The sequence below is a fragment of the Manacus vitellinus genome, unplaced genomic scaffold (genome assembly GCF_001715985.3).
Source record: "Manacus vitellinus isolate BGI_N305 unplaced genomic scaffold, ASM171598v3 scaffold_4_pilon, whole genome shotgun sequence".
Lineage (NCBI taxonomy): Eukaryota > Metazoa > Chordata > Aves > Passeriformes > Pipridae > Manacus > Manacus vitellinus.
Genome location: NW_021940604.1, coordinates 21,045,678 through 21,321,327, shown reverse-complemented (window position 1 = coordinate 21,321,327; position 275,650 = coordinate 21,045,678). Strand labels below are relative to the sequence as shown.

Below are 275,650 nucleotides of genomic sequence, written 5' to 3'. Positions count from 1 at the left end.
CCCATTCTGCTTGCGAAATAAAATCAAATAAAAAATGAAGCTGTTTTAAAGTAGAAGCAATTGAATAGTAGTAGATTTAAGCAACATCAGCCTCCTATAAGAAGCTGGAATTGCTACCCATTCCAGTCCAAAACATTTATAACAGAGTCACGCCAAACTGTGACCCACACATCACTGCCAATACAGAAGCAGTGTCCAAACGAAAGCTGTCCAAGCATCTCCCCCTAAATGGTAAGATACAGAAAATCCTTAGCACACCAACACACATGGAAAGTTGAGTTGAATCTCAGAGAGACTTGATTTGAAGCGTTAAAGAAAAACAAAACACTCGGGAGGTAATCAGAGTTATCTGCTAGGAACAGCCTTTTCCTGTAGGCAGCAGGATCTTCAACAAATTGTCATCTTTCACCAAAAACACATATTCCCCTCCCAGTGTTACATATATACCAGCAGTGTATTTATGTAGCCTTGTATAAAAATTACTTTCTTTTTATGAAGAAAGAAGTATTTTGTGAAACAGAATGTGGCGAGTAGCATAACTACATATCATTTGCGTGTTCAGTTTCGTGACATTGCTTCATGAGACAACCTCTGCTTTGCCTCATCAACTTTCAGATATGTTTATGTCAGTTCATACTGGGATCAGAATTAAGTTTATTACTACTGGCTAAAGAGAAATCACTGACAATAGACACAGTAACTCATTTTTGCTCAATTCTGCACTCCCAAAACCGTTTGCATGCACCTACTTCAAGGATCTTTGGATCAAGTGTACTGTGAAAATTTCTAGTGTGAATCCACAAAACTCCTGAGTTTAACTGAAGCAAAAAATTGTTCAGTGACAATTCACCCACCCTTTAAAACAGATATTAACATGTATGAAAGCATAAAAACAGCCACACAGAGTATTCTGGTCTGGTACATGTTGCAGTTCAAACGAGATTCACCCTGCTGGAGGAAGTGGTTGGTTGAAGTCATAAGTGGCCTTACATACTTTTCAAATGCTAGTAGATGCAATTTAGTTTATGACACTCAAACACAGAAAAATATCTACATAAACATCTGTCAACTTTATATTAGCAACATGCTTCTGTTGTTTTTTCAAACCTCAAGAAGAAGCAGGTATTCCTGGTGCTTGGGCTACTATTTTACTTGGCAAAAACTGTGAAGATCAAGTTTTTCATGCTGGAGAACAGTTTACAAATGAACATGTCTGGATCAGCATGTGTAACTTGTAAATAAGCTGGATCCACTTTGTAAAGTGTTGGTTGGTCTGCAGAGCAATAGCCTGTCTAATGCCATGCTTATGTTACAATACATCATACTACATAGATTTTGGGCCATGAATTGGTCTAGAAAGTACTTTTCAGTATTAGGTTACCATGGCCCTATAACAGAGTCTTGAGTTACCCTTTTTAGACAGGTTGAGGACTTTGTTACCCAGGACACTGCTGACACCGGCGTTCGAACAAATGTATGGAGGTGTATGTGTTCAGTTTTTAATAGGGTGCATGTTTTCCACCTATTCCCACCACCTAAGATTTGTAATCTTACTAAAACCAAAACCAAACAATCCCCCCTGAACCAACCAAAACCAAAAAAAGCCTTCTGAAAGCAACATTGAACAGAAGAAGAAAAACAATCTCCTGCATGCTGATTTTATATGGCCAGTTTATAAAGGAACTGCACATCTTAACTTACATAAAGTAATCTTTTACAGTGCAATGCCAGATTACATATAAAGACCCCTTATTCCGTGAACATCTGAAAGCTTTCTAACAATAAAACATTTAAGGTTTAAGGGAAGCTTATAGGCTTGCTCTTAGACAGAGACAAAAGCCTCCCTGTTGGCCTGAAACTACCCCTTTCTAAGTGATGGTCCCAGATAGCTGGCACACGATATGAAAAAGCCTGGTCATCAACAGGCTTGGGGAGAGAGCTGCGGGAGAGAGCTGAGGACAGAAAGAGGGAGCTTCCATCAAAATCAACTCTTGCAACAAGTCCAGTCATAACCCTGGAAAACAGCAAAGTAAAAAAGAAAGCAAACAGCAACACTATTAGAAGACTCATACTAAGACTAAACACTACTATTGTCCTCCCATGCAACAGTGCCAAAACTTGGAAAGAGGACAGTGGCTATGGGACAGGCACCCTGAATTATTTTTTCATGTGATAGTCACTGGATTTCTGAAAGAGTTACTTGAAAGCTTCATGCACATGCATGGTGTAAATAAGGATAACTAAGGTCCCTCTCTAAAAAGGAGACCAAAAGTAGATTAGTAGTTTCAAAACAAGAATATTTGTCTGTACCATGAAACTCGTTGCTGTCCAAAAACACACCTTTCAACCTGCTGCCCTTTCTGTTTGGAGAAGAAGGAACTCAGATGCAAAGTCACTTTTGCAGTGGCAACAAATCTTAAGAAACAGGAAACTTGGGAGAAAAACACCAGGAAAATACAGAGGTTTTCCCTGAATTTTTTCTGCTTTTATAAAATGGAGCTATGAAGAGAAAGAAACCTACAAACTCTGTTAAAGATCATAAGCTGAACTGTGACAGTGTTTTTTCTGTGACACTTCAATTTCCTCGCACATTGGCTACATTGACTTATCTTTAACTGATATGCTGCTCTTAGCTGGTCCACACGTCCTGTGGCTGTTGAAGAGGGTTGCTTGCTGTCCTTCACCCTAGGATGCTTCCCTCCTACAGGCAGTGTAAGTCCCTTGATATTGACAGCTTGGTATTGGTGATATTAGTACCTTTTCTCCCTCTCAACTTTCCAGCTGGATAAACTAAACAAAATCTTCATTCACAGCTCCTTTATCAGGCTTCAACTTGCTTTGTAACACAGTAGAGAGCTGAAAGCATAAAGAAGCTAGGATCTGAAAACACGGCACCATCTAACCAAGCACTCCTGCATGGAAAGAGCCAATACAGGTAGAATGTGTGGATGTGTATAGAGAGGTAGCAGGGGCAAATGCAATGAATCAGAAGATGCCAACAGCATTAAGAAACCCTTGGTGGGACAGCTGGTGGTTATAGTGAGCAAGTGGAACACAACACGGTGAGGGCACTGGTGACAGAAAGGCAATCGTGATGGCACTCACGGCCCATTCCTAAATCCTGTCTTCTTGTTCTGAGAAGAACCCACAATCTGTCGCATCCCAGGCCATTCACACTGCAGGGGAGAGAAGGAAGTGTGTAGCTCTGTGTGAACTGAAAGCCAGAGCGTGTTCTGCACACTTCAGTCTCCCTGCTGGAACTGCCTGCCCCTGTGTCAGGTGGCTGTCGGCAATCACGAGGGCTGAGCAATCCATAGGGAAAGCTATTAGCAAGCTCAATACTGAGTATGCACTCAGACTGAAAATGTTACTCACATGTGACGAACATGTGATTGTACCAATGTACTTTAGTTCTCAAAATAGTAGGAAAATTACTTCATTAATTGCAGGAAGAGTGCTTGCATTCCTCTTTGCAAAAAAATGAGAAGTACTATGCCCCAAACAATTTTTTAAAAAATAAATGAATGGAGCCCATAGTCCTAAAAATAGATTGAACTCTCCAACCCTCTGAGCTGGCTCCTAGAGATGCTGCTGGGCACCCCTGGGGCTGAGAGACAGCACAAGCAGATAGTGAGGCAGGGAGGTGGTGGCTAGAGTCAGCGCTGTGTCCTTCTCCCGCACCCACAGCCTGCATATCCTTACCTGCCCCATACCCCAGTGGCATCAGTGAAACACTTTTATGGCTAGAAATAAGCATTCACATTATTCTGAAAGTTAAAAAAGACAGCAAAGGGAAAAAAAGCATGCATAATGTAAGGTTTCAGAAGCTTCTGTTTTACTAATTGATTTTGCAGTGTCTCTCAAAGAAGAAAACATTTTTTTCTGAAGACACATGATTGGCCTGGAAGCAGAACCTTTAGCAGAAACTGGCTAAACAGTGTATTTACAAACCTTCTGGAGAGGCAGTAAAGGCCATTTAGAAGTGCAATTACATTACAAGGCAAATGTAGGGTTTTTATATACAAAAATTTGTTTTTGTAAACAATTGTTATTATAAACAATTTTCCCTTTCCCTCTCAAGTGAGAATCTTACTTATGCAATAAATATTTTTGCACTTTGATCAATGTGCAAGATTTTAATTAAGGACATTTGTCCTAGTTAGGACAACTGAGATCAGTTCATCATGGTGGGTGTAACCCAAAACTGTATTCTATAGCCTTCCATGTCATTTCCCAGAAACTAGACTATTGTTGTCAATAGACTATTCGCACCCTCTTCCCATAGAGCCTGACTCCTCAGGCTATAAACTAGGTGTTAAGAGGCCTGTGAGATAGGAGGATGTTTCTGTCCTCACACCCTTTGTGAAACTCCCCGCCCTGAGGAGAGTACCAAGCATTCCTGCCTGAACTGGAGGATATATAATCTTGGAGTTTTGGAACATTTTTCACCCCACTTGTGGGATCCAGAGGAAGGCTGCATCTCATCGCTCTCAATCAGACTTAGACCACCACTGGACTGCGATCACCAGTTCTGGCCAGACTGCAGCAGCTCTCCCACCAGCAGGTTCTTCCCCTCTCCCTTTACTTTGGACTCAAACAGGGCCCAAGGAACACCACTTTGTTCAGGCCCCAGGGTACTGGGTTATACATTTGGGTTTCTGTGGGTTGAGACCTATTATTGTACTTACTGTATTATTTTAATAAATTGTTATTCTGACTTATAATCTCTCCTTTGAGTTGAGTTCATTCCCCCTGCTGGTTAACTTTTAAACCAGCACAACATTATATCCATGACATACAATGAAAATGAACACACCCATATGGAGTATATATAGAATATAGATGCTAATATGGCAATAATATAGTACCCATAATGTAAGCCATTACCATTGTGCAAGAAGTCATAAAAAATACACACATAGGAAGAAATAGTCTCAAGTCCTGGCAAATTTACCTCCAGGCCTCTAAGGTTTAAAGAACCAGCAGATATTCTCTTTGGACAAATTGGGGGTAAAGAGGGAACTATGTATTACTAGGGACTTCTTGTAGTTCAGTCAATACAGAAATTTAGCTAATTTTGAGTGTCTCAAATAATATTTATATCTTGTACATGTAATACATAAATGGATTGATTGTTCCATAGTGTGTACACTTGGTTTTCCTAACTACCATAATTCCAAATTGTCAGAGTGAAGAGAAAGCATGGCACAGTCTGCAACTGCACCCCACAAGCTGGGGGACTGTGGGGACAGGCAAGGCGTGTCTTTGCAGAAGATACTACACCTACATGTGGTCGCATTTCCTGATTTGAAATATTAAAATGTTGAAGAGAGGATGAAATAGTGCAAGAGTGAACTATCCGTAAACCTATTTCTGTATCAAAGAAAGCCTATGAAGTGAAAAGTAAACACTGTAAGAAAAGGATATAGCAACAGGATTAGAACACAAACAATGAGAATGCTGCACTGTAAACTAATTATTAACTACAACAAGCTGAAAATAAACTGTTTCCTTTTTGCCATGTTCACTTTAATCTTCTGAGAGGCAGGAAGGGGGAAGACAGGAGGAGGCAGCAGTTTCAGACTTGTGGAGTTTATCAAATCCCAGATCGGATGATTAGAGTGAAGCTAAAATGAAAACATCCTCTCTCCCCACCTCCCTCCCTCTCCAGAAAGGAAGCACAGCCTTTAGGACCAATCTGCACTATTTGTTTGCTGCTCTTTAAAGGATTACTCTGGAGAGTATTTTTCTTAAGCTGTTTTTATCTCTTTCTGGAAGTTTCAAAATAAACAAGAGTACTAGAAATAGAAGAACAAAAAACTTGACTTTATGGTTTATTTTTTTTCTAGTGAGACAAGTAAAGCAAATAAATGAGGTCCTTCCCTGTCACACAAGACAAAACGGAAGGAAATATAAACTTTAAATCTGAGAAGCATCTTTGCCAAACCTAGGAAAAATCACCAATGGGCTGAGGGTGGGAAAAAGTGGAGAGGGAAGAGAAAAAAAGAGAAGGGTGTCCCTCATACTACTTAGTTGATTATTTATTTACTTACTTTAATGATGAGATTTCATGTTGTTGGTTTCTATACTCAGGAAATAAATAAATAAAAGTCACTGTATTTTGCCAGTTTACTTTCAAAAAAAACCCAAATAACCAACCCTGCTCTCTAATGGCTTCCAAAAAAGTCTCTCCCATAGTGGGAAACAGGAAATTAAATGCTCAGGACACCAGAAGTACCAATGAAGTACCAGAAGTACTAATGAAATACCAGAAGTATGGATGAAAAGATTTTGCACTGACAAAATGCTTCAGCCTCAAGCCCAAGATCAAGTCTTTATACATTCACATTGCCCTTAGAAACATCAGGTTTCGCCTTAGAAAGCAAGTGTCCCAGTGTGAACCAGAATAAACACAAGGTTCATGTAATTCCAGGATTGTGCTACATTAATATAAATATCTTTGCAATGCAAAAGTCACACAAAAGCATTGATTTTGCTGAAATATTCTATGGATTTAAAATGTCATTACTATTCAGTATAACTCTCTTACTTTTTTATCTTTTGTTTTCCAAGATTAAGTAAATGCCTGATCAGTGGAACTAATGAAACTGGATTTCCAGCTCATTTGGGCTTGTGATGCTAAATTTACAATGAGAGTCCCTCCCAGACTGCATCCTGGTGCTCCTGGCTCTCCCATAGCCCCAGATGCCCAGTACCCAGTCACATTTGCTGTGCAAGCTCTGCTGCAGCTGCTGGCTGACTGCTCTGGGGATGCCTGGGGCACCCTGCCCCTGCTGCCCCTACATCCAGCCCATCTCCTCCCAGCAGCTAATAGACAGGAGAAATAACCAGGAAATCCAATGCTGCCCCCAAAGGCTCCTCCCTGGTTGGAGACAGCCTGCAAAGTTATAAAGACAAGGCCTGGCGCACAAACACACAGAGTTAACAGCCTAACCTGCACTTCCTCAGGAAACGAGGCTAAAAAATCTGGTTTTTCTCCTGCTATGCCTCCTTCTACACTCCCAACTATGCAGCTGCAGCTTTAAAAAGAGTAGCAGAGACATTAAAGCTTAAGGGCCTATATCCCCGAACAGCATCTGAATTTCTGTCTCAGACATGTTTCAGAAGTGTCATTGGTTTCCTTTTTAATATTGATGTTTTATTGCTGCACAAAGTCAGTCTTCACTCAGAGAGCAATATATTGCTCTCATATACTCCAAGAAGATCCTTAATGAGGATATTCTGGTTTCTTGATATTCAGAGGCCTTCTGTTGGTATCAGCAGAAGATCAGCATATGCTCAAATGCACAGCACACAAAAAATGAAAAGTCAGCTCTCCCTATTAAAACAGAGCCACAGGACTAAAACGGACCTTGACTGACCATCTAGGCAGCTTCCCTGCTCAAGGCAGGATCAACTACACTTATGTTATTCTTTTTATTAGGCCACCTGACCCAGCTGGGGAAAAACAGATATGCTTTGGGGCTCAGAGTCCCTTCATGAGCCTGAAATGTCATCCCTGTGTCACCCTGGTCCAGCCCTCAGACATGCCAGTTGGTCTGGTAAGAGATCCCTGCCTGCAAACCCTGCCTTCCTTGCATTGCCATGGTTACAATGCTGCTATTACCATGCATGTTGAGCCTATTTTTAAAAGCCTGCAATGACAGAAGATGCTGGTTAAGGCCTTAATCTCAATAAGGTCTAAATTTACTACAATGAGTGCTTACTACTTGTACAAGTGCTACACTCTGAAAGTGAAACATGGCTGGTGAGGTGCTCTGTGTTGCCTGCATCCCAGAGAACAAAAAAAAAAAAAAAAAAAGGAAAGAGTATTTTAAAGGAGAGACCTAAAGGAGAAGAAGAAAGTAGTCCTGCCAACATTAACAGGGTGGGTTAGGTCAGCAGAAAGATGCCCTCTTGGAGCTGGCTGACAGATGGGAAGTAGAGAGGGAGTGAGGGGCTTTGGTGATAAAGATAGGTACATTATGCTGAATGATAAAGAAATAGAAATCAGTAGAGGAACACATAGGGGAAGTTACACTTAAAAAATGAGGAAATGGGACAAATTCCATTTGTAAAGACATTCTGAACAGATGGAACTATAATTTGAAAAGGCTAGAGAAAATGATGTTGCAGTAATTTAAGACATCAAATGAGTGCTTAGATGTGAATTTCAACTGTGTGGTCTGGATTTCAACTGTGTGATCTGGATAACACAGGGCATTTATTAAGAGACAGTATGCAGCAAGAATCTGCTGATCTCATAGTCAAGACAAAGAGAATTGAGAGATGGACAGATCTTGGTCTGGCTGAGGGACACTGGTGTTGTCCATGGCAACAGAGGCGTGAGATAGTGGAGAGCTGCAGGTGGAGAGAGGAAGGGATGTATCAATGGATATCTGTTTAGTCATGTTGAATGAGACTTGATGGCTTGGTATCTACAAAGAAGTGAAGAAAGACTGACTGAGGTTCTAGGTTAGACAAGGAGAGAGAGGACTAGTTTTATGTTCCAGTCTTAACAATCTTATATATCTACATACCTATGACTCATGATTTTATATATATATTTGCATAAATACATATTCGCATACATACATGTAATAGCTCTGTCTATGGCACTCTGTCTGTGGCAAAGTAATCAGAGATAAAGTTATAGTCAGAAGAACAGGAGAAGAGAAAGAACACAGCCCTGCACTCCCTGACAAAAAATGAAGTGGAAAAAGGCCTTTCTCCTTTCTTTTTCTTAGCATGACTGGTTACAAAGCACATAGTAGCAAAATGCTTTCCTGTTAACCCCCTGGAAAGTTTAAGCAGTCAAAAAAAAATTAGCAATTGTTGTAACCAGCACTGCATCGTGCAGCTCAACAAATCTGCCCACATTCGGAGGGCAGGTGTCCCATGCACTCACGCTGGCACACACCTCACAGGACGTGGGAGCAGCTACTGGCCCTGTCAGCAGTGGCTTATCTGATACAACCCTTCACAGTACTGGAGATGTGTATTTTGGTCCAGTGATGGATGCGTGTGTAGCCATGTATCAAATTTGTCAGCATGCTGAGTGTTGGAAACAAATGGCACTTTCAGAGCAGTGCATCTGGGTCACTGCCTGCTCTCGCTGCGCCTGTGAGGATTGTGGGGAAAAAGAGTGGAGCAGGGAGAAGCAGGCTGCAGATTTGAGGAGCTGTGCTGGCAGGTATTATCTAGGCCACTGTTTGTAAACTGGATACTCTCACCCTGGAACAACAAAAGTGGATTTTTGGTACTGTAAGGGTAAGTCTTTTGCACCCCACTGTGATGAAGTGACAGTGGTTTATTTTCTCCCTATTCTCAGTTTTCCAGGTATAACCAGGATAATAAAAGCACATTCAACCTCCCTCCCATCTCTAGTAAAACAGACCATAAATTGCTGAGAAATAACACACAGAAAGCACTCACAGGCTCCACTTTTTAGTGCTGTAACTATTTTGGAATTGTGCATTTAGGAAATGTCACATTTGGTTTTGACCTAGAATCGAGTTCACTCTGCCTCAGTGAAACACAAGATGCACCATTCATGTGATGCCTGGAGCGCAGCCTCCAGCTGCAGAATGTGGGTTACCAGAAGCAGGAGACATCTGAGAAAGAGCATTCAGAACAGCACGTGTGCCACTTTCAGCCACAAACACATTTGATTATGAACTCTACAAAATATGTGAATGGTACAGGCTGATGGTACAATCTCTGGAAGTACATATCCACAACAATCCTATGGAGAAAAAGAGGGATGCACGCCTGAGAGTTACAAAGAGATAAGACTTTTTTTTTCTTTTTGAGTATTCAAACCAGCTAATTTCTCCTCCAAAAACCATTGCACAATCTGTGAGCCACTGCAAGGGCAAGTGGCAAAGATTTCAACAGTAAACACCATCATCAGCTAATCAATGGCAAATTGTCAATAGAATTTGGGACCACGACAGTCCCACAAAGCCATTGTCACTGCAGCTGACAGTCTATGCAGAAATGCCACCTGCCATGTCAACATGCCCTACTCCCTTCACACTGCAGTATTCACCTTGGATGACAGACAACGTGTTTGGTCTGCTTCCTCTCCCCATGTTACACATGCTCACCCACTGCTTACTCCACTTTTAACTCACCTATGCAGACATAGAGCTATAGCAAGCTATAGCAAGCACACTTCATGCATGAAAGGGTATCAAGAAAGGGAATTGTATTTGACCTTGTCATACATGTATATGGGGAGGGAAGTCTTCGCAAGTAGTCTCCACAAGCAGACAGATGCATTTAAAAAAAGGACAAAAAGCAGGAGTGCATGCTTCTTCATAAACACGTGTGTTTTATCAACTGCCTGAACACCAAAGCATTTCCCTTTTCCAGGCAGACACCTCTGGGTCACATCTTTCAGCTCTGCTAAAATATCAACAGCTTTCCACTTCATGTGAAGAGGGGAAAGAGACATGGACTGAGAGCATCAGATAGTCAAATGCAGAAACACATTTAAACAGAAACAGGAAACTCTTCTCCCTAGGAGAGGACTTCCAGTACTAGGACTATGTAAAAGGAAGAAAATAAAAAGCTGCAGAGCAACAGATGAATATCATACAACTGGGATCATTTATGTCTAGAGCTTCTAGCAGTAACAGAAGACATTTTCCTCCTGGGCAAGTTCTTTCTCACTCTAGGATTCACAGCGGAGCAATTACAAGCTTCCTAAAAGCCCTGCAATGCTTTCAAGGCTTGCAGTAGCTACAGCTTCTGACCCAGACTGACTGCAAGCATTAGAGAGCAGAGCAGTAGAAAACATTGCAGCCTACTTGAAGGGTTAAACACCGATGAGTATGGACTTCAGAGAGCCCTGCCCTACTTGCCTTAAAAATGTCCAGTGGTCATTTTGATACCAACGATGTAAAAATTTAAAGCTGTAGCAGGCCTGTTTATGAAGGCTGACTCCCTCACTCCATCAAGAGAACAATGTTGCCCTGTAAGTGTGAGGCTTACCTCTCATTTTGTGGGGGGAAGTGCCGGCATCAGCACATACAAAGTAACAAGAGCATACAAAGCATTTTGTAGGCTTGGAACAAAACCGTATTTGTAGGATTCACTTAGTGAAAGAATTTATGTTAACAGAGCAAGCTATTTATAGCAACTCTCCGTAGAAAAAAATTGTCTCTTGGTTCCTGTCCTCATGAAACACAGCTTTCTAAGCAGAGAAACCCTCTCTTTACTCTGAAAGCATGAGTGAAGAGGGGCATGGAGAAAGGGAAGGTGCTCCCCGACATACACCCTGCTGGCTCCAGTTATACTGGAGATAAGGTCTTCCTGTGCCGTTAGCACAAAAGGGGACTCATGGTTTGAGCCCCAGCACAGTCGCAGCACCCTTCCCCAGCCCCCTTGGCTGGACAGCCGTGGTGAGAGAGTTGCCTATGCCATGGCCTATTGCTCACAGCTCCAAGCTGTGCCTGTCCTTGGTGATGGGATGCACAGAATGGAGCAGGACTGTTCTTTCCCAGGTTCCTCATGCCCCACATGTTTAATTACAGGCTCTTAGGCAACATTAATCCAAATATATCTAAGGAAGACTACAATTCCTTGAAACAAGTAGAGAGACAAACCAGGACAGAGAGATGCCAGTCTCTCCCCAGCCAGCCCTTCAGAATATCCCAAACCAGAGCAAGTGCACATATTCTCACCTTTCATACATTCCCTGAAACAAAAGTATACATACTTTAATTCTGATCACACACAGCCAGCCAGCTAGAAACTTACATTCTTGTATACCCACCTCATCATGTTAGCAAAATCATCACACAAAATCTCACCTATTTGTTACAAATGACCCAGATCCACAGTCTGCTTACTATCCAAGCTTAATTAATTATTTCTGCAAGTTTGCTCAGGCGAGGAGCTGAGTAAACTGCAGGCACATGACTGCGCCCTCAGCAAGTTTGCCAACAACACCAAGCTGAGTGATGCAGTCGACACACTGGAGGAAAGGGATGCCACCCAGAGAGACCTGGACAGGCTTGAAGGTGGGACTGTGCAAACCTCATGAAGTTCAACAAGGCCAAGTGCAAGATCTTACACCTGAGTTGGGGCAATCCCAAGAGAAAATACAGACTAGATGGAGAATGGATTGAGAGCAGCCTGGAGGAGGAGGACTTGGAAGTGTTGGTGGATGAGAACTTCAACATGGCCCAGTAACGTGCTCACAGCCCAGAAAGCCAACCATGTCCTGAGCTGCATCAAAAGCAGTGTGACCAGCAGGTCGAGAGAGGTGATTTTCCCCCTCTAATCTGCTCTTGTGAGACCCCACTTGGAGTACTGTATGCAGTTCTGGGGCCCTCAGCATAAGAAGGATGTGGACCTGTTGAAGCAAGTCCAGAGGACGGCCATGAAGATGATCAGGAGGCTGGGGCACCTCTCCTATGACAACAGGCTGAGACAGCTGGGATTGTTCAGCCTGGAAAAGAGTAGGTTCCAGGAAGACCTTAAAGCAGCCTTCCAGTACCTAAAGGGGGCTACAAGAGAGCTGTAGAGGGGCTTTCTACAAAGGCATGTAGTGATAGGACAATGGGAATGGCTTTAAACTGAGAGTAGGTTTAGATGAGATATTAGGAAGAATTTCTTTATTCGAAGGGCGGTGAGGCACTGGAACAGGTTGCCCAGAGAAGTTGCGAATGCCCCATCACATCAAGCATTGAAGGTCAGGTTGGATGAGGCTCTGAGCAACCTGGTCTAATGGAAGGTGTCCCTGTCTATGTCAGGAGGGCTGGAAATAGATGACCTTTAAGGTCATTTCCCATCCAAACCATTCTATGATTCTGTGAAAACAAAACGCTGTTTTAGAAAACAAAGCAAAATGGAGCAGATTCACCATTTCAAAGTACAAAAAAAGTAGATGAATAAATCAGAAACTAAAACACGCACATGTAGACAAACCTCCAATTTCTTCTGTTTAAGTACTTCCACAAATAAGATGCAATTGATTTTCTATTGGTAAGAGTTCTGCTGGTGGGCTTTTAGAACTCAAGATCAGTGCTATCTGGCCAATAAACTATAGCACGGTGTTTAGTGATTACAGTTTAGACTGACTTAGAGAAGAAGAAAAGAAAGAAAAAACCTATTTTTGATCTATGGAACCTTTTTACATTTTGGCATTATTTCAGACTAAAATCTCACTTTTCCCAGTTGGGATCCTATATATCCTCACTGTCCCCTGCCCTTTCCAAACTCTAGACAAAACACAGGCTCTCATTGCATACTCTTGTCAATAAATCTTGTCCACCAGCAGCTTTGCAATAAAATCCCTCATAGATGATTCCCTCATACTGCTTCTTTTCAGTATCTCACACTGACACTCTTCATTGGTTTAAAAAAAAGGCATATCTTAAATCTAATGATTGTACCAATAATCCTAAATTAGACTAATGGGAACTCTGAACTGAAAATAAAGCTCTAAAAGCTATAGGGTATACATATATCGGTAGACTTTATTAAACTATAAATCTGTTGATTACAATCTTATTTTGTAAAGACAGAATTATCTTAAGCCAATTCGTTGCCCAACATAATAGCATTTGGTGTCTATAATGAAAATTAGATTGTATCAGGGTAAATTTGTTTATAATTTTAGATCAACAGAATTAGATAAAGTGTTCACATAGATGAAATAATGAAATGCAATAAGTTTTTCTTTCATTTTTGTGACATAGTATTTGGTACTCTCCAAGTCATAAGCAAGCAACTTGTTTCGCAGTACTTGAAATATTGTTTGAAAAGAGAAAATTCTCCCTCTGTCTTTTACGAAGGGTTAAATTAAGCTGATACATGGCATCACCTATTGTAAATGTGTAGTTCCAAAGCAAATTGGAAATGCTGATGAAGAAAAACCCTGAGGTCTCCCTGTCTCAGATGCAGAGGCTGTTCTGCTGCAATTCTTCACTACCTCAGTTCAACTGATTTGCCTGTCGGTTACACTGCACTGACCGCTGAGTCTTGGAAACATGGGGATTTAAAATCAATCACTCCAAAATGTTTTGGTTTAAATTATGAAACAGTAGTGGGAGAGTGAGTGGGAGCAGGAACTTCAGAAGTTGGCTGTGTCACTCCAGAAGACCTGTCTTGAACCACGGCTTGGAGAGAAAAGCAGAGAACATCCAAAGTTTTTACACCCTTGCACTCAACAGAAGTAGAAAGGTACACACAGTAAAATACAAGTGATATTTTCTTGGAGTCCTTCAGACTTACAGATCATTGACTCAGAGACTTTGCACTTATTCATTGATGGCTGACCAAATCACAAACCTCCTGTACAAAAAACATCATGCAAGCTTCTACATGGTCTTTTCACCACCCCCATCTTCCTTCACAGCAATGTCTGTGCGATACAGTTGTGTTCATATCATCCCTAGGTCTTGGTCATGGTGGCATTCAGCTTCCTTCAGGAAGCTCTGCCTCAAGCCATGGTTTCTACGTACGGGTTGTTTGGGAGGATTGTGAGGAGATGAAGTGATGGTGGTGTGCAGCCAAAGCTGCTTTTAAGTTTTTGCTCTGCCCTGCTCAGCCCTTCCATAATGACTCAGTTTCTTTACAGTGGCTGGAAATCAATTGCAGAATAAGAAAGTTTTCCTTCTGGCAACCGGTATTTTTATTTCTCTCTGTCCAGTGTCATAGGCAAGGAAGGATAGGAAGGGGAAGGGAGATCCCACTAGCCTCAGCTATTTATTTAGATTTGCTACAAACATTCAGAGGTCTCAATTGCCCTGTTACCCAAACGGTAAACAGCACTCCAAGATGCACTCCAAGAAAGTATCTCCCAAGCCTGCTCTGAACAACAAAAATAACTACTGCCAGCACCAACTGTCATATGTCAAAACTCAATGCTATTCTTGGAGGAGATGCCGGCTCAGGAATTTTTCTTTCTTTTTTTTTTTTTTTCTTAAAGCAAAGTAATTTCAAACCAGTCCAACCAACACATGTGATGTGTATGATGGTCTTGCCAGCCACTAATTTTCTAAATGATAATTACTGGCAGTTTATCAATCTTAACAGTTTGAGACAGGCAGTTTGACAATCTAGCGGATGCTGCCGAACCAAAATACAGTTCCCACAGGCTCTCTTATGTACTTTTTCCTTCCTGCTGGTTGGAGAATTTCAAGTGCTCAGCTGTGATCTGGCAAATCCTTATCCTGGCCCTGCACTGCTCCTCAGAGCACTGCCAGCATGGTTCCATTACATCTCCATAGCATACTCCATTAATAAAAAAAAAAAATATTTTTACAATGTATTAATTGTACCCCCTCTGACACGTGACAGCAAATAGCTCTGGCAAACAACTGCACTTCAATGAATAAAAAGTTTGTTTGACCAAAGAGTAATCGGAGTTGCTTGGCGCTGAAGATGAATACAGCAAGGCTCCAGCTGATACATCTTGCACAAACAATCCTATCAGGTCTCCTGTACTTATCTGTGTATACAAATCACAGCAAATAACCTTTCTTGAAGCTTTCTTTTAAGTTTTCTTAAAAGATTTCTGGGCAAACTGATTGCCCAAGATTTTTGGGCAAACCGAAATATTACACTCTTCAGACTCTGAATGACTGAATTTATCTACTAGCCCTTTACACTCAGTAAGCCAGTGAAGTGTCTTCACAGATGAATGTTGACAAGTTCTATTTTTTCCTTTAGCAGATACAGAATTTTTATGAAACACATATTACACAAATACCAGCAACGAAAAAAAAGAAGATACCTTTTGTGCTTTTTTTTTTCTTTTAACCTCAAAACTGATCTTCCATACTGCACTAAAAAGCTGCAGGTCTATATCTTAGATTTTGGTGAGCTGAGGAAGCAAACCCTACAATATATTGGAAAAGGAAACCCAAGTGCTTCTACAGATGACCCCCTTGATTCCTTCTCTGCCAGGGAGCTGCCCTCCAGCTCTGAAGCCAGAGAGCACCTGTAGCAGGTCTATGCCCAGCTGGGGAATACCCCTGGGCCATTAGCAACATTGCTCAGAACTGGCTGATATATGAGGTGAAAGCAGGACCTGTGGTCCCATGCACACCCCAGAGGCTCTCAGCAGAGACTACAGACAGGTAGCCCAGCTTCGGCCTCTTCTGCCCACCTGACAACTCCCCTCATTGTCTTTTGAGAGGAGAGACTCCCTTTGCTGGAGGGTGCTTAGAAAACAGCATGCAAAGCATCATCTTTGTCCAGTTACAAAACCCCAAACTGTGGGAGAGGAACTAAAGAGGACACACACTGGAAGGCAGGTTGATAGCAGATCAAAAATTCATGCCTGTGTAGGAACTTCAGAAGAAATTTTAACTGTGGAGAAAGAGGTATGGGGAAAAAACGTACCTCCTTCTGCCTACTAGTGTCAGAAGTTAAGTCCTTTACAGAAGGTGAAGGAAATGTGTATGTCAATGTCAGATGATGCTGCCCAGTTACTGGAGGGAATTTCCAGGACAGTGAAGAAGGTCAGGAGTAGATATGAGGAGGAAGTTATCTCCAGAAAAAAAATCCCCACCAACGCTTCTCTCTCACACAGTGACACGAGAGCTTACCACTGATAGTTTCTGTTCTACAACCTGCACAATGCTCCCCTGGTGGGGTTCAGGGCAGGAGGGCACAGCTGGCAACAGGTGTGAAAACCAACTGGTCAAAAATGTACATGTGTTTGAGTTCTGGACACACCAAATCTAGTCTCTTCTCCTGGAGGTGTGGGGAGACCTTCTACAGAGTTTCTCCACTGCTGCACACCTCATAGCCAAGACTCCAACAGCTCTATCTTAGGATATCTGTGTGCACATGCCCTGAATACTCATAAGATAGAACCTCATCCAGCGAGAAACACCCAGACTCTGGTCAGGCAACACAGGGAGACAGAGTCCCATGGGCTTGTACGAGAGCTTTGACAAGCAGTTGTCTAAATACGAACTTGCAGCATCATCTACTTCATACCACCATTTTCTTCCAAGTAAGTACTTCCTCCTGCTACAAAGCCATCACTTGCTTTTTCAGAGGAGTAAGTGGTTTCAGAGGAGGGAGCAGCTAGAACATCCCTCTGGACTACATCCCTCTGGAAGGGTGAATGCAGATGCAGGCTGTGTCAGCTACAAATCCCCTGTATAAACATGAGTGACCAGTGCTAGCAGTGGCTCTCACCTTATTGCTCTGTGGAGGCAGTTGTGACTGCATGAGGCTTTGAGAGGAAGCCTGTGTTGCTGTGGAGGCAGGCTCTAGTTTCACTTTCTCTTCCATTCAAGCTTCTGCATAATGAGTAAGGAGAACTTCACCTCAGGGTAGTAAAAAGCAGTCTAACAATTTTGTGGCTTCCCTTTAATTTGTGCACTCTGCTCTAATCTCTGCTTTTACATGGGAAGATGGTTTGTAGCTTTCTCAGCTGTGACAAACTGTGAAGACGAATGTGTCAACTGTTGTTAAAAGATTTAGGAACAAATCACAAAAATGGTACTTAGGAAACTGGCTTTTAAATCCTATTCATTATAAGTTTAAATCCTTAAGGACTGCCTTGACTTTAGCTCTACAACTTTAACAGGGTAGCCAACAGTATTTTGAATAATCACATGTTCCTTCAGCTTTGTGTTTTTACTTCCATGAAAGAGAATGTGGGAAAATAACTAGATCGTGCTTCTAATTTAACTCGAAAATGAGAAAGTCTGTGGTATACACAAGCAACTGAACATGAAGGATTTAAAACATTTTGCATTAATATTTCTGAATGCAATCTGCATTAGAAACACCCATCCAGACAGCTAAACACAGTTGCAAGCAGACATTAGATTTACACAAGCATGCAAAACACAGAAGCTTTCCTTACTTGTAACCTGATTTACATGAGTGACCACACAACTCTCAGATTGTGAAACATCTGTGTCAATCTGATTTCTCTTTCCCTTTGAGCTTATCTCTTTGCCTTTCTCTGTAGCTGTGATTAGTCATGTGTGCTTGGGAGAGGAAGATTACTTGGTAACAGCAAGGTCAGTGGCTGCATTTATCTGTTTCTGTGGTCACTCTATGTTCCTCAATGCACCCAAAAATAATATCCTCTGAGCCTCACCACGTTCAGTAGACCATACAAAGAAAAGTCAGGTCATACTTGAATAGGCTTGTGCGACCAGTGGGGATGGCAACTCACTAAACAACCCCCCATCTATTTTGAGGTGGGGAGTTTAAGTGATTACCTGAGCATGGTGCCGGAGACATCATTGAACTTTCACTGAGAAAGAAAAAAAAAAGAAGTTTCCTTCCTTGCAAGTGTAAAGACCTTGACAAACTGTTAGGGACCAACATTTCTTCAGGAGATAAAGGGAGCAGTGAGGAATAATATTCATTCCCCCTCCAGAGGCTATGTGGTACCTGAGATGCCTACTGCCAATTCCCCCAGCAGTGTGTTCCTAGAAGAGTAGAGAAAGAGGGAAAATAACCCAGGGCTCACCAAGGACACTAACAACTTCAGCAACACAATGTTCTCTTACCTGTAATTTAATACGTTGGGCCAGATATCTCATGAAAGAAAAGGCCTTCCAGTTTCAAAAGCTTTACTGTGCTGCTCTTTCATGGGAGATTTCTACTGACATCCAAATCCCACTGGAAGCACCTAAGCACCTCATTGTTCCTAACAGAAAATTGTCCCAAGAAGAAAAACATTCCACTAAGCACCCTAAGATCTCATAGTTCACATGTTTGCCCAGCTCTCAAAACTAATATTGAAAAAGGGCAAATAATTTGGGATTCCACACATGTGCTTTTCCTCTATTACATGAGATAATAAAAGCTCAAGGCTTCAGTTTGCAGAATTAAAAATACAACAACAACCCCAAAACTATTCAATCTATATATCTTGGGGAAACAGCACTTGTACAATTTAAAATTGCTTGTCTAATCTTACTCAGAGCCTCAAATGGAAACATTATGAATATCTCCTACTCTTCACAAAATCCCACTTAAAAAGTAGGACTCTACTCTGAGCTAGCAAAGTATACTCACTCACCCTATGAAGCACTTTGAGGTCTATGCAGATAAGGATTATACAAAACAGCTCTAAAAAATCAAAGACGTAGACTTCTAAATGACAGTTACTATTTTAATTTTTTAAAAAGTGATTAGTTATCCTAGGCATACAACTTAGCATTTGGATGAGGCTAGATTTTTCCAGGCAGTTTCCTCAAACAGCCCAAGGAAGCATGTCACTTTGTGGCAGCACCACCTTCGGTTGCCCGATAAACAGTTAGAGATCAAAATTATAAGCATCCTTACTTCTTAGGAAGCCTGGTATGGGGAGAGGTAGTTGGAGAAGAATGAAATCTTAAACCCTCATCTGAACATCCCACAAGACACACATTCTTACAATCAAAGTAAGAACCTAATATGCTCTCAGATTAATTACACACTGTTATGTGTCCCTAGCAATGCCCTAGTTGGCAAGCCTCTCAGTGCATATCTCAAGTATGGGACAGTGATCTGGGCTGCCAAGGCACTGCACACCAGATAGCCCTCTTCCTTCACACCTGAGCAGGAGATTCTTGAGCAGTGCCGCAAAAAGCACCACTGTGCAGAAGGATAGCCAGAAACACGGAGGAATCATCTCTTTTTCCTCAAGGTCACATGATTCTCAAGATGGTTACTGTTATTGCACCATCAGTTATAAGCTCCTACACAGGAGGTTAACGGAAGCTACCTCCCTTCACACTTACTACTGAGAAACATTTCACAGAAACAGATAATCTTTACTATTTATTCACCAGTTCCTTTTAGAGTTTAAAAATCAGTAGGCAGTATTAACTCTTATCTGCAGATTTGTCTTCACACATTCATTCTCTTCAGCAATTCAATTATTTTCTTGTAGGAAATCACTCTCATTTCCATCATCTCTTGCTCTGCAGTCGCTCCAGAAGAAGACAAAGATATATGATTAATTTAGATATTGGCCATGTGCCATGAGATCAGAGTTTTTATTCCAATGCTTCCTCTTTACCTCTACCTCTCCAAATCCACTATGACGTGCAGTTACAGTGACTTACTCAACAGTCAGTAGGAGAGCTGTGCGTAGTATGGCAGCTCTATAGAAATGATGACAGAATCACAGAATCTACTGAGTTGGAAGGGACCCACAAGGATCATTGAGTCCAATCCTTAGCTTTAGGATTTTCTGCAGGAAATAAGTCATCTGCCTGTATCTGAAACAGTGTTACAGTTACACCAATGGATAGCCAAGAGGCAACTCTGCACAAGTGACATGTGTGGGAAGGAGACCGTTCAGTGTTTGGAAGGGGTCACAGAGTGACACCTCATAGATCAGTCTCTCACTTGAGCAGAGAAGAGTTACAGTAAATGCCACCACACCGGAAGGAGCATCTTTAAGCATGAGTCAAGTATTACCCAGAATATTACTACTTCAACACACCAGCTGGACTTCACAGGACTGAACATCCTGATGGCAGCTTCAATTTAACAGTCAATATAGGCCCATGAAAAAACATATTCGCTACCAGTTCTACCAAATTATGTGTTATTTTCAGGTAGGGACAAGACCTAGGTTACTGTAACATCTCTGTGTTGAGCGTCTGCTAAGGAAGTACCACAGGATTCTTCAGGTTAATTATTAATAAGCTCATGTAATACATGCTGCAGTCATTTATTTTCAAGATGGAAAATACACAAGGAATCTTCTCATGAATAAAATTTTTGGTGCCTTTCTTTTTTTTTAAACTTACTCTATTGGATACTGATCTCTAAGTTTTTATGCAACCATTATTGAACTTAAAAGCAGTGAAGTAAATGGAAAAGTGCATTCATGACCTGGTGTTTTAAGGAAAGAACATATTAGGATGTGTAGAACTGTCAATATCAGAGCGAAAAACAGGGGCAAATTTAGGCTAACTTCATATTTGCTTCTTTTTTCCTAGCTCCAAATGAGGTTAGGAAACAGGAGACTTCTTCAGCTGCCAATTCATGCAGGAATAAAAATGGAATACTATTTGGGAAAAAAAATCCCAATCAGCTGTACTTTCGATTTGGAGAGGACCTCCAATGGAAGCAGGTGGAAACCCAAGGGAGGCTGTGACCCCATGAAAGCCCAGACTGGAGTAGGTTTGCTGGTAGGACTTGTGACCCTGTAGGGAACCCATGCTGGAACAGCCTGTTCCTGAAGGACTGCACCCTGTGGAAGGGACCCACACTGGAGAAGTTTATGAAGAAATGTAGCCCATGGGAAGGACTCATGTTGGAGAAGCTCATGGAGAACTGTCTCCTTTGGGAGGAACCCCACACTGGAGCAGAGGAAGACCATGAGGAGTCCTCCCACTGAGAAGGAAGGAGCAGCAGAGACAACATGTGAAGAACTGACCACACACCCCATTCCCCATCCCCCCTAAGCTGCTGGGTGGAGGACATAGAGAAAATTGGGAGTAAAGTTAAGCTGGGAAGAAGGGGTGGGGAAGGGTGCTGGGAGGGTTTTAAGATTTAGTTTTAATTTCTCGTTATACTACTCTCCTTTGATAGGTAATAAATTAAACTAATTTTCCCCAAGTTAAGTCATTTTGTTTGTCATGATAACTGCTGAGTGATTTCTTCCTGTCCTTATCTTGCCCCATGAACTTTTCGTTATATTCTCAGTTCCTTATCCAGCTGAGGAGGGGAGTGATAGAGTGGCTTGGTGGGCACCTGGCATCCAGCCAGCGTCAACCCACCATAGCTCCTCACTCATCAATAACATTAGACCTGTCAGAAAGAAGTATATAGCTGTGTTTCTGTGTGGTTTATCTATTTGAAAGAATTAGGTCTCTGACTTGCATTGAAAAGACTTCCTGACTTGGCAATCTGAGGTATTTGGAGACTGTGTCAGTAATTCAAATACACGAATCAGGCCATTTCCTTCCTTATACCAGCTGTCCAAAAGGTTTTGTGAAAGGGATACTTGCTTTTTCCCAAAGCATCCAATAATACAGAGCAGACATACAGCAATACAGATATTTTGTACAGAGTGCAAACATGAAGGAGAAACAGGAAGGGAAGAAGAGAAAACCAGACAGATTTGAGATTCAAGAGAGCTCTCCACAGAAAGCTAGTTTTTATGGCATATAAGTTGAAGAAATTATCTTCCTTAGTTTGCATTACAGCAGCACAGTAAGGCCTGACTGCAGATGATGGCCTTGTCAGTTTTCCTCTAGAACACACAGACATTAAAAATAAGAATTATAAAAGCAGATTATTTCAGCAGGCCTCAGACATGCTGAATTCACAGTCTCAATTCAGTCAGGATGAAAGCAGCACACTCTTTCGCTCTTTGGCTAGCATGAGAAAGGAGAGATGCAGAAGCAATAGTCACATTCCCTGAGCCAAGATGAGGGGACTCAAGTGACTGCCTCAAAAGCAATGCTTTTGGGCTCCAGAGAGGTTATGTTAGCCACTTCTCATGCTTAGGTCACCTTATTTATGGGCTCTTAAGTGAGATTAGAAGTCATGGGAGAAAAGAGACACATTTCACCCTCAAAACTGACAGGATTTGGAGGTTTCTTAGTGAAAATAGCCTCATCATTGTTTTGCCAAATTAGCCACAAAAAGAATTAAAAGCATGAATATCAGCAGTACAGTTTCTGGAATTAGAAATCAAGACCTGCACAATTCTCAGGCCTTGAAGTCTGAATTCAAACAACTTCAGGCAGAATCTTTTGTGCATCTCTCCTAGGAGCCATTGTAATTAAGTCAGTCACTACAAGAAAGCAGATGATGAAATCTTCACGTATAATATATGCAAACACATTCTTGGAAAGAAATATCAACTTTTGAACCAAGTAAGTATGCGAAATTATGCTAAAAGGTACAGGAAAAGTTGATCTCGACTGAGGTAATTGCTATTTGTTCTCGATCCATAAGCTGTGAAGAGAAATTTTTAACTGAGGAGATGCTTTTGTCAGAATTTTATTTCCTGTATTTGTCACTGGGAAGTATAATAAGGCAACAGCAAAGAGAAGCTGTGGCTGAAGGGAAGCACAAGCCCTCCAGCTGCTTCATGGTGCTGCATTTTGCTGCTGGACCAGGACCAGGTATGCCAGGATCAGTAAGCAGCCAGGTTGGTCAGTCAAGGGGTCCCCATCATGGATTTACTTTTACCGCTGTGCTGAGGTTCCTGGCTCTTCTGATGTGGAGTGGGACACAGTTCCCATTGTCATGCACAAAACTTTGAGAGTCAGAGACCTAATCGGCTACGATCTATATTCTTCAATGTACAAAGAACAAATTGTAAACTAGGCAAAAATTCTGATCACCTTATGGACAGTACTACCAGCTCAGCACAAAAATTACCGCGTTTAAGGTTTCTTGCTAGTGGTCTTATAAAATAGATAATGTTAGTGGTAGAATTAAAGAATATGCTGAGCTGGAAGGGGCCCATCAAGATCATCTATGGGCATCAGCTTATCCCACTCCTGATACTAACCTTTTCCAAAGTGCTAATGTGGAAAAAAAATATTCCCAGGGCAGTAGGTAATTTTTGTGTTTGTGCAAAGCTCTTCCTTTGGCCATCCAAGATGCCTATCAGGTTATTATTTTTCTTTTTAGGCTACATAAGATATCTTAGCATTCAAACTGATACACCTTCTCTGCACTGCTTTAGTTTGGTGTGTTGGAGTGAGAAGGTTCCTATTTGACAAGCACTGCCTTGTCGAGCTGTCACACAAATCAAGCAGTGTAGCAGGAATGATTAATGAATAAATCTCAAAAAAAGGGATGTAAAAGGATGTTTACAGATTTCCACATGGATGTGGTCTATTAGGAAAATATAACTTCCTATCTATTGAGTGTTTACTAAAAAGGCTGAGTATTAAGATAAAGTCTTTTGTGAACAGGAAATGATCCAAGAAAAATTAAACAGATACAGCAATTCACCATCAAAATGGGAGGAAACACTTTAACTGCTAAATAACTAAAAGTTTACATGGTACTAGAATACTATTTAAAATTAGGACTAAAGATTCCTCTTAGACATGCACTTCCTTAAGACCTTATATGAGATTTTATCCAGCCCTCCTTTACTTGATCAGATGGCTATAACTTCCAATGGTAGTTTGACAGATTAACAACAGTAGGATTGGGTACATGTTTATTTAAACGCCAAACCACATGATGTGATATGTATATTTTAAAAGCCTATTCAGTTTAAGCATGATTGATGAGGTATCTACAGACACATCTACACTTCAAAAAAAAAAAAAAGAAAAGTCATTTCACCCCCCCACACGAACAGAGAACTCACAGGAAATAATATGCAGTAATATTTCAAAACTAGGCTCACATCTAATGGTCAAAACACTGCTTAATTTTTTCCTGTAAAATTTTATGAAGTTGCTTTAATACAGACAACACTGAGCTTGAGGAAGAAAGATATAATCAATCAAGATTATATATTTAAACTTTCAATATCTGTTTTATGAATTATAACCTAATCTACATTTTTTTAACAACAGAATGATATGTTACGGGTGTCAATTTTAATCTAAATTCCACAGGAAAGGCACTTCCCATCTGCAGCTGAGCTCTCGGTGCACACCCAAAGGCTTCATTCGAAATCTGCTCTTCAGCAGCCAGCACTAGCACTGCACGTGTAGCCATGCTCACAGCAAACACAAAGAGCTGTTAACTATTCATGAAAAAGAGAAACTAGCACATGAAAAGGGACTGAAAATGGTTCCATGCAGCCAATGGCGCTGTACTTTAGATAAGTACCCTGAATGAATACCACAGAAGGGCCTTTTTGCCAAAGAAATTGCACTGTCAATGCCTGGTTCGAATCCCACTGATTAGGGTTTTTCCATTAACTTCAGCAAGTTCCCTATCAGTCTCTAGATTTTTGTTATTAAAATAAGATGACAAACAATGTAGGCTCAGCTCATAGCTGAGGCCGGCAGTTTATCACCCTGCACCAAATCGTCACAGAAGGGTTTATAGCCCTCAGTGCTGTGAAGGAAGCTCGATGTAGGAGGGAATTGTCACTGCTGCTGAACTGGATACAGAATCACAGAATAGTTACGGTTGAAAGGGACCTCTGCAGGTCATCTAGTCCAACTCATCTGCCAAGGCAGGGTCACCTAAAGCAGGTGACACAGGAACAGGTGGATTTTGAATGTCTCCATGGAGAATCCACGACCTCTCTGGGCAGGCTGTTCCAGTGCTCTGTCACCCTCAAAGTAAAGAAGTTCCTCCTCATGTTGAGGTGGAATCTGTGTTTCAGTTTACAGCCATTACATGCGAGGCAGCTGTTGATGGTGCTGCTTTGATTTTTGGCTCCTGTGATATGTTCATGCAAGCATACATTTATCATATGTGCAAGCATCATGCAGGTCTTGTTACTCAAGAAGAATATATTTTGGCCAAACTACTAAACTGAAAAATAATTGAAAAATATGCTAGAAAAATTATTTTTCATTAACAATCATTTGACAGGGCATCAGAATATTTCGTGGAAAGAAAAAAAAAAAAGGAAGAGGTTAATTCTCATTTCCATCCTTCTTCTCACCATTCCACAGCTAAGTAGTGTTAAGTTTTTGGCTTCCTTACCACAACAAAGGTTGTGTGTTTTCACCAAGATAAATGTCAGCTTGACACATCACCAAAGAATTAAATTTGTGCTATCTATTTATATGGAGACAGGACATTAAAAATAATTTCAAAAAATCGGAGTTTGATTTTAGATTACTGACACTGCGAAACAGTGAAAACTAAACAAAAGTCTCTAGTTACTTTTGGGTTATTTTAAAGTAGGCTCAGTCTTAAAGTTACACATCCAGCATGGCCAGAGACCAACAAACAATGGCAGCTCAAATGACTGATTAGATCCTGAATCCGCATATTGTAAATGATGACAGATGCAAGTTTATCTAGGAGTTTTAAATGTCACGGCCATTTGAAACTGAACTGAACACACATACAAAGATAACTACAGTCTTTACCCAGATTAATCCGGAAATATTGTTTACTGTGAAGGAAGACAATGGTCCTCTTCAAACTGTCTCTGTTCTCAAATGCAGATTGTGCTAACATGACTACAAGGTAACTGTTCAATACACACTTCTGTGTAGAGGGAAATATAGTCTGCGTAGCCCAAATATCATGAACTCTTGGCCAGAAGTCCCAACCCACGGTCCCAAATGCTTTATAATAACTTGTGTCAGCTTGTGAACTCATATTAGGAGGTGTATATTGAGCATTAGCTATCCACAAGCATACTTTTTCCCTGTGTTATAACTGCAGCAGAGCACAATTACCCAAGACAAAGGGATGAACATTTATACAGCAGTTGCTGCTCAGAAACCCATGAGCTGCAGGCATACACCCCAACTAATCCCACAATTACTTGTTTTTTCCTAATGACTCCTTTCTCTTAAGTATATAGTCCTCTCTACACTCATTTAATGGGTGCAATAAAAAAATTTTGCAAGCAATTTTTTTCTTCCATGCATGCACTGATGGCAAATATCTTAGAAGTTAATTTCTCAGTCAGAAGCGATTGAAAGGATGAAACTGTACTCATTAGAATACACAGAAAGAAAGCAATAATCCAAAGCTCCATGCATGCTTATCAGAGAACTTTGAATTGCTCTTCATCTCACTGGTCAAATTTAAAAAGAAAATTATATTGACTCATTAGAACTCAGATTCACAAACCAACCATTTAAAAAATCTTTAAAGGTTAAAAATAATCTTTAAGACTCATACAAAGGATACTTAAACTAAAATGGGAAAGCAAAACAACAATAAAAAATTATAAAGGTTTTAATTAAACAGCTGAAGTTTTAATTTCTAGAATAAAACAGAAAACAAGCTGGAAGCATTAATAAACATCCTGCTAAATTAACATTTACCTGTCAACAACATAAATGTAATATCCAGTGCACTTCCTCCCTAAAATGAAACAAATCAAATCCATTAACTAAAAAAACTACTATAAGACACATTTTCTGTACTTTAAAAACTTAGGAATGTTTATGCCACACAAAAATGGGACAATCTAGAAGTCATTTTGTCAAAGGAAATGTCTCTGAAGTTGTTGCATTTCACATGCAAGTAGGCTCAGCATAGGTTGCAGAAGGTCAAGGTTGCATTCTCAGACTTAGAGAGAAGATTAGAAAAGCAAACCAAAACAGTGAACTACTAGATTCAATTAAGAGAAATCCTCCTGGTTTGTGCAGTGAAATCTCATCAAGCCCCCAGAAGACATCATCATGCCTCCACTGACTGGTGAAGAAGTGAACAGAACTTAAATTTAATTTGGCCAAATCTAGCTCTGATTAGTGCTGCTGAAACACACAATAAACTGCCAAATTGCTTCAGTAGCCAAGATGATTCTGGCTTTCTTACTGCTGCCAGTGACAGATGTAGTGAAAGCAAACACCTTCAGCAAATACATGAGTTTGGTGGAAAACATTGTTTCCCTTATATCAAAGCCACATAAATTTGGTCTGAAAAAATTCACTGGAGGAGGGACAGAAAAAGCTGATGCTGACACAGAGATGCTGAGCTCTGGAAGAAGTCTGGAAGCTGAGCTCCCCATCTTGCTGCCCAATGTCCTAACATGAACCACTAGGTAAATGGAGCGAATTCCAAAAAGAGGAAAACACTTGCTGGAGTTAGGCTTTTCATTTGGTTTCCCAGGACCTGAGAGTCCTGAGGAATCTCAAAAAAATACAGACTGATGAGACCAGGCTGACAAGTAAAGCCTTACAAAAAAATTGGGAGGCAGGGATGGGGGAGCACTTTCTCCAACATCCAGCACTACACTAGACAACCATATCTCTTGTTCACTTTACAGACTAGTCATCAGCATTGCACTAGTGTTTTCCTTCACAACTACAGTTTCATCTGCTACTGCAAGCTCCACCAGCAGTTTGCACCTTGCACAGAGCGAGGTGAGCTTCCCTTCCGCAGCAAGATACCAGTCCAAGCTCACTACACTATATAACCAAAAATTTTGGCTCCTGTGCCCAGTTGGCTTCGCAAGAGTGATGAGATTTAAGATTATTCACAGAAGAGAAGTAGCAGGGGCTCATTCACCCATCTGTTTTAACATGGCTGCCTCAGCTTTACCCAGGGTTGTCACATCAGAGGATCACAGGCTCTCCCTTCTTTTCCAGCTCATCACACCCTCTGCAGATGACGAAGAGAGGAAGCCTCTCCTGTGGCTCTGGCCACATGTCTGAGCACCAGCTGAACAAAGCCATAACCACTTGCCTCATTTTAACAGGGTGAAGATCAAAGAGCTAAGCTCAAGGCAAGAGCCTGACAGCACTGAGGAGTGCATTAGCAAGCGCATCACTAGAATCTCTCTAACAATATGAAGTGTCAGAACATAGGCTTTATTCATGCACCACGAATACTACAAAACTGAGTGAAGAAAAACTCTAAAATAAGCTCCCTGAGGCAACATAGTTATTGTAATACTGGTTTTTGTATTATAAACCATAGTGATACTTGTTTATAAAGTCCTCCTTTTCAAAAGTTTGAAGCCATAGTTTCACACAAAATTTTCTTTCAGCAAGTGGAAGTCTGGCAATTTTGACCTGATTTTGCTGTTTATGTGATGGCTGCAACACTGAGTATCCTGATGAAAGGAATCTCAGCTGAAGCCTACACTCTCTCATTTCTGCTTCTTAGAGCTAATTCTGCAGCACTTCAGAGAGCTCCAAGACATCACTATGTCTCCACCCTATGAGACACAGTACAGATACAGCTGCTGCTTGGGATTTCAAAAATAATTAAAGGCAAGAGACAAAAAAGGAAGGATGGAAAAAAGAAAAATGTGACAGAAGCAACATGAGCCTGTTCCAAACAAATACATGGACATTCAAGTCTGTTAAAAGGTGTACCTTTTTCCATGCTACATATTTATCTTTTCTACAAGACTAATTTGATGGAATTACCTCACAGTATTTTTATTACAAGAAAGCAACATGGTTGAACTTCATCCATTTTGTTACAAATTTGCTATGTTTCAAAACCCTCCCAGAATGTAAAATCTTCCTATGTTTTTTAAAAATTGTGGCAGAGATAATGTCTGATTAAATTTAAATCAACAACTGTGGCTTTGCTGAAAGTAGATTTATATTTGACAGGATTAAGTTTACAACTAGTGTTTTAGCTGTTCATGATTAGTGGCAGTTCAGAAGCTTCCCCAGTTACATTAAGGAAAATGCTACCAAACAAAAAAACAGCTGCAGCAAACCTAACCAAATAAAAAAGGAAGGGAAGACAGATTACTTCACCATAGGAGGAGCTGCCCTGACTTCCTGGAAGCCGAAAACCGCCTGTTGTCCCTGTGCAGGAGCCAAAGAGGGCTCTGTTGTAGAGGTCTCACCCTCCCTGCACATCTCTGCTTTAAACCACTCAGCCATTGCAGCAGGTGGTTAGAAAGTGCCCTCAACCTGATACACACAGAAAGGTGGGGAGACAATCATAGGCATGGAAATGAAGTATCACACAGCCTGATTTAGCTCTCTTGCCACGTCCTTCTGAACTCCATGGATAGCATATGCTGTCCACATGCTGATAAGGTCAGGGTTGCTTCTTCCCCAGTGCCCTAGGACTCCTCAAAGAGGTGAGGTCCAGGACCTCTGCATGCTCCTTGTTATCCAGGTCTCGGTGAGCTGCAGCCAGGCAATGGCATTTCAGACAATGAAATGCCAAAAGGGACACCCACAAACAGTCCTCTTCCACCCATGGTACACTTAGAAGACAAAACCACTTCTTACAGGAATTGCCTTTATGTCCTATAAGGAAGCTGACAGAGGTATGACAAATGATGGTCATCACCCCCCAGTCTTATCCCTCAAAGCAGAAAGTTACTTCTCAAACACTTAAGTAATCTCAAACAGAAAGCAACAACAGTAGTTAGACTGGAGATGGAATAATTCCTGTACATATACCTACACTAATGATTAAAATATATTAACATGCATTATTTATGGATGAAATCCATAACTTATCACTGCTTCTGTCTAGAGCATTTGCAGTTTCAAAAATGAGGGAAATGCTCATGAAGTACAAGTAGTTTGTCATTTTATCAACAGCTCTCAAACCTCCAAAAATACTTCACTACATCCAGAAAAATTACAGACCACAGCCATGTTTGCCTTGTGATTACTTGAAAGCTAAATAAATCTTCTCTTTGAAGTGGAAACAAGCTTTTTGAAGGTTTTACCAAGTTTTTGGCCACAGATTTTATATATAACAGCACACATTTAAAACTTATTATACCCCAACCAAGATAATTTTTGGAAACACCCTCCTAACTTCTTGGATGGGTTTACATTTGATTCAATCACAGTAATTCTACAGCTCTCATAGTACTCAGAACTAGTCAGAAAAACAAAGAATATGGCAGAAATTTCCATTTATAGATGAGCAGTCTGCAGTTTAGTGATCTTGCAACCAAGAGTGGGAGAAGTCATTCTTTTAGTTTCATTATCACATGGCAGAAGAAATTAGAAACAGCCTCAAATTACATGACTTCTCTTTTCCTGATTTCATAAATACGTGTGTGTGTATATATATTCTTATCTTAAGCCTTTAGATAGCCCTCAAGTCCCCACTAACACTATGTTTACATCTCCAGTCCCATCTTCGCCATCAGACTTTAACTGCATTTATAACCTGTGGTTTTTGGGGGAAAATTACTTCAGGACCACAACAATCCTGAAGAAACACTGAAACCTAGGTTAACATCCCCTATAGAAATCTCATGTGAAGAGATGGTGCTTGTCAACATCTGGCAGCTGCAGAACCATCTGGGCAGGTTTGTTGCTTTGAAGTGAAGGTGGGCATCTTTGAATACCGCAGACCCTTACGGAGCTCAAACTCAAGAAGAAGCATTATGGAAATTAAGCCAAAGTAGAAGGAATAAGTTTTTCTATAAGTTAGTAGCCCGCAAGGTCAGATTAGTTAGAACTCTGAGCAATTTGATCTAGTTAAAGATGTCCCTGCTCATTGTAGGGGTTGGACTAGGTGACACTGAAAGGTCCCTTTCAACCCAAACTATTCTATGGTTCTGTGAGAAAGCAGTGGGCCAGGAATGAAGGTCCATTTTTCCATACTCTTTTATACACAGAACAGCACCTAGTGTTGCTGTACTGCTGGTAATGGTGTTAGAGGGGCTATTAAATGTCACGTGTAAGATTTTATTACAGTCTAATTACAAAGGAGGTAAGAAAAGATTCATTGCCTCCTCTCTATCTCCTGTGGTATTAAAAACCTTTCCCAAAGCAACACAATCTGGTTAAGTTGAAACTAGCTACTGAATTTGTTGTGCCACAGATATGACTTAGATGTAGCAACTCTGGCTTTTGTTTAATGTAGAGGAGAAAAAAAAAAGGCTGTGCAATGATTCCAGAAAAAAAGGAAGAGATGGCCCAAACTGAATTCTGACATGCAAATTTAAAATCATAAATCTTAATGGAAAAAAGTAGCAATTTACTTTTGGCGGTACCTATAACTTCCCAACACATTGCTCTTCACTGCTTAGGAAACCTTTGCAACTCTGTAGACCTTTTGTGCTGAAGTTGTATGCACTGAGTTCAGGCTGAGTGTTCTGAGAAGCTGCAGCCAAAACAACCCAGTCACTTCCAAGAATGTAGCTGGGCAAAAAAGGAACCTTTTATTCTGAGAACACAGGGCATTGAAACTTGTCCCAGCGTAAATTCTTTTCACTCCCCAACTTGTGAGTACTTGAACTTGGAATCCCAAGGCGGCTCTTCCACAGTGTTTTATCTGCAGGTTTGTATATGTCACGTGAAATAAAAACATCATTCTGACTATTCTTTTGCAAAACTTTCCCATTTAAAATTAGACATCAGGGAATGGATGGCCAGTCTGCTAAATCAAGGGATAGAATTAAGACTTCTCAGTTATTTGATAAGCACAAGTTTCAACAGTGCTTACTTGCACAAAAAGATGATGTTGGTATGTTCAATACTTTCATTTCACAGATGTAACTAAGTTCAACTAAACCCCACCAAGGATTCTTATCAGATGAAGGCTGAAGAGTTATTTGCTTGAAGGAGATGAGATAATATTTAAACTTCTATCAGGATCCCTGTAATTTTCTTGAGAAATTTTTATTTCTAGCCATCAAGGATACGAAGTCTGTGTATAAAATATACTGCGTGCTACAGCGCCTTCCCTTCTATTCAAAACCACTGATTCCTATTTAATACAAAGCAAAATTAAACTGCAATCTCAGTTTAGCATTAATGGGGACAGCAAATATAGCACCCTAAGATAGAGTGCCTATAACATATAACTTATCTGTACAGAACAAGCTGGCAGAGCAGTTACGTCTTTAGCAAATCAGACTCAATATAAAAAGGATTTACTTGCATGTGAGAACATTTGCAGTCTCTATGCAGTTTTACTTTGAATAGATTTAACATTTAACTAGTTCAACCACATTAATCCTTGAGCTCCAGACTCCTAGAAAGTATTTATCATTTTTCATTTAGCACTAAAAATGACATTTGCAGCAAGCAAAGGTGGAATTTCAAAGAACTGTATGCAAATTTTAAAACATCAGTATCTAAATAAATATGAAAACCTCCCAACTTCTGCAAAAAAAGGTAAGATTCAATAGCAAAGTTACATTTTTCTCATTTATATTAGAATGAGTTTTAAGCTTTAAAAGCCAGAACTTGGAGAAGCTTTTTCTCAGACAGTAAAGCCCATCACTTTTGAAATGTCCCAATTGCAAAGGCTAAATTGCAGCAGTAATGATGAAATACTCCAGTCACAAGGACCTCTAGATTGAAAATTTAAATGAGAAACCAACTCAGTGCAGTTACTGATAATGCAAGTTAATTAAGAGCATTTTTGAACATTTGTCCTATTTCTTCACTGTGATTTCCAGGTTTGCTAAAGAGTTTCCTATTGTGCTGCACATCACGCTCCAGGGTACAGCAATACCCTTATGCAACTCCTTTATTTGATACTTTGAATTTTAAAGTTTACCTTGAGATAAAGGCGTAGAGAAATGGATTAAAGGAAAGTGTGTTTTACTGCCATTACGCTTGTTTTTCCTAACGGAGGACAGATGGGTGTTCATACAGCTAAATGCATCTCTGGTTGTTTCCCATCCCCTGTCACTGCCCCCTCCCTCTGCTGCAGGCCACAGCCTTCCAAAAAAAACCCCAAAATGCAAAAAACCCACTCCTTCCATATGTTAATCCAAGAAAGGAAAAAACTATGAAGCAATTGAGAACAAACATGAGAGCCCTACACCAATACATCCCCCACTCCAAGTTAGCTAAAAATATGCAAAAGTGTTTTGACATTTTACCATGTGCACGTATGGACGAGCAGGCAGAGAGGTTGCCACGTTTTCCTATCCTGAGTAACATGGAAAATGCCATGGCACCTGATCTGCAGTTCTGGTTTGGGGAAGTATTAACTTCACCTTGATGTAACTTTGTCCCTCTTAGAAAGGGAGACTTAGACAACAGCTCTACTATCATTGTGACTGACAAAATTTCCTCAGAACCCAAAGCCTCCTCTCCACTTCAGATGGATGCAAGAGATGACCCTGCCTTCTGCAGTGTAGTCTGATTTTTCAAAAATAGGTCACCTATTGGTTTGTGAAACTCACTTTGTGAAACACTAAGTGTGTCTCCTATTAGCTAAATCAGACTCTCTGCCTCTATGACCCACAAATCCAGAAAACCCAGGTTCTCTCCCATTGCCCAGAGAGCTGGTGTCTTGTGGTTGGCAGGAGAAAGTAGACTGCCTCCAGCTCCCCATGCAGAGAATCCTCATCCCTCTCCAGTAGGCAGCACTTCACCTGCCTGTCATTCTCTCCAATAACATGTCTTGAAAACCCTCAACAGCTTGAGTAAGTCTTATCTGACTTCTGGGCCTGAAGTTTGATATTCTTTCACTGTCCAAATCTCTTTCCTCACACTTCAATCTTTCTCTTTCTTCTTACTCCTCATTTTTTTTATTATTTTATTTTTCAATTTTACTCTCTCAGGCAGACACCGGAAAAATCCCTTGAACAGCAACTTTTGCTCTCCTCACCACACCGAATTTGCATCTCCCAAATAAAAATTCTCGTATTTTCTCCCACCAGTTGAGACTTCTGCTGTCAACCCTCCCAGCCCTCTTAATCAAGTGTATTTGTCACTAAACTTGCAAGAACGACATATGTGCTTGATAAAGCAAAGGTATGTGAAAGAATAAGTTGCAAAACAGATTTATCAATTAAACAAGACATTAACCTACCTCTCACTTCCCTCTCCCCAGTTCAATCCCTCTCCTAGCCCTCATATCTTCCTTCTGCCTGCAGCCACCTCCATGCCTGCTGTTCTGAGCTGTTGTGTCCTCAGCTTGATTCAGCATTTCCACATTTCAGCATCTTCACCCCTTTCTCTCACCAGCCTCATGCTCAGACTTGGACAATGCAAAAACCATTATGTCTTTAGGAACAACATGGGTTAAATAAAAAAGCTCTGCCCTACCACATTCCAAGCAAGTGCAGTCTGAAATACCAAAATGCATATTACTGCACTTTATAATAACACAACCATGCAGCCTTCTGGTCCATGAATTTACAGCCTCTCCAGTGTTTTTTCTAAAAAATTCATTTGACTTCTGGGATTCAACCCACTCTAATTTATTACATAGTACTGTGGGGTTTCACTTATTTCAAGGCTATGTTTTTTTCTTTAGCTTCAACATTTCTACTTTCTGTAGATGCTCTCCTGTCCTGGCTGTATGTTCTATCTCCACCATGTCTACCCTTTCCCAACCTTTACTAATAGAAGCCCAAAAATCAACAAACCCACAATGAAAAAAACAATAAACCCACCTATATTCTCTTCCTCGCCTCACCCACATTCTGACAGACACCTGCTCAAACTCCCAGGCTTGCTTGTGATCTGCTGCCTGCACATTCTGGTTGAGAGCCCTTCCAGGCAGCTCTGCATCCTTGAGCTCCCTGTCACACACAACGGGCGATAAAAAAACCCCAAGCAAAATAACCAGCCCACCTGAACATTGTTGCTCTTTCTCCTTAAAAAATGGGCTATACTCACCCAGATGAAATCGGACCACCCCTAATGGAGAAACAGGCTTTATTTCCAAACAAATAATCAGCCTCCACTGAGAATGGGAGGAAAGCAGCACAGAAAAAGAAATATTACAAACACACCATTTCTAGTAAGACTTTGTCAATGGATCTTCATTTCTTTGCTCATTGCAAAGCCTATAATACCAACCCACTTAAATGTTATTTTATTTGCAAGAAACAGCACTTTCTTCCTCACCATCAATTTACTGACTTCAGCAGGTTAACAGGAGGGTTCACAATCCCTTTATTGTCCACTTTATTATCAAGTATAAAGGCTTTCACTAACTACTTGAGCTTTCCATGAGCTCTAAAGATCAGGAGATATACCCCTAAAATACAATTTCATTGCAAGTAAGCACAGAAAGAATAAAGTAGAACCAGAACCTGCAAGTACTGGTTATTTCAAGGCTTGTGACTGGTGCTAAGACCCCTCACTTTGTGGATGAATACTACTTTTTCTTTAAAGACTGAACAGCGCAAGCAGCATCTTCCCAGACTGTTCCACTAACACCACCTTTTTCCTGAACACAAAGTAAGTCAATGTGGTTTCACTCCAGAAGAGCAGCAGTTGGACACTCCAACTAGCCCAGGTTGCAGCACTTTTTTGGGAGTGGAGACTACATTGGTATCACAGACCAGTGGATTAGTGGGGAAGAAGGCAAGGAAAAACATTTACAGATAAATTAAAATCCTTTTTTTTTTCATCCTTCTTATCTTTAAAAGTAATTGAAAATCATATAGGCATGGCATTTCCTACTCATAGACTTCAGGGGAGTTGTGCAAGCAAGATTTTTGTTGTACTGAGACACAAGATTGAAGTCTGGGCTTCATTAAACTCCACAAGTAGAATGAAAACGGTCTTAATAAAACAATAGATGGTAGAAAATTTCAGTTCTTAAAGAAGCAAAACCATCAATACCATGGGCACCTAGCATGTTTTCACAGTGTTTTTGTGACACAGATGCTTTGGTCACACAGCAGTACAATATGTACTATTGTAAGCTTGCTTAAAAGCACCTTTCCTGGACTCTGAAGCAAATAGACTAGAGTTCTATTTCAGAAATTTTTTTATTGAATAATTTTTCCTTCATATGCTGTTTTAACAGATGAGTGCCTCCAAAATGAATCACGAAATGATTACTTCTCCACAAACACATAGTACTGCTGTGTAGTAAAATTTGTCAGCACAGAATACTAGCAATCTTAAATAAAATCAAGTAAAAAGACAAAATAAGACCAAAGGACTGTATGGTCCATTTGGGAAACACTTTCTGCAGCTGGAGCTAGAGAAGCTCCCTGCAGCTCTAACATCTGCACAAGCCAGAGGAAAATTTATTTCTCTCTCTCCCCAGAAAGAAACAGAGACAGAGGGAAAAGAGGAAATGGCAGATGGCAGGTAATCTCTACTTTACACAGACAGACAAAATGACAGTGGAAAAGACCACTGTCTTCTGGAGACCACAGGAAACCAGTCACAGGAGGTGTCCCTTCCAGATCAGTAAGTTAAGTGTACACTCTGGTAGGTTGTGTCATGAAATACCAATGGATTTTTCCTAAAGTTACAATCACAAGCAGCATTACATTTTGCAGATCCTCTTACTACCTTTATGTTAAAAAATATTATTATAGTCTTAAATAAATATTTAAGACTAGAAGCAACAATAAAAAATCTGTTTGCTATACCTATAGCACTTCTGATCTGATTTACTTTGCGTCATTAAGTCCAAGGAAGAAAACCTCTCACAGACACAAGTGAGAGGGTGTTGGGGGTATTTTTTCTGTTTAAGGAAGCAAAAACAAAATAGCAAATCCACGTTCCATCAAAGAGCTTTCAGGTAACCTTTTCTCAGAGCACAGTATAAATGTTTACCCACTTCTCTCAAAATGTCATCAGCATGGTGTTGGGGATGCACTGTATGGGCACTGAACCAGCTTTTACTAATAAAATAATGTTATGGGCACAGGATGTGGTTGCATTTTTCGCTTTTCTTTAGACTTAAAATGTTTCATCAAGTGTCTAAATACTACTGTCAACGGGCTTTTTGGGATTTTCTTTTTTATTATAATTCATAAGCAGCTTATACAAGCACACCAGGGATTATACGAATCAAGTGTTATTTTGTGGCTTTAAAAATATCTTTACTTCAAATAAAAGTCAACCGCCAAACAAGATCTCCTCACCCCTGGCGTCCTTGAACAATGCTCTCCCCTTTCCTTTTAAAAGCCACGGTGGTAGTAACAAAAAAGAAAACAAAACGAAAAAAAGAAAAAACAAACAACTTCCAATAACTATCTGACAGCTTATCAAACCCACCATGTTCAATGTTAAAAGTCGTTATAACACCCAAACTAGAAATTTTTAAAAACACAAGAACATAACTTGTTGATTCTATTTACATTTTTTTTCTTATTGACACACTGCCAGCTGTTCAATGATTGCTTTAAGGCCTTCTATTTCCTTCCACTCTATCAGCAAAAACAACAAAAAATTTCAGTTCACAGTTAACAAAGGATTCATTTACAATCACCTCATTTAGCAGGTAAAAGTTATACGTAGTTTCTTCCTTGCATGTCTTCTGTTCATCCTATAATCTCACTTGCCAGCACAAGTGCACCTCATAATATCTTATCATCCCATTGCAAGCACTGTAGAAATTTATATATATCCCTGAAGTCTCTTGCTGAGAGTCAGAAAAGGACAGATTGATGAGTTTGTGCTTTGATGTGCAGGGAGCCCAGACAGTTTTCAGAAGTGTTTTACCTCTTATTTTTAAACAAAAGACAGACGAGGTTATAAAGTTAACAGAAATTAACCTGAGAGCATTAGCTGTCAGATGAGATGAGGGAAGTGAGATCATAGGACTGGAGCCCTTCACAGGAATGCATGGAAAGAGGTGGTGATGGTTAATAAGATTGTGCTGGTAAGTGCCAAAAGTCAGGTTCTCAATTTCCCCAACACCTTTCAAATATAATTAGCTTTAAAATAAAACAGAGTAACAGTGCTGACAGACACGAGATTGCTTGTTTATGTTCTGACTCTGCTTTGTATTACCCATAAAGGACAGTAAGGTTTAATATATATCCATTAAAGAGCTGCTTCACATTCTTTAACCAAAGAGTTCTTAGCTTGGTACAGACTGAACTCCTTATTATTAGTGTTTAATAAAAAAAAAAGAAACAAAACCACTCCAGTCACCCCAAAACAGAGCCAGATAATTAGAAAAACAGAAGTCAGAGTCCTCCAGGGCGCCAGGCTTCCTTGCAGTACAAGCCACGCTGTCCCTAACCCACTGGGATGCCTCAGAAAGCCAACCTGTGGCACAGACCACTCCCCCCCACATACACACATGTACAACACCCTCCCACCCACAGGAACAGAGCCTGTGAACGCCTACAGCCCCAACAGCACCAAATTTCCATTCTACATTGTGTCTCTGGTTTCTCATTCTCACAAAGGCTGGTTTGTCATCTTTGCCACAAGCACGGCAGGCAACAGCAAATTAGTGTGGTTCACATGTGCTGACTTGCAACACCAGTTCGCGGTGAGACCTCTCCGGATATTGAGTGTGCTGCTTCGTACCTGAACAACACAAAGCTTCACACCTCAGCTTTCGCTCTCTCTCATCTCACTGCAAATTCATATTAAAAGACCAATTACATGCATTTGCATGATAAAAATATTACAGTTATGTATGAAATTATGCACACAAATGCTAGACTTTCCAGGGCTGCTACTGGTTGTGCTGCTTGCATTTGCCTGCCCTCCCCCAGCCTGCCCATGACTTCACTGTGATGTAGTTCTTAATTACATAGTCACACGAAAAGTTTCCCATATGAGCACAGTATCCCCTTCAGTGCCTAAAATGGCTGGTCCTTATTCAATGTGGACATCTAATACCTTTTTTTTTTTTGTTTTTGACATTCACTGTCATTTCACAGAATTCTCTTCCCAGCCTGCTCCAGAAACACAACCAGTTCACTCACGGGTCCCTGCACCACTCAGTGCACAAGTTTTCCCTCACAAAGCATGCATTTTTTTGTAGCATCCTGAGACACCAGGAGTACTATTGGTACTTGATGACAAAGAGAAGATAAATTCAAAAGTGTTCTTTATTTAGGTGCCCAGTTTGAGACAACCAAGGCCTGACTATTCAGTACACCCACAGCAATGAGTCCATTGACTTCCTTTGCAGTTGCACGTACTTGACACTTCTCCAGTTGCTCCACAGTCTACTGGCGGGGATACGCAGCAAAATAAGTCACTTCTCATAACGATGTGTGCTTAAGTGGAGTTTCTTTCCCAGATGCCTAGCAGACTCTTGCCTTTCCCTTCCTTTAAACTTCCCCACCTCTTTCACATGGCACCTCCCAGCTCCTGCAACAGATGAAGCTGTGACTCGGCAGGAGCCAATCTCTCCTGTTACTGTCTCAGTTTGCTCCATAGTGCACTGTAGGAAACAGGGATCCTGTCAGATGAAAAACCCAAGATCATATCATGCAACTAAAACCCAAACTGTAATACACACACTAATGCTGCAAGCACTTGAGCATCCTTGAAATCAGGAAAAAAAATCACGGAAATGTTCTTTGAAATGAAACTATTTTAAGATTGTTAGGAGCAAACCTTTCCAATCCCCTGAGAAATTCTCATCACAGGAGTGCCTGTGATTAACCAACAGGCTGATGCAGTCTCTCCTTTTTAAGCTCAGAGAGAAATTGGAAACTCCATGCTGTTTTTGCCACTGTGCTAACCACAATTGAGGGGGAGGACAGAGGGGTACACACCACTTCATTTATCAATAGATTTCATGGGTTGTTGCTACCAGCAGAAGGAAAGAACCCAAGCCCTCAAATCCTCAGTTCAATTAACTCCAGATTAGACATAGTGGACTCCGGAACTCATGACCTCTTGTCAACCTGCTTGAAAGTCTTTTCTCTGCTGTGGCCTATGCAGAGGCTAGAGGATTGGTCAGCTTGATTAAAAAGGAGAGAGAATGGGAAGGCAGCACATGAGCAGCCTTGAAAGATGAAGAAGGTTTTTACAAAGTGACAGTGCATTTTACTTGCATAAGAAACACAGGCAGGAACAGACAAGCTTTCAGGACCTGTGCCCTTTTGGTCCTCTGTTTCTCCAAGTACACAAAAGATGATAACAGAGATGCTCTGTACGAATACTGATGATGTCTGGATATTAGAAGCTCTCCAATAACTGAAGTGTAAAGAGAGCAGTAGGAGATGGTTTTCCCTTGAACCCCCCTGGAATAACCTGTGTTCACTGTATCCTATTGTACTGTTAGGACTGCAACGAATTAAGCCCCTCCCCGTCCTAAGTTTCTACAATGCACAACTTTGTATCACTTTCCGAAGCTGTTCTCAGAAAAGCAGGATTCATAAAACCTCACTGGCATCCGCCTGCCCTTATTTCAACATGCTTGCCTGCTTTTCGGTTTAAGACCTAGCCTGAGTCAATGCTAATTTAAATACATATATGTTATGTCAGTACTGAATACAGACACTGCAAAAAGCCATGTGAGATACTTGGTAAAGATTATGGGCAGGCACTCCTCCCACTTAGCACTCATTACTGAACATTGCTCATGTACATGCTCTAACAGCAGCCAGAAAGCTCTTGGTAAGTATTTGTAACTGAACTGGCAAATAAAGACTATTCTGTGGCATACCTGTAACTTAAGAAAACCAATTGCCCTTAGAGAAGCAGTAGATTATTAGTACATAAGTACTGACAATACTTTTGGAGTGACACATCTCCAAACATTTCACTCTCCCCTATGAGGACCATAAAAAGTCCCTCTTGAAAACCAGCACAGCTACTGCAACTGCAAGCTCCTAACTCTCTGAAGTAGCTGTGAAATGATCTCTTCTGGACATCTATTAGCAGACCCCACAAATATATAATGCAGGGAAGACAATAAAACCGAATTACTATGTGCATTATATTTTTCTTCTGGACACTTCTCCATACCAGTTTAGGTGAAGATCACTGGAAAGAAAAGAGGGATTGTGCCATATGGGAGTATCCACAGCTAAATCTTCTGGAGTTTAGAGTGGTGCATCTGGAGCTCAGCCAGCCTACAACTTGTGGGATGCCTTTGCACTCACATGTCAGCCCAGGTACTCTAGTAACAGCGGTGGGGACAGAGGGACAGACACCTACACCCCCTTTTAACCTTTTCACCAAGAGCAGGCTCAACACCCCAGTCTGAACAAGCTACCTAGGTGTGAGCAGCCTTGATGGGAAGACATCTGCTCTCCCACAGGCTTCTGTACCTAACAGGGGGGGTGAAACCAACACAAACCATGTAACTCAGAGTGACTATAAGCGTCCAGCTCAGAGCTCTGTGCAGAAGAGTGCTACTTCATCATGACTACCAGGGTGCAGCGTACACTAGAAGGGCAGGCCCCAGAACAATAACATATAGAAAGCCAAACCAAAGCAAGCCCAAAACAAACAAACCACCCCCCACAACTCTGTCAAATGTTGAATAAATCTATTAAGTAGAGTCCACACATGCAGAGATAAATCCCTTTCACTGTATCAGTTTAACAAAAGATAATATCAGATTAAGCCAAGGTGGCACAATTTGTCCACCTCTACTCAGTGAGAACTAATGCAGGATGCTTACCCACAAAAAATAAAAAGCGTAAAAGATAGTTAACAAAATTGACAAACCATTTGATGTTTAACAGGAAGTCCCAAGAAACACCAAGTTTCTCACTCCCTAAAAATTGCAGCAATACATTTCTTCCTCTCCCCTCACTCCTTCTTCCTTCTTTTGCTCTAGTGGATAAATTTATCTTGAAGAAGTCTAGTAAAAGGAAAAAAAAAGCAGCATGTACCTTCACTGCTGTTGAAAACGCAGAACAAGTATGATGGGTCAGATACTCCCAGAGGAAAGGGCTGGCCATAGTCAAAACTTCTACAGAGATATAAACCTCAGCCCAGAAACGGAATGAAACATTTTGTTTGCTCCCCTTTCTGCACTTTTCAGCTCCAAATTTCTCTTATACCAAGTAGTTTCTATAACTGTCACCGAAATCAGACCAGCAAGACCTTAAAGGGATCAAGCAGACCGCTCCTGAACTTCTGGAGCATGAGAGGGATACAAATGAAACATTACTTTTAGGACATTAAAAATCAAAGGAAGAAGAGATTGAAAATTTGTTTTATGCATTTTGCATATTATCTATGTGAATTTAAGTACAGTAAGGCATCATATTACACACAGGTCAACCATTCTTCCAACAGACTTGAAGAGAAATATTACTCAGCCATAGATGCAGTCAATTCATGTCACTAAAATGCCATGACTGGCTGGTAGAGCGAGTCTGGGAGATTGCTGGGTATGCCTAGAAGGCAAACTGGTAATCAGGCTTTCAAATCCTCTATTGAGCATTGTGAGTTCAAGTGGCTTAGGTTACTTTTGCTCTATAAAAGCCTGATAAACAAGCCTACTGATAAAGATTCTGCATTAAAAAAAATAAAAATAAAAATTGTTACTTCAGATATCAAGTAGCTACAGTTTTAAACTTCCTACAAATAAGGGTTACAATTTAAATACCAAGTTGTAATCACCGGGCCAACAAAGTTTTGTTTCCTGCTGGTGCATCCTCCTGTTCTCCTCCTTACTTCCTAGTCAATTGTATTGTTGAGTATTCCCTTTCACCTACCCTTTTGTTCCATGTCTCCTGACACCCTAAAGAAATGAGAGAAGAGCTATGCTAGTTAAGCAAAACGTACATGCTGACTTGGTTTGGCAGCATTCAGTTGTTTGACATCCACAAGCACCAAATTCAACAGTCCCTTCAGGAGGGTTAAAAGCATAGTGTCTCCTCTGCATACCTGCCTCTCCTGAAAAAAATCAGTCATGAACATCATTCACAGTCATCTTCAAATTTACTCCAAAAGATCAAAACACTGAGTTTGAGGGACAAGTGAACAAACCATTTAAGGCTTATGCCTACAAGAAATCTAGATTATGCAAAAATCCATGCTTTTAACACTTATTTCTTTTCTGTATTAAACCCCACGCTGTACTCTTTAGTATTTTTAAATTTTGCAATATACAGTCAACTGTACTGTATGGTCCCTCACACTACAAAAACAGGAGACTTCAGGTACAGTTTCAGAAAGCCATAAAAGTGGCACAAATCTTCAAATATTCATTATGTAGACCCAAAGAATTTCTTATACTTCATATTATTAATCTTTCTTTGTTTGATAAATATTCCTCCTAAAGAATGCAAATTTGTACAAAGGAAAAAAATGAACTGGTATTAAAAATTGAAGCAAAGGAACCTAACCCACAGGTGTTAACAAGGATCTTAAAATCTATTTGGGGAATTCTGGCAACTCATCAAAAATGATCTGTCGTAGGAATAAGAAAATTAGGTTAGCAGTTTCGTGTGAACATAAGGTAAAGTAAAAAAAAAAACCCAAACAACAAACAAAAATACTGCCAAGAAGGTTTATGCTGGTTTTTTTCAAGATTCAGCCACGGCTAACTAATAAAAATCATCATCCAGGTCTCTCTCCCTTTGAGTCAAAAAGAGATCACATGCCTTCTTTAACATATTCTTCCACTAACCCAAAAGAAAAACATGTTCAAAACCAGTTGTCTATATGTACAGGCAATGGCAGGTACTATACCTCTAGTCCAAGCATGTGACATATACTCAGATTTAAATGCACCAGCAAAGGCAGTTTCCAAAATTATGATTTAGAGATAAAGTTATTTGAGACCAGGTTTTTTTAAATACATTATATTCCTTACTTTGCCTCTTGGTAAATGTGATAATCACTTTTAAGTTGCTAAAAAGTAATTCTTGACAAAACTGACACTTGGAAATTCCTACAACAAAGAACCAGAGGGAATAAAGAGGCACCTTAAAACAGCAGTCAATATGTGATGTGCTTAGGGTCAAAACCCAAGGCACTGCTTTTCAAGTGGTGAGCCACCACATGCTTGTCAGGGAATAAAGTCACAAGATGATGAAAAAAAAAACTGTCTCACATCTGTAACATAAAAGGACTGTTTCTGACATTTTCAGTTCATACATATATTTCACTCAGGCAGCCAGTGTGTTTGAACAGCCCAAGGTCAGCTACACTGGAAGGTATCTGCATCTTCAGGAGGGTATGATATTTGGCCAGGGTAGAGAGGGTGAGGTGCAGGGAGTTGGTGAGCTTGTCTGTTTGGAAGTACTGATAATGCTTCAACTATTGCAAACCAGAGAACCTCATACTGAGCAATGTTCCAGCTCTTACCACTCCTTTTATAGAGGCCTTCCCTTTAATTTGTTTTTGTTTTGTTCTTTTTTTTGCCAGAGACATTAAAAAACTATATACAAAGAAGAGAGCATACTGCTTAGAAACATCTGCCAATGTTAACATAAGAAAACTGAGAATATTTTTAGGATCAGTCTCTACTACACCCATTTATGTATCAGCAATTTCAAAAGAGCATACATCAGCCACAAACCAACTCTACCAACTAGTCTTCCAGACAGGGTAATCAAAATATATATATATTAAAAATACCTGAGTCACACTGGTGGAGCCAATTTCCAACATGATTTGAATGTCTTAGATTTAATTAGAAGGTGCTGACAAGTACACACACATTTATTCCATAAGAAAAAGATATCCACCTTTGAGATCTTCCGCAGCAGCTCCCACCAGACTACCTTGGACCTCAGTGTCCAAATGAACCCATGTAACATCTCTAGCTCCATACTCTGTCCTCTTCTTCCTCTCACCCAAAACCACTGCAATATTTAAACATTTGAGGTTGGTAACGCTTGATTTCAGTCTTGCCACCATCCAAATTTTACTCAAATGAGTGGTCAGGGTCAAGACACAGAAGACTAAAGGGCTGGCATTGTCTGGAGTAGGTACTGATCTCCTACACTCAGTGCTGCTGTTGCCTCATTTACTGAAGTTCCACCAAAATAATACACATCACACTCTTTGGAGAGGATATCTTTTGTGATCACTCGCTAACAATAACCTAAGATTTATCTTGCATAACTCCTTTAAACAAATACTAAGTATGAGCTGATACACATCCCCCTCATCTTCCCACTGAAACTATTTTACTTAAGCTGCAACCAAACACCAGAAAACTTGTGAGCTTTTCACACAACTTAAATCAAAACTGGAACAAAAATTCTAAAGGTTTTCAACTCTCACTCTCTCCCCATGAGAGCTTATATACTGCACCAAGCAACCATAGTTTCTGATTAAAATAAAAGCAAATAAATAAAAGCATGCACCTGCCTGAGATGGTCCACCTCACCTGAGCAGCCACAGTGAGAGCAGTTCACCATCACTGCCAAGAGTAGCTGTGGAAGGTCTATGTCCTCAGGGGGCCGAAGCAGGGTATGTGTGCATTAATTACTGTCAACTGCAAAACTCTCCATTTCTCCATATGATACAGCGATCAGATTAGTAGTATGCCTCCACTTTGAATTCTCTCTTGCATACCGTCTTTCTGCTACGCAACAATGCTTGGGTAACCTGAACAAACTGGGTAACCCAAGGGTTGCTTCCACATCAGGAGGGGCTTCTTGTTTACCTCTGAGCTGCAGTCAAGTAAGTCTACAGTGATAACTGTACTGAGTGAAAAAATACAACTAATTTTCTGGGGTAGGGCAAAGAAATAATCTTTTTAATTTTTAATTGCCGTGAATATAAGCAGTTCTGTAGCATTGTAATCAGAGCATTGTGAGCACCCATTACCTCAAGGATAAACAGCTCATTTTTGTTTGGACATGAGAGGATTTGCAGGCAAGGCAAGGAAGGTGAGCAATGGAGAAGACTGAGGTAAGCAAGCATGAAGACAGGATTGCTGTAAGCAGGGTTATGGAAACAAAACAGATGAAAGAGGGACCACTAAAAGAGCCTCTGGCAGACAGAGTCAGTGACACGGAGTGAGAATAAATACCCAAATTAAAATCACAGGAGGAAAACAGTGGTGACAACAGCCAGAGTAGGAAGGGAGACTTTGAACAAGTTCCCTGGTGGGGATAAATATTGAAGGTAAAAAAACCCCAAAAAACCAAAACCCAAAAAAACCCACAAAAAAAGCAGCCTGACATTTCCCCTCTCTTGTCCACCTTCCCAGCTCAAACCTCTCTACCAGTGCTTCCTTTTACCCCATGGGACTGTTAAGGCTTCCTTTTTCTTTGATAGAACAAATACACAGGAGGTCCTCCAGGTACAGGAACCACGCAGCCCAGCCACCTACCTAACCACCAGTCAGTCAAGCAGCTGACAGTATCCACTCAACACCTCAGACGCTTCCCTTGCCACAGCTTTTTGTGAGCCAGAATTTCCTAAGCTAAATACTAACATTTTACACATTAAAGCAGGCATATGCATGTAGAAGATTTACACATTTAGCTGCTCTCCCATACTGGGGTGTGAGGATGCCTGAGCTAAGTGCTGTGAGCCACATACTCCAAGAAGCAGCAACAACTGTAGGGTAAGACCCATGTGCACAGGTTCGGTGATGGTTGGGGGTTTATCTTGTATTCCAATTGTTCTGTTTTTTCAAGCAAATATTAATTTAAGTACTTAAACCACCAATCATGAAATTTTCATTTTGTGTGTGTTTGAAAAAAATAATCAAATAGCGTAGGATGATTAAACCTTTTAAAAGCACAGACTACAGTTAGTCACATGTACTATGTACTTCAGTCACCTGTAATAGCCCAACTCACAATGACAGAGTCTCAGAAATCTAGTGGAGAAGAAACACCTTCTGGCTACAAAATTTTAAGCACAAGTTTTTGTCCCACAGCTTCTGTGAGGCTCATCTGGGTGGCACGCCTGTTATTTCAATCTTCATATTTGCTACCAAACATTCACTTTAAAGTGGGTAACTAAGCAAATAGCTAAAGTACTGCCAGGAAAACAAACAGAATACACACAATGCACCTTTTTGCATATGCTGTTTACTATGCATTTTCTTCACTGTTTTACCAAAACATGTGATACAATCTTACTGCTTCAGGTTATATTGCTGTATGAAGCGTGAAAGTCTGGTGCAAAAATTCACTAAAGTGAAATGGAAAACCTTTGCAGTTTTCTGTATGTAAACACTGGATTGGTCATCTGCTTCATGTAATGGAAGCAAAGGGCCATCTCTGTTCCAGCTCTTTCTGAGATGACAGAGAATTCTACGAGTACTCCCCTGTAAGGGACAGTTTCCACCAGCTCCAGATTGAGAGAAATTAAGACAATTGACAGCAACTGAAGCTCTGGCACCAAATAAACAATTTAATTAGCTGACAGGTGGAGGGAAGTAATTATTTCTTTCTATGCAGCATTCGTGAGACCACATCTGGAGTCTGGTTTGAGGAGTCCTGGGAAAAGAAAGATTGACACACTGGAGTGAGTCCAGTGGATGGCCACCAAGATACTGAAGCACTTGACGTATGAAGGGGAGATTGAGAGCTGGGTTTGTTCAGTCTGCCCTGGGAGATACACAAAACCTGTCTGGATGAGGCCCTGGCTTTGAAGTTATCCATATTTTGTTCAGGGAGATAGTTTCCTTCAAACCTAGAGCTTACCTCAGAGAAGTTAGAAGGACTATTAAAAAGTAGTTTAATGGAAGAACTATTAAAAAGTACTTTTAGAAGGCAATTTTTTAGCTCTAGAGAGAGATCAGCTACAGAAAATAAATTTTTACAATATGATTGGGAAAAAAAATGTAGGTCATCATTCCTTCAAACAACAGTTTCTCCCCTCCCAACCCCCTTCTTTAATATCTGATGTGAAAGAGTTCAAAGCTAAATAATTGTCACAATTTACAAAGGTTTAGCAAGTTCCCATACCAACAATCATGAAGTAAATCTACATGATGTGGTTTGACAGCCATTTTCAAGATATTTTCTCAGAAATTATAACTCACAGTAGCAACATATTGCTGATTAAGGAAAAAATTCTTATCACAGTTTGGGGTGACTACATTATCAGCAAACACACATTTTATTTCCCTTGCAGAGTTGCTTACACCTGCATTTTCATAAGATATTTCACTTTTGGAAGAGACTGTCAACAGTGGTCCAGTAGCATTAAGAAATCTACAGAAATGTATTACAACTTCAAAATTAAACTTGAGACAGCAAGTCTTCTGAACCAGTTTACTTTGGTAAAATCTCCCTCATCAAGAAATACTCTACAGTTCTCAAGGTAATAAAATTTGAATGCATCCTGCTTTAAAGAAGGACAATACTGTTGTAGCACTGTGCCACTTTTAAAGCATGTGGGTAGCTCTTATAGATGAAGCTCCTAAGGAACATAACCATTGTTCTTTAGTGGGGCAGATAATGTAAAAAAAAAAAAAGAAAATAATAATAAAAAAGGATTTCTTTAAAGTTTAGTAACAACTTTTAAAAGAGCTCATTTGAGTAGTCTTTGGTGCTATGAAAATAAACATTCATGTAGTTAATCCACTTTTTCTGCTCATTGCTCACATGTCTCTTCTCCTTCGTGTCAAAAAGTAAAGTGCAACCTCTACAGCACCACACATTGCCACACAGATACACTCACAGTGATCATGAACATATCATGGTGGTACTGGAAGCAGTGCAGGCACATTAGCATGATGCTCCTCCTGGGACGCTGCGGCTATCCTGGCTCCCCCACATGAGCTCTTCTGCCCACCTTGGCATAGTGCCACACAGATGTATCCTGAGTCCTAGACTTGCTCTAGCCAAGGAAGTAAAACCAAAGCTATGCTGTCATTGCTTTCAGGCCTAGATTATTCTCAGCACAGTCCTGCTGTGCCACACTAGCTCTAAAAGGATGACAGCTATCTTCTGCAAGACACAAACTTAATGGCAAGTCATGGAGGAGCTGACCACAAAAGGAAGATTTGGGTGACTCATTTAACATCTATATCCATACAGCCAGCTTAATAAAGCAGACCTAGCCCTATTGCATGGGGAGGAAACAAAAAAAACCCAAAACCCCAAACAATGTAACCTCACAAGTTTGAATTAAGACTTGCTAAAAATGTAGCAAGAGCAGAGACATCACCACTTTAAAGAGGTCACTGAATCACACTGATGGCCAGAGGAAGCTCATGATTTTAGAAAAGTCTATAAATGAAAGAAGCTTTTTAATCTTTTACAGGACCAGCAGCAAATTGTTCTGAATGTCGAGTCATCAAGTTGTGCAAACTGATGCTGTCCCCATCCTGCCTGTGATGACTGAGGAGGAGGAAGAGGGACACAGTCTTCCCTGCGTATTTTATCTGCAGCCTTATTTGTTCCTTTTTGGCAGCCCCACTTGAACATTAGGACAAGAAGTTCTGCAGTTTTTAAGCATGTCAGTAATGCTGTCCTAAGCAAGAAAGACAGTCAATGTTTGTCTTCTACCTCCCCCAATGCACAAAAGGTCACTTTCGACCTTCAGATGTAAGGGATGTTTCTTCCACAGGGTCACAACATTTAGTGGCTCTCTTCTCAGCCAAATTTTTGGGCTTGTTACTTTCTCTACAGAAGTGAAGCTCCTAGTGAAGTGGTCAAAAGAAACAGAAGTCAGTGCTATGTGTGGGGTTTTTGAGAGCATACAGTCTGCTATCCTGAGAGTTAAATCTGGCTCTTCAGGTTGTCAGCTCCTGTACACTGACCTTATCACAGTTGAGCTGATGGGCTTACAAATTTTTTTCAATGGTGATTGCAGCTAATAAAATGTGTTGCATTAAACACCCCTTTTTTTTCCCTTTAAAGGTGGTTTGCCTCAGCCTTTCTGAGAAAAAATAAAAAAAGGGTAAAAAATAAAAATAAAATAAAAATTCATTTGCTATACCTCCTCACCTGTCCAAAGTATGAAGTCTTATGAATAAAAAAATCACTGACCATTCAAAGATACCTGAAGAACCTAATATTTGGAACAAAAGGCCTGCATATTCAGCTAAAGACTGTAAATTAAAATTATGAATGACCTCAAATACTGTGCTATTCAAAGGATTAGCTTTAAATAGTTTTATTCCCTCTCAAAGAGTGAAACCATCAAGACATTACCAAATACTTTGGAAATGGGTCTGAGAGTGTCTCTCGCTGAAATCATCAATCCAAATGTTGCCCACAGTGATAACATTCAGAAATTTCATAATCTGTTGGCTTTATCACAATAGACAAAAGACAAGTCCCAGAAGGAAATTTCGGAGTTTCCAGTTACTTCCCAGGGAGGTAGACAGGCAATAGAACTGGCATTTTTGTTGGTCTTTAGACAAAAATCTGATTGGATGTGGGCTCCCCCTCTGTAATCCTATTATTCAGATCTTCCATTTTCAAACTTTATTAGCATATAGAGACAGCGTGCAAGAGGACCTGTTCACAGAGAGGTCTAGAAACATGCAAGAGGTCATTAACTTCACCATAATAAAGCCCCTCCACCATGAACTTCATCACTAGGAACAAACACTGAGCATTTACATACAGTTTAAGACAAGAAACAGTCTAATTGCCTAGTCAGACAATAGAGGTTTTCATTCCGAGTCTTGGAGATGCTTTTTTTTTCCTGGAAAAAATATATCATGGCTTCCTAGTGAGGGGCTGCCCACAAATAAAAACACAGTCCCAGGAACAAACAAATATCCTTTCTTTTATGGGTTTGAGACATGCTTTTGCTTACATCTGCTCTCCTCCCCCATCCCCCGGGTGAAAGCAGCTGGCTGTAGAACACAATCATCACCATCTTCCAAACAGGAGTATCAGCTGGTCATATGCTACGTCCCAAGAAATGACCAGGCATGGAATTAAGTTGTGCTAGAAAAAGGAAAAGTACTTCTGTAGAGAAGTGACATAAGTCCAAAAATTAGAAAGTAACAGACAAGCTTCTGCTGTATTTTTCCAGACAGTTAATACAGCCATCAGAGTCCTGGGATGCTGGTTGATACAGACAGCTACAGCCCTCATTACTGTAGTTGTGAAGTTTGTACAGGCTAGAAAGAGAGGGAAGAAGTCTGTGGGTACTCATATTTTGACTTTCACTGTCAGCTCAGAATCGACACGAGGTCATTCACCAATACCCCTGCTAATCTCAGCTCCAGCTACATGCCAAGCACTTTCATCTTCCAGCACGATGCTGCGACACAGCACATTGTGGTGGCTTCTGGCTTGGAGAAGTTCTGAACTAACCAGTAACATGTCTTCCCAATTATTTTGGTCAAGAGCATCAACTTCAATTATAAGACCAGAGCAATTCTATGGTTTAAAGGTCAGGTACAAAAGAGAAAAATCTAATATTTTTTTTTTAAAAAATAAATTAAAAAAAAATCCACAATTATCTGTACCTTGTTATCAGGAGCCAAGATAGGAAATACATGATATTCCAAAGTCATGACAGGAAAACCTTCAGAGCTGTCTTTTTTGTAAGTGGTGCAGCTGCAAGTCAAAGATCAATGTTATGCAAAGTGATCTTTCACACACAGGTTCAAAAACAAAGGAGGTTGAAAGATCTTTATTCATACAATAAAAAGTCTTCAAATAAATGTTAAAGTTTATTTGTTTGAAAAAAAACACACACTCACCCAACAAGTAGAATAACAAAAACTGTAAAGAAAAAGGATGCTAGGAACCACCAGATAGGTCATTAGAGAACTCTCATAGAACAGAAAAGTTTTTCTCAAAGAAAAACAAACCATGAGTGGGTATTTAATACTGATCTTCATTTTCATAGCCTGTTTAACTTCTGTGTATAGCTTCATATAGCAAACTGAGACCTGACATGATTATCTGGTGATAATATTTTCATTTTAGACTATACCAATAAGGCTCGAGAACTATTTTTGTCAAATCTGTTAACATGAGAAAACTGGAGCCAAGAGGAAACAGACAATTTTGGAGAAGATATTTCATCCAAGCGAAGCCAATCATTTGAGGTTTCCTCCTTGTTCCTCCCAAAATCACCAAATCACTAAATCAAGAGTTATTTTCATGTTTAAGTGGTGCCAAACACTTCTTTTCTGTTAAAGTAAATGTATGTACACACACACACACACACTCAAGGGCAGCTTTCTCTACCTGCTTCAGCCAGCTCTTCCCTTGGTCTGTTCAATATCCCTCTGCCCCAGGTACTTCCCTGCTTCTCCATATGTTGTGCTGGTGCCATTACAATCACTTTCAGCTTCAAAACATTTCCAAATTCGCCACTGCAAGCAACATCACTTCGGTGGATAAATCAACATTTTTCAAGCATTTCTGGAAACTCCCACTAATGATGGTACATTTTGTCTGAAATGTAACGTCTCTACTTCATGTTAAAATCACCCTTACATAGTCAAACTTTTAGATGTTTATCTGTCTTTTAGAGCTCCCAGAGCCGTCGCAAGGCAGCATCGAGGATGTGCAGAAGCTCCTCCATAGGCCACCCCAAGAGCTGTGAAGCAAAGTGCACCATGTGAGGTAAAGTCTTTGTTTAGGGCTGTTTGACCATCGTGCCCTTGTTTTGGGGACAGCTCAGTAACTGCTTTCACAGCACAGCATTAGATACTGTTAAAAGTATCTCTGGCTCCTCTGAGGAGCTCTGACTGGGCTGCTTTGTACTCTAAAGCACTGAGCACATCACTCACAGACGCTACTCAACATCCCTCCTTTCTGGTTGTAGCCACAGGGTAACTAAAGCAGGATGGAACAAAGAATTTCCCTAGGCTAGAAAAGGCACCCAATCATTGCTGCCTCCTAAAAGCCCCAACAAAACATAGCAAAATAAATAAGTGCAGAGAGGTGACCTCCTCTGTTCTCACGAAAACATTCTCACATCACAGCTGCCCTGTATAATTCATCATATTAAACCATATCTCAATGCGATGAATATCAACTGACTTGCTCTAAGAATTTAGGTTTCTAGCTTAATCAAGGACTTAATGCTCATAGATAATCTAGAAAATTATAGCATGGAACAAGCAACTTTCAGAGGTGCAAGACTTCCCTAAATCAGATGAAGCCGAGCTGGAAAACATGGGGTAACGTCTTGCTATGGCACCTTGTCACAAACAACATCAGTAGATCCATCCAAATTGGGATGTCTTTGATACAAAAAAAAGGAGCTGCATTTTGGGAAGTGCAGGGAAGTTTAAAATTAATTTGCTGTCCTCTCCCCGCTTGAAAAAAACAATTTAACTCAGACTATCTAAGTCATAGCAGTTGACACTGCCAGGATATTTTTTTGGTAGCTTTTTCAGATGAAAAATATTAATTCAAATTCATGGTATAAAAAGAGTAGAGCTGGACAGGAAAAATCTGACAGTCATTTTCTGCAAGGTGATTTAGTTCTATCCATACCTAAAAGCTGCACAAAAGTGTTGCTGATTTTATACCTCAGTAAAAAGTCAAGATGTCAAAGGTTCTATTTTACTCCAAACAGATGACAGTATTTTGAGTTAAATCCTTGCTTTCATAGCCAGTTACCACCTAAAACAGTCAGAAGCGAGATGAGGTAACATGTTTTGATTGACTTTAAGTAATTTAATTTTTCATCTACGCCAGTGAAAGTGCTGATATTGTTTAGTTTTGTTCCCATTCCAAGTGAAGGAAAGTTCCGAAAAAGCTTTATAAAATGTCATTGTTTTCCTGCAGCCAGTGGTAAGGACAGTAACAGAGTATTTTTCGTTGGCTGCAAACTCCTCTAAGGTCAGGCCTGTTACCAGTTTCAGGGCTCAAGGACACCTCCCATAGACAGATTTAACTTGACCACTCTCAAATCAAGAGGCAGATTACCTGCCTGAAACCAAACCAATGCTTGAGTTACTAAGTGAGACTCCCCTATAGCATAGTGCTAATGGGGCTTGCGTGCTCACTCCTTAAGAAGTGTCATACACTTCCTGGATGGACCAAAACAACTTCAACCTTTCATGTATCATCTGTACTTGTCATTTCTCTGTCTGGAAGTCAGGTATTAAGAGCAAAACCCATGACAGGATGCAAATGCTAGAAATCCCAATTCTTCTACACATGTTCATCATCTATTCAAACACAAAACACAAGGTTTTTCTCTTTCTTTTTTTCTTTTTCCTTTTTTGGGGGGAGGTGTGTGTGCATTTTGGGTTTTTTGTATAAATTATTACTACCCTATCAAAAGCAGGTTAGGGTTTTTAAACTCTAGCAGCTAACACTAGTCACTGTGATACCAAGTGAGACACCCAGCAGGCAGGCACACCCAGCAGGCAGGCAGATGCAGCCCTGGAGTTTCACCTCCTTCTGAGGCACTTTGCCTTGAGGGGCCCTGGCAGCACTTCCCCTGCCACTCTGGCCACTGGGAATGCAGCTCTGAGGTGCACAGTGCATTCAGCATGGCACAGCAAACAGCAACATCCCTTGCTCAGGGGAGTGAGATCCACAGGGGTCACAAGTGCCCTGGTAGCAAGGTCTTGGGGAGCTCCACATTGAAGCACGCAAACCCTTTTGTGGGTTTTGACTTGAGTAAATGGCTGACTTGCACAATACAGATCTGTAGGCCTTTTGTCACCAAAGGAATCCTTAATTGCTGGATTTCAATGAGATTGCTTATGTGAACTAGATTTGCTGGTTCAAGTTTTTGGAGTAATGGGTCAAAATTACTTGTGAAGACACTTCTGTGGGAGTTGCAGGGGTGGGAAAGGGACAGGCATTATTGGTTTTCTCCCTCTGAAAGGAAGGTCACTGTGACAATACACTCTCAGCAGTAGACCTGCCCATAAAGCAAATTAGAAAGCACTGTCCATGACACAAACAAACACTATTATTATATATTCAAAGTAGTGCCCAAACTGAATTAAGCAGAACTTTACAGAACAAGTTTGAATCAAATATTAATGTGCATCCCAGAGAGAAGGATGAAGAGAAAACATATGCCTTCAACTCTTTCTATCCCTGAAGTAAAAGCACTATAATGCATCAAGACAGCAAAATGAAGGCACTGGTTAAATAAAAGTAATCAGGCATAAGATGGCCAACAGCTCTCAGCTTTCTTTAACACCATGAAATATATAATATTGTAGATGTACCATATTAAAGTGTTAAATTATCACAAAGGTGCTGGACAGTTTTCACTTATTTTAGCCACAATTTTATTACACTATAAATCCAGTGCAGCCCATACCATGTCCAGATTAGTATATTCAACTTAACTCAGCTAAACCATAGGACAAATGGCCATGGAGGCCCTCTCCATATCAGACTCCACTCACGCATTTCAGATAACACCATTTAGGCACTTCACATAAAGGTATTGTGGAACCTAGTGTAGTATGTAAAATAACTAGTTCCTCAGCAACACTATTTTTACTCAGATGAAATAGAAATTTATGAACGGGTCCTAGCTTTTAAAGACACTTATTAAAATGATCAATAAGCAACTTCTCTGTACCACCTCCTTCACTTCTGGCTTACATTGACTGCCATGCCCCTATGCCAAAGTTGTTTGTCTGTCACTGAAGACATGTATTTACTCAACATCAAAATAATTTCCAGAGAAGCCTGTTCAGGGTTTTATACTTAACTGGTATTTCATGCCACCATATCTTTCACCAGCAGGCAACGCAGAATTTCCGAAATGACATGCCTGAAGCACAAACCACAAAACCCCACAGCCAGTGGCCTACCATTAGACAACTTCATATTGGAAATTGTTACTTTTGCCAAAGACAATTCACACAGATGAGGCAGCAATTTGTTAGAAGTGGAGAGGAAGGATGCTTACAGGCATCCTCTAAGAAGCATCTGAACATTTCAACAAACTATGATAAATCTGCAGCCTACTATCAATGAAATACTAGTTTCTGAAGCATTAATTAGGCAATCTTTCTCTCTCTTTGTCATCAAACTCACAGCTTTATGGGGTAAAAAGGGCTCAAGAAGGAACCCATGGTCTTTTTCCCAAGAGATATTCTTCTTAAAATTGTTCTTATATTGTGAAAATACACTGACCTATTGACATCCATCAAGTGCTACCAGTTTTCTGAGCATATACACCAAGGCGCAGAAAACTCGTGTACTATTGGGGAAAAGGTAACAACCTTTCCACTTAACTGATACTAAGTAAATGTGTGACTGTAAAAAAGAACTATCGCCCCTTCAGTTTCCCACCGGGTCAAGCAGTGGCTACAATGGATGTAACTGAGGAGTTGGAGGTGCTGCCTTTCCTCCTTCCCACTCTGATATTTTTCTTCTGCACTCCTTTGTTCACTTAACAGAACTTTATTTGAAGTGTGTTTTTACTCCTTCACTGCATGACAAACCCACATAGTCAGAAGACAGGCTTATAAAAACCACAGATCTCCAGCAGGGAGCTCGACGGTGGGTGTAATATTGGACACAGCTCTCCATTCATCATACACATTCTCTGGATTTCAAGTTGACAGTGTCCCTTTAGCTTACTGTTCCTCCTCAGGAGAGACCAGACGAGTCAACTCTAATGAAAACACTTCCTCCACCAGCATATAAACAAACAGATCTTCACCTGTAATTGTTCTCTGCTTCCAGAAGCTAGTTAAAAAGACATCAAGACAAAAAAAAAAAAGGGGGGGGGGAAGGAGATCCTGGAAAGTGTTACAGCTGCAGGGATGGTGGAAGGAAGGATGTGGGAGTTAAGGAGGTTGTATACTAGGAGGAAAATGGCAAGGTCTCAAAGGCGTTCCCAGTCCTGTGCATGCATTTCAAAAGCCTAATCTGTTCTCACTTGTTATTTAGCACCTTAAAAACCGGAGCATATCAGAGCGATTGATGAGCAACTGCAGAAGGTTGCTTTTCCACTCATCCTAAACTCTCCTCCAGCACCTATTCAGGCCTGCCCTCCCCGTCACCAATGAACGGACCAAGGTATCATGCTTGTTTCCACAAAGTGACCCCCTTCCCTCTCCAGTCCTCTCCCAGAGCTCACACAGAATCCACAAGGAGCAGCAATCAGGCGAGTTCCCGAGGAAGCAGAGACCAAACCGAGCGTTATTAAGGAGGTCGGGCGACGCGTACACCGTAGCTCTGCAGACGCAGCAAAACGCTGGCACCCGTGGTGTGGCGTTTGGTATCTCTCCCTAATCTAAAATGTGTCTGAAAAGGAACTGGCACCAGATCAGCGGCCTCATCTGGGGAGGAACAGAGAGGCTCTAGGGGAGAGACAAGAAACAAGCCTCTTTTCACATCCTACCACCCTTGGGCGTTTTGTGCGTCCCTTCTTTCTTCCCTGAAAGAGGCCTTTGTCACAGACGAGAAAATCCTATACGATTTATTTCAGAGAGAGAGAAGGTCTTTTTATTTATTTCCCCCCTCCCCTTTTTCGCAGTTCGGCGACAACAAATATGTCCCTGTGCTGCGCCCCCTCCCCTCTCCCCGGCCGGCGGCCGCGGGGGCGGACATGGGCGACCCTCGGGCACGCAGGGCCACACACAGCCAGTCCCCGGCGCTGCCCCGGACTCCCGCGTCCTCGGGCCGCGGCCGGGGCGGAAACCAGGCGCGGGGTTCGCGTGTGCTGCGTGGGGGACATCCACAGCCGCCGCGGCCGCCTCCGCCGGTACCCCGCACCCATCACCGCTCGGCGACAAAGGAACAAACCGCTGCGGCAGCTCCATGCACTCCAATCCACCTACCAGCCCCCGCCCCCGCTCCCCGGGCGGGCTTCGGCCCCTCCGTATACCTAAGGCAGCTTCAGCTCGGCTCGCTGGGCTCCGGCTCAGCGCAGCTGCGGCGGCCGGGCGGCGCTCGCCGCACTTCGCATCCTTCTCGCGTCCGCTCCTCCGCCGGCTTGCCCTCCGCCCGCCGCCCCGCAGCGAGGAGCGCCGCGCCGTCTCCCCGGGGCGGACGCACTGCGCCGAGCAGCGCGGCCGGGTGCGGAGCGCGGCGACTCCGGTGCGGGCGGAGCCGCAGCCTGGGCAGGATGCCGCGCGCGACGGACTCTCCGCGCTGCTGCTGTCGCTGCCGCCTCGCCTTCCGCTCGCCCGGGCGAGCGCGGGCTTCGGGCGCTCCTCTCCCACCGGGGCTCCTGACAGATGGCGCAACCGCCGCGCGGCGGCCTTCCCCGGCACCCGCTGTACTCGACCGGAGCCGGGCAGCGCCCCCGCGGGCCGCCCCGACTTGACAGCGGCCGCCGCCTATGCAGAGCAGCGGCCCCGACCGCCCCCGCGCTGGGATTGGCGGCGCGGCGCGGGATGGCGGGGCGGGCATCGGAGCCGCGGGCAGGCTGCCCCACAGACACCCCACGGGCTGCGGCCGCTTGCTCCCTCGGCACCGGCGGGGCGCGGCGCGGGACTGCCCCGGGCTGGCCGGGAGGAGAAGCCGGGGGCGAAGAGGCGGGAGCAGGAGGAAGAGAAGAGGTGGTCGGGCCAGGGGGCGCGGCCGACAGCTGCCACCGCTGGAGCCGTTCGCGGTGCTCTGCGCCCTGTCGGGGCGCCTCGGGAGGCGGGAGGAGTGAGCTGAGCGTCTCAGCATCCCCGATGAATGGGAGAACAACCTTAAGCAGATTATGCCTCTTTGTGAAAGACGACGTCTTGTTTTACTTTTACGATTCTTTTTTTATCCCTAATTCTTGAAATTGGCAATGGTGTGTTCTAAGACAACGGTGGCAGTGAAAAAGGCAGAGGTTTTCCAGGGTTATGGTTTTAGTCCATTTTCCACATTTAATCGCGGAGTATTTGGGCCAGCTGTGTTGAGAGGAGCGTCAGCCCCACCATGGTTGTGTTCCAGGGGTGTACCTGCCGTCCCCACAGCACGGCAGGGCACCTTTGCTGGAGCTTCGGTCTTGCACTGCACCCAAAGATGTGCAGGCTTCGCTGTCCTCCAGTCACAGTGCACCCCGCCCCACAGACAGGTGATTAGAAAAGTTCTCTGTACACTTTGTTCCCTTCAGGTTCTCAGCACTGCCATAAATCCTCCCGGCATTTCTCAAGGTGTTGCATCCACCTCCAGTGTCCTCTGAAAGCATCGCATGCTCCAGCTTCAAGTCCTCTCCTCAGCATGACCCTGTCTGTGACCTTGGATGCTCCCATACTGACAGACTGGTACATCACCCTGTCCCTTATTTCCTAGGCTGGAAAACTCTTCTGCCTTAGCATTGAAGAAATTGCAGTTAGGCTCCAACAAGAACATGAGAGACATAAAAAATACAAATGCAGAGGGAGAGAAACCTAATTAAACATGTTGAAATAGCAAAATATAACACAAGTTTTCGATAACTAAGGTTTACATTTCCCTCTCACTTCTCCTCCCTGGATTTCATTTTTGGCTGCTGCTATTTAACCAGAGTTCTTTAATCTTGACAATTTGATTTCCTGATGAAATTGCAGTTTTACAAGTTCAAATATAACCTTGTTTCCTATCAGAATGTCTACAGATGTGTGTTCATGACAAGAAAGAGTTTCAGTTCTCTCTCTGGGTGACTGTAGGTTGTGTGTAGGTGACTCTTGATCATTACATTTCAGGACCAAACAGAGTTTGTTCCATGAGTTCAAATAAAGAATTTGGAAAGGATGGTAATTTCAAAATAAAATGTCACTTATGGCACTTCTCACTTTAAACCTGATTATAGATGTAAAAAGAAACAAAATTTTCAGGCTCCTAGGTAGCTAATTTTAAGTTTCCCTCCTAATCTTTCGATGAAGATTGGTTTTTTAAAAAAATTATATTACCACATAAAACATATATACGACACAAGAGTATAAATGTATGGATCAATCGAAAAAACAATTTCCGCTTTTCATTCTCTTGGATGATAACAGCAGCTCAGTGGAGAGGTCTTATTCTGCCTTTCCAGAAACACTGATCGGGATCCTGATCCTATAGATTTTGAGAAGCACAGGCTGCAGCCATTGGGCCAGCAGCAGGCAGCAGGTACCAGTTCAGACAGAACAGAGCTGCTGCCTAGAGAACAGCCTGCCTCAGCTGGCCCAAAGCGGTCTGAAGGCAGAGCAGGATTATGGAGACTATCAGTCTGTTCTGAATTGACTACTGGTTCCTGTTTGGAGACTGTCAGGACTGCAAATGGTGTCTTAATACTCTAGATTTCTCAGCAGAAAACCAGAATGTGGCTTTAGGAAAAGGGGCATTTTCATAAACCCTGTTTGCCTTTTTTTATGGGATTATACGTAATCTTACCTCTTCACAAGTCAATAGAGGTTTCTTGGGGATCTTAATATCTTGGAAATTAATCAAACAACCAGATAATCTTACTGCAAAAGCTATAGGAAAAAAATGCACTTAATTTTATAATCAAAAAGCGGGAATATAGAGTGTTTGTCCAAAACTTTGAATGCTCTTGCTGTGAATTAAAACCAGCATCGCACAAAGAAAAAAAAACAACCAATCAATCAAAAAACTACTTACCACTCTTTTTTGAGTGAAATCAGAAAATAACCAACTAATCAATGAAAGCAGACCAAAACAAGATCACACAGCAGCCACAGAACTGCTCTAAGCCAGTGCAGATAAACTGGCTTGGCAGCATGTCATAGAAAGCCTGATGCTCTGAGCGAGTATAGCTGAAGAGGAGCAAGGTGTGGAGTCAGGAATCAAGTGCTGGAGTCAGGAATCAAGTGCTGGTAGTTGCATGGGAAGCATAGGAAGAAGCCTTGGGTTTCCCTTTACGGTACCTGTAATTTCCTTAGGATCATAAAGGCCAGCAGAGCTGCTCTGAGTTCCTACGGCCCCTGTGGCAGAGGTGAGATGTGCTGGAGTGTTCCCTCCACGAGTCAAACCTATGTGTGCCCACAGCAGGTCCTCACACAAGTCTTGTTCTTTGGCACTCACGACTGTATTGATATATGCCTTCAGAAATCACCCAGAAAATCTGCCAGATATTCTCCCAGTGAAACAGAAGAAATAATTAAATTTACCCACATAATACAGGCACAGTTCTTTATATTCTCCTTTTACTCTCCCAACTTTTCTAAGTATCTTAGCCTGAAGTCCATAACACTGTTTTCTCTCTCCTCCCTCTGTGTGGCCTTCCTCCTCATGCCGAACTATTTTCTCCTTTCTTCAATCTCACCTTAAAACACTTATTCATTAAAATCTTGAAATAATGTCCATGGCTTCTCTATCAGCCATTTGCATGGAAAATATGAAAAATACTGTTAAAACCTTAGTTCTGCAGTCACATGTACTAAATGATGTGGTGTTGAGATTTTCTCCTTTCCTTCCTGTTCCCCGCTCCTATCTTCCTATAGAGCTACACGGCTTTTTGCAGCAGTATGAAATTTAAGAGCCTGCTTAGGATTTAGCTGTAATAATAATTTAGCATCTGGGAATGCAGTCACAAAATGACACACGAGTGACTGTTGAAGTTGTCAGTGGGCAAGAAATCAGTGACAGCTATCATGAATGTATGCTGAATAAATAATAGCCATGGTTTGCACAGAAAGGTAATGTTTTGAGAACAAAACATGCTCAGCTTTGTAATAGCAAGGAGATGTAAAGGCAGCTCTTTTGTAGAACAGGGCAGGATGTGAGTTCCATTTTCTTGGTTGTTTCAAGCCACTGTTGGTAAAACTAGGCTGACTCTCAGAAAAACCTGTCAGAATTGTTTGCTGGATTCTTCTGAGCCATAATTTGTAAAAGTGAGATCCTAAAAAGCTTGTATTTTAAAAGACCCCCAAAGTGTTAAATTTTACACTTCTTGGGTTTTGGGGTTTTTGGATTTTTTAATCAAAACATTTTAATTGAGATTACCTTTCATAAGGATAACCAAATGTCATGTTCAAATTCTTCACTCAAACCAGTACATTAATCACAGTCTGATAGGTGACTAATCTGCTTCACCATTTTATCTTCTGTCTTACACTTCCTCCCTTTCTACATTGCTAACTCGGCAACACTTCCATTCATTTTGGTTTTGGCTGTGCGTATTTTACCAGCTGTAGTCTGTCATGTATAGCATATTATAAATAATTACAGAGTAGTGGGGGAAAAAAGGGATCTGAACTTGCCTACAGTATTTTAGGAGGCTGACAGTATTTGCCTGGCACATCCCACGATATTTTCAGGAGGTTCCTCGGCTGGGGAGCGCTAAATGGGTCTTGCTGACTTACAGGTGATTACTGCCAGGGGGTGCTGAGGTGGCAGGTTTGCCTCCCTGGGAACACCATCTTTGAGGTGGGAACAGCAGCCTGGAAGCAGAAGGGAAGGTTTGAACTGAGCTCTTCATCCTGCTTGTCAGCACTAGTCACACTAATACATGGAAGTAGAAGAAAGGGTATTGGCAAGCATAGGAAAAGAGTGCTTTGCCTTTTGTGCAATAGGTAGATCATCTGTGGGATCAAATAGACAGGAGAAACTTCATCACCTTATGTCTTCAAAGAATAAGCAGAAGAGGCTTTCCTTACTGCTGTAGAGGGTCAAATCTCAAATGTTCACATACATATGAACCTACTTTTCTTGTCTTAGAATATTCCTAAAACACAAATAGGAAGAGGTGTTTCCTCAAACACAATGCAAAGGTTTTCCCAAACCAGCAACGCAGGCATTAAACTGTAACCATAACATCTTCTAATGGGATCATGCATTTTCTAAAAGTTAAATGTCTGTGTTTATAAGCTCCACATGTCTTTGCACTCTCTGTGGCTACATATGGACATGGAAATAAAAAACACACATGGGACTACCTTAGGAAATCCAGAAATAACATAAAAATATTAAAGCCATGTTTTTATAACTTCCAGACTTATTAGAAGTCACATACTACTAAAGTCAGAAAAAAATTTCTTATTCTTATTTTATGTACTCAAATAAACATTTAAATTCTCTCTGAAAGCTGGTAAAAGGTATTGACTTTCAATAAAAATATTTTTTAAATGACAATGAGGAGCCTGTGGGATGAGAACACTCAGAACAACAGTGCACCTATAATCCAACCAAGGAATATATCAATTCTCTTCTGGGCATAGTATATTTTCAAAGGAGACAGTGTGTACATTACATTACATAATTTTGTAGAAATGAAGAACAGATAATATAGTTAAAGATGTGCTATTGTTGTCTTTCTGCTGTCAACATTAGCGCTCTGCTGAGCATCAGGGAAATGTTGGAAAGGCTGGCTTCTTACATTGGGATAAATGTGGAACAAAAAGTACAAGTTCGTTCTTAAATATCACTTTCTTAATTTACTTGCAGAGACCAACCCTACAGTAGATCCATTGACAAATTGCAGATATATTTCAAGAAACAGGCCCACATAGGGCTTTGTGATTCCCAGAAGTATACACTATCCAAAGAATTATCTCCAAATGCCAAAAAATAGAAGTAAACTGTTTCTTGTCTGTCACTGTCTCCAAGTTCTGTGTAACAGAACTAACATAGCAATCTTCAGGTCTAAAATGTCAGCAGGTGCTAAGAAATAACTGATTCCATAAGGATATCTCAGATTATCCAGTAGAATACTTTGACTATGGTGCTTCTCTCCCCAGCATATAAAATGGGGTTAAAAATGTCTTACTTGTGCAGCATGAAGTTTAATTAGTATTTGTAAATAATTAAAGATATTCTGGGCATGCTGTATTGCAGAAGCTCATGGATAAAGTTAGTAATACTGTTTCCATTTTGGGGCTGGATTTCTGAACAGTGCCACCTCCTGAATGTGAGGAGAGGAATATCTCTATTTCTCTCTTTAATCCTTTTGGCCGTTATGACACAAAATGAGCCAGCATCCTCTCAAAAAAATGATCCATGTTCCTGTGACTAACTGCTGCATTCACTCGGGGAGGCTACAGCAAGGTTATGTAAACTGTCCCAGTTCTGGCACTACCCAGCTGTTGAACTCTTGACCTTCCACTTCTCATGTTCTTTAAATCTATTTTTGCATGCTATTTTCCAGCTTTGAGTTTGTTTTTTTTTGTTTGTTTCTTTGTTTTAAATGGTAAAATAACCCAGAGATCTGTCAGCTGGGAGTAGACTGGTTCCATACATATCATTAGCAAAGACATATGCTAATGAGCTTATTAGAGGGTTGGGAGAGTTGTTTGCTTGCCTGCACTCCTCCTCCTGGAGGAGTTACTACTCAGAAGCATTGGGCTGTCATCGCCTGTCTGGGACAATTATTAGGAAGGTGCAAAGTGCATATCTTACCATAGAGTTTCCACCTCTCTACTGGCAGTGGAGTGCTAGTGGGTGTTCCCACAATTTGGGGTAAGGGCCCAACTTCTCATAGATTATCTTATCTTCTTTCCCAAATTTGCCTCTTTCTACTTATACTCATAGGGGCTGTCTTTAGTGCCCCATAGGTTTGTCTCTGTCCCACATCAAAGACCTTGATATACTACTTTACTGATACTAACCCTATTTCTAATGACGTGAAAACTTGTGGACTGGGTTCCAAGTAAGGATTAATAAGATTTGCATTTGCTTTCAGCTTATTAATCAGAGCGTCTTCCGCTGCTGTTATCTCCAAGAAAAAAACATCCAGCAGTGTGCTCATTGCGCTCTTTGCCCACACTGTGTCTGCTGGCCCCTGTAAATGGATGTGATTCAGAGTGAATCTCCCATCACCTTGGCTGTCATCATGTTGGCAGCACCACAGAGTGCTGTCGTGGAGCTGCAGGTCTGAGTACCGCTGTCCTTTTTTTGCATCATTCTCACCTCTTGTAGTGTTTTGAACTGACAATGTCAGTGTTTTGTTGACAATGTCAAAATGAACTTGTGCCCTAATTGCCTTATTTTCTAACTAGGATCCTCAATTGCTTGTCAATTGTAATTGCACCTGTCATTAAGGACGAATTTTGGATCCTTCTGCTAAAGAAAAAACAATAGTCATGGCACTGTACCATAGCTGCCTGTATGCAGATGACCATGCTCATCATTTGAACATTCCCTAGGTTACTCTGGAAAACAGATACAGGATGTAGTGAAGCCAGACAGAAGGAGAAACAAAATAAATGCAGCCACACTGCTCTCCGAGATAGACATGCAGGCACATGCTGAACAGATGCATCAACACTAAGCTGGTGAGTACCCAAGTGAAGAACTAAAAACTTTCTAAGATTGTTTCCACTAGAAAGAGTATCTGCTCAGTCTGGAACAGATGACCATCCTGTGATTATCAAATCTAAAAGTACCTAAATATGAGAATTTTAAAGACTTAAAAGAACATTCCTCAACAAACCTCCAAAAACTGGAGCTGTGTGCAAGGGTAAGGAGTGATTTCCCATGTAAACGCAAGGTTTAAGATGAACCAGACCTAGAATAGTTAATCCACTAGGAGGAAGAGAGAAAACATGAAAATGTACCCTAGGAATGCAAACCCCAAATGCACATAGGTAAAAAGTAGGCAAACAAAATTAAAAGGGAAAAACAAATAATCTGAGGAGTAAGAAAGGGTGCCCTGCACAAAGACTTTGTATATAATAATCATGGAAAAAGAAGTCATTGAGATTAATTGTACTGATAAAAGAAAAAATGCAAAATGACATTGTCAAGGAGGCAGGAAGTGAGACCAAGAGTGAGATTTTGCAGACACATAGTATTAATGCAGCACAAAAACATGGAAACAGAAATGCTATTGTAAACCTCAGACAACCTCATGATACAAATACAAGATGGCATCAAAAAAACCAGCCCAAAATCAAACTCTGTGATATAAACTAAAAAAAAAAACCTCAGGAAATCAAGCACGAAATAAGTAGTAGGTTGGTAGTAAATATGTGAAGCGATAAGACTTCTTCAGCCTTGTTTGAGAGAAAAACTTGGTTAACCAGAACCAGCTAGACTACTATAATGGTGGTAGGATGGTATAAAATTCAAGCTGCCATCACTATTCTTAGTGCCTTGAGGGTGAGGTCAACAGGGCTCTCATGGGTGTCACCATGTGAATGACTGTACCAACTCAGAGAGGATAAGCATCTTTTTTACACAAGTCATGATGACTCTCCGTGCATTTTTTGCTGCACCCTTCTTTTGCACACTTTTCCTACCAGCAGGAATTTCTTTTCAGATACCTATACTTTACTTCACTTCGGTGCTGATTTCATTTAAGAACTTAAAAGAGTTGTCTGATAATCAAAATCCCTTTTCACAAAAGTGCCTTTTGGATGTCCCTGAAGCACACACGAGTGTGCTTCCATTTTCTCTGTACTATGACTGAATGAGGAAAAGCTAGGCAAGCACCACAGCCAGAGAAGTCTGCACATTTACAGACAACTAGAGTTCATGACTAAAAACCTTCCTGAATGAACATTACCTGCTTTGGAGAAGCAGAGTGATTCCCAGTGCTTCATGACAAACAATGGTAATGTCAAAAGCACTCAGGTAAGTAAAATGGCTCCTTTGAAAGATTATGGACCTCATCTAGATGAAGAAAGCTGGCAATGGCATTTAGGATTCCATCTTCAGAAGTGAGTAGTGCCTGTCAATGTCAGGAGTAGGATTATCTGGATCTACTGGGAACAGCATGTGTCTCACAACCTTCTGCTGACCACAACCTGATTTGAGAGAGTTCAGGAAATGGAATAAAATCTGACTGAAAACACAGTAAAATGCACTTTTCTGCCACGCTTTCACATGCATTTGCTGACTTTTTAAGGATTATGTGCCAAAGAGGTCAAAGCAACACAGCTACATCTAATTTCTAAAGGGCTTTAATATTAGGTCTTTTAAACTAGCTTACATTTTTTCTACTATTTTCCCATCATCCGACAGCTGCTGAATTCTGAATAAAAAGGAAAAAGATACAATAGATGAGGTTACCATACATAACCATTATAATACCAGGAAACAGGTAATCATTTATTCTGTATGACTGAAAAGGCAACAACACTATATGATGCTAGTGAATTGTACTTTAAAGCAGAAATTCCCTACAGCAGAGACAGCTGGTAGCTTTTGGACTGAGTTGATTATCAACAGAGAACCAAAAGACACTCAAACCAAGACGAAATGTCTAGCAATCATGTTTGATGTGAGTTGTTTCATCACTAAGTTTGAGGATGTAAAACAACTGAAGCAGAAAATGACACTAAGTCACTAGAGAGAATTTTAAAAGAGTTATTGCTTGTATCTCTCCATGATGCTGAAACTGCAATGCTACAATTTTGAGTTACCCAACAAAAAGATGGAATTAGATATATATATAGCTGACTTAATTTTCTGGTCATGAAAGTACAGCAAATGAACCAAAACACAAGATCCTCAAATTGCTAGAAAAATGGATAAGAGAAAGGCACAGAAAACAATCAAGTCAATTATTTGCCATTGTCAAGGAAGCATCTGAAAGGAATCTGACAACAAACCATATGAAACAAGTGCTCTTATCTATAATTTTGTGGAGCGGGGCATATGCCAAAGGAGAACTCCCACCCACATGCACAAAATGCTTGAATTTTTGAGGCAGTCTGAGCATACAAGATAGCATCATAGTTAAAGGCAGTTGGCTCACAGTGTTCAGATCACAGACGCTTCCTCAGAGCACCTTCTGAAACTGAAGTGTGTCTCCAAAAAACTGGAGATGTCACTGTTTGGCAGACATGACCAGGGATATCAAAGACCTGGTAAACAGTTGGGGTTCATATGGGAATGTCCAAAACCAGGCAAAGCCGATGAAATGTACATAGCATTTGGTTTGTTTGTGATCTAAATAAGGGACAGCGTGGGAATGAACTTGAGCATTGGTAGCACGTTGTCCACACGTTGTCCACTGTTTAATTGTCGCTCCTGGCTTATCCTGGTTGATTCAAACTTAAATTTCTTCCAAGTGACTACCCCACAGATGGGTGGGCATGATCTAGTCTGTTCCACTTGGAAATTGGGACCATCGATTAGTCCATGATCCTCCCTTATTCAATGGTGTAGATATAGATAGCTACAGGCACCTCAGAAAAAGTTAAAACTTGCTCGTCCCCTCCCACCCACACCGCACATACATTTTTCACTACTGCCTAACTGAGCTGACCCAACTGAGACCCTGAAATTGCCTTGGCTTCTCATCCCTCCCTATCTGTGCACACATTGTGGGCTGTCTTTTAGGCTGATGGGAAGCAGATGATTGTCAGACACTACAGTGATCACAGCAGGAATCATTTCAGCAGGCCTGGTATCCTCAGCCTTTGTGCTTTCAGAGAGTGGCCCTAAACTGGGCCACTCTGTTCAGATGATTTACCTTGGAAGAGGAGTTTCACGTCACCATCATGTTACAATGTCGAAGCTTAATCACTGCTTAAAAGTGCTGCAGACCTATTAAAGCAAGCTGCTAAAGAGAAAATATATGCAAAACCATTCCTGAATAGAGAAACATTCCCTGCAGAAAGTGTTAACAGCAGCCTGGTAAAAATGTTTGCTGTCAAGGTAAATATATACCTTTGGTACTCAGCTCCATCAAACAGCAGTGGTAATAAGAGCAAGAGATAGGATGAAAGGATAACACCCATGGGCCAAATCCTGCCACTGTGGGCAAACTACAGTTCTCCAAGAATTTACAATTAAATTGATAAAGCCAGACAAGAAAGTATCAGCCCACAATTAATAAATACTCAGGGCCAGAAGTTTGGTTGTCGGTGCGAGAAAAACCTGATATGTATTTCAGTATTGAGCACCAGAAAGTATACACCTGACTTTTTACAATACTTCAGAAACCCAGGGGTTTGCAGTCAAGCAAGCGGATCACTCAAAGAGAGACTATCTCTAGAGATAGTAGGTTAAGTGCTATAATGTAAACAAGGAGACCATATCCATGCTCATTTTTTGAGACAAAACTGTTAGAAGGAAAATCACCCAAGTAGGGGGCATTATACCAAGACTAGGTGTGGGATTGTGTCTAGTGACCTCAAAAACTCAGCATGTGGTGTTTGATAAATGCAGAAAACTGCAGCCTAACTCTTGGCTATGTTGGTATTGGCAGCTGCCATAGAGTGGGAGTAGCTGGGGAAGGCTGGGGTGACTGCTGAGGGCTGCCTGGGACAGGAGGCCTGGTTTGTTCCCTACACTGCTGCCACATGAACCATTCCATGCCCCTTGGCCAGTGCACATGGGAAACAGATTATTATCTTGTCTCTCCCTCTTTCTCACTGTGCTTGTGTACAGAACAAGAGGCATGATGTTTGGGAAGGACTTGAAGGCCAGCCAAAATGGAAACAAGAGAAATCATTGAAGCAGCCAATGGGCTGCAGCAAGAGGAAAAGGGAACCCTGAAGTAAATAGCAGTCTTTCCATTAATTTCAGGGCAGGCTGCATTAAACCCATATAAGCTGAAGGCTAGAAGGAGGAAATATCATGCTGAATATTGGGAAAGAAACTGTGGCAGAGAGTGCAACTAAACAATTGGTGCACAGGGAGGGAACAGAGCTTTGCCCTACTATGGATGGCGACGTACTATTACAGCATTCTAGAATCCTTTAGAATGAATTTCCTCACTGTTATCTCATTATTTAGGATTTGTTTGTTTGTTTTTAATCCATTGTGCTCTGAAAGAAAAATACAAAGAGAACTCTCTTCTTCCCTCCATCCTTGGGAATAAGAGGCTGTTTCAGGCAAAGAAACTTCTGACACTTCAAACAGATGCAGTAAAGCTAACTTTCCTTAATAAATTATTTGGTGACATAACATGCCAGTGCCCAAGAGATTCATACTTTGAAAAATATTTTTGTTATTTAAATTTAGAGGAGGGAACACTTAAATCTCAGGCCAGGAATCTCCCTTTTCTCTTTGGGGCCTTTTACTTTGTTCTGCTTTGAGGCATGCAAAATTTGCTTTGACATCTCTTGCTTTTGGAATATTTTAAGTGAAAGATGATTTTTTGACAAAGCAGTTTAATTTTCAGAAGTTTGTGTTTCACACTTCACAGACGCCTGGAGTCAAACGGGCCAGATTCTCAGCCCTACAAAAACAGCAAAAAGCCATGGTAATTGCCTACTGAGGGAGTTACCAAAGAAAAAGGGAATCCTTAGGTTCCACACAGTGAAAAAAATGAGGGACTTCACTATGAATGTATCTCACAGATGTAAAGAAACAGGACAGGTAAAACTAGTATTTTGTATCCCACCATGTCTGGTGTGCACTTTAGTCACGGTCTTCTCATGAATCACCGTGGATGGTTTTCTCTGCAAAACAGGTATTGCTAAATACTATCACTGAAAAAACTAGAACTGGGGAACCCTCCATAAGCAATCCCCAAATGCCCAGAAGATCAGCATTACTGACAATAATACTCCATAAACAATGAGCAGAAAATCAGCATCCATGACTTCTCCCCTGTGTTCTGATCTGGGCTATTCTTTTGAGCTGTCTGGCACAGTATTTTTGCCTTGTCCCCAATCTTTTTTACGTGTAGTAACTCAAGGCTGCACAGAGCCCCACCAGTTAGCATCACATGAGCTCTTCTGGAAAGGGAAGGACATACAAGAAATTTGCTAGTTTTGTGCAGCTGTTCTGCTTTGGGAACCAAGGCAAAGATTTCTGCTAGGTGCTTTGTATGCCTCACGTCATGCGCCAGCAATTCAGAGCAAGACTTCTGGCATCTGGTGGGTTCAGACATGTTAATACCACAGTCTTCAGAGTAGATCTGTAAAAGTAACTAGAGCTGCTAAATATAAGATCCTCTTGAAAAAGAAAGGGAGACACTAAGATTAGAGGGCTGACCTAGGTAAAACTAAAACTAGCCTATAATCATTATTTTTGTCTGTATCCTTAACAGAACTTAATTTCTGTTCTTCTTAATATCAGTTTGGGAGTCAGCAGCTGTGGTGACATGTATGTGCTGGTATACCTTAGCTAGATGAAAGGAGTTCTTCATGGAGGTCTGCTGTGGTGCTTGTGTGAAAATCTGAGAATAAGCAGTACATCTGACCTGGCTGTGTCTCACACCCTGGGCAATAAGGAGAGGCAAAGCTGCTTCTTCTCTGGCCTCATTATGGAAAGCCTTAAAAGTCCCTATTTCCTGTTGCTGACTGGAGAGAATTATGAGCTTATGACCTGAGATGAAAGGATGTATGGAGGAGATGCTATGCCTGGACAGAACTAGAAGAAGCAGTGTTTGAATAGGGCCTTGCCTATACAAGTTATATATCTCAATTTGCAGTCAGTTTGGCTGTTGAAAGAGCACTCCTTTGAAAAGCTCTTGCTCCTTGCTGCCATTTCACAAAGGGTTTAAACCTGAAGATTTTCTTCCTGTATGAGGAAGGAGCACAGGAGGTACCTACCATTTCTCCACCAGCTCTCTCATGTCTCCAGAGCCAGTGACTATTCCTGTGGTAGCCCTGACTCCAGCATGCTCGCTGGGCTTACTTCAGATATAGTCTGCAAATATAGAGGAGTCTTTGCAGAATTACATATGCTGCTAGCTTTACTGGCAGTCACACCAACTTGTACACTAAAGAGCAAAGTTCTCTTGGAACTGTAGTCAATAAATGTGGTAGCTGGTATTAGATTGCATATTTAATGTTGCATTTTCCATTCCAAGGATCAGTTATCGACAGTGATATAATCTGTGCTAGGACAATTATGGAACAGTTTCGAATTTGCAAGGAAGGAAGCAAAAGCGTTGCAGTATGGATTTTTTTTTTTAATTAGTAGTTGCATGAAGCTACAAATGACATGATATAAATAGTTCTCAAGAGTGTTTGGTAAGTCAAAAGCTAGGTAAGATGCTCAAAAATGCCCGATAAGTACCATCTGAGAATGTATTATATCTAGAAACTATAACACTTAGTTTTTATATTTGAACATTCACATAAGAATAAAGGGAACGGTGAAAATAGCTGTGAGGAGCTTGACCAATTCATGACCTAGGATAATAGCATGAGGCTCAGGCACAAATTCAGGGTACCCCAGGATACGTGACAGATAGTTAATAAAAGAAGGAGTCCCTTGCCTTATAGACACCTCTTCTCATTACCTGAATATCCTCTGTTCAGTGTTAAAAACATATGAGGGAGAAAACAAAAAAAGATCAGTTTTCGACTCCAAACATAAGCACATACGGCATTAGCTATCTGCACTTCTATGCAAGTGGGGCTGTTGCTAGTGAACAGGATGTCAGTGTTAGCATCCTCACTGATGGCCAAGAAGGAGAAAAGGAGAAAAGTGGCTCTGTGATGAGCCCTTACTCCATACAGTCCATGCTGGCAGCCCCAGGGTCCTCTATTGCAATTACTTTCTCCTGTGAAAGAAATTCCCTACTTGTGCTATAATTTTACTCAATATATTATGTCTTATTCTGAAAAGGTTTTCTCTTTTAACATCTTTCCCTTTAATATGTGCATACAAAGTGAGTGTATACTCACATTTACATAACTATGGGTAATTTTACTAATTTATAAGAATCTGTGATTTTTGCTGTTATTCAGCATGGGTTTTTCATACATAGTTTTGGAGTACTGAAATCTAGTAATTTCTTTTTTCTTCACCAAGAGTGTTTTCCTTGATCAAAAGTATTCATATATCAATAGCTCAAAGACATTCAAGCTCCATAAATTAATCTACACAATATGAACACACAGCATTCCCTTGTCTTCATTCATTTTCACCAACTGCTGTCATTTAGCTATGAAGTCATTCTATTTCTCTCCTCCCACCCTGATCTCCCCCCTTTTTTTGTTATACAAACTTGGCATATTTAGGCTGTGTATTAGATGTTTGGTGATTATGCTTTTGCTTTGTACTTAATAGACTCAAAACATAGTTTTCTGTTTCAAGAGGAAAAAACCTAAAAACTTAAAACTATACTTGTTGGAAACGCTGTCCTCTCCAGCTTTCCAATTGAAAAAAAATATTATTAGTTGTATGTGGTTTATGAGAGACTTAAGTGGTTTATAAAGCCTGATCAAAAGTCTCCTAATTTAAAGTTATTTAAAGAAGTACAGACCATTCCAATAGGTCAGACTTGAGTTTAAGACTTACATTTCTGTCAGGATAGAGAGAGGGTTCTCCAAGTTTTTTATTTACTTCTGAATGAACTTCAGTATTTGTGACAGATCTGAGTATACTGGAAAGGAAAGGGAAGCATTAATTGCAGTTACAAGTCCACTTCCCATGGCTTGAAATTCTTGACTGTCTAAACAGCCTGTATGTCATTTTAAGCAGTCTTCTGCTTCTTTGTCCCAAATGTAGCTTTAACCTCTGAAATGCCATTTTTTCAACTAGTCAGCCACTCTTCATATAATATCCCCAAACTAGCAACATTGATTTTGGAAATGCTTTATTGTTTTAACTATTTTGACTTTGCTGTGTGCGTTTGGAAAGCACATCACTTTTTTAAACAAAACAATATTGTTTTTCTCTTTTTTATAAAATGCCATTATGCAGTGAGAAGAACTGTGAAGTGCTTTTATTTAAGTTGTTTTCTTCTCAACCATTGCTAGAGGCTTTCAAAAAAGGTGACATCTAAATGATAATTCATGACAGCACTTTCAGAACTGATCATGATGCCACAGTGGGACTACACTGATGTGCAATTGTTGGGGTTTTAGACCATATTTGATGGAGTTGCTCCCGGTTTATACTATCACAGAAATACAGTTTGTGAAGCTCTTAGAAACATGTCATCTTATGTCTTTGCTGTTTTAGACCCAAATTTCCCCATCATTTGAATTTTGCTTTGAATCTCAACCTTTCATTAAATAATGTTTGTGTCAATGAAGTCAAAATTTGGAAAATCTGTTAATGAATTGGTATTGTGGAAAGCACCTTAAGATGATGGATGTTGTTTTGTATTTAACTGAAGCAACTGTGAGGAACGTTTAGGAGGCTTATATAAAAGTACTGGATGATTTAAGGAGAAAAGGAAGTTAACTGAAATTCTGAAAGATGGTACTGTTGGCTTTGCAAAACACATACTCCTCTTGTTTCTTTCATGGGAAAAGGGATAACCCAGCAACCTCCTCCTCAGCCTGGATGCCCAGAATCCTTGTATATAGCATGAGACACGAAAAATTGAGACTCCATGACCTGAACTGTGATTAGATCTCTAATATTGTTATCATAAACATTTAAGACCAGCTTAATTCTCTCTTCATTTTTCTATGTAGTCCTTAAACTTTAGTTCAGCTTCTTGGAACTGGAATTTGTGTGTGCTTTTTTTTTTTTTTTAATTTCTACTTTAAGCTTTGAATCTATTCCAAAAGGATTCTGAACTTTATAGCACAAACCTCTATTCAGTCAGGCAATATGTGCACTTCCTCTCATGAGGCCCACCACCGGGACAGATATGAGAAACTCGATGAGGTATCTGAAATTATTCCAATACCCACCCAGCTTAGCCCCCTTAAGTGACCTTTCTGAAGTCAACAGGCTTCTTAATGCTGCCTACAAAATGATAATTTATATTCATTTTATTCAAAACAAAACCAGATCAGAGGACTGTCTGAAGACTAAAGCATACCTCTAGCTCCTCAAAACTTGACAATGTCCAAGGCCTTTTTTCCTCTCTTCTTTTCTTGAGATAGTTTTGTTTGTTGTATTCAATATTTAATCCTGTCTATGGGACTCATTATCACCAAGTATTAAATAAATAGCTCTGGAAGATTACCTTGAGGAATAAACTGGTGCACAGTCCTTGCCCAAAGCAAGTCGAGCTATACCAGAATGATTCCTGGCTCATATCTGTCACATTTGCTCTTAGAAACCAACAGTGATGGATATTCCACAACCTCCCCACGCAATCTTTCCTACTGTTTACTGTCCTTATCACTAGAGGAAGCTGTCTCTAGCACCAACTCTCTTGGTGCAATCAAAATACATTACTCTTGTCCTATCTCCAAAGAACATATGAATAATTTCTTTTCTCCCTTTTTACATCTCTCTTATCCTTAAAGGCTCTTAATGTCTCTCCTTAGTTTTCTTTTTTTTTTCTGCTAATTCAGCCTTTTAAATTCAACCTTTCCTAGCAGTCATTCTACCTACACCCTCACATTTTTGTTTCTGTCTAAATCTTTTTTGAAACATGGTGCCCCAAACTGGTTGATAGTCTCCATCAGAGATATTATCAGTAAGCACCAAATAGAACAGTAAGATTATTTTATATGTTTTAATAAAAATTCTTCAGCGTGGGTTACTGGAGTCCATTAGAGCTCATGTAAACTTCTTCAGTTTTGTAAGTCCAAATTTCCATCAAGCTGAGATGCAAGTCACTTCCTTCAAGGGGCTGCTCAAGCTTACATTAACCATGAACAGAGGTGCTATTTGAAGATGTAATAGGGAAAGCCTTGAAACTAAACCAAAGGAGTGTGGACTCACTGTAGGAAGCACTGTGTGGACATTCTCTTTGTGTTTTAAATCTGCTTGGAATCATGGAATAGAAATGAGTTAAGAGATTTTAACTCATTCAACAAAAACCCCCAAACAACCAAAAAAACCCCTAGATGGATAGTGTATTTAAGCTGTAGTTTTGACTAGTGCTGAAGGGATTCAAGAAATTATCCAAAATGAAAGCAACTGAGTTCATCCAAATATGAAACTGCCAGAGTGTGTGGGGAGTGTCAGAAAGTGTGACACAAGTGCTCTGGTTTTAGCGAGCCAGAAGCAGCATTGGAACAAAAACCTATGATGTGAGATGATGAACTTATTCTGGGGTGATTAGTAAAAACATCATAATTATTCACTTGCATACATTAGAGAAGTAAGCCAAATATTTAGCCACTTACTGTGGATGAGATAGATTGTACAGAGAAGATCCAGGCGCTACCATCTGACCTGGAAAAATGCCCAAATGAGAATGTTAATTTTTCAGATGTTTTAAATTAAGAACTGTGCCTGGAAGTTAACTTTTCTCTTAACAATGAAACCTCATTTTAATCCAATGTCTGTCTATTGCAAGTAGAGCTACCAACAGTCATGCCTTTCTTAGAGCAGTGCTGAATTTACGAGTTGCACGTGGTTGGTAAATGAGGGAATAAATAGGTATCAAATACTCTGTGCAAATTTACCACAAAGACATCTGGATTTGAGAACCTCTCAGCAGGCAAGTTTCTAATGATCTCACATATTTCCTTCAAAGAGAATGACTTGGTTGGGTCTCTGTATTCTTTAAAGATCTACAGGAAATTCAAACAGGGAAATGGAATAGGTTTATTTTTAGTCATGGACATGACTTCCTTCAAAATAACACTCATCTCAGTCTTGTGAAGTAAGCTGCTTCTTAGTGTAGTGGATTCTTAAAATGCTTATGCCTTCCTGCCTTGTAAAATTAATAGTAGTCCCATTGAAATGGCAATATTTCAGCATGGTAGTCATGAATGTCCCTGTTTTATGGATTGTCTTTTGTGCAGGGATATGTGTCCCTAAGGGAGGCCTAGTTTGGGTAACTTTGCATCAAGGGTTACCTTTCATCAGCTTTGAGACTGAGGAGAGACAAGGCATGGTAGAGAGACAGTGACACTGTGGTAATTCCTAATCACTGGTTCAACTTACTGGTGCGGTTAAGTAGATCCCGCTTGGTTGCTCTTCAGGACCAGCCACTACCAGTTTGACTTTCAGCCTTAAAGTATTGGTTCAGTTTCTTGTCTCTGCCCTGCCTGGACTGGCTAATGGAGAAGTCACAGCATTGTCTGAGCCAGGTTTTTGCTGCTCCAGCAGAAATTAAGGGCAATGACATAAAAGCCTTAGGGATCTGTTTAGTTATGGGTGTTCTAGCCCAGGTACTGGGAATCTGAATAGCTTGTGTGTCCCTAAATGACTCACCACAACTTTTGCTGAGGACTGGAGCAACAGTTCGTGGTATTCATGGACGTGAAGCTTGGTACCCTAGGGCTGCTTTGCATTGAAATGCCCAAGGTTTTGCTCAATCTAAATGAATATGTTGCTAAATGTTGCTAAACAAAAGACTGGAGTACTCAGGGAGCTCAATCTGTTTAGGCCGTAGAATATCTTTTAACTTTTTTTTTTAAACCCACAACACAGGTCTTTGCCTTTAAGCCCAGTCCACTCAAATGTGTACAAAAAGTCCATCTTTTCACAGAAAGCAAGGCCCCAGGATAGAGGATGTTGACATTGGAAAGATTTCCTAGTCAAACTATTTTCCTGCCCTGGTTCCTCTCTGGGGTCCTGGGCATGATGTGGTAAGGGCAGAGAGAGGAGGGGAAAAAAAGCCTTTAAAAGCGTTTGTGCTGCAAGTTGCCAAGTTTTGTGTAGTGACTGGCTGCAGAAGCCAAGCTTCTTTTAGATCTTGGGGAGATCCCTCCTTCCTCGAGGTGATCATCCCAGGCCCATGCTCTAGTTGGATCACATCCCCCAGAAAAGAAATAACTACTTAATACTACTGGTTCCTGTCCCGCTATTTTCCAAGAGCTTGTGTTTCACATTGCCTGTAGCCTTCTGTGCCTGTCTTCGGGTGAGCTTCGGTTGTTTTTACCCATAAACTGTTTGGGTAGCAGGGCTTTATAAGTCTTGTATGAATCCCATGGCACCCTTAAGCAGAAAAGACCACTGTAGTTGTGGCACTGGCAGTGAGAGTCCATACAAACTCCGTGTAAATCTGATGGGGCTCTTTAGCTGATGAAGAGAGAGGGGTATGTCTGGGGATGTCTCCCAGGGCTAGTACCAAAAAGCATAAAATCCAAATTTTCCTCTCCCCTCTCTGAATGGTTATGTGGACAGTTGAGACCAAACAGGTCTACTGAAAGGAGAGGAAGGTGAAAATGTCTCAGAAAAGATGTGGCTTGTTACTCTGGCAGTCCATATCAGGATGCAGGCTCCTCTATTTGTAGTTCCCTTTGTTCTGCCTGGAGTGTCTGTGTACAGCAGATGTCCCCAAGCAGGCCCAGTCTTCTTTCCTCTGAAGGAAATGGTTTTGAGGCAAACAATCTTAGTTTGGCTACAGGAATTTTGATCTGTGGAGAGAAATTTTAAAAAGCCTGCTATGACAAGGGATATTTCTCTGGCACCAGACAGTTTTGCAATGACACATCTGGGCATGTTGCCTCTGTGCCCAGAGTCTGTCTGTCAACTGCCAGCTGGTAGTGAAAGGATAGGACAGATTTACTCACTGGTCAGACTTTCCCATCTCTTGTCTGCACTAACTGAGGCAAACAAAGCAAAATATGGCCAGATACAGGTGTGTATGACCTCACGGAAATCCTGATTTGGATTGATTGGTGACTTAAACTGGGATGAAAAGTTACTGCAGCTGTTGCTTAGTCAGAAAATTGTGGGAATAACTGCACAGTACAATATACAGTGAGACAGCATCAACATGAGCTCTGTGATAAGGCCTGTGCTGATCCCTTGTCTGCACTTGGGCACTAAAAAAAACAAGGGAGGGGTTTTCATTGCCAGGAAGGCAGGGCAGTTCTGCTCTAGCCCTACTCAGCCCCTGGGATATGGTTTAAAGCAGGCAGCAAATGTAAAACAGGAAAGCAGCTAACAAGATAAGGTTGTTTCCACACCCTATTTTTACATATGCCCAGATCCTCCCAGGTCTGAGGCTGGAGGTGACTAGGGGCAGTCAGAAGCCCTTGTGACCTCGGTGGAGTCTCTTTCTAGCATTCCTCATCTTGCTATTCCACTCTGTCACACGCATAGGCATGACTTCCACTGCCGTTTACTCCCTCTAAGTTTGCATACACTGTCATGGATTTGGTGTTGCTAAAAAATGGGCAGGGTATTCCTCATGCAGCCATACCTGGGATTTATACTGAAATTGGTGGTTGCCCATGAGGCAGGAGGTGAGCTAGAAGGAGGCCATCTGTGATGGAGCTAACAGGAGTTGCTAAACTTCTTCCAGGGCTATGTACATCTTTTAATATTCATACTCTCTTGTGAAAGTCTGGAATAAACCTTTTAGCCTTCCACCACTCCTACCTAAGCCATGTTTTCTTCCTTTCTCATCTCCATGGAACTGCATCAGAACAGCATCATTCTAGACAAACTTCCCCCTAAACAAATGCTTTAGTTTACTGCAAGCTTGGGGAAAGGAAAACATGAATTTTAGATCTCATGGTAGAGACAGTTGCTGGGAGAGGTCCAATACTCCATGTTCAGGGATGTGAATATCTCCCTTCTATTAAAATAAAGGACTCCCACTCTCCTATGAGAGTGACAAGAGAATCTCAAAATTAATATACAATAATATACTTCTAAAATTATTTACCACTGTAACTCCATACCTCTTTGTGCAAGTTTTGAAGAAGTGACTAGAAGATAGAATTGACCTCTATTTGGCTATAGTTGCAAACCAGGAAAATGAGGTAGCATTCACTGATGCTGGGCCCAAGTGGTGGGGATGGGAAAGGTCCCTGCTGTCCCAGTGAGAGTGACCACACCCAAAGCATATTGGGGAAGTGCTCTCTGGCACTCATACTCCTCTGGGAGTATGCTGAGTGGCACCAGCTCTGTATTGGGCCATGTGGGTGCAGGGCTGGGCACATGTCTGTGCCAGAGCAGTGTTTTATTTCTAAACATGGGTGGACATGACAGCTCAGCACATCCCCAGCTGCATGGACAAGCTTATTACAAGGGATGAGGAGTCCACGCATGGTGCAGTCCCACAGAGCAGGAATGATGGCTCTGCCCTGTGGCTGATGGAGCCAAGGTGGTCCTTGAACGTATGCTGGTTGCAGATCTAAAAATCCCCTCATGATTATTGATGACTCTGGATCAGTTTGAAGACATGAGGCAGGTGACAATGACAAGCTCTCCTCTGCAAGGCGGATGTGGGGGATATAGGGGCTACTCTTCCCTTTGGGTGATTTATTGTGCTGTTTTCTTGGGATCATATTAACACAGATAAACTGCTCTGTACAGCTTTGGAGTCAGCAGTGTTACTCAGAAGCTGTTTTTCTAGTCAGTTTTTCTTTGAAGCTGACTGTTTCCACTCCCAAAATATCGTGTCAGGGTGAGTTTTGATCCCTGCGAATGGGTGAGGATGTTTGTTGCTCCCAGCAGGACCACTGCAACACGTCAACTAAAAAGAAAGAAAACAAATCCCCACACCACCATCAAAATCAGCTGTGACAATAAACATCACTGTCCTGAGGGGTGAGAGGGGAGGGTGGTAGGTCAGGAGGCATGGGAAGACAACAGCTTAGGTCAGCTTTTCAGATCACCCTGGCTAAGGCTGATTCTGTGTGAACTGCAGCAAAGAGCCTGCTCCAGATAAGAGGGGAAATTGCTCAGTCATTTTGAGGCTTTTCCTCAAAACTCTGGTAGAGAGAGCTTCAAAAGACAGTGTGTTGAGAAAGAAAGGGTGAGATTGCCAAAATTTGAGGGGAACACCTGATTTCTGCCGTGAATTGCAGCAAAACTCCTCTCCTCCCAGGCAGTTTTATGGTACATCTGGCTTACACGGATGGGTTGTCCTGAGTGAACTGGGTTGGTATTTATCAAGCCTTCCTTCAGTACAGCAGCATCTTCTAAGGTTGTATCATCTCATACCCCCAACTGGCAAGCTGTTTAGCTCTTCTCTCTTTGCCATCCCTCTTAAAGCACAATTTATCTTATAAATGAGATCCCAGTGTGACTTGCTGAATAAATCTCATGTTTAGGAAAAGTCTCTTATGTTTATTTGAAAGAATCACCAGAGAAGTGAAGAGCTTTGATATGGAACGTAGGAAGCCAGATAAGGAGGTTGATAAACTCTGTGTTTGCTCTAGGTTACATGGTTGAAGAGTATTTTGCTATGTACCATGCTGCAAGCCTCTGAAACAGACTGTTTAGGTGAGCTAATTTCCAGACAGATGTAGTAAAACTATGCATTTTACAAATGATGCCATTAATGGGCTTGTCAGGAAGGCAGAGGGATACTAAATGTAAACAAATCCACAAAAAGGACCATTTCTTCATTTGTTTGAACAGCTCCAGCACTGGAAGTCTCCAAATCACCCCTCTGAGGAGGCCTCCCAAATCCTACAGTGATAGAATTGTGCAGATTGAACCAGACCTCTTAAATCTCAGAATAAGATTAAATGATTAAAGTGAACTTCTGTAACTGCAATGGAAGACAGTATAGGTCTGGTGACAGCTTCATTTTATATCATGCAATGATGATGCTGCTGAGCCATGATTGCAAGCCACAGACCTGTTTTCTTATGTGATCTTGACAACTAAGAATGAAGCGAGTTTGGATGGAAACCAACATAAGGATTCAACCTACGGAACACTATTTCTTACAGAAGAGTTGTTTTCCTGCTCTGCATATATACTTCAGGCTAGGCCTGTGTAAACCCCAAGAGTCCAATGTTTATCAGATTTCTTCTGATATCTTTTGGTTTTGTTAAAGGAAGAGTTCTATTCTGGGAAACTTTTATACCCTACAGTCTACAATCTTGCTTTCAGTATTGAAAATTTGTATTTTAAACACATACTTTTTAACCAGTGCTACCAGAAATCCTGTCATTATTGAATTTGAGATGAGTTAAAAATATCTTCCTTTACATTTTGTGCTTGTTTCTCAGGTTGGGAACTGAAATGAAGTTTTTAATTTGGGTAGTTTTGCTAGGTTTCTAGTACTGCCTTGCTTGTGATGTGGCTATTGCATAGTAACATAATACTTATTTACCTAGACCCAACTGTTTTTACTGGAACAGAAGATTCCTTCCCATCAAACCTTTCAAAAATTTTTTATTTCCTTCAAGTTCTGGAAATAAATAAGGAAAAGAGAAAAGAAGAGGGTTGTCTGTAAGCTGACAGTAGCCTTTTAAATGTAATGATAATGGCCCAGCACTGGTGAGAAAAAAACCTGTGCTACAGGCAGACACTTAGAGACCGCCCTGCACAAGGACTGTGGGTCTGTGGCCACCAATCTGCACTCCTGCTGGGGTCCAGCAGTGGGGCTGGGAGCATGACAGGCCAGCTACACCTGTGCCCAGCACCCTCTGCACCCCAGGGACAAGCCGGTGAAGCGTAGTTCCTTATCAAGGCACCATCCTGCCCCATCCTGCCTATCTCAGACTAGTGGCAGAGCTCTGGGGCTCTGCCACATTACGATCTTCCCTGTTACATGTTCCATTTGTTAGTTTCTTTACCATCCTTCATGGTGGAGCTTTCCTTCCTTCCCTGCTTTTCTGCTCCGTTTCTGTCTTGGGAAGAAGTTATTCAAGTCTGGTAATTCACTGTTCAAGTGAAAAGTTTGTCCAGCTGTGTACTGCGTGTTTCTGAACACCAGAAGTAAAGAAGTATGCTGTAGTACTTCCCTGAGTATTTTTTAGTGTTTATTTCATTTTAGTATTTATTTCACAGTCACTGCTGCTGGCAGCACAGAGACACCCTGCCCCCCAGTTTGAAATCTGAGATTTCCAGACAAGGTCTTTAGGAAAGCTCTACTGAACGTGTGGCTTTCCCACATGGACCTGAGACACTGATGCTGCTGGAAAGGCACATGAAACCAGCGTGTCTCCTCACCTGGTGTATTTATAGAGAGCAGTTGTGGTCCCACTCAGCTAAACTGAGGCTGTTCAAACCTTGTTACGCTACCTCTGTCTGTGCTTTGACAGCCTCTGTCTAATAAAAATTCAGTCCCTTGGCTCTAAGTCTAGAGCTCAAATCAGTATGCAAAAACAAATGCAAATATGGGAGAGGTCTTGCTGGTTGATGCAGGTGAGCAGAGAGAATGGTTCTGCCCTTCTATTCATCTTTTTCCGGTCTCGGCTTTCATTTTTGACCTTATTGCAAGTCTTGGCTCTGGAATTTCCACTGCCTTTTCCTGTGGCATCCTTTGTATACGGACAGAATATGTTAGCAATCAGATTCAGCATCATTTTTTCCACTCTGTCTGGAACTGCAGCTCTGGGGTATCAGCTCTCCTGCTGATTGCTTTGAAGCTACTTTTTACCATCTCAAAAGTGTCACTAAATTTTGAGACATCTCCTTGTTAGAAGAGACAGGGAGGTGTTGCTGCTCAGTTTTCTTTCCATTTCTCCACTCAATTATTCCTCCTTAGCACAATTTAGTATAACATGCATGCAGTCATTCTCTTTCTGACCAGCATGGATTTCAACCAGTTGATTTTCCATCAAGTGTAATTTTATTATTTTTTTTCTATTGCTTCACTTCTCTTTTTTTTTTTTTTTTTTTTTTTGGTGAGTGTATGTAGCACACAAGGTTCCTATAAAACCATTAGTAGACTTTTTGAGCCTATTTCTGTAGCTTTTCCATTGGTATCTAGCAATATTTATCTAATGCTAGTTTTGAATACATGTATTTTAGAACCTGAGTTTTTGGCAGTTACTTTCCACATCTGGGTCATCGTCTTGTTGTTAATTTTTGTACAGCTGTTCCTCTATCATGTTTTAAATACTGTTTTTGGTTAGGAATGGGCCAGCCCACTTATTTCAAGTAAGAACAGATCAGACCCGTCATGCCTTACACAGACTCAGAGAGGATCAGCCAAAGTCGTGGGAATAGGATAGATTTTTTTGCCCTGAGGCTGAAGAGAAAGTTTCATTTAGGGGATTCACTCTTTCCCTCTTCAGATGTCAGTCAGGGAAATTGTTCATTCAACATGGCTGGCATCTTTTTCTTGGCTGAAAGCAGACAGACAACTCAATCTAATTGCACAGAAAGGTTAGCCTGCTTTCCCTTTTCAAGTAAAACAGGTTTATATGTTTCTGTGGAGCTGACTGAACAAACAACAGGTGGATCTAAAAAAGCCCTCTGGAAAATCTCTACAGTTGATGCACTGGGAAATGACAGGGGAGTGTGTTACAGCCACTCCCCTTGCTAGGGCAGCTCGTGTTCTGCTAATGTCCTGAGAGAGTAGGGGAGTGGAGGATAGCCTGATGGTAGCCTGACAACAGAGAGTCGGTTCTGAAAGTTTAAGTAAACTGTGCCAAAGTCATGACTTTATGTGCTTGTCCATATTCAGTCTAGAATCTCAGTGAAATTTCTAGGGTTCTGCAAAGAGCCCACTTTAAATATAGATAAGCATTTGTATGCTTGTTATAAAGATCAGTGTGAACAGGGAGGTGGCCATCTAAAAGTGGGACATGATGACTTTTCACATAGTTGCTAAACAAAAATGTGACAGCACAGCTCAAGGTGTTAAATTACTTGCTTGTTTTTGAGGATAGTTTGACTTAAAATATGCAATCTGTACCTCTTAACCTTACTGCCCATACTAGGTCTGTTACTGGTATAATGGGACCAACCTCCAAAAAGTTCTGAACTTTTTTTCCCTTTTAAGTCTTTCAAAAATAGCTTGCAATTGGATTAGATTTCATTCTCAACCATTGCTCTCTTAATCTACTGTAGCCTTTTTCCACTTGAGCTATTCAAGTAGAGGAAGGGCAGGCTAAGTGGTCCACACTCAGGTGTGTGGGGTGAAGAGCAAAGGGTGAGGAGGGACCCTGCACCATTGACCCGCTCCTTAGGCATCCAGAAATAGTATTGTCAATACTTTAGGGCAGCCAACTGGCCTGTTTGTAGGTGAATGGAAATACCGCTGGCCTTTCGTATTAAAGAAAAAACCCAACCCAACCAAAAACAAATCAAACAACCCATCTAGTCTGAGTATTTTATACCTATACAATAGGAAACTCATTTGGTAGCACTTGCCCTGACAGTGGCTTGTGCTGGTACACACTGGGAGATGCTTGGAGATGTCTCCTACTACTCTGGAAACATGGTTGGAAAAAAATCTACATCAAAAATGGCTGCTCCAAAACACACACCTTTGGTTGCACCATGATGCCCCAGATCAGCATATGTGCCTCCGTTCTGGAAAGGGATTCACACTATTATCAAAAACAAGGGCTGGGAATGCATAAATCTAGCCTGCGGCCTTGCCATGTCTGGTCCCCACATCCCTGTCTTCTGCTGTGTTGCCTGCAGTGCTACCTCCCCATCCTACAGGTTTCCCTCTGCCTGGAAGGAAAGGGTATTGTCTTCCCTATGCCCCTCTGCCTTGCCTCCTGCCTGCATTGAGGGAGGTGGTATCTAGTAAGTTTAACAAGAACAGAAACCAGCATTTAATGATCATGTGGCCAGGTGGGGCTGGTCACTTCCAGTGAAGTGCAGGATGGCACCGACAAAGGGGCTGGTACCTGCTGCTGCCTGGTTTTACTCCTCTGCTGGATGCTGCCTACTTGACACCTACCTTTGTCATGCTTGTTTGCTCATGGATCTGATCCCTCTAAGAGGTTTTTCTCCTCATAGTGACACAGTAAAGTACCATCCAGCCAAGTGAATCTTCACAAAAGTTTTTCTGCAATAGATGAATTTCTGTATTATGGGAAAGGACCTCTCTGAAATAGCTAAGTCATGGACATTTTTGGTGTGCTGCATGTGGTTTTTTTTTTCTTTAGTTAGTTTTAACTTTTGCTAACAGTTCTCTGGTAAGCATCACTAAAGCTCACCACAAAAGCTGCAGTAACCTTGTGTATTTCTCTCAGTATAGAGCTCCTCCTGGGAGGGATCCACAGTCCTGTGGTTCAGCATAGGCTGTCTCTGTTTCCTCTGACTGTGAGTCACAGGGCTGTGCCACTAGGAAGGTCATGGGACTGCAGAACATACCAGTGGGTGGATTTGGGTTTTCTTTCATCATAACCTTAGCTGATACCTCTTCTCCCTCAGTGACCTCTTGCGGGTTTTTACAAAAGCTAAGCCATATGCAGTATTAGCATATAACTATCCAGTCAATATTTAGGTTCCCGGGAAGCATCCCTTCCATGCGGAAGTCACCAAGTTCCATACGCACAGATCAGTTTCCATAGTAACTAATGTGGTTCAATGAGAGGGGAAAATCAGAGGATTTTGAAAGGCAAAGACTAACACTGCAAGGGAGTAAGTGGAACGAACCCCATGCACAGTGACTCGGGGCACACCACAGGTTTTATGATGTGTGTTTCAGGCAGATTTGCATGGTTTGTGAACTGTTTCTTTCCTCAAAACTTGGCAGTGCAAAGTAAAATGGTACTTCACAGTATTGCACACTTAGAAATCCTGTGTTAGCTATTCATGCACTTTGTGAGCTCATGAAGACAAGAGGGAAATGAGTTTTACTGCCTATTTCAAAGAAAATTGTCATACTGATATTTTATGACATTTGGAGAAGCAAACATGCATTCTTCCAATGCTCCTTCCTCATCTCTGCTGCAACAATAGATGATGTCAAACAGCAGAAAAGAGCAGGACTCAGGCAGAACCATTTTTCAGTTTCTCATTTATTCCATGCTGTCACAAATACCACCATCGGTGGGTAAAAAAATTATGATGCAGCTAACATATTCTTATATATGCTGGTCAGAGTCACTACTACTGATCCATTTTTGCTTGAGCTGTGGGATCTGATGAACTGAACAGAAGTGTATATTTTCCTTCAGCCTTGTGCTATAAGTCAGGGAACAAACATACTGGTTAAAAATATATCTGAAATTAATTTATTATGTGAATCTAGAATCTTGTACATCACAGATTGTATGGTATGACATATATTCCTGTGGAAAGCAAATGTTCAGAATGTTAATTCTGCAGAAATAGTTATTCAGAAGGCAGGAACAATCAGTTAAAAAAGGCATAGGAAACTTTGCATTAGTACATTGGTACCAGTAGGTGTACATGTTAAACTAACAGCATGCATATTGCAATGCCTTTTTCTTGGACACAGTAAACTAAGAAGAAGCAAAACCACATAAAGCAAGATTCATGTCACCCAAGTTTAGCTGGGTTATGAATGTTGTCTGAGTTAGTCGTCTTGGCTCCATTTTTAGTTAGTGCATAGTAATGATGTCTCCTGTTGTTGACTCACCCCATCTATTTTAGATTACCCATTAGAGGTTCCTGTTGCTGTTCCTTTACTAAGAGAGAAACTAATGGATGATTAGATTTAAATAACCAAAGGCTGGTGAGGTGAAGCCCATGTAGAAGTGTACATCCAGTGAAGGTCAGAGGGCAATAGCTCCACAGAGAAAGAAGTTTGGCTCTCTAGTCCTTCTTCCCAACCACAAAAAGGGCTAGGATCTATTTGTTTTCCTTGAGGCGCAGCATAGGCTGTGTTCTTCTAGTTACACATTTCAACCTCCAGATCAAGATAATTGCACCTACTCTGTATATTAGAGATGGCTCCTGCCCCTGCTAACCCTAGACTGATCCTGGGCACTGTCTGGGACAGCACTGTGGGGTCTCAGTCTGAATTGTGCAACTTAACCACACTGATAGTTTGACAGTATGGAAAAATCTCAGGAGAGGAGCCATGACTCAGCATTGCTTACTAGTGGAGGTGTAGCTAGAGAATCAAAACCAGGAACCCATTATGTGCAAAGGCACAGTGGCTGGTGTGACATTATGCCTGTTAGATAGAGAAATGACTAAGAAATTTCTATAAGCTGAGCAGCAGAAGGGAGGGCTGCAACAGAATTAAAAAGGAAAATCCACACGGACGTTGAAGATCTTGGGCACACAGAGAGCACGGCTATTCTGGGCCTTGGTGAGACTGAGAAACAGACACAGCATTTCCTGGCAATATGCTCAGGAGTGGAAGCGTGATGTTCAGATCAGATGTAGAGCTACTTCTTGACTCCATAGTCAAAGCAGGTAGGAGTAGCTGAGCGGGGAATGTCACACAGCCACAGCTCCCTGTCTGCATGCTTCATCTCTTTCTGGAGAAGCCGAACACCCTGCAGGGCTGCAGATGAGAGAAGCATTTTCCTAATATTGTCTGTGCTCTTTTCCACGCTGATTCATGTTTCTGGGGCACAAAGGTGAGCAACCAAGCAGAGGTTATCATTTCTCAGCACCTTTGAGCCCTGCTTCACCAAAGGAAAAGAATAAAGACAGCTGCCAAGAGGTTATTGCCCCAAAGAATGCAGGGGATGCACAGGGAAGGGCAGCCAGCCGTCACTGTGTCTTGATGGCAGACAAAACCACAACCCAGCCCACAGAGCACTGCAGCCACTTGTGCTTTAACACATTATGCCCTGTGATAAAGAAATTACATAGATTATAGCTGAACATGGAAAATATGATTCATCCAGTCTCCAAGTACTGATCCCTCCATCCATCAGGTCTGAAGTGTACAGTGGAAGCTGAGGTGAGGCGGAGTTTCTGGGGAGCGGTCTACAAGGCTCCTCCTGTCTTTCTCCCTTCTTCCTAGACACAAGTGACAGGACCCTGTTCATGCTAATAAGACATGAGGGGGACATTTTGAGCTGTGGGGGTGACCAGAGGTGCCGCCAGTGCCGATGAACAGACAGCTGTGCTGTGTGAGCTCCCCCATGGTCCTGGCATCTCTGGCACCCTGGAACACCCTCAGTGCCTTCATTCTCCTCTGCCTTGGCCTGCCATTGCCTGCCAGTGCCATGGATCCCTACAAGAGTGCCTCAACCCAGACTCACTGCTCCTCTTTGATGAAAATAAATCGTTGTCTTCCAGGTACTGAAGCACTAATGAGAACAGATGAAACACAGTGGATGTGCAGGGGAAACTGTGACTTCCCTTACTCATGTAGAAAAAGTAACGCCCTGTATGCAAAGGTATGAAGGTTTCCTGTAGTAACATTGTTGTGGTTAAGCCGGTATTCTGAGAGAGTAAGCTGAAGTTGCTGAAGTTCCATTTGCATTTTGAATGTGCATAATTGAAAGTATTAATTATTTCATTGAAGGTGCAGGAGCCACAGCCAAAGCATCTGTATAACTCCACTTGAAGCTCAGGTATAGCAGTAGGATATAGATAGTCCTAGGACATAGGATAGGATATGCAGCAGCTGGTGTAGTGCTAAGCAAATGAACAGTTCTTACTTCTTAGCCACCAGCACTTTTGATTTACAACAGTCACATGAATTTGGAGACTGCAGCAAAAATGCTATAGGGCTTTGTATTCCTCGATGGAGTTAGAGAAAGCTTTAAAACTTAAGTAGGAGAGACAGATGAACTGAGAAATTGTAGTAGAAGCTTTAATATTTGAAATTTTTCATTCATATTGAAATCATTACATGATTTTGTTGTCATAGAAGCCTCGAGATCCATCAAGGACTAAGAGCTTTTAGGTTTCAAATAAAACACCATCATTTCACATGATACCGTAAGAAATATTGCTTGGGTGTGAAAGAACAGGCAGCATATAATCTCATTAGAACAAATCAATTTTATACCTGCCTGTCAACCAAGCTATTGATGTGCTCTTCATAGCCTTCCCCAGCAAAAGGTAACATTGCTATACCAAGCTTCAGTGAGGGTGGATTAACCTAAAGCAGGATTACTCAGTCTTTGGACGAGTCTTAACCTGCCTCCTCACCTCAAATATTATCCTAGCAGACACATATGGAACTATAAGATTCTGCTGCAATTTCCTTCCATTCTCACCCGAGCCACGTGCTAACACCCAATTTTTGGGACAAGGGACCCACAACTGGGACAAGGCAGGGACCTCTGGGGCAATCCTGTCCTCTCTTAATGCAACATTCAGTGATAAAGCCTGAACTGCTTCAGGGGACTGAAAGACATGTAACTGTGTATGTCCAATTCTGCTTGCTTTGCTATGTGAGGTGGTAGCGAGGGACAGAGAGGTGGTGGTAAACAGTGTGGAAACAGATGATAAGCATTTTGAGACATGTGTGTGCTCTGCGAATATTGCACACAAGAAGTGCAGCATCCCTGCAGTTCAACAGCAACTCCCAAAGCCACTGCTTCGGGATTCACACTATGTGCCCAGAAAAGTAAATGATGTTCAAGAACTGAAGTCTGCAGTGGTTTTTATGCCTGTCTTTAGAAGACTCATTTCTAGCTATGCCTTGGCCTCTTTTATGCTTTCGGGAAAATTGCTTAAAGGCACATATTTCCAAATAATGAATTGGAAACTTCCTTTGATGCCACTTCCATGAGTGTCTGTTATTACCTCCTAGAAGCTGGAGCATGAGAAGGTGTTTTAACTTGTGTTTGATGGCAGGACATGGGAGAATGTCCCAGCCTAGTCAGGACAATTCCTGAACACGGGTAATTCCCTTTTTGCTCTCTACAATCTGATTTCCATCAGATGGAATCCTTCATGTTGGGAGGGGGAGACTGCTTGCTCCACTTAGCTCTCCATCATCTGGACTAACCCCAGTTTAGCCTCCCTGTGATGAGGCTTAAATACCTACTGATGCTGTGAAACAGCTCAGCAATAAAGTGAGCTTCTGCTAGGGCATTCAGGATTAATTTAAGGAAAACTGCTCCTAAGAAAGTAGAGAGACAGAAAGCCCCTGAGGTATTAAATATGCTAGTTACACAGTCTGGTTGGGGTGTTTAAATGCATACAGGGACTAACACTTAAAGACTGTCCACCCAAACTCAAAATGCCACTCTAATAAAGTTTGCAAATGTGTATGCAAATATTGAAAGTGGAAGATTAAAGACAGAATATTGGAAACAGAAACCTTGAATAAGTAAAATTGTTTTATAACTTGTTACTGTTATTTCAGTCTTTCAATATATTTTCCTAAGTTTTATTATGAGGTAATATTTTGACTGGAAAGGAGGTGTATGACCTGTGAAGTAGTGTTCAAAGGGAAAGATTGTATAAGCAGTGAGGAACCTACCTCTTCCACATAGGGTAGGATAAATGAAATTAAAACTTATTATTCTGGGTTCCTAATTCATTTTGCTCCCCATGACCCAGCGCACACACACACATATTTGCAGAGAGCACATGAGGTTGTAAGTTAGTGCAGTTCTGAAGGGAAAATGCCCAAATCTCTTTTTTTTTTTTTTTTTTTCTAAGCGCATATGATTTCTTCCTTACTTTACAAAGCAGAAGGCTGGGGATGCAATCACTGGCATTCTTATCAAGCAAGACCACTAGATGACCCTTTTAGCCTCCAAGCTTGAATCTTTTCCTGTGTTTGGTCAAAGTACTACTGTTGTCCTTGCAAGTAGTATCTCTTGCTGACTGTGCTTTTTGGCTGCAGCTCTGTGTCTGGTTTTCTTCATGGATGTGAGGCCCAGCAGAAGATTTAGTGGTTTCTTTTCTTGATGGCAGCATCTCAGGCAGTGTTTTCAGTGTTATCCTGTGCTAGTAAAAGCAATCAGATTTGGTCCTACAGATTTGCTTCTAGGTAGGTATTCTCCGTGGGCACCCAAACTGAACAGTGTATCCCTAGAGCCTTTCTGTTACCTTTCTCTCTGAAAAAAAACAAACCAAAAACTAAAATGGAAGATTACCCTCTAACCTTCCAGATTCCTCAGGCTCATATTGCAGTTTATTGTCTAGAAGTAGTTCATTGTAAGCATGATATTCAATAAAGTGTGTTCTTGGGATGGTAAGTCCCCTGCTGCTGCTATGTATGATTAACTTGTTATAATCTTTGTAGATGACAAACTTTTATTCTTCTCCAATACTTTGTGGAGAGAGAAATTATGTTTTTATCTGGATTGTGCCTGATGCTTCCTTCTCCCACAGATGTCCTCATGCTGCATGTGTACTTGCACAGCTTGTTGTGCCCCAGTTTTATGTTACACTCCTTATTGTTTGTGAGTAGCATTAATAATTTTCATTGTGCTTCTTTCTAAAGGGCTGATGATCTGACTCCCTCTGTTCCTCTATTTTGGCATATACATTTTTCTTGCACAGCTGTTAGAACAAAGAGTATTCTTTTGAGATGACATCTTTCAAACTAAACTGGAAAATGGTCATCTGGCAGCTCCTTGTCCAGTCTGAATGGCAGCAGTGGGTACAGTATAGAGCTGCTAAAGAAGTTTTTGTGCAGAGCTGTATTTCTTAGAAACAAATGAATCAAAGAAGCTCAAGCTCTGTGCTTCCCTGGACTTACCATGAGAGAACTGTGCTTTATGGTGTATTCCTTCACCTTTTTACCCAAAACATTTTATAAAATTCGTTTGGTTTTAGATTGCAGACTGCTTATCTCCTTCAGATACTGTAAAGATCAGCCCCATTAGCACCTTTGTCTGAGCTCATTTCTTGACAGTGCTTCCCCTTTAAAGTCTTCAGGTAACCTTGCAGACTGTTCTGTGTGAAAACTGTAGTAAAAATGTATTTCTTTTGACAGGAAAAATTATATTGATTCAGACTTCACAGAAATGCAGATTAACACAGGGTTCAATGGTGACAGGTAATGGTTTTCATTAACAAACTTATCAAGGCTTTACCCTCAACAACTCAGCTAAAATGGAAGGCCTTCAGATTAGTGAACAAGATGTTGTACTTCCTAAATTGTGCATCTCTTAAATTACTTGATTAACCAATTGTCCTGTTGTACATAAATAGCATACAGCGAGAATGGTTTTAGTGCTAGACACAGTCTTTGCAGATGTAGGGTTAGCTGGTACCATCTTATTAGGAAACTTGGGTGACCCACTGAATTTTACTTTTCTTTTTTCTCTGCACTTATTAGGGCATTTGGTACTCCCTTGTTGCCCCTAATACTTTTTAGATATACTTGTGGACCAAAACATATCCACTCCCTGCTGCAGGCAGGGAGTCCTGGGACCCTGCACTCAGACTTTCCTTCTCCCTTGCTTGTGTCTTCACTATTCCTAGCCTTGAGATGGGAGGTGTGCTCACCCTGCCCTTGTCTCTGCAAACTTCTTGGTGATACTTTAATAATTAATTATCAAAGCCCTTCTTTTCTCACAAGAGATGACTTTTTATGTCTGATATGTGACACCAGGCTTCAGTGCCAGCTGAACTTTTTTCAAAATGCATTTACAATCTTAAGTGATTTATAATAGAATAAAGATTTGTTTTTATCAGGTCTTGCCCTCCTTACCTATTTTAAAAATTTATTCCAGTTATTGGTGCCAGCAGCGTCACAGTGTGATGACAGAGCCCATGAAAGCAGGAGCATAAGAAGGATGGAGGCACATATGTACCACGGAGGTAAGGGTCTGCCAAAGTGAGACAGGGCACAGTGGAGGTCCTCTGCAGCAAGGGTGTGTGGCTGTGGCTGGAGGATGAGGCCACATTATGCCAGTGTGGCATGGTGGTAGGTCAAGCAGTCATCCACTAGGGAGGAGTTGAGGTTCTTTTACATGGAGGCTGTGTTGCACAGGCATGGGGGATAGAATGGCACATGTCACCTTGTGCTGCCTCCAGAAATCCTGCATCACTGTAGTCATAAAGCTGCAGTTTATGAAATGCCCCATATCTGTGGAGAGTGATCTGGGCACTGAAAACCTTAGAAGAACAATCGTCTCTGCGAGCAGAAGAGTCTCTTGCATGTCTTATTTTAAATTGGGTACCTTTGCATGTTTATGTTTTCCTTTGTTTTCTACTAAGAGCACATAAAGGCATCGAAATGTTTAAGTGTCTTTATTTGCAAGACACTCCAGTCAGTGTCTTGCAAATAAATTGATGAACTTCTCCAGGATCCTCTAAGGCAGAGAGACATTGTTAATATTACCCTTCTTAGATAGCTTGCCATTGTTTTGACATGTTTTCCACACGAAGAATGGCAATATACTTACAATCAATACCTTTTATTTTGATCAGGAAAAAAACAGGGATGGAGGAATACTAGGTGAGAGCCAAACTAAAGTCTTTATGAGGACACATGCTCTTTCCTTTATAACGTGGGGCATCTGTTTGGTTTGGCTGAGCAGCAGCCTGCATAACACTGATCATCCTTTGCAAACCAGGGGGGAACCTTCCCTCTGCAGTCTCAGAGGCTTGTGAGCCTCTGCAGCCCAACCCTGTGTTAACTACCGCTCAATGAACATAAAGAGTTTTGAAAATGTTTTGTAAAAGTCCCCCCTGAGAAGACTTACTGCTCAGAGGACCTCTCTAGTCACACATTATCCATGCTTGCCCTCAAAGGGGCAGCACTCCTGGGCCACATGGACCTCTTGGCTATTTTTATGCCATGGAGACAGATTGTTCCCCTATTCAGCCTTAGACTGTGGGGGAATCAAAGTGGCTTAGAGCTTCCTGTCCCAAAAGCCTGGGAATGCCTCAAATGGCTGAGAATTAGCTGAGTCAGTCTGTGCAGTCTGGTATTAGTCTCCAAGAACTTTCTGAAAACATCCTTGGAAAACAGCAAGGAGAGGGTTATAAGGAGGCTGATGCCAGGCCTTTAACATTCTCAAAAGTCTACCCAGGAAAAAAATAAACCTCAAACCATTCAAACAATGCAGTCCTACACACAGATTTCTACAACTCAGCAGTACAGCATGCTAAGTATTGACTTGTTTAGTATCCAAAAATTCATCATACACCTCCATCCCAAGGAGCATTCAGCCAAGTGATATGATGAAATTTTGTGTGTACAGTTGCAATCCTACTCGTTGACAACACTGGAAAACAATGAAAAGCTTCATCCGTACAAATACCATGTGAGAGCATGACCTTGCTTGGACAGAAGTACAGTGCGACCGGACTTGTCCACTGGGGAACTTGGACAAAGCAGATGTGGAAGTCCCAGTCTGGAGAGGACCCGGGGGATACTAAGGTCAGGGAGCTGTGTCATGAATCTGATTCCAGCTTCATCTTCAAGCTAACTAGGGGGTTTGTCCTTCCTCCATTCCTGTTTTGGAAACCTTTTAATATTTAATCTTAATTATTGCTTATATTTGCAACTACGTATCTTCATGCATTCCAGGTAAATAAGTGATGAAGCAACACGTTATGACTCACTTATTCTTCTTATATACAAGCTTAAAATTTCTCTAAATGCAAAAGAGAAAAAGATGCCCAACAAAAGTATTATATAAACTGTGGAGTTGGAATATAATGGATCTGCTTCTAGGCTTACCAGAGTCTTCTAAACCACTGCTATGCAGGATGAATTTGTATGAATTAGGAAAATGAATGAAGGTATCCACTACCTAGGCTGCTTCTGTTTTATGATTAAACTTGAGAATCATTCGTGTTGTGGTCTTCTGACAAAAGATCTGTCCTCCCCAGGTGCCACCTGCACATTGCCAAAAAGCTTTCCAGAGAACAGTATGCTGATGCTCATGTACAAAACCTACAGCAGATCTCAGGATCCCAAATCCCTTGAAATAAGTGACAGGAGTAGGGGCATAAGCTGAACAAAATGTGTGCACACAGGATTAGACCTCAGGAGGAAGAATGAATAGCACATGTAGATTCAGAACATGTAAAGCAGCTCAGCTTAGAAATTGAGTCAGCTTTCTGATTTATTGCATGTAACATCATCAAAATACACCCAACTTGAATGTTGTCTCTGCTATTTCTTATGACACATTGGAAAGGACATTGCGAGCAATAATTTATAAAAGCATTTGAAAGAAGTCCCTTTTCAGAAAAATTTATGGTCTGAAGCAGTGATTTTCAAACTTTTCCCCTCATGACCTTGTTCTTCCATGGCCTCAAGTGGCAGTGTCCCTGGCATGAGTGCTTCCAAGCTAACGGCTCCAAGAGAGGGAACCGTTGACCTGGAAACACCGTCTGGCCAGCAGCTCTGAGGCAACCCCCTTGCTTATTATTTATTTGTATTGTAGGTGGCCTAGAGAGATGCTGCAGGGCTGGGTCCCGGCAGGGTGCCCGGCAGTCGATGGCAAAGGGGAGGAAGCAGTGCAGTGGCTGCAGCAGACCAGCTGGCTCACCATCATGAGGCTTGGGGGATGGGCAGTGTGGCAGAGGGGTGTTTGAGGGAACATGAGAGGGGACAACGCTGGGCTGATGGTGGAGGTGTTGTGGGGACTTCCTTTTACAGAAGATATATGGCAGGGCAGGAAATATTTACATATTTTCTAGAAATTCTTTGTAATTATTGTGCAATAGCGAGGGAACTATGCTATGACAGGAACTCCTACAAATGACCAACATATTACAGTTTGCTTAGTCTGTGCAAAGCCCGGAAAAGAACTGGTCTTTTATGTTGGTTTTTTTGTTTTTCCTAGCCTCTCTGCATTTCAACAGTATCACAGCAATGTTGTTTTCAATTAGAAAGAAATGTCAGGAAGGTAATGTACATTACCAGAGGCATTTTGGTAGAAAGCAGTCTCATACTATACAGAAAACGCTACCAATACTCATAGGTCCAGATTGCTTCTTTCCAAAATTTGCTCTAGCACACTGCATGCCTTATATAACAAATACTACTTTAAATGAAAATTATTAGACCAAAATAAAGCATACATTTTTTTTCAAATATTTTTTTCTTGAGTGAGGAGAGACTCATAGCAATGAGATGAATGTTGGAAACAGTTTTCTGGTGTATACAAATTGAAAATGGATTCTCAAGCAGAGGTAGAAACCCGGGTAATGATCATGATGAAAAAGTCATAGGAGAGATAACAGACTCGGGCAAAGGTTGAACTGGACCTGAAGCGGTAATATGAAGTAGCTTTAAAAAGCTGACTGTAACTTTGAGTTGCAAATGTGAAACCTAAAAATTCTAACAGCATATCAAATTTCAGAAGGAAAAAAAATAATTTGCAGATATTTGACTGGAAATGAAGAGAAATTCTTTGGCTACCCCTAGCTGGGGAAAAGAAGCAAGAAAAAAAGAAATATTAGCTCGAGATAAGAAAGGTGATAGCTACAGAAGAAATGTATAAAGCTGTATATAAAGGTGGGTGCCATGAAGAATGTTTTGGCAGAAACAGGGATGGAGTAATCTGTGCAGAAACTGATTAGACCATAAGTGGCTTCTGTAGTGATGGTGAGTTTATCTTGGTGTATGACATTTGACCAAGACGAAACATGAGAGTAATTACAAGAAGTTAGCACCGACATGGGCCAGGGCTGTGAGATGAGCGGATCTTGTATCACAGCTGTCCACTACAAAAATACCTTCCGCTGTCATGTTCATGCCTGATGTGTCATTTGATGCAAGAAAAGAACAAAATTGTGAAAATTAAGTGCCTGGGATAAAATGATGCCAGAAGGATGTGAAATGCTGAAACTAAGACTGAATAAGGAGAAACAGCTTAAAAAAAATATGTTGTTGACTACTGTGATAAGAAGTTCCCTGCACAGGATGTGCCACATGAAGATGTGCAAAATCATCAGGAACCATGGTTCCTATAAAGGAAACAAAACAGGAAATGTCATGAATCATCAGCAAGCAGGCACTGGACAGGTTACATGGCTTAATCCTTAATGAAATTAATAATTTAGCAAGGTTGGAAAAAAGATACTTAAATAGCATCATAATGTTATGACACAAGCTTAGGAAAGACAGACTGAAAATTAACGCTGATCATCTCTGCTCAGCAGCAATATGCGAGACAAAGAAGTTACACTGCCACAGTGTGGAATGCCTCATTAACTAAACAGTCTCAGACACTAATTAAGACTATATAGAAACAGATACAAAAAGGCAAGCATGCTTGGAGACCTAGGAAACTTCGGGAGTTGCCTGGCACACAGTTAGCAGGGACAATCTCTATAGAAAGCTGTTTCATCAGCATCTCATCTGTAATCTTCAACTAATTCCCCACTGGTTTGCATCTCTGATTTGTATTATAGTTTCCTGTGTCCATTTACTACCAGTATTGTTTAGCAGAACTTGAAAGTTGGAGATGAAGGCAGCATTGGGCTTTTGGTCAAGATGAGCCAGCCCAGTAATACCTACTTCAGAGAGGAAAAAAAAAAAAGAAAAAAGAAGAGGACCAGTGTGATGGAAATTCTACAGGCTGACATGATTTTCAGGTTCCAACTAAAGCAAGAGAAACAGATGAAAATGAACTGAATAAAGTATAATTTGATGAATACAGTATAATTCAGTTGGCTGTTGCTTTTCATTGCGAGTCACCTTATAATAAAGTGCCTTAGCTGCTAGCTAGCTCTTTCCTTTATTATAGCAGTGACCTCTAGTGTACAGCTCTCAGGATCCAGACCTAGCATTTCCAGTTTACAGAGCAACGCCATTTTCCATCTCATGGGAAGGAAGTATCCTTACAAAGTGACATTTCTGTTAATTTTGGATTTTTTTTCAAAGAAAAGAAAAAAACTCCCTTGAGACTTTGATAGTCAATAAAGTCTAGCTACATCCACGTGTTTGATTTGTGACTGCCCAGCCCTAATATTCTAAAACTATTTCATTTTGAAGTGGCTCAGGAAGAAATTTTGCAGCCTCTAGCACTGCCTGCACTGTTATTTTATATTTTGATGAGATAGATTACCTTTTTCTTTGTTAGAAAGCTGAATGTCAGATTCATTTTAGTGCAGGACATACTAATCTAGTACCTAGTAGGTAAAGTCAGCTGGGATTTCTTGAAATGAAATGTGCTAATTATTTGTAAGATGAGTTATGTTTAATTTGTTTCTGCTGTAGAAATTCCAAGGGAATCACTAGGACACACAGTAATAACCTTTCTCTAGCTTTGAGATCTGTCTTTGATTGAGGCCAACACAGGAAATTTCACGACTTGTGTTCCTATAGGAATACTGTGCATTTCATTGTATGATGCTTCTTCTTGACAGCACCTTCTCAGTCAGTGAGGATGGAAGCTGCCCTATTCCACTGTTGTTGCCTGAAGGGAGGCCTCCCATACAAGCTGCCACTGCAGAGGGGTAGAGTTACTTGGGGGGATCAGAGAGTTGGTTCTGAGATATCCTTCTGTGGACCATTGAGGGCTCACAGAGAACTAAATCTTTTATCCCTCTCATGCAGAAGACCTACAGCCACCCCATCCTTATTTCCTCTGGAGGCAAAACTAGATGGTGCTTGGAGAGGAGCTTGCCAGAAGCAGTGGTGGGCACCACAGATCTCTCCAGGCCTCCCTCTAAGCCATAGAGCTTTCCTGGGATTTGCCCCTGACAGAGTGAAGTCCCATCATCCAAGGTGTGATGTTATATTTCATCTTCTGGTGGTCTGGCTGCACAGGCCACCTCTTGCCTCCCACAACCAAATTTCTCTGACTGCATTTTCATACTCAAGGGCTATTGATAATTATCAGTACTAATTTAACTTGAGGGCATAAATGACCATGTCAGGAAAATAACTCTTCCTAAAAACACAATTGTATTTAAATCTGTTCATCTTGACAGGCATTTCCATTCAGTAGTCACAGATGTTTCAATATGATTGATAAAAAGAAACCATAATCCAAGTAATGAGGAGGTGAATGGTGGCTGACTAGTAGGGTCTATGCACTGTCATAAATAACATACCCTCACCTGTAAATTGCTTTCTAGATGGTGAAGCTACAGAAGATCACGGAGAAAGGGGTCAGGAGCTTTCAGGAAAGCGAAGAAAATACATTTCAGTGCAGTGGCTTCCTGATGCAAAACATCGAGCCTTACTGCTGAAGTATTCAAAAAATAGACAAGCTTGCTCATTAGCCTTGTGAGCATTTAAATAGGAGAGGGATCGTTACCCAAATTATATCCCTTAGAAGGGACTTTCACACTGGGGTAAACTCAAAAAAGAACATTTATGGAAAAAGCAATTTTCTTTGCCTGCAATCTTCTGTATTCCCCTAAGTCTCATTGAAATAAAAAACTTCCTCCTTCTCCAGCCTGATTCTCTTTTTTTCTTAATCCAGCTGTGAAATCATAAAGCCCAGTGTTTATGACAATAGTTTGCTACCATGGAAACAGCTATGTCGTCACAAATTTAGCCTTATGATATGACCTCCCTGACTGCAGGAACAAGTCAAAAATGAAAATGTGTTAGAAACGAGACCTTGTTTAACCAGAAATGTCTATTTTAAATCCTTTTGCATAGAACACCCAGCAGCTCTTTAATAAGAGGACCTTTGATACGAACTGTGTACCTCATTACGTACTGCTTTATTATGCCATTTGAATTGCTTTGAATGTCACCTTTGAATGCAAGCTGTCCTTTTATTGCTGAACATTTTGAATTCCCAGTGTCCAAACACAGCACTGTGATGATTTCTACAACTTCAGATCATTGCCCTTCTGAGCAGTTTACTGTACCCTGTGGTTTTCCTTGTTTTCTTCTTTTAAAATAAAGTAAAAAAAAATAAAGGAAAAGAAAAATCCATTATTGAGCAGATGTTGAAGTGAATCTACTGGGATTCTGGGACACCTCCTGCCGCCACATTGTATGTTCAGTCCTCTCATTATTGCTCTGCAGAGGAAGGGTCTTTCGTGCAGTGGTATAGCCAGATATTTTAAAATCTGTCATGCCTTGACACAGTATTGTCTGCCTCCGTGTGAGATAACCTAACCATGTATACATGGACAGTGGTTTCTAATATGGAAGGTGCTGTCTAAACTAAACACAAAGGTGCCTGATGAAAGGCAAGAGCAGCATGACCCTCACTACACACCAGACATTAAATTTGGCAGCTGAAGCCGTAAACAATCTAGTCCTCCTGTGTCTTTGCTCACCCGAGCCCACAAGATGTTTCCCCCCAGACCTCTTGCTTTAATGAGTGAACCCATGTGCTTTTGTCATGCAAACCCAGAGGCTTAGGGGAGCTGAAAAACATTGAGGGGCTCCAAGAGGCTTCCTGCTCCCCAGCTTCTGCAGAACAGAGCTGTGAGAGGAGGCTACTGCATAGCATAACTTTCCCCCAAATAATAAAATAAATCTTTTAGAACATTCACAGCACATTTGGGGAAAAAAAATTAAGCCCTGAAGTTAGGGAAAGGATTAGAAATTTCTCCTTGCATTTCAGAACAGCAACTTACCATTTCTGCAAGAGATGGTGTCCAGCTCCAGCACAGGGGAGAGGGACCCACTTGAAGTGTCACACTATGGGAAGGTCACTCTGCACCTTTCTATGCTGGCTGATGTGTTACTTTGGATATCCGCACAAAATAAATGTACGTTATTTTCAGCATAATACCTGTGATATAAACCAAGAAAAAATTAAAGCCTCTGTAAGCAAGATGAGTAACATTTTGAAGTTTTGAACTAGTCTGCAAGTAAGCAAATCCTGCAGATCATGTGTTGCTGTGCTGAAAATCCTCATTAAAATAATTACACTGACTGAAATGTGGAAAGTGTTATCACAGGGGCAATGGGGCAAGGCTCTTGTGGGTGGAAGGGGGAGGAGAATTCAAGTGCCTGGCTAGCACAATCTGGGGCACCAGCATCCTACATCTGCAGGAAGTGCCAGCTACACTGCTGTATGTAACTGGTGTGGCTGTGGTCTGCCCACACTAGCTTCATCCAGGAGCACAGAACTACCTGAACTACACAGCATGTCCCATCTATTTCCATCAATTATGGACATTCTGCACAGTTTCTTAAAAATACATATAATTTTATCCTTGTTTTCTTCTCTTGTCCTCTGCTTGTTATTTTATCCTCAATAAATGGACATGGCAGTGGTCTGTGTGATCGTAGAAATACTCTTCTACACCTTACTGACATCTCTGGATATCTTCCCACCCTGCTCAAACACATGCAATTTCATGTCCTTCCATTGTTCAGATTATTTAACAATTTCTCTCTTTGAATTTCCTCCACTTTTTTTTTTGTCAATTGTAACAGAAAGATGACCCCAGATGTGTGTTGTGCTCACACTAAGACCTACTTGTGGCAGTCTACTTCAGGAAAAGCCCCCACTAGTTTTACACATGAGCAGTGTTCCTGCTTGGAATGCCCTTGCATTTGTGACAATGCCTTCTGTACTGCTCAGGATCTGCTCTCTTTCCAGGCTGTGCTGTGCTGTACAAAAGCAACATCCCTGCTTTCTGTGTCTATGCAACTAATGTTTCCCTTAGATAGAAAGCATTTCACATTTGTCTTTTTAAATTTCAGTTTGGTCGCACTCTATTTCTGCAACTTATCTAGCTCACACTGTGTTTTAAATCATCTTCTCCAAATTGTAATACCAAGTTGACTATGAACATTGTCCTCTCTGGTGATAGCAGAAGAACATTTACCTCAAGGAAGGCTCTTAGCCCTAAATAACCTTCATCTGTCAGACTGCCCCAGTGTCTTCTGCGCTAAAGTACTACAGAGCCTCCAGAGCATTCCCACATCGCTCCTTCAGCCTCCACCCATTTTAGGGTGGCTTGTCAACTGCTGGGACCTCCTTTTAATATGTTGCTTTTTTCCCCTCCAGTGCTAATCAAAACTTGAAGGGCTCAGTCCTTTTGGTTGCTGTCTGTGGCTTGTGAAATGCAGATGTACAGTAAATGACAAGCCTGGCGAGGGGTGTTGAAAGGAAGCAGTGGTGGGAAGCATTTCAGTTTAAGGAAAAATAGTGTGGGTGTGGTGCAGCACTGAAAGAAAATTGGATAGAAAAAGAAATTGGGGAGCAAAAATCTATTTTCAACAGGGCTTTGAAAATCTGGTCGGGGCCAGGCCCTGTCTGAAATGATGTAGAGCCATAACTATTTCCTGGGGCTTGCATTTTCCATAAGGGAGAACATCTGATAGCAAAGCAAGGGGTTTGTTCTTTCTGAGTACATCCAGTGAAATCCTTATTCTTATGGGAGAAAACAGAGGACACTTGCTCCCCTGCACACAGTACAGATGTCTGGCTATTCTCCATGTTAGGCGAGATCTTCTGGGCATGCAGGGAAAACGAGAACTCATATGGTGAGAGATGCATCCCTTTGCAGTAGAGAAGAGACAGCATCTCACCCAGGCAGACATTGTACTTAATGGAGAACTGCCAGGAAAGAGGTATGCAGAAAGAGGTGGTGCGTGTAATTACTATATTCACTGAGTTTATAACAAAAATATATACTTTTGTTTCTACAATCAGGATTCTCTGTGCTCTGTGCTTTGTGAGGGTGCTCACAGGAGGGAAAGCTTCACTGTGATCAAAGCAGATCTCTGTGCGGTTTCAAGGTAGGATTCCCTGGGAGCCAAGAGGGGTATTGGGAAGCACCTGTGTTGCTTGCACACACCACTGGTGCCCATTGCTGTCCATGCTCCCTTTCCAGCTGAAGGACAGGAGTAGATGCTTCTTGCACATGAATCATCTGACCTGCTTAGACACCCGCTTTCTGAGGAAACAAATTGCACCCAAAAAGTACTTTCCACTGAGGACACAGGAAGGGTGGCTATCCTAGATGTGCATTTGGAGTAGAAATCTACCTTGTTTGCAAATGAAGACCTGCAAAAACTCCAGAAAACCTGCAGAGAGCTGCATCTGGCCTGATAAATCACAGCCCCAAGTCTCCCCAGTGGAGGGCCCAAGCCCCAGCAGGAAGGATCTGGTGGTCACTGTGGCAGTGCACACAGATAAAAACTCATGGCAGGATCAGAGGAAATGGTTCAACAGCAGCTCCTGTGGGTCACTGCTGCCCTGCAGGCACCAGCAGAGCATCTAGCTGGAAACCATCTCTTCCCAGTACCAGACACTTAGCAACTGTGCAGTGTTGCTGAGAGCAGCACTACGTCTTTGAGGAATTTTGTTTCCAGGCCTTGTGGCAGTGCCTGGTGCACTCAGCTGGGTGCTGGTGAGCTGGCTGCAGGGACAAAGACTGTGCAGGTTGACAAGGACTGTGCTGAAATGGCCCATGTCATCAGGTGACCCTCCAAAATGTAACAAATCTCACCCTGCAGTGCTTCAGGGGGCCATTTCCAGTGAAGCGCAGTCCTTGAGCCCTCTTTCTGCCTCTTTCTGACTTGGCTGCTGACACCACAGGTACCTGCACCCAGGTGATGGATACCCAGTACCACTGCTGCCTCTCTAAGAGGAGCCTGGCCCACTGAAGGAACAGTTTCCAAAGCTTCTCTAAGCAGTCTCCTCATAGGGATGGCAAGGGCAGATGGTAACATCCCTGGGGCCAGGCCCTGGCTTCCCTCTGCACAGCCTGAGCAAGAAGAAGGACTGACAGCAGGTGGAGGTGGATGCTAGTGCCACATTCAGGGGACCTGGATTGCTCTAATCAGCCCTGAGGAGGTTTGTAGAGCCCTGAGGTCACTTGTTATTATGCTGAGGTGATGGGAGGATCTGGTTTGGCCTACAGTGAAGGAAGGGCAAAGGCGGTCTGAAAACCAGATGCTGAGGATGGCCAGGTAAGAGCAGCAGCATCTACTTTTCATGCAGGCCACTGAATCTGGACACAGAAATTTCACACAGCAGAATGGCAACCCTCCTGATAGCCAATGGCACTATCTCTCTGGCCAGGCAGTGAGTTTGGCCTTCAGGCTGTAGAGGGGGACCAGCAACCAGCTGGTGTAGTTATTATATACGTTTTGCATAGCAACCTCATTTCTTCTTTTCATTGTTTTCTTTTCCTCTTTTTTTTTTTTCTTTCTCCTCTTTGTTCAGCTGAATAATAGCTACTAACAGTTTAGCTATACTGTGCAACACATCCGTAGTAGTGCTGTGTATATGTATACAAATAGCGATCTTCTATTTCTGGTATGGTTAGCCTCCTTTTGAAACACATCTTTTCCTGCTAGCAGCTAGTTTTTAGCTATGCATGAAAACCATGATACTGAAACCTTCTTCCTTCCTTCTGCATGCACTGAATCCAACAAGAGAACAAACAGAAGAAGAAACTGCATTGCTGATAATCCAAGGTAAATTCAGGCGGGAGAAGGAGCCTCTCAAGTTGAATTGTATTCCTTATCTCCGCATGTCCAAATGTCTGAAATCACTCAGGTTCAGGAGGGAAGTGTTGCTTTTTTGGCTGCTGCTGCTGCATAAAAAGTTCTGCATTTGATAAGGAGCATGGTCCTGACAGGATCATACTAGAGCCAGTGTGCACCTACTGCTGTGGACCTGAGTGCCAGATGCCTCTCAGGTGAGCGTTAATATGGTACACTTTTTAAATTTCACCTTCATCTTGTTTATGAGGGGAGAATCATGTCTTTGCTTATCAGTTGGTGGCTGGTAAAAAGGAACTGCGTTGCTCTTTTAGCAGGGCAATTTCAGTATGTGTGCGTGTAGTCCCTCCACTGTGCTCCTTACAGCTCCCCCAGCAGATCCTTGCAGATAGTGCTGCAATACTGCTTGTTTTCTACAAAGACAAAAGCTCTGGCTGGGGAAACTGTCAGTGCAGCATCAGGAGAGCTTCAACTAAGAAATACCAGGGTGTCTAAAAGCCATTAAGGTGGATAACTAGGAAACATCAGGCTGGAGAACTGCAATACCCTCCAATCTCCAAAGAAATGTTTACTATGAAAGACTTTTTTCCTAAGTAAATATTCAATTAAGCCATCAAGGAATTCTTTTGAATTCACATATGGGTACCAGTGGGGGCAGACACTGCAGCTACGGGAAGGGGGTTACTGCCTGGTTTTCTACAAAATACAAGATAGTGGAGGGAGCTGCTGTGACCCAAAGCCGCCACTACGCAGATTTCAGGTCCTCGGGGTCAACTTGGTTTGTTGGCTGATCATATGCAGCTTTCCAGTCACACTGCAGTGGTAGTGGTATTACTGGAGGTAGGAAATGTTGGGAGGATTTGTCTCATTGGAAATAGTTTCTTGAGGGGAAAGGAGAAGATGGAGATATGCTGTAGAACTTTGTAATTTAAAATTGGATTTTCCCTTAGGTCTAACTAAAAATAAATTAGCTAATAGTATATTCAATTAATTTTGCCAAATTTGAGCAATTCTTTTAATTAGGATGGAAGAGCTTAATCTCACAGAAAACAGACAATTTCCAAAGGCTGGCACATGAGCATGCCACCAGAGTATGCACCTATGAATTGATGTGAGATGAGGAACATAGACTTACACAGAAAATATAATTACATGCAAGTAGTGGAGACAGCAGTGCAAAGTGAGCTATTTAACCTTGAGGAAGTGGGCATGTACTGTCAGGATGACAGGTATTGTAGAGCTTTTAAATTCTTTTAGCAAGAGACTGGAAAACTAGTGTATTATGATAAAATTGGAATTTCATTTTATTGCTAAGGCTAGGCCTATTAATCGAGTGTCCTTACACGCATACTGGTGAGTGGAAGAGGGACTGAAGCTTTCATGGTCGTGTTTCTGAAAAGCACATTTTGTCTGCACCTTAGCAAATGCTGCAAGAAGTTTATTTATTAAAAGTGGGGAAAGCAGGAGGGGAGAGACCCAGCGTGATCATGACTTTATTGAGATTACAGGGCAATGGCACTGTAATGCTAAAAGGTGAAGATGTCAGGGCACATAAAGGCATTGGGGTAGTCGTGCCTTTTGCCTTACTCTCAGCACACCCCAGCATGAAGGGCCTCATGGTGGCAGACACACAAACTCTACAGCTATAAAAATCTCTATGATGAGTCACTTTTAATGCCTGGTACCATATATTTGTACCTGCTCAGACCTTGGAAATGAGGGCATTTAATTCTGATTTCCAGATACTCCTCTCTGCTATCTTACTGACAGCACAAACAGAAAAAATATGAAATAATAAAATGTTTTACTGCTTCCTATTTCTTATTAAGGTAGATGTTAACCCATTGGCAGTCAGCTAGGTAATTTTACTATTTCTTTAACCAGGTTAACAGAACTGTGTGTGGGATTGCAAAGAAGAAAATTTGACAAAACTCTTTTTACCTATTTTACAAACTCATTTTTCATGTATTACACATTTATTTCCATTTTCAGTCTGTCCAGTTGCACAATAAAAGAAACAAATTTATTATTTACTTCTCTCTTCTGTTATTAGAGAATCCGAACTAGGGAATATACTGACGACATAAGTGAAGTTTCCTAGCTGAGTCTAGATGAATGAACATAAAACTGCTTCTTTCTGAATGCTCTGTGACATAGTCATATTCTGAAATACTAAGTATATAAATACTGTAAGTACTTCAGGTACAACACTAATAAAAAAAAAAAAAACAAACCAAAAAAGGATGCTACCCAAACCCCCCAAACAAACAAAACCCCACAAACCAAAACAAGAAAACCAGAGGAGAAAAAAAGAAAAAGAAAAGAAAAAGTTAAAAAGGAAATCCAGTATGCCGTTCTTCGGCAGTTTCCATAAAACCACAAAGCATTTCTGAGGATTTTGAAACCACCTTTCTCCACAGGCTTACATGACAAATCATGTGTGATGACAAGTCCAGAAAATTATCAGGAGTCTTGTGATCTTTGGTGGTTTTTTGATGTTTTTTACAGTCTCAGTTTGTGTGACTAAACAATTCCTTGATAAATTTGGCTTTCAGTTTTGGAAAAAGTTTGTAGCCCTTTGGATGCAGAGCTGACCTCAGGGACCAGAAGTCTAGAGATCGAGTAAACAGGAAAATAATAAAAAATGTTCATTTTTTAAAATCATGTGCTTTTCAAAACAGCTTTATGAGTTTTGAGGTTTGTGGCATGATTGTTGAGTGTGTTCATTTAGCAGTATCGATTCACATTTGGGAGTATGTGCTCTTTCTTCCTTGTGTGTCAACATGTGACTGCTCCTTCTGCTGGGGACAGTTAAGGGCACTCAGTTGATGAACAAAGGAATCATGTCCCTGTGGCCCAAAGGTTTAGTTTTTCCAGGCAAATTGAGGAGTTGTGTTGCCTTTTTGTGGCAGAAGCTGGTGTCCTGCAACCCCAGATGAAAATGTGGATTGGGGCATCTAATCCGGCTGCCGCCCCTTTGTTTTCAACAGAGATCATGCCTTGGCCCAGTGCTGTCATGGAGTTCAATTTGGACAGCTTTTAAAATGAAAGCAATTTGGCTTTTTACTGTGTATTTTCCTGCAACATTGTGCTGTTTGATGTGATTCCTGACATGCAGACACCTTTTCCGTCCAGCCCTTGAGGATAGGGATGACAAAGGGCCCTCCCCAAAAAACCTGCAGGGATAAACAGGAATGAATGCCAGAGCCAGCTCAGGTCTGAGAGAAATCTGGGAGTCTCAGTTTTCCTGGGACTATGCCAGGCACTGCCCAGGTAGCATGTGTGGAGGAGATCCCTGTTTGCTCTGCCTGGTGCAAGAGGGGGAAACACTATCAACTATACAGATCTGATAAAGTCAGAGCATGATCTTATCTGCCCCACTAAGTTTGACCATACACTTGATGAAAGAAGTTGTATTTATGGGGCCCTTCAGTATTTATAGAATCTAATATAAGAGTAAGAGCTGAGGGAAGAAAGGCAGAAAACATGGATATGTGTTATATGTATACCACAAAATATCTCCTAAGGCTCAAGACTTTTTTTTTTGGAAACCACAGCAGTGGTCACTGTAGAGATTCCTTTATAGTTTCGGTGGCCCTTTACAGCTATGTTTAAATTACATGTATTTCTATTCTTAGCCAAATTAATACATCATTGTCTAAATCTTTTCCCAGGTCTAAATCTTTCCCCAGATTTCCCTGGTCAGACGAGCAAACTGTTTTACTAACGTATTTCCACTCTGAAAAGCATCCATTCATTATTAATATTTCTTGGTTCACAACAAGTTTTGCTTATGCCTTCTTTACTTACGTAGCTTCTGAAAATGTCTCTGGGGCAAATGCCATAATAATTCCCTGCTTCCCTCTGACAATACAAAGTAAGCTGCTAAATTAAGTGTAGCATGTGCTCCTCTACTATAAATTGCCCTGGTTGCCTTCTTCACACTGGCAGCTGCCTGAGGCCCTGGCTTGTGTCAGGGGCACCCTCTGTGTCAATATTATCACTCCCTGCCCACTCCAGACCTGCCTCACCTCTCCTCTGGCGCTGAGGCTTGATGCCTTTTCCTAACGTGAGGCATGAGTAGCACAGGTATGGGCTGGCTGGAGATGGGCAGGAAAAGGGTAGCCCATTGCCTGGCAGTAGTAGTCTGTGAGCTGGTACACTCCCAACCCGTTACCCTTGTAAAAGCACATTTTCGCCTTCCAGGTTTCACAATGTGAACCGACAGTTGCTTAGTCAGTAGCTAAAGAGCTTTTCCTTGGGAACAAAGTGTTCAGCAAAGGTTTCCTCCACCACAGGGAGTGCAGGAGTCCACTGTCCGTGTCTACTGTCCTGTCCCTCTTCATCAGGCAAGACAAGCAGTGCTCTGCCTGCAAATCCTACTGCAAACCTTCCTGGCCAAGCCCTGTTAACACTGCCTGTGTGATGCCTCATGATGCAATGGAAATAATGTCCCTCTGGGAGTTTTGGCTACTGAGACACAACGCTTCAGAGTGGGAAGGTGGGAAGAGCAGTGTTTATCTGGGTGCCCCAGTGCTGCATTTTCCTCTCCTACCTGCCGATTCTCAATGCGCAACACCACACAGAACAGAATCACATTTGGGAAAGTTTGGGAGCTTTGCAAGAGCTCCTGCTTATGACCCAAATTCTCAGTCCCCATTAGGTGACACTAGCACTGTTGTTGCTATAAAAAGAAATCTTCAGTGGTTGCCTCTCAGAGCTGTAGCCATCCATCCAAGAATATCACAACAAAGCCACTTTCACATTTTCTGTGGATTTTTTCCTGATTGTCAGAATTTAGTCTCCTCCACGATGTTCTGTTTGACATTTCCAAAATGGTGTTAATAACCATGTGGTAAGAAATGTGGGATCTGCTGGACTTGCTGCTGGATGTGGGGCAATTACTCTTTCCTATCTCCCACCAGATATGCCACCTTCTGCAGAAATAAGGATTTCTGCAATGTGTAAGATCTTGACAGGACACAAAGGGGACTTTGAAACATGCACTCTTCCCCCAGTATGAAATTCAGCCCAAACTCCCCTTCCTGCCCCACTGTCAAGGAGAACCAATGTGTGCTGCCAGCCACACTTAAATCAGACAAAATAGGCAGTGTCAGGAACACAGGCTTCTAGTCTCCTGCCAATCTCACCAAGGCAGCTGCCTAAAAGAGCCTGGACAAAACCAGGACGTTGTCAAACTGATAGTCAAATCAAAGTCCTGATTTCCAAGTGGCTATAGCCAGTGGAGAAATACCCCTTGCTGCTGCTGGGTATGCATACACCTGTGTTGGTTGGTTCATTGCCTCTACTTCTTTTCTTTTACTAACCCTGCATTTCAGTAATTTTCCAGCCCACAAAAAAACCCCCACAAAAAAACAAAACCAAATAATAATCAGAGACAAAAGAAAAAAAATTACTTTTTCTTTCCTCCTCCAATTTCCAGGAAGGCTGGTTTACCTAAACAACAGAAATTCTGAAAAATCCCATTCTGAAAAATTCTTGGAAGAAGTGACCAGCTCCTCTGTAAGTGCTGCCTCTGTCCATGGCTAACCTGTGCTGAGGGTCACTGGGGTGACGATGGGAACAGGGACAGTCAGGTCATTCGAGAGGGCTCTTCTGCTTTGGGCTGCTGGGTAGCAGCTATCCTTGGCTGAGGGTAGCAGTTGAGTCTTTAGAAAACCTGTAGAAGATTTTGTTCTGATCGTATCAGGCCTCTCATGCCACTGGCTTCCTCCTTTTCTTATGTGACTTGTGATTTTAAGTCTCAGGTCGATGCTTTAAGAGAGTGGGACAAACGGACAAACCAGGTTTTCTTCAAACCCAGTTTGTTTTAAAGAAATATCCATTAGATGCTCTGAATGATTTATCACCTTTGGAAAGGCAAGCAAAGATATACTTCTGGGCCAGATTTCTGTGCTGGTATGGCAATTCTGTTTGCAGGACACCATTTTAAAGGTATACTTGGTATTTCCATGAGACCTTGAAAGTTCTGACAGCCATGTAGACATACTTTCAGCGTGCACTTGAAGATATAAGTTGGAAACTGACAGATGACCATAAAACTGATTGAACAAAGTGATTTTTAGTGATAGTAATCTCATGATTTAATGCATAATAGGTGACTGTACTCTAGATCCTGTTAGCAAAAGGTACATGGAAAAATGATCAGGCATGTTTTAGACCCAGAGGCTGTCTCTCCACTATAATAAAACAGAGCAGAGACCATTACCTGGCCCTGAGGCTAGCAGACACAGCACAGCTCACATCTGTACTATTAAATTCACTTCCCCCAAAACTGGATCAGTGTCTCCATCCCAACTGCTGCAAAGGGTGCCAGACACATGCTGACCCCTGACTGTGTTTGGGAGAGTACGAGCAGCTGGAGGTCCAGCATCCATGAGGAAAGGTCCAGTTTGGCCCAATGCTTTGAAGATGCCTGAAGACCACTTGGGCTGTGCATGGAGCTGAGGTGTTATGATCTATAAATGGCCTGCTTAATTTAGATGGTGTGGCCACCCTGACTGAACTGGTGTGTCTTTTTGTCCTCCCCTCCAGCCTCCCCTATGGCTGGGCAAAGTTCAGGCTGCCCATTCATGTGTATGAGCAACGTGGATGCTAAGTGAGACTTCGCTGAGATTTTAATTGACAGTTGTGCTTTAACCTTCCATACCAGTGTAGTTACATGCTTTGGGCTATGTCTGTGAGAGTGTATTTACCCATGGCAAAAGTCTGGAGTGCATGTTCTGCGGTTCACTTAATGTCACTTTCTTGCTACTGTCATAACACAGACTGGGTGTCAGGCAACGTCGCTCATCCATGCATGTTCACCTCAGGCTGTCTCCTAGTACACTGCGACCTTGCCTTGCATCAGATACATGACTCAGGGAAACATTTTTGCCTGGGTTCTCCATTATTTTTCTCAGGCTCCAGCTGCAGTTGGGGCAGGACCAAATTCCCTGAAAGGTTTTGAATGAGTCTGTTATGGGGAAGAACTTCCTGGGGGTCGGAAAACCTCTCAAGTGCAGATTAGATATGAGCTTTTTCCTGTTGTTTCTGTTACAGTATAGAAAACCCACAGCATTATTTACAGTTGTTTCCTTTAGCTGCCTCCTGGCTTTCAGAGTGGAAATTTGTCTGTGTTTTGACACAGAAATAAGAGTTGGAAGAACAGTACAAGCTCCCCACTGTGAATACCCCAAATGTTCTAAAAACCCTGCTTCCAACAGCGTACTTCAGGGCACATCTTCTGCCATTGTCTGCAGTTGCAACAGCATCTCTAATAAGCAGTTTCTAAACCCTGTCTTTCATATTTTCATAAGAAAAAAGAAGTAGTTGCCAGTTTATCTAACCTTACTTGAGTCCCTCACTAAAAACCATTTGGGCCTTCTTTTCTGTTGAATGTAGCTTAAGTGTGTGGAAACAGAAGCCAGAGTGCTCATTTCTTCTGTTCAGAGTGAACGAGTAATGTGAGCATATTCAAAATGTTCGGAGGCTTGATTCAGAACAATGGCAATGAGTATATCCTCCATGCTCAGAAGTTCTCTGGTAAGTCACTTTTCATTTCTTTTATTGAAGCCCTCCTCATACTGAAAGGAAGAAGCTGGTGGTGGTGTTGTGCTGGGCAGCTGCAGCTGTTTTCTCCTGTGACTTGACCCTGGATGCTGCCAAGGAGGCATCCCTCCCATTGCTCCTCACATGGAGCAAGGAAACAAAAAAGCACTTTTCAAGGTCATCTGGATCATGGGCTGACCCTGACTGCCTATGCCAACCCTGTGGCAAGCTGTATCATGCCTATGGCCCTGCTGTGGTGCTAGGCCCAGAAACACAGAGAGAAGGCCAGAAGGGACTGTGAAATCACCTGAGGATGTCTAAACATCAAGTTTTACACTGTACCTGGTCGCCTGAGCTTTGGGAATCATTACTTGTGTTTCATTCAATTAGTTGTGCCAGAGAGATGCCTAGACAGAAAAGGCATGCTTCTCCGATCAGCTCTCACCCCAAAATCCAGCAGGGTCACCAGAGAGAAAAAGGCACAAAGGTATTTCGAAGATGCAACTCATCTCAGTGTGAGGATGAAGTGTCCATTTGAAGTAATACACCACACTGTGGGAGTACCTGTTGTTCTCCAGAGATAGAAAGGGTTTCTAGTTGACATGTAGCTGTCCCCACTGAAGGACATGTAGGGGAATCTTACCCAAAGAAAGGCAAAGAACTGCCACTTCCTTCCATATATTGTGTTATAGTTCATCTTCTGTTAAATATAAGAATTTTTCTGGCTTGAGATGCCTAGCTCTGGGGCTTATCCCTGCTTTGTTAGATTAAAGGGTCTTTTGGGATTACCTGTTAGTCTTATGTGAAAAAACCCAATCTTTTTCCCTTGAAAGCAACCTTTCACTTTTCATGCAGGAAGGTGCCCACAGAAGTGGGATGTTGCCATCACTGAAGCCAGTTTATACCTTTGGTTAGACAGGCTCTGAGGCAGGAGCGCAGCCTTGGGCTGTCTGGATGGGGTCCCAGATGAACTGGATTCCCCAGGAAATGTCAGGGTTGTTGCTGGTTTCTGAACTCTTTTAGGAAAGCAAACACATATTTGACTGAAATAAAAAAAAAACAAGCCACTGCTGTATTTTTTTCCCTCTGATATTAAACAAGCGTTTAATTTAAAAAAAAAATCCGACAGATGGCAGGGCTGTACCTAATGCAAGACTGAGTACTTCTCCAGTGAATTTAAGGTGGTCTGCAAGAGATTTTAAAAGATAAGGTTTGAGGGATAGATGCATTATTGAGGTTATATAAAAGAAAACCCTAATATTTATTTTGCTTTAAATTATGCTGGAAAAATTTTCTTCTTTTTTTCCTAAAACTTCTTAGCTTTGCAGTGCAGGGCCATACCTGGTTTATCCAGAGGCCTCCTGGGTGTGTGCCCAGGTACCTCCAGGATTTCCTCTCTCTGGTAACTGGTCAGCAGGAGAGGCAAGACAAGCTGTTAGGTGCAGTGCCTGCACCCTTCAGCCCTGTCTGAGGTCTCCGAGGCAGGAGATCAGAGCAGTGATGAGGGGACACCAGTCCCATGAATGGTCTGGCTCCAGCAGCGCTAAACCTTCTGTTTCTCTCCCCTTTGCCATTTAAATTTCCCTGGTTTTGCTTTCTGTCACTGCATGGTCCCACCAGGAGTCAGCACCATGTCTCCCACCACATGGGGAGCCAGAATTTTAATGCGGAAAAAAAAGTAAGGCAACATCTCCGAGGTCCTACTTTTGCAGAAGCAATATGGAGTGGTTTGTAACTCTCAATAGGTCATGACTCATTTATAGAAAATGCAAACGAAATAATTCTTTATGTAAAACATACTGAGAGCCTTGGATCTCAGACACATTATTCAGTTGTTTATGTTTGAACTTTCCTGTGGGGTTTTTTGGGTTGGAAATGAATAAGTCAGGCACAATCATTCACTAGGAGACTTCTGCCTTAATCCCTTCCTGTTTTTTTTTGTTTCCCCCACTTCCACCCACATGGCAAATGAGGTTTGGGCAACCTACCTGCCGACTCCTGCCTGCCATCTCTTCTCCTTCAGCTTGTGGTGATGGTGAACCATTACCAATTATTTGGACAAAAGCATTGGGATGAAGTAAATGGACACAGAGGTTGTTGCAACAGTTGTGCAACAGAGGTGGCTGTTTTCTTTTACCCTGATGATTTACCGGGAATTCTGCTGTAGGCATGCAAAAGGAAAGGTAACTATACAACTGAATTATTGAGGTGGTCAAACCAACACAACTCAGCCACATTTTCTCTCAAGCTAGGTGAGCTTGCAAGTCCCCTGGAGTTCATGTGGGATTTTCATTGGTTTTGATGGGGTTTTGTAGGTTTTGATGCTTTTTATATAGAGGAAAATTAAAAAGAACCAAACATGAATGTTTAAACTGAGTTTTCCATAGGTTTTTCACTCTTTCATACAAATATGCTGAGGTGAGATTCTTACGTAGAAACATAAAAAAATTTCACACTATTCTCCACACTCTTACAATAAAGAGGAATGGATTTTTTTCTCTCTTTGATACCTGAAAGACACAGCCTGAGGACTGGGGTAAGAACTCTCTTATGTCCTTTCCAAAATCTTCCTTTACAAGATCCTGAACACAGGCTGTTACTATCTTTGTGAACCCTGGACCTTAGCCAGATCTGATGTGCTCACCCAGCGCTTGCTCTTTGGACTCTCCACCACCAGTCCTCCAGCTTCTGCTATTTTTAATGGACCTCTCCAATGAAGGGATAAATCCTTTCAGCCCTGAAACTTGGAGCACCTTCCTTGTATGCAGGAGGAGGGATGTGGAGGTAGCCTTCATACATGAGGGGAAAGAAGTGAAGATAATTGCACTAGCAGGAAGGAAAGGAGCAGGCACAGCCTTCTTTCCCCTCTCTGGGGCTTTTTTATTTCCCAAGACACTTGCCATGAAAAATGGGCACCAGATCAAGCCAGTGCTCTACAATTTATGTGTGTCTCTGAGTCTGTAGAGAGCATTATATACTTTTCCTGTAGGCCAAAGAGATGAGTTTGTCTTTCGGATGACTTTGTGCCAAAATAAATCTGGAGATAGCAATGTGAATGCACCAGTATTTATGTGGGATTTTTTTTTTTTTTTTAAGGTTAGTAAAGTAGGTACTGGGAATAAAATAAAATTTAAAAAAATCCCCAATGGGTGGTTTGGGGAAAAATACAACTCTTTTTCTGTGTCACTCCCACACCTTACCCTTCAGGATGGTTTGGGTAGGACATTGGCTGAGACCTTATTTTCATTTCCATTGGGAATGTTTTTTATCTGGCACACAAGCTAGATGTGTAAACAGCCCAGGAGTTTGGGAAACTGCTTTACTATTTCCTCCTATAACTAACAATGGAAACCCTTTGAGAACTGTATAAGTCTCAGTGGACATTCGCATGTCTCCTGACATGCGGAATTGGCTGCCCTGCTCAAATATTTATCCTGACAGTGCTTCTCCCTGAGGAGCAGCTGTCTGCCTGCTCTCTGCAAAGCAGGCCAGTTGCGAGGGAGAAAGGTAGGGGAGGTTGGAGCTGCCAGTGTTGGGGTGCCCAAAGAACTGGTCTATGAAGAGAAAAGCTGCTTTACAAATACGGTTTGGGTTGATCTGAGTTTCTTTTGTTACAGCGAATTCAGCATCACACTAAAAAAAACAGAGCCATTGCACTGTATGCAGAATTGGCCAATTCCAGCATGTAATAGGTTAGCTCAGCACAGTTGCACTTCTTTGCCTTGTTTGGTGGGTTCCCAATTTGTCTTCATTTTTATTCCTGTCCCCACCTTCACTTTGGCCTCTTTTTTTTTTTTGCAGGCAGTGCCTCTTTGGATTAATTGCATAGAGCCTGTCCCACAGAGCTAGGCAGAGCACAGACTGATCCAGTGTGTGTATAGATATTTTTAAATGATCTGTTAACCAGAAACATAAAACCTCAGGCTCTCTTTGATCAAAAATATTCAGCTTAAACAATTCTGAGAATTCCTTGTTGCACATGGTTGACAGTCAAAGAAAGATGAAACACTTCAGAGTTGTGTCCTTAAGAATACAGACTTTATGGCAACTTTTCTGTGTTTGTGGTCTGTTAAAAGAAAATAGGATATACACAACTACCTGCATAAATGGGAAATTTTTTTGAAAAAAAGATTTTGAAAATGGGACCTATAATTTTAAACCTGCATGTAAATATCTTCCTAAATCAGGCAGCCTGTTATAGTTCAGAGAAGTTTTATAAATTAGTTTGTAAGTAGATGACAGCTGAAATAGAAACAGCAGCACACTGTGGGGAACTCATTGTAGCTGCCCTTGTACAAAGCACTTCCACCCTTCCAACAGTGACCTCAGTGTTGCACATGGCCTTGCTGAAGTGCGTATGCAGGACAAGGTGAATTTTTATCCCACTGGAAGACCCCTGTCAGCCTGAGAGAAGTTCCTTACTCAGCTCATTGAGAAATGTGCTGTTGTTGGTGGTACTACAAGAGGACAAGTATGGGGCATTTTTGAGTGCAACTTGTGTCTGAAATTCAATGTGAGGAGGAGCAAAAATTACTCAAATATGCAGAAGTTGAGCAGCTGACCAGCGAAGAAGGAAGGGACCTCACAAGAGCACATAGGTGTTGGGCAGGTGATTCCTTCTCAAAGACCATCACAGCTCCTGGTCTCAGGCATCCAGCTGGAAACTTCACTGCACTTTTGAGCGTGGCTAAGCCCAGGACCTGGGGCACTCCATGCTGCCTAGGAGCAAATTCTGCCACTCCCAGCAGGGAGATGTCTGTGCTTTGGTGTGGCCAAGCTGCCAGCAATAGAAAGCAGACCTTTTAGTGAAGTCCATTGGTGTTTTTGGAGTACAGTTGTTTTGAAGAAGGCAGCTTCTTTCCAAAGCCTGCCTGAGTAAGCAAACAGCATGTGAGACAGGGTGAGCCAAGGGCAATACATTGTCATATGATGTGCCTATTTCTTTTTACCCATCTGTTTGGGTTTTTTTCTGAATGAAGAGACATGGTCAGTAGGTTTGACTGACTGAAACAGAGGAGTCTCTTTGTAATATCCATGCACAAAGAGCAACAAAACAGGCCAATATGCTAAAACCTTTCTGCCAAAAGGTGACTCCCCAAATTTGGTGTGTGTCTGGTACTGGAACCCAAGTATTAGGAATGACCAAACCCAACCCTGGCTTTCATGGATTTTATCTCAATAATTCCACTGAGCCCAGTAGGGAGTATTGAAAATCCTGGCCCATACAAATATCAGTAATAAATACCTCTGGCATTTTGTCTAAGACTTTGTATCCAGTTAGAATGCATGATTATGTTCATTTATGGGTTTATATTTCATACTTTTCCATCTCTTAAGACAATGGCTTTACATGGCATATTTCACAGACAGGAAGACGATTTTTTGGCACCAAAGAAATACGTGCAGTATTTAGAGGTCACCGAATATACAACTAAATTACATTTCCGTTCGGGGTGGTATTAGAATGGCACCACATAGCAGAGCAGGTTTAGTTCAGGAAATGAATGATACTTTATGTAATCAAATCTGCAAGGGAGATTTGGCAAGAAGGATGCATACAAACAAACTACTGCTGAGTCTGCCCATGGCATTAAAAACATTAATTTTTAAGTTGTGGGGGATCACTAAAGATCTTCAGGAGAGGAAAAGGGCATATAACCTCCATTTCTTTAAATCAGAGCCAATACTAGCAGAGACACTGACCCTAATACTCAGTCAAAGCATCAGTGCACTATTTATGCATAGGAGTTAGTGCTGCTGTCTTTGTGGTCTTATGGCTACTTACTATACATGCAGGGGTCAGTACTGCAGGTACTGTAAGGTCCAGACAGTCTCATTTAATGTATTTGTTAGGGAAAGGCAGTGAAGGCACATTTATCGCTTTGGAGACCTGAGCGGTCCCAGCAGGGGCCCTGCTCCTAGCAGGAGGCCCTTTTTGGGCCTTTTTGGTTACTTTGCACATGTTAACAACCATCCAGACACCTAAAACCACATTTTAATGTGTTCTATCATCAGAATGTCTTCCTCAGGGAGGACCATTCCTCCCACTCCTTCCAAACCCATATTTTCTGTCAATCAGCTTAATTATACTCAAACCTCAGTTTCAAAGTCTCACTCTCTAAAGCTCAAGATATCATGTTATCTGGGTAATTCCAACAAAACACACCATTTAAAACCAAAGGTTAGTCCTACAGAAACATCTGTCTCCTGTTTCCCAAGACTGGGGACCATTATCCACATCAGACCAGTCTTTGCCAGCTCACACAGAGCATTCCCAGTCCTACACTGGCCACATGTTTTATTTCTGCAATGCAAAGAGGAACAGCACAAATGAATGCTGTGCGCTACCCTTGCAGTCCTTGGAGGACGAGAATGGATGTGCTAAGTCCTCTGACCTTCCTCACTTCTTCCAGACAGGAGAGTGAAAGGATTATCTTTGGGGCTGCAGGAGAAAACTGTACCTGGAACCTCCTCAGACAGCTGGCATTGCTCTGAAAGGCTGTCAGGAAAGATCTGGCAGCCTCCACCCTTGGAGGTTTTCCAGATCCAAATAGACAGAGCACTGAGTAACCTAGTCTGATCTCAGCGTTGACCCTGCTTGGGCAGAGATTGGACTAGAGATCCCTGGGTCTCTTTCAGCCTCAATTATCTTCTGATTCTATGAAAAAACCTCTGTTTTGATAGTATTCAAAAGAGATGTTTGAGAAACCTGGGTCTATGTTCATAAGATTTTAATGGGAAATGCAAGGAAGACTTGAGTCAGACCCGGTCTGCACTGCTGCACATGCAGAGAAACATCACTGAAATGAACTGATCTGCAGCATCTGCTTGTCACCTAGGTACTGCCTGGATTTATCTTGAATTATGTGACAAAGTGGTCATGCCAAAGAAAAGTAGATTTTCAGTGCTTACAGCTGACTCCTCAAGAGTTTGGAAGGGCAGTTCAGGGTGCATTTGTAACTGCATGCAGAGAGCATGTGGTCCTCCAAGTCTGGGAGCAAAACAGAATTTTTTGTTCTGGATTTGATTCCATACTCCCACTACTGCCTCTGTTAACACATGGCTGCTGTGTGAGTGTGGTCTTTGGCAGCCTCCCCTAGTAACGTTTGGGCTTCACAGGAGGTGCCTAAGCAAGGACAAATGCAAAGGAGAGGAGGAGCATTCACTGGGACAACACCAACACCAATGCTGCAGGACTGGGGGTTTTATGTTATCCTGGAGACTCTCACCTTTTAGCCTAAAAGTCAAGCACATCACCTTGATAGCATTAGGAAGGAGGAAATTTGAAGATTTGAACAATATTGTCTTTAAGTGGTGGCACGGCCGTAAGACAAGGTGCATACTTCAGGGAAAAGTACATTATAGTTTGGGCTTGCCCAGTAGGATTCCATGGAAATAAGCAGTGCAGAACATGCAGTAGCATTATAACACACTATAGTTTATCTTTCCGTATTTAGAAAGCATGTACTGACTGTTAATTTTTATGCTATGATTTGTAAGGCACAATTGATCAGAAATTTCGAGAAACTCTTCTTTCTCTGTCTCAAAAAATGCATGTATTTGGAGCTCTGCCCTTCAGATTTCAGAAATTCTTGTAATATGGATTTAAAGACAATAATAACACTACATTTCCAGCAGCAAGATTTCAAGAATCAGATGTCACCCCACCCGACCTCAATTAAGTCTGGCTGAATCAGCTGGATGGGATCAAGCAGGGTGTGAAAATCTGTATTCTAGCTCTGGGCAGAGAAAAGAAGATCAGTTGGAAATTTCAGTGTGAAGCTGGTTCTGTATGAAGTGGAGAATTTCAAGTGTGAATGCGTGTATGTGTTCGTGCATGTGCTGGGGAAAGTAGGGTTGGCAAGGGAGACAGAGGAGAGCTTTGTGTTCAGTGCTTCCCCTGACACAGCTCAGCCTGTTCCCTATCTCTCAGTTTCACTTCTGAATGTGCAGGAACATGCGGTGGCTCCTTGTTCCCACCATCTTCATCATCCCTTGTACGCAACAGGTAAGTTCATTAAAAAGAAGAAAAAGATTTCTTCCTTCTTCACCTTGTTCTGGTTAAAAGTTTTTATTTGCTTAACAACAAATTAAATTTCAGAGAAGCAAATTCCTCATAAAGAATAAGCAGCCATTCCCTACTCCTGAGTAAATTTCATTTGCAGCTTATTTACTGCATCAGTCCTGATTTTGGTAGTTTTTTTCTCTCTGTACATTAAGATGATTTAGTGGGAAAAAAAGTGTTAGAGAAGCTTAAATTGCCAGTGACCTTGTGTTTTGGTTTTTTTTAAAATTTAAGCACAAATGATTATCTGATGCAGTAAGGAAGTAAACATCCATGCTCATATTCCATATATGCTCATATTCCATATATCTATGTATATATGTGTATGCAAATATATATACACACAGTGGTCTGACTTCAGGCTAGTTTTACAAAGAGAAAGGCACCTGGGCTGTGTTATGCTTTGTCTCTTATAAGAAAATTTTAAGTGATAGCTTTTTGTGAAGGTATTTGTGTCAAAGCCCAGTTTCATTATTTATTTACTCAATTTTGAAAATTTGTCCTTTACGATCAAGATGAGTGTCAGATGAAGAATTTTCAAATGATTGTCTCCCTCTGCTAACTTTCTGCATATTTAGAGCCAGACTAAGAAAACTGAACATTAGTGATAATACATTGCCTACTTCTGCTCTTTGCTTATTTATGCCATACTGACCTTGTTCAATCTTTAACACATAAGAAAACAAACAACACATGAAGGGTACCTACACAATGGTCTCATTTTCTGATCTGCCCATAGGATCAGGAAAAGTATGCAGGGGGCTTCTGTGATGTGAATAACTTTGGTATAGAAACTTGGGGAAGCACAAATTAGAAAAATATTTGACCTGTAAACTTGACAAGCAAACTTTACATTTTCATTGTAACTTAATAGATATTTCAAGATTTTTCAGCTAAACCAAAGTTTTCGGTAATTTCACTACTAAAACTGTCAGATATTTGCCTGATGGTGTTTTTTCTTACTGGGGAACTTTGTAGTCTCACACCTTTCAGCTGACATCTTATCCTAAAAAAAGAGAGAAAAATCACTTAGGTAGAATTCTGTAGGTTTAAAGCATTCTTTAATTTGTAATACAAATTAAACATATTGGCTGAAGCACATAAGAATACTTCCTGCTACACATACCCATTTTGAAATGTGGTATCTGATTCAAGCCACATAACCTCATATAGCTGGCACATGGCCAGATAATAATAATAATAATAATAATAATAATAATGCTCTGCTTAAAAAGAAAAAAAACCGCAAGGAAGCGTTTCCTGAACGGACCATACAGTCTTGAATACTGCTAAATGTATAGGTACACCTGTGTGTCTTGTTTCCATAATGATCCTTCAAGAAGCTTTACATTTCAATGCACATGTTCATCAAATTAATGTTATGGTTTATAGGAAATTCTTAGCTGCCTAAAAAAAAAGTGCACTTAAGTTAGTTGCTTCTATATTATTGCTGCATTTAGGTAGAAAGGATTAGAAGAAATCCTTTTGCAAAATTACACATTTATTAAACTATCTTCTTCATGCTGCATGGAATGCCACACGACATTCTTTAATTTTCATTTCCTATAAGAATTGCCTGTGTAAATTAATATCTATCTTAAAAATCATTCAGCCAAAGGAACTTGAAAGCTACTATTTTGGAGCTTCATTAGTAGCTGTGGATTAAGATATTGTAAGTATAGTTGTAAATGACCATGAAAAATGGAAATTAGTGTTAGAAAAAAGGCTTTTAAAAGGTCATTTACTGCTGTACGCAATTAGGTCGGCTTAATTATAGTGTGAGAGTTTCCATGGGCTATGACATATGAAATGCTGAATTTTGTAGAGATTTCCAGTTTGAAAGTTGAGCAGAAAGGAAACCCAGCTGAATGACCCCTTCATGACCTTTCCCTCAGTATCTCTGCTGGAGGTGATTTCTATATCAGTAGAGCCCTGCGGTTTGGAGGAACAGAGAAAAACTGATAGGTTGTGCTTCATGTGCCTAGAAAAAATATAGACTACATATTTTATTTTTTTTCTGCAAGCTTGATGGTGATAGTGGCACCTGATGAGGGGCTGGATCTTGTCTTGCTCTTTTGCTCTTTGGGCAGTCAGAGCTGCTTGACGAGAGTGGCTCCCAGGCCTTATGTTGTATAGTGGCCATATGCTGTGTGTGCCTCTACTTCATTATGGAACTGGTCATCTGTGGAGAACAAATATAGCATGATCTGCATTTCTGCTGAAATCGGCAGCATGAAAAGATCTAATGCTAAGATCTAAACTGTTACGTTTTAGATGTAGTTCTTAAAAAATGCAGATAGAATATAGTTGTCTCAAATAGATCCTTTCACACTCTGTGCTGACTTAAATCTCCCCCCATGCCTCAGAAAAATAAACCCGTCAAGAATTACTTAGGTTTTCCTTCACTTAAAAAAAACCCAAACAACAAAACCCCCCATGAATTCTGAGACAGAATGTGCAAAATAGTAAATTCTGTCTAGATCTCGACTTCTTACTGCTGATACAAATCTCCTTGCTCCATAAGCCCTGGATTCAATGAGGACTTAGTCATGCAAATAAATACACTCTTAGAAAGTAACCTATTAAGCTCAGTATAACTACTAGCCTCCCTTATTAGGATTAAATTTTTGTGTGTAGCACAAGTGGATTTGTAAATATTATAATGCGTACTCCCAAACAACTACTCAAATTTTAGAGCAAAAATAACATTCAAAAGAGGTTCATTATTTTAAAAGGCTTTTGCCACCAGAACTGGCACACAGGACTGTGGCTGGTTATATAACTATGTGACGAATCGAAAGTTAATTAATTTGATAAAAGGTTTGTAGGAAGGAATACTTAAAATAAAACCACCTACTTTAAAATACTGTTTTTTCTACTTCAGTTCTACTACAGGTTTTGTTCTATAGAAGGCAAAGGAAAGACCAATGAATTGTGTTTTGTACAAGCAGTAGGCCAGGTTAACTGTTAGAACACCTCAGTCCATGACAGTGGATGAAGATGGTCCTCTGCCTCTTACCTAAACTCACAGCCTTTCACTTTTCAATCCCATGAGATGAGAAATGTTACGTGTCTTCATCCAATGTGACAGTGTTTTCCACCTCAACTTTATTTTATGCTATTCCAGGTACACATAATACATTCAGCGCTCAAAATATCCCACTGTGTGTAAGTTTTTCCACAGCCCACCAGTGCAGCCTGGAGATAAACCTTCAGAAACTGGTGAAGTCCACCAGCGCAAGGAGGTTTGTCACTGGCCATGCAGATGTCCGCCTGTGCCAGCCTGCACCCCTGGGGTAAGCTTGGTGAAGGATGGCTGTGGCTGCTGTAAAGTCTGCGCCAAGCAGTCAGGAGAGCCCTGCAATGAAGCAGACGTTTGTGATCCCCATAAAGGTCTCTACTGCGACTACTCGGAAGACGAGCCTAGGTATGAAAAAGGCGTGTGTGCATGTAAGTGGTTCTTTCACGTTTCCTTCTTGAAATGCAGGAGGGTGGGACCATGCAGGTAAATGGTTTTGGAGGAAAATTCTGCTTGCAGGTGCTGTACAGCTCTGTGCTAAGCAATTTATCCTAATTTAGTTCTCTGACTGCTCAATCAGAGAATCTAAGAGTAGTGCTGGGGCTGGCTTTTAACTTTCCTGCATATGCATTAGTGAAACCAGTTCATCATGCACAAGCCTGTTATTGGCAGACATGTTGGTGACTGATTTAAAGAGCTGACCACATTTATGGCTCACCACATTTTAGCACTCTGTTAAGCAAGATCCACGTGCTCCTCCTGTGTTAGTAACTGTTGTTCACCATTTTCAGATCTGGTAGCTGTAGGATGTGAGCTCAATGGAGTTTATTATCCCAACGGGCAGACCTTCCAGCCTAACCCACTTTATAAGTGCCTGTGTGTCAGTGGTGCAATTGGATGTACACCTGTATTCACACCGAAACTAGCAGTGAGTCCCTGCACCAGGGTCACGGGCAGAAAGAAGCCTGGACAATCTATTTGTGGCCTAGGACAGCAAAAGCAGCTTCAATCAACCAACTACAGACTAATGTCAGGTGAGCCTGGCCACACTGGTAAACTTTTCTGTACAAGAGCCTTTATGCATTTAGTGTCCCTGGCTCCAGCAGCCAGGCAGGCAACGCACTGGCACTTTCTCAGTTCTTACTGAAGGCCATTGCCAGGGTGACTGTTCTGTCCCACTTATCCCTCTTACTCTCAGGTCACAGATTCTTTTCTCTAAACCTAATGAATGTGAAAAGCAAAAAGGCTTTTGGCTTCTGTCACCAGGGAATTGGGCAAAGCATCATTCTGCAGAGGTTTATTACTCATCAGATCAGCCCAATTAGAGATGCTGGTGGACAGCCATTTTGCAGCTTGGGAGCTGTCTCACTTTCTCCTGCTTTGTGGTGGTATAGAGTCTTAGTTTTCACATACATAAATTAACATGCTGCAGGCCTCTTCTTCCAATAGAAAGCAAAAAACGATAAAAATTGCCTTAGTGGCTTTCCTGACAAATTTGAGGTCACTGTAAGGACAGCACTCCCCCTTACTTTCTTCGCTATTCAGTCTGATAAAAAACATCCACAAGCTCGTCCATGCTTGTCCACTGCCAGGGTCAGTTGATATTCCCTTTAACTTCATTCTTGCTCTCCTGCTGACCCTGTAGTTTTCTTTTTCACTTTAAGGAAGCACCATGACAGAAGCAGCTATCCTGGCCCTTCCTTGGCCACAGCTGCCTAAGCTTGCGCCATCTCCTCCCCTGTGCATGTGCAGCTTTCTATGGTGAAAGCTGAGCCATTTATTTGGTGGCAGCTTGAATCATGATCATGGATCAATAAAATAAAACTAAAAGGATTGCAAAGCTTATCAGAAAACCTTCAAAGGCTGCTGAGTAAACAGGTAGATGCACAGAAGTCAATCTGCAGATAAACAGACCTGCTTACAAAATCTGAAGTTCAGTTTGGACAGCTTCTCACACATTAGCAGTGGTTATACAAGTCAGTAAAAATAAAAAAAGAATCCTTACTTCAAAATTATGATGCAATACCTTTATCTAATATCAAAGCCTTTTAAGAGAAATGTCCTTAATGTTGTTGTATAAACATGCATTTGGTAAGGCAACTGACTTCAAGTGAAGAGTGATTTCTTTTCTAGAAAACAGTGTTAATCTGATTCAAGAGAGAACACACTGAAAACAATGGCAACCAAACCATTTGACCATTTGACATACAGTAATTGGGTTTGTGGGGAGATATATCTCAGATATCTGGAGAACAGTATTAAGCCAACATTCATTCCAGAATTTGAATCAACTGTGCAGAATAACTTTGAGAGAAGACCTTCCTGTTGGCTCAGTTGAGAGACCTAACACCCTGTCTCTGTGGTGGCTTTACGTGCTGAAGGATGCTGTTCTTTAGGAACCTTCTAAAGAAATACACCTTGAAATTTTTGTTTCAAAGTCTTTCCCCTTCCATTTCCCAGACCAGCAGACGTATCATGTCAACTTGTGCATGAACTCCATGGATGGCTCAATATCTATTTTGAAAAGTCCTTTTTCTGTTAGTGTGGATAAGTGCTAAGTTTCATTTTACTGCTCTTGTTTTGTTTTCTAGTTTTCTGTTTCAATCGAATTTACCTAATTCAGACACATAAGGATGTAAACAGGTCATACTTTAAAAAATATACCAAGTATAAATGACCATTTAGCTTCTCTTTATTTGTTGCAGTTCTGTGAAAGGCTTTTAAATTGCTTGCTTCAATGAGATCTTTAAATTGCTGTCTACTTCCAGGTATTCTGGAAAGCTGACAGCAATTCTGGCAATTTCAGGTAATTCTGCCTCTACTCTTACATAAATGTCCAGATTCCACATAGTTTTTTTGCAGACTTTCACCATGAACTTTTCCACTACAATTTTATTTCTTTTTTTAAGTGTACTCCACCTAACCCAGGCGTCATCCATCAGAAAAATAGGCTTTTTGGTGATATCTAGAAGTGATTGGAGTATTTTATTCCTCAACACAAACTCTAAAGTCTTCACAGTATCTACGAAGAAATGAACATTAATGTTTTCAGCAGCCCTTTACAAGCTATGTTTGGCCTGAAATAAAATAAAAAAAATCTGGACATTCCATAAAAATTCCACAAATAACCCTCTCCACATAACATTTCCATTAAGTAGAACTGGAGAGTCATATAACATATGCAATTTGATAGTCCTTACTAGGATCTGAGTATCCAGTGTCAGTAATGTTTAACAGCAGCTCAGCTGGCTTTTGAATAATGTTATTTTATGTCTCATTTCTACGTTTACCTCCAGAAGTACCTTCAGGAACAGAAATCAAAGTCTTATCCTTGTATTTTCAATTCATCCTTTTGGGGCTGTTCTGCTGCATAAATAATATATTGCTGTCTTAGCTTACAGAAGCTTACCGCTAGTCTTGAAGAAAAAGTGCCTTGTACAGGCAACTCCCTGGACACCCTGCTCCAGGACCTGTGGTATAGGCATATCCAGCAGAGTGACCAATGACAACAGAAGATGTGAGATGAAAAAAGAAAAGAGATTATGCTTCATCCAGCCTTGTCTGACTAATATGCTGAAGAAAATAAAGGTATTTTCTAATATAAAATTACTTCTTAATAGAAAACGAAAATATTGGAGCTAGTGGAAAAATGGATGTATTAGCAGTTACTAATAATTCATTTACTTCTTTCTTTTTTAAGGGTTTTAAAATAGCTCTTATGTTTTCTACATTCAATCTTCAGGCTTCAATAGTAAACTACAGATGTGCAATTTAAAGCAAAAAAAATGTAATGTCCTGATATAGGTGTGTTGCTAGTGCTGCCCTGATGCACAGTCACTCCAAAAGTATTTTCTATTTGTTGACTGCTAAAGGAAAAATAAGGCAGTTTCAGACCAAGTTAGTTTCAGACTAACTTTTAAGATATTTCTAAGTAAATGTTGCAACTATTTCTTACATGGTCTGTTTTTAATGCATAGAAAACTCAGGCTTTTCTTTGTTCTAATATTAAAGATTTCAAAAGGAAAAACATGTCAACCAACATTCCAGCTTCCAAGAGCAGAGAAGCTAGTTTTTTCTGGATGCTCAACTACTCAAAGCTACAGACTAACTTTCTGTGGGGTGTGCTTGGACAAGAGGTGCTGCATACCTAACAAGTCCAAAATGATCACTGTACAGTTTGAGTGTCCCAACGAAGGCTTCTTCAAGTGGAAGATGATGTGGATAACGTCGTGCGTATGTCAGAGGATTTGCAGTGCTCCAGGAGATATGTTTTCGGAACTCAAAGTCCTATGACAAGTTACACCACTGACTGTAACACACTGACAACGCAAAAGCACATTCACACCCTGAGGAGTTAGCATAACCCTCTGCCACAGCAGTGTTTATACTGTGGCAGTATAAACAGTATAAGCAGTGAAACAACATAAGTGAATACTTACTCATTTTTTAAATGTCACTGGAAAACACAAGCAACAGTGCATCTTTTTAATGTAACTGCTTTTATACGGGGAAATACACTCTTAAGAAGGATGCATGTAACACCAGTACTGTCCAAACAAGAACTTTTGGTAATTAAGAAAGGCAAAGCAAGACAGCTTCATGCCTCACTGTAACAAGGTGCTGCCCACAAAAAAAACCAAACATGCTCTAACCTATTAGAAAAAATATTACCCTGTAATACTTCATCTATCATTCCTGATTCTTAAATTAACCTTTTCAACTATGTATCTGCAACAGTAAAACACATCAATGCTGTTTGAAAATGAAGAATTCAACTTTAAACTCAGATTGCTTTTTGCAGCAGATAGTGTTCCTCTAGTGTTGTGAATATAAACAATGCATGTGTGAAGGACTAAAAAGTGGGCGGGCAACTGCAGATAATAGATGCAAGATTTCAAGGAAACTACTATTTTTAGAACATTTTCTTAAAAAATGCTCTCCACAAATGCTAGCACAATGTTTCACTGAATGCTTCTGGACGTGTACATTGAAAATTGTGCTTACTTATACACCCACTCCAACTCTGCTAGAAGGACTTCAAGCTTCAAGAAATCATTGTATTGATCCATTCTGATGTTAAAACAGTCTTGCTGTTTTAAGACAGCTGAGGCTGGTAAGCAAGTGGAAATAGCTGTATGTTCTATTTCGTAAAAGTTCTTACTGTAATATAAAAAACTGCTTACCCTGATAATTATAAATATTAAAACATCTATTTTACTTGCCTTCTTTCAAGCCTATAAACTCTGTTCTCCAAACACTCGTTATAATTCTTTACATATATATATATATAACTTCACTCTAAGTGCATGTTTTGGTCAGAGGTATACTGTATTATCTCATTATCAAGTGCAACTCAGCATTCAGGAATATGAGTCATTAAAATAATATGTTAATTAATACTCCAAGTATAACACTTGAAACAAAATTTATCTAGTGGAATTTTCTGATATTGCCAATTTTGGTATCAATTCAGAATGCTCTAATATAGCTAAGTACAACATAGAAGCAAAAATATTAAAATGATGAACATAGCTTAGAGCATTCTGAAATGTCCACTGTAAAGCTTAAGAAAGCAGTTTCATTAGAGACTTGCTTTCATCTTTGAAAAGACTACATAAGCTTTTCTTTCCTTCGTAGCTGCTTCTTAAAAACCAAATCTAGCAATGATCTTTCTTTGAAGTAAGTCCTACCTTTAGTTTACTGTAAAGTCTGAGAAAAGAATTACATTTTTGGCTGCTAAAATCTCTTTTCCTTCTCTTCACAGCATATGGTGTGTCAATTTACTCCACAGTTAGGATTACTGCTCTTACTGATATCAGCTATAATTAGGTGCTGTCAAATCTTTCTTACAGGCAGGGCTTATCACTTAATATGACAACTCTTGAGCTGAGGAAGCCGTTGTCCTGGTCCCACTTCAGAATTACAACAGCCAGGCATGCTGCAAGTCATTCTGGTTAACTGAAGTGGCTGGATGCTTAGGAAGTATTTCATTCTTTTTAAACAAAAAAATAAAGAGCAGTTCTTCCTTCTTTAAACAGCTATCTTCAGTCTTGATGGGTCTGTTCTAGGCCCACCTTTTGTCACATCCAGTTCATTGTACTCTTCTATTAGATCAGACAATGAGGACACAGCTTCAGAAAAACAGCTTTGCTCCATCCCATCTATTTGCAGATAATGGTGAAGGTGAGCCTACAAGAATAAAAAAAAAATAATTCAGTGTTATTATTTTTCTTGGCCCCTAATTGCTTTGGCTCAGTAAGTACCATTTAGCCTGCACTGGAGGGGGAAGTGCAAGCACTGTAGAAAGGAGACTTAAAGACTTGTATCATGACACCCCTTATTTAAACACTTCACAACTTTAGTAACAATCCTCTATGGAATCACAATCAATATTCCTGATTCCTTAAACATCCATCTTTTCATACTGGTCGGGTGTACCCTAGGGGACAAACAGTGTTATTTGGTTTATGTGGCAAGGTTTTGGTAGCAGGGGGAGTGCAGGGCTGCAGGGGTGGCTTTTGTGAGAAGATAACAGGAGCTGCCTGCATGTGGGACAGAGCCACTTCCAGCTGGCTCCAGAATGGACCTACCACTGGCTAAAGCTGAGCCCATTAGTGATGCTGGCAATGCCTCTGTGACAACATATTAAGAAGGGGTAAAAAGGATGCACAACAGCTGAGATTGGATTTAGGGCGTTGTGAGAGAAACAACCCTGCAGACACAAAGATCAGGAAAGAAGGAATGGGAGTGAAATTCTGAGACTGGGAAGAAAGGGCAGGAATGGGGATGAAGGTGTTTTCAGTTTTGGTTTTATTTCCTGCTGTCCTACTCTGTTATTCACTGGCAGTAAATTAAAATAATATTCGCTGTCTGTTTTGCACATGACAGTAACTGGTGAGTGATCTCCCTGTCCTTATCTTGACCTACAAGCTTTTCATTGTATATTCCTCCTGTCCTGCTGAGGAAGGGAAGTGAGAGAAAAGCTTGGTGGGAATCAACATTTAGATTAGATATGAGGAAGAAATTATTTAGAGGGTGGTGAGGCACTGGAACAGGTTGCGCAGCAAAGCTGTGGATGTCCTATCCCTGGAAGTGTTCCTGGCCAGGCTAGATGGGGCTTTGAAACACTTGGTCTAGTGGAAGGTATCCCTGCCCATTGCAGGGGCGTTGGAATGAGATGACCTTTAAGGTCCCTTCTAACCTATACCATTCTATGATTCTGTGATATTGTCAGGTAGGTACAGATTAATAAGGGATTTACGCTTTTTAAGAAGCAGCTGTTGGAATGGCTCCTTTTCAGGTAACATAAATAAAAATCTTGGGGTGTTAATTTTAAGCAGTCCCTTTGCCATACTAAGATTTGCTTCCCAATAACACAAGATGCTAATGATTAGTGACTACGGATATTACAACAATAAGAGTTGCACCTTTTTCTTGTAGAGCTTCATAAATCTCTCCTTGAGTTCAATGAAAGTTGGCTTTACGCAGGTGTTGTTTGCTAAAGCCAGAAGTGAATGGGAATGGCCCACGGGAGGTACTGAACACAAACCAGTTTTCCAGCCCTCTTGATTCCAGGAGACAAAGTGCAGAGAAGGTTTTAACCTGTGACACAAAAATTTAGTTATCTAAGGAATGTAAAGAACATGAAGGCTAAGTTTTCTGTCTTAACTAACAATTTGAAAAGGTTAACATTTAAGCTTTCAGAACAAAGCAGGACAGTTATAACTATCATTGTGAATAAGACATTTTAGACTTCAGACAAAACCACTGAGTCTGTTTGAAAGTCAAATTGCAAACACCAATATTGTTTTGTTAATTTAATGTATCAGGATTTGAAAGATGAAGTTACAAGTACCTATTTCTATAAAAGAGACTGTAAGCCCTCTGAAATTTAGGAAAGGGGCAGCTTAATACTGTGTGGGGACAATCAGTTGACCTGTAGTTTTGAAATAAGTTAAATGCTTTAGCTTCTCAGAAATTTTCCCCATGCTTCCCTGTCTGCCTATAAATTCCCTTCTGTATGTGAAGCTTGCCTGCCTTTCCTGTTATATCTATGTAGCTCAATAGTGTAAAAGGTAGTACCAGGGTGCTAACAATACAGAGTTGTCAAAATAAGGATGATTTCCTATCTACATGACAGTAACCATGAAAGAGAGATATCTTCCGTTCAGTAAAAAAAAAAGTTCTCCTACAGAACGTACTTCTCCAATATCCTTCACTGTCAGGAGACCCCTGGAAGGTTGGGCTTTGCTTTCTTTTGCATTTTTGAGAAAGGGAGGAGCAGTACAGGGATATCTAGTCAGCTTCCTTTACTTGGAAATCCAGGAATGCTGTGACTTATTCTCACTCATTGCATAAGTTAATTACAGTTTCTTCCCTTCTAAAATTCAGAAAAATATTTCTGAGTAAACTGATTTGGTATTGAAATTCTTCAAATGAAAAGTTGGACTGCTCTGGATGACTGACAACAGTTTCCCATGACTACTTTGTGTGGTATTACAAACCTTTCAATATTTCGGCGAAGGTCTGAAACCTGCACATTTCCTCGAACAAGAAGTGCACAGGCAAGGTAGAGGCTGTGCTTTGGATCTGCTTGAATTAGTTGATGATCTCTACTAAATGCATCTGAAAACATCTGATCCAACCTAGGTGAAAAGAAAGCAGTTATCTACTCTTATTAAAGTAGGATACAAAAGCTTTTCAGAACACCCACCTGCAGGGTTTGAAAGTTCATAAAATTCTGGAGATAAAGGTACATCTAACCTGGGACCATAAATTATAGGAAAAAGATTCAAACTTTTACATATACATATGTTGGCATTGCAAGTTTTTAAAAATACACTGGATCCATCTTCTCCCTCATGTTGCAAGCCACCGTTGAGTCAGAGAAGTTGCCTTTATAAAGGCAATTTGAGGTCAATAGTTACAAGGTCTTATGACAATTTGAGTGGACAATCTCACTGTGAAGGATCTGACAAGGAATATCAAAGTGCTGCTGACCCTTACAGAACTGGTTATCTGCCTATTACAATTCATTATTTAAAAGGATCAATGAATCATAGAACGGTATTGGTTTGGATTAATGATTTAGAAAAAGACAGACTATACATACTTGTCTACTTATTCTAATTTTATCACGCATGACTGCTGATCATATTCTTTCTCTCTTCACTTCCTTAAGCAAGTTTCACTGTACTGTGGGATACCAAAGATGGTGTCTTGACGTTCCTGTGGACCCACAACATCTAAGCTATTCTTTCCATTTGTCTCAAACTCTCTGCATTCATCACCTCTATTTCTTTTTTCTTATATCACCTCTGCCACAATCTGCCTATTACAAAAAAAATAACTAAATAAAGGAAACAAAAATATTACTGTTCCCACTTCATTCTGAGACATCCTTGACTGAGCATCTCCCCATAGTATGCTTCCTTCCCCCAGCACTGTACTGTCTCCTCAAGGAATGTTTTCAACAGATACAACTGATTGTCACAACTTCCTATCACAGAATAGGGGTGGTCCTGCCCTCTCCTCTGCTTTGCATACTTTCATCACTTGCCTTTAGTTGCTTCTATCATCATTTGGACCTCTAGCTGATTGAACTTAATTCACTAAATCCAGTAAAATCTATTTTAACTGGTTATTTTTCTGCTATGTCAGAGGGATAAATACCTCAAAGAACTTTACAATAGTGTCAGCTTATCATTACAATAAGTTGATAAATAGGCACATTGCACCTCCAGACTCAATTAAGATGCCATTACTTCCCAAAGAGTCTAGTTTAATTCCTTGTTTGTCTTTACAGTATTTTGTCAGTCAAGTGCAAACTGTTACTCAAAAGAACTTGTGGTGTGGGTTCTAAGTAATAAATTTTTCCAACAAAAACATTTCCCAACAGAGATTAAAAAGATGTCAAGTTTACTGGCTCAACCATTACAGAGAAAAGAGACAACAGATGTTCCAAAAATCAACAGGATGAATTTGAAAGTGTGGTAGACTTAAAAGTTTTAGAACTTCCACCCTTAGTTTTGCTACAAAATGGAATTTTTTAACGAGAACTACGGAAGAATCAGAAATTAAGCTTTAAATGTGAAACTCCCATAATATTTTTTTCCTACCTTCTAGAAGGTATGTTAACATCTGCCAACGTATACAAAGGAGTCAAGCTTGAAACCAAATAATGAAGTCGAGGAAATGGAACCAAATTCATACTGATTTCATTAAGATCCATGTTCAGGGAACCTTCAAATCTAGCAGAGCTGAAAATTAACAAACCATTATAAAACTATTATAAACCAAGGAAATCACTTCTATAATGTAAACCTCCATTAAATCTATTTTTCAACTGTTCTGTACAATAAAACAGTAAAACAACACAGCATTCAAGAAACCCTTCACGTATAATTGCAAAACTTTCACATCTGGCAGAATCAGTGCTAAATCTTATTTACTTATACTTCTCATTAAAGAACAATAAATCATCAAGAATAAGACCTTGTTTCCCAATTGCAGTCTTTAGCACTGTTTTTCAGTATGTGGACATAGTTGACTAATACCAGTTAATTAATACCAGTTTTACTAAACAAGCTATAATAAAACATGTGTGACTTAGCATTCCTGACAAGCTGTTTAAAAGAAAAACAGGCCAATACTCCAGAAGTATATTTCTTGCAGTAATAGACCATTTAGGAGCAAAAATGATCTGACAGTATTTATAAAGTAATACAACTGCGCTAGAAAGGCAAACCTTTCTGGGTTCCACTGAGCACCTTCTGCCTACAAATTCACTTCAGTTTTAAGACTGTCATGGCTAAAGCAACACCACTACAATCTGAATACTTCCAAATACCTCAGCATTTAGTAACCAATTCTTAAAAAGAGAAGACTCATATCAAATGAAAATCAATTTATATTATTCAAGTTGATCCAGGCCTGCATATTTGCAGCAAACACCACCTCCAGCAATACCACTTTTTTATAGAGGAATAACCTGTAACTTTACCTTGTCAGGTTCAGCAGCAAGTTGGCTACAATATTATTCATTGCATCAAATGGCTTCTCTTGGAGAGTTTTTACACTGCCTGTACTTGATGTTACCACGCTATTTTGCTTCACGGTTGACCCCAGCTTCCCAGAATTGATCATCTGATTAATTTTATTAACTATATCAAACAGAGACTTTGAGAGAGAAAAGAAAAAGCAAAGTAGTCTTGAGCAAAGAACTTTCAAATTCAGTACCCCAATTTTTCACTTCTATTAATCTTAAAAACCTGTTGGCTTTTAAGTACTGTTAGCTCAAAGATTATTCCTTTGATACATCTAAGTCCAACTTTTGAGCAATTCCAGTTGACTGAAGTGTTTCTGAAAGCCTGTTCCTTACATGTCACAAGTATGTATAAAGCTTGACACAGAAATTTGAATTCTATTCAACTGTTTAAAATCCTTATCCTCTAAAAATGAATATTAAATTTCCATAATACCTGTGAAAGGAAAAATATATTCTCTAACTATATATCACTTTCTCTTGCTTTTTTCATAAACAAATACCAAGACAGTCACCAAAGTTAGATTCAAATGGGTCTAGTACTTTGCAAGGTCAGGGATGCCTATGGTTCTCCTATCAGCCTATCTCCTCATCAGCACAGTTAAGTCTGTTGGAATCTAGAGTGGTTTGTCATTTCTCTTGCAACACTCTATTAATACTATGCACAAAATGATTGCTAAAAGAAGACACCCTGTCTCAGTAAATAGAAGCTTTTCAATGTTTACCTTGAAAAAGACAAAAAAATTCACACTCTAGACTACTTTGAAGGTGCAGAGCAACTTTTTAGTGATACTCATGTTCATTTCAAAAGCCTGCGACTTAGAACTTTAATTATTACTTTAATTGGTACTCAAATCAATACAGAAAAGGGAGAAATTTGTGCAGCCTAATTAAAAAAAATTGACAGAAATATAATATTAATTCTTACTTCATTCTCTACTGGTAACACACAGTCTGCATGTTCATTAAGCTCCTTCATAGCCAGAACACTATTATATGGAGAAGTAATAACATCATCTTCACCAGAGGGATAAACTGAAGTAACAAATCTATACACTTCTGGGAATTCATCCTCAAGCAAATTTAGTACAAAAGTTCCAAGACCAGATCCTGTCCCTAATTATGAACAAAAACAGAATGAGAGAAGATAAAAGGTTAAGGTTCCCCATGTTATCTTAGGCCCTAAGACTCACATATTGGAGACATACAACTTTTCGATTATATATGTTAATGAACATTTTCTGAAATATTTGGCTGACAGTGGAGGCTACTCAAATGTAACTTAAGGCAGGAAGGTTTTTACCAGACAGGAAAATAATTAAGTAAAAAAAGTATTTTCCACAGTATACCACTCAGGATGAAGTATATAATCTCAAAAATTTCTGCAACCCAAAAAGTCCTATTATGTAACTAACATTTTTCAAGCTAGCATTTCTATTTCTTATTTTAAAATTTTTATTTGGATTTTGAAACAAAACATTTGCTTGAAAGCACTGAACTGCCCTAAACAATTACTTTCTTTCCTTTTAGGGTTTCTTTATAAAGTTTTCTCATTCTCCAGTCAAAACAGAACCATCCCTTTCTACCAGCACACAAGCTTTTTTCCTCATTATCACTAAGAACACAGCAGTGAGCTCAAATTTGAGAACTGAACTGTGATCTTTTTCTGAATTTGCAGCTACATTCTCAGTGGCAGACAATTTATTCTTATGAACAAGACAGCAACTTTCTGCAATAACAAAAACAATATCTGCAGGGTCTCTGAAATTAAGCAAACGGCCACAAAAAAGGCCCTTGACAGAGCTCTTGCTTCATATTTAGAGCTATTTTCTGTGTCTTTTTCCACATCATAGCCAGTTATAATACATGCTGCTCCCAGGTTTCTGGGCTAGGAAGGCTTAGTGGCAAAGGATTCTCCCTTTTGACTTACTAACAAAGCAACTAGATTGGATTCAAGAGAATTATGTGGAAGGAAAACAGAAAAACAAAATTTTTCTAAAGCAACATTTGAAGTCTCCTCCAAGCCTTTCAGAAAACGCTTTCCCCATGAGTAAAAGTAATTTGATTACAACAATGACATCAGTGTTCAGAGGCCACTGACCCTTCTTCTGATCAGTAATTCCGAGGAGTTTATTTGTCTTTGGTACCTGCCATTTGGTACCTACCCATTGCGTCATATTTAAAATTTTAGCAGCATTTTTGCTCTGGGTAACACATTAGGGCTCCTTAGTGGTCTAACAAAATAAGTAATAAATCACTACAGGTCCACTGTGTTTTTTTTTTATTGCACATTCTGAAGAATGTGAATTATTATGTTTATCTTCTTTCCAAGATACATGTTTTTCTTTTTCATCTGTGGCTACTGCAACCATACTCACTATAAAGACATTACTTACCACCTCCCATGGAATGAATTATAAAGAAACATTGCAGACAGTCACAATGTTCTGCGGTTTTCCTCAGCTTTTCCACAATGTTTTCCCGGTACTGATAGCCATATAGCTTATGACCTACAGCCCTGAGGATATAAAAAGTACTTTAGAAAAATATTCCAACAATCAATCTTTCAATTTTTTATTTTATCTCCTCCTATTTGACAGTTTAGACTTCAGAGTCCAAAGCTGGGTGCAACACCTCATCTGTGAGAGTTTCCAAGCTGTGTCTACATAATGAGAATATGGGAGTCAGGATATGGTTTTAATTTTGAGGATGCAAGCAGCACTAAGTTCACATTTGGAGCATGCACTGTTATTTTGTACCGATGAGGAAATAAACTCCCACATTGGATGATCTAATTGTAATAATGAAATGAAAATTATATACTCCTTAACAATAAGGATACCCCTATGAAAAATGTGTACTGATCTTCCTTTGAGTACTACGCAAGTCAAATGATATCAGTAATTAAAAAAAAAAACAAACAGCTCATTTTCCATACACATGCCTGCTAGATGGTGAAGTTACAGGATGTTTTATTCCCTGTATTGCCCTCCCTTTTGGCACATTTGCTGATGATTTGCTCTCCAGTCTGTAATGCACCGAATATTATTAGAGGCACATTAGGGTCTCCATGAAAATTTGCAATTCGTTATGTTAATCAATCTTTTTCTGAATTTCTCTTTTTGGGAATGTAGTTTAGATGCACAAAGCCAAACTCTGTGGCGCTTAGAAATCAGAAATGTATTTGTTCATATATCTCATTTCCACAGTAGTTGCACAGTCTCAAACTAGATTATGGCTTAGACTGAGCAATGGAAGCAGCTGAATACCAAAGAAACAAAAATAAAAAGCATGCTCTTTTGAAACGAAAATCAAAAAAGAGGAAGAAAAAAATAGACAAAATGGTGTATCAGCAAAATTATCCTTCTGTAAAAGCCTTTTCAAAGCCCTCCTCCAGGCAACAGTGACTCCAAGTTTGCTGGTAAAATGTTGCAGCTCCCCAGGTGCAGAACGAAACAGAAAGCTACGATTATCATTTCCCTTTTCAAATGCCATCTAATTAGTTGCTAAGAAATGTGTTCTGAAGAGGTTCTCACCAGTTGTTTCCTGAACCAGAAACATCTGTGATAAGCTGCTTGCTATCAAACATATCCCTCAATGGTCCCTGCAGAATTTCATTTACCACACCCTCCTCCATGTCAATCAACAGTGCCTTTGAGAAGAGAAAGAATTAAAATTCAGTCAGTAAGCAAACCACCCTTGAAATAACCCACTAAGAAATATAAAATTATTTACAATATAAAAGGTATACTGTTTCTACTCTGCTCCAGAGAAACCTTTTTTTTCCCCAGTTGTTAACTAGGAGACCAACTAGATTAACCTTAGCTGATTTGCCAGAAGTTGCTCAATAGGACAGCATTTCAGATAATGAAATTTTGTTAAAATTTTATAATATTTTGCCCTGATAGAAATGAAGACCTTAAAATATTTTGTTTCAAGTTTTCTTGCTTCTTAAATCATTTAAAGTGGCTTAAGGAAACCCACTTCTTAGAGAATTCAAATAAATACTTAGTTACTAATAGCTGCAATCATTTTATTGGAATTACAATTTAAATTACTCAACAAGACTGGCAGCAAACTGTATTACTTGAATGAACCATGAAAGTTACTATTAGAAATTCTACTATTCAAAGCAGTATTTAAACCTGTATGCAATTTTAAGGACTTTATGAAAATTCCCACAGTTGGACGTAAATATGCAATGTAAAAAGAATGACCTTTATAGATTGCCTTACTCGTGCTTTTAAAGAGCAGATTTTTCCTTTGTAAATACCGGGACCATCACTGCCACTTCTGAAAAAAAAACAGTAACAGAAAAATCTAAGCTCAGATTCGTAAGAGAAAATACATAAAATAATAAAATTTTCTTTTTAATATTTTGTGTTCAAAGGAGTATGACAATGCAAACAAACAGAAACACCCTGAACATACTGCTACGAAAGACCTCACAATTCCCGGAAGTAATGCAATTACAGGACACAATCTCAGTCAGAAATAGCCTAAGCATTACTTCAAGAAGCTGAAAAGAGAAGTATTTAATGTTTACTCTCAGATACAGCCTCTACAGGAATTCTACAGTTTGCCAGAACTTGAAAGGATTATCTTTTATCAGTATGTAATATGTGTATCTGCATCACATAATTGAACAGAGCGCACCAAGCAGCCCCGCAAGGTTTTCAGTGGGGGTCGTTACGACACTGTACTTCTGCTCAGGTGTGAAACCCGTGTTACTGCACTAGCACAGCACTTACTTTTTGACTTACTTTGCTATTAAGATTTACCAGTTCAGAAATCATACTACAGTGCCAGTGTTCTGACTCTACTCAGTCCCATTAGAAATGAGGGGAAAAGAGTATGGGGCTGCGCTGAATTCCTCCAGGATTTTCCATCTTTTCACTCAAAGAAGCTCTCCAGACACTTCTCATTAGCTGAACAGCTCATAGCAGCCTCCAGTACTCATGTGATTCCTCTAGCCTACACAACACCTATATGAGTCCGCTATAGCAGCACTAAATACACCTAGAGAAGTTCTATTTCTCTTCAGGGACTAACAAAACTCAAAGAGGAAAAAACCCAACTCCAAAACAACACTTCTTTTTCTTCCTGTTGTCTTTGTGATCTTTCATGAGAGACCATTCCTTCAATCACTTAGATTCAATTGCCGAAAAAAAATCTCCACGTTCCTAGAATCACAGAATGGTTTTGGTTGGAAAGGACCTTTGAAGACCATTTAGTTCTAACCCCTCTGCCATGGGCAGGGTCACTTTCCACTAGACCAAGTTGCTCAGAAAGAAAACAGATGTTTCTATTGCAGTCAACCCCCCAACTAAAAATTTGATGATTTCATCAGGCTTGTACAGAAACATGGGCATTTTTTACAATCAAATTTTCTTGGTTAAAAAAAAAAGTTATTCCAGGAAATACCCACAAGGAGTGGTAATCATAAACTTCAATGCATTTGCATTGTTCTTTCAAAGAGGTAAAATTTGAGATAAAACAATTTGTATTTCAATGCCATTTTAATTAAAATCACATGCTGTACTATAACCTTGTCATACGATGGAAGGAAAAAGAGGTTGGTCAAATCCTTTTTAATTAACTTAAAGACAACAGCAACATCCAAGTGCGCATTTTATTTTTCCAAATTGCAAGGATTTTTCTAACTAGAGAGATAAGAGATGACTGAATGCTCTTAAGATATGAATTGGTTAATCCAAACTTTCAACGTCTTTAACTACTGAAGCAAGTATACTTAAAATGGAAGTTTAGAGAAGAATACAAAAAAGCAAAATCTTTTCCTAGCACAAACTAAGTATGACTTGAAAGAAAGAAAATTATTACTTAGGTTAAGAGAAGACACTTGAACTGTGGATCCACTGTGTTAAACTCATGAGCTTCTTGATAAGACAACTTACCTTGTATCTACGTTCCTAAAGAAGCTGCTTAAGGCTTCATCATAAATTCCTTTCTAAAAGGAAACAACACAAAATTATGTGTAATGTCAAAAATTCTCAGTGTTTTTTCATAAAATAATTTAAGTTGGAAGGGACCTCTGAAGGTCATTTGTCAAACCTCACCACTCAAAACAGAGTAAACATCTATGTTGAATCCAGCTAGCTCTAGTCAGCTCTAAACAGAACATTTCACTGAAAAATCAGGTTGTTTTTAAAAACTGACAGGAAGACATAACTAGAAAACTAATTTTTCAGCACAAGATTAGACAACTGTAGTAGCTTACTGAAGATCCCAAGGCAATTATTAAATCAAATAGCTGCTGTTTAGCTGACTCAGTTCATCACTTACACAATACTCAGTTCATCATGGGCTCAATGCCCATGAAGTTCTGTGAAAAGGAAAGCATATCACAATGCATCAGTGATTCCAAAAATCCCTGCTGAGAGACAGCATGCAAATTACTTACCCCGCCATAAAGCTAAAGAGACCTGGCAAGTTAAAATACTTTAACATTATTATTTACAGATTACTCACCATACTCAAGACCCGGTGAGGGAGAATTTGGAAGACACTGTTTTGTACTACACTACAACCAAAAGACTCTCCTCACACAATAAGAACTTCACCCATTGCTTCTAGAGAAGGCATTGAAGACTCCTCATCATTATCTGTTAATATATTGAGTTAACCAGGAAACAGTATCTTTATAGTCACAGCAAGGAAAGTGTAATTTTGTTCAAGGTACTCAGCACAATCCTACGCCCTCTTCACAGTGCTATTTTCTTTAGCACAGCTGTATGGCAAGTTTACAGCACAAGCTAAAATGGAGAACAACAGTGGAATTTGGGGGGCTGTCCTGTTTTACTGCCAGTGGCAAAGAACTCACACTGAACAGTCCTCTCTTGTCACTTACTGCCTCAAACCTGGTAATGCCTGGCTGTAGGGAGACATCCTGGGCTTTTCAAGGTGGAAAGGCTGGAGAAAGCTGACCAGAATTAGGGATCACAGAATATTCTGAGCTGGAAGAAACCTGCAAGTCCAACTCAGCTCTACACAGGACCACCCCAAGAGTCTCACCATGTGCCTGACAGGATCACACAAATGCTTCTTGAACTGTCAGACTTGATGCTATGACCACTTCTCTGGGGAGCCTGTTCCAGTGCCCAACCACCCTCTGGGTGAAAAACCTTTTTCTAATAGCCAACCTAAACCTCTCTTGACACAACTTCAGGACATTCCCATGGGTCCTATCAGAGCTCAAATCAGTCCAGCAGTTTAATTACCTAGGTAGCCTCATCTCCTCGGATGGTAAGATTGATGGAGAGATAGACAATAGGTTAGCAAAGGCATATAGTGCTTTTGGAAGACTCCATAAAAGAGTTTGGCATAATAAACACTTGAAGAAAAGTACCAAGATCAGTGTTTACAGAGCCATAGTGCTGTCTGCTCTTTTATATGGTTCCGAATCATGGGTCATCTACCGCCACCACCTGCGACTCCTAGAACGCTTCCATCAACGCTGCCTCCGTACAATCCTAAACATCCACTGGTCAGATTATGTGACCAATACATCTGTTCTAGAACAAGCAGCAGTCACAAGTATTGAGGCCATGTTGATGAGAACACAGCTGCATTGGGCAGGGCACGTCTCAAGGATGAAGGACCACCGCCTCCCTAAGATCCTGCTTTATGGTGAACTTGCCACCGGCTGCCGCAAGAGAGGAGCCCCGAAGAGAAGATACAAGGACTCCCTGAAACAACATCTCAGCCTTGGCCATATTGATCAACATAACTGGTCTATTCTGGCCTCAAATCAGGAGGTCTGGAGACACACCATCTATAACGCTGCTGCTTCCTTTGAGAACGCATGCAGGATCACTCTTGAGGAGAAAAGACAACGCAGAAAGAATCGTGCCTTGCAGAATATACCACCTAAGGAGTCTTTCTGCTGTGCCTTTTGTAATCGGACATGTCTGTCTCGTATTGGCCTTATTAGCCACCAGCATGCTTGTAAGAAATATGGATAGAGCCTTTCCCAAATCTTCATTCGCAAAGCCTAGCCATGATCATTGGTCACCTGAAGAGATCAGTGCTTGCTCTGCCTTTTCGCCTCATGAGGAAGTTGCAGACCGCAATGACATCTCCCCTCAGTCTCCTCTTCTCCAGGCTGAACAGACCAAATGACCTCAGCCACTCCTTATATGGCTTCTGTTGCAGACCCTTCACCATCTCGTGGCTCTCCTTTGGATGCTCTCTAATAGCCTAATGTCTTTTTTATGTTGCGGTGCTCAAAACTACACACAATATTCAAGGTGAGGCTGCCACAGCGCAGAGCAGAGCAGGACAACCACCTCTCTCGACCAGCTAGTGATGCTTTGCCTGATGCCCCCTAGGACACGGTTGGCCCTCCTGGCTGCCACGGCACTGCTGATTCATATTCAACTTACCATACACCAGGACTCTCAGGTCCCTTTCCGCGGCACTGCTTTCCAGCCTCTCATTCCTCAGTCTGTACACACATCTGGGGTTGTCCCACCCCACGTGCAGAATCCAGCACTTTCCCTTGCTGAAACTTCATACGGTTGGTGACTGCCCAGCCCTCTGACTTATCAAGGTCTCTCGGCAGTTAAAACTCATGACTAGTTAAAAGGCACAAAAACCTGGGGGGAGTTTCGCTCACAGTGAAGCGGCCTTGGTTTAATCAAACAAACACAGAGCTTTGCAGTCACAGCGACGAAGGCGGAAGGGAGCGCAGGGGCACCGCTGCCTCCCCACGGCGAGGGCGCTCGCCCCGGGCCAGCGGCAGCCGGAGCCGCGGCGGTAGCGGCGCCCTTACCTTGTTGACGGCGGCGTGTTCCCGCAGCGCCAGGTCCCAGAACCGGCAGCCCACCTGGTTCCCGCACTGTCCCACTGCAAAGGGGAGAGACACGGCTCAGGCACGGGGACGGTGTAGCGGTGGGGGGCTCTGGGCACCAAGACTCCTTACCCTGCACCACCACCGACTGCGTCATGGCGGGGCCGGCGACGCTCCGCCGTTTCGAACTGGGCGCCCGGAAGCCGCGCCCCCTGAGTTCCTGCGGTGGAACGTCCCACCCGTTGCCGTGGCTGCGGGCGCCCGCCCCGAGTGGAACATGCCATTAGGGACCGCCGGGGGGTGTGAGGGGATCGGGGAATTGTGGAGATGGTGAGCTGCTCAGACACCCGCTGTAGTGGTGAGGGTGAACCTGTGAGGAGCTGCAGGGTCTCAGACACCGGAGACTCAGCAAAGACCTAAAATGAAGTCCTTGTGTGGGAAATCACAGAATATCCCGAGTTGGAAATATTTCCATACAGTACAGTTCATTACCTTTTATGGCTAAAAGTGGTGCGATAAGAAGCATTTTATTTTCCCCAAATTCATAGTTCAGGAATATGGTGTGACATGTGCCAAACGGTATGAAAACGCAAATTAAAAATTAAGTGAAAAAGTGGTCATTCGGAAATGCTGTTGTAATGTACCTTCCCACCAGGCTCGCACGTTATGTTTTTCTTTAAGCTCAGTTTCGTATTTCTTGTGCGTATAATTTTCCACAGTGCAACTGGGAGGTGCTATTGCCCATGTGTTTAACTTCAGGAATAAAAAAAGGAAAGAATGAAAAATGTAGAGATGCTATTGTCTCTGCACAGCAAGACTGCTAAGCTGCAAAATCATAGAACCGTTTAGCTTGGAAAAGACCTTTAAGATCATGAAGTCGAACTGTTAATCCAGCACTGCCAAATCCACCACTACACCGGTAAAGAATGTGCGATAAGCAAAGCAGTCGCTTGCAGAAAGCTGTCTTGTGACACAGATGGCATTTCTGCTTCCTGTGGGAGAACAAAAGCACTTCCATGCAACTCAGTTCATTAGGTTTTATGGCTAAAACTATCCAACAAAGCAGTCTTTTCCCAAATATATTATTTCTACTGCTGGTGTGCAAACAAAATTTGCTAAATGAAATTCCTAATCCTTTATTTGCTCCTGGACATGACCTAGGATCCTGTAGAGATTAATTATAGATCCACAGGAAACTAAAGTTATAGCAAAAGAATAGTTCGAAAAACTTTCTTGGAAAGATTATGTACGTACTGCAGCAAATAAAATATTGTACAATACAATCTAATAATGTATTGTATACAAGAAATAGATATACACTAATTTTTTAAAACTTAATTGAAAGAGAAGAGTCTATCTATTGGAAATTAGTATTATTCTTAAGAAAAAGTACTGAGTGGCCCAAGGTTACTCAAGTGTCATGTATGGGGTTGTAAAGGACCAAAAACTTTAGTGTTATAGGCACGTTTAGCATGAAAAGAGTAATACTGTCTCAAACACTTCTTTTATAAACTAATAAACAATGTAAAACTACATGAATATTAAGAAGGAAAGCAGGTGATAATTTCTCTCTGGACAGTCTAGATGTAACTTATAGCTTAATTTTGTTCCCTGTGATTATCTGGACTGACTTATAGGCTGTGCTCTGTTCTAGCTATTCAATGTCAAACTGTTTCTGTACTTCTTGCCTACTATCACGTCCTTAAAGTCTTCCCTTCACATGCCTTTTTGGTCTTAGGCTAAAAGTAGTACAACATTGCTTATAAGCATTCTGAAGTTTAATTTAAAGTCTGCAGAATCTCTTCATAATAATGTATCTGGCTTGCTTTCTTCTTGTGTAATTAGCTACAGTTTCTACTTGTTCTTTCAGTTAGTTGTAGGTTTTGTGTTCTATGTCCCATCAAGATTCAGCTTAATGGGATTCACTCTGTTGAATATGAGATTGCAGAAAGACACTGTGCTTTGACTTCCAGTATGCTATTAAAGAGGTCAGTGCTGGCAAATGTTAAGTGATTATTCTCACTGAGCTTGGAAACACTAAGTCAGAGATGCAATTGAGATTCATATTCATATGGGAATATTTTTTAGCTTCCAGGAAGTTGATGCTTAATAGCCAGGTTGGCTTGATGAATATGCCCAGAGGTTTAATGAAACAGTCAGCTCAACTATACAAAAGAAATCATCACACACTGACTTTCTGTTTTGTTATAGATGAAGCCCTACTTCATCTACCATGTTATAAATGCATGAATCTATACGGGTCCCATCAGAGACTTTTTGTCTATGTTAATCATTTAATCAACAGACTTATGTTAATGTGTGTTTCTTACCCTAAATTTCTCAGTAACTTTGTGTTGAAGGTGTTATATGGGAATGGTGTTCCACAGCCTTGGAACACAGATTGAATAATTGTATGAATAACCTACATATTGAGAGGTTATGAGTTGCCATGGACCACAATGAATCTGCAAATAACCCTTAAATCCCAACTGTAACAACAGCCAATAATGCATAACAAGTTAAATATGTGTGCTATGCTTTCAGCATCTTTTTAATAACAGTCATTTGACTATTTAGGCCACATGCTGCTGTAGGGAGAATACACTGGAATTCGAACTAACGCTATCCCTTGATTTATATCAGGTCTTAGTTCACATATGAAGGTTTGTTGGTTTGTAGTTTTGTTTTTCTGTTTGATTTTTTTTTTTTTTTCTGGCTCTTTTTTTTTTATCTTAAAATGGCTGGCTTATGGGGAATTACTGTAAGGCTTGTAACATTCCATCTTTAATTTTCCTGTCTAGGCTGTTGTCCATACTCTTGATCCTTGAAGAGAGGGGGGATCTTCAATATAAGAGATGAAGGGGCCAGAGATCCTATTTTAATATTTTATTTTGAAGCAGTTTGAAGAGTATTTCATTTTGAAATTGGATTCTTTCTTATATATACATGCAAAGGTCCAGTTTCAAAATATTCCATGATATAATAAGAGTGCCCTGATTTAGATAAAGGCTGCAACAACACTTATTAAAATGTTGAAGGTGGCAGAGAAAAGTTATCATTTCTTAAGGTCAGTGCTCTTTTTTTTGGTAAGTTTTCTGCTGAATTGAGATAGTTATACTCATATTGAAAATGCAAATGGATAATCTGACAATGTAGCTCAGAATGTGAAGGTTTTTCCCAAATCTTTGGAGATTAAGGGTTTTGTACTTTGAAGCTATAATTTTTAAGATAGATACAGAAGACAAATTGAATTCTGGGAAGATTTCTCCTTAGGCAGTCACCTTCTCTTAAACACCAGCAGCTTTGAAATGAATGTGGAGGTGTATGTAATATAATGCATCACATACAGACTTTCTTTGGTGCATATGAAATGGTAATTTCAAGGTCTATGTGGATGTTGGGGGCAGGGAAATTTGCATTATTTTCTGCTCTCTCCTGAGTCTGCAAGTATCCTCTGGTTTATAGTATTTTTCTTTGGAAACCCTGTTCTGCAGAGGGAAAACCTACATCTCTGAGGCCTAGAAAGAAAAATTGAGGAAGATATCCTCCACGAATACTGCTATGTTTGATTAGCTGATGATATAGTAAAGAGAAGTAAATTGAATGGTAACAGTTTATGAATTTTAATGTGGTTTTTATTAACATATACTGTTTTAGTGTATTTTTAGTTTTCCATATATAAAGTATGCAAAGGACTGATTAATCAGGTTCACAGAACAAAACCAAATCACATTGCAGCAAATATGGCTAAGAGAAATATTGTTTATTGGATGTGGATATGAGAAAATATGCTTTGGTTTGAAGTAGGTATAAGACAGAAAAACATTCCGGGTATGTGAGTACCATTTAACATACAATGCTCCACTTAATACAAACATTCACTAAACTGTGATGCTCTTAGGGGGCACAGGCATATGCTATTCCTGGCTATCTCTGCTTAGCAGCTGCAGGCAACCTCAAAAGGAATTTCAGTAATCCTTGTAACAAACCTATCAGAGCAGGGAATCTGCTGTTCTTTTCTCTCCAGCAATAGGGTCATGGAGACTAGGGCCTGAGGAAGCTTAGCTCAGGTTGTGGTGTCCTGAGCTTGGTTGAGCCAATCTAACAACTCATTAGCACTGGAAGGAGGGAGACTTCCTTTTTTTTACCCCTGCTCCCAGCTACACTGCGATGACATCATGCATTGCCTCTGCTACCCACTGGGAATCCAGCATTCCCCCTCAACACAAATTCCCAAAACAAAAGCCCTAAATATTTTCTGTTCTGAATCTGCCAGGAGCAGAAAAAAGTTGAGTGGGCATAGTGGTTTTGGTATCCGAGACAAAGATGGCATTTGAAGGCAATGGATTCAGGAAAGACCCACGCTGGATTCAGAGAGGCTGCAAAGGTATACTCTTAACTGCTTGCTTATAAACAGTGGGCTATGGAGTGATGAAAAGAGGGGTCTATATACCACTGCCAGAAGTACGGGGTCTCCATAAGGAGTGGGAAAGGAAATCAGTCCTCAAAGCACATTGCCTGAGAGTTCCAGGGAAGGGAAGTGGAGACATGTTCAGGAGAAGGCAGGTGGAACAGGCATGGGGACTGAAAGAAAGAGCAGAGCTGACAAGGCTGATGAAAGGAGAGGCAGTGGCTGCTGGAGCCATGCTGTCTTCTCTCATCCACCTACCACCCAACACTAGACTCTAAAGACAAGTGGAGAGTCAGTGATGGGGTCCCAGCTGCTGGAGAGTTCCCGTGCCAGTGTATCCAGAGCTTGCAGTTCTTTATCCAAAGTAAGCCAAGCCCACTGCAATCTGTCAAAACCCTTTCCCCACTAGGGGTAAAGTAGTAGGGAAGCTGCTTACACATGTGTCTTATTCTGGTGGTTCCTCCAGCTGTCCATAGATTCAAGATCTTTGGATTCCAGTTGTCACTTGTGTGTTTTCCAGATGAATTCCCAATCAATTTTTAGTCTCTAGGGTGTTGTCCTTTATTTTCGCCTTTCATACTTTCTGCTTTGCAGCTGATCATCTTTTGAGTTGGTTCCAACAATAATTTTCCCAACATTCATAAAACTTTCTGTCAACAGTACTTTATTCTTAGAGAAAAGAAACCTAAATGTGATCACTGAAGAGACAAAGTTTTGCAAGTGACTTGTGTCCAAGCCTACTGTGAGTTAAACCCTAGCATTAACTTCCATCTACCTTCTATGGTTATAACATAGCTCAGATTTGCAGCCCTTTGCTGTCTGTTTACATCTTCCCGTTTCACTCCCAGTTCCTCTGCAGCATCATATCTTCCAGAGGAACACGTTCTTTGAGTATTACTGCTATAAACTAAAGTCCTGCAGCAGTCTTACAAGGAAGTGATGAATTTGTAATAAGAGAGTCAACTGAAATTGGACCATGATTCTACTTTCTATGCTTCATGTTTACTTGTGTTACATCACTGCAAATGAAATCACAAGACTGTGAATTTAGTGCTATGTTTCTATGTAAGTGCATTTAAAAATTCAGAGAAAAAACTTGGAATTTGGAATTTTGTCTCTCCCTTTCTATGTAAGGCAAGTATTATTCTAAAACTGCCCAGTTTATGTAAATGATCAAATATATAAAGCATTTGTGTTAAAAGATATACATCCTGTCTTTACTCTGTGCTAGAACATATCCATGAAGTCTAGAAGTGGAATAAAAATTTTAATTTTTCATTGTTTATAAGCTTACATAATTAATATACTCTCTGCCCCCCATTTTATTTGAGGAATGTAAAATTAAAAATATACAGTAAAATCTTTTAACAGTTATTTGTGATGCAAATCTATTATCTGGCTTTATTCTTTAAAGAGCATTAGCAGATGCTTTCCTGTGAAACAAAGGCTGACTAAAGTATGGAGTGAAATGATGTAGAGATCTATCTTGAAAATAACATATTTAATATAATTTTAATTTCTTTTATAATCCCACATTTTCACGTAACAGACTGGCCACACATACACTATAAGAAATGGTAAAGCTCACTCTTGTGGTATAGTAAGAGAAGTGCAGAAGCAACAGCCCTTTATTCTTCAGTGATTTTTCTTTGCATGTAAATATTAGACGTGACCCTTAAGCATGCTTCTTTCTGTAGATGTAGTTGTGATATTTTCATTCTTCTTCTCTTGCTGAACATGGTTACTTTTGTTCTATTTTTCTTTCTGTGGTCTAAGGAACTTTACAGGATCAATGCAGTGCGCTATCAGGCTGCTGGACAGGTATTAATGCTTACAGCACCACTAACCAAAGCTGCTTTACTAAAACTCACTGGCTTTTCATCAATCATGAAGTTACGAATGCAGCCAATGAAGGAATTGCGTGTAGTCAGGCTCGTTGTTAGCAGAGACTCTGAAAGAAGCACATAAAAAAATTAAATAAATAAAAATTTAGAGCTCACAATGACCAAAATCATCAGTTCGGTGGCAGAATCTTTTAAATTTGCTACTAACTGCGGCTCTGCTGAATCTTCAGTGGGTCTTTTAAAACACCTGGCTTACTGCCAGTGTAGAGGTCATTAGAGTAAGTATGGTTAGTTATCTACAGTTATGTAAAGCCTTGATACCACATTGTCAGCAGAGAGAAAAATTGCATTTTTTGACAACTACATTTTCTTTTAAGTAAGCGAATCCCCTTGTCTGTTTTTGTAATTATACATTACATTACTGTGTCTGATTTGTTAGTTTGCATCTAATTTGCTGTATTTGCATGGTCATCATCATCACATCATCATGGCTAGGCTTCGCAAACAAAGATTTGGGGATTTGCATGGTATTATATCTTGTTTGGTTTTGTGAAGTTCTATGTAAGATTTTTCTGTGCCAGGGTGATAATACTGTTATAGAGCCAATGAATGACATTACCTTAGTATTCTATAATTAATGTAGAAATAGAAGGCTCCGTTATGAAGCAGAACAGCATTTGCAATTACCCCTTTATATCACCTCTCTGGGAAGAGTTCTGTCCTAATAAAATTCCAGTTTGGATTTAAAGATGAAGAGGCATCTGTGCATAGGTTTTATTATTCCTCTTAGGCTCATTTTACTTCCTGGTAGTGTGGAATGGATGTGAACACCACACACTCAAGCCACTAATCCAAGATAAGCAATATAATGAATTTTGTAGTTAGAGCTGTTCATGATTGACATGCAAGGCACAGAGAAATAATGCTGCATGTTTTCAATGAGAAATGTACAGGAGTTGACTTAAAAATTGAATCACGTAGTGTTGATTACAGTTTGTATATGAACCCCAATAGAGTAGCTCTGTCTGTTGAATAAGGGAAGTAAATGTAGTAATCTTGGCCCACGCTACACAGATGGTCTGTGAGTCACCAATACACATGAGCAGACATCTGTGCAATAGAAACAACTAGTCAGAAAAAGAATCTCCTTGTTTTGTCTTGTTTTCAAAGATGCCATTGCTTGAAGATAAGGAAAGAAGCCTACCAGCAACTAAACCTTGAGACTCCAGTGACAGTGACAGTGAGTTTCCAATCCCATAAATAAATAAATTGTTTCTTAAAAGAACAGTAAATCCATAGTGGAAGGTAAAATAGAAAAAGAAGGATTTTTTTTTTGTACCTCGCTGACTTCTCTACTTAGTCCTTACTGACCCTCCAGCAGCTGTGAATGTTTTGATTTCAATGCAGCAGCACTCTCTTTTCTTTGAGAACTTGAGACAGAACATTTCTGATCTGCTCTTGTGCCTTTGAATTTTACCAAGTTGTTCACATGTTTTGTTATTTTTTGACACGAAAACTAAGTCTTTATGCTTTCTCTGGAAACAGTGTTGAAATCTGAGAACAACATACCACAAAGCTGTGAAAAACGTACCTGGTACACCTCCAATAAACACTGGCTCCCTGTGGTCAATTGCCTTTGGATTTAGTGGCCCTACCACATGGTTGACTTCAGAGTCTACATCCAGCTGCACCACATTAGCATCTCTGATAACTGAAAGGAGAAGGAACAGGGATCAATAAGAAGTAGCACATGATTTTTTTATGACAGAAGGGAGCTATCTGTTTGATCTGATTAGTTAATTTAGTGTTTGCTAGATTGAGTGTGAGCCCTCAGTGACAGCATGTGGGCAGAAGGGTCAGTGGAAAATCCAGAGTGAGAGCAAGGGTGCTTTTGAGTGGGGCTCTTGATTGCTGGTGGCTGTGTCTAGGCTGTCAAATATGAGCATACAATGGTGTGTGGCTTAGGAAAACTGTTTGCCAAATCATTCCCAATTGGAATGCAGTGACGTTTCCTCCTTGCTTGTGGGCCTGGGTTTCCTTCAGAAGGGAACCAGAATGCACGGGGAAAGGGTGCATACTCAAATCTCTTCTTGATGTGACAGTGGGAGACATCCTAAGTCAGCATCTAGACAGGAAGGTAAAGGGGTTCAAAGTACCTGAGGTTTAGAAGTACTTTTTTGACTTTCAAATCCAGGAAAGAAGGATGACTCTCTGGCATAGGGGCAAAATCCTGGCTGTAAACATCTCTCTATTGTGAGCAAAAGGCTCCTCAGGTCTGTCTTGACCTTTAAAGGCGGCATATACTTGTGCCTATTACATTCTACCAACTTATTTAACCTCTAATTGAGAAAGGAAGAATATCATCTGGTATGTGACTTAGGAAAGGTTGCCAGCATTTCAGCTAGGCTGCTTTGTGTTTTTTGAATAAGGAGCTTCCATCTTTGCTTGTTCTTCCTATCTTCACGGGAACTTCTGCTTGTCCTCCCAGAAAGCTCTACAGTTCTGTATCTGAGGGATGAATAAGACTCCATCTTTCACACAAACCTGGGTCTTGACAGGTGAAAAAGAAGAACTGAAAATACGACCACATTCCTAGTGCTCTAGCCCATGGAGCTGGATATCTGGGGAGGGAGAGATGGGCTCTGTCACCTTAATTAGGGGATGATTGCATTTTACTGACCTGCAATTCGATGCCACCTGCCATCACAGAGACTCTGTTTCAGTGTCACTGAAGTTGAAAAATCCCTGATTCCATTATTCAATTTCACAGTAACCTGGGGAAAGTAATGTAATTGTCACTGTAAACACCCTCCTTTACTCTTTTTAACTTCAGTTATAATAATGATGTATTCCTCACTCAAAATATGTCAAGTATCCAAGAGAAAGGAAAACATGATTTCATTAAATTCTTCAAAATAAAGTACCTTTTTTAATCCACAATTTAGGTAGGGGTTTTTTTTGTTTGGTTGGTTTGTTTGTTTTGTTTTGTGTGGTTTTGTTTTTAATTATTGTTCAGATTCAATAGTTCTGAGACATTGTAATTTAACTCAAGGAAGAGTTCAAAAAAAAGATTTAAAAATAACAGCTAATTTCACTCATTTTCTAGTACCTCTACTCTATAATTTCCTGTATGGTAAATTAGTGTTTAGAAACATCAGATGATGTTTTGGCATCTTTCTAGCCACTTAATAAGGAAAACAGTAATGAAAAACCCAAGTATAAACAAACAGAAGAGATGTGAGAAAGGAATAGGTAGTGAATTTCAGAATGACTTTTAAGTTACTTTTTCAAGTTTACCGATAAATCTCTGGCAGAGCTAGAAAGTGAACCTAATTCTGAATTTTGTACCTCTGCTTTAGCTAATGGATTAGTATCTTTCTGTCTGGAAATGTCACAGCAGCAGCAGAGCAGTGTTGTGCCCCTATTGAGGGAGATGAGATTCCCAGCGATGACTGCCAGAGAACTCCAGACTGAGTTCAGCCACTCAGGCTTTTCAAACATCGAAGTTGCCCCTGATCATGCTGACACAGTATTGACTGAAAATAACAGAATCATAGAATGATTTGAATTGAAAGGAACCTTAAAGGTCATCTGGTCCCAACCCCCCTGCCATGGGCAGGGACATCTTCCACTGGATCAGGTTGCTTGTAGCCCTATCCAACCTATCCTTGAACACTTGCAGGGATGGGGCATCCACGATTTCACTGGGCAACCTGTTCCAGTGCCTCATCAACCTCACAGTAAAAAATTTCTTCCTAATATCTAATCTAAACCTACTCTCTTTCAGTTTGAAGCCATTCCCACTTGCCCTGCCACTACAGGCCCTTGTAAATAGTCTCTCTCAAGGAAAGAACTTCTATTTAATTCTAGAGGGTCTCTGATATAGTTGTAACTAAGAAATTTTAAATATTTTTTTTTGCAGAGGGGCACCAGCAAACACAATTGAAATGATCCTCATGTTCTCTTTTATCCACCCTCGAACAAAATATATAGATTAAAGCAAACAAAGAATCATGAGGGAAAGTGACTCCTTAATAAATCACCCAGACAAGCTGTGCTGATAGAGATGTGTACATTTAAAAAATGAATTAAAATTGCTGATCTTATTTGTCCAGCAAAACTGTTTTCACAAAGCAAGTCTTTCATAATGCATTCAAAGGGAACAGATAGTTAATGCTAAAGAAACACAAATGCTTACTAAGAATGTACTGGACTGCTGCAGTGACAAGCAGGGAAGAGCTGCTTTTTCACAGTGAATTTTGTTGATGAATTGTATATGCATTGTACAGGAGGTGAGGTTTGAAGCAGTAAGTGAGACAGCATCTTTTGTTAGACCAACTGATACAGCTGGGAAAACCAAACAAGTTTCTAGACATCCAGACCTCCAGTTAGAACTTTACATAAGAAGTGCTAGACTGGACCAGTTGTATACAGATTCAGCCTTTAAGTGTGGCATGATACGCAGCAATGCAATGTACTTTTACAATTTCTTTGTTAGTTCACCAAGAGCTAGCTACATGGGTAAGGATAACCTTTATCTTACCTAGTTAGCTGTCAAAAGTTAGGTGCCTAACTGAAAGAGCCATTGTTCCATTGATAACCAATATAGAAAAATAGGTTCTCTGAATAATAGCTCACTTAGTCACCTATATTAGACACCTGCTTTCACCATGTTCAGCTGTCCACTCAGTCACTCTGCTGTAGGTTCCTGCTCTTGTAAGAGAGGTGACGGCATGTTTCCTCAGGTGTTGCATTTCTCTCCCCATCACACACATATATGTTAAAGGAAGAAGAGACTGAGTGCAACTCAGACTTCTCTTTTAACAAACAAGAAATTAAAATTCATCAGCAGTTACCTTAGTTGCGACATTTTTAATGTGTAGGTGAAAGAACAACGACAAAGAGTCAGTGCTTTTGCTTCTTTTCAACTGCTCATGAAATATTTATAGTTTGTGCCAGTAAAGTGATCTGATCTTGTCTTAGGTGTTATCTTTTGTATTTTAAAATAAAAGTCTGGATTGCCTAATCTAAGCAGTTATCATATTTAGGAGAGAAATAAGAATCAATTAATGGCAAATTTGTAAGACAGAATTGCATGTAGCAAAGCCCAAGTAGGTGGAAGAGAAATCAGTCAAAGCAGTGGAGGAAATATGACCTTCATTATACCTGTCCATTTCTCATGTGCATATTCAAGTACTCTCCATTCACACTGTGACCATGCAGTAGAATTCCTGAGCTGCTTCGGGGACGTATTTCAAAAACAACTTCAAATTTCAGGCCTAAACTGAAGGATTCATCTGTGAGGTAAAAAGAATAACACTGTTTTTGTGCTGAGTTATTGATGAAATTGGGCATTTATTCAAAGTCAAAATAGAAAATCAAACCCAGAGTAGAATTTATTTGTCCTTAAAACTATTGAAACTTGAGATAGCCTGGTGTGCTGTCAATGACCCATTTCAAGTTTTGTTTTGATTGTGTTTACTTGGAATACTAATGAAGGTTTATTTATTTTTTCTCATTATTTAAAAAATGGATTTTGTTTAAAAATTTCTTAGCAATGAAATGGACAACAGGAAGTAAATGATCTGTATTTTTTGGCAGTTTCTTACTGTGCAATTTGCTAGACATTCAGCAGTCATTATTGAGTGAGTGGGAATCCACTTGAGCTTTGATGATTCAGAAGGAGAAACTCCCTTTTTCAATCTGGTGGCAGGCCAGGGAGCAAATGAGAAATACTGTCTGATTCTCGGTGTTGCCAATGAATTGGGTTATGCAGTTTTCTTTCTTGTTCAGATCAGAGCCTATGTGACCAAATCCCCCTTATAAAACACTTCCTGAAATGCAGCAGGACTAAATGACAAAAACATGTGTTCTTTCATGCTGTTCTGCATTAAACATGCAGAAAGCATTTCTGTAGGATTTTTTAATTATGTTGTTTTATTAATTAAAAAACTTAAGGGGTGACCATTTGCTGGTGTACTTGTCTTAGCAACATTGACTTCTACGGTAATTTTTACCATATTATAACCAGTTCCCTTGTGAAATTATTCAAATTATTTGAAATACATACACACAGATGTGTTTATGTTAAGTTTCACGATGACATTGGGACCTGTCAACATCAGCTGCTTACCACAATAATGACCTGTATCCTTACAGCTCACAGCCTCAAAAATTACTATATCCTTTTGTGAAATATGCCATTCTGAAGCACAATCTCATTATAGGATACATTTGTTTAGAAGTGTATTACCAAGGACGACATATCCTCCTTCTGATGAAAAGTATGTTCCTGCTTCTGATGGGCCTTCAAAGCAAGGCGTTACACTAAATGTCTGCGAAGCTGAAGTAATTGATCTTCCATTGAGCTGTAAGTTGCTGAGACAGCCACTGAAACTGTAGACAGAATTAATCTGAGGGGTAAAAAAAGCATGATTAGTAGATAAACAGCTTGTGGAAGGAAATAAATTCTCCTGTCCTTATTTTTACTTGTTTATAAGCTAAGGCTGTAAGGCTGTGATTGTCTGGCTCATTTTAATTACGTGTTGTTTTATTAATTAAAAAACGTAAGGAGTGACCATTTACTGGTGTACTTGTCTTAGCCACATTATTCTACAATAATTTTTACCATATTATAATAATTTCCCTTGTTAGGCTCATAACACTGAGGATTACCTTGAAGTAAACTTTGTTATGTTCATTTTTGCTTTAACATTCCTAACAAGATAGATAAACTCTGAAAAAGCAGACCCCTATCTTGCCTCGATGCTGTGAGGTATGTATAACATCACCCTGCTCTAGTTGTGTTTTGTTTCTCACAGTTCAGTAAGGACTCTTTGAGAAACAACACAAGCTGGAATTACCTTGAAGGCAAGAGGGACATGAGAGGCTACAAAAAGCACTTTTCCTACTTCCCTTCTCTGGAAACTGTTCTTAATTAAAATTCTAAAGATTACCTTGAATGAGACTGTGTTATGTTCATTTTTGCTTTAACAATCCTTTCCATATACTTCAGTACCAAGCTGTAGAACAGAATCCTGACTTCTAGGTACTGTCTTAAAACAGATGCTAGAAGAAAATTCAAATCTCTTTGAAACCCATCCTACATGTCAGACTTCAGGGTGAAATTCATCTTGTGTAACTTTACCTGTGTCATCTCAGCTTGGATGTTACCAAGATTTTTCTGTTCCTTGTGAACCACTGGCTTTCCAGTTGCTGCTGCTGCAAGTCTATGGAAGCCTAGAGGAGCTACCACCAGCCCAGTCATGTGGGAGCTTTGCTATAGACTTGAACTGAGGTGTTTGCTCCACAGTGTGCCGAGGATTCAGATCTTAATATGCTTTTGGCTGAACCCATCCCTACAGTCAGCTTTTGTTATTAGCTGTACATAGAGGTATGGGCTGATTTAACAGGTGTCTGCTTTACCTGGATATTTTTTACGGCTTTTCCGGGAGCTACACCTCCAATATAGAGTGGTGCAGTGACTTGCCAAGCATTCGTATTACCGCCAAAAGATTCTTCCAGTACTCGGAGACCATCAATTATCAAGTGACCAATATTTTTGCCTCTAGTAAATATCACCTAGGAAGGGAAGAAAAAAAGTGTGGAAGATTACTTTCCTTTGTTAAGGGATCACTCCTGTGCAGTGGGAGAAGATAAGATGTTTGAGAAGAAAAGCTTGTGAGTGATACTCTACCAGCCCATTTTGTTAACTGCCAGTATTCTTTGCTGGGCAACCCTCTTTTTTCACATTCATGTGAAAGCTAGATAGTAAAACTGCTGACTTTCTTACATTTTGATGTACAAGGCAGAGGTAATCAAGGTGGGACAAGGTCTACTGAGATCCAGTCGTCATATATCCGCATGCATGATTTGTTGCTACCTATCACTGTTGGCATTTTCACAGTCTTTACTAGCTTTATAGTCTGGATTCATCCAACTTACTTTAAACACTTAAGTGCCCAAGTCAGTAGCTTAGTAACTGTAGACTTCCTCGGTAGTTAGTGTGAAGAGAGATACCTACAGAGGAAAATTCACCTTGACTCCTAAAATTGTCTTTTTATTTTCATAGACTACAGAGGGAGCCCAAGACAGCTGTGCTTGTAGGCATTTCAAAGACATTTGCTGAACAAAATTATCATAGTTATTTTTTTCCTAGCTCACTTAGCTCTTAATTGCCTTACTGTTCTGCTTGTTTCTATCACTTCTATTCAGCTGTTAGTGTTGGGATTTGCTGGATTTTTATAACTGACTCACTTTCCTGCCCTTAATTAATGACTTGATAAAATGCAACATGGAAGATTTAAAAATGTTGATGGAAGTTTCTCAACATATAGGTGTGTTTATGAATACATGAATGCAAACTCCCTGAGCTGTCACATTAGCAGTGTCTTTACTGCAGCCTTGATAGGATGTGCCATCATAATGATTGATTTCTTTTACTTACATCGTGCCACAGACCATCATTGTATTTCTCTTGGCTCTTAATCCTTATCTTCTGATGACCAGCATTAAACATAAAAACGAGTCGGCCATGAGCAACGAAAAGGGCCATGAAGTTGGTCTCTTTTTGATCCGAAATGTAGAAAATCATTCCATGAGATGAGTGAGTTTTCAGACTGATAGAGAACTGAGCTCTGGCACAAAAAAACCCCAATATTAAAAATAAAGTAGATATACTTGACTTAAAACAAACATCAAGCAGAGGAAGACTGGGATTTTCCTTTCATCCGGAACAATATACATCTCCTTTATGGAACTAGTGTTTCTGAGAAACATTCGGTGCTGGTTGTTGGAGTAGAAGTCAAAGTTGAAGAAGAAGCTGCCTCATAAGGAACTTGTTTTAAAAAATTAAAATCTCTGGAGTGAATAAATTCAGTATAGACCACAAAAAACTGACACTATATACACTGCATTTCCATTCCTGTTGAACAGCAGTGTTGGAGGAATTTTTAACTGTGATGGCATAGAGGCTTAATAGTTCACAAATCTTTAATGCTATTCTAGACTTGGTGCTAAGCTTCCTCTTCCTTGAAGTTCCTTGTGAAGTCCATGGCAACATGGAAAGTTATACACTGTTGGTTTGACAATGTCAACAGTGAAAATTTCTTGAGTGATTGCTGTTATTACTTTCGGTCTAAAACATGTCTAAGTTGTATTGGTGTAGACAGTGCCAAAACTGACTCCTCCTTCTTCTCAGTTAACTAACCTAGCTTCCATTCTTCATATTATCTCAAGAATCTCTACATTGCCACTTGCATGTGTGTGTACATTCCATATACACTTAGGCCCGTACCAATATCAGTTGATTTAGAACCACACAAGTCATATTTTTTTTTAAAAATGCACGTCACAAAGATGAAGATTTAATAATGGTTGGAAAATATGTGTTGTAGGGATGAAGATGGGATGAAGATATTAGAGTTTGGGGTTTCCTTCATATGGGCACCATCAGGACTGCCCTAAGTAAAACACTATTGAATTAAAATAAGCATAGTGTGTTTTTTTTATTTAAATTAGGAAATAGCACTCTTCTGAGTTAGTGGTCTGGTATGCTTCCAGGAAGTGCTGTGTTGTTGAATTTATAGTCTTTAATGGAAACTATTAAACCAAAATCCTCGTTGATCTTAACATACTGCATGACATAGTCTGTGGGAGTATGAAAATGAAATGTCAACAGTATCTGGACTCATTATTACTTGAATTTCCATTGAATTGGACATAGCTTTATGTCCTACTGCACTGTGTAGATTCCTAACCATTAAACTGCTGACAAGGTCCACTCAGCATGTAATTGCTTCATTTTTTGGTGAGCTTTCACGTTCTTTTCCACCTCTGCTCCACTGTCATTACTTCTTGGAAAAGACACTGATTGTGCATTGCTTATACAGAACTAACATCCTCAAAAGCTTCATATAAATAGGCAAGGAGACACATTTTGTTAATATACAATGCAGATGAAGACTCCACAAGAGGGATGTAACTGGAAACATTCTCTATATTGCTCTTACTCAACTGAAGCACCTTTTAATATAACCTAACAACATCCTCGATGCAAAATTTGGCCTAAGATATAAAGGAAAAAGCCAGGGTAACAGCAGAAATGTGTCCCTTTTAAAAAAAATTGAAATACGTCTTTCTTCTGCTCCATATATTTAATTTTTATTTCTAAAGTCACTTTACCTTTGACTGAAATCCTTTGGTATGTGATCAAATTCTTGACGGCTGTTTGCTGTTCCTCCAAACTGATACGCATGTTCGGTTGCCTTGGGATTCATGGGCAAGTGGCACTGAGGGTCCCTTTGCATATTCACTTGATAGAGTTTTTTGAGGCCAGTTGAAGGCTGTGAAATCTTGTCTTTCTCTCTTTCCACCTTCACAGAAAAAGAACTATTAACCATAATTTTAAACTGAAATTGACATAATAAAAGAACAGTATCATTTATATCTAAGCTAGTAATATATTGTTTCCTTACATAAATACCAGGACTGTTTCCAAGTAAAATATTCCTTGAACAGATCTAATATAGATGCTGGTTTAGGACAGAAGAAGGGATAAACAAAATACATGTGTAGCTAACATAATTACAATTCAATTCTTTTGCAGTTTTCCTACTTAAATCTTTTCCTCTCTGCTTTCGATGGTATGAGCTGTATTATAGGCATAAGAGGACATGCTTGAATTAAAAATTCTGCATGCCGAAGGAAGTATTTGTTTCGCATTTATAATAGTGTGTGCTAATTGTAGGAGGAGCTGAGAACAGAAGCAGGTTTATTGCTTTTAGAATATAGAAGAAATCAAGAAGGCTTTTTTCTGCAGTACTTTTTTTAAGAAGTTCTAGTAAGCGAGAATGATGCAAGTGTAGGCCAGATAGATTGGGTCAGGGCAATCATTTGCAGTGATGGGAATATGTAAAGGAGCAGGATACTTCCCTTTATGTATCTGAAATTGTCTTTATGCATTTTGGATCCATGATTTAGAGAATTTCCAATCATGGCATTTTGGAAAACTCTAGGGTGGTACTGGGACAATTTGCAGCAAACCTTTTTATTACGGTTTCCTTTGGCTTTTGATGAGTTTTTTCCTTTCTTATGGAGAAGAGCTACCGGAGGAGATTCAACAGGGCATCCATACAAAGACGTCTGAACTTTCTCGGAGTACTTTTGGAAATCTTCTACTTCAACCTCTTCATCCAACCTGTTTCAAAGAGGAGGTGACAAGAACACCTTTTTTTTTTTTTCCCCAAGTGTTGGAATTGTCTTCACAAAAGTCACAGAATTGTACATTTGTAGTTTAAATGATGTTTGAATGGGTATTTTTCATTCTTGGATCATGGATAAAAATACAGATTGACCACTCAGTCTTTGGGTAATGCGGACAGCCTATACTACCTCTGACTGTTGTTATGCTACCATAAACAAAGAGTATCAATCTGCAGCATCAAATTAACTTTAACATCTTCTATATAAGAACATTTCATAAAGCAGTTAAGATCAACATATTCTGACCATTTTCACATGACCAAACTCCTAACTTTCCCAGCTCCTGTGAGATGCTTTAATATAATTTTGTTTCAAAGGCAGAGCTGAAAACTGCATAACATAAATGTAAATTACAGCTATGCAAATTATACATTGCACCAGCAGCATTAGCAGGTACAGTACTGAAAGCTGATTTCATCAAGTTATTCCCACCTTAACAATATCTTAATCTAGCAGGTCTGTGCCAGCAGATTCCATGGCAAATAAGGTAAGAAACTTATTCACACATATTGTCTAGCCTCACAAAATGAGACGGGAATTTTTATTGTGACAATAATCACTTCTCTTGACCTACTATTCAAGCTCTTAGGCAATGACTGCCTGTGTTCGGGAGGAATTTGCGCACCTAGTGAAGTAAGCATTGCTTATGCAACCAGTGAAGTTGGCTTGCTGCGTTCTGAGGGGAGAGCCACCAAAATAAAACTTCTTGATGCTGTCTGGGCTTTTCCCTGCTCTGTCCTTTGCTGGATTCTTCTTGCTTTGTTTCTTGTCATCAACAGTCAGCTCATACCTGCAAAGGCAAAGCATACATTTGGCAGGCTAGTTTTGGAAATGTCAGTGCCAGTGGTTAGACAACATATTACACGCACCCAAAATGCTCCACTCAGTGTATACATCTCTGAATGGTAGTGCTCAAAGTCATGAGAAGACCTTCTTGCTTTCAGCTGTGCAACAAGTAACAGTTCAATAAACCATTGACAAAGTTGTGCACAGAGACCCATGGATTTAATATTATCCTGCGGTTAATTGTGAAGTCCAAGAATATACAGTTCACTCAGTGAAGAAAGATAAACTAAACAATTGCTGATAAATGGATGGAGCCACCATTTGTGTAAGATAAGATCTAAGCACACGCTAATCCTTCTTGTTTATGCCTCTATCCCTTTTTCCTTATCTTTCATCACAGAACATTGAATTTTGAGCTTATACAATGCTTTTTGCCTGATCTGATTTTGCAACACAAGCCAGGAAGGATTCTATTGTTTTAATAAGAAACTGAGTATAACTAAATCATCAGACATAGATTTTGGTTGACAAGGTCAAAATTCAGCACACTCAGGGAAACACGACAATCCCCAAGGCTATTTCAAGGCACCTTTTCACACCATCAGCTTTTCAAAATATGATTCTTGAATGTCAGAAGTCATAGATACAAACTTCCACTTCCGTTAGAAAAGTAAGAATGACCTTCTTGCATCTGCATAGACAAGATTCTTGAAGAAAGTTGTTTTGATTATTTGACCTTCTAAGAAAATTTTAAAAATAGAAAACAACAGTAAAACATACTAATAAACCAATGCTTTCAAGCTTTTTAAGAAGCACAGAGAGAGATTTATTCCCTAGTGCTGTATTTAGTCTTACATTTGTGGTTGTCAGTGCTAAAAATATTTTGAACATGTTCCACTGTATATATCCCAAATGAATGCTTTATGTGAAGATGCCTCAATTACTTCAGAGTCAATTGGGAATTGCTTTTACAAATTAGAAGAACCAATCCTGCTGAAAAATGAGTCTCATGCTTGTCTTGAATTATATTAAACTGCTTTCTTACCTGAGGACAAAAAAAGGACTAAGCTTTGAGAAAAACTATTTTTTCGGTTTTACTAAAAATTCCAATCATCTTGGAACTGGCCAAGCTGGCAAGTTTTCAGTCACTGAATTGGTCAGTTAAAAATATCACTTAAAAAAAGCACCACTTACGTGTCACTTTGAAAGTGAGTATTAAATGATAATGTGCTTTACAAGAAATATTTATTTTCTAAAGGTAGGGACTAAAAGATGCTGAACAGCTTTACCTTTCTGGGGTGATAGAAGTAATGATGAAGTGGGTTTTTCCATCATTGTAATTTCGGTCTGATGACTGAATTTTGGTTCCACTTGCATTTAAAACAACAGCACCTCTGTCCATAGAGATGGATAATACATCTGACTGAAATACAGACAAAAACATCTTCATAAGCAAGTATAACACTGAAAACTTATCAATTCTCTGCATTTTCCTGTTGTATTTATTTTCCTTCCTGCTGTTTTCCCCATTTTTGCTTAATTTGCAAAAAGTTACACTCTGAGAAGCAAAACAGGAGATGATATCATTATAATTTAAATTCTTCCTGAATTCTGGGAATTTTGCTGCTCATTATGTCTCATGTATCTGTTACATGAGCTCCTTCCATCTGGCACGAATGTATGATGTTTACATTTCTGGTAACCCAGTACTGTATTGAGCAGCTGTTACTGTGAGATTCCTGCTGTCATAAGATCAAGACATTTTTTTCTTTGCCTAATTCCTCCTGATCAGACTTTTTCAATCACTCAAAATTATCTCAGAGATAAGATCTGCTATCTGGGTCAGGCATATAGGATCATTGTGCCACTAGCAGGAATACTCTCTGTTCCATTAGAGCAAGCACTGTCACTGTGCACTGGTAGCAACCATACTGTCTCATTCTCTCAAGTGCTAAATAGCTGAACTTCTGTTTATTAAGTAGGGCACTTGGCACCTCATAGGATTAGAGCTTTTGAGTTAAAACCTGAAGTGGTGTGTGTAAGGCCTCATTTATGCAAACGACGTGGATAACTGACACGGTTACTGATTTCAATTTAAGGTAATACTCCAGGCTGCAAAATGTGAAGTGTTATCGGCGTCACACAGCCTTCCCTGCTGCATTGTTGATGATATTCTGCAAGGATAGCAGAACAGACATTTGGGGGTGGTTGCAAATGTTCTGTCATCTGAGCTCATGCTTGCTGCAGATGCCAGTCTGAGCCTGCAGGATCTTGGGATTGCTTTGTCTCACACAACATTTTGTGTCCGTATTTCTGCCTGTGTCACACTTCTGAGGGGGTATTTAGAGCAGCCTGGCTTCCCATAGCTGCAAGGAGCTCTTCTCAAGTGCAGCTTTCCCTGTCACACATGGAGGTCTGATTACCATCTGGGAATATAGGCAGCTTTCTGACTGATTTCTGTCGAGTCAGCAATGCTCAAAATACTATGCCACTAATTCAAACAAACTTTACTTCTAGGTGGTTGTCTCTGGAAGGCAAATGTCAAGTCCTTTGCCTTATTTTTGCCTTAGTATTATTTGTACATTGGTAGCACCTACAGGTCCAAATAGGGATTGCAGTGCTGCTGAGCACAGCAAGATACGCTGCGCAAATTGAGCACAAATGGTGATTCTAGGCATATGATCCAGTTCTCTTTGCAACATCAAGATAATGTCTAAGAATTGCTAGTTTTCATCTGTAGATCAAATGCAAACTGTGAAAATGAAGTCACCAATGGATACTTCTATATTGCAGACTGCTTTCTCTATTATGAAAGCATGAAGTGAAAAATTGTGTTATTCCCCTAGTATTCTCCTGGGAAAAAATGCAAGGATAAAATAAAACTAACTGTAAAGAAATAGATACTCACTCCCTCAGAATAGTAAAACAACAGCCCGCTGGGCTGCAATGTCCGGAAATTAAACCCTCCTTCAAATTCAGTAAAAAGGGACGCTTTTTGGCTTGATGCAATGAAGCTCTCTCCATTGAAGTATGCATTGCGGGACATCTGTGTGTTAAATAAAACAAAATTACAAATAAATATCAGAAAACATTTCAATAATAAAAAGGATGAGGTTATTTCTTCTTCTTTTTTTTTTTTTTTTTTTAAGGTATGACCAGTTCAGTTCTAGAAAATCTTACATTTTGCCTCCATGTCTTAACCTAATTTATATAGGCTTTCCATCACATGCTGGGAAAATCTGAAGAAAGTGTAGCAATTTATTCTCAGTCTCCTGGGATCTTGGCCTCGTCCTAAGTCTGCTGATGTTAGTGAGCATGAAGAGTGGAAGCAGATGGGACTTATGCCCCTGTCTGAGCTGTGTGGCACTGAGTCACAATTCCAACACGTGATGTATTAGTTTGTGTGCTGCACCAAGTGTTGGGGTGGGGTGGAAGGTGTTGGACATGGTGGTCTATAACCCTGTGAGTCTCAGGAGCAATACTGGGTCCAAGGTAGGACAAATTGCATACAGCTTCCTTGTTGACAGAGGGTGAGATTGTGTGAAGAGTTCTGCAAGTGGTGGGATCTTCTTCACAGGTTTGTAGCATGACTGCAGGATGAAGACTCCAAACACTGTTTAGATTTATCAGCCTTGCTGATATGATGGAAGGGATCAGAAACAAAATGGCAATTTTCTCAGTGCTATTGCTGTGCAGTGTGTGTGTGTGTGTGTGTCACAGAGGAGGAGCTGATCTTGAAGGGTGAATGTTTTGCTGTCTTTTCCATTTCATACATCTGTATTAGGATGTGAGGACAATTCTCCTTGTATCTTTAAGAAAAACAAATTACACTGCAATATTTCTTTTCAAAATACAGTACACAATTTATTTCAGGCCTAGCTTTCACACTGCGATTTCACATACGAGAAGAATATCAAGTGAAACACCTTGTGCTGTAATTCAGGGTGAAAATTGGGTACTGTGTCAGCAGACTTAACAGACACCTCCTCCCACACCTCCTCTGCCAGTCAATGAGTGAATGATCATTTCCCTGGTTGAAGACTGTTCTTCCATTGTTTGGAGTAAAACTCAAGCTCACAGTTATATCCATTGTCAAAATTTTGTTACTATGTCACAAATGATGTCATGCTTACCAATGAATCCTCTGGGCACCCATAGCTGATTCCCAGTGTTCCTGGTTCTTCCAACAAGTTGAAATCCTTCTTTTGGAACTGGAAACCCTTCATGCAGCCTTTGAAGCCGATACTTCCTGCCAGATGTGAAATAATGCTGCTGGAAAACAATGCCAAACAAGCTGCAGTTAGATAGCCCTTGCCTTTCTGGACAGACTTTTGTTGCCAAGATTGTTCACTAGTGTCCAATTCTTGCATCTTTATGTAAAACAACTAATTAGCCGCATTATATGTTTTGAAAAGTCAAAATGCACCAGTTTTAACAAATTTTATGGGGAGAAATACATGAGAGTTCAGAGAGGATATACCTATAGAGTAACTTTAAATAGATAAAAATGGATGCTGAAATAAACTGAAATAAACTAAAACTAAAACAGATTTATTTTAAAATGTATTTCTACCCCTTTAAAGTGAAAATCAATGGATTTTTATCTCCATTTTTCTAAAATTTTAGAAAAATTCTGATATAGTTTCCTGTCTTGCTTTTACTAGCAAGTCTAGTCTTGCCTTTGGAAGCAAATGGATCTCTATTTCTTAAAAAAAGTCTCAACAGAGGTCATGGAAGCAAGAGTAAATTCTACTTGCTGATTTGTGGGTTTACATAATTGTAAATGTGAGCAGTAGGTGAGCTTCCAGGATCCTTTTTATGTCAGATTTGAGGTAGACAGCAGTTGAGTGTATCCCAACTGTTCCTACTCATTACTGTCAGTTTTTCAACTCCACACCTTAACAAGATATCACAACGTTACAGCATAGGGTGAATATAATTAAATTTGTCCTCACAATTCTCAAGGTGTAAGAAGAAGTAATTTGTGTAAAATCACAGCTTTGACAAGGCAAGGAAATTAGATGGGATCTACTGGGTACCAGTCCAAGAGATAACCAGGAACAAATACACCGAAGGAGTGAATGTGAAATCCAGAGTTTTGACCTGGCTACCTGGAAACAGTCTTTGTTCTTCAAGCAACGTGTGCCTTAGCAGTGGGATTCTTTTCACTTCACGTACTATGATACTGTTGACATCTGCTTCTGCACGAGATATCTGTGAGTTATCTTGTTGTAAGGTAGACATTGGAAACCTGGCAGATGAATCAAGCTCTTAGAATGCTTATTTTTACTGCTTTGGCAAAAATGGACCATCAGGTGAAGTAGTGCAGGTGTACTTGTACAAGTCTGAAATAAGGTGAGAGGAGGAGTGCTGTAGGGGCTCAATTTGCTCCTCAGTGAAACCAGCAGGAAGACAAAATCAACAGGAAGGCTTCTGCCATTCTCACCGAAATTTGGATCAAGGTGTGGGGTATCAGTCTACCTGTATAATCTTTACTCTGACCATGTGACTGAATGCCACAAATCTGCCTGTTAAATACCATTAACCTAACCATATGTTCTAGCAACAGGAACCATGGAAGATAGGCTTTCACCTAAAGAAAGGCTTCTGAGTTCATTTCTTAACAGTTCTCAGTGCCCCATGCTCCCACATCCCCTTAGCTTTCCACTTTATGCAGTGATTGAGGTGGAAGAAAAATAATGTATAGTGGTACTTCTAGATTCATTTATTTGGAGAAAAAAGGCAATTGACAGAGAAAAGTGCATTTGAAGTGAATGAAAAGACACTGCTTTAAAAGAATATGAGATTCCTCCTCTAAGGCTAAAGCTAGCTTCCCACCCTACTGTTGCTCAGCAATGTCAGTAAAATGTAAGTCTGTCTGGAAAAAGAAAGCATAAATATCAGTAGCGGATAGCAGTAGTAGAGAGATAGTAGCACCTCATCAGTAGAATATTAACTTATGCTCCTGATGAAAATGGGATGATATCACCACATTTGGACCATACTTTTTGCTGTCTACCTTTGCCATGAGAATGAAAACTGAGTATAATATCAAAGTTGAAGCTCTGCTTAAATAATTTCTGTATATATTTTTCAGCATTATAATTGATCATATTTTTACAATGTCTACTTTTTTTTTTCTGATATAACTTTTTAATTGAGGTGTTATTTTTCCTGCTTTGAGAGTACCTTCCAGGTGTGTATGAGAATAACTACAGTCTGCTCAGAAAACTGCAGGCATAATTCATGTGATTCATCTTCTATCCTACATTTGTGAACAAGTCTTATCTGCCATTGAACTGCTCAATTGCATAGATTTCTAGGTCCTTCTGGGCTTTTTCAGTGTTCTTTAGGCTTGATTAACCAAAGTAATTTTCACTATCCTTTTGTACTTTGTTCCTAGATCATTAATGTATTTAATACCAACTCTAAGAGAGATCCTTTGAGCATGTGCTGTAGACTTTTTATATTGCGAAAATTGAAGAGTTAGTACCATGTCCTACTTTCTCTTTCCCAGGTGCTTGCTAATCCACTGCAGCTTTTCCCCTCTCCACTCCACTGGTTTTCTTAATAGCCCTTTATGACAGACCATTGTAAAGAACTATTTGAAAGGACAGATAAATTATATACTCTGTTTCTCCCTTGCCAGCCACTTTGTTCACATGTTCAAATAATTCCATGGGATTGAAAGGCATCATTTTTCCTTACCTTATATTTGTCCCTATCTTCAAAGCTTCAAGATAAGGTATTATATATATATATAATTTTTTTTTACATGGAGGATATTTTAAAGAGAAATGGTATTCCTGTTAGTAGTTGTGACACTTGAAACAGCAGTTGGAGCCCTTCTGAAAATGCAGGCCTTGCTGTCTGATCCTAGGAATTAATATTGCCTATCAAAAGAGCATACTCTTCTCCAAACAGCCAGTCTGCTCTCAGAACATGACCCTGGGGTCTGGCAGATTCCTACTGCAGGAAATTAGAGTTATAAACTCTACACGGACTAAACTTGGCTTCTGTCAAATGGCGCAATGGGAAAATGAGACTTTTTCTTTTCTTCCCACGCCTACACAGAGCCAGCTGACTTGGATCTAGAGAGAACCTGAGATGGATAAGGACTGAAATGCTTAGGAGGAAAAAGATCATCTTTAGATTTGAAAATGCAGTTGTTAGAGGGTCTTGATCCTGCAGCTAGTGCATTGCTATTTTACAAAGATCACTTTTTGCAGAGTAAGGAGAAATAGCAATTTTATATAATCATGTGTTCTTTGAAAATGCCTTTTTATTTTAAGAAGCCGACTGTTTCTGTTACCCTTACTAAAACTAGGCCAGTTTCAGTAGAATTTAACTGACTGTAATGGATCAAGTCTTATCCTCGGTACTTCAGGGCACTGAGACAGAAGAATGTCTGAGGGGTTGTTTTACATAAGGTGTTAATGCCAAAGAAAATGTTTTATTGTTAGCCCTTCAGCAAAGGTCATACAACAAAACTTAAATATGGTGATCACTTGAATATAATGATTGAATCCCAGTTGTAAACTGACCTGGAGTGCAAGATCTCAGCAGGTGCTCCTCCAATGTAGATATCTGTGAATGGCATTGCTGTTCTTTCATTGTCCACACTTTTTATATGTCTCCTGTCTACTACCAAGATCATCTTCTTAGAATTGTGATAGATAATAGAAATCTGAAAAGAAAAGCGTGTGTTTAAAAATGTCATCTTTTGTAAGTCATCATGGTGATCTTGCAAAATTGATTGGATCTTTGTATCTTTTTGTTTGAAAAACTCCTCCGATTTATCAAAGAAATTGTTTGTAAATGGGAGATGTTGGCAAAGATTACTACTAGGAAGCTTATTTTGATTGATCACAATTTCTCTGATGACTGAATCCTCAGGATATTTCACTTATGAATAAATCCACATGAAAGTACTCCTGTCAAATTCTGCACTGCGGCAAACAGATAAGCTCCATTAACCGCAGAATGCTTTCTTGATTTATCCAAGAAGTTAGGGCATACTTCTTAAAAAACTTATTTTGTTGTGAAAGCATAAAAGGCATAATTGTGCTGTACTTTAATATAAATAGAACTATAGTTGGGGGTCAGGAATCAAGTTGAGTTTACATCAAATAAATGGCAGGAGAAGCAACTCACTAAGGGAAATTTGCATAGTCACAGTTACACTGGCTTAAACCAAATTCCTGGAAACCAAATACAAGTAAATATTTTACATCTGCCAAAGTCCATAAAATACTGTGCATATATAAAAGGATGCTACCAAATCAAATATCTTTTCAAATGAAATGGGAAATGCTATATTTTTTGTACTACAATACATAGCAACTAAGGTGGTGTCCTAGTTAGAACAGCTGGGACCAGTTCATCACTGTATGGGTGTAACCCAAAACTGTGTATTCTATAGCCTTCCATGCCATTTCCCAGACACTGTTATCAGTAGACCATTTACACTGTCTGCCCAGAGCAGCCTGACTTCTCAGGCTATAAACTGGGTGTTAAGAGGCCTGCGAGACAGGAGGATGCTCCTGTCCTCACACCCATTGTGGAACTCCCCGCCCTGAGGGAGGCACTGGGCATTCCTGCCTGAACCTGAGGATATATAATCTTGGAGTCTTGGGACTTTTTTAACCACTTGTGGGAAACAGAGAAGGACTGAACCACCACTCTCGACCGGACTGCAATCACCACTATTGACCAGACTGCAACAGCACTCTCACCAATAGGTTTTTTTCCCTCTTCTTTTACTTTGGACTCAGGGGGCCCAACGAACACCACTCTGTTCATGCCCCAGGGTGCTGGGTTATACATTTGGGTTTTGTGGGTTAAAACCAATTGTTTGTCTGTATAATCGTATTTACTGTATCATTTTATTAAATCGTTATTCTGACTTATAATCACTCTTTTGAGTTGGGTTCATTTCCCCTACCAGTTTACCTTTAAACCAGCACAGGTGGTCAAGTTAACATATTGATATGATTTTAGTTGAGGAGAGTTGTATATTTGAAATATAGAGCTGTCTTTGATATAATTTAATTTTGACTTAATAACGCTTTTTCTCCCATGTGAACTGTCCTGTCCTTGGCCAATAATACACAGAATCTGTCTAAAAGCATCGATTTATGAAGAGGAAGGGAGAGCCTTCCCTTTCCACTGCTCAGTAGTGGTGGGACTTATATGCACTCTACTCTTCTACCTGTTCTACTGTATCATCACCTGGACCCTCATCATGGGTGTTGGAGCAATTATTGCTGCTTTGGAGTTTCTGGGATAGCTGGTCAAATGGTTATGATAGTAACCACATCTCTACCTCATGAAATTTAGCATCATTAATCTGAGCCTTCTTCATGGAGTCCTCGAGAAGCACAGGACCATTGCTGAAGCCAAAGTCATAGAGAAGGTACAAGAAACCATTGTGCATCTCTAGGCTGAAGAACATGGTCTGTATAAAACAAAACAGCAGTCAGAAAAGCAGTATGTGGTAGCAACTAAAAAAAAAATTAATAAACAGTGTTACAAGAGTGACATTGTGAAAAGCATGCTGGGAAAATATATTTTTATTTGCAAAACTATAACACAGTTATATTTTTATATTTATAATACATGTGTATATATGTACATGCACACGTAATTGTTTTATAAATGATACTTATTTGAAGACTTGGCAAACTGTTTCCCTATAGAAATAATATTTAGTAGCACAGTAATGGCAATATTCTTTACCAGCAAAGTATTCCTAATGCAAACACAACTATTTACTGTTGAAGAAATACCACATGCCCTAAATGAAAGATGTTATACTGGTAAAAGCAATGTTGTGCTAGAATGGCTGTATCTGCATTAGCAGCTTCTGTCACAATGTCTGTAATGACTCCGTTTTTTTTTGTCTTTTCAAAGACCTAATCAACACTGATATATTTACTGAAGGTTGAGCAATAGCTAGACTCTATTTACTATGTGTTTGGTTTTTGGAATTCCTGTCAGTTGCTGCTTTAGCTTCTATTCTGTGGCTGGATGACCTAGATTTTATAAGCAGGAACTATACTTTAGAAAGTCTTTAAGGAGTGCTTGAAATGAAGATCCGTACCATGGAATTAGCCTTGTTCCAAAACTGAACATAAAGAAACAGAAAGGGCAGTTTACAGCAGAAGTGCATCTGTGTAATGTTTTTAATGATAATGCTTGTCTTCTCTCCTAGTGTTCACACTGTTGTTTCCATGCCTAATGGAAACATGGGAACAATAATTCTCAAAACTCTACTGCAGGCCAAGAACTGCTGTCTTTGACATAGATGAGTCCACCTTCAGAAGTCATTATTTAAAGAATTAAGAGTAGGTTTTAATCTAGTACTTTTAAATGAAACTGCAGTGTGGCTTTGTTCTGAACAGCTTAAACTTGAAAATGAAACAGGGATTACATTCAGAATATTTATGAGCTGTCTTTGCAGAACTGAATAATGGACCGGCTTACACAGACTTTCTAAAAGTGCTTGTGAGAGGACATGGTCTCCCACAGCTGACATCCAACTTGACTGCAGCTTCCACTGTCAAACACAAAGTGCATATGTCTCCAAAAACCTCCAGGTGCTTTTGCTTGGAAGTAAAATAACTGGCCTGCAATAGAGGCTGTTAAAATTTTAACAGCAGCTGCTTAGTCGAAGCCTCCTAAGAATGAAGGTTAGTGGTAGCATGTGTAAATTGCAGCAGAGTAAATTGCTTCCCACAACTCTCCTCTGGAAGTTACTCTGAAGATAAACATTAGAGGGTTCTTCTAATGAGAGTGGATTTTTTTCCCTTCTAAATGCTTAATGCAGTATTACATGTAGGTGTCTAGACAAGTGTCTGTCTGGAGACTGCATCTTCGAAACAAAAATGTTTTCTGTGGCTTTCCCAGGTTGTAATCCACACAGGACTTGGGAGCTTGATGTGGGATGTCCAAAGACAAAAAAATCCAATGTCTTCAGGGGATATTTTCATGTGGAGTCTACTTTCTTCAAACTCTTACAGAGATTGCATCACCCTCAAAGTTCAGAAAAGCTGCTGACATTTGGATCAAGCATTTTTATTTGGAGTGCTTTCTATTTTCAGTAACTTAAATATTTAACTCTAGTACACCCTGAGGCACAGTTATAAAGTGGCAGCTACCACAAAGTGTCTGCTTTTTGGGAGTTACTTCATAGAAATTTCATATCGCTTTGATTGTGCATGCACAGTTAAGTAAAGGTACAACTACTGGGCTTAACTGGAGTCTCTCTCGAAGTATCATCACAAGGATATGACCAGTTTGAAGTCCTGACTGTCTCTGGATGAAAGCAGAGTTTAACTAAGGGCCTCATCTTTCTGAGACCTTTTCAGAGCAAGTTCCAGTTCCCTCCTAACGTATACCTGCACCAGATGAATACAAAATATTTCCTCTTTTCAGAAGTTAAGTGTAAGGATATAAGCAATTTGGATTGGGGAACTTATGATGCTCATGGATAAAGGGTACCAGCAGGATTTGGTACTCACCCCATTAATCATCAGCAGGATCAATCCGTTGTCCGTAGGTGTTCGAACTTCTATGTCAAATCGAGTTACCTGGCTGAATCTTCCCCTTCTCTCAATGTTTCTTGCCAAGGCATAGCCAGAGCCATCAAAGAAATAGCTCACAGCCCGGCTCTGAGTGAAAGCCAACTTATCTCTATAAAAGAACGAGATGGGAAGGATCAGTTGGTATGCACCCATTTTAATTTGGGGAAACTTAAAGACCTTTACATACTTTATTGAAATAATTGTTCTGAACTTCTGCTTCTTGCTGGCAATGGTAAGACTGATGACTTTCTTTCAAATTTTTTTCTATGAATTCTTTTCTGAAAAATAGTGTGCAGTTTTGGAGGTGTATCTAACTCCTTCATCATGCTTTAATCCTGTGCTGTATGTAGAGGACAGGAAAATTCTTTGCTCATCCTTGTAAAGTGACAGGCCCACAGCACCTCCTCATTATAAGGATATACATATATTTCTATTAAGAGCTTGCCCTGTTTGTGCAGAAATCCATTTGAATTCTCTGAGGCCTTTAGCTGAGCACTGACTCTGCTGGGGAGCCCAGGAGTAGGAGCTTGCATGCACTGTTGTGGAGAGCAGCAGCTTGCGCTCCCTGTGGGAATGGTGTGGAAAGCCACCATTTGTGCTATCCTAGCACTTCCTGCATTTTTTCCCACTGCATGAGGTAAATTTCTCTCCTTTCTCTAGAGAGGTTCTACTGTTGCTGCCTGTTGTGTAAGAAAATGCCTGCTTTGTCTGTGCTAAATGACTGCTACAGTCGACGTTCACTTCTACTTTAGGAGCTGCATTTCCCAGTTTGTGAAAGGCTTATCTAAGGAATTTCTATTGTGGATTTAAGAGTGTATGGCAGAAAGATAACTTCAGTACAGGTTTTGCTACCTGGGGGTGGGACTGCACTCAAGGTTACCAGACCCAGGGGAGCTGACTGGCTGTGGCTGTATCGCTTGCAGCAACATAATTTGAGTAAGGATCCTCCCTGTCCTAGACAAGCAGTTGGGTTAGGAGCGACATGGGACATGCTTCAGCTAACATGACAGTTCCCTTTTGGAAGGCATGATCAAGATTGTGAGATAGTTAGTGGAGACTACAGAAAATGATAAAGTATCTCAAGTTAAAAGGGACCCATGAGGATCATAGAGTCCAACATGTATACATACACATACATACATATATATACACATACATATATACATATAAAAATTAAACTTGATGCAATCAGGAGCTTAAAGTGACCAAGTTCCTTCTGAATAACTCAGTGTCACCTTCACGTTTGTAAAATAAAATCAGGACTGGTACTTGAAACAAACCAGAGTAGCAGAGTGAGGACTGGAGTGTCCCCTACCTGGCACAAGGTGGCGATGTGGTGGTGTCGATGTTATAGACGTGCTTGAAGTTGTACAGGCTGATCACATCATTGTTTAGGGTAGCCAGTTCCAGACAACCAATGAAGCCAGGTAGGTTCAGGCTAGGAGGGAGCTGTGCAGAGGACAAGGAACAGTAAAAGGGGAAAGGTCACACTCTAGTTAGGTATTGGGAGATCATTTGTGCCTGGGATCAGTTTTGTCCCTGTGCAACTTGTATTTTGAAAAAAATGGGGTGATACTACTGTGAATAGTCTTCACAGACCTTATCATGATATGGTCTATGGGCTGTAAGTTAAAAGGGAGCACATAAATGGTCTCACAGTGAGAAAATTAGGCCAGGAATGGCAAATGCAAACAAAAGCTTCCTTTGTAGTTTTGAGTGGAGCACACTTGGAAAAGGGGGAAAGGGTTAAGATTTGACTAATAACCGATCTTACTCAATGTATTTGAATCTCTCAGTAGATAATTCATATCTAATGTATAGACATTGTTCACCCCAGAAAAATAACTTCTTACCATGATGAAAAGGGAGAGAAATGAGAGAGTTCTTTAAACCCAGGAGACTGGGATTCAAAGTCTGTACCAGTGGGTAATCCTCAGTAGGTATTATTTTGAAGAGTTAGCAGGATGTAGAAACTTTTCCTTTTAATAAAGGTCACTGCAAATGGAATTTAAATAGCCACACTGGTGAGGGAAAATTTCAAAGAATAAAGCTGACAGAGCTAGTGAATCATTCTTTTTATATTAAAATATTCTGCCCTGTGGAACAGGTGTGATATTAATAACAGCTCTTGTACTTCAGAGTTTGATCACTGTAAGTTCATCTTCTCATTATTTCCATTTTGCTTATGATATAATAGCAATGGTAATACAGCAATGCAGAATATATGTAGCTGTAAAAGAAAATCAGATTCTTATCTGCAGCACAGATACATTTGGTAAATGGTCATGGTTTTCCCCCCCCTTTGTTTCGTCTACTACTCTGTTTAATTATGTTAAGCCTGAAACTTCCAATGGTTAGAAGTAGGTGGTACATTTTGTATTTGCAAAATATGTAACTGGGAAGCAAAGGCAAAAGCTTTTAGCAAATAAGACCGTATGCTAATAAATGAAAATGTGAGTTGCCGTTTTCTAAGCGGAAAGAGGCCCATATGCTTATTAAATAATACCATGAATAATTTTCTTCACATTTTCTTTCACTTTTCTCTTTTGTTTTTCCTCTGCCCTGCTCTGGAACACACCTGGAGGGTTCATTTACTGGATGACTTTTTTGTGTGTGTATGTGTTCTATTCCCAGGCAATTTGCACCCAAGGCTCAGTAATCTAGAATTTGGATCATGGCATCTATCTGGTAGTCAAGTAGTGCAAAGCTTGGGAATACGTAAGTGTATTGAATTAATCTTTCTTTGTTTTTATACTGTTAGAAGAGCTGCTTGTGGATCAGTATTTGGATCTTTGTAGCACCTGCTACAGCTAGCCTAAAGAATTTAGCATTCTCTAAAGCCTTTCTAGTTATGATTTTATTCAGCCATGCAATTTTCATAGCTAAGATAGTTCATAGCAATTTTTAAACACAAAAAGAGGAACAGGTATGCTCATGGAAGCAGGTAAGTGAGGTCCTAATTCATGCCGACTATTACGCAGTAGACTCAAGTGTCTGGCACAAGTCTTCAGACATATTTTGCACAGGGAACTTTTCATGCTGTTATAAGGCTGAATTTAAACCAATGATAATTTAAATTCAAACAAATTACTATATTGCTAGTTTCCCACGTTGTCCTGATATTAACAATACATTACTTTTCATGTTTGTGACAGTTGTAAAAGAGAAATTCTAAGTACCAAGAACTCATTAACATTGAAAAAAACTGTTAGCCTGCAAGATTTGTTAAGTTGGACTAATAGACCTCATTTATGCATGCTAGTAAACAATTAGCAAGTCTTTCTTTGGTTAAATTTCTGAAAACTTGAACACCGGCTATCATCAATATGATCATCTTACTGTATGACATAATATGCAACAGAAAACTGTTTTTGCCATGGCTAAAAGATGAAGTCCTATGATAATAAATGACTAAATAAGGAAATTTTCTTTATTGACCATTTCTATGTTTAAAGGGAAGTCCAGCAAGATAAGTTTGCACTATTTAGTTTTGAATACAGAATATTTATCTGACCAACCTTGAAGCCTGGAGGCACTCCACCGACATAGAAAACAGCATTTTCAGGTTCCAAATTAAGGAGAGAGCCAGGACCAAGAACCTCTCCCTTTTTGATGAATTTTTCTTCATCTGTGCTGCTAAGACTGGGCACAGTTAAAAACATTTTGCCATGTCTTCCAATCCTGTAGAAAAGAATTGTAAGAGAAGAGAGTTTCATGTTGGCTGGACTTAAAAAAGAACAAGAAAGCCTTCAGCTCCAGGAAGGGTTTTTATTTCCTTACTAGAAGACTAGTAATCTGGGGGAAGAGGAAGGGAGAAACTGCAGACACTTTCTCTTCCTCCATGTGGCCCCTTGGATCCTGGTTCTCCAAAAGCAGAGGGAATTTCCATCTATTTCAGGAGTAGAACCAGGCACTGAAGATTCCTGTTGGGCAGTTCTGACACAGCCTTTTCTGCTTGATTTTATTTTCCTACTGTTTGATTTGGGGAAAATGCACATTATCATTTTACCTCTCAATTTTGATGATGCTGAAGTAAGAAGGCCAGGTGCTGACTGGCTTGGCATCCAGAGGTATCTCCACGTCTTGGCCCCCCAGATTATAAATGTACACAAGGTTGTCATTTTTAATTGCAAGACCAATGTAATGTTTTGCCTAAAAAAACAATGGAGAAGGATGTCAGAGATACAACATCAAAAGAGATTTAATGGAGAACATTAGTAAAGGGAGGGCTTTGATAAACTAAATGACACCTTTTAATATTACTATTAAAAGCTATTTAAATATAAACAAAAGCTTCATTCTCTAATTGGTTGCTTTCACCAGATAAAACTGCATAGAAAAATCTCTTGATATTTTACTTTATATCAATTTTCACTGCCTTAAATACAAGGTCAGTGAGATGTCTGCTGACCATGAATTAGTCATGTTCAATGGGAAGCTATTCATCAGTATTTGGTGTGCAGTGTCATGTAGGAAATAGTCTAAAGCCTAGGTATTATGCTGCAATTAAATATTCTGTCAAAAGCGGTTTCACTCGATTTATATTCAGTAGTCATTCTTTGTAGAAAAGCTTAAAAATAAAAGACTGTCTCTTTACCCTTCCGAGGTAACAAATTGCCAGGATTATACCTGGCTTGTGAGGTGTGATTTTTTTTCTTTTAGGAACCATAATTTAAAGAACAGCTATTTCAAAGCAGTGATCTACAGAGTATACAACAGCAGCACAAGCCACAGATAAAGAAAACTGCTTATCTTGTGGGCCTCTGACCTCAGAGATTTGGAATTGACACTGTCAGCAACATAAACTGATTAAATTGTATCTCACAAAAGCGAGGTGGGTGACATTAACTGCTTCAGAGCACCTTGGTACTTGCAGTGGAGATAGCAAGTACGGCTTGCATCAGTGTCAATCAAAGCAGTACTCTCAATAGGCAGTCTAATTTCCTTTTAAGAGAGAATCCTTCATTGTTTGAGGTGAGAAGTCTCAAGGACAAGAGTCTCAGGAACCCTTGCTCTTTGCTTGTCACAAAATCAATGACAGTCATATAGTAGACACCTCTTATTTTGAAACATGAAGAAACAGTGAAAGGAAAATCCAGGGGCAAACAAAATTCAAATGTATTTCAATTTTCATTTTTTTGTTAAAAATATATGTAAAAAAAAATAACTGAATTGTTCTCTTACATTTTTGTTTCCAAGGTACAAAATGAATCTATCTGGAGATGCTGCCAGTTGTGGATTGTCTTTCTGAAGCTTTATGTACAAGCTCATGGAAGTGAAAGATTTCAGTTCCTCCACGTTGATCTTTGGATTGACTTCAACAGATGATTGGCCTCCAAACATCATGGAAACTTGGACCTGCAGTTGCAAGTGTGCTACGTGAGACAGATTATTGCTGCCTGGGGTAATTACTTAAGGCAAATATGCAAGAATACGTAGGCAAGTACTGGCTTAGTGTGAGAGTAGAGTTGGCACCTATACGTTAGCCATGTAAAATTGCATGTTTATAACAATCATTTCTGGAAGATGCTGTAAAGAACGTGAAAGAAATTAATTCATGTAGTAGATCATATATCAGTGGGAGACATATATTCTTAGTTGAATCAGGGCACATAACAAAATCCTTACATAGCTATAAAACTTCTACTAATAATTTATTTCTTTGCTTTGCATGGACTATGACCAATTTTCTGTTCATGAGTAATCCTGTTATATTACTGATTCTACAGTGATATTTATGAGATGCTAATAAAATTGTAAAACCTTTTCATTTTAGTTCAAAATGCCTTCAACATGACTGAAGTAATGCTTTCAAATTGAAGCACAATATGCCTGAATGGCAAAATACATTTAAAGACCAGTCAAGCACTGCACACATACTGATTTTTCCTTTTCTTTTTTAAGTAATATATGTGGACTGCATATTCCAGCATTTTGAACATACAATAATGACCTGAATTTTTTATTTCTCTGAATGAATTCAAATACACTTTTAATTTTTGACATTGGTATTCTTGTTACAGAAAAAAACTTCATTATTTATGAAATGAAAATGTTTTTTTCTCTATTAAACATGTGCAAGCCAGAGGTTCTCTTACCCTGCAGAAAATTAATTAAAAAGAAATACTGTTATCTCAGAAAAGTTTACATTAAATTGCCATAATTACTATTCCTGAAAACTAATACTGCCAGTTGAGTAATGATCTATTAGTTTTAGCTTTGAATGGTTTTGTTGTTGAGGCCATCTTATACACTGTGCCAATAACTTTATTAAAGTTCCTAGTGCAGTAGCAATAGTCTACCCCAACTGCCATGATAACCTTGACTGCTTGCAAAATAGCAACTGTAAAGATTTTACTGACCTCCACGGTGCTTTGTTTCTCTAGTTTTGGGGAGGTGATAATGTCCGGGTTTGGATTTCTAATACAGCCCAAGGAAATGGAGGTTATAGTAAGATGCATTTGATTATTAACACTAGTATCCAGAAGTCCCATCTAAAAGTTTTACCTTGCTTGCTACACTCCTGGTTTGTGCAATTAACTCTCTGATCCGCTGTATGCTGGAAGAAATATTGTTTGCTGGTGCCTTCTGTTCTACTCTGCGCAGTTTGTCCAGGAGTTCAGGAAAAACTTCTGTAAGTTTCTTCACTGTAGTTAGAAAAAAGTGACAATGAGGTTTTTTCCTCTTTGAAACACTGATTTTGCACCAGGAAAATTTCTTATTATCCTCTTAGGTTAACTTACCTGTCTCCTTCTGCTTTGAGAACAAGTCCACACTGTAGTGTATGAGAGACAGTGATTTTAGAAAGAGTAGTGAATTATAAGAATCTAGTATTGCAAAAGGTTTTGGGAATAAGTTTGCACAAAGGAGACTATGTTTTAAGGGGACTCCTAGGTAATACTGTGGTGAGTTACCTCTGTAATACTTTCCTCAAGGAGCTCTGCAAATGTTAATCATTTTAACCTTTTCATCTTCCTTCAAGGCAAATACATGTTAAACCCAATTTTACAGATATGGCAACTGGAGCAGAGGGATTATTTGTTCAGCATCTCACTGCTTATCTGTGGCTGACCTGGGAAGTGCATCTAGGAGTTATGGTTCAAGAGCTCTTCAAATTCATTGTAGGGGAGATGTATAGATTGTTTTCCTCAGCTTTTGTCTGTGCATCTCTCTGAAAGGTCATACCCAGATAACAGCAATGGCTGCACAGGTGTCTGCATGTGGTTTGCAGCCCACTCTCATAATAGGAACACTACCACTTTCAGACTGTGGTAACAGGCCTGTAGTGTACAAAAATAGAAGGCCTTAGCTGATAATGTGTGTGCACCTAAACTGTACTTACTGCCTGCCCCAGCCCTTGTGATCGGTAACCTCTTTGGCTTTCCTGCCTACATCTGCCAGAGGTCGTGAATGAGAGTCCAGGACCTTTGGTCTTTTGCTGCTATATCTTCTGGTGGTACATGTACAAGTGTCATTGTTATCATTGGGAAATACAGGGGCTTTGTTGTGTTCAAAGGGACATAAGTCCTTTTCCAAAAAGATAAGCAGAACAAATTATCAAGAAAGAAAAATAACTACCCTTAGTTATAATCCAGTTTCATCACATCACATTCCAATGACATGTTGCCCTTTGAAGGATATTTACACATCACATCAGTTTTCATCTTTAATTAAATGTAGGTACAAGTAGCTGAGTATAATGAAATGCGATTTTAGCTGCAAGCTATGTGCATGTAAGAAAGATCCAGCATTCAGAGTTAATTTTTAATGACATGGATTGCCTATAAAGGTTAAACCAGATTTGTAGGGTTTGCGGTTACATTTTAGGGGTTGTCAACTTGCGTCCACCTGCTCTTGTGTTCTTCCCTGCATATTGTTACTCTTGTCTGATAATCACAGAATCATAGAATGGCTTGGGTTGGAAGGAAACTTCAAGATCATCTAGTTCCAACCCCGCTGCTGTGGGCAGGGACACCTTCCACTAGACCAGGTTGCTCCAAGCCCCATCCAGTCTGTCCTTGAACGTTGCCAGGAGAAGATAGCAGAGAAGGCAAGTAGAGGGGCTAATCATCAGATATACTGAGACTGTACAAAAGGTAAGAAAGGAGAAGTAGACTCCCATCACTTTTCTATTCTTCCAGTCTGTATTGGCTAAAGACTGAAGCAGCTCTCAGCTTCATTCAGATCAACACAGAATATGAGAATATCCCATTGAGTCCTACAGGTCTGCTTCTCTTTGGACAGAGTGAAAAGCTATATTTGCCTCAGTCCTGTTCTCTCTCTGCTTGGCTGTTTTCACTTGTCTTTTACTTTCCAAGTTTAGTGTAGGAGTGGGCCATATAGAGCTTTAGTTATTACAGTTATTCCCATTAAGTCCTGAAAGTCCCTTATGTTCTGGGGTCAGTAATCAGATATTCTATATAACGTCTACTGTATGTTAAAAAGCCATTATTTTTAGCAAATTCTCGAAGTAACACAGTAATTCCTGAATGCATTAAAATTAAAAGACCAAACCCAAATGGAATGATAATCAATTTATAAAAAGTTTTCTCTGCCTTTTGAAATGAATGTTCCATTGCATTGGAAAAAAGCCCACATTATTTTTATAGGTAAAAAAATTAAAAGCTCAGAAAGGGATTTAGCAAATTTCAACCACTTTTTTTTTTTTTTAAATAATTCACAACTGAATTGGAATTGTGTTTGATCTGATATCTTTTAAACCTGGATTTTCATCTGTTTGAAATTTGGTGTATGAAAATTGAAATGCTATTGTAACATGAAAATGCAAAGCCAACATGTATTACTACTAGAACTGTTATAAAATCTCAACGTAAATATCTTTCTTTAGTCCTTTATAATGGCATTCTTCAACACAGAAGAATATTGATTTTTGATTTTAATAATGGGATGAAGGTAAGAGTGGAAAAGGAAAACTAGTCTTAAAAAAAGAATAGAAGGGAAACTGTCAAGGAGGATATACCTTGACTGTAACCTTCCAGACACTTTCTCCTTTCATGTTTTTCTTCCCAATCTGTCCTTCATACTGTCTGCTGAAGCCCACCAGTTCCTGCACAATGGAAACAGGCAGTATTCTCAGATCTGCTCTCGCCCTTCCAAAAATCAGGTTCAAGCTTTATTCAAAGGCAATCCAGATATGCCAGCTTAGAGGCTTCAGCTGCTTATGGTAGTGCTATCGGTATGATGATCGGGTGTTTTAGTGTTTCAGGAACCCATCTGAACATTTGTTGTGACTTTCTTTTGGACTTTGGTGGACATTCCTCTTGTCAGATCAATCTCTCCTGGCAAAATACACAGCTGATCTGGGAACACTCCATTGTGCTTGGCGTGTCTATATCTGTCTTCCCAGGCAGTGAATCACAGTCACATCTGTCTGTAGCACTACCTGTGCCAGCCTTCTATGTAGCACTGATCTCTCTTCTCAGCTATTTCCACCTGATCTTTCTGGCAAAAAAAAAGTCATGCCACCTTTGTAGCTTAAAACAAGCAAAACAAATGCCTTCAGACACAAAAATGCCATGAAAAGCCGCCTCCACGAAAGTACTAGGGCACACTTTGCTGTAGTTTGCATATTAGCATCTCTTCAACAGTGAGCTTGTGGTCAACAGGCCCTCGAGGCACTTTCATATGAATGCAGTATTTTCAAGGTGACTCCCTACCTGCAAAACCACAGTCACAGAGAACACATTTTTGCCAGGCACATCACATAGGAGCTGAACTGTTCTTAACAACTGGTGATGCTTGTACCATGCATGCCTTTTTGAGAACATAACAAACTAGGAGAGCTGGGCCATCTTAACTCTGTTCACTCTTATGGAGCGTCTCAAATGCCACTGGAGATATTTCTTCCAGAACAACAGCTAGTACGAGTGGATTTTTTGAATCCTGACTGTCTGCTGGTGTTTTGAGCATGAAGAGCCAAATGTAGTCTGTTTTGCTGCTCTATCTGCTAAGCTGGCACTGGTAAATGTTAAATGTAAATCAAGTGTAAAGGTGAATAAAAACAAAAACCTTCATGTGTAAGCTACAGCAGACTGTTTCTCTTGGATGTTTTTCATACTATTCCCTCCTGGGAGGCCAATCATATCCACATTTACATTATCTTAAATGGGAATTAGAGCCCATAGCCCATAGCCTAAACTCTGCTCTGTGGTGATCAAAAATATTTTACAGCAATGCAACACAATTGCTGTTAAATTAACTATATGCTTATGGAGCTCTGTGCAGTGACTAACAGTGAGCTTATCTATTCCCAAAAAGAGCAGCTCACTGTTTCCTTTAGATGAAAAGCTCAGAGAAATCTGAGATTTTCTCCAGTTCTGGAGACAGAAATTGAGTTATTGAACAGCAATGAATTTCTTCTTGCAGAGGGAACCACTCCTAAACCAGTTCTTGGGAGCACTGGTTTCACTTAATGAAAAATACTAGTATAAGGGTCTTATTCATTACTGAATTCTGAAAATAACATGACCTTTGGGTTTCCCTGACCTAGAGGGAAGAGTGTGACTTTGGGACACTAGAAGCAACATTGGGTTTGGTACTCATTTGGTACTCAACACCATTTGCAGTAAAATGACAGCTGAGTTGCCAAGTTTCTGACGGACAAGGGATTTAGGGCAGCAGATCTTAGATTCAGACTTTCTGGATATAGAGTCAGTGGAGTTATGGACCTTCTCTGAGGCACTTGCAGAAGGCAAGACATCACTGAACAGTGTTGCAGGTGATGGTATCATCAAACGTATGAAGGAAATTATTCTATGGCAAGATTTCCTTGCCATAAATTCCTTGGGATTAGTGAGCCTCCTGAGCAGAGCCAGGAATACATTGAGCAATAAATAGTGGTGCTTGTTACCAATTTTTTATTCTGAATATTTTAATTTCTAGATTGATTCTTTTCTTTCGCAATTGTTCTTTTCCTTCTTTCAACAGTCACTTCATTTCAGCTTCACTCTCACTGCCTTTTTTCCACTCTTGCCTATCATCTTCATTTCAATTTTGTAGTCTGCCCTAGGGTTTTTTTTTGTGTTTTTATTTATGTTAAATTTTTCATAACAAGTTTTCTAATGTTTACTTTTTCTTCTTCCCCAATAATAGAAGTGGAATTAATGTGATGTTTACAAGCTTTTCCAGCAATCACCCTGCTTAAATATTTTATTTCCTCGTTGATCCTCTTTGCCCCCTTTGTTTAGACTACAAGCTCATCGAGTCAGGACCATTTCTCCTCCATGTTTGTACTACTGAGGATGAAAGGGCTCTGTTTTGAAATGCCTACCAATGTTAAAAACCAAAAAAACAAAACTAAATCACCAATCATAATAGCAAGAAGTGTTTAAACAAACTGTCTACCATTCAGTGTTACCTTGGTACCATGATAAAAATGACTTAGAAGCCAATAAATCTTCATCACGTAAGTGTTTTAAGTAATTTTTGGAAATGCACAAATATCCAACACTTTTAAAATATAGTCAAGACTCTAGAAAACCACTAATTTTTGAAATGATTTCATGGAGGTAAAATGTTAGAAGATTATATGCAATGAATATGCAATGTAAACAATTCATACAACAAGATGTTATGGTGATTCCCTGACTTTTTAACGCTAAGGAACAGCAAAATTCAGGTTACCATACCTGCATCCCCAGCTGAATGCACAGCATTGTCGTATGCCTCTGAATTGTGCTGGAAATCTTGCAGATTTTGAGACCATAACCTCACGTTCTCACCCATGGGGGTCGTAGCCTCTGTTACTGTCATGGTAGCACTTACAGCCTCTGCAGTCTTCTGTTTAGCTTGCTCCAAACGCTCTCTGACCACTACTACAAAGAGGGAGTAAGGAGAAATGAACTCTTTCAAAGGTTCAAGTGTGTTGTTTGTACTGTCCCGCCCCCCCCCGTATGTCCTGTCCCCACCACCAACTCCCAGTGTCCCCCTTCCTTCTTCCTCCCAGTTCATAAACTGAGCATGATGTCATATGGTATGAAATACCCCTTTGGTCAGTCAAGGTCAGCTGTTCCAGCTGTGCCTCTTGCTAACTTCCCATGCACCCCTAATCCCCTCACCAGCGTGGCAGTATGAGAAGAAGAAAAGGCCTTGGCTCTGTGTAAGCCCTGGTCAGCAACAGCAAAAACATCTCTATATTATCAACCCTGTGTTCAGCACAAATCCAAAACACGGCCCCATACTCACCCCTTTGAAGAAAGTTAACTCTACCCCAGTTAAAACCAGCACAAGGATCAAGAAGAATGTTCATAATTTCAGGTGGCAAAACATTTATTTCATTATGAATGTGTTAAAGCTGGATGTTTGCTATCTGGGTCTATTAGTTTCAGTCAAATTCCTTTAGGTATCCCTAGTACTGAAATCTTAATAGTAACTTCATAGGTCATATGGAAAGATAAAAATATGTTCTTGAATGTATGAAGATAAAGCATCATAAAGATAAAGTTCCAACCTGGGTCTGCTGATTGCATTTTTGCAACGGCTCTCATCAGTTGGTTTCGCAGAACATTCATTCTGGCAAAAGTGCCATTAACCTGCCAGCTGGTGTCTGCAATGTTATAATCATTACCTGTGGGGAGAAAATAGGAGGTAAAGTTGAGCGGCATCAAAGTGACATTCAAAAAGGTAAATTTAATTCTGTGGAGGTATGTTATTAGGCATTTAATACACCACAGACTATGGCCTCTTTTAGTACAGGACATACTAGCACTCTCGACTTCATGTAATCTAAAGGAAAAAGCAGCCTTGCAGCTCCCAGCCACTATTTGCTTGCCACAGGGTGTCTTACAAAAATCTGGAGACCTGTATCTCAGTCAGTACTCTCTCTCTTTGCTTTACCAGAAGTGCTGGGAATAGCTGTAGCAAGTATACAGGAGAAGTTTTAAGGAACTCAGAAAGTCCCAAAAAATTGAAAAGGTAATTCTGCAATTTTAGAGCTTTCTTTCTTTCACAGTGAACAAAGACCAAAATCCTTTCAGATTTTGGTGAAATTGGTGAAATCCAGTTTGCTGAACACTTATACTGTTGCGATTTGCTTTTAGTTGAACTACTAAGCTGAATATATTTACCAGTGAACAACCGTTTGCAAGGTCACATATTTAAACAGTGATGTGCCTTAGTGCCTTAGTGATGTGCTTTTAAAATTTACTTTAACATGCATGCCTTTATGCTGACTGGGAAAGTAGAAAGGACGTATATTTACTGTCATGTGCTGTCCGTTGTAGCTGCGTGGCTCGGATGAGAAGTTCTTCACTTTTACCTTTATGGTAAATGACCTGAGTATCAATTCCAACTGCAGCCTACAAGTATGTTCCAAAAAAGAAAGTCAGAATAATGTTTACGGAATGTTCTGCTTTGTCATGCTCAATTATGGACAACATATTACCTGCATATAAATGCAATTGCAAAGTCACTGCAGTTTCGTTACCTTTGTTAACATTTAAGATTGGCAAAAAAGACTGAAAAGCAGAATTTTTTGTTTTAAAAACATTCAGAGAAATGTGTGGTTTTCCAGACAACACTACTGAATAACAAAGGTTCAGAAAGCACAAAAGTCCTCTTAATTTATCAGCTCCAGTTTAGTCAACATGACACTCATGCTGCATGTTAGGCACTGACTACTGTCATCTCAGATAGGTGCTGAATGTTTGCACTGCATGGGGAGCTGCCTTGCAGTCTGCAATAGCATGCTGGAAACAGAGGGCTGGACTTGAAATCCCACAGCCCTCTGGGGTTCAGGCCTCTTTAATCTACCGAAGTCCTTTTGCTATCCCACTGATAAATTGTTGGTAAATAGCATGTATACAGATTGGAAATTATATATGTACAAAAAATACTTATAAAGTATTCTAGAACAGTAAGGCCAGAGACAAAATTAGCATCCTTATCCTTACGCTGAGTATATGAGTGGGCTTTGTCCCATTTTAACTTGATTTTCTATGAGAAACAGTGGTGCTTCTGTTAGATATCCTGACCACCTTTCCTGCCACATGGCACTGAGTGAACTAGTAGTTCTCAAGCACTAAATGCCAGCTCAGGTTCCCACAAGGCCAAGAAGTTTTCTGGACTTTCACAGAAGTGTCTCAATATGATTCACAACACAGAGCAGCATCACTCTGTGATGGGATAGGGACAGAAGAACCTGTTGGGTCTTTTCAAATATCAGGAACTCATACTGGCAGAATAATTAACCACATAGGATTTAATTCAGGAAATAATAAAGGGAAAATAGATGTGCAGTGAGAAGTTCAATGCTGCCAGTTAAGCTACATCTTGTTTTTAATTTACACTTATGTGTCTGAAGTCCTTGAAGCATTGCAAAGTAAAAGGTGATGTTATGAAAATTACTTACATCTTTAACCCGGTTTGTTGTGTTCAGTGCCAGCAATGCAGCTTTATTAGCTTCTTCAATATAACCAGCAATGTTTTCATACACATTTGAAGCATTGATTGCCCTTTGTACCAAACCATTTGAATCAACACCATACAAATTCCTGTTAAAAAGAGAGTAAAAGAAGAAACCAAACTGAATCAAAGTAGTTTCAAATTGATCAATATCCTCAACATTCTGACTACATAATCACACACATAAATATACTTAGCCTAAGTGGTAGTCTCTTCATTGTGTATGACCAATCTGAAACAGGTGAAAATTATGTGGATAGAAGGTACTTCCCAGTCATTTAACTCCGGGCATTTTGCACTTAACATCTATGTGAGCAGGAACACGTGACTACTGAACTTTTATCTTTTTTTAATCTAAATTAGATATTCCATAAATTTACAGAATAACAGATCTGTTGGTAGTCCTTCTTTAGGAATAACTTCTGGCCATGAATGGAAAGACCTGTGTGTGTCAGTGACTAGGATAGATGTATCACTTGCATGTTTATATTTTCCAAAAGTAGGTGGGAAAAGAGGGAAGATCAGATGAAGAACTACTCGTGGTCATGAAACTTTGCAAGAAGTTAAATTTAAAAAACACAAGACAACTTTGATGGCATGGTTGAGCTTGACTTGCATATTAGGTGAGAACTGGGAGATAAGGAGATATTCCAAACAGCATCTGGTTCAGGGCTCAACCTTCAGCTATTAGCAATTCTGAATCAATATTATTTTTTAGTGTTTTAGTGATAAGCAGATTTCACAGTATACATGAGATATAGATTTAAATGTAAATATACATATTTGTATGTGCGTGCATGCACTTCAAAGTGTTTGCACACTCAGGGATTGCTAAGTTTCCAGATTCACTGTTGTTGCAAGAATTTTCAGCTATATTCCCTTAAGGCAAAAGAATAAACTCTATCAAATAAAATCTTAACAGGCTAATAAAGCAAACTTATACAACCAAAATGATTTGAGGTCAGGCAAAATGTTTTAAAGGATTAAAATTTCACTGCAGGACAATCTTCTTAACAAATAAAAGAGTCAGCATATTTCTGTATGGATATTTTGTAATTACTTTTGTTTGCTTTTTGTGAAATTCCTAATGTGTTTGACTTGGTAGTAGTTTTTAAATTATTTTGGCAAGTGAGGAAGGCTAGCCATATGGGGTATTTTCTTTCAAGTGATTCTACTTCCCCCAGTTAGCTATCTCAGACTGAACATATTGTTTGGTTTTTAGGTTGTGTGTAGTTTGTGTGGCATTATAGAACAATTTCAGATGTCAGCTTCATATAATTGTATAAAAGAAAACCATCTGTTATTTTTTTCTCTATTTTAATCTCCTATATAGGGCATACTAATATTAAGAAACAACTGGTATTAGGATAACATACTTGAATAGTAGTTTTAAGTTTATCTTCCAAAAGCATATGCCCATGATGTTACTTAAAGCAGAATTCAGTGACATATTTTATTTAAGAATTCATTTACAGCAGTGATTTTTCCACGTGTAGTCCCGATCGCAAATAAGGTCATATTTCAAATCTGTCTAGAATAATATATTTGTACTAGTAGTAAGTTAGTAAATTGATGCAATGTTGATGCATTTAGTATCTTCCAGCAAGATAAAAAGACTTACAGTAATTTTTTATTACTACTGTGGGCCAGTTTCACTGGGACGCAACCTATTGTGAATCAGAACTACTCCATCTGTAAACAAGTTCTTAAACAAAAATTATCTCAAAGCCCATATTGTGTCCTGTAATGCTAAATGTTTTTTTATGTGAATGAACTTACTGACATGAGCTGTTTCTGCCTGTATTGTTTTACTTTTCAGTGATCTACCTTTCCTATTCTTTTGGTATTGGAAGAGAATGTCGTGCAAGATATGTGTTTATTCTTTATTCTTTAAAAAGTTTCATAGATTTTGCTTAGCTCAATTTCAGTTGTTCCCTCTAGACCATGACAAATCCTTCTATACGTGACTTAACACTGTTTTGTGCAGTGCCTATTTATGGTCATGATGTTTCTCCTTGTCTTTTAGTTCATTCAGCTGTTCAGTAAATAGCGCTCGTATGAACAGAGTCTGCTGAAGTTAAATTTTACCCGTCCAGCTCATCAGCAAGTCTTCTTAGGTTGTGTGTATGATGCATAGCCTTTTCTACCAAATCATCATCAAACAGAGACAGATTGGCTATTTTTTCTTGCAATTCCTTTTTCGCTCCATCTATTTCTGCGTAGAACCCTGATGCATTCTGAACAAATTATGGAAGAAAGGAAAGAAGATGAAAACTGTAAAAAATCAAGTCTGTATTTTGATTATTATGTTTTATTTTACCCTTTTGTATTATTATCATGTCCCCTTTTTTTTTCTGTAAAGTTGTTTTATTTTACACTTTTAAGAGCAAAAGAGGAAAGATCTAAAGGTGAATGTCAGTATGGAAAGACAAATGCAGAATGATAAAAATCAACTAGAACTCCAGAAATCCCTTAAGAAGATATTAGAGACATATGCATAAAATACATGAGAAATGTCTTACTTTATGTCTTGTATGTTTTCTCCAGAATTGTGCCAATAACAAGTCTTTCAAAGTGAAGTGTTAAGAGATGAGGTAATTAAACCTGATCTTTACAAAAATCCCCTCATTGTGGTTCTTCTAAAGCTGGCAGTTGGGACCCATATTTTTTTATTTTTTTAACCTCTTCTCTGTGAAGACTGCAGACCAGAAATTAGGTTTTGCAACTTCTAAATAATATCCATAAAAATGAAATAAATATTTCCATGGTTATTTGTCTCATGTGTCATCCTGTTACCGCATGGGCCCTGGCATTGTTTTGGCCCTGGCTGGCTTCTGCTCTCCCAAACCTGCCTCCTTGGGAGTAACATGGGAGGGTGCCTGTGCCCTGGCTGACAATTTGGCAATTGCTGGAGAGGGGCAGATAGTTTAATTGTACAGCTGTGAGCTGGGTCACATTGTATAAAACATGATATCCGTCATGCTAAGACGTCTTGGGTAAGTCTAATTTGTAAATCAGTCCACCTAAATACTATCTATATGTATGTATAGCCAAAGAGAAGTAGTATCCCTTTGCCTTAGCCATCTTTCTTATATGAAATAGTTGTGGGGAAGACCAAATGGGCTTCACTTTCTCTCCAATACACAGCATTGCTGATGTGTTTGAAGATTATAAATTTGGCCTCAAAATACATGAAAAAGGATGAAATGGAGGGAGAGAAAAAGTATGAATGAATGAAACGTGAGAGTATTTATTGTTGATGAGGAAGAAAGATGTATGATGTTTGCATACTACCGTCCCTGCAGTGTGAACACCCTCTATGTGTAAACTTATCCACAGCAGTGAGGAACACGAATTGATAAACTGCAATAATTTGTTTTGCACAAAACACAAGAAACCCCCCCCAACATACTGCTTGATCTCCCAGGGGTGGTTACAAAGTAAGCTTTCTGTTTTCTCAAGTTATCTTTTCAAAGAAAAATTAATGACTTTTGATATTTGCTTTTGTGTTAAGAATGGGCAACTATGACCAAAGTGAATTCTTGTAGAAAATTTTAATTTCTCTTAAATTATTTCAAAATTTTAAAATAAATCATGAAGAAAAAACCCAGTTTTTGTAAATATTTCAGTTATAAAAATCCTAGTTTTATTTTCTTCATCTTTTCATAGAAAATCCAAACACCTAAAATTTCAAAAAATTTCCTACAGCACTATGTCTCGCTCAAAACACTGGATAGTAATCTACAGTTCCAGAAGAGGGTTTCTATGAGACAATTTGTTTATATATGTTTTACACATTGCCTGGTTTTAACTCTGATATCTGGGATCTTTAGCCTTCTTCCGTGCTTACTGGTAGGTAATAGAAAAGGAATTTAGCATATAGTGCAGTCTTTTACCAGAGCATCCTTTGGCATCTGCTTATAATGAAATAACTGAGAACTCTAGAGCAAAGTCTTTCACTAAGCTTTTTGTACAGTAAGGTGTCCTTATAATAGAATTATTTTTTTTAGGCAGTAAACTGTAATTACAGAGTTTTTCATCCAAGAGTTCTACTTTTTCAGGGGATATTAATCAGTATTTCAGTGAAGTAGTATAAAAAGGAGAGGTTTTTGATTAATGGTCCAAACACATAAAAAAGTCAGGACATATTATTTAAACAAGTCACTCAGGCACCTACCTTTATTACTTCACTTAAATCAGAGTTGACCTTTTGTGGTTCTTCCAAAATAGTTGTGGCACTGAGCAAAATGCTGTTCACTTCATCCATTTGCTTTTTTACTTTCTCAAGTTGTTTCTACAAAGAAACCCCAAAACATAAATCACATCCAATACCATTTGTGCATTGATAAAATACAGTGTCAAGTTAATTCAAAAGACAGTGGTGAACTAAATAGATTTTAGACATATCTGAAGTCTGATTTTCCCAGACATCTGTAATAGCTACATATTATAATGTGACTGTGCACTTTTTTGGTTTTGTGAAAGAAATGCTGAGTGATTTTTTAAAAAATTTATTTATTTTATTTTGTATTACAGCATAACCAGTTACTGGAATGAAACATTATTCAGTGCACTGCCAGAAGAGACAAATTAACCAGCAATTTTTCATAGTGATATGGAGATTAGTTTTTTCTGGAGTTTTTTAAAATCTACAGAAGAGTGATCTCTTTTCCTTGTCAGTAGTAAAGCATATTCCTTCATTGTGAGGAATAATGAAGATCCAACTGGTTAAAAACAGTGAACAAATGCAACTACACACTTCAGGCTTTGCTTCATAAATGTGAGACAAGCTGCAGCTTGGCACTGTAATTATGAAACAATGGAACAACAGAAGAGGCTTTGTACTGAAGGATCACAACCTCTTATAGAAGGATTCATGAGAGCAGCACACCTGATTTCTCTATTGAATTGTTAGACCTTCCACATCAGCATGAACTTCTATCACTGTAAATTTCAGGAGCTCAAAACTCAGCCTCTGATGCTATGAAACCCAGAGGTTGGCCTGAATTTGCAAGATTATTCTTCAAATCACAAAACTGCTCCCTAACCCCCTTCTGCTCCAGAATCCAAACGAATTCAGCCACTAAAATGAAAACAGGTTCCTTCAAATGCTCCCAATTCATTCTCCTTGTCGTTTTATTCTTTGCTGAAAAAATAAATGGGATATTCTGGTTTTGCATTCCTTAAAGGAAACTTAGGAAAGCGGGGAAAGAGTCACAGAACCTCTGGGAAGAGAAAAAATACTCTTTTTTTATATGGTTGATGGATTGGGTACTTTCCTGGGATAAGAGGCTTGAAAATTCAATTTCCTCATCAGCCATATGGGATTTGAACCTAATACCACCACTTAGAGGCAAACATGCCCCACTTCCATGCTGTAGGGGACAGATCTCCTCTGAGCTCTCCTCTGGAACTATTTATTTGAACAGGTCTTAGGGGAAAACTGCTGTATCCTTACAACTAATCTGTTCACCCAGCACGTAGGAAGCCCAATTTCAAGGTACCTATTGTGCAGCAGTTAGACGATGGATTTGTGCATGAAGGTGCAAGGACCACCCTCTGCTCTTCCTGAAAAAGTGGTGATGCATTTTGTTTAAAGAGGATCAGAGAGAAAGTATGGGTGAGACAGTATGAATGAACTCAGACCAGGGCACAAATGCAGCGCAGAGTCTTTATAAATAATTGTTTTCATAGAATATAATTACTTTTGCGAGCATGAAGTTCTTTCACATTATAAGTCAGTACATAATAGGTGAAACAATCCCAGCACAATATTTATAGCAGCCATGCTACATGAAATTTCAAGCTTCCTGTGTTTTACTGTAATATGCCTTCCAAGGGTAGGCATAAGTATCCATCTCTTCCTTGGTCTGATGAGACATGACATGCCAAAATTTGTCATTTATTGTCACTCCACAAATAAATAAAAGTACCTTGAACTTTCACAACTTGTTTCTTAGAACTGAAGAGTCAAACTCATCCTGCTGACTGATCCAAGAAATTCTTTTTTGGTGTGGTGATTCCTGACTTTAACTTATGTTCAGTCTACTACTTTAAGCAATGGCAGAGATCGAGCATTTGCAGACAAGCTGTGATAAATGTACTGCACAGTACCTCACGCCTTTGGAGACTGGCTGTGTTTTCCTTATTTATATCCTCCGTTTGTAAAACATAGTCAAGTGCCTGGTCTAATGCCTCCTCCAGATCTGACAGCTTCACATCCTGTTCGCTGAGTTGCTCTAGCACATCAGATACTAGGGATCTGGTGTCATTGTACTTCTCATGAAACACTTCAATTTGCTGTAGCACTAGGAGAAAAATAACAGGCCAATAAATCCAAAGCTTGCACGTCTGACAAAACTTACGTATACAACAATTTCTGTTGCTATTACTCAGGAAACAGTAAAACACATTTTGTAAAGCTCACTTTTGAGATCATACCCTTAGATTTTAATTTTCCTTCCTCTTTTGAAAAGGAAAGATGCCTCTCATTTCACTACCTTATTTTAATCCTATTAATTCCCCCTCTGAAATAGAAGTCCTTAAAAGAAACTAGGTCTATCTTTCCTTGCTTTTTATTTGTTTTTCATTGTCAAAACCTAGGCAGACTATTCTGGAGAAGACAGTCCTTAAGCCTCACATTCTGACTCATGTTCACTAAGCTGTGAGAACTAGATTGCCACTCTTTCCTATGCCAGTAGTTTTTCTCTCTCTACTGGAGCTTGCTGTCCCCATGGCAGAGCTGGAGGGGAAAAGACATTCACAAGAGCAATTCCAGTCCTGTCATGAACCTTCTCTAAGCATCTGTTGTTGAGGTGCTGCAATGCACAGGCACACGTAGATCTTTTTCTCCCCATTCTGCCATGGGGAGCAGCAAGCATCAGCAGACTTGGAGCAGGCATTTGGAAGCAGCAGCATATCCAGCACACCAGTTGGTGCTTGCCAAATGCCTGTTCATTCTCCCCAAGGGCTCAGCAGTACACCCAGAGCTGCCCACCCCGTGCCAGCTGTGCAACATGTGGGTGAATGGAAAAGACTGAAAACTTACACTTCTCTGCTGCATTTTCCTCTTCATCCGCAAGTTGCCTTTGATTAGTGAAAGGCTTACGACGTTTGATCTCCTTCAGCATCTCCTCAGCCACACTTCGCTTCTGGGCAACTTCTTCAGGGCTCAGCTCTTGTTGTTGTTGAATTACGAGGTATTTTGACTTGCTGCTGATTTCTGGGGGGAAAAAGGAACAGATGGTCAATTCATTGTGTCTACAGAGAAGTAAATAATGTGGAGTACTTTTACTTTTGTGAATCCAGATCATGCTGTAGGCAAAAGAAAGTTTTAAATATCTTCAACTCTATGGTAGATAATTATTATGTTTAATTCAGTTTTAAAATTAAACCTGTAAAAAAATCACACTTTCTGGCATATGTGGAGGTCTCATCAGAAGAGGATAAGATTAAGCAGGCATGGGATGTGTGCATTATTTGGCTTGGCAGTTCTCATAGGCTGGAATCATCATTTTATTTTGAGTTCTGTGGCATGTAGTTGGCTGGGGCTTTTATCTGGGATTGTGGTTTTTAAGTGCTGCTGCAAAAATGTTATGTATATTAAACAACAACTATGGTAAGGAGAAGTGTTATGTTTATTAAATAACAACAGTGGTAAGGAGACTGAAGTAACTTCTTTTTCCATCTGCAGAAGTTTGAGGCACCTTAATGAGGTATACTGCCTTGCTGGTTTGGAGATAGATACTATTTCAAGGTTTTGAAACAGTTCAAAACTGTTCAACACTGTTGGATCCCTGCAGCTAAATTGAGTTTACCAATCCCCAGTGTAAGCATTACAAAGTTTACCCACTTCTCACTTCCTGTCCTCGAATACAAATCACCACCTCTTTTGTACCCTGTGATGTGCGTGCCTTTGGCTTGTATTTATCACTAATTTTGTGGATAACCAGAGCTGGCAAAACCAGCAATATGTATCTGTAAGATTTTTTATAAAAGATAGATGTGTAACTGTGGCGCCACTTATTCTTTGGCAGAGTGTCTCTGTATGCATTTTCTTGCTGGACCCTGAGCCCATTAGTGAAGCTTTAAAGGCTCATACTGAGCACTAACTGATCATGACCAGGGGCTCCATGGATTTCTTTTTCCTTTTGCTGGCACACACACATTCTCTTCAGTAAAGAGTGGTTTGCCTTGTACAGGGTGATGCCTCTGTAGAATAATAGTTTCCATCATGGTGGAAATAATTTTCACCTACTTGTTTCCAACTGTTTTCACTCTCTTTATTCACAGCCATAGATGTTGCTTCTTCTATAACAGCTTAACCTGATTGTGTTATTTGTGTGCCGAACTAGATACATATCTGCCTTATGCAGTTCCTCCTGCCCCAAATCAATTAATGATGTAACAGGATGATCCAAAGACATGGATCATGATTGCTAGTGACACACAACGAGGCTCATGCTGATGCTTATACTCAGTAATTGTAAAAATAGAATGTGAAAAATGACCAAGCAGCCAACGGTGGTTTAGCATTAGATGTGAAAGGAGGCAGTACAAATGTAACATCCTATGAGACTGGTATTAGCCTGCCTCTTTTGTGTGGTGGGATATATGAACCACATTTGCTGAAATAAAGTAGTGGTTGGAGCAGTCATGGAGGTAAGGAAAGCAAGGACAACAGCTGATATGTAACCACTCTTTCTTACACAAGTTGCCACATAGCTTGCAATAACTGCTAAGATAGAACTACTCAGGTCTATTAATCAAATATTTCCATTGGAAAAGGGCTCTTTAACCTCAACTGCCAGTCTATTCTATTCTGGTGCCATAGACAGCTTTTGTATACTGTTGGATTTGCTGAAGCCTGGGAAAACCCATGTGTTCTATAGCAGGATGGAGGCTTTCATGATGCAGCTGTACAGAAGACAGGGATATTTTTGAGTACGTTCATTTTGGGTTTTATTGCTTTCTGTAGGTATTGAAGAAGAGGCTGTAATTGGTTTAGTCTCATTTTTATATATGAGGATGATAACAATATGTCATAGATATTCCAGATGAAGATGATTATCTCTGACTAGGAAATCTTTTTTAAGTGCAGCTGTGCTTGGGAAGTGTTTACTGTTGTTATAAATTACATACTGTCCTATATATCGAAGGATAAACCCTTTGATATGTAGGACAGTAAAAATTCTTGAAGATTCATTAACACATGAAGGTTTCATCAATACATTCTTGACACTGAGCTGAGCCAGAAAGAAATCTATTTACCTTCAATGTTATCTCTCATGTTATTGAGCTGCTGCACAAGCTGAGTAGCACGGTTGTTGGTCTCTATGGTTTCCTTCTGTACCAATAAGCCTTTGCTGGATGCTTCACTTCCCTATGAATAAAACATATGAAGTAAACATTAGATTTCTTTTCAGATGTGAGGATGAGGAGTATAAACACACATTTTCTTTTCTCCTGATGAGCATGGGGAAGTCCTTTTCATCATATAAAGTGATATTTACAAAGGTGCTCAAAGTGCAGATCGGTCTTGTTGATGTTTTCAGAATTGCAGAGTGAAAGATTAAAAGTTGTCCCATATTTATCCATTATTTGCTGAAATAAAATTTTCATAAATTATGTACAGTTGTAAAATTCCATCTGATGGCTTATTTTGCTGGGTATGGCATCTCTGAGTAGGCATATAGAATGAAGAAGAAGATGTCAAGCTCACAGTCATTTGCAGATCAGTGTCTTCCTCAAGTGAGGTCCCGAGAGCTGAATCTTTTTCGAAGTAAGAAAAAGCATGAGGATTAAAAATACTCTGAAAAGCATAGCCACTCTCCTATACTACTGTGTTGGAGGTTGCACTCTGCATTGTGTTCCCTTATAGGTAAGGGAAACAGAGAGCTACCATATCATAGTCACCTTCTTTTCAAGAAGGTTGCTGACTTTGGGAGTCTTTAGACTTAATTTTCTCTGTTATCTCCTAGGATAAAGAAAACAACATGACTACTGTGCTGTCAATGTTTCATGGACCCTTTGGGTGTGGGTGTGTGTAAATCCACACTACACACTTCCCAGTGGTAAGGTGTTTGATTCACAGTCTCTGTTGGGGCTGCATCAGCAAAATTTTCAACAGTAAAGCTGCTTTCTGGGTTTAGGGTGCCCTGATACCTCATAAGGCAGAGGATACTTGGCTGTTGGTATGCTCGCTTTGTATTTATTTGACCCTGCAAGAAGCGCATTCTGGCTGCAGGTTCAGCGCTGAAATCAACCTTCTCCCACATTTTCACGTGGGGTTTGCAGAGGCCCCAGGTGGCATTTGAAGGCAGGGCCAGGGCAGCCAGCACTGCTAAGAGGGATGGGCATACTGATAAAACAAATGTAAGAGTTAGTAGTAAGGATTCTGGTGCATGTCTGCCAAACATTCAGGATCAAGCTACGTGCTGTTTTACTCAAAGCTCATCCCATGCAGATTCAAGGAGCTACAGGTCACATTTACTCTTCTCATTTAGCAGGAGGTTTTGCCTGCAGTTGGTGCATTCATCCTGACTTTGGGGTTTAGATCAGAATCTGCAGCAACACCTGAGACATGGGAACATGCGTGTGAAGTGCTCCGAACAGAAAATGCTGCATATCTCTGCAAAATCCACTGAAGGCCCTACCACCCATTTTCCATTAAAGTGCCTTGAAAGAGCACAAAGTTCAATATATTCAGAGTTATTATTGTGCTCTTCCTCCCACTCTTAGAGTCTGGGGCCGTTATTTCCCTGCCTTTGCAAGCAATCATGGGTATTGATGTGGAACAAGCATTAGAAGTAACAAGGGAGAAAAGACCAGAGGAAACACTGAATTTATTTGTTCAAGGACAATAAAATTGAGGAATGAGCTCAGAAATCCCCAGATAGTACTGAAAATGTAATGTTATTATCCAAATTCACTAAATATTCATAGAAAACCTAATGCCTTAATCATCTGGCTCACCAACTACATAGAGGAACACTGAGGCATGTGAGCTCTGACAGATATTCACAGATACAGAGCTCTGTGTGTGAGCTGATTTAATCAAAGCTCTCTTGAGCACAGGCATAGTCTGTATCATTCCTAGGTGCCCTTTATACTAAGTAACTAAACTGTTGACCCAAACTCAATTTTTCTCTTTTGCTTTCCTTTGTGTTGTTTTTTTTTTCTCCCTACTTGCTCCTGTATTTGAGTTTTAGTTTGAGGTATAATTTTAATTTGTCTTGTGAAAGAATTGGTATAGTGAATATAAGGTCTGGCATTTTGCAATAAGCATGAAATATAATCTAGTCCTACTACAGATGTGGTTATCTCTGATAATAGCATAGAGTGATGTATTTTACTAATATCTATCTATCTATCTTAGCAACAGAAAGATGTTTAATATTATCTTTTTAAAATAGAGAAGCAGTTCTGAACCCTATTTTTTCTCTTAACATATAACATAACAGTATCCTTCTAGGGTGCAATGATAGTGTTGTGGGATCTGAGAGCAGATAACTTTAATTTTATAGCCTGGCAATTTGATATGGGTGCAATATTTATGACTAAAATTGTGTTAAAAATAACTTGAGCGCTGATCAGGTTCCCATCTCAGTGGATACATGAAAAACCTTTTAAATTGGCAGGTTTATAATATATTTTGAAATGTTTAATTGTGGCTAATTTAGTTTTATGAGAGCATACACGTAAAATAGATATAGTACAAATGCTTCCAAAGTCAATCTGAATTAGACAGTGTTGGTTACTTCACTTAACTAGAAAATAAAATGTGAAAGAGAAAGGCAGTGTGTATCTCAGATCAAACATGTTGTGTAGGGGGTAAGTGGGAACCCAGATCTGAGGAGAAGCTTTTTGTGATTGATGTCAAACCTCCAATCACACTCAACACACTTTGGCCTTACCTCCTTCCTTTTCTGTGAAGAAGACTTGATAGGTCATTTATGCTTTTAATTCAAAGTTAAAGTACAAAGCTAGAAATAGAAGGTTCTCCCAACTGTCTTTCAGGGCACATCCACTCTTGTTTGGTGAACGCAGAGATTCAGACTAGGTGTTAGGAAACATTTTTTTGTCATGAGGGGTCAAACACTGGAACGGATTTCACAGAGAGGTGGTCGATGCCCCATGTCTGTCAGAGTTTAAGAAGCATTTGTACAATGCCCTTAATAATATGCTTTAGCTTTTGGTCAGCCCTGTATTGCTCAGGCAGTTGGACTAGGTGACCGTTGTAGGTGCCTTCCAACTGGAACTATTCTATGCAAGCCTTTTATGCCAAGAGGTAACTATGGCAACGTGCAAACTCTCAGAGTTTTGGCAGGAGGCTATAAACAAACCTGTTCATCAAGTGTTGCTGCTTCTCTCAGGAGGTCATTCATTTCATCTGCAGCGTCTTCGACCTGGATAGTCCAAAGCACAACATGGCTCTTCTTTTTGGACATTGCCTCCTGCATGTGGGGAAAAAAAGTCAGTGCCTCTGAAAAAAAACTATTTCTCTAGTGAGGGCAGGGATTGAAATTCACAGGAATGGAGTGGAAATTCAAAGATTCAAATTATATTAAAAAAAAAAAAAGTCATCAATGTTGGTACCTGGAGATGGGTGGTAGTGAGGTTCAAGTCATTCAAGCGCTTTTGAGCTGCAAGACCTGTAGAAATGCTCAGTAAAGTTGATTTGCTTTCATCGATAGCCAGAACTGATAATCGGATGTCATCTGTCAAATCCCAAATACATTTATCACAGCCTGGTAAGAAAATAAGAAAGCATAATTTTTCTTTAATGTTTGTGTCAATTAACAGCAAATATCCTAAATTCATGTTATAAATTCATTTTATAGTGCTCTTGCACTGTGGCATTCCCTCTCTTTGTCATTGATGGATCCTGATGGATACCCATCTTTCTTTCACTTTCATCCACCTACTTCCAAGGTCCCACAGTACAGATATGATATTTCCAGCTGAGCAGCACCAGATGGAACTGCTCAAAGGGGCTGCCACAGCAATTCTGTAATCAGTAGGGAGAGAGGGAGAGGTATTTCCTGGCTATTCCCTAGGCTCTGCATGCTTGTGGTCTGAAGAATAGCAGATGAGGGTCAAAAAAACCCCTGCATTTTTTCAGAACCCAAACCTCTGTATTTAAAATTCAGTGGTATGAGAAGTAAAGATGTCCAGCACATGGGCTTTTGACTGCCTATTTGATTAGGAAGGCAGCTTCGAAAACCACAGTTATAACATGCCTGAAAAGTGCTTGTGCAGAACTATATCCTTGTTCCTGCTGAATGATTGCAATGCCACCTTGTTTTTAGTAATATTGGTGTCATCACTAAGCGCAAGAGACCTAGGTGAATGTGAGATTCCTACAGACATTTTTCCTTGATATTCTAGCAGCTCCCAAATGCTTTCCTTCTGGTTGCACTTCAGGCATATGACCCTTCTTCTTGAGAGTCAGTTTAGGATTAATGGTCTGCATTATACCACAGATATAAATATACTAACATTTAAAAAATATCAGTGGTTAGCAATAGTTACAACATAATGCTCCAGGAAACTCTCCAGGTTTCCTATCAGAATATGGGAGATATGTAAAAGCAACTGACTGATGGATATATGTCAAATTGGCAATAGCAACGAATTATATTAGATGTGCTGGTTTTGGCTGGGGTAGGGTTAATTTTCTTCATAGTTCCTAGTAGGGGGCCGTGTTTTGAATTTTTGCTGAACACAGGGTTGATAATATAGAGATATTTTTGTTATTGCTGAGCAGTGCTTACACAGAGCCAAAGCCTTTTCTGCTTTTCGTACTGCTGGTGAGCAGACTTGGGCTGTGTTGGAAACTGGGAGGAGACACAGGACAGTGATCCCAACTGATCAAAGGAATATTCCATATCATATGACATCATGTTTAGTATATAAAGTAGGGGGAAGAAGGAGGAAGGGAGGTGATGCTTAGAGTGATAGTGTTTGTCTTCCAAGTAACTGTTACAGGTGATGGGGCCCTGCTGTCCTGGAAATGGCTGAACACCCACCTGTCCATGTGAAGCAGTGAATTAATTCCTTGTTTTGCTTTGTTTGCATGCATGGCTTTTGTTTTCCATGTTAAACCATCTTAATTTCAATCCATGAGTTTTCTGCCTTTTACCCATTTGATTCTCTCCCTGATCCTGCTGGAGTGAGTGAGTGGCTGTGTGGTACTTGTTTGATGGCTGGGGTTAAACCACAACAGATGTATGACTAGAAACCCATAAATTAAGTTGGAATAGATAAAGTTATAAGGGCAGTTTTCAGGGCCAAAATATTATTTTGCGGGCACTGTGGCTCGAAGTCTATGGAAATGGTTTTGGTGACACTTTTCTCCCGCTCTGCAGCTTGTACCTGAACGTGCAGTCTGTATTGCAGAGTTGGACATACCCATGTACTCTGACAAGTGTGTGAGAACATGCTTAAATACTCAGTCTACCGGTCCTTGTGTATATTAACAAATTTAAATGCTCTGTGGGACCGAGGTCAAAGTAGTAAGTCCACTGGAGTACCGAGCTCCCAAGCTAGTATTTGTAAGCTTCTAAGTACAAGAGCGATATTAATTTTTGGTATTCTCGTGATGATGTTCTTACTGATGGTTGGGCAGTCTGTGTCAGTAGAAGCTTCAGGACTGTCTGCGAGGCATTCTCCAGTCTGGCTGTCACACATTCTCCCTCCACAGTTACATGCTGGGGGAAAAAGAAAGGACATTTGAAAGAATAATCTCCAAAATGTACAGCTCCCCTTTCCCCTCGCAAGACTAGTGAAATTATTTTACTTAGGATTGTGCATGGATAGTTAAACCAATATCAAGAACTTCTTGGACTGATTTTCCCTTCAGTATGTAGAAAAAGGTATTTTTTTGCACTATGGTCAAAATGAACCAAATGAAATATAAAGTGGAAAACAGAATGAGAACACTTCTGCTGAGATTTCTTGTTTGAAGCCTGGTTACAAGCAGAGTCAGCGAGGCCAGAGTTGCCAAGATGGGTCATTGTGCATCAGCATCTAGAGAGAGTGACATTTAGGAGATGTGCTAAGAAAAACAGCACAACTAAAGTTAATTATTAGTTACAAGTTTCTCCAAAGCCCTGTAGAATTTATCAGCACTGTGTCAGGCTGTCACTGAAAAGGCTTTGCAGCTATCAAGGATTGATAGTGGACTCCAATTCCATCATCACCTTGAACATATCAAAAAGTAAATATCTCCTACCACTTACAGTGAAGAATAAATGACATTTTACATTTTTTCAAACTTGAGTAAGTAACATTTTTATTGCCAACACAAGCAGCTTTTAAAAAAGTCTATTTTTTAATCTAAAATGTCTCTTTCAAGGTTTAATTGGCCTTTTAAAATATATTATTTTAAAGATTAAAGTATTCTTTGAGCACTTTGATACAATTACAAAAACTCAAGCAAAACATAAGAACAGCCACAACTTTTCTGGAATTTGTTTTGTTCTTGTGATTCATGGTTTCAGCAGAATCTCATATAACAAAATATTTTACCATCATTTTATTGCAGCCCATTCATTTCTCTCTATTTCTGTATTTACATTGCACATTGCACATTCAAGGAATTATCAGTGAAAATATGTAATACAACTTCAAAGACAACATGATGCAGTAACGTTAGAATAACTTCGTATAAGTGGACCAGTGTTAGTAGAACTAATCAGTTTTTGTACTATGTAAGAACAGAAATTGGTTATGAATTTTCTGATGCAGTCAGTATTTTGACCTTATCCCAATCTGTATGAACTGGGTGCCTACCAGCTTTTGGATCTACAAGTGTTTCTAATTTGCTATTTCTTTTATTAAGAAGTGAAAGAAAAGTCTCAGTTGAAAGCAGAGATTTCTCTTTGCCTGTATCTTGGAAACCAGGTTGCCATGCCCTGATGGCATAATCACAGTTACAAAGTTAAAATTTGGTTGAGATCAGTGCTCAGGTAAATAAAATTGTGTCTTCTTATTTCAATGAATATCTGTTAGTTTGCTACAAAAAACTTATAGTAAATAAATTTCAAAAGCAGTCCTGACTATTTTTCAACTACTTGTTTAAGAAGTACCACATTTTCAGTAGGGAAGTAAGACTTTCAATGCTACTGTGGTTTACTGGTGGAGAAAGCTTCTGAATTTACCTGTATTTCTGAGGGACATTGTGGAGAGTTTTGAAGTGTGGCTAAAGGATGTCTGGTTAAAAAAGAATTATTTAAAAGCAGCTGAAAACTACCGTACACAGTTACACAGGCTTTATCTTTGTACTCAAAAGAAAAAAAAAATATCTTAGATGGATAGAGCTGTTTGTTCCTTTAAGTTTTCTGGCCTTTTTTTGTTGTATATACCCTTTGAGATGCTCTGTGAAAACCATATATGCAGATTATCTTGATTCTTCCACTAGTTTAGTTTCTGTATTTTTCAGTTTTAAAGAAGATATTTGTCTCATTTCAGAATCCATTCTAAACAATAGTTTCTAATTGTTCTACAATGCCAAACAAAGTATAAGGTTTCCCTGTAAACTATATCAATAGTTTGAATATCATGGATGTATTGATGTACTGCAATCTATGCAGTACTGTCAAGTACCGCACATTGTGGTGTTCAGCAGAAATTAAGATGAAACAAGAAGTGTGTAATTCTCTGAAATATAATACTGAAAAATCAGGACTTGCTAGAGTGAACTTCAATATTGAATTCACTTCTAAATATAGAAAAGTTGTAGCTCTCACAACATATCCAAGTGCCCAAGCATTTTTTATTTTTAGCAAAGACCAAGTACTACAAGGAAATCTGCTAACAAAGAGAATTACCATGCTCATTTGTAGTCTGCATGGAAAGCCTGTACAGAGAAGTCCTGTGCAGCTACTTTAGGGCACAAACAAAAAAACTATACTGAGGTGACAAAAATTTGACTTGAGTTTCAAAACTGTGTGTTCAGAGATGCCTTCCAAAATTATATATCGCATAACCTGTTTAGACACTTGGAATGCCCTGTAATCCTCAGATTTCTGGCAAACCTACTCTTAGGTGTTTGAAGCTTTGCTTTTGCCTATGGCCAGGGCACAATTGTTGCAGTTTGCTGATTTGAAGTTCTGGATGTGTTTCTCCTTCCTCATGGAATTCAGCAGTCACAGATTAGATCCTGTCATTCATTCCTTATGGGAGAACTGCAGTTAAATCATCTCAGGTGAGGTGAATTGGGCAGTGAAGTTCATAAACAAGGTTTCCTTTTGCAATCTCAGAATCACAGAGGGTGCCTAGATCCCGGTAGGAGGTGAGTTTTGGGGCATTGTGTTCCCTACAGCTGATGTCTTTTTAGCTGTTTTGGATACATGGCTTTGGCTTTTGGGATAACTGTACATGAGCACTATCTCTTCCTGCTCTTGTAAATGGAATTTAAGCACATGATTAAGTGATGTGAGTTACATCCTGGAGATGGGAACTCAACTTCTACCTGTCACCAGAACATAAAACCAGAAAGGACCAATAGTAATATCATATGAGGTCCCCTACAAATGAAGATAGCAGCACAAGGGACACTTGAGTACTCACAGACTCCATCTTGTGTGTCCAAAACCACATTTATAGTAAAGTTGTAAAAAGTTAAGTTCAAGTGGACAGTGAGTTGCAAAAAGGATCAAGACATTGCTAAGGCCCTGAGGCCTGTACCTCTGTACCCTGAGGTTACGGAGCGCTTCTGAGGTCCAGATTGGGTGTGTACTTTGGCTGTGTCTTACCTTGGAGTCAGGTGAAGAGCTAGAAGTAATCTATCTCCCCAGTTTGTGTTCTAGTCCTTCAGGGAAAGACCCTGCCATGAGGTTGGGAGGGAGCTCCAAGGTCCTTGCTCTGAGCACCTGCATTTTGTGATGGCTGTTCCTAAATGCTTTGAAAGAGGATGTAAACTTGTCTCCCAGAGACAAAGCAAGGACAGAGGGCACGAATTCAAAGGATTGAACTCAGTAGAAATCGGGAGAATAATTATATTAGAGGAGATAAACCTTTGTGAACCCTCTGTACAGGTATGTTTTGGTAAGGTCCTCTGGGTAGCACTGTACCAGACTGTTAAAATACAGTCATTTCTGGTGTGGAAATACTGTAACCAGCAAGATTACACCGACACAAAGGAAATGCAGAATACATTACCAGTGTGGAAACTAGCAGAAAGTGAGTGGACACTGGGTCAGGGCAGGAAGGATGATCCTGTTCCCTTAAAAATACTAAGTCTTTAACCACCATCAGTCTGAGTGGTCATGTTGGGCAGCACATGGTGTGGACAAGCATAAAGGTGAAGTCTCTGTCCAAAGAAAGCTTAGACACCCTTATTTAAAACAAGACTCAGGAGGACACAACAGTGCCTACATTAATCCTGCCCAGGCACTAAAGGTTTTGGACTCTGGGATCTGAGACTTGCTCATGGGCACTGAAAAGAGATATTTCCCTGCCGCTGGGAATGATTCAAACTGAACAGGCATCCAAATTATCCCACCAGGCAGATGGCTAGGAGCACTGCCTGCCTCCCAGGGCCACGGATATCTTCTAACTGCTTCACATATCTCTGATATTTGGGAGATCATCCATAGATCATGCTGTGCTGCCTTTTGTTCAGCTCTGCTGGACTAAACTGAGACAATACCTGTACAGTTTTTAGCAAATCTGGCATCCCCATAGTAACCCGGAGCACATCGTTCGCACTTGAACCCGCTGGTGTTGTGCAGGCAGTTGCGGCACTGGCCAGTCACTTCATCGCAGTCTTCAAAAATCATGTTTGGATCTGAGTTGCCATTGCAGTCACATTTTTTACAAGTGCTTCCAATTAGCAAAGGGTTCCCATAGTAACCAGGGGCACACCTGAAAGGCGGAACAAACCTGTCAGTGACAAGCAATGACATTCCCATCTGCAGTACCGTTTTTTCTGACCATATTTATGTTACCAGGAATTGATGACTGTCAGCAGCTACTAATGGACAGGAGGCAAATTAGGAGCTGTATTTCTGCAGAGATTGCTTTGTACTCTAATCTCAATCTGTATAATTATATATTTTTCCCTTCTTGAACACCCCTGGTATTTCATACACACCAGTCTGCATTGATTTACTTTTTCTGTGTGTCTTTAGCAGTGAAATTATTTGTTCTCTATTGTTTTAAAATCTGTGACAGAATGACCTTGGCAGAGAAGCAGCTATACAGTGTTTATTTTGGTCTCTTTCAGCTTTGGATCTCACCAACTATATTGTGTTATATAGGAAACTGGGGTAAGAGGCAGCATTTCATGATGCTGAAACTCAGACGAAGCTCAGATTTATTTCTATTATAAATGTACATAAAAAGTACTGAGCAGGAAAGATTTATAGAAATACTTCTATGGTGACGTATTGGGGTGGTTTCTGGTTTTTGCAAAACAGAACAGGCACTGAACCAGACTGCGTTTTTCAGATCTGTTTGATGTTGGCCTGCTGGATGAGGGCAAAAGGCTGAGAGCAGCCAGCAGCCTGGGAAGGGAGGATTCCTCTGTTGGTTTTCAGAGGGAGAGAGGGAGGTGCGTACCAAGCACCACAGGGAAGGCCTTAAATGGGTCCAAATTGCTTGTCGTGTTTTGGCATGTTTAGGAAGCATTTCAGCTGAGAACTTTCTACAGCTTAAAATGGAAGAGATGTTGAAACTGTGGTGGTTTTTGAGACCCTAGACAAACCAGTGATATGAACCATTCCTGGGTGACCGGTGGCCCTAAGCTAAGAGGTAGTTACATACTTGGTCATCATTTGGGAAAAAAGTGTCTCAGTCAGAGATGTTTCTGCTGATATCAGGGAGTGTGCTTAATCCTACAAGCAAGAGGAGCTTTTGCAAAACAACCAGCGAGGCAAAGAGAACTGGTACTGGGGTGAGCATGGAGCAGTGCATGGGAGCAAATCCTCAAGAAAGGGATTTGCTGAAGGATCTGGCAGCTGAAGCAGCATGGAGCAGTGTCTGATGGACTGGAGGGGTCAGCTAGAAGGACAAGGGCAACCCACACTGTTCATGGCGTTACTGCATGGTGGCAGGAGGGCCCATGACCCAGAAGCCTGGGCCACAGAGATCAGGGACTTATACCCCCAAACTGGAAATGAAGAATTACTGCAGGGAGGGGAATAACTAGCTGGTGTAGCAATTACTGGCTGAAGAAATTGGAGGCTTGGATAGTTGCTGCAATGTCTTAGGAAAGGAGTGCCTGTTGTAGTTCATTCTGTTTTATCACCATATTGTCCTTTTCTTCCATCCATGAAGTCCTGTTTAACATGCTGTTTGTTCTGCTATTGGTGGTGGGGAGGGTGAGCACTCAGGCAGTTCAGTTAAATTTTCTCATATTCTGGCTGGGTACCTGAACCAAGGTCTCTTGTCTCCTAAAATCTGAACATAGTCACATTCAGGTTATGCCATGTCTGAACAATGAAAATGTAGGAGATCTGATACAAGATTTGAGGTTTGATCTGTTCTTACTTTTGCTGATTTTTTTTTAATAAAGAAAGTAATTTCCTCAACACTGCTTTGTTCATGTTCCAGTCCTGAACACCCACAGTAAAAACACATAAAATTTTAAGCATCTTAATATAAACCACTTGGCTGCCTCAAATACTGCTTTTGTCAATGACAAGGGCTCTTTTTGTATCTTTGCAGTACTGCCAGAATCTTTGGTGCAGATTTTATCATGTGGGTGACCCAGATGTAAAGAATAAAAGTGTGACTGGGAGTTCTGTGCATCCCTTGAAGAACTGTGAATGCTAAACTGCGTGCAGAGTGTAATTTATCTGACTTTGGTGAAGTCACTGCCCATTCCTGTGGGAGTTAGAGCAGGCCGCAATGGGTAAAGCTACTATTTAATCATGCCAAAAGTCTTGCTATGATTTGCTGATATTTCAGCCAATGTGAGACTGTAGTATTTTTCCAAATTTCAGAATTTCAGAATGTTTATGAAGCTTCAATAAGGAAAAAAAGCCCTCTGCGTCATTACTGTTTTTTTTTTCCTTTTTGTTTGTTTTAATCTGTAGATGCATTTGATTTATTATGAACTATATAATCTTGAAGGGTTTGGTTTTGGTTTACTGTAGTTACGTATTTTCCAAATGATCGTCTGTCTAATGTGGCCACCAAGTCAAAGAGGTCACTGAGCAGGGCTGGGGCCAGACCAGCCTTTTTCTTACTGCTAGCCAGCATCTACCAAAGACAGTGTGCTATCCTCTTCAGGCCTGCAATGTCTGCCCTCTCACTGGGACAAAGTAATTTTCCCTTTCTTCTTTGCTGATATATGCCATTCAATTCACTTGCCAGGAATGTAGTGGACACTTCCTCACATCCTCACAGATACATTTTGTAAGTGCTGCTTTTTATGACCACCTGAGGCACTGGAACAGGTTGCCCAGAGAAGTTGTGGATGCTCCATCCCTGGAGGTGTTCAAGCCCAGGTTGGAAGGGGCCTCGAGCAACCTGGTCTATTGGTAGATGTCCCTGCCCATGGTAGGGAGTTGGAACTAGATGATCTTTAAGATCCCTCAAAACCGGAACTATTCTGTGAGTCTATAACTCATTTTATTGTATTTTCTCATCTGGAGCAGCTGTTTAAAACAAAAAGAGAAGCTTTAAGAGCTGAAATTTAGTGTGGCACTTTCCCCTTCCCCTTTGCCACTCAGATCATCTCATAGGGCTGAGGCACTTGGCCTCTTTTGAATAATGAGTAGCATGTGAGAAGAGCAGAGGTCATTGACGGAAAACATACTGGTCCATCTCTGCACTTTATGTCCTGCAAAAATTTAGAGGCCTGAAGTAAATGTCTTTTCCTACATTGTATCAATAAATGACTCTTTGTTGCTAACAAGGGATGTTTCCTCTCCCATAATAAAACTGCTAAGCTATCTTTGTTTCATTTTGCAGCCGTAGTTTCTTCCTGTAATTATTGGTGAATAAGAAATTAACTTCCTCTTCCCCTAAAATGCCAAAAGAACCTTTTTAATCTATTTGCTTTAGAAACTAAAGTGTCATTTGTTCGGTTATTTTTTTAACATCTGAGCATTAACAAAACCTGCATTTCATCAGCTACCACTTTCCTGCCTTATTACTGAAGTCCAGGAAAAAAATTATTAGTTCCTAAATTTCAAGTTGGGAAGCTGGTTTTCTCAATTCCTAGCAAGGCCCTCTGTGAATTCACAGCACCATTTCCTGACGAACATAAATTGGATAAGTTCGTGCCAACCTCTAGAGCAGCACAAGAAAGCCTCCTACACAAATGCCAGAGGAAATGGAGCAGGTTGCCTCCCTGTGAGCTGTTTTGGGGATCCCACATGCTGGCTGTTGAGGGGTGTCCTGTAGCTCACTGTAACAGGGTGCCTGCCACTGACTACTGCAGAGAGCTGGGAGGGAGAATGGTGAGCAGGGTGTAGCCTTCCTCTCCCTGGGGACAGGAGTGGCTCTTTGAGCTGCAGGGAGGGACAGAGGCAATGACCCTTCTTGTTCAGGATCCCCCAGTCCTCCTGCCAGAAAGCTGATGGCCCAATAGCTGCGGTGGGAGTGGGGCGTGGTGACAGTTGCTGGAAGTGTATGTGAAGTAGGGACTTGCTCTTTAGCAAGTGGACAGAGACAAGCAATGCACCATCCATCTTTGAAATGCTTTTTGATGTTTCTGACACAAATGCAAGGAGGACCAGGAGCCTACTAGAAGGCAAGTCTTGTCTGTCACTGCTTGCTGCTTACCCCAGCAATTAGCCAAGGTCTTAATGCGGTGACCAGGACAGGCTGATTTCTTTCTGTAGTTTTTTCTACACAGCTTTGCATTCCTTCAGACAGATGTACTGTGTCAGGCTGGGTAGTGGCTATTAGAAAACAAAGCCAATGTTATTTTCTGCTGTTCCTATGCATCTGCTGCCCATTTCACAGGATTTGTGTTGCTTGTAGTCTAGGCTGACATTTTAATAACCATTAAGAAATCTCACTGACTTTTTATTGTCTGTATTATCCTTTTTGTATAAATCTGACATTTTGGAAGAACAAAAGAATACAACCATGGGCCTGTAAATAAGGGTGGGTTTTTTTTTATTTGTGTGCCATCTGTCTAAAGGGCTTTCACTGTTGCTGTCACCACGTTAGTGATGCGGAGGTAATTTACTGATGTTTTTGCATCACCTGCAAGGGGAAAAACCTTCACTCATTTGTTCACCTTACCTTTTTCATATCGATTTCTCTTCACATCTTAAGCATCCCTTTTCTCCCTTCTCTGACAGTTACATTAAGTATCATTTGAATTCAAGACGTGCCCATTAATGACAGTTGACTGAAGACTGAAATACTTCAGACGATTTAAGAGAAAAAAAGAGATGTTCAGGAAGCCAGTGTCTGAGCCATCCTATGCTCTTCAGTCTTTGTGTTAGAGCTGTTTTAATTTATTGGCTGCTTAAGGACAATTCCTGAATTATAATCAGGCCTCTGACATTCATTGAGACATCACGCCTGTGTATTCATAGCGAGTAAGACAGCCTCTTACAGGACTTGAGGGGTAGTTATATTTCTGTTGTATAGCTCCATTTATTGGTGTAATTTGTTATTTAGAAAATATTTACTGGAAATTTTTTATGGGCATGAGGAAAATTTGAAATGCAACACTGGCCTATGCTTGGTTTGACTTTATTGAATTATGTCTGTGAAGTGCATTTAAAATGTAACTAAAAAAGCTGCATCTGCTCATTAGGAATTTGACTCAATAATGGATTTTGTTCTTTGTCTTAGATAAATTTATTTGATAGAAGACTGCTATATGTTTTAGAGGGGTGAATTTCAAGAGGCATCTATGTGTTGGTTATTTTTCACTTCAGCTGCTGTTTCTGATTTGTATTTTGTATTTTTAAATTACATTCATTTTAGGAAGATCACCACATGAAGGTACACAAAGTGCAAGAAATAGATCAAAATACATCAGATGTAAATATCTGTCTTATGCTGACATGTCTCCACAGCAAGTTTTAGTGGTTTTTAGTAGAAACTGAATAAGATCATTTAACAGACATGATTCAACCTGATGAAAACAAATGCACCAGGTTTCTCGACCATGTGGGAAGATTTCCTTAAAAAATTCTGGACTTAAGTATTGCTGACCATCAAGTCATCCTAATTTTTTTCTTACCTTTCACAGTTGGGTCCTGCATAGTTTTCTTTACAGACACAACGCACACTTCCACTTTTTCTGTAACAGGAGACTGCAAAACTGGAATTTCATTAGAATGAATAGTTAGAAGAGCAAGCAATAGCAAACACATGGGAATGTTTTTTATTATATTATGGACATTTGCTGTCAGTTTGAACTCTGGCTTTTGATGACTCTTTGCTGAATAGGTATTAAACTCCTATTATTCACATTATACCCCCTATTTAGTAATTTTAATTAGTATAGAAAGCACTAATTAGTATACAGTACTATGGAGCTGTATAAATACATACATACACACATATATATATATACACATATATAAAAGTTCTTGTCTTGCAGTGTAAATCACACACCCCTGCAGGTTTTGATACAGACATTTTAGATAAGGGACTTCGGAAAATGTCTATGTCATGTAAAGCTAATTGCTTCCTGTCTCTTATTCTAAAGGCTTGTGAAAGACACTGTAGTGACCACTTCAGGAACTGAGATTCTGGAATTGGTGTAGCAGTTTCCTATGCAAATCCAGTCTAGAAGTACCGAGTGGTGAAAACTGACCTCAGTGATGCTGTCCTCATTTACAGTAACTGAGTTCACAGTAACCAAGGCTGCTCTACCATCTTTCAGAGTAAGCTGGAAAGAGTCTGTCGTCTCTTCGGAGACCAACATGTCAAGCAGTGATGCTGATTGCAGTGATGGCTTGGGCAGTAATTTTTACTGCCTTGATTCTGAATCATGGATTCCTTTGTTTTCTTATGTTTTCAGCATGTAACAAATGATTAACTAAATATGAGATTCAAAGAACAGCAGTAGCCAGATGTGGAAAGTGTAAACTGTATATACACTTCAAACACAGTGGTGGACATGTCTTAAATACATTTGCAGAAAAAAAGAGATACAATCCTAAAGATGTTTCTAGTTAGTTTGCAATACGTGTGAATAAATTTCTGCCAGCACTAGAAAGCAACCAGAGCAGTGAGTGATGCCAGCTGCAGGCCCACAGTTGCTAAAACACAGCTCCTGAGTCACAGGGTGTTGAGCAGCTGTGGCTGGGTTGCATCCCTTTCACACTGGACAAAAGACTCAGATCAATGGGAGAGAGCATGAGCCATGCACTCCTTGTTCCAGGAGTAAACAGAATTGAAAGGTGTCAAGAATTCCTGCATAATTTCAGTTCCTGCCAGCATTTCTCAGCTGGTTGAACAACTAGAGACAAATAAATCTGTGTCTGGATCTCTGGATCTCTCTGCTCTGTCTCAAAATATTTCATATAATCAGAGAGAACATAAAATGAGATTCTACTCACAGAATTCACAAATTAACTTCTGTGCAGCTTTTACAAGAACATATCGAGAAAATCATAATAGTTTGGCAGGCTTGCACTTCTGTTACGGAGACTAATTTCTTCACGTAGTTGAAAAAACCACATTGTGGATCTAAGTTATGAAATACAACTGAAATCTCCTGAAGTTTTATACTTTTTGTGATCTTTTAGGGGAAAAAAAAGGTCATATAATTCTCTTGAGTTTGAAAAGAAATAACATCTGCTAGACTGGGAAGCAACCTCCATCCCCCTTTTTGTTATTCCAACGAGATGACATTACATTCATGTGTACTGTCCAAAAGTTACTCCAAAAATTCCCAGGATAGCAGATATGAAGATAGCCTCGTCAGAAAATCTAGAGACACACATCTGAGTTCCTGGAAAAAATATCTATCTGATGAGTCTGTCAGTTTACAGATTTGGTCATTTTGCCTAATATGAATTCACTGGCTATTTCCAAAATAAAACACAGAACAAAACAACATCCTTTGAATGGCCTTTAAGACATTTAATGCTTCTTTGACTTATGGTAGAGTTATTATTTTTCCTTACTATATATGGAGTAGTATTAATTAAGGAAAATTGAGAAAAACTAAGAAAGAACACTTTTGCTTTGAATTTAGTTATACAAGGCTTAATGGAACTCAATTATTATTAGCCTGTTCCAGACCCAGATGAAAACTATTTCTGTGGTCAGGTCTCTCTCATGCAGGAAGCTGAACAGGCAATTTCTGCATGTTATTTAAATAGGGGTATGAGGCAAATTGGGATGGGATATTGCTTTAATTATTGCCTTCAGTACTTTTCTGAGGGAAAACTCTGAAAAACTGAAGTAGATTTTTACTGAGGTAGTTTTAAAGGGGAGACATATCATAGAACATAGAATATTCTGAGGTGGAAGGGACCCACGAGGCTCATCAAGTCCAAAGGCTATAATTGCTGCTAATGGAGAAGCATCTGCATTCAGGCATTGTGCAACTTCTGTTCTCCCTTCCCAATCCCATGCTGCTATCCTTTTGGGTTTGGGGTTTCCTTATCTCTGGTGGTCTCAAATAGGAGAGGTATTATGTCCCTAGCAGAAGGGCTAAGGAGCATGTTGAAGCAGGGAATGCTATTTGGCCTCTGCTCCCATCTCACATAGACTGACCAAGATAGGCTGTAGGTCAGGTCTCTGCTAGTCCTGCTGCACTGAGCCCTACTCAGTGCCTGGTAGACTGACCAGTTCCCTGCTGTCAAGGGGCACTGCTGAAGAGCCTAGTGGGCTGCAGGACTAGGCAGGGTGTGGGTGAGTGCAAACCAACCATGCTGCATGAAATCACGGCATAGGGAGGACAGATCAGACCTTTCTTGGCTGACTTTGCTTAGTAGAGACTAGGTCTTGTGCTGTAGTGCCTCAGGCATGAGCAGCCCAGGATGTGGTTGAGAGAACAGCTTCTTAGGCTGAAGTAGCTCCTCTGTGCCTAGCAGGCTAAAAAAAATCACGTTGCCAAGGGTAAAGCACTACTTCTGACTGTTCCTATTTTTTCAGGAATTACAGCTGTAACTGAAACTGGAGGAAGTAGTCTGCTTCATCCGTGAGCTCACTCACTCCTAAGCCTTTCTGTAAGTGAGCAAAGCCAGGTTCTTCCACCGTCTCTGGAGGATTTTCTCTGTAAGCTGAAGTTTTTCAACATAGCTGTTCTCCACCCCATGGCCCTTTCACATGTCTGCAGCTCACTGCAAAAGCCAGAGTTGTTTTGCGGGAATTTGGCCAGAGTGATTTTGTTCCATTGCCAGGTTGAGCCCTGAGCAGCTAAGCAAAATGCAGCTTATCCCACCTTAAGGCTGTGTGAGTAATCCTATGGCAACAGCAAACAAATACAGTGAGGACAAAATTCCCTTTACTGAGAAGCCCTGCTGAAAGCAGAATGGAAAACAATACAAGGGGAGTACGTAGCTTCCTGAGAAATAGCTTCAACCTATTGGCAACTATTTACTAGCATCTCTTCTGTGCACTATGGTGGGATTTGCAGAGATGCCTCTCTCCCAGAGCATGAAACTTGAGCAGGATGAAGTTGATAATTTCTTTCAGCTGCATTATTGATGTGCCACTCACAGTTTCTAATGGCTGCTCATAGTTTGTAGTTTTTTGTTGTTTTTTTTTTTTTTTTTTTTTTCTGAAGGCACAAAGCAGTCAGCAGCTGGAGCTCTTTGGCTTGATCTTTTTCTGTCAGGCTTCAGAGTTTCTTACCCAAAAGTAGCTAGGCATCAGCTGAAGGGGCACCGTACCTATCACAGGGTCCTCTGGTCCTTTAACTGTTACTGTATTAACCAGATCCAACCGCTGTTGACTCAGGAGACTGACAGGTTATGCTTTTTTGTGGTTGCTTTTACCCTTCAGAGGACATGAACTGATCTTTCTGTCTCTCTGTCTCAGCCTCATAAATCCCTGATGCCACCTTCCTTGGGAATTGGACTTTAGGAGACTCTTAAAAGTAACCAGACAACTGAATAATCTCTCCTATGTAAAAGAGGGTGAACTTGAATTTGCTCAAATATTTTCTCCCCCCTCCTGGTAAAAATTTATATGAGCACTGAAGGATACTTTACACCTTCCAAGTGAAATGCTGTTTCCTGTGGTTATAAATGTGAGCAGCTGGTATTCCTCTTATATTCCCCCATTTGTCAAGAGCAGCAGCCTTGTTTCCTGCATTGAGGAAGGGATGCTGACCCCAGCTTGGGAAGGGTCAAAGCCAGCCCAAATCAAAGAAAAGCAAAGACTCTTTACATACTTAGAATGTGCTGGCAGAGGACAGGGGCAGGGCTGGCAGAACGTGGGCACTCCTCTGACAACATCACCAATGAAGCCGTCTGGACACTGCTCACAGTGCTGTCCTGTTGTGTTTCTCTGACAGTCCTTCAGTGGAAAGAGAGAGAATGGTGAAAGTTAAACAGAGGTGCTGCCTAATTCAGAAAGAAATTTAGCTGAAGACCTGGCCAAGCAGAACAGCGGCTGTTGCCAGACCTAGACCCTTCAAAGTACTGACAGATGTAGCCAAACCAGCTAGCACTCCTGAAAATAAAAATGCTATAAATGATTACATTGACCAGCAGCAAGTGTTGACAAGGTGTGATACAGGATAAAACAGACATATGTGCCTGGCAGGTGCTGGCGCAGAAGCAGCACTACCCGTTGTCAGAGATGTAGGAGGTACTCAGAGGTAGCTGGCAGCCCTATTTTGAACTGCTATAGCCAGCAGTGCAAAATCCCTTTTATTGATATCAAAACAAAATAAAAAATATCTGCTGGTGAATACTGGCAACAGACTTCAGCCCAGACACAGGTTTCAGCAAGGCTGCTGTGGTGGGGGGAAATAGTTTTTCCCCCTGCAGTTATAAAATGGTAAAACCCCAGGGGGTGGTGACCCTTGAAGTTTTGAAGTTTTACCCAATGAGCGCTTCTGCAAAATACAAACATATCACACTCAGAACGGAAGAGAAGGTAGTTGTAGTTTGGTGGTAGAAGTGGTAGCCATGTTCTGAGGCCACGAGGAAGGGGCTCGGAGCCCCTTGGGGCCTCTGGGCCCCCCCAGCCCCAGGCTGGGGGGGGCTGCAGGGACTTGAAACAGCATAAGGCTGGGCTAAGTACCTGTAGCTGAAAGCTAAAGAAGTTTTCTCCACTGTGAGTGAGCAGAGACAGAGCAACAGCAGTGAACAGAGGCTATGGCTGAAAGCCAACAGATAAGAACTGAACTGGAGAAGCAGCAGAAACAGCATGCAGCTGAGCAAGGAAGACACAGAGTTGTCTGAGAGAGCCGAGGGAGAGAGAGAGAGCAGCAGAGAGAGAGGAAGTTGGTGTAAGAACTGAAACCAAAAGACCCCAAACTCCTTGGAGACCCCTCACCTCCTAGAAGGGAGGGGTGAAGTGCAACATGCACTGCAGAAGAGCTGAGAAGCTCAAAGCATCCTGGAAAGCTGGACCGGGACAGAGAAGGAATGTGGAGGGGGTGACCTTGGCCCCCCCCGCTGCTTGAGACACAGCACAGAGCTCTGTAGGGGAACTTGAATCCCCTGAGGAAAGGGACCGTCATGAAGACCCCTGAGCTTCGTGGCATGACGTGCTGATGCAAGCTTGTCCCTGCTACGCAGTCCACGGAAGAGAAGACCCTCACTTTAGACGATGGGCCATGAGGGCTTGGATACCCCTCGTGAGTACTGGCAGAGATCCAGTTACAGCTGCTGCATAGAGACAGAGAGACCTGCTGCCTTAGAGACATTGCTACTCTGAAAAAAGGATATTTCCTTCTTCCCTCCTGGACTTTTATTTGGAGGGGAGAAGAGATTTGATCCATTGTAAATACTTATGTCATGGTAGAGATAGCTAAGACTGTATATAATGTATTGTAGTATTTATCATTGTAATATATTCCCTTTCCCCCATTTTGAGTCTCGTTTTGTCTGGAAAAACCATCTCTGGGTTGAGATGTGGGAGGGGGCTTGGACTAGGGAATTGGATTTTTGTGGCTCTCAAACCATGACAGCTGCTTCTAGGATTTGGTGACTGGAGAAGAGCATCCAGAGAATCTGCATGGAGCATCCAGAGAATCTGCATGTAAATGCTGCCTGTATCAGTGGCTCCGAAATTTTTCTCCTGAAATGAAGTATTATAGCATGAAGGGTTGTGTTACCACTAAACTTGGTTTTCAGTCTTAAAGAGGTCTACTTAAGAAGGTAAGAAGCAGGAGTCTTCTGTATGTGGCCTTTCTATGAAATACTGATCAACGGGGCAAAATGTCACTCACTTCATAAGCAAGTTTCCATGCTTTAATGTTTTTAAGGAAACATGTTTCCACATGCAGAAGAAAATCAGCCACCAGCTGAAACTGTTGGTGCTTCAGGGAAGAAAATCAAGCTGTGGTAATTCATACAGAATATATGTTCCAAAACATTTTATTTTGCTAGGTACAACATTGGGCCGCTCAGATAATACCTTTAATAACAAAAGAAGTCAAGGTTTGCTGTCATCATGGCTAGGCTTCGTGAACAAAGATTTGGGAGGTTTGCTGTAAACAGTTCTAAATAGAACTGGTAAGTCATGTAAGCTTAAGAAACCATTATTATGCTTTTTTTGTTTACAAATGGACGCACTTGGATGCCACAGACTATGTGGACTTTCCCCTAGGTACATGACAAGGTAGTGGGTCAATGGCACAGAGTTTATGACCAATGCTCCTGCACACTGCAGGACTTCTGCAGATTCCCATCTCCCTTTCCACTTCAGCAAATATCCAGAAGTTATCATCAAAAACCCACAACCCTCCAAATTCTAATTGTCTCACAGAATCACTTTAAAACAGTAGGAAAGGTGCATAAAGACTGTTCCATTCTTGCAACAGTGCAATGAGTTTTGCAATGTCCCTAAATCAAAACTCTCCAGTTACAGCACTTTGTATGGATAGGAGGCTTGAGGCAGCAAGAAAACACCTCATTGGTAGAAATATGTGGAGATCTATCAGTGCATATATGCTGTGCGTTTGGGTTAGCTTCCTTGATTCTTTCCTCTTCTGAGCTAAAACAGGGATAATGGAAACTGCAGACTGATCGATATGATTTTCATCCCTGGTAAAATGACAGTGTCTATAATAAAGAAGAAGATTTCTGAGTACATGAATAAGAATCATCTGTTCCAGGAACTTCTGCCTCAGTAATCTACTGTATAATGGTGCAAATAAGCAAGGATATGAAGTGGAACCAGAGGGTCTAACTTATCTGGTATTTCAATAAAGGCCAACTAAGTTGTCAAGGTACTTGAAAAAAGTTTCTTTTGCAAACTGAAAGCTGATAAAGGGCAGGAAAATAAAAGCAGGATATAACAGTTATTTTTCAGAGTGGGAAGAGTCACTATTCAGATCACCTAAGCCTTGGTGCTAATATGAGTTTTGTTCAGTATTCCCCAGTGTGCTACAGAGACCAAAAATGTAGGGCTGCCCAGCTGGGAGAGAAAGGCAGGAGGGTGTGTTTGTATAATTAGAAAGCTGGTAAATAAGTTGAATGCAGTACAATAGTTCACCCAAATTCTGCAATATAAGAACTGAGGGGCACTGAATTAAAAAGGTACTTATCTACAGAGAAGATAAACTTCTGCAATAGTACTTGCAGAGACAAAAAGGTATTTCCTAGAGAAATTAATGGGCAACTGATTCATAAATGGATATTGAAAGGACTCAAGAGGTATATACCCTGAAACATACACTAATATAGCAATTGTGGATGCTGGTAGAGCACAAAACACAGACTTCAGAAATAGGCCAGTCTAGGTGCCCTCCTTGCCTGGACCTCCATTGCCACTGCTGGAGACCATATATGAGCTGTAGAGACCTTTAGTTGGGCCCTGCATGGAACCTCTTGTGCTAGGTTCCCCCAATTTATTCTTCAGCAGCCATTTAATCTCATCACAGGAGTTGCTATGTTGTCAGCATTCCATGTAAGAAACAGAGAAGTTGGATGTGGGATTTCAGGAGTGCTCAAAGTGGGGGGAAGCTCCCTAGCCTTGGGCAAGGGGCACTGTGGCTGAAACTTCTTTAACAGCAGCAGGCTGGTGATGGGTGAGTTCAGCTAACCAATTTTTTCACCTGAGGCAGTCTCTACAGATTTGAAGCACGCTGTCTACTCCAAACATCATGTGTTCTTTGAAGAAAAGAGTATGAGAAAAGAAGAATACAATTAGGGGAGACATAACGAAAATAAATAGTCAGGCTTCATTTGCACAGGAATTCCTAAATGAGTTTTGTATCCTAGTATTGTGACTTTGATTTAGTGGCAGAATTTTGTCCTGGCGACACTGATGTTTTGGGTTTTGCTTGGGCTTTTTTTATATCATCAATATGCATTGAAAAGCACCATTTCAGTAAAAATTCTCACCCTTGTGAAAACATATCTGACTTTTTTTTTTTTTAGCCAATCTTTCTTATCTGAATTCCATTATAGCCTCCTGGTTAGGATTCACCATTTTACATCAGAGTTTTGGTTCTAGAAGACTTTGTCTTGCTGCATGTTTTATGGTCTTAGAGAACCCATTGTACAGGAATTATTTATTTCTACAAGACTGTGATTTGGCTGGAGAACTCTACAGTAAGTAGAATGTGATAAGAAAAGGAAAAAAAGCAAATTTTTATTCCATAGGTCTTTAAATAGATTAGGCATCAGTAGTTTTAGAGCTAAAGGTGTTTTTTTCCTAGTCTTATTTGTGTAAGGAAGAAAATATTTAGTATACAGAAAACCAGGAAGTTATTTTAACTGAGAAGCAAAAGAGCAATCCTGTGTCTGAAGCACTGGCGGAGGCCTCAGGTGGACTGCATTCAATTGTAGCCTTCACTGTGCTCTGTGTTTGATCAATTCACTTCACGTTGTTTGTCTTCAGGTCTCCAAACAACACAATGGTATTAACAGAATAAATTTGTTACTGATTTCCAAAACTCGGATACCATTGCAATGAATAGAACAGGGTAGCAAATGCTACTTCTTAAATTTGTAGTTTTTCATCTTCTAAACTGAAAGGAAGTGATAATCGGCTCTTTTACCCAAAGATCCCCTTAGCTGAGTGATTGAAGAACTTTTGTAGTTTTTCTCTGGTTAGTGATTATGACTTTATCTTCTTTAACAAGTCAGAACTCCTCTGAGGATTTAAAATCGTATTTTTACAGCGATAGAAAAAGTGTCCTTATATTTTATGTTCCATTATTTTGCAATGAGATGCTGAGTGCATTAAGCCTGGGAGACATCTCTGAAGGGAGGGAGAATACCCTCCCTGAAGCTCATGGGTGACTCTCAGTGTTGAGTACATTGGCTTGGTAGTTTGAGAAAAGTGTTTTGCTTCTAAGTGGATCACTTTTGACAGAGAAATAATGAGGAAAAAAATTAAATTCCATTTATGGTGATTTCTGTGAAATTCGATTTCAAATAAGTGCTTTGCTGTAGAGTTGTAAGGGTTACTCTTGGTTCTGGTATTCATACATGTTTTAGAATGAAAGGCATCATTTATGGTTGATATTATATGTCAGACTATGGGATTGCTCACAGCTCCCCCCGTCTCAGTGGTTAATTCAAATGTGCATGTAGAATTGTAGACGTATGTTTACTCATATTGGTGTCTACTTTTTCAAATAAAGAAACCCAGTATATGGTTTTTCTTTTGGTTTCCTTTGAAAAACAAGCAGAAACCTCTAAAAAATATGCAGTAACATGTACCTTAGGACATCAGACGCTGAAGTTTAGCAGAAAATTGCTGCCTGTTTTCGTACAGGACAGAGAGAGAAATGGCAAAGGTCAAGAATATAGTTGTACTATATGGTACAACCATATAGTTAGAAATATCACAGCTAGGCTTTATAATACTCTATTTTTTGTAAACTGTTTCAAATTACAGCCAGTTAAAAATCTAAGCTCAGTTCTTTTCATAAGCCCATGTTAATACTTTTCCCTTCCTCAAGAACACTTCAGCTTCAGCAGAAATAATCCAATATAATAGCAGCCTGGCTTCTAAAAGCTTCTGTGTGAGTCTACAGCATATAATAATTCATTCTTCAGTACACCAGCAGCAGCTTGTCAGATGACAAAGTGGCTGGAGTGTATTTGTTTGTGGAAGAAAATGCCTTAGCTTGTCCTACTACTCTGCTCTCACTGAGTGCCAGCAATCAGGGTGAGCGTTTCTACCTGTCTCTTACTGAAACCATCTATATGCACATGAAAAGAACACAAGATGGTGCTATGGGGAGGGGGAGTGGAGGGAGGTATAATTTGGAAATGATTGCCAGCACTGAGCTCCTGAACTCATTTGCTTGGAAAGTATGGATGGAATAGCTGTTTTGAGACCATAGAGCACTTCATGTGATGCAGGTCTTCTCAGCAGATACATTTGTGCATAGATAATAATGAAAAGTTTGTTGATTCTCTTCAGGCAATGGTACCAGGACAAGTTTTCCAGCACAAGACAAACATGCTCCTGTAAATGAATATAACTAAAAATGAGAGTTGGGAATCTGCCCCACCTTAATTTAGGAACATGAACTTACAAGACAAGAGCTCATTCAAATGGTTTTCAAATGCACCAGCTTAATTAAATGTTCCATTTAGGGAGTTTTAGGGAAATTATTTCATCAGAAATGGGGTTTACATTGCTGTGCAGTTTGTTTGTGTTTATTGCTGGGCCAGTAGAGATTGGCCTGAGGTAGATTTAGACTTCCTAAGTCATATATGCCCTAATATCTCAGGTTACAGAACTGCATAACATTCCCAATGTCAGCACATCAGAACTTGCTACTGTCCCAAAATAATAATATTAATAAATAGAGTATAGTATAATGCCTTGAAATCCAAGAAACGCACATGCTTTGTCTTTTCGATCTATGAGGTTTATGATTTCAAGCCTTCTCTCTCTCCAGCCACTGTGGATAAGACGCAGTGCTAGTTTTCAGAATTTTGTATGTAAGAAGGAGATAAGGCACTAAAAGTAAACATAAGGTATCGTGAAATTTTTACTGAAATAAAGACAATTGTCTGCCTAAAAAAAATTAGAATAGAAAAAACCCTCACTTCCTGATATAGTTTGAGACAATATACCCCCTCTATGTCAAAGTTTTGATTTGTAGAACTTGTCCTTTATCAGAGAAGTGGAAGCTTGTGTTGGGTCTCTGTGGTCAGGTTTTTGTAGTGGGGGTGCTACCCCCGTAGCTTCTGTGAGAAGCTGCCAGAAGCTTCCCTCATGTCTGGTAGAACCAATGCCAACCAGCTCAAGGGTGGACCCACTGCTGGCCAAGGCCAAGCCCATCAGGAATGATAGTAATGCCCCTATGATAACATATTTAAGAAGGAAAAAAATGTTATTGGGCAAGTGAAAATTGCAACTGGAAAAGAGCAGAGCGAGACCATGTGAACAGCTCTGCAGACACCAAGGTCAGTGATGAAAGAGGGGGAAGGAGGTGCTCCAGGCCCTGGACCTGAGGTTTCCCTGCAGTCAGTGGTGCAGACTGGTGGAGCAGCTGTGTCCCTGCAGTCCATGGAGGACCACAGGGGTGCAGAGATCCACCTGCAGCCCATGGAGGAGACCCACATTGGAGCAGGTGGATGCGGGAAGGAGGCTGTGAACCCATGGGAAATCCATGCTGGAGCAGGGTCCTGACAGGGACTGAAGACTGGTGAGAGAGGAGACCACGCAGGAGCAGGTCTTCCTGGTAGGACTTGTGGCCCCGTGGGGGGCCCACGCTGGAGCAGCCTGTGCCTGAAGGACTGTACTCCTTGGAAAAATGACCCATGTTGCAGCAGTTTATGAAGAAGTTTCTGAAGGAGAGGGGGGACCCCATGGTGGAGTAGGGGAAGGACTCCTCTCTCTGAACATGGGTAGAAACAACCTGTGATGAACTGACCATAACCCCCTTTTCCACCTCCCTGCGCCGCTGTGGGGGAGGAGGTAGAACTTAGGAAGGAAAGAGGGATGGGGGGAAGGTATTTTTAAGATTTATTCTACTTCTCATTCTCCTGCTCTAATTCTGTTAGTAATAAATTTAATGAATATCCACACTTTGAGTCTGTTTCACCCATGATGGTGTTGGGTGAGTGATATCTCCCTATCCTTATCTTAACTCATGGACCCTTTTTCATATTTTCTCTCCTCTGTCCAGTTGCAGAGGGGAGTGAGAGAGCAGCTTTAGTGGGTACCTGGCGTTCAGCCAGAGTCAACCCACTACCGAACTGACACCTTGTCTCCCACCTGGCCTCCTACTTTCTCAATCCATCATCTGTCTTAACGAACTGTGGCAAATGTGGCCGAGCAGGTGTGAGAGCAGCAGCAGCCCCTCCTCCCAGTCTTGGCCTGACTTTCTTTGTGCTTCTTACATAGGCTGTGCAGGGAGCCGAAACAAATTGGTTCCATGTTGGGGGTCACTGTTGCAAGTTTTCAGTAGTAAACCAGTTAGGACAACAAATACTCAATTTAAACATAGCTAAGAGGGAGGAAAATTAGTTGACTAACACTAATGCTTTTGCAACTACTGCATTCTTAAACACTATGGAGAAGAGAAAGGCTTCATTTTAGCATAAGACTGTTGTAGTTCTAGTTAGCTTTTCAAACATATATCACCAAGGTCACTATAGATAGCTGAGGTTAATCTTTATAGAAAGAAACATCGAGCTATAAGCAACAAGGCTCTTTGTGAAGCCAGAAGTACCTAATAAGCTGGAGAATTTTACTACCTTCCTAACTGCTTTTTGTTCATACTTGATGGATGGTTGTGGATCCACTGGCAATTCTCCAGACCAGCCTTGGCAATCATGTGGAACATATTATCCTCTTGGGCAGAACTGCCAAATCTGTTCCAACTGTTCCACTCAGCTGTAAACCCAAACACTTAAACACAAATCACTCATGCTGCAATATGCTCTATTGTAAAAAAGTTCCATAAAAGGCTGGAAAAGATACCAGTGGATTTATCCTCTCCACTGTTATGATCGTTTGCTCTTTCTTCTTCCATATTTATTCATATTTATTTATTTATGAGTATTTGGATATCTTCTATAAATACTAATCAAATATATGGGATTGAGACAGTAACAAAGCTCTTAGAGATTTTTAGGTAGACAACGACAAACCTACCCTTCACCTTCTCCTATAGTGCTCTCTCTGTCTCACTTGTTCTGCTCTATGTGTTTTCATGTGTCTATGAAGATCAAACCTCCATTAATAGTTGAAGCCACACAAAGGACACTGATAACTCAGCCCAACAAAAGTTTGCCTGGATATACAGCTTGGTGATTTTTAAATCTTCTCAGCCTTTCAATCCATTTTGTTGTGTTTGTCTGAAATCACTGCCATAATATATTGTAGTCATCTCAAGCAACTTCCTTCCCTGGAGTGTGCAATCAAAATTTTTGGTATGGTAAATCCCTGTCAATTATATTACTTGCATATTATATGACAGCTTATTACTTTAGACAAGCTATTTCACCTCCATATGTCATTCATTTCAGAGCTGACCATCACTTCTCTGATGTCCAGTCATTTGAAGCCTGCCCCCACGTCTGAATTTTCAAATGTTGAACCCTCTGTGGATGTGCTCTAAAGAAATAGCCCTGCTGTAGGTTACTGGTGGAATAGGGTCAGGGGGATAGTGAAGGAGGCAAAACATTCCCTTCATATCTTCCTAGCTTATTAGCAGCAAAACATGATGTGCTTTATGCAGGAGAAATGCACATCCCTGGGTCTGCAGACTACTACTTGCAGCTGATGCAGTTTCACCCATTTAACATCACATATATGTATGTTTCTAAAATCAAAAGCTAAAGTCTTAAGTGACTTTATTTTCTTCTCTTATCCAGGATTAAGAAAATTATGTTAAAAGTCTAAAGTCTAAAATCAGCACAATGAATTGACGTTTCTTCCCCTACTAGACTTACCTGTATCAACAGATAACGTCTTTGAAATGAAGCATTATTTGACATCTCAATTTTATTGTACCATAAATAGAGCTTACACTGTGTTGGATGTTCTTCCTTTAACACTTGGATGATTTTCCATCCTAATACAATGGACTGAGTGTCTCTTCAGTTTTAATCACAGGACCACATGACTGATTTCAGCACTGGTTTTATGTGGACATTTGTGCAAGAAAGGCTCTGTCTGCAGTAATTTCTTCTGTCTGGTTACCTAATGAGTTTGTTGATTCATTGATTGTGTCATTCAATAAGCTTTTAATGACTTGTGGATTTGATTTACACTCTGAATAAGCTGTGAGAAGTTTTGAAACAGAATCTCAAGTTATATATGCTGACAGAAATTAAAGATGTGAGCACTCTACCTGAAGGCATTGCTAATAAGGATTTAATTTTATTTGATTTTAAATTCAGGGCACAGGCCAATGAAAATTTCATTAATTTGTATGCTGTGGGAACTACATTTGCCAAATTGATTTGGGAGATTTGCATAATATGATGGTCTCAGAGTTTAGTATGGAATCTGACCCTTATATTTCATCCCTTTTGAAGCAGAGTACTTTTTCCTTTTCATACTGTCTTGTCCATTTCACAGCTTTATTCGGTTCTTATAGCTTAGTTATTACTTAAACTATAAAAAAAAATTATCTACCAACTGAACACAATGTTATTACTACTTTCATGTTATTATACCGTCAGAATTGTTAGCAGAGTTAACTTTAAAAAATTATGAGGTTTTTTAATGCTTAAATAAGTCTATTAAAAAATTCCATTAAACATGCAGACATAGAAAGTTTTAACTTTGGGGAATATCAGTTCTTCTCAAGATCTTCTGCTAAAGACATTCTGTGTCTATGGCTCATGTTTACAGTAAGATATGGTGACAGCGAAGGGTCCATAAGTGATAAAATTTTAGAATAGTGCTGCATCTCAGGGAGATAGCAGGTTCATACTGATAGAAGTAGAGGATGACAACAATAATAATATGGGACAAATATAGATTTATTTTTTTCAGCAGTCCATTAAAAACTAACTCAGTGTAGAAAATCTTACATCTTACTATCATATGTGGTGGTTACCATTGCAGGAATTATTGGATTAGTTTGCCTAAAAATTTGAGAATGGAGAAAATGGTGAGCTCTCCATACCATGTGGTGCTATCTCTTTGCAGGAACTCCCAGCTACTGCAGGTATCTACTCCCTTCTGCACCAGCCCCAGTCCCAGCAGCCTTTGGCCAGGTCCATACATGTGCTTGTCCAGAACAGTCCTTTCAGAAAGCTGCTTTGTCCACTGATTCTAATACAAATCATGTTACCAAACATCAAGTCACTTTTCCCTAATTTAAATTAATTCATTCATCTGACATGCTTCTCCTTGCTGTAATTCAAGTTACTTCTTTCATTCTCTAAGCTTTCCTTCTCCCAGACTTTTCAGTCACATTTGGTGGTTTACCAATTTCATTAGTCTTCCGAACTTGCCTGGATGTTTCCAAATGCTCAGGAAAGTCCTGTTACTGCAGTCCCCATGGCTGTCTCTTGTTCTGTTTTATGCTATCAAACTTTTAAAACTCCTTTTCATTCTGCTCTATCCCTCTTCCTTTCACTCTTATTTCACTTAAGCTTTTCACTGTTCCCCTTTATTCAGAAGTAAATGACCTGTATTTAATGGCTTCTTAAATCATTCAGATAAGCTATCAAAGGGCTTACTAGAAATCAAGTAGAAAATTGGTGTTTGGATTTTCATTTTATTCCTTACTACTGGGCTAATTCCAGGACTTTAGTGTCCTGAAGAAATACCAGTCAGGAATGGACAAACACCTTCAGATTATTTCCTGCTAATACGGTAGCTTTGCTGTTGTTGTTGCTGTTGTTTTGTTTTGTTCCTGAACCCTTGACATCAGGCTTCGTTTGTGGAAGATAGGAAACAGGTCTTCTGCTGTGTTTGTAAACTGAAGATATTACACTTCCCTACCTCATATATTCTACTCCAGAAGCTCTCTGGTGATCAGGGTTACCAGAAGCAGACATTTGACAAGCTCTCTCTCTTGTTCCTAAGCCTTCCGTCGGAAGTTTCCCCTTGGCATGGTCACTTGGCACTAAGGGGACAATCATCCCATGAGCAAAAGCCTTGTGCATGTGAAAGAGAATAGCTGTGAATGCCTAGCAGTGTAAAACCACTTTTGAAAATATAGTATTAAAACAGTAAGCCAATATGTGTTCTGCAGAAACCAGCCAATTCTAAGCACATTACAGTGGCCAAGCCATAGTAATTGTTCCTAGGCTGAACAGCTGCACTGTCTTCTTCCCACAGAAACAAAAATAGTAGGAAATAGGCCATGGAGCATGACTTTATGTATTTATATAACTGAAAACTTGATAGTGGCTGCAATGATGTAAAATATGTGAATATTATGAGGCCATTTTATGAAGAGATAAACTGAGGGCAAAGGTTTATGATTTGTCAAAAGTAACACATGGCAGAGCAAGGAGTTCTGGGCTCTACTGCTTTACAAGCCTGCAAAGAGTATACTAGTGCCTAGCTCTTGCTATGTGGTTTAGATACATTACAGTATTAACTTCCATCATTTTTATTAGTGTATTAGTGCTCTGACTGCCCACTAGTAATTGGGATTAGTTTTACTGAACTGATTTTTGCTCTGGAGCTACAAATGTTCAACTATTATTACTAACACATACCTTTCTGTATGAGCTGATTCTGAGTAAGATTGAACATATTGGAAATTGTAACAGTACCTTGGAGTTCAACACGATCTTCCCTTGGTGTATTATTTCAACCTTCTCATGTTGTTCCTTCACAGCAGGAGGCTGCCATGCAGCAGAATTGCTATGGATAACACATGTATATACACTCACAGGGGTTGCTCACCATTGTAAATTGTTTATATTATATACAGCACTGTAGTCATAAAAGGAAGAAAGAAATGTGTTTGAATTTATAGATTTTTTTTTTCTCCAGAGGTATAAAAAACTCTTCACATATTTGTGATGGACTAAACATTTTCTCCAGCATACTAGGTCTCAAAAATACAGCATGCAGGAAGTGTTTTGAATGTGCGGAGATAATTTATGTAGGTGAGAATGAAATTTGGCCACGATAATGTTATTAATGTATTGATCTTGGCCCTAGTTATGATCAATCTTCAGCAAAAAGTCCTGTGGTAAAGACACTGCTTTTGCTGTGTATTGAAACTGAGCACTGGTGTTAATTGAAGAGTCAAACAATCAGAGAAGACAGAAATTCCTTACCACACAGATTCCAGATCCATCAAGGCATCTGTTTGCATTACCATTACAGTTGCAAGGAGAGCATTTTCCTGAGCTGGTACGATAAAATCCTTCTTGGCATCCCTGCAATGGAAAAAAAAAGTATTTCCTAAGGTTTGGTGGGAGGAGCAGAAAACAAGAACTATAACTATCAGGTCTCCCCAGAGCACACTGCTCAACCCAGTCATAGCAGACCACACACACACACTGCTGAACTCGAGTCTGTTCTTTTACTCTCTGTCCTGGTGCTTGCTTTTTTGCCTTAGAGTATTCAAGCTGTCAGCATTCCTGCCCGTGTCCTGTCCCTGACCAGCAGTGGGTGTGGAATTGGTAGATTCTTGCTACATTTTGTACTAGAGGATGAGTTAATCAGAAATGATAATCCTTCTCAGCAAAGAAGGTGTATTTATAGGAAAGGAATTCCTTTTTTACTTGAAAAAAGGAAAAGCTTTAGAAAATTTACTTTCCATCAAAGCTTTGATGAGCTTTGGATAAATAATCTACAGGAGACAGAAACATATCTACAGAGATCAAGGTCCTTCTGAATAAATGTGTGGCTGAGTCTATTCTATATAATTTAGTATTTTTGATAACATACCAAAGCTTTCCAAAATTAAGCAGAAGATTGTAAATGTCTACATTGCCTAATTAGAGCAATGGTATAAGGAATCAGAAACACAAGGCTATTAAGATGCCGCTCTAAGACTGAAAAATAAAAATAAAATTAAAGAGGATAGCTTTCATTTGATGTATTATGTGTAAATTCTTGTTCTCCACTGAAGAACTTCTCCCTCATTATACAAAGCTGATGAGACATGCACAGGTTGACCTCAGGAGCAACATCTCTTATTCAGGCAGCACTTGCTCTCCCTGTCCAGTCTCCCTGTGTCACATGGATTATGTTGGATCGCTGAAAACTCATGAATTTTTGGATCCTAAATATCTTAACCTTATCTAACTCTTGCAATATTGTTGCAGAGATGATGTGAAAGCACCAGCACATCATTCAGCTTTTAAAAAAATTATTTACCACATCCTGTTTCTGCTATCATTTGCAAATAGCACCCCTGAGGTGGCTGTCAGAGCCTGAGGTATGCCAGGCTCTCCTGGCATAAGTTTTGTGGCCAGCACTTTTTGTATTCTGTGGATCTTGAGGACCTACCCCTGCAAAAAGTGGGAAAAGTGGAAAGTTCAAGTGACACAGAAGAGCACTAATCTTCTCGCATTTGTATGAGCTATGAGGCTTCTTATTATATGGTACTGATCAAATTAGGATTAGATTTCCTTTGTATCTCCCTCTTCCTTACTTTCTTGAGTTGCCCTGAAATCAAGTATGAATTTTTTTTTCTGCACTGCAGCAACCTTTGCTTCTCATGCCCACTGTAAGCTATGGCATGAACAGCAGGTCTATAGTATCAAGTCCAGCACCACGCAGTGATACTTCCATTAGCTGCAAAAGCTGGGCTAGTACTAGTACTAGTGCTAAATATCCCTGCTGGTGGCTGGGGCTACCTAATCCTGGCATGGTGCTGTGGCCCTGTCACGTCTGGAACCTGCACTTGCACGTCTTCATGGTGGCAGTTGTAGCTGTGGAGCACTGGGTAGCAAAAGACAGCTGTCTGGAGTCTCGTCTCCATGTTAACTTCCATTCTCAAGTGTTGGTAGGCACTTCAAAACAGCCAGATAAGCTGCTTGTTTAGAAAACAATGTATTTTGTGAGATGACTAACAACAAGCTTTAAAAAATGATGTTTAAAAATGAATCATTAATCCAGTCTTATCCCAGAGAGCTCTGAGAAGCTCAGATGAACATAAATGGAAATCACAGTTGCCTTTACCCTTCTTATGCACAATATTTTATCTGGTTTGCTTTGGAAACAGTATATTTGATAATAGTTCCTAGGAGGAAAAGTCTTCATACCACAGCCACTTTGGGACAGCAGAAATACTGTCTATTTGTACTGCTTGTTTCTTTCAGTTGTTTAGTCTTAACACAGAGCAGTAGGACTGGCTCCTGCCAGACTGAAGGTTGCAGAAGAATGATTACGCCACACACTGTGGAAGGGAGACAGTTAGTTTCTAAATTGAAAACAGATTCTTATCCCAGTGTCTGCCTTTGCAATATTTATTTCCACCTATACAGATCTAAAGCTTGTTATACTCTCTGATGCCCCTCAGCTGGAAGGTGGTCCTAGCTGGTCCTTTAGTGTCTGCCCAAAAGCTTTCTTGGTTTTGCAGGTCTAAGCAGAATAATTTTTTACTTGTGATAGTGAATATAAACAATGAAAATGTAGGGATATGTGTAGAGGTGTCTGTGAAAATCCTTTAGTCAGCCACAAAGATAATCTTATTTTTAGTTCAACTAAGGGCATGCCTGCATTGCAGCCATGAGTGAGCTTTCATCTAATCCACACATAAGGCAGAAAAAGTTAGGTGCAGTTCAGTGCAACACTGCTGGTTCCAGTGTATGGGAAAGTGTTGCACAGTTTTTGCTAAGGTCCACTGGGAACCAGCTTACCTCCTATTCTGAAAAGACACACTTCTCAGTTCCTCAGGCCATCTGCCTCAATTTTGTGTACCTCTGCTATTTTCATTGTTGGAGACCCTCTTGAAAATGAGATGAAGGGTCCCAAGTCACCTGCGTATTTTTTCTGCAACATTTTTTCCTCATGTTATTCAATTCATCACAAAAACTTAGAAAGTGCTGATGCTCACTATTCTAATACAATACTTTAAACCATGGGTTGCATCAATGTAAGCCAGAAATGAGGTATTGACAATCAATGCTATGAGGGAAGAGGGAATGAGGGGAAAATGGGATCCAGATTGTTTCCTTTGGGCTAAGAAGTTTTCTCAGGCATTCTGAAGTATTCTGATATATTTGTGTTGCTCCTTGCCCTACTAGTGATAATGGAGTGATTGGTTGGTTGTTCCAGGATGTGAGCCAACATCATATTTACAAAAAGAAGTGTCAGAGTGTTGAACTAATTGAGGGATTCAAATTGCTGAATGTTCTGGAAGCATAAAATAATTGCACACAAAGCACAAACAGGTCTGGAAAAAAATAAAAATACCCTCCGCGAAAAATCATTATGTAGGCAATTGAGTGAGGAACATTTCCATCCGCTATCTGTTCCCGAATGGTGAATACAATTAGTGAGCCAAAATGTTAGGTCTGCATTAGCAATTATGTCTTCACAATTATAAGATTTCTTTTTCCCCAAGGGAAAAAGTTTGTTCCAGTTCAAGCTGAAAAGTCCAACTGAATGTTGGTCTTGCTGATCTCCTGAAAATTTTTATGCCTGTGGGTCATTTATTCCCCCCCTTCTCACTTTGCATCTGGATTTAATTATTACATTTCCCAAAAACAAGAACCAGCTGCATGCTGAAAGTGCTGTGGAGCCTGTAGTCATATTCTGTTTCTTCAGACACTTCTACTGGTCTGGGTGCAAGATGGGACTGAAGATGGAAGACAATCCACATATACATGGTATGAATTTACTCTCATATTATATTCAAGCAGTTCCATTGCTTTCATCACAGCTGCTCCTTATCCAAACCTGCATAACTGAGGGCAGAATTAGGTCCACTGTTCCACCTAGAAGTAGTGGTGCAGCTGTGCTGGGGTAGATATGTTTGCTGTGACCCTGCCTCCTCTGGTTTGCTTTTCCCAAAAGAAGAGTGCGTGCTGGTAGCATGCACCAAGTGTCCTCTGTGACTGCATCTGCACCGTCTAGCTGAAAGGCAAGGTGTAGTTTCAGGCCTCAATTTGCTCCTTGACAGACTGTAATTTTCCTGACAATGACCAGGCACAGCTCAGAGCATGACATTTGTTAGGACGTGCTCCCATGAGGCAGTCTGTATGGGACCGCTCTTCTCTGGGCAAACTCGGAGAGCGCTTCAACACATGGACATGGGCTGTGTTATGCTATTTGACTAGGAGGTCCCCACACTGCTTTATTCAGTAATTCAGATGTAACCATTGACTCTCTCATCTAGTGGTAGGAAAACATGGTATGTTTCTTTAGTTAGTACTGGAACTTGTGACTTTCCTGTGAATATATAAACATACAAAGGGTCTCTGTCTTCCAGAATAAAAGGCTCCCTTGGATCCATACCAATGTTTAGTATTTCCAGAGTTTTCTTTTGAGTGCTAGGGTACATGAAAGGATGTGTATCCAGGGCTAAATGGGCTACATTAAGACATTTCAGCCTTTGTTATATTCATTATCATTGTGCCTACCAGTCTTGGACCAGGAATCCCGTTACAATCTGGTCCAAAACAAACCCAGAAGAAAAAGATGGTGCTTGCCACTAGGACCATTGTAAAAGAGGAGGCAGCTGTTGCACTTGGGGAACTGAATCTGAGGAACAGCACTCAAAGTAGTAGAGATGGCACATCAGCTGTAAGTCACTGCTAAGTATAATGTCAGTCGAGCCTTGGTTGTAGCTCGCCAGCGGTGTTATGGTCTTTACTTCTAGAGTCCAAAGGTGTGCTTCCCTCCAGATCTGAGAAGGTTCCTCAGGGGGCTATGTGGATGTTCAGGCATGAGGGCAACGATCAAACATTATGGTATTAGTAAACTCTCACTTCAAAGGTCTGCTCAGAATAGTAAAAGTGAATGTGAATTTTGTGTAGAAGGGTGATTTTTGATGACAGTAGGCAAAAATGCACATTTTTTTAGTTTCTAACAGGTCCCATGCATTACTTCTTTATATGTCAAGAGTTAAATAAATGACTACAGCATAACTTACTGTATGCTACTCAAGTCATAGTAACTGTCCTGATCATGTTCTTTTAGCCTTCAGTGGAAGAGAATTAAGTTAATTCTCATTACCTGTCCTCTGGTGACGGACAAGTACATACACAGATAGCTATTTCTGGTTAAGCTGACATATCACAGTTCATTCACCTGCTTTACGCTGGTGGTGTTGCAAGTTCATTGGACATATAGTTTAATTTTGAAAGCATTCAAATTTTCATTTTTCTTCTGTCTGACCTGTTCTCTACAGGTGATAAAAATATTGCCAGAAGACTATTCCCTGAGGGAATTGTAATCTGTGAAGTGAGAAATTTGGCATGACCGCCTATCTCTCAATCAAAAAATTTATAGAGAACTGTGACACATACTGTTAATTATTTGCATAATAATATTTATCACTTGACATAGATTGATCAACAGTTTTGGAACCGTGGGACCCTCAGAAGTCCCCACAGTCTCTTGTGAAATGAAAGAAAAGAAAAGAAGAAGAAAAGAAAACAAACTCTACTTGAACATTATCAAGCTTTGCCCCAGAACCCATGAAAAAGAAAATAGAAAAATGTTGCTCCTCTGATATAACAGTCATCATATCAGCCTTAGATACCTGTAAAAGTAGGACACATGCATAAATTAAGTCCAGGTTTTTAATGTGCTGATGAAAACAATCATAAAAATTGAGTGGAGCAATGTCCCTTCTTGACAACTTCATGCCAATATGTAATGTTTGTCTGGAAAGAATTGTTTAGACAAACAGTTTAGGACGCAATGTAATATCAAATCCATGAAACTCTGTTATATCTTTTGCCATACAGGTGTGAGGGAGTACCCTAAACATCCTTCATTCATTTAAAATCCTTGTGCCTAAAACAGAGAACAGTTTGCTGAAGTGCATGGTTTAGCAATGGAAACATCAGCCCTCTTTTTCCTGAGGACATTTCCAAACCCAGTCCAAACATGCTTGCTTATGTTTATTTTTCTTTATGAGCAGTATTTGAAATTGGCAGCCACAGTTCTGAGACCTTTTTGAAGATTGTTTGCTTAGGCCAAATTGAGATAAATATCCTACTACCCTTCCTAAAAATAAAGATGTTTTCCTGCTTGAATATCTCCCAGTACTTTCATTTATGTCATTATTTATTAGAAATGAGAACATTAGAGAAACAAGTCTGAAAAAGCGGTCGTCTACTGTACATTTGATGTTATTTCAGTTTCTCTGGTTTCCTCAGAATAGGACTCTTCTCAAAAGAGATTCCTGTTTTTGATCACCTACAATAGGGTCCTCACTTTCAGAAATGCTCAATCCTCAGTCGAAAGCTCACAGAAATCTTGCCAAATATCCAGCTTTCAGCAGGTCTCACCCGACATGTCTATGTCAGCCCTGAAGACAGTCCCAGGCTGAACTCCAGAGGACCTCTGTGCCCTAGGTGCAGCGCTGCGCTAACGCAGCTGTGGCTGTGCTAGTATGAGGGTATCTTGGCCAGCATCCTCGGCAGCTGGTCAGCCTGACTGCCTGTGGAGGAAGACCAAACCACAACAAGCTGGGAGTCATCAACATGGAGACGTCCACATGGGAAGAAGCCAGCAGGTCGCCCTTTGTATGGTTTGATTTCTTCTACACTGAAATGCATCAAAATTAGGTCAGCTGTGCCTGTTGCTGTCTACTGATTGCAAAGGGGGACTTGGAGGGCCAGCTCACGTGTAGGTGCCAGCACTGCATACAAAGTCCAGGGAGATGGAACCTATGTTCCATCATGTCAGATATTCTGAGCCTTGTAGAAGTGTCCAGGCTGCAACAGCTGTGCTGGATAAACTGCTGAAGACCTTGTGCCTTTGGAGAAGTACAATGGCTCCTTAGGGTCTGTTTCACCAGACAGTATATTCAGGTAGAGAAAGTGGATGCATCTAAAGGAAATCTTCAGGTCTAACAGGCCCAAGCAATTCCCTTCCTACACTTCAGTTAAGCTGATTTTGGCCAGTTCAGAGCATGATCATGGGATGTTTCCATTTGTCCAGGTAGTGTCTACTCTGATATTTACAGGTAACTTTCTAAGCGAGCTGTATTATATCGCTCTACACTGGTTCCACCTTTCCCATTGCAAGCTTGTGCATTCAAAAACCTACAAACAGAATCTTTTCAGCCCCCCTCTGAGATATATTTGGTTTTGCTTTCAGAGGCAGAGAGCATACATATATGCTAGCACCTTTAGTAAAGCTATAATTTTTAGGAAGAGTTTTAAAATATCACTAGACATTCATTAGTGGAATGTGATTTTATTGCTCCTAGTAGCTCAGTCCTTCTTCAACTTGAAGCCTTTGAACAGCATAGAGCATATTTAGGAAAGAAAACAAATAATTAAGACTTTCTATTGTCATCCAAAATACTTGGTACTCACTGCAGTGACTTTAGTTCTAATACATGTCTGTGAGATACAAGATTATCCCATTTTACAGAGAACAAAACTAATGCCTGACATCATGTTAGTGCTACCATGTTCATTCCTTGCTCAAGCTGAATTTAAGCACTGCAGATACAGCTGGAAAGAAGAGCAAGAGCTCTGATGCTCTTAGTGACTTTGACACTTTCCAGACCTGGTGACTGGAGTAAATCTCCCCACATAACCATGCAGGAAAGATCGAGCACAGAAAGAAGTATGGCCCCACTCTTAGGACACCTTCTGGTTACCTCCAAAAGGCACACTTTTTCTGCACTAAAAATACTGCTTTGCCAAATTGGGATGTAAAGTGTTTGAATCCATAGACAACCTAGATTAAAATCACTCCGGGCAGGCACAAAATCTGTGGCTTATCATGATTGGAAACCATTAACTAAAAAATTATCTTATTTACCTTGGACAGAAATTCAAATCTTGTCGTGTTTCATTCATCAAAAGGTACTGAGCATGGCAACATGACTTCTACATCTGCTCTTCAGCTCAGGTCATAATTGACTTTCAGTTCATTTAAACATGGATTTTTAAAATCCAGACTTCCAGTTGTAGACTGATGGTCATTGACCATTTCTGGTTCCCTGGGGCAAACTAACAGACATTTCAAATTTCCCAGGTCAAAGACAAGTTATTCATAAGCATAGACACAAAGATTTAGTTCTTCTTCAGTCTACTGGGAAACTTAATGCGGAAAAAAAGGGCAGTGATAACACTGTACTCCACTCTCCTGAATTTCCTGCCTTTGCGGACCTGCAAGAGAAACCTTTCTCCATTTGCTGGCAGAACACACAACCCAGCAGATATACAGTAAACACTGTGTGCAACTGTAGTTCATTCCAGCCCATGCCACTGGTGTGCAGCACACTCAGAAGCCCTGGGCCCTTTGCCATCTTACACAGCTACCGTGCACTTAATAGATAACTAAGAAGGTGCTGAACCGCTGGAGGTTAAATTTTGGCTTTAGAATTCAGTATGTGTAGTTTTTAGGAGTGTCTTTTGACTGCATGGGCTTTCAAAAGTGTGTGTGTACATGAGGATGGACAAGGGTTAAATGGGAGAAAAGGATATACCTACCTTTGCACTGTGGGACCCTGCTGCTGACTGAGCCATGATGGTTGCTGCCTTGGTCCCAGAGGACTGGATGAACTTGCATATTCACTACAAGACCTATGAACTGCACTTGCTATGTAGGGTCAGGAGACTGGAAAACCAGTATGCACTTCCCCCTTTTCTGAATGTGTAGGCAGGTACTTTGAGGCCATTAGAGACTGAGTTTACCAGACTGGTAGGGTGTTTATTAATTAATGCTCTGTTTGAATAGTCCACATGGACATGCCTTCAAGTTATGGAGATGCAGCCCTATATATGGTGGGGCATGAACTGCCAAAAGCTTTTATGCCCATCTCACGTCTTATCTAGCCAATATTTCACTCATCTAGGCAGTGTGTGATGCTTCAGTGCACCTCACACTTAGACTTTTCCACTTTTGTGGGTGAGGAGCTCACTGGTGGTAGCTCTCCAGTTCTTGCTGAAAACACTTTGGGACCAAATATTGACAGCTGAGAAACACTGTTAAGTAAGTTTAGGAATGCATTAAAAGTTGGAACTATGCTGTTTTTATCTGTGCCCAGGAGATAGTACATATTTTACAGGTACATGTATGATATCTGAGCAGTGTGAGTCAGCAGGTAATCTGTCTTTCTTATTTGGCCTACCTAACCATGGAAGGCTGATTCACCACACTTCATAACTAGGAGATACCAAAACACTGAACCCAGTACCAGATGCTGCCAATGCTTCTGTATGGTTCCTGATTCCTGTTTTCCAAAAAGTTAGGCCCATCAGAGATAACTGCATTAAAACAGTGCTTGTAATATTATTTGCTGCTTTGAATATTATTTGTCATTGCTTCTGTTCTTCACAGCTTTTATCCTCACCTGTTTGATACATGAACACTACACTGTACAAAATCGCCAGCAATGTGTAATCAATAAATGCAAAGCAAAGCTCTGCATTTTTTCACATAATAGCTGCTAAGGAAGAAGCTTGAGAGGGTGGTATCTGTCTCTCAGTAGCTGAAATTGTTAAGATAACAAATGGCTGTGTTGAAACACTTTGATTCTAATTACTACTCCAACAATTAGATTTGATCTAACTATGGTAGGTCATGTGGAGAAAGGATCTGAGAAAGGAGAAAGGTAACCTGGTCTAGTAGGAGGTGGTTTTGCCCACGGCAGGGAAGGCTGGGACTAGATGATCTTTTAGGTCCCTTCCAACCCTTAACATTATAGAATTATATGATCTGACGTATCCTATGTGAAGTGTATGACTTGGGGTAGAATTTGTCTAATTAAATTCTCTCTGCTTTGTTTTGTTCTGATTTTTTGAGGCACAAGATAGAAAATATTTCTAGAAGGTGTCCTTGGCCTTTTTATATACAAGTACTTGATGACAGTTCTGATGTTGTCTGTCATTCATATTCCTGCCACTTTTTTACAATTATAACGGTATAGTTGCAAATAATTTGTTTATTAATTTCTTCTAGATCTTGTGTCCTCCAAATTTGGATGGATTTGAATTTGCCAAAGGAGATAGAATATTCATATGGATAGAGATTTGTACAGTTACAATTTCCTCAAAAGCATAGTGAGTACTTGTAGCAATGAGAGGTTTGCTGCAGACAGTATATTCCAATAGGCCCATTTATATATAGTGAGACATTAATTAAATCCATGGCTTCTCAGTTTGTATTTATAGCACACTCTAGCTTTTATTTATAGGTTACTGTTTTGTGTTGTCTATATTATATGTCTCTTTTGTTGGCAACGAGACTTGAATGATATTTAAACAGTCTTACAGTAAATGCCAACTGGATGAGATGATTGTTCATTGGCCCTTCTTCAGGGAGGCCTCTGTACTTCTCTTGGGCTGTATCTATTAATGGAGCATCTGAATGTTACACTTATGGGTTATGGATCTCCACCTGCCCTCACTGGCTCCCACAGCCGTTCTTTTGTTGCCTTGTTCTCTATTCATGCTTGTGTACTCCCTGTTCTGCTTTCCATTTGTTCTCCCACTCCTCCACTTTGACTTTCCCTGCACCTGATTCTAGTCACTCACTCACTTTATTACATACCCTTTACTTCTAATGTACAAACAACTCCACAGCAATAGTTTCATTATATTGTTTGAAATTAATATAAGGAAAATATTCCTTCTCACTGACCGGTTAAGAAACTCATCACCTTACTTCCATGCATGAGCTTCTCTGTCCCTAATTGTGTTCATATAAGGATATTGGCACTCAAGAAAATATATTCTTCTGCTCATGTCTTGTGTGATGATGAACATTACTCTTTCACTCTGTTTCTTGATCTGTAAAATGGAATAATGACCACAGCCACTCAGAATCACAAAATAGTTGAGGTTGGGAGAGACCTCTGGAGGTAAACTGGTCCAATCACTCTGCTTAAGCAGGGAGAGCTGATTATCTGGGTCTGTGTCCAGGTGTATCCAATGTAATCCACAGTAGTGTATACAACAGAATCCTAGATTACAGTGTCCCAGATGTACCCAGCAGAAACACAACTTGACAATGTCATGTCTTTTAAGAGAACTAGTCAGAACCACTAGGAATAATGAATATCCTCACATGGGCAGCCATTTGTGGTAGTCATGTTTTGCTTGTTTCAAACGCCTGCAAGGAATATAAGGCTGTTGCTGGTCCCAAAACTTCCATGCTTCCTTATACAGTGCTGAAAGAAATTTTTTGGTTTCCAGTTAATCAGCTATGTTTTGAGGACATTTTGATACATACACAGCACTGCTTGGCATTGTGGTGCCTTTCCCATTTTTTCTCTCCATCCTTTCTAAGTGTAGACCTCACTCTTGTATTTGAGGGTAACTTTTATGAGAGACCTGCAATGATTTAGTGCTGAAGCATACCAGCTATGTGAAAAGGATTAGTCAAAGAGTGTAGCGAGAAAGCATTACATTTCAGTGATAAGATTTCCCATGAAAAGTTGAAACTAGCTTTGTAAGAGAGCTTTTGAGGTATTTAAGGAAAATCTGGTTTTTTTCATAAGAGGAAGGAAACATGAATATGGAAATTTTTTTTGATACAGAAGTTGTTTTTGTTAAAGTATCTTTCATGCCATTTGTTTTCATTAGATACAATGATTAAAGCATTTTTATCTTCTTGGAAAAACAAATAAAGTGTGTGAGCTCTTACTCAAGGTACAAATAACATTAGTTCTGCTGGTAACTTCCCCTTTAACCTGTCCTGTTCATTTCTCATAATTAACTATATGCATCTTCCTAGATCAGGTCTTGGCTTCATAGGAGACTTCTGTGATTCTTCCCCCACTGAGTTAAAATATAAATAATTCTTGAAATAAAATGCCCTGATGATGCCTTTTTGCAGAGCTGTCATACTTCACTCTGTTGCCACTTCAAGAAATAAATGCATTTTAAATTTCCAGACCTTGAGTAATAGCATATTCAAGATTGCCTTTGTACTTGAACCTATAAGTCCCTGTAAAGTGACATTTCAGAGGAATCTTTGTCTTCCTCTGAATATGAGGCCCTCAGAAGTCCTTAACTGACCTATTCACCAGACATGCTCTAACATCAAAGTAATTTAGAGAGACAGACAGCAATCCTGCTCTACACCATACAAGCAAACTCCACAACATACAAGCAAAAGTGGATGTCTGCTCTGCAATTTTATTTCTTCTCTGCTGATTTTTGCTAAGTTTATCAGAGTTTTGAAGCCTCACAAACTAGAGAATTAAATACAAAGAAGCTTGCTCACCAGCTTCCCCTAGGCTTCCAGCTCTATTTATAATTTCTATAAGCCTTCATTACCTCTAGTCTACAGTATCAAATTCTTCTGAACTAGAAAGGTCACATTTTAATTGTTATTACTGAAGAAATTAATTCAGTGTGTGACATCATAGCTAGACAGTTAATTACCAGTTAATAATTAATTTAATAGGACGCTTTGTTACTGTCTGTATGCAAAAAGCCACTTTATAATATTTACTGTTTCAAGGCCAGAAACCTTATGCAAATTACCAATTTGCAATTTCAATTGTATTTTTAAAACTGTAAACATTCCTGGGAGGAACACATTTTTTAGCTTAGTTCTCCAAATCAGTGTCCATGATAGTTTTATAATAAGCACTCTGGTGTAGTATGTGAAATCCCTATATTGTTCTTTTAAATTTCCAGTGTTGTTAACTGTGAAATATTTATTACTTTCACTGTTCCACTGATGTTGTAAATTAGGAATTAACCAGAAGTTGGTGAACAGTTTTAGGCACAATGCTGGTAATCTTTTTTTATCCACTTATCTTGACAAGTAGCTCAGTTCTAATTGCATTTAATGAGACTGCAAACTAAAGCAATTATGTGAATTACACACTAACAAGCTTTTTGTTTTGTTATTTAACTTGCAAATGTAAAATCAAATTCTTTCCTGACTAAATAGTCATTCAGTGGAACCCCGTAATATTTTTGCATATTCTTATTTTTTAAATTAAATTCTACAATGAGATAGGTTCCATGAAAAAGCCTCAGTGAACATTTGCCATAGATCTGGGAAAATTAATATAATAATGGGGTATTCTAGGTAAGTGATATGAAATGCTTATTAAAGCTGCAGCAGTGTGTTTATTGAAGCTCAGCAATATGAATCTTCAAACATTAAAAAGTAATAAAAAAGCAGTGACAGTGTTTGTGAATCTGTAATCTTCTTCAGTAAATGAATGTTCTGTGCATGAATCTCAATATTGTTCCTTTATGCCTGCATCCCCCAGTGATGCTCCCACCTCAGAGCACAGGGCTATGGCTGATCTGGAGCCATGCACACCATGCCTGGCCAGTCTGCAGCTGTTAAACAATATATCTGATGACTGAATTTAGTCTACTTTTCCAGCTGTTGTTGTGTTAAGCAACAACTAAACACTATAAGTTCTCCATCATTTATATATAAAGAGGGGTTGAGCCTGCCTCAGAATTTACAGAAAAAGTTATGGTTGTCTTAAGGGACACAAGACAAGATCCTAACTTAATAACAGTCTAACTTGAAAACTTCACTTGCTGACTTATTCATGACAATTGGGATTACTTATGTATTACCTGAGGAGTTATCAACTCCTAAGCTTCCAAAACAGAACTTTATTTTTTATGATAATAAAGGACAGACTACGATGCTGAGGAAACCATCTTCCCAAAGTTTTAGACACAAAGCTCAGGGACCGCTAAAACTAAAACTAGCAAGACTGAAAGTAGTTGCTACAATTCTAGATAAAATCTGACTGGTAGGAAGACAGAGAAAAAATATTACCTTTATTTCTCCCTATAGCATATTAGATAGAGCTAGTAGTCAGAGAGAGAGAGAGAATATGGCTAATTGCATGTGGGAAATCCCCAAACCAATAAGCAAAGCAGAGCATGAGCAACAGTAAAAAATGAAAAGGAACCCCTTTCCCAGCCCTGTATTTTCTGGCTCCTTGAACAGTCCTGTGTGTGCCTCCACTACAGTAGTGACAAGACTGATGGTGACTCCCACAAAAACAAGAAACAGCTGAAAGCCAGATGGCTTTATGCTGAAAAACAACATTATCTATTACCTTGACTAAGTAATTGTATTAAATTTTTAAAAAATTTCCTGCGCTGAAAAAGTTTCCAGACTGTTATCCCTTCCCCAGTTCAAGTGGAAAACAAACTGCCATTCTGCAACAGAGATGGGGTTGGATCCAACATAAACACATCTCAGCTAGGCATTCTCCATAGAACTGCATAGTCATTTTTTCCATATACAGTGGGAAAGACAAAGCCTCTGCTTAAAAGGCATTCTTCTCCAAAAAGGGGGAGGGCTAAAATGTTTTAGCTGTCTGGAAACTGGCTAAGAGATTAATACCAGTCTCTGCACTAATTTACTTATTAGTACAGGCACCGAGTGAAAAACTTACTTTTCAAGACGCTCACTGTTGGAAATAGAAAATCTGCAGTTGAAAGGGTAGCTAGTTGATTTTCATCTTCCAAGCAAAATGCCAACTTTATTCAATTTACAGGAAAAGGGATAAATCTGCATTGTTTCCTTATTAACCACTCTCCACCCAGTCCCCAAAAAACACTCAAATAAAATGCACATTCTGAGTCATACTTTCTTCTTGAGTCCCTCAGATAAGTGAAACATAATCAGTTGATAAACTCCAGCACTCCCTGACAGATTTTCAGAGAGCGACAAAATTTTTCAAGGATGAGGAAGAAAAGTCGGCTTTAAAGTGGATATGACTGTGCTCATGAGACATTGTTAAAACTGAGAGGGTAAATCCGAAGCTTCCTTCGATTTCCCCTTTGCAGCAATTTCCCCCCCTCCTGAATTCTAGTATTTCCTGGTTTGATTTTGCAGTTCTCTGAAATGCTGGAATCACAGTAGAGAAAAACAGCGATCTGCTTGACCAATAGCCATAGCATCAATTTAAAAGCCTGTTAGAATGAAACACAAGCCACTGTGAAAATCTTAAAAGATGAAGAGAAAGAGATTTCACCCATGTCTGCCTCCCAACAGCGGACCAACTATGAACAAGACAGGCAGCCACTGGGGATGGCTGATGGGAAGGTGCTGTTCTCAGGAATGGGGCTTCCCCCTTGACTGTTCCAGCACTCTGCAAGCGCGTGGGAAGGGAGTGAGACTGCAACATAACTTACATTCAGAATGAAGCTGGGCAGAGGCTGTGCTCTGAAAGGAGAGAGGAAAAGTCAGGGTTCGAGAGAAGGGGTAACCTGCCTCGATCTCTCAAAGTCTCTGGTTTGTTTCATGATAGGTACAGTCTGATAATGAAGAAATTAGTTTCTTGTTGGCTCAAATAGGGGGAATCATAGATGCATCAAGAGAAAAACCCAACAATTTTTTTTCTCATACCTCACAGAATTCCATCACCCAAGCCCCTGTTTCCAGCTGATTTAAACATAACTAACTGGTGCATCAGGGACCCTATTGAGTTTCTGCAGACAATCCTTGCCATTAACTGGAAGCAGAGAGCCCCAGGAAACCACAAACTTGCAAAAAGCTGAGTAGAGCATGCAAATTCCCTCTGACCTTAAACCACGTCTAGACCTTCAACACCTGTCCACTTCCCTCTGAATGGATCTGTGCCAGGTACTGGTGCTCTGGAGTCCTTGCCAGTCCTCAGTGGGCCAGGCTGTGTTAACCTTTCTGGGGTAGGAAAGATTTTAATAGCCAGGATAGAGAGGGCTGGGGCATGTTTTGCTCTGTCAGCTCTTTTATTATTATTTTCCTTTTTGGATACTGGATCTGGACAAATGCTTGCTTCTGCAAAGTGCTTTTGAGGAAGGGTCCCTGCAGCCAGGAATGAGGAGAACAGCATAAGGGAGTCATGAATGGCAGGCTCTCTGTGGCTCTCTATGGACTATCATCCAGGCTCAGAGGTGGAAAACCACAGTGGGAGACTGGGAGTGGGAGTAGGACATACTGTCTTTGAATTAGCCTTGGCAGAAAAGTCTGCTAATCTCTTGCCACTTAGAAGGCCTTTCATAAAACAGTAAAAGGATGCATGGTAGGATACTACACAGCTCAGAAATTATCTGGTTTAGGTGCTAGTTCTGTGTATCTACTTTTCCACCTGACAGCAGTAGTGAAAGGCTGAATGAGTTAACTTTTATTCATTTTGTTGGACAGACGGAGTCAAATAATGATTCTCAGCCTTACAGTTTTAGCTAAAAGGGCTATTTTTACAGAACATATTGGAAGTTGTTTATCCAGGTAGATACTTTTTATTCAGTAATTATTAAATTATATTTCAAATTAACATTCAAGTGTGCCAGTTCTTCTCAGGCTCCCTGGTTTCCATATGTCATGACTTAAACAAGAAAATTTTAGTTGCTCTTACGGTCTTCTAAAGTTGGAATAATAACTTCTGAAATATTTTTCACAGCCTTCTCTCATTCTTTGGCTTTTGAATGCTGGGGGGTTAGCACTGTTTCTTACTAGTTTGTCATAAAAGAAAAAAAAGGAGTTCTAGTATTTATGAGGTATTTATTTCAAGGAAATAACTACATAAAGAATTGCACAATGCAGCTAAACAGGAACGACAAAGCCAGATCATATTTACTGCATTTTAGGCAATCTCTGAGTGCATTGTCAAGTACACACTGTATGTATTCTGACAGATAGGAAAATCTTTGGAATTAATTTTATAATAAAGAATTAGATTTCAAAAACTGTGGAGCTCTAACACCTTTATATATAATGCTATTCAGCAATTGTTGAATCTTGCATTAGGATGCATAACCCAAATAACCCCAGCTCATGGTGGTGTGTGAAAATGGACTGGGATCAGATCCAAACATTCAAGAGGACCAATTAAAATACAAACCCCAAGGGTGTCTATATTTTGGTGTTTGAAATCTAAGTCCAGAAGCAAGTTGTAAATTATCAGTGGCTGGTTATACATTACTCAGAAACTAGACCTCTTTTATACAGCTCTTGAACCCTAGAAGCTCCAATTGTTATCAGTTTAAATCAGGCCAAGTTCTCTTCAGAAAGCAATTCTTTTATTTCTTCCTGGGCGTCCTGGAAAAACTGGACTTTTAATTCCTTCCTTGCTTCCCATGTTATGAATAAGAGTGGGCATGAAATACCTTTTATTGGTTTTCACAGCCCTGAATAAGCTTTGGGGCACTTTGCTGGTACTTGCCCAAAATTTTGTGGGAACTCACTGCTGCAGAGTTTAAATTGTATTTTCTGGTGCTTTATACGTCTTCTTGAAATGGAGAACATTTCCCACTGTCCATCCACTCTGTCCTGTGCTTCCATTTGCTTTAGTTTTCTATGATTTAAAAGGTTTGGGGCCGGGCGGCGCTACTCCAAGCAGCTGATTTTCATTAAAGCTTTGATGAGAAACTTAAGCTGGAATCACAAACATCTGCAGTAAAACTTCCTCCCCACTAATAGATGTTTCTCGGAACATAACCTTGTTATACCAGAAAAAAACAGCAGCTAGAAATCCAAATTGCCCATTATGAGAGGGAATTAACCTAACATAACCTCGAGGGTCTGAAGTGAGTTAATTTAAAGATCTGCATTTTTAAAGTAGATGGAGTACCCACTAGCTTAAAAGAATATAAAGGTTTCTGTCAAGCTAAAAACCTTTTTGGCTCATACCTCAGGATTAGGCCTTCTGCTACTTTTTGTAGTACTAGTTTGTTTTGAACAGACTAATGCCACAAGAAAGTATCAAATTGTGGTTTCTCTCAACAGTTTGCAAGATTTTCTGTTCCAACCTTTATGGGGGAAAGGGGTAAAGATGATTTGATGATAGTTTGAGTCTTAGAGTCTTTGTTAAGGAGCGGCTGTGACTGCTCTCTTTTCAGATATTTAAGTGAGCCATTTTAGAGAGGCAAGTTTGTCACTTGCCCCATGCTGATTAATGCTTATCATTTAGAGAACCAGAAAGAAAGCATCTCAAATACTGTTTCTTGCTTTTGATCAGCAGATACTGGTAGAAGTCAAATGGGAAAAAATGATTGTCAAACATGTCATTTTAATGTGCAAGCTCCATTAGATAACTTCTGCTTTTTACTTTCTTTTATAGTACATGGCTAATTTTGAGTTGGCTGTGATAATTGTTTTCTTTAAAGGACTTTTGCCTCTCTGCCTTTCCCCTGAACCAAAACCACTGATGCTGAAAACAGTTTTCCTCTTCCATCCATCCAATAATATCATGCCTTCCTTCGCTCTGGGAATTGGCTTCCTGCCCTATCCCAACTACTTAATTTTTTTCTTTACTCTTAAGTCTCTTGATTATCTCATTCTTGCTCTAATTTTTTTTCTCTTCTTTTTTCTTCTTCCTGCTTTGGTTTGCTTTCTTTCCCACTATTTGCTTCCCTTCTTTCCATAGAGGACATTTGAGATCATCTTTTTTCAACTTGGCAAGTGTCTCCACAGAATGTCTGTGTTCCCTTTCCCTAATCCTTCCCACGCTCATCTCCTGTACTGGTCTCTGAACTGTAGTAGTCATTTACATCAGAATGAAATGAGTATTTTACTGGATGCCAGCTTACATTCATTTTTCATTCAAAAAAGTAACTGCACAATGTGAATCACAGGGAATCATTTGCCATACTCTCCAGTATTTGAAGTCTTGTACTGTTGTTTATTCTCACCTTAGACTCCGTAAGGAACTGTCTTCCTACTGGGGAACAAAATCTACACCTATAGAGTAAACCCCATTATGTCAATGGAATTTATAAATGCAAATATTGACAGTGGCAGGCTTCAGACCCAAATGGTAATGTAGGATCTGCCTCTTACTTTAGAGGCATGTTTTTGATAGTGGGATATAACTGTTCTCACAAGTTACTTCTGGCTTTCAGTTTTACCGCTGTGCCTTACCAAAACGGGAAGTGTCTTACCATCCCCTTTCCTTCTACTGTGTCCAATCTAGTGAGTGAATGCTGAAACAAACATCTCTGATGTTTGCCACTTGCTTGTTTGCTTTCATTTGATATGTGCAGCTTTAAATGCTATGCTTCCATCTCTGATGAATCTTCCTTGTAAAATATTTTAATCTATCCTTATTTGGAAAAATTAGTCTTTGACTTCATGCCAACAACTGCTTTTGTGTTGCAATGATGAGCTGGATCTGGTACTCCGTACCCACTCTTTTTCTCACTGTCTCCCCATAGACATAAGAATTTGCCACTGTAACATGTTCCCAGCCTCTTCTTATTGTCTTTGTTAGCCAAGGAACTTAGTTTTCCTAAATACCACACAAGCAACTGAGTACTTGTGACTGCTTTTCATATTATCTGCCCCTTGATAGACAAACCAACACAAATTAATAACATCTCCAGTGCTAAATTACTTTTGAAATTAAAATTTGTAACTAACTTGTAGTCTCAACCCGGTCACCTTCAGTTTCCAGTTGTTGCATATGCTGAGACCTTCATTTGTTAGACTATTAAGCCTATTATTAATTTTTTTTTTTGCCTATGTATGTTCTTACACAATCAGTTCAATTTTTTTTCTTAACCTCCCTCTGAGCTAGGCAAATTGGATTGCAGAGTCTCTCGGATATCTTCTAATTCCTAACACTGTAATCCTTCTCATGACACTTTTCTGAATAATTTTCATCAATTTTTGAGCATTTTCATTGAAACAAGAGGCAGAGAGGTAGATACTTCATGGTGGTCACTAACAGTGCTCCTTAGGTAGGTTACACAACATTTTATTGTGTAGAATCTAGTCCAGTTAATTTAAACATCTACATTTTATGCCCTGGAATTTTAGCTGATTAATAAAGCTATCCTGAAGCAAGCATCCAACAAAGTCCTTATGGAAGAAAAGGCTCCTTTGAGGGTCTCCTGGGAAGACCACTAGGAATTAGAGGCTTAAAAAACCTAGCATCTCCACTACTGTATGGGAAATTTGGGTTTATACTTGAAGACAGCCCATGATTCTCATTGAAACATCTAGGAACAGTTTATGTGCCTGATTTGGTTAGGTGTACTGGATTGCATAATTATTAAGAACCAAGGCACCAAGGTAGTAGATGTTGCCTGAAGTCCAGCTCAAACCTATGGTCCACTCTATGCACAGGTACAGCATAACAACATAGCCTTGAAAATGTAGTTAGTTCTCTTCTCTCTGCTTTAAGAGGTTTTCATTAAAATCCAAGAAAAAAAAAAAAAACAAAAGAAAAAAAAAGAAAAGGCTCCACATCAATATTAATTCTGATTTTTTAAACCACTTCTCCCAGTTCCTCTCAGTTTAGGGTTGCCAAACATGGGAAAGGAAGAGGAGTGGAAAGCTGAGAAATAGTCACTATTATGTATTTACAATAATTGGAATCTCCTGTTCTTCTACAGGTCCCTAAGATCAAACTCTTAGTGGGATTTCAGCTTAGAAACTGCCACTGATGTGTTTCATGTTGCAGCTGAATTATACCACAGACCACAATGAAGCCCCATCCATTGTAGCTCTGCCTTATGAAACTGCCCCCTTTGTATAATTTGGCACTATTTGATGTGACTAACAGCCTGTGTCTGCTCGGGAGAGCCGTAGGCCTGAGTCAATATTTAGACGAAGGAGCTGAATCAAACCATGCCGTGTAAGGGAGTTTACTCTGCGGTTCACTGTTAGCTGTGGGTTAAGAACTCAGGCTTCGAAAGAGGCTAATTCAAACCTACTGGGAAAAACCCTGTTCCCAAGGCTGAGGAAGGGGAGGTGACCTGTGGGAGAGAGAAGCTCCCTGAGGACCAAAAGAAATGTTCCTTCCTTGGGTGAGAGACAATCAGACGATCACTCTCTGGCCCCTACATCAACCTCCAGGCTTAGACCCTGTTCCCCAGATCCTATTACCAACCACATGCATGGATCAATGGATAAGAATGTTCTCACTGTTACAGAGTCATCAATCCTATCCCAAAAGAGCATACTACTGGGCAGCCTTGGAAATTGCCATGGGGGTGGGTCCTGAAATCTTCAGCTACCAAAGGATCCTGAAATCCTTGCTCCTTTCTCATGAAAACACAGCATCCTGCAGGCAAGAGCCTTGACATGACTGTATCAGGCACAGTCATCCAGTTGTAACATGGGATCCAGAGTCTAAATGCTGCCATTGCAGGGGCTGAAGTAAACTGCCAGGGCAAACACCAGTTATCGAGTCTATTAGGCTGGACTGAACAAACAAAACTTTGGGGAGGATTGAAATGTTTGAAGGAGACTAAAGTGTCATTCCCTGCAGTGTCCAGTGTATCTCATTGCACTTTTCCAAGGTAAAGTCCAATATATTTAAGTGAAGCAATGTGAATAGTGTCTTTGGTAAAACCATACTACACAATCATATCAAGAAAGACTAGCAACCACTTATGCCCCTTATCCTGCGAAAAGCAGCTATAAAGCCCATCCAGCTCTTGAATCAGGCTGATTGGGACTTTCCATGTTGTAAGCAACAGGTGGCAATGCAGCTTCCCAGGGCTGATCTCAGGCCGGAGGGAAGATCTGAACATCTCACATCGTGGAGCATGTCCAAGAACTGGGTTGGCTCCTTGTGCTGAGCAAAGCAGGGTTTAACCTCCACTTTTCTCACACAGGTCATGTTTTGTGTGGAGTTGCTGGCGGGGTAGGCAGGCATTTCCTGAGCATGTCCAGCTGCTTGGAGCAGAGAAATGAGTTCTGCCCAGCCCTGCAGCAATCCTGGCTATCTGAAGGGCTTATGAACTTATTTCCATGGCTGTGAATTCTGGCAAGTGGAGTGGAGGTGGAAAATTAGCCATGTGATATCGGAGATTGTGATCTTGATATTGTCACAGTGACACAGCTGTGCTAATCTCACCTCATTTTTGGATGTTATGCTAGAAGAACTACTCTTTCCCTTCCCATGACCTTATGGAACTCAATTGGCCTCCTACTTTGAATCTTCCACGCATGACATATTACTGTGTCGTGTCCCCCATTCCACCCTCCCTCCCCCCTCAGGGCATGCTGGAGTAATTATTGTTTCCTGATGCTGTATTTTTGAGTAGTTCATTCCCGATGCAGCCTTACTAGAATGAGCAGTATCAATCAATCTCAAAACACAAGGGTTGAAGGAAAATTTTCCATCATCAAATTGCTTCTCAGATCTCTCTAATTTCATTTGTCACTAATCCCAACCTCACACTTTCTGGAAATCTCCGCAGGTGTGTTCTCTTCAGGCAGTTTCCTAGATGCATTTGATTTATCATCTACTGCTTTCACGGCAAAAACAAACTTCAGATTTTGAAGGCGAATGGCATTCAGAGGCAAAAGCACACGCTTCTACAGTACAGAGTTTACCATCAAAAGACAGACTCTTTCAGGAAATTGAAGTGACTTACAATTGCAGGAATTACAAGGCAAGCAGAAAAGTCTTGTGACAATTAACTCTTGTAAAATAATTGTTCGGACAGGCCTATTTAGTTATGTTGGCAGGAAAGTCAGAGACAAGCTAAGCAAGCTTCACTGCAAAGCACAGCAGCTATCTGCTCACAGCAGGCAGGGCATGTGTACATTTTGAAGTCTGAACTGTATCTCTCCAGTCTCTAAATGCAACATCTCAGACACCCCCCCCTCCCTATACCCGCCCCCTCCCCCAAACCCTCCTGTATCGCTTTAAAGCTCGAATGATTAAGCTAACGTTAACCAGATGGGAGCTTTGATACAGACAGATGAAAGCATAAAAGTGCAGACACTAGAGAGAGAAGGGAGTTACTGTACCTCAGCAAAAGTCACCCAACTTCCAGTAGCTACTGCCTGCTGCTGCCCTCTGATAACAGTGGCTTCTTGCGTGCTGACCGCTGAGCTACCTTCAATGTCAAACTGAAAAATGCTTCCCTCACTCGAGGCTGTGCTGGAGGACAAGCATCTCAAAAAGAATAATATAGGAGAAACGAGGGGCCAGACGGAGATCAAAGCCATTTCCTCCCCTTACATCCAGCAGTGGTCTTCTAGCGTCTCAGTAATTGTTTACCCTCTTCTGCAATCAGCCCCCCTTGGCTTAGTGATGCCTCAGTTATTTTAACTTTCTTTCAGCATTCAGTTTCCAGATGTGGCACTTCAAGGCAGTCTAACCAGATCCCGATTTAAAAGAGGGGGAAAAAAAAAGAAAAAAAAAAGGAAAAGAAGGGGAAAAAAAGAAAAAAAAAAAGGAAAAGAAGGGAAGAAAAACGCTTTTGCTGCCTCCCTCGTTCACTCTCCGTGCCTGTGGCTCCTCTTTTTCCCCAGAGGCTCCAGCACAATAACATACAGATGGGCAGTGCTTAAGCAGAGAGTGTCAAACAGAGATTGTATTCCAGGAAAGCACCGCTGGCTCCCCAGCCACCTTATCTCCCCCTGTCAGGATACAGACTGACGCTCTGTTCAGTGCTCTGGCTTCCTTCATATGTTCACATCATTCCCTTTTTTACCTTTCGTGTTGAGACCCTCCCACTCAAACTTTGCCGTTCAGAAAGTGAGGTCACTCTTTCCTCCCCCTCTACACTTCCCTCCTACAATTCTCTCCGACCTCTCCACACAGATCACTGACTCTCGTGACTCTTTATTTTTTAACATTTCCAGTTTATTCAGGGGAAGGCAGAAAGGTGCCAAATTTATTAAAAAAACCTAGCTAGACCAACCTTTCCTTGCGGCATGGGGGAGGGGAGGCCGTGGGCGGGAGGAGGAGGAGGAAGAGGAGGAGGAGGAGGGAGACAGCCTGGCTGTGTCATGGGCTAAGAGGTCTAAGTGGTTTCTCTAACATGCTTCATTCAGTTCTTTCCATCAAGCCCACCTCTCAGCTTCTCGTTGGCTTGTGAAAAAGAATATCGTTCACTGCGATTTTGGAAAATGACTTCATTCCTCAGACTCATGAACTTTTATTTACAAAGAGCATCTTGTATTCCTTTTTCAAGAGATGCTTTGTGAGGCCCTGGTAACAAGGCTTGCAGTGTGTATATGAAAGTGAGCTGAATATGTTGCCCACAGCTCACTTAATTTTATGGCTACAATCTCAAAAAGACAAGACAGTAACCCTTGCTAGGTTTTGGGATGAAGTCAGGGAATAATTATACTAATGTGCACCACTCCAGACAAGGGGGCAGCAGGCTGTCCCTCAGAGGTCCTGTGTGCAGGGGGTGGTAGCACCCTTGGCCTGTCAGGCTTCATTCTTAAATCTTCATGGAAATCAGCTTATTTGGCTTCATTCTGAGAGTGGATTCCTTCTTTTTCCCTTCCTCCATCAGTTTCTTTCTCATTGAAGGTATTATCAACTAAAGAAGCATCCCACCGAGAATTAAGGGTAAAATTAAGTGTTTTGGTGATCTGTTAACTTCCATATACCTGTAGGCACAGTTTTGGGCCCACAAGTTTTTTACAGAGAGATGTAAAGAAGTTCACCATGAATAAACTCTGCCTGATTCAGAAATAGTGTAGATGATCAAGCAAGGCCACTCAAGCTCGTGGGACAAAGTATTACCCCGGCAAAGAAGAAAATGGTGTGAAACACAAGGCTCTCAGGTTTGGGACCAAGGTTTGTGGGAGGAAAGAAAAGATATTAAGTGTAGTTGCGAGTCTCTTGGTTAGTTGAACCTGATGTAGTGGCAAGAACACTGTCCTCCAGGAGCCTGAGGGTCAGCCTGAAAAAAGTGCCAGGACTTTTCTAATTCTTTCTGATAATGGCAGTCATGGGAATGGCCCATAACAGGTCTGAAGGCTCAGGAAGTATGAGACCAGGGAGGGCCCAGGCAGGGACTCCATGAGCCTCCGATTAGGCCTCCTGCTGCAGTGACAAGCTTGAGGTGTAAAGATAACATTAAAGCAGGGGCACAAAACAGAACAAAACGTCTTGACAATAAGTGACAGAATCACAATTCCTGTGGTGGCAATGGAGATTTTTAACCACCCAGTGACTTGTGTGGCAAATTACTGGAATATGTGTGAGACAATTTTTTGAATACTCTTTTTTGGAAAAATGAACCTCTACTCGAACTTCTCCATCTTCTGCAGGCATTTGGCAGCAGGCTGGCCGGCTTGGTGAGGCATCTTTTTAACTGAAGGACTCAGGGGGTGGCATCCAAAGTGCATCCTCTTGCACTCCTCCTGGGAAACCTGCATGCTCAATTACCCCTCTGAAATGCCTGTACACCAACACATGCAGTGTGGGGAACAGACAGGAGGAATTAGAGATCTGTGTGCATTCACGGGGCCATGATCTCACTGCGATTACAGTCATAGCTCGCATGACTGGAATGCTGTCATGGATGTCCATGTGTTTTTAAGAAAGACAGGCCAGCAAGGTGAGGTGGTGGAATTACTCTTTATGTGAGAGAGCAAATTGAATGGATGGAGCTCTGCCTAGGGGTGGATGAAGAACTAATTAAGAGCTTAGGGGTAAGAATTAGGGACAGGCTAACATGGGTGACACTGCTGTGGGTGTTTACTACAGACCCTCTGGTCAGGAAGAGGAAGTGGATGAGGCCTTCTACAGCCAGCCAGAAGTAGCCTCACGAGCACAGGCACTCACTGGGGACTTCAACCACCTTGCTTTCTGCTGGAAAGACAGCACAGCTGGGCACACACATAGGTTCTTGTACAGCACTGATGATAACCTTTTGACACTGGTGGTGGAGCAGCCAATGAGGAGAGGTGTGCTGACAGACCTTGTACTGACAAACAAGGAAGAGATGATTGGAGATGTGAAGTTGTTTGGGGGCAGCCTTGGCTGCAGTGACCATGAGAAGGTGGAGTTCAGGATCCTGTGTGGAGGAAGCAGGGCAATAAGTAGGATTACAACCCTGGATTTCAGGAAAGCTAACTCTGGCTTCTTCAAAGATCTACTTGGAGGAACCCCATGTGTTAGGACCGTAGAAGGTAGGGGGGTCCAAGAGAGCTGGTTAATATTTAAACATTACTTTCCCTAAGCTCAAGATCAGTGCATCTCTTTGAAGAAGAAATCAAGCAAAGGGGGCAGAAGACCTGCATGGATGAGCAAGGAGCTTCTGGAAAAACTCAAATGAGTAAGGCAGTTTATGGAATGTGGAAAAAGAGACAGGCCACTTGGGAAGAATATAGAAACATTATCAGAGTATGCATGGATGTGAAGAGGAAGGTTAAGGTCCATTTGTAATTAAATCTGGCAAGAGATATCAAGGATAACAAGAAGGGCTTCTTCTAGTACATCAGTAGCAGAGGGAAGGCCAGGGAAAATGTGGGCCCTCTGCTGAATGGGGGGGATGCGCTGGTGATAAGCATATGGAGAAGGGAGAGTTACTGAATGGCTTTTGTGCTTCAGTCTTTACTGCTGAGACCAGTCCTCAGGAATCCCAGAACTTAAAGGCAAGAGAGAAAGTCTGGAGAAAAGAACTTTCTCTTTGCCAAGGAGGATTGGGTTAGAGATCATTTAGGCAAACTTGACAACCGCAAATCCATGAGGCCTGATGGGATGCACCCACAGGTGCTAGAGGAGCTGGCAGATGTTATTGCTAAGCCATTTTTTATCATCTTTGAAAAGTCATGGAGAACAGGAGAGATGTCTGAGGAGTGGAGGAAAGCCAATGTCACTCCAGTCCTCAAAAGGGCAAGAAGGACCCAGAAAACTACAGGCTGGTCAGCCTCATATCCATCCCTGAAAAAGTGATGAAACAGCTCCACAGAAGGTTATTAGGAGTAGTCATCATGGATTCACCAAGGGGAAATTAATCTTATAACCTTTTATGATGAGGTTGGGTAGATGAGGGGAGAGCAATGGATGTTGTCTACTTTGACTTCAACAAGGCTTTTGACACTATCTCCCATAACATAATGACTTTGAAGAATTCAGGGCGTACATGTTTTTACAATTGGCCTAAAGTAAGTAATTGTATTGGAAACCTATAATAGCATTTGGAGGGCAGCACCTGTAGGGTATCCTGAGCCAGTCCAGCTGGCCTGGTAACAGATGGAAACAGCCCACAGTGCCACAAAACATTGCTCCACTGCTCAAACAGATGTTAGAAAGGACAGTAGCTGCTGAAGCAGGAGATACTGGAGGAGAGAGAGAGGGATGAGGGTGCACCAGGAATACACAAAAGGAAACATATGAGGATCCAAAAAGAGGACTCATGAAGAGAAATGTGAAGAGATACATTTTGAAAAATGTAAAGGAGATGTGGTAGGGAACATTGCTAGGGAGATGGCTCGTGATGCAGTCTTGGAAGGACACGCTTGTTGCTGGGTTAAGGTGCCCAACAGAGGGTGATCCACACCAGGCTAGGGACACCCTGAGGGAGTGCATGCAGCCTGCATGCACATCAGGGAAAACCCTGAGGATGAAGAGTAGAAATGCGCTAGGATGATCTTGGACAGAAGTTGAGTCTTCAGAGAGGGAAGGAAGGTATTTGGGTGTTTAATAATCTGTTTTCTTGCTCTTTTCTAAATATTTGAACAAGTGATTAAACAATTCTGTTTATTTATTTCCAATAAAATATATTATGTGAAATGTCCTGAGTCAGGACTGTTTTGTCTGCAACAGTAGTGAATATAGAAGTGTCGTGAATGAAGTGCTGAATGAGAACAACGGTGAACCAGAACAGTGGTAAGCTTCGTGGGCCTTGCTCAGCACAGCCAACTGACCATCTGCACTCTGCACATTCCATTAAGGGACTTTCTTCTTCAAGTGTTCTACTGATTCACCAGAGCAAGAAATACCATTAGAAATATCATTAAGGAGGTTTATATTACAAGTTCTTCAAGTAAAGCCTGATATGTATTGCACATATGTAGCAGGTACCCAGATGGACTTCAGAGTATGATGAAGGTGTCTCACCTAGTAGGTCATTAATAACGCAAAACCCCTGAAACACATTTACAGAAAACAGAAAATACCATTCTTGAAATGGGCAAAAGTTACCAAGTGAAAACAACATTGTTACCCATCACATTCCTTTACGTAAACAACAAAGATATTCATATCCCTGTAAAAGAGTTCACCATGCTAATTTACAGCCCTTTGAGAGCGGAAATATTGTAATTACTCCTTAGATCAAAGTCCTAAAAGGAGGAATATGTCTGCTTTGTGTCTTTGGAAAATCCCAGACTGGCCCAAGGCCTTAGAAATCTAAAAAATCTCATGTTATGATTCTGTATAACAAAGGAAATATAGATAACTTCAAATGGTAGAATTATTAAATAATGAATAATTTATGCTAAAGAAATAGGAAAATAGAATAACTCAAGAAAAACACAGTTCATTACAGCTCACTAGATCTAAATTTCTCTGCAAATGTATTAGTCCCATAACAGGAAAATTATAACCAAAATATTCTGAGCAGAAAATATAATATATATATTAATTTCCCTAAATATCACTGTACAGTGGGACTGCTTGTTAAGAAAAACCTGCTTACAAGAGCGTTTCCTGCATTTAATTTAAAAAATTTTCAAATATTGTATTCCTTTTAAAAAACTGCAGACTTGTGTAAAATTTTTGAAAAATTAAAATGATGTATAGAGTGCTTATAAAAATACAAACCTCTGAGTATAAATTTATGCTGTGATGGATGTCCAGTTTCTTTATCTTTGGCAGAGATGATGTGACTGTGTTATGTAAGTAGTCTGAGATTTGGAACAGGAGTTCTTCAATATGGCAGGGTACAGAAACAGGAGTTTCTCCTTCTGTTCTCTCTGTATCATCTTTTCTTTTTACAAATTTCTTCCCCAATCTTTAACATTTGGTTTTGATTCACTGTGATAGACAGTAGGACTGGTGAAAGACAAAAGTAAAAATCCAATGGAATGCTTATTACAAATAATGTATTCCAAATTAACCAATCTCAGGCTGTTGTGTGTGGGCCACTGGTGGTTTGTCAGTTCCCAGTGGGACATCTGCAAACAGCCTGTTAAGCTCTAGTGCCAAATATTACCAGTGAAACATTTGACAATGTTGCATGGTGGTGCAATGGAAATGTTGACAGTCGACTGATGTTTGTGATCCAAAATGTGTTCAAAGGACCTTTGTAAAGGTTAGAAAATGTTGGAAGCATATCTGTGTATCATCAAATGAATTAGCTGTCTACATTCTGTACTAGAAACCTATGACAATCAAGGTGTATTAAGCAATAATTTGTCTGTTATGGTTTGTGCCAGAGAGAGATGCTAATAAAATTAGTTATGCAAATAAAACATCACTTTTGTTAACTTATGTCCCATGTTTTAGATTACATCATACTAGGAACAGTCTGAGTTTGCAGGTAGAAGACAGAATTTATTCTGTAGGGTTCAAGGATGACATACCATCAGACTTCAGTTTGTAGATCTGGTGCAAGGAGACATACGCATGTTCTTTGCTTCTTCGCCGTACTGGTTAAGGGCATAATCTGTTTATTTTCCCTCATGACAAAACTTCAAAGCCAACAGCTCTCATCCCTCATGGTATTAGTTACCAGCAACACTGGGATCTGGCTCATTCCAGCCTGGTTTAATGAGAAAGATGTCTGAAGGTTTCCACCTCCAGACTGCAACAGGAAAACAGCTGCCTGACTTTCTTTCTAAAAACATTGTCCTTGGGAACTGTATGAACCTTGTAAAAGTAGTAATGAAGCACAACACATGAAATACTGAAAAACTTACTTGAAAAATTCAACCAAGCTGGTTGCTAAAAGTCAACTAAATTTAGAATAGTTTTTTTCCCAATCCAATGTCCTCTCCCCAGTGGTAACTAATAAGTAATAACATCATTTTCATAGTTTTTCAATACTTCTTTCAGGACTTCTGGTCATTTTTGACATTCGTATCTGAACCTCCAGTGTGAAGAAGCAGGAAGCAGAATGGGAACAGTTCCAGGCATGGAGGAAGATATACAGCAAAGGACTTTATTATATGGAATTTACAGTTATTATATGGACTTTACCGTTATTATGTGGTTTAAAATATGTGTATTGCATTGTATCCACACTACACAGTGCACAGTTTGGGCATGCCTGGGCTTGCCACGACTTTGCCTGCTCCCTGTTTCCCTGCTCCTCCCTCTGATTAGCTGAGAAAGCTGCAGAGAGGAAACAATTACCATTCGCCCTTTCCTTCCCCCAGTTCCTCCCATGTTCCTCCCCCTTTACCTGTGTCCCTACCCTGATTTGTTCCCCCGTTTGTCTGTCTCATGCTCCACCCCATGTTCTAGCTCTTTCCCTGCCTGAACTCATAAAACCCCTACACACCTCAATAAACCATTCCATTTGCACCTCTACATTGACTTTGGACCTGTCTGTGCTGTGTCACGGCTCCATTCCCCTCCCCTCTTGGACCGTGGCACCCTGGAACTCTTGATAAGTCATTATTTCTTTTGAATGGTCTGAATTGTAGAGGTGCTATACTACCATTAATGATATTATCTATTTCTTTCCTCACAGATTGTGAGGTTCTGTATGCTTCTGTGGCAGGTTCTCTACACAGTTGCTTAGAGGTGGGTAGCAGGTGTTAACCTAACTTCAACTGTAGAGGGGCACATGAGAAACAAAAATACCACCATCATAGGGAGTGTTGCATAAATAGCAGAGACTTGGTGTTAAAAAGTGAACTAGAGGAGGTGGGGCTGGTGAGATGAAGGTGAAGGGTATTTGCAGGGATGGAGGCTGTGCTTCTTGTCTTTTGTGGATAAACAGTTGAACCTTTTCATTTTCTGTTACAGTTCTCATGCCATCGTGGTGGTGGCAAGAGGACCATTGTCATATTCCAATCGTTCAGTTTGTTTTGATCCGGTGTTTTGCTCTGACACCTTGGCTTGCACATCAGAATGTAATATTTCCAGAATGTCTCTCATGTAAGTCCTGGGCATGTCTGCTTATCTTTTAAGATAAAATTAGCCAAGACAAATCAATTCAGTCTGTTATAGCCAAGAAAGTGATACGTGACAACAGCAACACATCATACAGGAGAAAGTAGATGGCCCTGACTAACAAAGTGTCAGCAGCTTCTTTTGAAATCAACGGGAATGGGCTTCAAAGTCAGACTCAAAGGATAGAGATTAATTGTAAGACAGACACATATTATGACCTTATTTATAGGCAGATAGGGAAACTGATATCTTGTTATAATTATTAAAGTCACTGTGTATTAGTGAAGACAGAAATCATCACTGGGTGCTCCAGCATAATGCGGAAAGTGTAGGATGTGGATGGTGGATCCTTTTCTGCTGTTACTTGAGTACTCATTTATTTCTCAAAAAGATTACATAGGTAGAGAGAAATGGGTTTGCACATTTTAACCAGACTAATAATAGGTGAATAGTGATCCAATTAAGATAAATCCTTCTTTTAAAGTGAAGACCTGTCCTAAATTCAAATTTCCTTATGTTTTTTCCTTTTGCCCTTCTCCCTGCAAATTTTCTCCAAATCTCCAGGAAGATACTTCTTAATTTGTTAATCCTTCATGATTTCACTCGTGTCCTCACTGCCTCTGAAAATTTATTGGAGAGTCCTCAAAGCTACAACAGTGCCTTTGTGAGGCTGCCCTCTCAGTCTAATGAGTCCTCCCTTTGAAACCTTGACCACAAAGGACTAGCTGCTCTTCCTGATCAAGGCAGGAAGAGTTTACTCTAGCAACAACAACAAAGAAGAGTAAAGAAAAAAAACCCTTCTTGCTTTATTTCTAAGTCATCATTCTTAACTTGTTTTTGGTACTCATGCCCTGATAAATTGGCATACTTAATTACTACATTCCTTCACAGTGCAGCGTTTCTCCTTGCATTATGCTTTGTCCCAAACTGACTGCCTTCCTCTCTATGTGGTGTCTTCAGACATTTCCCTTTCTCTCCCAACTTGTTTATTTAATTTAAGTTGCATATCTCTAGTTTTTTATATTCTTCATTATCCCTCTAGAAAAGCTTCCCCACTCTTCCTCATCAGTTGTTTGATCATAATAATGGAACATTGGCTGAAGAAAATGAGTTGCATAAAAATCCGCACTGAACTTTACAACCCCTGTAGAAGTACCAGTAAAAAAGCTTTCCAAAACTGAAAGAACCCTCACCCAAAAGCCCAGATCATGGAAAACTGTGCTTAACTTAGCCTTGGATATGAAGTCACACAGAAATATGTATTCCATCTCACTACCAAAATGCTTCCCATGGATCCTGCACAGTCAGCATAACGAAGAAATTGTCTCAGATCCCTTCAAGTTTATCCTATGCACCCCAAGGATACGGTGGTGACCAAAAAGGAGAATGTCACCTACAGCAGACAGCAAAAATGTGATCTGACAGAGCTAACTGAAGCAGTACTGAGAACACTAACAGTTTAACCAGGGCAGAAAATCACTCACTGAAGCTCATTTTCTGGCAAGTTTCATGGGTTTTAAAATGTCTTCTAAATTCTGAACTTACGCTGACATGTCCCTTTGTGCTAGATGTAGTGGAGAGATAGCAGACTTTCAAGAACATTCTTTTCCAACCTTGCGTGTCCCATAGGAGGACATCCCAACACCAGTCAGCTCTGTCTACTCAGTTATTCCCTTTTTAAGCATTGCACCGGTTTTAAAATTGCTCTGTGCCAGCAGTGCTTCAAAACCAGCCTTTGTTGTCTTGCATAGCAAGCCTAAAATGTAGTCAAAACCTTTTCTACTGTGATGAGAAAGAGAAATGTTGCCCTGTAACATAAACAGTTCGAAAGGTAGATCCAGAATAATTATGTCTTGATTATTGTATCACACCTATTACCGTATGATCTAATGGGAAAATTTTCAAATCCTTGGTTTCTCTAGTACTGATTTATGTTTGTTTAAGTGGAGGGATCTGTGAGTGTGTTCTGTCTTAGATTATTGGTTTTGGATGCTAAAATTACTTCCCCTAAATGGCCCAGTAAGCAAGGAGGAGGAATAAATTTTGATTGCACTCTGCCACCTGTACTCCTGACAGCTTAATTTGTTAATGTCAAGTCTGCAGGCACTAAATGAATGCTCATGAAAGTCTTGACTATCTGATGAAGTGCACTGGCTAGTATGATGCAATTAGCTGAGCTCATCGATTATGATAGACAGCTGGAGCTCTCTGAGTTTTTCTGAAAGAGCTTAATCAAAGGCATTGGAATAATAGAAGCTCTCTAAATGAGAATGGCAGTAAACTAAGACAGTTAATTAGATTTTTTTTATATTGTTGTGTTTATTATACTTCCCATTTGTCCTTGAAATTTAGGTCTTGACCACAAGTGAACATAACTGTATTGCTGATTTCACTGCAATCAAAAACAGTTTTAATTTGCATAATAAGCTGAAAGTGTTTGTTTGAAACTAAGACCTATAGTAAAGCAAAAAAAAATTCTCACACAATTTTTCAGGAATTTATTGTTCTCTCTTAAGATCTAGGGTGATGAAAGTCGCTTTCACATACAGATTTTTTTGTTTACTTTTTTGTACATTTTTGTTATTTTCATCCTGGAAAACTGATGGATTCAATAAAATAACGCCACCATTCTCTTTGACAAGAGGCACAATACCAGCTCACCCAACTAGCCTGCTATTACTGGGGCTGGCTGAGCAGCTGTCCCCTGTCCCAATGCCAGGAAATGCTGACAGCAACAGCTACACCATTTCAGCTACTAACTGTTTCCATAGCAAGTTTTGATGGTTAATGAATTGCGTAAGTGCTACCCAGATCTGTCCAGATCTTAGCAAAAGAACAGCAGCTTTGGGATGTCAAATGCTTTGAGAGAGACCCAGCACCACAGAAAGCTCCTTTCAAATGTGTGGGTCAAGCCCTATTTGCAGTGACTTTGCCTGGTGTGATAACACAAATCAACCATGCTGCTTTTTCTGATAAAGAATGAAAAAGAGTTTAGGAGATACCAGCATCTTTCATCTGGCACAGGGTGTTTTGCTATGACAGCAGCCAGCCACGATGAAGCCAACAGACAGAGCAGTGTGCATGCATGTTGAAAATTGGCTGATTTAGTTGCTTACCCACACGTACAAATGAATCCTGGTAGCTCCCTAATTGCCAAGCTATTAGCTATGCAGTCAGGCAGCTCCAAGATTAAGCAAGTCTCTTCGATTTTAGACACTTGCTTTCATAACTGTGAGGAAATCCGTGTTACTTTGTCCACTTTTATTAAGCTATCAGAGATCTGAACGCGTACGCATGCAGACAGGGGTTGTGTAAATCTCAGAACAGATCAGTGCTGTGAGGCTACTGCCCTTTGGTACACATGTTGTGTGGATGACCAGAGGCAGACGATTCTTCTGTGGTGTCTTAGGCAGACTTTATCTGCAACAAGAAAAGTCATTTGCCTTTAACAAGAATCAGAAGCTTTACTTGGTGTCTTTTTCTAGATAGTAGAAAGTTATTAACTTTATTTGCGGATGATCACAAACATGATGTGATGAGTTTTAAAGGGAAATTTGCTGCACATTGCTGAGGCTTGTGTTGATGGTACAAGCCATTGTTTTTGGGGAAAACTGTCCTTGTGACGTCTCCTCAATTTGTGTTGGAAGTTCAGGCCTTCTGGAAAAATCTCACTGCTAGATACCTAACATTTGGAGAAATAGTGGATTGTTTAGATACATTTTTGAAAAGATTCCACTAAGCTTTGCACTGAGCTCAGATGATTCTCCTGGGCTGGGCTGAGAACACCTTTTTGAGAAGCTTCTCTTCACGATGAAGGTGAAGGATGTAACAAGACCTGGTTTCTGAGCTGAAGGTGTTTAACAACCCTAATAAATGGGTCAGCCTTGTTGGTCTGTCACTTCAGGCTACCAGTCCAGCTGGGATAGCAGCCTTATAAACTATGATGAGTGTGGATGGATGCCACTTGTACTCCAGCTTCAATGGTCCTCTTCTTCTTCCACAGAGCTCTTTACTTTGTGCTGTGTGAATGGAGCAATCCAGTCAAGCAAACATATAGCTAACACAACACAGATGCAGACAGGACCAGAAGACTCACCCATACAGAATCAAGGGACCTCAGCAGTGATTTAATTCTATATAGGAGGTATAGTCAGAATTTTCAGGTTCTATATTTATTTTAAAAGCAACACCAGTGGATATATCCCAGTTCTCCTGATTCAGAGTCTACTATAGCATTCCATCACACATTCTGTGCCTCCACAGCATCAGCCATTATGCTGGAAATAGATGGGAAATCCAAATGAGTAGCCAGTATCATTCTAATAACTCCTGACAAAGCTGCAGAGTACAAAGCACTTTATATATTTTTTGCTTACCACTAATCTGATAGTAGAAAATATACCCTGTCAAACTTCCTGGTATGGAGACAACAGTAAACCCATTAGCACTTTGACACAATTCCCATTGTGGTTTCCAAGAAAACCAACACTTTCTTTAGTGACTATCACTAGTTTATATTAACTGGTAGCTGCCAAAAAGTTTTCTTCACTTCTCACTTAGGTTTTATTCTTACAGCTGCAAAAACTGTCTTTAAGCTCCTATTTTCTTTTCTTGGTTTTCCTTAGTTGGCAAGAACAGGTAGAGATTTAGATTGCTTTCATTTTCTGTAACAATCTTTCTTGATCTTTCCCTAGCTCCAGACCTTGTTGGGTTTTGCAAATGCTTGAACCAGACAACACAGTGGTTTCTTAAATTTTACTTATGTAATAGAGGTATTCAGGGCTGCTGCAGTAGCTGCACTTATTGTATCCATAGCAGCCAACATCACACTTGACTGCTTTGGAAATGGACTCTTTGTTTTCATGCAAATCCAGTGATTTGCATGAGAGGATGGGTTGTTCATACAGACCATCAAATTAAACAAAGGAAATTTCCTTTTTTTGGTTGCATTTGCAAAAAGACAAAAGTGATTGCTGTGGGCCTCATACTGTGAGTTCTCAGTGCTTGCTGGTCTAGAACCGGTTTTCCTGTGGATCAAATCAAGGTATCTAAAAGTCTTTTGGTTGCCATTTTCCAGGTCTGACACACTACAGTCTGTTGCCTGTCTCAGAGCAGATGGTTTTAACATTGTTCATCATACAAGATATCCTTTCTTTTTTGATTCTTTTGCCTTCTTATGTCAGTGGTACCTGCCCTCTCACCTTCTCACATATCACCATGTGCCTGCTTTGATCTAAGAATATTATTCTGCACTAAGATACTCCTTTAGTTCTCTTTCTTTGGTGCAGCACCAGAAAGTTTTAATATTTTAACCTCACGAAGTCGTCATCTGGTATGAGATGTCCAGTTTTTACGTTACATTTTTAGATTAGATGCTTTAGGCCAGATTTCACATTTTTTGACTTGTGGGTTAGCACTGAAAATTCAACTCTGGAACCTCTTGCTTGTTGCCCACCTGTTGTTGGCTAATGATCAATTTAGGCTACCCTGGGTTTGGTTGTGGTAACCTGAAGTTATTGCTCTAGACCACAGAAAAAAATTGCAAGCAAACTCCAAAAACCGGCTTTTAAACTTTCATTGCAAATTTGCCACACAGTTTTAAGGGTGCCATCAGGGACAGAAAATTGTGTCATGAAAGAAAAGAGGAATCTTTCCATAGGCTTCCTTAGAATTTCTTAGAGAATGACTTATAGAACTGGTCCTCTTTTATACAATTATATGGGATAATAAAAGTCCCAAAACCTGTTAAAAACAAAAGGAAGTTGCTCTGGCAGGTCTTTTCATGAGTAATTTCTGGACAAACTTACTACATAATTATGTAGCTCTGTTGACAATTTCACGGTGTTTTACTCCAATAATGCTGTTCAAAACAATGAATGTGATAAGCAGGATACACTGAGTGCAATCATCAAATATGAATTTAGTCAGATTCTTACTGTGCTACCCTCACTCTTCTGCCTAACTGCCTTTAAGCCTTATTTTCAAACTCCCTGAGAATTTATGCTGATCTAAGTCCATGTGTTAGCCCTGGCCTTTTTCTGATCCTGTGGTGAGCCGATTCAGGGAGCTGAAGAGGAAGAGAAGTGACCTTGCAAAGCAAAGCAAAGCAAATTGTTTTCAGTCAGTGTGGCTCCCTGAACTTGGTTGCTAAGAGATCAGCAAGTGCCAGTGTTAGTGCAAGCTTAATGAATGCTCTAAGAAAAAAAAGCTGTATTTTAGAAGCATGGTATCCTAAATCTTACCTGATCCCTGGCTTCTGAATGATAACATAAATTGGGATTCACCAACTTCTTTACTAGAAAAACTTGCTTTTCTTTTTCCCAAATGCAGAGTTTGTTGTGACTCATTAAGACATGCTTTGATGAAATAAAAAGCAAAGCAAATAACTGAACTGAATTATTGGACACCCACAGGTCTGCAAGAAAATACAAGTAGAATGTTTCAAAGTATAACAAGACTGCAATCTTTAAACTAGGTCTTGTGCATCAGTTCATAGTTCTGCCAAATGAGCCGGTAAGGTGGTGTCTTGACCCCACTGGAATCCATAGGAGTGTTCTGATTTACTCGAACTAGGATTTGACCGCAAAACTTTTTTTCTTACAAGAGAAAACAGGAGACTAGAATTTACTGTCTCTGCATTTACAGTGGCCACGCTTGAATATGTAAATATATTTTTTGTATAAAAGGTGGCTCACAAATGCAGAAAAGAGGGGATAAACCTCTAGAATCAAATCAGAAGTTATTGAATGTATATATATTGATCATTGTAATGTGTAGTCCAAGAAAACAATTGATATTTAGGAGGAAAGGAATGCTTAGGGGAACGTTTATTTAATCTTAATAGATCTTAATAAATTTAGTTTAATAAAACTTATTTTTTCAGCACAGTGCCCTTATATCATAGACTGTAGTGGGATATATACAGTTGTGACACCTTGAAACATCTAATATTACTCTTTACCTGCTAAAACAATTGTCTCTTTCAGTGAAAAACTTTACCAGATGATTTTTTGGGATACAATACAGGTGATAAGGCCCAGAACTTGCATTCCTATATTCTTACATTTATTTGAAAAAATTACTGAAAGATTCAAAAACGTATAAGGACATTGCAGGATAACAGATATTGTCTGTTGTCTGACACAGACAGCTCATATATTGTGGCTTATCCCTTTCTCTGATGAAACATTGTCAAAATCAGGCTATTACTCTGACATAGCATTGATTGTTTGGGCAGAGGGAAAACAACCTTTTCAACACAACTATGTCAGTTTGTATATGAGTAATATTTATCAGCACTAAATCTGGGAAAAGCTCTCAAATTCAAAGCAGTAACCTGAAATAAAAAAGGAAGAATCAGAGCAGTTTAGCCATCCAGACTGAAAGCCAGAGCACAACTGAGCCTCACCAAACATGTGATCAATTCTACTAAAAAGAAAAATAACAAAAAGAAAAGAGAAAGACTGTTTGAAATGCTGGCAGTACTTAGCAGAGTTTATTGTTCATCCTGGTGTTCACCCTGTATTAATCCATTTCAGAGACTGCACCAGTACACAATAGTGTTGTTTTAAAAAGCCTAGTGTTTGACAGCTGTTTTTCTTGTACAGGATCATGGAGAACTGGAATTACATCTTTTGCCCCCACTGCCTGAATGCATTCACTTCCTTTCAGCAGTATTGCAACTTAATTCTCCCAGAAAAGGAAGGAGTGGAAATGAGGAGGACGACGAAGAAGAAGAGGAAAATGTCAACACTTAAAAATGCTATGGGTTTAATTTGGACTAGAAAGAGACTTCGCATGTCTGGAAGCACAATAGCTCTTTCAAGGCCCAAATTATCCTCGTATGATGACCTTTTGAAACAGTTTTTTAAGAGGGATCACGTCATGACTTGGAATTTGGATGTGTTTTCAAGTACAGTGACAGCTTCATTGATAGGATTTTTTCTGCTACTTCTCTCTGGTTCCTGATGAATTCAGATAAACTGGATATGAGAAGAAACTGGAATTTTCCACCTTTTAGTGAAGGTTCCCTCCTCAATGGCTGTCATTAAATGTTTGTGGGATACTGGAATAGAGGACATGGGCTTCACTGCAGTCAGTGGAGCTGCAGTGCTTTACAGCAGTAATGAGCAACAGTAACAGACTGGAAACATCTTTCCTACATCTTTCAGGCAAAAGTGATTCCATCACACTCCCTAGATCGTGGGAAAGTCAGAGATTTACAGAGACTATCAGCAAGCTAAAATAATCTGGAATTGATTGCATTGTAGATAGTGTAAATATTTTTGACCTCAGTGATGATGCAATTCCAGATTGGTTTTTAGTTACTGAGTGTAGTTTGGCTCTTTCTTGTCTTTCTTTGTCAAATGTCTCTTCATATTCTTTATAAGATCCCCCTTTCAAATGGTCTAAAGTAAGAAGAGCAAAATGAGGACTGTGTAGACAAATGTTTCCTTAATTTTTACTTTGCATTGTGAGGGAAAGGAAAGAAAACATAAATTCATACTATTTTATCTGTTTGTTTATATGTACTACTAGAGGACATGAAAGGGTTTTTTTGCTGAATAAGAAGCAAACTTTGGAATCTTTGGACTCAAATATACTGACTGTAGACATCTTTTGACTAAATGTTTGCTAAAATATTGTGTTTCATTGCTGAGGTAAACAGGCAGGGAAGGAAAGAAACTCACATACATACAAACATAGCATATACTCACTAGTTTATTTTGTTGTGCAATGCAGATCTTATTGCTTTGTCTAACTGGCTGTAGAAAGTGCTAGCAAAATTAGGAGTTTGGTAGATATCTTGTGTTTACTCTTAATATTAAAACCACATCCATTTTAGGCTTTACCCAGAATGACCACAAGGCTACTAATTACCTTTAACAGGCAAGTTTCCCTGATTTTGTGCTCTGAGTCTGCCTAAAACACAGAAATGGGCTGTGTAAAACAAGAGAAGACTCTTATTTGGAGACAGAAGCAGCACAGCATCACCTTTGGAAAAAACTCTGCTGGCACAAATGAAATCTCTATAAAGTGGTCTCCCTTCCGTATCTTTGGCTATAGTCTATTTTCTGCCTGGTCATGAAATATTTGGAGGGTGAATCACTCTCTTAACCAGCACACTGCTGCCTCTGTAACGCTTTCTCAGTTGGAGAAATGCATGGGAATGAACTCTGCACTCTCCCTTTTCCCCCCAAAGATAGTTACAAATGTATTCTCACATTAAGTGTATGTCTCTCTTCTAGGTTAGCAGGCTTTGAGTGGGCTCTTCCCTTCTCTTTCCTATGTTGGTAGCTAGCTCCTTGCTCAGTTGGTAGACATTCAGACCTCAGAAATTATGTGCACAAAGACTCCATTAGTTTCACACAAAAAGGAGACTGAAGCGCCGAGATGCCTTTCTGCTCCCAGAGGAAGGGCTGCCTGCCACTGCAGGGCATGGGGAAGAGCCATGAGGGGGGTGGGCAGAGGTCAGACCCAAACAGGCAAAGGGTACATTCCTTTTGTGGATGTGACGTGCTCCTAGTCAAAGGGGAAATACTTTTCAATAAATTGAAAGCTGCCATTTTGTGATTTCTCTCGTATATATAGTAATATTAAAGGACTGCACTGTTCTCACAGGGATGCTTGCAGATAGCTGCTGTGAGGTCCCCAAGCTGCCTATGCTCATGTGATGTGTTTGTGCTGTGAAAACCACTCACTAGGGCAACAGCCATGGTGACTGACTGACCAAGGATGCTGGTGCTGAGTTCACACCACTGTGCAGTTACCTGGGTAGCTGCTGCCTCTGAAACGCCATATTATGTCCCAGTGACAAACATACCTGCCTAATGTGTGCAGGCAAGCTGATCCTTCCACCACAGCAGACAGCCTGAGAGGACTTCTGCCACAACACCAATGGCTCAGTCCTGGCTATGTGACAGCCAGCTGTTGGACACCCTGATCTCTAACACCAAAGGGTGTATGCACAGCTGTGGAACTGAATAGATTCAACTCTTAAATGTCTCAGAAATTCTCTCAATTTAGAACTTGAAACTAAATTTAGTACATTATTTTTTTAATAATTCATTTATTACTTTAGAAACTCTCTGAAAAGTACAAACCATGAATATACTACTGAGGAACAGCTCTTACCCTGTACATCCTAAAGCAGTGGGGTTGACTCTTATCTGGTAATGTTATTGTGATAACTGTTCAACATTTCTGCTTTACTGATCAGCTGGGAAATTCAAGACTTAGAGCGAAAAGCTTTAAGAGATACTAAAAGTGACTTGTTTGTTCTTCATACTTTCCCCCTTCTTTATTTAATTTATTATGAAGTCTAGTAAGGGGCTTTGAGGCACTTAATATATTAACATTCTGTTGAGGAAAGTGTGTGCTTGATGGTTCAGATAATATCAAAGCTGCAGTGAAATTAATATTGTGAAGCATCTCGTGTGCCTTTCAACTCAAAAATTTGCAGTGATTGGTTAGTGTTGATAATTCAAGTTGCACAGAAGTCAAAAGCTATAAAATGAGATTGATTTTTGACAGGAAAAGAGAAATAGAGAGAGGGTCTGCATTAAACTGTGAACATTACAAGCTGCAACTTGTGTTCACCTTCACCAGATTTGGAGGCAGATATGAGAGAGGACTTTTAGTTTTATTATTTTTGGAGGAAAAAATCAAAGAATGTCAGTGAGGGGAAAAAAAAAGAAAAGCATCATCTTCTTGACCTTTTTATCAGCATATGCAACCATTTCACCTGAGGAACAAAAGGAAGAAGAAAGTTGGTGGAAGTGAATCAAAAGGATTTGGGAGAAAAGTTGGTGATGTAGTTAGTGCAGGAACTTGCACTGGTTCAGTTCTTTGTAATTTCTGGTCTTGTGTGGCTTCAAATGAATTATATCAGCTCTGTCTCTTGTACTTTTTAGTGCAATAATATTTCTTTGATTATTGCAAGTGTAGGCAGATTAAATTATGTCTTAGGCTGGGAAACCTGTATGGCCCTTACCTTGGGGATAGTAGGGTCTTTCCCTTGCAAAACTTATAACTCAGTATAATCTTTCTCAGTCTTATTTCCCTCTAGTGTTTAGCATGGCTAGTACATATTCTTAGTGCAAGTCCAGCAGCACTGCACATTGGATTTTCCTGGCTATTCCCAAGCCTGCACAGATGGGCATGTGACAACTTGGGCTGAACCCAAGAAAGACGTATCAGGGTAAGTTATAAGTCCTCTACAAATGGATGACTTTTTTCTGTTTTCCAATGTATCACAATTAAACATACTCATCTTGCTAGTAGCATATTGATAATAACCTTGACTATTCTTGTTTTGTTTGATATTGTTCTCTGAAATCTGTGTTGCATTACAAATATGGGTGTGCATGCAAAGGCACAGTCACACTTGCATGTATCTGCTACAAAATAGCCTATTGACATCCTCCCCATCTAAAAAGTGTTGGAGACATCAGTGTTAAAAATGTCAGCTTCTTCATATGGATTTGGTCAGATCCCACTCTCAAGACCTCTGGATTCTGGGAAGCAGGTCCTTTCTGCTGACCTCTTATCTCAGTGCTAGGAAATCTTTTCACCAAGTCTTCCCGCAGGCTTCCAACTTCCTCTGTAAAACAGTGTGACCTAGAGAATAAGGCATTTTTCCAACTTCTGTGATATTGTTTATGGTGCAGGGAGAAGGGGAACACATCTTGCAGCTTGACCCTGCTCCCCAAGTCTGTCATGCAAACTTCCATGAGCATCAAGCAATGCTGAGCTCCTCAGGGAGCTGCAAGGAGATGGGATTGGAGCTCACTGTCTGGAAAGCAGCTTTGCAATGAAAGACCTTGGAGTTCTGGTGTTCAAGAAGTTGGCCATGAGTCAACCTTTGAGGCAATGAAAGCCATCTGAATTTTGGGCTACATTACCACAGACTCTAGATTGAGTGGAATAACTACTAACCCCTTCTCCACTATTAGACACCATACGACTGTATGTGGAATACTGTATTCAGTTTTGGACTCGCAGTAAAAGAAAGATACTGTCAAACCAAAGCAAGTCTAGCCAATGAAGATGTTTAGGAAGAATATGTGGTATAAGAAGAGAGATCGAGGGAGCAGGTTTTGTTCTGCCAGGGAAAGCAAACTGCTGTCTTCAGCTGCAAAAATGAGGTTATGGAGATGACAGAAAAGTGCACAGTGCTGGGACTAAGAGGCAGTGGACACTGGCTGCAACAAGGGAAATTCCATTATCCATAAGGAAAAAATTTTCAACATTGGGGTCTTCAACCTTTGGGAGATGGGGTCAGAACTGGTTGTGGAATCTCCACCCTTGGTGATATTGCTCTTCTCCAACATGTGTATGAAAGCATAGTAGGTGGGGGAATTGTGCCCAGAATTTGGCTCTTCAGAGTTTATGAATGTAATATTTCAGAAGCATTGGGATATTCAGACTACGTTCAAGTAACAAGATCAACTGAGTAAGAATGACCATAGGACTCATAAGCAGAACTATAACATACTCCATTTTGGGAATCCACTCTGGTTTCTAATGTGAGTAGAAAATTAAATAGTTGCCTGACAGTGTCTGGTCATAATGTAACAAACAGCACTGGGTTCCAGCAGCAACTTTTACTGTTGTAGACAGTAAAAGTGAGGCATTAGCATATTTATATTGGACCAGAAATCATTATAGTAATTTAAGTATATTAATAATGAGAATGAATGATCATGCTCCAGAGGCTGGGTCCACGCCCTGTTTACTTTAACAGTGCAGATGAATTCTTGGGGATTAGTGTGCCCTGACAGACTTGTCTTTGTATCAGCTCTGTGCGCACTAATCCCATGCTGCCAGCTCCAGGAAGGAGTGCTTGTCAAATCTGCTTGCGTTCAGGCTCAACATGGCACAATCCAATGCAAATGTTGTGCCTGCAGGACATTTGAAATGAAGCCCCTGGCTGGATGTGCCCAGTCTCCCTGGTTAGAGAATTTATCTTTACAGCAGGTCCAAGCTTAAATCTTTCCTGTGCTGGAAAATGCCTTAACTGTCAGATGGTGCAGAGATTTTAGTACCTCGTAGGCCAACTGTTCTCCTCACCCCAAATCACACATGTCCTGGTCTATTTCCAGTAGAAAAAAACCACAACCCACAACAAGAAGCAGTCCTGGGCTTTGTCCTGTCTGTGAAGCAAAGCAATACAATAAAGAGTTTGTATTCATGGGCTTATATTTTCTCTTTAAATAAGGAGATTGCCTAAAAAACAGTTGAAATAAGTCCTTATCTTGTGCTATCTTCCAAACCATGGCAAAGGGAGCCAAAATTGGGCCATGAATCATTATCATAATTTAAGAAACTGAATGGTCATGCTTCAGAGGCTGGGCCCATGCCCTGTGTGCTTAAATGGTACAGATGAGTCCTTGGGGGTTAGTGTCCCCAGCTGAGGAGACCTGGTTTCTTGCCTTTGTCCGAAAGCTGCTAACATGACAGTTGCTGGCTGTAACATAAGAAGGTGAGAATTACTGGTGGAGAGAGGCATGTCTTAATTGGTCCTTTCAGGTGGAAATTATATGAAAGATACTAGGCTAGGTTATGGTTTATTTCACAACCTGACCCAAAAGGAATGTGCATCAGAACTGCAGGCAAGAAGAGGTTTCTGCAGATGTAAACCTCCATGGAGCTGCCATATCCTGCTGGACCCCAGGAGAGAAGGGGAAATCTGACAGAAGGGAAGCTGGCAGATGGGAGATGCTTCTCTCATCTTGCAGGACTTCCCGTGGTTTCTGAATGTTTGTCATTCAAAGGAAAAATGAAACAGGCAAAGTTTGAAGGTTTCAAAAGTTAAAAGAAAACAACTTTTCCCAAACCCCTTTCCACAAAACTTCTCTGCCTTACCCAGATCGACTCAAGCAAGCAACAACTAGCTGGTCAGGGCACTAATCTGGAACACCTAGATGCCAGGGGTAGGCCCTTGTTCTAGTTTTCCCTTTGTGATAAGGAACTGCGAGTTGCTGTGGGTTCTCCTAATTGGAACCAGCAAGCTGTAAAGTCCGTTTGCCTCCTCAGCCCCATGCTTATTTAATGATTTCTAAAATACGGAGCAGCTCTACGGACAGAAGGGTTCACAGGCAGTAGTCATATCCAAGGTCTTACCCAGACTATGAGATCCCTCCTTATTGTCCTTTGCTTACTCCCAGAAGAGTGTTATTCTGGGATGGAGACTTCTCAGACCTGAAATTCCGTTCTTATAGGTTTTATGAACCTTTTCTGACTAATTTTTATAGACCTTATAAAGTCTTATTTACCTTTTCTGACTAACTCTTCTTCAAAGTCAGCAAATCCTTCCATCAGCTTTTTTCTGGCAGTGACTTTTCTTGGCAATGAAAGAAACAGCATTGACTCATCAGAAAGTGCCTTTGGGTCAGACTTTTATTGCATTTTACTTATAGATCTGCAGGGAGTGGAGAGCTGTGTGTAGAAAATTATGCTGATGTTTTGTTCTTCAAAGGCTCCAAGGATGTATGGCAAAGAAATGCAAAGATGCTTTTCCTAAGTATATATGCTTTAAAATGGACCAAGACATTTAGCATCAAAAATCACCTCTCCCTAAACACAAGGTGACATACTGACATTCAGAGACAATGGCAACAGATCATTCTGCCACATAGTTCCTTATGTGATTCATGCTGATAGCTACATGTCAAGTCTTTGCTGCATACCAGTGAAGAGATTAAATACAAAAATAAAAAAGTCTAGTGATTTCTTACAGGAAAAATCTGAGATAAGGATGATCTACCTAAAGGAAGCTACATATACTAAATCCATTAATTTTATGTTATTAGAAGTATTGAATACATGTGTCAGGTTGCATGAAAAGTGGCTGACATTTTCATGTATGCCTTTTTTCATTTTGCTTTCCAGTTACATGATCAAAAGCTACTGCATTTTTATGAGATTTTGTAGGAAGACAAAGGCTAATGTTTTCAAGAGCATAAGTGTCACTGAGGAAACTGAGCTCTGAAAGTTAAAGTCTGTTAGTCACCTACATCATATAGGCCAAGACCTTAACAACCAGAAATATTTGGTTGCTTCTTTGAATTCCAGTGACATCTTAAAATACATCATCCACCTTCTGCCAAACATATTGCTATTGGGTATGCTAAAAACCTCCCAATATTTGATACTGCTCTACAGATCCATGTGGAGTCTTCAGCCAAACTCAGAAGTGTTGTTTAGCTAGGTTTTATTTAAGAGCAGAATCAGGAATGGCTGTTCCAGACCAAAACCAATAATCCATCTCCCCCTGTATCCTGTCTCTGACAGTGACCAAGAGCAGGCTTGTTGGAAAGAGTATAGGAACAAGACTGTCACATAGTAATACTTCTCTGTGGTATTTTCCTAGTCTCCAAAAATTAGTGTTTGATAGTCTTCTGAGCCAGTGTTGTCATCTTTATATCATATGGCCCTCAATAGATTTTTCTTCCTTGCGTTTTTCTGGTCAAATTTTGAACTCATCTTAATTTTTTGCTTCTGCAGTGCCCTGTTCCAAAAGACTGCTGCCACTAACCATTTGATACCTCCTGAGTCTTAGGGGATTTCTTCATTAAAAGTTTACTTATGCAACTGCCTCCAATCACAAGTGTTGCAAAATCAGCGTATACTTTTCCTGTGGATATCTCTCTATTACAGATTCCTCTTTGTAAAATACAGCCTTGTTCTCACAACATGTAAAGATGCCACTTATGAATCACTGAGATGCTGTGCCAAGCCTGTAGTAAAATCCATTGGGAGAATGAACAGCTGAACAGCATGCTGTACATGAATCTGAGGCCCAGATAGTGAATAATGAGGAGAAAACAAATTATCAGTGGGATGCTCATTAAATGAACACCATCCTTTAGTGTACTGGACAAGCGTAGACAAGCTTATTATCCATTTCTGTATTAGAAGCAGTGCCAAATTCAGGTGACTCACATTTAACTTTGCAGTCTTAAACCGTTGTTTTAGTGCAGCATGTGCATGTCCCATCTCAGAGGCAACACCTTCTCTTAAAGTGGGACAGCTGCTTGTTACCAATGGGCATTGTATTTTTTATTTTTAAGTTCTAAAACATACAAGAGATTCAGTTTTGAAAACAGCTGAGTTGGTTTTTCTGAGGATTTCATTTCACAACCTACCCATTTCACTATGGATAAGCCAGTGCAAATATTATTTCTGTAAATGAAAAAGACCAGTGATAACCACTGTGACCTGTAGAGATCACAGGGTTAACTGGAGTGTTTATCAGGCTCATCCTGGTGGTGAAAACCACCTGCTCTTCAGTCACACTGAGTTGTTCATAGCTAGCAGTTGCCATATGAAACTAAATTGTATTTTGTACAGGGAAACATGATTGTAAGAGGTCCCAAGATGGTAAATACAAAAGGGATGGATTTAGAATCATCTCTGAAGGCAATATCCACTGATATTTACAATCTATATATTTTTAACTATTGAGAAAAGGGTCAAATATTGATGCCAGCTGTCCAGCTATCTTAGCAAAGAACTGGCAGTGAGCAGATTCAGGATAGATCTAAATAGATTTCTGAAGTAAACTCTTCTTGTACTGTCAGCTGTTTTACTTCTGGTTTAGAGATGACACAAGCTTCCTGGTGATGTTTGAAAGATTGCCTTTTTCCTTCCCCAAACTTGCTTTCCTGTGGGTAAAGCAAGGTATTACTGTTCCACAGGTGTTTGCCAGGACCTGGCAAAATAGTAGTAGTGGAAGTTAATACTACTG

General features: G+C 40.2%; 3 protein-coding genes across 5 annotated transcripts; 1 reads left to right on the top strand and 2 right to left on the bottom strand.

Moving 5' to 3' along the window:
* The first annotated feature begins 119,811 nt into the window (after nt 1-119,811).
* Nucleotides 119,812-127,377, top strand: CCN6 (cellular communication network factor 6). Its single transcript, XM_029962744.1, has 5 exons — nt 119,812-119,862; nt 123,093-123,369; nt 123,730-123,972; nt 126,333-126,526; nt 126,950-127,377. Exons 1-5 carry the CDS (start codon nt 119,812-119,814, stop codon nt 127,229-127,231), a joined length of 1,047 nt encoding a protein of 348 aa, XP_029818604.1. The 3' UTR covers nt 127,232-127,377.
* Nucleotides 127,378-127,418: 41 nt separating this feature from the next.
* TUBE1 (tubulin epsilon 1) lies at nt 127,419-143,002 on the bottom strand. The gene is made up of 12 exons (XM_018078312.2): nt 142,924-143,002; nt 142,774-142,847; nt 139,898-139,950; nt 138,218-138,275; nt 137,519-137,634; nt 136,379-136,500; nt 134,911-135,098; nt 133,941-134,116; nt 133,057-133,197; nt 131,443-131,583; nt 130,366-130,540; nt 127,419-129,127 (listed from the first exon to the last, which is right to left on the bottom strand). The coding sequence occupies exons 1-12, from the start codon at nt 142,946-142,948 to the stop codon at nt 128,969-128,971; spliced, it is 1,428 nt and encodes a 475-aa protein (XP_017933801.1). The 5' UTR covers nt 142,949-143,002; the 3' UTR covers nt 127,419-128,968.
* Nucleotides 143,003-148,957: 5,955 nt separating this feature from the next.
* Nucleotides 148,958-251,500, bottom strand: LAMA4 (laminin subunit alpha 4). Of its 3 annotated transcripts, none has more exons than XM_008931395.3 (38): nt 250,836-251,500; nt 228,338-228,439; nt 215,380-215,504; nt 211,264-211,344; nt 205,756-205,970; nt 201,716-201,811; nt 199,698-199,849; nt 199,445-199,555; nt 196,371-196,482; nt 194,149-194,322; nt 193,215-193,408; nt 191,278-191,394; nt 189,189-189,337; nt 187,048-187,189; nt 185,899-185,995; nt 185,149-185,265; nt 184,328-184,513; nt 179,187-179,326; nt 177,864-178,037; nt 176,689-176,831; nt 176,198-176,360; nt 173,995-174,128; nt 172,617-172,788; nt 170,420-170,551; nt 168,639-168,781; nt 165,228-165,366; nt 164,003-164,140; nt 162,384-162,517; nt 160,934-161,098; nt 160,090-160,243; nt 159,229-159,419; nt 157,493-157,682; nt 156,472-156,627; nt 155,300-155,459; nt 154,213-154,343; nt 151,727-151,820; nt 150,638-150,757; nt 148,958-149,153 (listed from the first exon to the last, which is right to left on the bottom strand). In XM_008931395.3, the coding sequence occupies exons 1-38, from the start codon at nt 251,034-251,036 to the stop codon at nt 149,008-149,010; spliced, it is 5,490 nt and encodes a 1,829-aa protein (XP_008929643.2). In that variant the 5' UTR covers nt 251,037-251,500; the 3' UTR covers nt 148,958-149,007. The 3 variants fall into 3 exon arrangements, with proteins under 3 accessions (XP_008929643.2, XP_017933673.1, XP_017933675.1); XM_018078184.2 differs by having other exon boundaries at nt 165,228-165,363; XM_018078186.2 differs by having other exon boundaries at nt 184,328-184,510.
* Nucleotides 251,501-275,650: the final 24,150 nt, after the last annotated feature.

What these genes read in the sequence shown, in the direction of transcription:
- CCN6 (XM_029962744.1), top strand. Translation starts at nt 119,812, where the DNA reads ATGCGGTGGCTCCTTGTTCCCACCATCTTCATCATCCCTTGTACGCAA. An exon ending in TGAAAAAGGCGTGTGTGCAT is followed by an intron (nt 123,370 to 123,729) that starts GTAAGTGGTTCT and finishes CACCATTTTCAG; the next exon opens with ATCTGGTAGCTGTAGGATGT. An exon ending in ATATGCTGAAGAAAATAAAG is followed by an intron (nt 126,527 to 126,949) that starts GTATTTTCTAAT and finishes CTAATATTAAAG; the next exon opens with ATTTCAAAAGGAAAAACATG.
- TUBE1 (XM_018078312.2), bottom strand. Translation starts at nt 142,948, where the DNA reads ATGACGCAGTCGGTGGTGGTGCAGG. An exon ending in TCTGCTCTTTAAAAGCACGA is followed by an intron (nt 137,635 to 138,217) that starts GTAAGGCAATCT and finishes CTCTTCTCAAAG; the next exon opens with GCACTGTTGATTGACATGGA. An exon ending in TGAAGCTCTACAAGAAAAAG is followed by an intron (nt 129,128 to 130,365) that starts GTGCAACTCTTA and finishes TTATTCTTGTAG; the next exon opens with GCTCACCTTCACCATTATCT.
- LAMA4 (XM_008931395.3), bottom strand. Translation starts at nt 251,036, where the DNA reads ATGGCTTTGATCTCCGTCTGGCCCCTCGTTTCTCCTATATTATTCTTT. An exon ending in CTTGCTGATGAGCTGGACGG is followed by an intron (nt 187,190 to 189,188) that starts GTAAAATTTAAC and finishes TCTTTTTAACAG; the next exon opens with GAATTTGTATGGTGTTGATT. An exon ending in AAGGAAACCGTAATAAAAAG is followed by an intron (nt 159,420 to 160,089) that starts GTTTGCTGCAAA and finishes TTTTCTGTGAAG; the next exon opens with GTGGAAAGAGAGAAAGACAA.